This window comes from Marmota flaviventris, chromosome 8 (genome assembly GCF_047511675.1).
Source record: "Marmota flaviventris isolate mMarFla1 chromosome 8, mMarFla1.hap1, whole genome shotgun sequence".
In the NCBI taxonomy this organism is placed as follows: Eukaryota; Metazoa; Chordata; class Mammalia; order Rodentia; family Sciuridae; genus Marmota; species Marmota flaviventris.
Window position 1 is genome coordinate 80,133,898 of NC_092505.1, and position 243,793 is coordinate 80,377,690.

The 243,793-nt window shown below is 36.4% G+C and overlaps 4 protein-coding genes and 1 pseudogene across 7 annotated transcripts; 2 read left to right on the forward strand and 3 right to left on the reverse strand.

Moving 5' to 3' along the window:
• Positions 1-10,864: 10,864 nt before the first annotated feature.
• On the reverse strand, positions 10,865-11,769 carry LOC139706785 (olfactory receptor 5AC1-like). The gene is given in 2 exon segments (XM_071615834.1): positions 10,865-11,175; positions 11,178-11,769. Coding segments are annotated over 2 exon segments (894 nt in total). The 5' UTR covers positions 11,761-11,769.
• A 17,978-nt stretch (positions 11,770-29,747) lies between these two features.
• On the reverse strand, positions 29,748-30,681 carry LOC139706786 (olfactory receptor 5AC1-like; annotated as a pseudogene).
• A 16,246-nt stretch (positions 30,682-46,927) lies between these two features.
• Gabrr3 (gamma-aminobutyric acid type A receptor subunit rho3) lies at positions 46,928-91,010 on the forward strand. Its single transcript, XM_027943274.2, has 9 exons — positions 46,928-47,052; positions 56,017-56,129; positions 63,163-63,230; positions 65,112-65,335; positions 69,027-69,109; positions 70,371-70,511; positions 75,710-75,862; positions 85,789-85,985; positions 90,708-91,010. Exons 1-9 carry the CDS (start codon positions 46,928-46,930, stop codon positions 91,008-91,010), a joined length of 1,407 nt encoding a protein of 468 aa, XP_027799075.2.
• An 11,045-nt stretch (positions 91,011-102,055) lies between these two features.
• Positions 102,056-126,649, forward strand: Riox2 (ribosomal oxygenase 2). 4 transcript variants are annotated; one of them, XM_071615427.1, is made up of 11 exons: positions 102,056-102,087; positions 106,320-106,368; positions 107,355-107,818; positions 112,573-112,692; positions 113,823-113,951; positions 117,613-117,716; positions 120,859-120,961; positions 121,735-121,903; positions 123,640-123,728; positions 124,996-125,085; positions 125,511-126,649. In XM_071615427.1, exons 3-11 carry the CDS (start codon positions 107,387-107,389, stop codon positions 125,667-125,669), a joined length of 1,395 nt encoding a protein of 464 aa, XP_071471528.1. In that variant the 5' UTR covers positions 102,056-102,087; positions 106,320-106,368; positions 107,355-107,386; the 3' UTR covers positions 125,670-126,649. The 4 variants fall into 4 exon arrangements, with proteins under 4 accessions (XP_071471528.1, XP_071471529.1, XP_071471530.1 ...); XM_071615429.1 differs by lacking the exon at positions 102,056-102,087 and adding an exon at positions 102,628-102,807 and having other exon boundaries at positions 121,738-121,903; XM_027943234.3 differs by lacking the exon at positions 102,056-102,087 and adding an exon at positions 102,629-102,807.
• Positions 126,570-236,686, reverse strand: Crybg3 (crystallin beta-gamma domain containing 3). The gene is made up of 22 exons (XM_027943246.2): positions 236,352-236,686; positions 212,405-212,471; positions 200,465-200,892; positions 187,256-193,289; positions 185,918-185,962; positions 185,566-185,681; positions 184,096-184,243; positions 179,157-179,293; positions 177,867-177,981; positions 176,762-176,797; positions 174,003-174,136; positions 170,735-170,861; positions 162,977-163,119; positions 162,742-162,868; positions 161,864-161,896; positions 156,389-156,498; positions 152,722-152,848; positions 138,351-138,490; positions 134,382-134,505; positions 129,368-129,526; positions 128,298-128,457; positions 126,570-127,498 (listed from the first exon to the last, which is right to left on the reverse strand). Exons 1-22 carry the CDS (start codon positions 236,492-236,494, stop codon positions 127,410-127,412), a joined length of 8,742 nt encoding a protein of 2,913 aa, XP_027799047.2. The 5' UTR covers positions 236,495-236,686; the 3' UTR covers positions 126,570-127,409.
• Positions 236,687-243,793: the final 7,107 nt, after the last annotated feature.

Below are 243,793 nucleotides of genomic sequence, written 5' to 3' on the forward strand. Positions count from 1 at the left end.
GGTACTTTTTTGTGAGGGCTGGGGGTACCAGGTTTTGAACTCAGGGATACTCAATCACTGAGCCACATCCCAAAATACAAAAATATTTTGTATTTTATTTAGAGACAGGGTCTCACTGAGTTATTGAGGCTGCTTTGAACTCGTAATCCTCCTGTCTTAGCCTCCTGAGCTGCTGGGATTACAGGCTTGTGCCATCAATCCCTGCTACCACAGATACGTAGGTAGATGTTTATGGGCATTTTTGCTTCCTTGACTCAATTTTCACTGTATAATCATAAATAAATTCACTTTTATGTGTGTAAATATAATTTACAGTTGTATCCCTCATATTAAAAAAGTGTTTGAACAACAAAGAACTATTCTCCATTGCAAAATTTGTACATTTTTATGTTTTCTTATGTTTTCAGACATATATACTTATGAATATTCAATTTCCTGATATACCTTTTCAATCTGTAATGCTAACCTTAGACCACCTGAAATTCAGTGCTAATCAAACTTTACCAAAACAACTACAGCTGATTTTATATAAAACCACAGATATTTAGATGAATGCTTAATGATGCCTGAATTTACACTGTATAATCATTAACAGATTCACATGCATACATAGATATCATTTACGTATGCATCCCTCATATTTTAAAATAGTGTTTGTATGTACAAAATTCAAATATTCCTGATTGCACACAATGTACATTTTTGTGTTTTCTTACATGTTTTAAAGTGAACATTCTTATGAACCTTCATGTTTCCTGTTATACCTTTTCATTCTCTACCCTAAACACAGACCAACCCAAAATTAAGTACTAAGCCTACCTTTACCCCAACACACGCAACTGAATGTACAAATGTACATGAAACCAAAGACACTTACATTGACATTTAGGGGAATTTTGGCTTCTATGCTCAAACTTTCACTGTGTATTTATACACAGATTCATATATATATATATATATATATATATATATATATATATATATATGAATTATATATTATATATAATTTTCATTTTTATACATTGTATTGAAAAAAATTTGTTAATAAGACAACCATTGAACCATTCCCCATTGCAAAAAAAAAAATACATTTCTATAGGTTTTCCTATATATTTGCACATGAACATTTTTATGAATATTCATGTTTTCTGATATAACTTTTTATACCCTAACCCCAATACTATCCCCACCCAAAATTCAGTGCTAAGCCTCCATTTACTCCAAGAACTGCAGCAAATTGTACATGAAGCCATACATATTTAGATGAATGTTCATCAGACTTTTGGCTTCCATGACTACATTTTCATTGTATAATCATAAACTGATTCACATTTACACATTTAAATATACTTTACAGTTGCATCCCTCATATATTAAAATATATTTGTTTGATGAGCATTGAACCATCCCCTATTGCAAAATATGTACATTTCTATGTTTTCCTACATAATTTCACATATATATATATATATATATATATATATATATATATATGTATACTTATGAATATTCATGTTTCTTCACATATCTTTTTAATCACTAATTCTAACCCTAACCCCACCCGAAATTCAATGCTAAGCCTATGGTTACCCCAATAACTGCAGCTGAATTTAAATGAAACATACATACATAGATGGAAGTCTTCAGGCATTCTGGCTTTTAAGCTTGAATTTTCACTGTATAGACAGAAACAGATTCATGTATTGAAAAAAAAATGTGTTTATACGACCAACATTGAACCATTCCCCAGTGCAAAAAAAAATGTACATTTCTAGTGTTTTCCTACATGTTTTCCCACATACATTCTTATGAATATTCATGTTTCCTGATATACATTTTCATTCCCTAACCCTAACCCTAGCCCTACACAAAATTCAATGTTAACCCTAACCATATCCAAACACCTGCCTCTGATTGTACCGGAGCCATACACGATTAGATGGATGTTGACAGTTTGGGCTTCCGTGACTCAATTTTCACTGTATAATTATAAACAGATTCACATTTATGCATTGAATACAATATACAGTAATATCTCTCGTATTTGCAAAATGTGTTTCTTCAACTAATATTTAACCATTTCCCATGGCAAAACATGTACATTATTATATGTTTTCCTTCATGGTTTCACACATACATTCTAATGAATATTATGTTTTCTGATATAACTGTGCAGTAACTAACCCTAACCCTACCCCCACCCAAAATTCATTGCTAAGAAAACGCTTACCAAACACCTGCAGCTGATTTTACATGAAACTCTAGATACATAGATGGATGTTTATAGGCCTTTTGGCTTCCATCCCAGAATTTTCACTGTAAAATAATTACTGATGCAAATGTGTTCACATATATCATTTATATATGCATCCCTCATATTTAAAAATATGTTCTTCAACCAACATTGAACCATTCCTCATGGCAAAAAAACTATATATCTCTATATTTTTCCTACATGTTTTCACTTGAACATACTTATGAATATTCATGTTTCCTAATATACCGTTTCAATCCCTACCCATAACCCTAGCCCCACCCAAAACTCAGCAGCTGAATTTACATAAAACCAGAGGTACTCTGATGGGTGTTTTTGGTCGTTTTGGCTTCCATGCTTGAATTTTCATTGTATAGTCATAAACAGATTCATGTGTATGCATATAGATCATTTACATTTGAATAACCTCTATTGAAAAAAAAATGTATTCATATGACCACATTGAACCATTCTGCATTGCAAAAAAATGTACATTTCTATATGTTTCCCCACATAGGTTCTTATGAATAGTTTTCCTAAATACCTTTTCATTCCCTAACCCTAACCCTTGCCCCACCTGAAACTTGATACTAAGACTACCCTTACCCCAACACCTGCAGCTGACTTTACATGAAAATATAGATACTTAGATGTTTTCTGGTGTTTTGGCTTCCATGATTTTTTACTGAATGGTCATAAACAGATTTACATTTATACATTTAAATATACTTCACAGTTGCATCTCTCATATATTAAAATGTGTTTGTTCAAACCAATATTGAACCATACCCCATTGCCAAATATGACGTTTCTATAAGTTTTCCTCCATGATTTCAGACATACTTATGAATATTTATATTTCCTGATATACCTTTCCAATCCCTAACTCTAACCCTAACCCTGTTATCCTCGAATTAGGGACCCCCAAAAGACCACCAGAGACCAAGATCGATGTAAACAGCAAAGAGTCCTTTATTGCGAGCTAGCTGGGTCCTCCACACACAGCAACTGGTGACGCTGAGAGGCCCAAGCCCAGGGTTTGCAGTAGTTTTATACACTCTTTGGGGAAGGCAGGGACTTCACAGACATCATAGCATCTCTTAGCAAATCATCACACACCACGGGAAAATCAAATAACAACTCTAAAACATGATTAGCACATTCATTGGCTGGAACAAGTTGGGTAGGGGTGATTGGTTACTACAAGAGGGGGATTCGTTTGAACTGATTGGTTTAAACCAAAAGGGGTGTTCCTGCTGAACTACATGGTTTCCCAACACGTTATCAACCACCATAAACTACTGGGAGGGTCATCTGGCATCCCAGGTATTTCCCTGTCTCATGCTGATTGGTGGCTGCTAGGGGGTTACTATGGGTCTCCACCTAGCCTGACTGAGTCAGGGACAGCTGGTGCAGCAGATCTCTCCTGTTATTTGTAGATAAACAACTTAGCAGGGTGGGAATGTGCCTAGGAGTGCTCTGTGGGGTCTTTTCAAGAACAAAGGTCATGTCCCTTCCTTGGACAGGCTTTGCTCTGAGGTAGAGGCTGGTTTTTCAACCCCACCCAAAATTTGGTGCTAAGCCTACATTACCCCAACAACTGCAGCTGAATTTAAATGAAACCATACATACATAGATGGTAGTTTTCAGGCATTTTGGCTTCCAAGCTTGAATTCTCACTGTATAGTCATGAACAGATCTATGTGTATGCATATGTGCTATTTACATTCTCATACCTCCTATTGGAAAAAAATGTGTTCATATGACCAATGTTCACCCATTCCCCATTGCATCATGGTTCCCATGATTCAATTTTCACTATACATTTCTATGTGTTTTCCTACATGTTTTCACACACACTCTTATGAATACTCATGTATTTTGGTATACCTTTTCATTCCCTAACCCTGACCTTAATTCCATTTGAAATTCAGTGCTAAGCAAACCCTTACCCAAACATCTGTAGTGGATTTTATATGAAACCTTAGATACATAGATGTATAGATATGTATAGATACACAGATGGATGTTTACAGGTGTTTGGGCTTCCATCCCTGAATTTTTACTGTGTAATCATTAACTGATTCACAAGTATGCACCTAGATCATTTATATATTTATTCCTCGTATTTTTTAAAAAAATGTGTTCTTAAAACCAAATTTAACCATTCCCTATTGCAAAAAAATGTATATTCCTATATGTTTTCCTGCATTTTTTCACTTGAACATACTTTTGAACATTAATGTTCCTAATATACCTTTTCATTTTCTAACCCCAATCCTAGCCCCACAAGAAATTCAGTGCTCACCCTAAACTTACTCCAATACCTGCAGTTGATTTTACATGAAACCATACATACTTAGATGGATGTTTATGGGCACTTTCCTTCCATGACTCAATTTTCACTATATAATATGAACAGATTCACTTTTAGGCATGTAAATATAATTGATGCATCCCTCATATAAAAAATATGTTCATGAAACCAGCAATGAACCAATCCCCATTGTAAAAAATGTACATTTATATAAGTTTTTCTACATTATTTTTCACAGATGGATGTTTACAGGTGTTTGGGCTGAATATTCATTATGAATATTCACTATTCCTGGTATACTTTTTATTCCCTAAAAATATCGTCAGCCCCACAGTAAATTTGGTGCTACCCAAATGCTTACACAAATGCCTACAGCTTATTTAGGTGAATGTTAGTGTTTTGGCTCCCATGATTCAATTTTCACTATATAACCATAAACAGATTCAGATTTATTCATGTAAATATAACACATAGTTGCATGCCTCATATTTAAAATATGTTCATACAAATAACATTGAACCAATTTCCGTTGCAAAAAATGTATTTTTCTATAAGTTTTCCTATATAATTTCATGAAAATATTTTTATGAATATTCATTTTTCCTAATATAACTTTTTATTCTCTAATCATAACTAGCTCCATCCAAGTTTTGGTGCTGAGCCCTACCTTTACCTGAATATATGTAGCTGAATTTACATGACCCATGACACTTAGAAGGATGTTTCCAGACATTTTGGTTTCCATGCTTGAATTTTCACTGTGGAACCATAAACTGATTCACATGTATACATATATATTTTTTACATTTGCATACCTCCTATTGAAAAAAATGAACACATTCAACCATTTCACATTGCAAAAAAAAATGTACATTTTATGTGTTTTCCTACATGTTTTTACACATAGATTCACATTAACATGAATATTCATGTTTCCCGGTATTATTTTAATTCCTTTACCCTATCCCTTCCCCACTTATAATTTGGTGCTAAGCAGAACCTTACACCTTCAGGTGATTTTACATGAAATCATATATACATAGATAGATGTTTACTGGTGCTTTGACTCCCATTCCTGAATTTTCACTGTTTAAACATTAACTGATTCACAAGTATGCACATATATGATTTACATATGCATCGCTCATATTAAAAAAAAAAAAAAAAACGTGTTTTGAAGACCAAATTTAACCATTCCCTATTGCAAAAAAAAAATGGATATTTTCATGTGTTTTCCTACAGGCTTTCACTTGAACATACTTATGTAATTCATGTTTCCTCATATATCTTTTCATTCTGTAACTCAAATCCTAGCTCCATAAGACAGTTGGTGCTAATCCTCCTGTTACAACACCTACAGACAATTTTACATGAAACCATAGATACTTAGATGGATGTTTTTGTGCATTTTTATATCCATGATTGAATTTTCATTGTATAGTCATAAACAGATTCATATGTGTACATATAGGTCATTTACATTTTCATAACAAGTCTTGAAAATATGTGTACATATGACCAACAATTCCCCATTGCAAAAATGTACATTTCGATAGGTTATCCTACTTGTTGTCATGTGAACATTCTTATAGACATTCATGTTTCCTGATATACGTTTTTATTCCATGTCCCTAACCCTAGCCCCACCCAAAATTCAGTGCTAAGTCTACCTTTACCGCAACAACTACAGCTGAATTTACATGAAACTATACATACTGACATGGATGTTTTCAAGCGTTTTGATTTCCATGTTTGAATTTTCACTACATAATAAAAAGAGATTCAGATGATGCATATATGGCAGTTACATTTGCATACGTACTATTTTTAAAAATGTGTTAGTGTGACCAACATTGGACCATTTCCCATTGCCAAAAATGTACATTTCTATATGTTTTCGTACATTTTTTCACATGTACTTTCTAATGAATATTCATGTTTCCTGATATAATTTTTCATTTCCTAACCCTAACTCTAGCCCCTCCCAAAATTTGGTGCTAAGCCTACACTTACCCCAAAGACTGCAGCTGACTTTAGGTGAAACCAAGGTTATTTAGATGGATATTTATTGGGATTTTGGCTTCCATAACTCAATTTTCACTGTATAATCATAAACTGATTCACATTTATGCATATGCATATAATTTACAGTTGTTTAAAAAATGTATTGGTACAAACAACATTGAACCATTCTTCATTGTAAAAAATCTACTTATCTGTTTGTTTTCCTTGATGTTTTCACACGTACATTCTTATGAATATTCATGTTTCCTGGTATAAGCTTTTTTCCCTAACTCTTACCCTATCTCCTCCTGAAACTTGCTGCTAAGCTACATTTATCTTAACACCTGCAGCTGATTTACATAAAACCTTAGATACTTAGATAGATATTTTCAGATGTTTTGGCTTCATGCTTGAATTTTCACTGTATACTCATAAAGAGATTCGCATTAATGCATATATATTATTTACATTTTCATACCTCATATTGAGAAATGTGTTTGTAAAACAACATTGAATTATTCCTCATTCCAAAAAACGTACATTCCTATATGTTTCCCTAAATGATTTCACACATACATTCTTATAAATATTCATGTTTCCTGATAATACCTTTTTATTACCTAACCCTAACTCTAGCCCCACCCAAAATTTTGTGCTAAGCCTACACTCACCCAACTCCTACAGCTGATTTTACATCAAACCATAGATACTTAGATGGATGTTTTCAGGTGTTTTGGCTTCCATGCTTAAATTTTCACTGTATAATCATTAACAGATTCACATTTATGCATATAAATATAATATACAATTATATCCCTCATATTTTAAAAATTTGCTCATTAATAGATATTGAATCATTCCCCATTGCAAAAAAATGTAAATATCTATGTTTTCCTGCATACATTTTTATGGACATTAGGCTTTTGTGTATCATGTTAGTCACCTTTTCACCACTGTGACCTAAATAACTGACAAAAACAATTGAGAAGTGGAAAGGCTTATTTTGGCTTAAGGTTTTAGAGGTTTCAGTCTATGATCAGCTGGCTACACCGCTTTAGGCCTGAGTAGAAGTATCACATGGAAGACGATGCAGAGCTCACAGCAGCCAGGAAACAGAGAGAAAGATAAGGAAGAACCAGGGAGATATATTCCCCAAGGCCACACCTCCAGTGACCTAATTCCTCCAGCCATGCCAACTTGCTGGGAGATTTTACCACCACCCAGAAATCTAACCAAATAATTGATCCATTGAATTATATTAATCCACTGATGAAATCGGAGTTCCCATAATTCAGTCTTTTCACCTCTAAATATTTCTGCCTAAGACACAAGTTTTTTGGAGACATTCTAAATGTCTAAACACCCACACACATATATGTATATGTGTACCTACTTATATTCATATTCATATTTAGTGGGCACTTGGAACACAGTAACCTTAAGACTTTGGTTTTCTGTGTATCTCCATATTCTCCTCTCAGCACTCAGTAAAATACTATAGTCCAATCTTTTTTTCTACCCTATTAACGCTCTTTGACTCCTATGGACTGGGCATGCTGCTCAATTTTCCAACAAAAGTCAGTCATGTTGGAACTTGTGATCTGGCCTTTCTTGATTGGGATAAGTCCTGGCTGCCATCCAAGACTCTTCCGTCTCTCTGTCCTCATTCCTCTAGTCCATTTTCCAGGGTCTCTAATATGTCCGCCACCTACATGATCTAACCCACCCACTATGATGCAGTCTTCTCATTCTTTGAACAAGTGGGTCTCATGGCTGCTTTTCATCTTGAGGTATTTCCAGGGTTTTATCATGCAATGTGAAGGGGAACAGCTCCAAAGCTAAATCCAACGATCTCCCCCTACACATTCTGTGAAACCAAGTTTATTTTTAGGTAGTCAGGAAAGGAAGGAGCATAGACAGAAATTATTTCTCTCTGGTCCAGTAATTTGGAATCTAGAAAATACTGTTCTTTTCTACCTATGATGGTCAGACTAACTGACCACCCACAGATGTACACATCCTAAGTCTCGATAACCTGGGAATACATTAGGCTGCATGGAAAGGGGGAATTAATATTTGCAGTGCCATTAATATTGTTAGCTAGTAAACTTAAAATTCACAGATTATTCTTAAGTATCTAGGAAGGTTCAGTGTTAGCACATGGAGCCATAGAGAGGAAGAGGATGGTAGAAGAGTCAGGATCAAATGGAGATGTGACAGAAGACAGGCACAAGGAGATGCACCAGTGCTGGTTTTGAGGACAGATTAAGAGGTTCAGGAGTTAAAATGTGTACTTGGCCACTAGAATCTTGAAAAGAAAATAAATTCTTTCCTAGAACTTACAGAGAAGAATACGTCCCTACCAATGCTAATTTGAGCCCAGTGAAATCCAGTTCAAAACTAAGCACTTCAGAAATGTAATATAATAAATTTGTGATGTTTAAGTCAATAAATATTTGATAATTTATAACAGTAGCAACAGAAAACACACTACCTTATACCTATCTAATTTGCCTCTTCCAATTCAGAATCTCCAAAGTGAAATTAAAACCCACAACCCTGTTCCTCCCAACTACTGCCATCATAATCTCTCTACCACCAGAGATAAACATTTCCCACCAATGCTATAGTATCAAATCCTGTTTCTAACAGAGTGACCAGTTTAAAGCCAAGAAAGGCATAACTAGAAAGACCAGATGTCAGTCCCCCAAACTCAGTGAAAGATATAACTAGGAAGACATAAATAAATTTAGAAAGTCACTCCTAAGACTGTCTTTGTTAAAAAAAAAATCAAGAGATAGTTTTTTCCCACCCAAGAAACCATGAAAACAAGCTTGTTTAAACAGGAAATTAAATTTCCATTGTTGAACATATGCATAGATATTTTCCCCATTAACTATAGAACTATATGTAGCTATCTTACTCAGGGAGGATATGAGGTTGACAGCTTGCTTTATATGATCCTGGCTGCGGAAGACATATAGCATGTAATACTATGATCTTCAGGTCACACCATAAATAAACAGAAATTATTATTGAAATAATGAAGGTATAGAGGTCACAGAGGGTTTATATGCTGATACATAATAATTGTATATCCAAGATGAAACTGTCTGTATGGCACATTAAAAAATATTAGTAGCCTCTGCAATGGAGCTTGACTAGTAAGAAGAGAAGACAGGAGCTTCTAGAGAGATTCTGTAACCACAAGGAGTGAACCGCTGGGATTGGATACCATACAGCCCAAGGCACAGTACAGATGTAGTGATATCCCTGTTCTGAAGAAATAATCCCCAAAGGAATTGTGTCTGAAGCCAGCCTGCCCCACTTTGGGCACTGGTTAAAGCAATAAACAAATAGCTATTCCTTCTGATAATTTTTTTTAAAACTCCAGGGATTAAAAGAATGTGTCATATATGAGGCAAAACATTCCCTTTTATTATACATATTGAAAAGGTCACATAAAATAAAGTCAGGAGATTAAAGAATGTTCAAGAAGACTGGAAAAAAACAAAGCTTTTCTAAGGGAAAAATATCAATTTCACTTATTTAACTGACAGATGATCAAATATAGCTGGTATTTTAGACAACTGACAATTCTAACAAAAAAAAATAACTGAATTCAGGAACAGATTTCTAAGCAAGTTTACTAAGTAAAATACAGGTAGAAGTATTGAAAGAACTCAAACCTATTTATATGAATAATGTCAAATATAACTAAATTATCATAAGTATCTTAGTTATTTTTATATATTTTAATGACTGTCATAAAATACAAGTTGCTTTTCAATATCATACTTAAATCACATAAAAATATTCATTCTAAATTATTCAAAGGGATATTTTTTGGTATCTTTACTCAACAAATTTACTTATGTATTGTCTTTGCAATGACGATGATCTATTAAAGTAAGAACTGGAAAAATACTTTGTTCAAGAATTAGGAGAACATAAGTACTCTATAAATGAAAGACATAAACAGGCTGAGTATCAAATATGTATATCTAGAAACAAAATAGTTCATTCATCTTACAAAGACTTGTGATGCAGTGATCTCAGTTTCATCTTTGAGTATGGATTTAAAACAACCACAATTCAGATCTATTCTTAAAGTACAATGATCATAATGTTTTATAATTAAGACAAACATATCTAGCCTAACTTTTTCATTCATTCATTGAACAATACATTTTAAGTTCTTACTGTGAGCCAAAAAATTACAATATATTGGGATTTATTTTTTAAAAATTGTAAAATAGAAAGAATAAGGAAAGTTTCCTGAACAATATTTATTTCTTCATCACCTTCCTCAATGCACCTAAAACTTCCTTGTTTCTCAGGCTATAAATGAAAGGATTTAGCAGGGGAATTATAATGGTGTAGAACAGTGAATACATTTTATTTTGATATTTATCTGGACCTGACCCAGGGCGCACATACATGAAGAAGAGAGTGCCATAGAACAAAGACACAGAACGAAGATGGGCCCCACAGGTAGAGAAGGCTTTGCTTCTGCCCCTCTCAGACTTCTTTTTCAGGATGGCAAAGAGGACACGGGCATAAGAGACTATGATACTCAGAAGGGAAAATTCTTGTATGCATTAGTAGATGGGTCAGTGCAAGAAATTGTAAACAGTGGCAAGATTTCACAGTAGAAATGGTCTATTACGTTGGACCTACAGAAAGTCAATCTATGTAATAATCCTACGTGAATTATGGGGTGCAGAAAACCAATTACATATGACATACTTATCAGCCAAGTGCAGAGTCTGTTCGACATCACCACTGGGTAAAGCAAGGGATTGCATATGGCTACATAGCGATCATAGGCCATCACTGACAGGAGAAAAATTTCTGTGGTTGCACTGTAACAAAAAAAATAATACTGGATGAAGCACTCAACCAAGGATATCTTATGATTCTTAGATAAAATGTTGATAAGCATCTTGGGGGTCACAGAGGATGAAGTACATGCATCAGCCATGGCTAAACTACTGAGGAATAAGTACATGGGGGTGTGAAGGTGGGGATCCTTCCAGATGAGAGCAATCAGGCCAAGGTTGCCCACCATGGTGATGAGGTAGATCACAAGGAAGACCAGGAACAGGGGCACCTGCAGCCCTGGATGGTCTGTGAGTCCTGTGAGAACGAACTCAGTCACCTGTGTCTCATTTGTCTCCATCATATCTACTCAGGCTAATCACTGCAATGAGAGAGGTTAAAAACATTAATCAAGCCTTATACAAAATGATATGGAGTGCAAATGGAATTACTTTGTTTCCACTATAATTTGCTCATGAAAATGAATATAATGAAATATAAAGTTTCAATGCTTCTTTTAAGAGCACATCGAAAGCTCTTATGTACTTTATAAATAACTTTTGAAATAAGGTGTTTTAAATGCATATAGTTACTTAAAACAATTGTGGAAAAAGCTATAAACACTAAGGGATTTGGTCTGAAAACTTGTCATTCACAAATACATTAAAATTGAATGTATTAACGAGGAAATGTTTTACGGAATTAAGACTAAAAAAAAAACAGTTGCTGGGCACAGTGGCACATGCCTGTAATCTCAGCCAGGCTTGGCAACAGTGAAGCAGTAAGCAACTCAGTGAGATCCTGTCTCTAAATAAAATACAAAAAAGCGTTTGGGGTGTGGCTTAGTGAGTGCCCCTTAGTTCATTCCTAGTATCCCTCCCCAAAAAAGAGAGAATAAAAAAGACAATTTACTTTTTATGTTAAAATCTATGAAAACAAGACTCTGGTTCAAAGTGTGAATGTTATCTCTCTTTCCAGGAACTCTTTCATGTCTTTCCTAATCAATAAAACAAGGGTTCTCCTTTGGTAATAAGGGTATGTCATTCTTTTCTCCAAGATATGAATGAGCCAAACAATAGACACTGAGTTAAGTTTCTATTTTCATGCTTTTCAGTCTGTTAACTTTATGTTACTTGATTATATGTTCCCCAAAAACCATCCCAGAAGGTTAATTAAACCATATAAATTAACCTTATAAATTCCTCAAAACTTGCCATATTCCTAACACAATTTTTAGTAGTTTTCTCCAAATACCTTCATAGGTGAACACAATTACTTACTCATTTGGTTAACAAATATCTATTTAGTAGTTTTAAGTTAGAGCACTGTCATTCTTAGGTCAGGCTCACAGACTTGTAACTCTGATGTTAACCTTGCAATACTAGAATAAGTGCTATTTTAAGAAAAACAAAAAATAAAAACTCTAGCCAATTTATTTGTAGACTTTGGATCCTTCTATGAGTATCATTAAAGATCAGTGTAGACAGTATTCAGCCCTTTACTAAGAATGTCTTAATATTTCAAAGGAACAAAATACTAAAGCAATTGTAAGAATTTTTTATTCCCTCTTTTTTTAACATTGTGAATGAGACTATCACATTCAAATTAGAATGAAGCATTACAGAAGACACCCTAGTAGAAACAACATCCATCTTTTTCAATCTAAATGTCAAAATTATAACTTTTATTTAAATACCAAATCAAAAATGGAGGAAAGATTAAACCAGAATGATTAAACCAAAGGACAATAATGAACATAAAGATAGGAAAGGCAGAAAAAAAGAAAAAAAAAAACACAAAAGCTGAAACATATCCATAAGTTAAATAAATGAGGGAAATATATGAGAAGAAAAGATCCCACAGAAACACTGGGGTGGGGAGGTGGGGGGTCTAAGTCAACATACCAAGGATTTTTTAATTGTTGTTGTTTTGCTTTTTGTACTGGGGATTGAGCCCAGGATGTTTAATCACTGAGATATACCTGTAACCTCCCCCCACAACACATATACTTTTTTAAAAAATATTTTGAGACAGATTCTCACTAATTTTCCCATGCTGTACTTGAACTTGTAATTCTCAAACCTCCTGCCTCAGCCTCCAGAGTAGCTGAGATTACAGAAGTACATTTTCTTAATGAAAAATTATGCATGATTCTAGAAATATGTGTTTTATATGCCCAATCTCTATCTTGATGACCTAAAATAGGAGCAACCTATGAAAAATAGAAAGTCTAAGTTTACAACTATTTAAAATATTATTTACAATGCTTGGATTCACAACTCCCAGGTTCATAGTACAGATCCAACTAATGTGTATAATACTGAAAAATATTTTCACTTCTATGGCTTAGTCACCAGCTCTGTATAAATGTAGCCTAACACTTCATTCCTTGAGTTTGTGATTGCATAAAACTAATATCTTACAGGACCCTCCTTGTAACTCAAAAAGGCACAAAAAGAAGGTAGCTGAAAACCCAGTTCTGAGAATAATAATCTCAGAATAGTAAAAATATACAAAAGTGAGATATTTCATACAGAAAAGTACCTGCCCCCATCCCATCCTTAGGAAGAGGACCTATTCTGTGGAAACCAGTTCTTCATAGTCAATGGGAGTACAACAAGAAATCTCATTTGAGGTTTTTATTAGTAAAATGTACCAACAGAGGAGCCAGGAATGTTTGCAGTGATCATGGAGAAAATGTGCTTCTCTTGAATCTTCAGCAGTATTAGATTATCCTTATTTTATATCTACAAAGAATACAATGATGATGTTTGCTGCAGATGTGGAGAATTCTTCCTTTCTGAATATTTCTAGGATATCTAGAAACAAGAACCATATGAGGAGGAAAATAAAGAACTCTCTCCTTTTCTACCAAAAATCCTTGTCATTGCCAGTTTCTAGAAAATCTTGATTCTGTGAGGTTTCTAAAGCTAAATTCAGAGTGAAATTCATTTTTTAAAGACAAAAATAAAATAATCAGTGTTTCAGTGTATAACTTACAATTATCATGAACAAGAACACTGTCAAACAAAATTTTAAAAATTTTAGATTTTAAGTCTCAATTTCAACTCCAACCTGGCTTTAAGGTTTGCATCTGGAATTCCGGATTTCCCAAAGTTCTTTTCTACCCATCATTTGTGAGACAGTGATTCTTCATTGCTATTAAGTAAACAACATAAAATAGTGTTTAAACATACAGATTCAGAAACTCAATCACAAATTCAAATTTTTATTACACAAATATAGAGCTGTATTTTTATCAGGATTCAGAGGAATTTGATTAAAATATTTATTTAGTATTTGAGTTCAGAGCTGTTCTCTGTTCCATGAGATAGGTAAATTATTTGGAATAGTTTTTAATTTAATATTTTAATAGTTCATTAGAAACCCTGAAGCTGAAATTATATAACTTTAAAAGAAATAAAGTGACAATGAATAAAGCATTTTACACTCACCCAATTCCAACAAGAAGATACATGAATTCGAGAAGATTTAAATTTTCATGAAGAACTCTTAAGGTTCAAGAACAAAGATATCAAATATAATTGCTCCTCCCACATTTATTTTTTTTGTTTTATTTTGTTTTTACAAATGCCATTTGGAGTAACTGGTATTTATTTCTCTCCATCTTCAACCCTGATTGTGATTTTAATGCTGAAAGTCCCTCAATGCCACCTAAAATTTCCCTGTAGGATAAGGTCAATCTATTGGGCATTGTAGACTAATCAACAAATGACTTCTGATACCCATTACCTACTTTCAACTATTAATTTATAACTCTTTTTCTTTCTTCTGAAAACAAAAGCACTACAGATTAATTGTAGAAAATTTGAAAATTTAGAAGAGTGCAAACATAATAAAAGGAAATGATCTCACAAATCCCTGGTAAATAGATAATTTTTCATGTTTATTTATTCCACTTTTACTTATGTATGTATTTGTACTGTTTTTACATAGCGTTTAAAAAACACAATTTTTATATCACTGTTCATAATTTTTCATAAAGTATCTTTACTTGCTAATACAGGTTTTACACATTTAAATCTTTTGTTTGCAAATGTGATTCTTTTTTCCAATCTGGTGATTTGGGGTGGGGGAGTTACCAGGGATTGAATTGAGGGGAAATCAACCACTGAACCACATCCCCAGCCCTATTTTGTATTTTATCTAGAGACAGGGTCTTATTGAGTTGCTTAGCACAGCAATGTCGCTGAGGTTGGCTTTGAACTCACAATCCTCCTGTCTCAGTCTCCCAAGCCGCTGGGATTACAGGCATGCGCCACCACACCAACCCAATCTGGTGGTTTTTCTTAAAAATATGCAAATTCTTAAATTTGCACATGATTTGTCAAAGTATGTGCACCTTATTGAGGTATTTGTTACAAATTTGCAGTGTACGCTCTGGGGAAATTGTACCAATTTACATTGCATATATCCCAAACTTTACATTAACAAAAAGAAATGAAAATATGTATCTATGTGAATGGGCAAGTGTATAAGGAACTGGAAGAGAGAGAGAGAGAGGTACCTATACATCTACACATATATGTGTATATAAAGATAATATACTCTGATACGAAAAGAAGTTAAGAAAATAGCCCTATTGGCAATCATATCAGAAAAAATTTAAGAATAAATGTAACCAAGTGGTAAAGTCTGAACACTGAAAAACATAAAACATTTGAGAAATTGAGAGGACATGAATAAATGAAAAATATTCTATGTTTATATATGAGAGAATTAATTATTCAGGTACTAATATGTTTATATCTGTATCTATGCAGAGATGCTATGATTCAACTGTGCAAGAAATATGACAGATTGTTTTAAAAACTATAAAACCCTACTCAGAGGTATCATATGTGAAAATTCTTAATTTTACCATTTAGAATAGCTTGATCTCATAAAGTGTTTTTAACAAATTAATATATAAATTTGATACAATTTCAAACAAAATGATATGGAGATAATTTAACGAGAAAATTTGAATTTATGTGGAAGGAAGATGAACTAAAATAAATAAATAAAACCCAACATTGTTTAGAAATAAACAAAGCAGAGGTTTTATGCAAGATTTTTTAATGTCATAAAGTTAGCTTTAATAATTGCAACTACACTTCAACTCATCAAGGAATGCTTTGGGTATCAATTCACTAAAATTTGAGCACCTGCTTCTAGACATTATGAAGTTGAATGAGAGCACACACTTTTGAAAGTGTTAGGTGCATTGCCTCTAATACTTCAGTCAAACAGAACACATTTGAGTTTTGGTTATTTTTCTCTATCTAATACTAGACAAAGACACAAAAACATTCATTGGAGAAAAGATAGCCTATTCAACAAATGGTATTGGGAGAACTGGAAATCTACATGGAACAAAATGAAATTAAAACCCCTACCTCTAACCCTACACAAAACATAAGTCAAAGTGACTTTGGCACTAAAACAGAAACACTGTGCATAATAGAAGAAAATGTAGGCCCAAATCTTCAACATGTTGATCCTTCTTTAACAAAACTCCTAAAGTGCAAGAAATAAAATCAAGAATCAATAAATGGGATGGACTAAAGAGTTTCTTCTCATCAAGGAAACAATAAATAACATGAAGAGAAAACCTATAGAATGGGAGAACACATTTACCACATGCATCTCATATAGAACATTAATCTCAAGGATATATTAAACTCTCAAAACACACACACACACACACACAATCCAATCAACAAATGGGCTAAGGAACTCAACAGACACTTCACAGAAGAAGAAATACAATAGATCAACAAATACATGAAAAAAAGTTCAACATCTCTAGCAATTAGAGAACTGCAAATCAAAACTAAGACTTCATCTCACTCCAGTCAGAATGGCAGCTATTAATAATACAAACAATGATAAGTGTTGGTGAGGATGTTGGGGAAAGGCACACTCATACATTGCTTGTGGGATTGCAAATTGGTTCAACCACTCTGGAAAGCAGTTTGGAAATTCCTCAGAAACTTGGAATGGAACCACCATTTGACTTAGCTATCTCACTCATTGGTTTGTACTCAAAGGACTTAAAATCAGCCTACTACAGTGATGCAACTACATCAATATTTATAGCAGCTCAACTCATATTAGACAAACTAAGGAACCAACCTAGGCATACTTCAGCATATGAATGGATAAAGAAAATGTGGTATATATACACAATGGAATATTACTCAGCCTTAAATAAGAATGAAATGCTGGCATTTGCTGGTGAATTGATGGAACTGGAGAATATCATGCTAAGTGAAATAAGCTGATCCCCAAAAACCCAAAGGTTAAATGCTTTTTCTAATATGCAGATGCTAATTCACACTAAGAGGGGGAGGGGTGTCTAGGAAGAATAGAATTACTTTGGATTAGGTAGAGGAGAGTGAAGGGAGAGGAGGGGGTATGGGGGTAGTAAAGGTACTAGAATGAATCAGACATTGTTACCCTATGTACATATATGATTACATGACTGGTGTGATTCTGCATCATGTACAACCAAAAGAATGACAAATTTTAATTAATTTATGTATGATATGTCAAAGTGCATTCTACTGTCATGTATAATTAATTAGAACAAATTTAAAAAGCCAAAAAAGAAAGAGCCAAAGCAATTATAAGCCAAGAAATGTATTCTAGAGACATCACAATACCTGTTTTCAAATTATACTACAAAACTATAGTAAAAATTGTATGATACTGGCATAAAAACAGACACAAAAATCAATGGTATAGAATAGAAGACACAGAGATAAAATCACTCATCTATAGTCATTTGATTCTTGACAAAGGTACCAAAAACATACATTGGAGAAAAGACAGCCTTTTTAACAAACAGTGCTAGGGAAACTGGTTATCCATATGTAAAAAAATGAAACTAGTCATCATACCACAGTGATACCTGCATATCCATGTTTATAGACACACAATTCAAAATAGCAAAACTATAGAACCAGTAGAGGTATCCATCAATGGATGAATGAATAAAGAAAATGTAGTATATATACAATAGTGTTTTATTCAGCCATAAAGAAAAATGAAATCATGTTATTTGCAGGAAAATGGATGGAACTAGAAACCATAATGTTCAGTGAAATAAGTCAAAATCAGAAGGTCAAGGGGCATATGTTTTCTTTCATATATGAAAGTTAGAGAGGGAAAATCAAAACTCCCTAAAAATCAAAGGGAGATCAGTAGAGGAAAGGGACTAAGGGAGAGGAGGTGGGAAGGGAGGAGGGAAGTTCTGGGGAGTGATACTAACAAAATTCTATTTTTATATTGTGTGCATGTACAAATACATGGCAACAAATTCCATCATTATGTACAAATATAATGCTCCAGTAAAAAACTGTGACAAAAATAAATAAAAGGAATACATATAGGAAAGAAAGAAGTGATACTATCTCTGTTAGCTAATATGATTTTATAAGGAGAAAATACTAAATATCCTAATAAAAAACTATTAGAACTCATAGAGCAATTCAGTAAACTTGCAGGGTACAAAATCAACCAATGAAAATGAGTAGCACTTCTATATACTAACAATAAACTAGCTGAAAAAAGAAATAAGAAAATAACTCCATTTTCAATCACAGCAGAAAATATTTAGGAATAATTTAACCAGGAGTAAAAAGTCTTAATACTATAAAATATAAAACATTTATGAAAGAAATTGAAAAATACAGAAGTAAAAGAAAGATACTATATGGTCATGAATGAGAAGAATTAATATTATGGCAATGATCTTGCTATAAAAAATAATCTAAAGATTCAGTGCAATCTCTAAAATAACTTCAATCAGTTTTCAGGAAGATAGAAAAACTATCCAGAAATTTGTATGGAATCCAACAAGACCTCAGAGTGAAAGCACTTTTGAGAAAAAAAAAAAAAAAAAGAATAAAGTTGAAGTAACCACACTCCCAGAATTTGAAACATTTAATAAAGCTATGGTAATCAAAGCAGAATGGTACTGCCAGAAAAACACATACATCAATCAATGGAAGAAAAAGAAGTCCCAGAAATACACTCAAATGCCTGGGCTCTCTCTCGTCCAGTGAGGAGGTCCACGGAACTGGGTAGAGGAGAGTGTGGCTGTGGAGTTGCTATTCAAGACCTCCAGAGACCAAGCAGGAAGCAGATCTAATTTTATTGCTGCAGTTACCATGTATGTCTACTCAGGCAGTAGCTAAGCAGATTACAAGCAGCCACCAATACAATTTCTGGCCAACTGTCCCTGTAGTAACCAATTAAGGAGTGGGCCATGGAGCAAGTGCAGGGACTGCAACATGCAGCCTCTCACCCAGTGATGTGCCTGCGGGGTAAGGGGTTTGCTGCTTACACACCTAGCATGAGGGAGTGGTTTACCACTCAGATTCCCTTAACGTATGCCATGTATGCAGTACACCATGTACTTGTCCCCACACCCAAGTATTTATAACAATTAGTTTTTCAACAATGGTGCCAAGAACATACAATGGGAAAAGATCAGTCTCTTCCCAAAAAGTTTTAGGGAAACTGAATATACACATGCGAAAGAATGAAATTGAACCATTATTTCATACCATATAAAAAACAAACTCAATATGGTTTAAAGACTAAATATGAATTTTTAAAAACATTAAAATATTAGAAGAAAACAATAGTGAAAACCTTTTTGACGTCGTTTACAAAGGCTTTATGGACCTGAGCTACAGCATAGACAGCAACAACCAAACTAGATGAGTGGGATTGCTTCAACATACAAAGCTCTGAACAACGAAGCAAACAGTCAGAAGTGGGGAAAAGGTGACCCACAAATAAGAGAAGATATTTATGTATCATAGGATGTTAATATACAAAATATATAAGGAACCAAATGGCAAGAATACAAATAATCTGATTTTAAAATGGGCAAAGGATTTATACAGACATTTCCCAAAGACACTTTAGCATTAATATGTCCAAATCTCAAGCCTGGTCCTCTCCCAGTGTTCCCTTTCTCTGGGAATAGGATAACCAAAGAAGTACTTATATAATAATGAGACACATCTGCATTCTTGATATTACCTTTATTATCAACCCTATTATTTCAACTACTGCCAACTCCTCTAGATTTTATCTCCTAAAGATTTACTAAAAACCACTAATCTTTTCCATTTTTACATGTTCTTTCAAAATCAAATAAACAGTGGGGTATGGTGGCACACGACTGTAATCCCAGCAGCGTGGGAGGCTGAGGCAGAAGGATCACGAGTTCAAAGCCAGCCTCAGTGAAAAGGGGACACTGTTTCTAAATAAAAATACAAAATAGGGCTAGGGTTGTGGCTTAGTGGCCAAGTGTCCCTGGGCTCAACCCCTGGTATTCCTCCACAAAAATAATCAAAGAAACATTAATCTCTTACCCGGACCTAATAGATAGTCTCTGAAGTACAGCATCTGCATTTGCACACCATCATTAAATTTATTTCCCACACTGATACTATGCTTATCTTTAAATAATGGGCATCTTTTCACCACCACTCCATGCACATAGAATAATATTTTTAAAATATTTAGACTTTATATCCATGTTCCTATACTGAAAAACAAGCCCAATAATTGGCTGTAAACAGTTAATCCACAATATCTTAGTGAATGGATGCAATAGAAATTTAGTTCATGTAAAGTATAAAGCAAATGTTCATAAATAAAAGAATATTCAAATTATTTAGGGATTCCAAATCCTAGATTCTTTCTATCTTGTTACTTAAGAATTTTCCACTAAACATCTATCAATGTCTGTGCTTTCTTTGGGATCAAGCTTTAAAGGGAAAAGTTCTCAGAGGATTTTGAAAGTTAAGTACTTATGACCCAGAAATGTTGGTGATGCTCATCATTTTCAATCTGAAACTCATACGACCACAATTAAATCAAAGGGTGACTGTGTTTCTATAAAGAAAGTTGATTTGGTGAACAGATAATAGTTTCTTCTCCTGTCTGGTTAACATCTGTTAGCCCTCCTTCCCACATACAAGACACTTTTACATCTTCCCTAGAGAATCAAATCCAATTCTCATCTAGTCCCTATCTTAATTAAAACTAGAATCTCCAGGTGACAGTCTCCTACAGTGAAATCCTACTGTGGTTGGTCAATGCCTAGGTACCAAAATTTTCTTTTAAATATGTTACTACTTGTCTCAAAATAAAAAAAAACAAAAGGAAGCTGGAAGCAGTGGCACATACCTGTAATACCAGCAGCTCAGGAGGCTGAGGCAGGAGGATCCCAAGTTCAAAGCCAGCCTCAACAAAAAGAAAGGTGCTAAACAATTCATTGAGATCTTGTCTCTATATAAAATACAAAATGGGGATGAGGATGTGATTCAGTGGTCAAGTAAGTGCTCCTGAGTTCAATCCTCTGGACCCCAAAAAAATAAAAATAAAAAAATAAAAAAGGCTAGGGATGTGGCTCCACGGTTAAGTGCATTTTTTGGTTTAATCCCTGAAATAAAAAAAAATAATAATAATGTTACTTTTGCCACTTGCTCCCCTTACGCAATTTTGATAGTATTTATATCACCTTATGGAGTTCAAAAACTTTACAAAGTTATTCAGAATACTTATCAAGTCCCAATAGTATGATGTGATATCAATATAAAATGGATCAGCATGCTGCTCTGCAACATATAAAGAGTATAAGGATTCTTTCATTCACAAAGCAAAACAGCCTGAGGCGAGATCACAAACATGCATATTTGCCCATCCCAGGTGAATTTAAAATGTTTCTCATCCTCATTCATGATCTGAACTGAAAAATCAGTTATTTCCTAGGCAATAACCACATATCTCATACCAGATATGTGTCCTAGTAACGTTTGGAAAAAAAATAGTAATGACTAAGTATGTGGTTGTCTATCATTACTGAACATGACCACATAACCAAGAGTGAATATACTAAAAGTTATGTGCTCTAAGACACAAACATCTCCAGGGATTAAAGACTCCATAGCTCTCATACAGAAGACCCCAAAGGACAATTTGGTGAAAGTTGTTTCTTCTAAAGAAGGTTATTTTATTAAAGGTCACCAGAGTTTTCAAATCCTCTGAATACCAGGGCAAACTATGACCCAGTGCTTTGAAAATGCTTTGATTATCTTGAAAGAACTGGACTACTTTAAAAATATTAAATCACACCATCTGTGGTAAAATAAAAAAAAGACAGTGTTATTTACACAACAGATGTTCATGAGTAGCAAAGTTTGCCTCTGATAAAGATTTAACATACAGAAATCTTATATGAGCCTCTCTCAGTGAAGGAATGAAATTTGTTCCCCATGGATTTTCACAGTTTGTTTGTGCTTTCAAGGCCAGGGATTGTCCTGCTCTTTAGCATAGCAGCACCTTGAAAATCAAATCCAAAGATATCACTCAAGGGTAAGAAGGAAATGTTACATAGTATTAAGTGTTTGTTTGTTTGTTTCATTAATTTTGGTGGTTTTGTTCTTGTTTTTTTACAAGTAGTGAGAACAAACATGATGATTTTTCTATTAAACTTTTTCTCCCAAGAAATGTTAACAGTCTGATGTTTTGCAAAAGAAATAAATATCTAAATTCAATGAGAGATATGCAAGAAAAAATTAAATTTTGTGAAAATTCAAGGACTTCAGTAAATCAACCCAGTAAAAAGTCACACACAGCCTGGAACCACCCTTCATTGATAAGGCAGAGATGTTCGATCCCTTAACCATACATGGGAATGGAGAGGGCTGAACACCATCTCTGACTGTCTATGCTGCTAGTCATGCCCAAGAGTTACAGAGAAAACATGTTGGTGGCTCTTTCCACTCTCAAACAATACCCTGAACAGAAGACTCTTCTCAGGCTCCAGCAGAATTATCCACACACATCCTAACAGCAGATTGGAGCCTGGCAAGGCCAACATAGGACAGTCACCTATGCTCTTCAGTTTCCTATCTATCTCCATATTCTTTTCATCTCACCATAGTTAAAAAAATACTTCTCAATTCATATGCTCCTTATACTATAGAGAAAGATCCTTAGCCTAGCAAGCAGAACCACATGTAAAGGTATATAAAATTCTGTAAGCTAAGTCCTCCAGTTTAGTTCTTAACCTATTAAGGAGCTCGTAAAAGAATTCAATACATATTCTTTGAACAATAATTTTTTTTATTTTGAAGTCAGAAGTTGGATTATTTCTTTATCTTTTTACTGATTCCATAAAAAATTTAAACATAAATCCTGACCAATATAAAACTAATACCAATAGTGGAGCCAACTCCATAGTCAGAGAATCAAGAGAGAAAATTCATATCCTCTTTCGTCTTTGCCTCATTACATTTCTCCTTAGTAACCTGAATCCACTCAGGAGATGTCATCTTTTTCTAGGGTCCACCCACTTTCAAGAGCACCTATGTTCCAAATCTAATTTTCTGTCCTATATTTCATTAAAAATTGACTATGTAAAATAGGAAGTTGAATGAAAGTCTTTCTCATAGTAGGAAACTGACTTCTTCACCCACAGTTCAGTACACCCAGTCCCAGGGAACCCAACCACACAGTCAGCAAGATGTCCCTACTGTAGATGTAAATAAAGGGTGGTTCTCAACTAAAGGTTGCTTAGTTAATATTTGTAAGGGTATCAGAAAGTGTAGACTTTCATCCCATCCCAATGATTCTCTTGCTCCTCTCCCACACACCCACACCCACTGTCTATGTGTAGCTCTATCTCTGACTTATCTATCTGACTTGAGGAGGAGTCGATGCTGCATAAACTCATTCCTCAAAGATTGAGTGATTTTATTCTCCCATCTTCCAGAATCTCTCATGCTGCAGTTTGTTCCAGTATGAAATTTTTCAGGTTCTCATTCAAACTTCCCTAGAACTTCTAAAAATATGTTCCTGTATCTGGTCTCTTTAGTATGTCCAGGATCACCTCTCATGACCTGATTCATCCCTAGTGAACTTGAGCTGTTCTCAATGAAAAGTGATTCTTCCAAAAATTTAGAGTCCAAGAAGAGGAATGAACCGATTTCTTATCGTCTACTTCTCCTCCTTTCTTTCATGAGGTTATAACTTAGCCTGCAGATGACCTGGATCTCTAATACTAGTCAGTGAGTTTGTTAACATCATGGAATATTTTGGTATGGTCTAGCACATTCTAGATGACAGAAGAGAATTATTAGTTTCAATCATTTCATGTAACTCTTTGAGAAAAATATGAGAACATAGGACAAGAAGTGGCATGTGGTCTGTTGGGAGCAGAGTGAAGATCCCTAATACTAATTTTTTCCCATTTGCATTATCTGATTCCTATGAACTGGGCATGCTACCCAATTTTCCAGCCAGTAAGGACCTGTTAGAATTTGCAAACAGGCCTCTCTTAATCGGGATCTACCTGATTTGACTTCCCTCCAAAGCTCTTTGTCCTCTCTCAGTTCCTTTTCATGAAGTCACCCCTCAGGATCTCTAATATGGAGGAACCCACATGTTCTAACTCATCCACTATGATGCAGTTTCCTCCTTTCTTGCGCAAGTGATTCTCCAGGGAGCTTTCCATCACTGAAGGAATTTCCAGGATTTAGCATGTAATGTGAATATGGAGAGCAGCCCCCAAAGCTAAATACAAGGGTCTTTTGCCTAAGTACCATGTGGGAACAAGCTTATTTCAAGATAGGAAAGGAAGGTGCATGGCAGAAATTATTACTCTGGAAAGGACAGAAATTATTCCTCTCCAGCCCAGTAATTTGGTATCTAGACAATGACACTCTTTACTAAGTCTACCTATGACTCATCCTAATCCCCCCAATCTGGGAATACATGAGGTGACATGTTAGAAAAGAGAATTAGTTTTTCTGGATTCCACTAAAATTAGTAACAAGTTGACCTTAAACTACACAGAGTACCTTCAATTATCAAGGTAGGCCCAACGTCAGCTCAAGGAGCCCTTGAATAGAAGAGGGTAGCAGAAGACTCACAAAGGAAGATGTGGTGACAAAAGGCCAGCACAGAGAGAGGCTGCCTTTGAAAATGGAGAAATGTGCTTATGAGTCAAAAGTGCATGCTCAGCCAATCTAGAAAAGGAAGAAAGCAAATTCTTCTCTACAGAAATGACTGCAGCCCTGCCACCACTAATGCAATCCCAGAGAGACCCACATTAGAATTCTGCACTCCAGAACTGCAATATGATAAATTTGTGTTACATGACCTGAAAAATTTGTACTAATTGGTAACATTAATAACTGAAAAAAAAAACTGCCTCACAATAATCATATTTGCCTCTCCCATTTCAAAATCCCCATCTTCTTCAAGGCAAAATTTGAAAATCCATGTGTCTGATTCTCCCAATTACTGTCATCTCCTGTCTTCTTCTCACAATCTCTCCAGAATCTGAGAAGTGAACATTTCCTCCTACTACTGCAGTATCAAATTCTGCTTCTAACAGAGTGACAATTTTAAAGTCTGCTAAGCATGCATAGACCAGAAAAGGCAGTCCCCCAAAACTCAAGATATAATTAAGAAGACATTAAAAAAAATTAGGTCTACTTCTCACCGTTTTGAAAAAAGTGAAGTACCAGCTTTTTCACAACCAATACAACATAAAAATAAACTTGTTAAAACTGGAAATTACATTTCCATTGTTGAATACATGCAAAGATATTTTCCCCATTGACTAAGGAACTACCTGTGTTCCATCTGGGAGACAGGAGGATGAAAGCCCTGCCTCATACAATTATGGTTGAAGAAGGCATATAGCAGGTAATACTTCTCTATCTCCAGCTCATGCCATAAATTAGTAGAGGGTGAAGGAGAAGATGCTGAGTGGAGAAAGGAAGCAAGTCCTAGCACTTCTTTAGCACCAGACTTATGAAGCAGGAAGACTGACTCTCAAGGAGGTGAGTAACTAACAACTTAATACTAAACTGGTTTTTAAAAATCATAGAGATACAGGAAGTCAGTAACTTCAGTATAAGAAATAATACCTTAGAGACACACCAGCTCCAGTCGCCAGCAGTGGCAGCAGAGAAAGCAGAGAGAGCAGACAAAAGAGATGCATGGCCAGCAAATAAACAAATTTTAAAATAAGGAAAAATTGTGGAGCACTGGGGCACACACCTGTAATCCCAGCAGTACAGGAGGCTGAGGTAGGAGAATCACAAGTTCAAAATCAACCTTAGTAACAGCGAGGCGTTAAGCAATTCAGTGAAACCTTGTCTCTAAATAAAATACAAAATAGGGTTGGGAATGTGGCTCAGTGGCCAAGTGTCCCTGATTTGAATCCCTGATAGCCCTTCTCCAAAAAAAAAAAAAAGAAAGAGAGAGAGAGAGAGAAAGAAAGAAAGAAAGAAAGAAAGAAAAATTGACTTAGGAAAATCTTTGGTATGGAGGAAGGCTGATTTTAATGAACACAGAGTTAGTAGGGGAAACACCACAGTGGAAACAAATTCAAAGCCTTCCATGGGGGCAGCATGGAAAGCCCTCCAAGGGCACAATGCAGAAGACCTTTTTTGGGATAGGCCCCAAATGGCTATAGTTAGGCTCCCTTGCCAAGGCTTCCTGCAGGCTATGTTTTGGTCTTAGTGTGTGACTGAGGCCATGAATCAGCTATGTTATGGTCAGCGTGTAGTCAAAGTCAGAAACGTATATACTCAAGATCATAAACATTTGCTTGTAAGCATGTGTCCACTTTTGTAACCTGTTGACAGTGTGCCTTCTTTGTTTGGCCTGCATTTTAAAAAGGCTATAGAAATGTCTCAAGGGCTAGCTAAGATCTATTGCCACATCCAAATAAAAGATGACCAATATTCCCATAATGATTCACATCTTCTTTCAACTGCCCAATCCCTGGAATCCCTAAACCTTGCTTCCCAAGCCTGAGCCTCACCCTCAGTCTCACAGCCTTCCACAGGCACATTAGGGAAAGCTCTCTGCAGTGTGGAAGACAGTGGCAAGTGTGGAAAACACTCCCAGGTGCGGAAAGCTGTCCCCCATGCAGCTTACACAGCTGCAAACAGAGGCAGGATTGGGAACTCATGAAGAAAGTTACCAGCATCCAGCAGAATAAAATAAACATTATTATTGCTGTATGTATATAGGTGACTGTATGACCAATGTGATTCTGCAACCTGTACAATCAGAAAAAAGAGAAATTATACCCCATTTGATTCAAATGTAAAAAATAAAATAATATCAATTAAATAAAAAAAGGAAGTTACCAGCATCCAATAAAAAAAAAAAAAATTCCCCAAGTGTTTCTGAACTAAAGAGACTGAAATAAGCACAAAGAACATTTTACCTAGACCATTCAGCCTCTGGATCCCAAAGGAGAAAAATCCCATAATTGCTTGCCTCCTGTAAAGCTATTGTAAAGACTCTGACAGCAGCCACACAAGCACATTTGCATTCCAGGGCATGCATATACACAATGCAATGAAGAGTTCATTCTTTGAAAAGATAAGTAAAATTGGCCAAAATAACCTTTGGCCAAAATAACCAAAAAAAGAGAACGTCCAAATCAATAAAATTAAAGATGAAAAAGGTGATATTACCACAGACCCTTCTGAAATCTAGAGGATCATCAGAAACGATTTTGAAAATTGATACTCCAATAAACTGGAAAATTTAGAAGATATTGACAAATTTCTAGACACATGTGACCTGCTCAAATTTAACCAAGAAGATGTAGAAAACTTAAATAAACCAATAGCAAGTAAAGGGCTTTTCATTGAAATACCAATTAAAAGGCTTCCAACAGAGAAAATCCTAGGACCAGATAGATTCTCAGCTAAGTTCTGCCAGACCTTTAAAGAACTAAGACCAGTCTGTCCAAAGTTATTCCATAAAAGTGAAAGGAAGGGAAAAGTCCCAAATACATTCTGTGAATTCAAAAAAATCAGTAGAGATTATTATTGAAATAATGAGATATAAATGTCAAAAAGTCTGTATATTGACATATTGACCTTGCTACATGCAATATAGATGTATATTTCTATATTACATGTAGTAATCATATGTCCAAGCCTAATCTGCCTGTATTGCACCTAGAAAAAAATTAGAAAGTTTTGCACTGGGCTTCACTTGTGAGAAAAGGAGACACAAAGTTCTACAGAGATTCTGCAACTAAAAGGAATGGCCTTCTAGGATTGGAGCCCACATAGTTCAAGGTACAGAACACAGTGAGATCTGTGTTCTGAGAACACTAGACTCTAAAGAAACTATGCCTGAATCAGGTTGCCCCACCTTGGGTTTTGGTTAAAGGAATCAACAAATTGCTATTTCTTCAGATAAGGTGTTTAAACAAATGCTGGGGATGAAAAGAATATGAAGTATTTTTTATAATTGTACATGTTGACAAGGCCACAATATAATAGGAGATGCAAGAGTATACACCAGCAAGAAGGCAACACATCGGGCTGGGGATGTGGCTCAAGCGGTAGCGCGCTCGCCTGGCATGCGTGTGGCCCGGGTTCGATCCTCAACACCACATACAAACAAAGATGTTGTGTCCGCCGATAACTAAAAAATAAATATTAAAAAAAAAAGAAGGCAACACATAAAACACACAACTTTTCTAGGGGAAAAATATTAATTTCATTTATTTAACTGACAGGTGATTGAACATAATTGCTATTTTAGGTAATTAATTCCACAGAAAACTGTATTCAGGAATAGAGTGCTAAGCAAGTTCATCAATAAATCCAAAAATATAAGTTTTGAAAGACTCAGAAATCTTTATAAATATGATACAGAATCATTAAATGATTTTAAAATATTAATAAATTTATATATTTAACCATCACAATAAAATGAAAATTGCTTTTAAGTATTACTTTTAAACTACATAGAATTAGTCACTTAAAATTTCTCAGGAAAATATGTTTCTATATTTAACAATATTATTTTAATTTATAGATTGTTTTCTGTATTGATAGGCAATTACAAAAGGGAGAATTTGAAAAATACATTGCTCAACAAGTATTTAGGAAGGTATAAATGTATTTTAAGCTGAGAATTTACACAGGCTGAGTCTTAAAAGAATGTTAAGCTCAAAGAGTAAAAAAATATATATATCTGGAAACAAAAGATTACATTTATCTTAGACTTCATGTAATGATTTCAGTTTTATCTTTGAGTTTGGATTTAAAACAACCAACAATTTGGAATCTTCTCTTAAAGTGCTCATTATTAGCCTTTGGTGGTCATAATAATTTATAACTGAGACAAGCATACCTAGCTAAAGAATTTATCCATTCATTGAGCAAGATGTATTAAGTTCATACAATGTTAAATACAAAGCGCAATACATTGCAATTTATTTTTTTAATTGTAAAACAGAAAGAATAAGCAAAGTTTCCTGAGCAATATTTATTTCTTCATGACTTTTCTCAGTGCACCTAAAACTTCCTTGTTTCTCAGGCTATAAATAAAAGGATTTAGCAGGGGAATTATGATGGTGTAGAATAGTGAATACATTTTATTTTGATATTTATCTGGACCTGACCCAGGGCGCACATACATGAAGAAGAGAGTGCCATAGAACAAAGACACAGAGAGCAGATGGGCCCCACAGGTGGAAAAGGCTTTGCTTCTGCCCCTCTCAGACTTCTTTTTCAGGATGGCAAAGAGGACACGGGCATAAGAGACTATGATACTCAGAAGGGAAAACTCTTGTATGGAAGCGGCAAATATAAAAGCCACTAATGCATTAATAGATGGGTCAGTGCAAGAAATTGTAAACAGTGGCAAGATTTCACAGTAGAAATGGTCTATTATGTTGGACCTACAGAAAGTCAATCTATGTAATAATCCTACGTGAATTATGGGGTGCAGAAAACCAATTACATATGACATACTTATCAGCCAAGTGCAGAGTCTGTTCGACATCACCACTGGGTAAAGCAAGGGATTGCATATGGCTACATAGCGATCATAGGCCATCACTGACAGGAGAAAAATTTCTGTGGTTGCACTGTAACAAAAAAAAATAATACTGGATGAAGCACTCAACCAAGGATATCTTATGATTCTTAGATAAAATGTTGATAAGCATCTTGGGGGTCAGAGAGGATGAAGTACACGCATCAGCCATGGCTAAACTACTGAGGAATAAGTACATGGGGGTGTGAAGGTGGGGGTCCTTCCAGATGAGAGCAATCAGGCCAAGGTTGCCCACCATGGTGATGAGGTAGATCACAAGGAAGACCAGGAACAGGGGCACCTGCAGCCCTAGATGGTCTGTGAGTCCTGTGAGAACGAACTCAGTCACCTGTGTCTCATTTGTCTCCATCATATCTACTCAGGCTAATCACTGCAATGAGAGAGGTTAAAAACATTAATCAAGCCTTATACAAAATGATATGGAGTGCAAATGGAATTACTTTGTTTCCACTATAATTTGCTCATGAAAATGAATATAATGAAATATAAAGTTTCAATGCTTCTTTTAAGAGCACATCGAAAGCTCTTATGTACTTTATAAATAACTTTTGAAATAAGGTGTTTTAAATGCATATGGTTACTTAAACAATTGTGAAAGAGGCTGTAAACACTAAAGGATTTGGTCTGACAACTTATCATTCATAAATACCTTAAAATTGAATATATTAACAATTGAAATGTTTTATGGAATTAAGAATAAAACCAAATTTTATATTTTATGATAAAGTCTGTGAAAACATAACTTTGGTTCAGGATCCATAGGGCTTTATCTCTTTCAAGAAACTCTTTCATGTCTTCCTATTGAAGAAAACAAGGGTTTTGTTTTTGGTTTTACTAATACATTCCATTCTGTCTTCTAAAACATTAATGGGCTGCAAATAAGAGAGTAATTCAAATTCCTTTTTTCTACTGTTTTCTGTTAACTTTATGTTAATTAATTTCATATACATGTATATGCATATGATATATATATATCAAAATCATCCAAAAGTTAATAAGTATGTTATTATAAATACCTCAAAATTTGCCATATTTCTATTACACTCCTTTTCATAGTTTTCTGCTAATATTTTTCATATGTGAACACCATAATTCATTTATTTGTTCAACAAATGTATATATAGTAGCTCTTATGTTGGAGCTTGTCATCTTAGCTTGGGTACACATAGACCTGTAACTCTGGTGTTAACCTGGTAATACTAAAAGAAGCCCTGTTCCCCACAACTGCCATGTCCAGGTATCCTATAAAGAAATTCTGGAGCCCACAAGCGGGAAGGTGTCTTGGATTCAAGTATTATTCTGTCACTATTATTCTGAAAAAAAAAAAAGTTTAACCAAAATTTTAGAAGTTTCTCAGTCTTGATTCCAACCTGGCTTTAAGGTTTACATCTATAATTCTTCAGATTTTCCAAGGTAAATTTCCACCCACACAGTCTGTGAAACATGATTCTTCATTGCTATTCAGTAGACAACAGAGAAAAATTGGTAAAAAGTACAGACTCAAAAATCCAATCATAAGTTCTGATTTTCATTCCTTAAATATATACCTGTTTATGAGAAATTCTTGGTACTGAAATGATACAACTTTATGTAGGGAAAAATAACAATGAAATAAAGCAGTGCATCTTACCTAATTCCTATGAGATGTATGGATTCCATAAGATTTAAATTTTCATGAAGAACATTTAAGGTACAAGAACAAAGATATCAAAGACAGGTGTTCCTCCTTTGTTACTCTATTTCAGAAATGACACTTGTATGGTCTGATATTTATTTCTTTCTATCGTCAACCATGTTTGTGATTTTAATGCAGAAATCCCTCAATGCCACCAAAAGATTCCCTGTAGGATAAGGTCAATCTATCTGGCATTGTAGACTAATCAACAAACGACTTCTGAGATACACATTACCCATTTCCAAATATAACTTTTACAGCTGTATTTCTCTCTTCTGAAAACAAAGGCATTACAGATTAATTGTAGATAAAATCGAAAATTAGAAAAGCAAAAAGAAAGCAAAATGCTATAATCTCACTAATCACCAATAAATACAGCTAATTTTGGGGTATATATATATATATTTTACCCATGTATGTATTTGTATTGATGTACATTTACATATACTTTTCAAAACAATGACACTTCTGTAGATAATTTTTCGTAACTATTTCAAGTTACTAATATAGAATTTATATATTTATGTCATTAGTTTTTAAAACGTGTTTTTTCATCTTATAATTTTTTTTAAAAAAAATCTGTAATTCTAAAGTGCGAATATTGAAACTAAAATGTCCAGGTAGGTACACAATTAAAGAATATTTTGTTCTGCAATATTCCCTCTTGGAAAATGGTACCAATTTGCATAGCATATTTCTCAAAATTTACACTAGCAAAAATAATGCATATGTACACACTTGTGCATGGGGGCATGGAGAGAAAAATCTATATATCTACACATATACAGATATCTCTATATCTGTGTATACAATTCAACTTGGTAAGAAATACCACTTCTTTTTCAAAGCAGCTAACTTTTACTTAGTGGTATAAAAAATGGCATAATATATGAAAATCCATAATTTTACCATTGGGGAAGGCTTGCTCAAGTATTAGTTTTCACAACTTACTATATAAATTTGATGCAATTTCAAACAAAATGATAAAGTGATAATTCACCAAAAATATATATAAATTTATCTGAAAGAGCAGATGGATTCAAAAGCAGCCAAATGATTTCTTAGAAATAAAAGGAGCATTTGTTCCATGCAAGACAGTGCGCTATATCATAAAGCCAGCTTTAATGATTACAACTGTGCTTTATGTCTCAAAGAACACTACAGCTATAAATTCATTAATATTTGATTGTCTGTTTCTAGACATTGCAAAGTTGAGTAAAAGTATAGACTTTGGAATGGACAGGCTTGAAGGCTTTGCTTTAAAAATTAGGAAATAACTTTAATTCTCTAAAACTTGCTTTTCTGATTTGTGGAATAAATAATAATAAGTTAATAGTGTACACTTTCAAGGTTGTTGCAAGAGTCACATGAAAAGATGAATGTCCAGCCCTTATCACTTATTTGACAGATGACAAGGGTCATAAAAGGGGTGAATTTAATTACTCTTTTAGTTGTTTTAGATATTCATAAGGAAATCTGTTAAGCTCCTTTGTAAGAAAATAGAGTATTGAGTGAGGAAAATTGACAAAAGTGCAGTTCTGCTGCCAATTCATGACAATAGTGATTTAACCCTATCATAAATGACTTACGTCCAGCTGATAGTGACTTAGGTGTATCACATTGTCCCACCTTCCAGAAGGAAAAAAAAGTACATATACAGTATGTTTTAAAAATAAGTATTTTTATATTTTAATAAAAATTACATTGTACATTTCATAACTAAACACTTAAGGTGCATTTTTAAAACTCGGGACATTTTTCTTCCTAACCAAATATCATTTTGACACCTGACCAAATTAACTGTAATCTCTAAATACCATCTTTAAAGTACTCTATATTCCTGTTTCTTTCTGCCAAACTATCTTTTAGAGCATTGCATCTGTTTGCATTTTCTGTCAAGATGATTTTCATTCCAGAATAGTTTTATCTATTTACCCTTCTTTCCTTTTCTTCTTTTTTTCTTTTCTTTTTTTCTTTTTTATGGCAATGACTTTTTGGAGACTGGGTCAATTGTCCAATTAATTGTCTTGTGGAATGTTCCATATATTCTGAATTCACCTAATTGGCATTATTTAGCTTGTTTTGCTATTTTCTGAACTTTGTGTTCCCAGTGGAAATTACACCCAAACCCTTGATTAAACATTTTTGGCAATAACACTCCAGAGATGACGCATTTCTTCATATATTCATCACATCTGGAAGCACATACAGCCTGCTAGTCCTAGGGTCAGTGAAGCTCAATACGATCTCTGGGTTAAAGTGGAATCAGATCTCACAACTCTAAAGTTGCACTTTTTTCCCTTACATTTAGAAAATAGTAAATGATGTGATGCTTGAGTACCTTGTGAATATTCAGGATGCCATCAACTTTTTAATTGAGTTAGGAACCTCAGATCATCCTTGCCAGAATCAAATACAGCATTAAGGATTTTAAAATAGTAATCTCTTTAATTCTTTTTTTCCTACATGATGCTTAGACATCTTGTGAGTATCCAGAAGTCTATCAAACTTTTAGCTAAACTTTTTAGTGTCCTTTTCTGAATTATGTCGTTAGATATTTAACAATTGTAACTTTTTAAATTCTACCATTTATTCTATTTGTGTTAGCTGCGGTACTTCTACACAGAAAAAAATGTTTTTAAAAATGACAAAATCTTGAAGCTTTACACATTTTTTCCTTCTTTGATCTTGCTAGAAGTTCCCAGTTGCTTCCCCAAATGACTGGAAGCTCAACTCCCTTTTAATATGCAGTCGGAATGTAAATGATTAAGGAAAGGCTTTTTCAGAAAAGCTTAGTCATTCAGTAACAAGTATTTTTGAGTGTCTGTTCTATAGTATAATCCAGTCTGGAAACTCCTTTTAAGGAAAGAAAAGTGTTCTATCTGGCTTATAATTCCTGTTTCTCACACTTTGGAAGAAATGGATTTTTCTATCTGATAGATAGAATTATTTCTTTCCAGAAAAATTCCATTTAAACCAAGTTCATCAAAACTATTTAATTTGATCCAAACTATTTTGAATAGTTTCTGCCAATGAGGGGTTTTAGAGATCATATGCATTCTACATAGCCTAGTTTTAAAAAACATATATTTATAAAAAATAATAGTTATTAAAAATATATTTTATTTTGTTTTTGCACTTAACTTGAAGCAAAATTTATTCATATAAAATAATTTTTCAATAGAGGATCTAACCTTACTCATATACAATGATACAATGAGAATAATTCTAGTGTGTTCATATTGACAATCTGTGACAATGTAGTTTTAGATTGGCTCATTGGTTTGTCCCTTCATAGGTTATTTAACATTAGGAAAATCATATCTTAGTGTCTTAAAAATAAAAACTTATATTTGTATAGTAATTTATATTCTGAAATATACTTCCACATGTATTGAGCCCCCTGATCAACTGAACATAAGGACAAATGTATATTATCATCCTCAATTTACATGAAAGAAATTAAGATACTGTCCTTTTAAATTAGCATAAAACATTCATTTTTTTTCTTATTATTGTACTAGAAGATTTACTGAAAGATACTGTGGTATCTTTCAACTGCAAATGAAATTTTAGAAAATAACAGTTCTTTCAAAAGAATAATGTAAATGAATCTGATGTCCTGTGCTCTTTATCAGGCTGCCTCCCTTAGAAATAATATATATATAAATTATGTATAAAATCATATATGTAAATTATATATAAAAATTATATATATAATTATATAATTATATATAGTTAATATAATTTTATATTTCATATTTTAATATAACATAATTTATATTATACATATAATATACTTTATATTATATAAGGATATATAATTTATATTATATGAATGTAAGTTTTATATACATTTATAATATATGAATAAAAGTTTTATATACATTTATATATACATATATATATCCTTCCTTTCATTCTTCCAAACCTGCTAATATGAATAAATGAGATAATTCAGATGAACAAACTCTAAAATCTTTGAAATAACACTAAATATGAGCAATCTTTCTTATTTTAATTCAAAATCTAAAGAAATAGTGATGAATGCATGAATAATTTCAGTAGTTTAGCTTTCAAAATGAGGGCCAGGACTTCTTGCCTCAGAATCACTTAGGATGCTTTTTGAAAAATGCAGAATCTCTGTCCCATCCATAATCTGCTATATTCAATGCACATAGGCTCATATTTAAAGAAGCTTGAGAATGACAGAGTCATATGAAACCAACTCCATATCACTGACTTCTCTCCTACTTAACATACTAGTTGTAAATTTTGCCTAGACAATTTACTCAAAGTATGTGAGTTAACATAACAGACACTTGTAAGAACTCAAGATGTATTCAATGGATTGCTTTTACAAGACTGTAGTAGAGATAAAATGCAGAACTGTTCAACATAAATAAAATACCTGCCACAGTCTTGAACCCCAAGAAGGGAAGAGAAATATTTTTTAGAAAAGAATTTGATATAGTTTTGTTAATTATTTGAATATTCTTAGCCAATTTCCCTAGACTTGCATCTGGTGATGAATTGGAAGAATTTGATATACTTCCAATTTTTTCATGAATATATTTGTTTTCAGACCTCAAACTCTAGGATTTTTTTGTAGTACCACTTTAGACATTTTTTAATACCTTTATTTTATTTGTTTATTTTTATGTGGTGCTGAGGATTGAACCCAGCATCTCAAATATGCTAGGTGAGCGCTCTACCGCTGAGCCTTTACCCCAGCTCCTAGACAGTTGTTTTTAACCTCCAAAAACAATAAATAATCAAGAATCATCTAAAACTTCTACTTTCCTTTTCAACCAGTATTTTTAAGACAGGAAGGAAGGAAGAAAACTATAGGTCAATATCCTCATAAGCATAAACGCTGAAATCTTCAAGAAAATACAAGCAAACTGAATCCAAGAACACATCAAAAAGATTATTCACCATGTTCAAGTGGGAATCATCCCAGGGATTCAAGTTGGCACAATATACATAAATCAATAAATATGAGACATCATATCAACAGATTGAAGGATAAAAACTATGTCTTCTCAATACACAAGAAAAGAATTTGACAAAATTCAATATTTCTTTAGGATAAAAGCTCTTAATAAATTAAGTGTGGAAGAAATGTTACTCAACACAATAAAAACTAAATATAAAAAAATCCATCTTACTGAACTGGGAAAAGCTGAAAGTTTTCTCTATAAAATTTGGAATAAAATGATGTTCACTTCCACCACTTTTATTTAACATACTACTAGAAGCTTGAACCAGAGCAGTCAGGTGAGAGAAAGAAATACAGGTATCCAAATTGAAAAGGCAAATCTTACATTGTGAAAGTTTTCATAAGCATGATCTTAAACAGAGAAAACATCAAAAAGTCCATCAAGATCTAATAAGAACTAATAATTTGTCAAAGAATTAAAGTATAAATTAAATTTGTCTTTCTTTGTAGTGAATTTTCTGAAAAACAAATCAAGAAAGCAAGCACATTTATAATAACTACCAAGAAAATAAAATACCTAGGAATATATTTACTAAAAGAGGTAAAAATTTTCTACAATAAAACTATAAAGTATTGATTAAACATGTTGAAGAGAACACACACACACACACACACATATAAGATATCCCATCTTCATGAATTGGAAGAATCAACATTATTAAATGTCCATACTACCCTAAATGATCTACAGACTCAGTGCAATAACTATCAAAATAACAATGACATTGATCATAAACCAGAAAAGCAATTCTGAAATTTATATTTTGTGAAATATAGTCAATGCCATCTTGGTAAAAAGAACAAAGCAAGTGAAATTGCTCTACTTTACTTCAAAGTATACTAAAAAGCTATAGTGATCAAAACAATGTGGTATTGGCATAAAATCAGACACATAAGAGCGGTGGAACAAAAAAGATAGCCCTATAAGTGAACTCACTCGTCTGCAGTCAAGCAAGCTAAGAACATGTGCTGGGGAAAGGAGAGTATCTTCAACAGATGCTTCTGGGAAAATTAGACATCCACATGCAGTAGAATAAAACTAAACCATTGTCTCTCACCATAAGCAAAGTCAACAAAAATGATTTAAGCTTTTAAATTAAGACCTGAATCTATGAAAGTACCAGAAGAAAATGAAAGGGAAATACTTTAAGACTTTGAAAAGGCAAAGACTTTTTTATTATTATTTAAATAGGACCCTGAAAGCACAGAAAACAAAAGCAAAAATTAGCAAATGGAATAACATAAAACTAAAAAAGTTATATTCTGGCAAAGAACTTGGCTATATTTTGCCCAGAGCAAAGAGAAAGCCTATAGAATGTGAAAAGACTTTTGCAAACTATAGATTTGACTAGGGGTCAATAACCAGAATATATAAGAAACACAATCAATATTTTAAAAAATCTGATTTTTTAAATGGGCAATAAATCTAATTAGACATTTCTCAAAAGAACAGTTACATGAAAAAAGCTGTCAACATCACGAATCATTGTCTAAATAGAAATCAAAACTGCAATTTAACCTCACTCTAATTAGGATGGCTATGATCAAAAAAGGCTCCCCCAAAATACAAATTCTGATGAGAATGTAGATAAAGGGGAAAACATATGCACTGTTAGTTAATATGTAAATTAGTTGTGTCATTATGGAGCACAGTATGGAGGGTAATATGGTTTGGATATGAGGTGACCCCAAAACCTCCTGTTAATGCAGGAATAGTCAGAGATGAAATTCTCGGATTACAAGAGCTCTAATCAAATCAGTCCATCCTAGTTAGAATGGACTGACAGGGTGGTAACTCTAGACAGGTACTTGTAGCTGGAAGAGGTGGGTCACTGTAGGCATGCCCTGAGAGGGTTGTTCTTCCTATGGAATATCTCCTCCACCCCTGCCCCCCTTTCTTTCTCCTTCCTGGTTACACCATGAGCTAAGCATCTTTCTTCTGCTGGGTTCTTCCCTCATGATGTGCTGCCTCATCTTGGGCCCAGAGCAATGGAGTTGTTCATCTATGGACTGAAACCTCTGATACCATGAGCCCCAAATGAATTCTTCCTCCTGTAAGTTGTTCCTATCAGGTGTTTTGGTCACAGTGATGCAAAAGTTAATTGAAACAGAAATTGGTACCCAGAGCAAGGTCATTCCTGTGAGTAACATGACCATGTGGTTCAGAAGCCTTTGGAATTTTTGGCAAGTTGGAAAAGTTTTAGAATGTTGTAAGCAGAACTTAATGGGTGATTCTTATGGGAGCTCAAGAGACCAGATGCTGTAGTTACATCGACTGTGTTCATGAGGTTTTCAGAAGGAAATGAGCACTCTATTTGGAACCAGACTGTAGACCACTTGTGTTATATTCTGGCAAAGAACTTGGCTACATTTTGCCCAGGTCTTGAGATTTTATGTAAAGCTGAATTTAAAAGTAATGGACTAATTAAGCTGGCAGAGAAAATTTCAAGGCAGCACTCAGACCGTGAAATGAATATTGCTGGCAGGTTCTAAACAAATTTGTTATAGGAAATGGGAGCAGAAAACAGAATGAACTAAAGGATTTTAAAAACCTTCAGTTTGGCTGAGAAAGTCCATGTAAAGGTGGAGCCAAGCCAAAGCTTGTTGAAAAGATTACAGCCCCAAAAGAGATACTCTGTACTTTTCACAGAGACAACAGGAAAGATGGCTTGAGGGCATCTCAGGAATTTGCCAGACCACATCCACCACAGGATCAAAAGTGCAGAATGAAAGCTCTTTTGAGACAAGATCATAGGGGTGCTCTTCTTGTATGGGGTTGGGGATTAGGAAGTTGTTTCACCATGCTGAACTGTGCAGGACCTCAGGCTGCTGTAGCCATGATTTCAGAGGGACAAGTATTGTGCAAGCTGAAAGGAGAATTGGTGACAATCATATGGTGCTTATTCTGCAAGAATGCAGGATGCTTGGATGAAGGGGTCTTGGAGGCGTTCACCAAGATTTAAAGGAAGGCCTTTTAAAGGAAGTCAAAGTGTAGCAATGCTGGGGTTCCTGGAGGCTGCCTAAGAGGACAATGTATGGAATCATGAAGATGAAGCCAAAGCTTGTTCAGGCTTTCTATTTCTCCCGACTTAGTCTTGGTCAGTTGAGTGTATGTGCTTTCATTTCAATTTGATCTTAAGTGCAGGTCTACACATGATAAATTCCTTTAGGTTTTGTTGGGGAAAGTTTTTGTCTTCCATTCACTTTTAAAGGATAATTTTTTCTGGTTATAGTATCATTTCTTGGTAGTTTGCTTATTTCAGTCCTTTCATTATGTCATTTCACTGTCCTGGCCCGCAAATTTTCTGCTGAGAAATCCACTGATAATATTACAGTTTTCCTTATATGGAGTAAGTTGTTTTTCTACTGATGCTTTAAGTATTTTTGTCCTTAAACTTTGACACTTTGACTATAATTTCCTTTAAGTTGATCTTTTTTTTTTTTTGACCATGAATCTGGATTTATTTTCACAATACCAAAATATTTGAGAAGTTTCAGCCATTATTTCTTCAAATAAGCTTTCTGCCCCTTTATTTGTATGTTCTCCTTAAAATCCATAATAAGTATATTTTTTCATGGTGTTCTATATTTCAAAGAAGGGGGAGGAGGAGGAGGAAAGGAGAAGGAGGAAAGGAGGAGGAGGAGGAGAAGTAGTAGTAGTAGTAGTAGTAGTAGTAGTAGTCGTCGTCGTCGTCGTTTTGAAACAGAAAAACACAAAAGCAACCAGACATGGTGGCACACAGACTATAATCTCAGACTTGGGAGGCTGAGGCAGGAGGGTCTCAAATTCAAGGCCAGCCTTAGCAACTTAGCAAGGCCCTGAATAACTTACTGAGACCCTGTCTCAAAATAAAACAGCTAGGGAATTTAATCGGCAGTATAACACACACACACACACACAAGCAAGACTTGAAAAGCAAGGGATTAAAGATGACTTTAAATTTTAAAGATGAATGACATTGGTAGGTAAAATTGATCATAATTATTGTATTTTCAATGTACCAGACTTATAGTCACATTAATTCTGACAATAATTGTGAGGTAAATCCTCATATTATCAATCTGATTGATGTATTAAGTAACAGACTCACAGAAAAATATTAGGTCATCATCAATATTCACACAACTGATAAATGTAAGAATAAGAATTTTTCCCAGGATATTTAATATCAAAGATCAGATTCTTGACTAGTATGTTTTACTGCCTCCTCAAAGTTCTCAAAAATGACCTAAGTCTACCTGCTTAATTAATCAGAAAAGCAAGTTTAAAAAGCTTTCTAAAAATCCTACAGAAAGTGACACATCCTCTCTCAGAGCCAAGTTTCCTAGAGCCTTACCTAATGCCATTAAAATATTACTTATACAGGTACTTTATTTGGATAGAAAGCTTATTTTTCCTATGTTTTCATCTCTATCTCTTAGTATTCCAAGAAATAAAGGACATCTCTTAGGTCTAAGTAAGAAACGAAAATTAAATATATACTTAATGTTCAGAGAAACCGATAAACATCATTAGTCAGTCAAGATAAAGTTGCATTTTCCTCATAACAGCTGAAATTGTAGAGTCATAGATTATCAATATGGAAGGAGCTTTGGGTATCATTTAGACTAAACCCACTCCCATCCTTCTCTCTTTTATATACCATAATTTTTATTTCTTTCCTGGGTCCTTTGGAATTACATCACTAATTTTTTCATTTCATGTTGCTTGTGTTGTTAATTACAAACAATTCATCATTCAATTTTTTCCTTTCATAAGGAAGACAGTACTTTGACAACACTGAGATCTGTATGGAACTATGTAGCCTCTTCTTCCATCTAGTGGTGATAGTGTACTATTACACTTTAAGTGGCCTCTGCTTCCATCTAGTGGTCATACTGCACTATTACACCATGAAATTGCTGGGCTTCAGTGCCATGCACTCAGTTTCCTCTAAAAGGGAGCAAGATTCTTCCATGTACCCATGCCTATCACAGCAGATTCTCTATCTCAGGAATTGTGTGAAGGGAATGAAAATAGAATGATGGAAAGGAGTGCTGCTCTACTGGAGTTCCAGGAATGCTAGGAACCAGAAGAGAAAACAGGATTACTGTGTAAGGCAGTCTTTTGGGTGAATAGAGAATGACCCCTACTGTATGTACTTGTCACATTCGATTATATTTCCAACATAGCAAAGCAAGTAAATTTTTTTTAAAAAAATCAAAGCAAATTGACTGATCACTTAATGTCTCTAAAGTCTTAGTTCATTCACACAGTTGGCCCTTCGTATCCATAGCTTCCTTTCTATGGATTCAACCAACCCTAGATCCAAAATTTTCAGAAAACAATTGCATCTGTACTGAACATGTACAGACATTTTTTTCATCATTATTTCCTAAACATTACAGTATAACAACTATTTACATGTATACTTTACAGTGTATGTACATTGTACTGGGCCTTATAAGTAATCTAGGAATGATTTAAAGTATGTTGTTAGGCTATGGGTGCAGATTATATGCAATTGCTATGAGGAGGAGAAGTAGTAGTAGTAGTTTTGAAGCAAAAAAAAAAAAAAAACACAAAAGCACCCAGACATGGTGGCACACAGCCTATAATGTGTGTTGTGTAGGCATCCTTGGATTTTAGCATCCTCAGTTGTCCTAGAAACTATCCTCCACTAATACCACGGATAGTAGATAAAAGGTAGAAGGATGGGGGAAGGGTTAGTCTAAATGATTTCCAAAGTCCCTTCTATTTCAATATTTTATGACTACAATTTCAGCTCAATATATTTTGCCTACGTGACATCCTGAAGCCACATTGGGAAACTTCTGGGAGCTTGGGATTTGTTTAGATTAGACATATTTAAGAAAGGTTAAATAAAACTTCAGTTGTTTTGTTTCTTTCACTTCCCCTTTTTAGGGAGAATAATAACTACATATTCTGAGATGAATATCAGGAATAAAGCCATGCTACTCCGAGTTTTCTCTTCGGCTCCTTGCCAAAAAAAATTCAAACTGCCTGACATCACCAGAGTGGAAGAAGAGTGAACAGGAGGCAATTTATGCAAGGGAGAGTGTAAGCTATTACAAAATCCTCCAGGGATCCTATGATTCATTTTGTTTCCTGGTAGTTACCACTTTCTAATTTTGACAGATGTGGTTTTCTGCTTTTTTCCTTAAGAAGCTTACTGGGCTTGCAAAGGAGAGTACTAACGGGATAAGGTTAAGGAGCCAACTCAGCAGCAACAGAGACAGATGCTTTATTATAATTGAACTGAAACCCTAAGACCATCCATGAGCCAACTCTGTCTAATTTAAGACATTGCCTTATTTTATTGTTACACAAATCATTTTCCACATAAAATTAATCACTAAAAACTTAAACTGCTTTTGTTTCTTCCTTAATGCTAATATTCATATAAGTAGTTGGCACAGAAAATATTATTCAATAAAGAGGTCAGACAAATCCTCATTGCTGATTTGTCTCTACTATGCATAAGGAGACATCCAGGACATCCTAACAAGATTGAAGTGAAGAGGCATATGATCTGTTGGATATTTCTGAAAACAATTGCCCTCAAAGCTCCACTGAGTTCTGTAATGCAGACAGCTACTACTTTAGAGGTTCGTTCTTATGGTGAAGCTGTTGCTTCAAGGAGTTCCTTCTTAATGTCTTGCTTATTCTTTATCAACTACTAACGTTTCGTCAAAGATAGTTTTAAGATGGTAGGTTGTAGAATTTTGATGAGAAAGATATGTTAAGCATGGATTGACCTGTCAGTCAGAATTTCCCCAACTGGGTATTCTGAAGGAGCACTTCTGTAAAAATATTAGTAACTATTGTGAATTTTTTTCAAGGGGGATTTGAGGTAATTAAGTTAGAGAAACAGAATTAGACAGGGTTTTTCCTATAGTCTTTACTATATTAACATTAATTCATTATTAAACATATTTATTAAACACTGACTTTATGCCAAAGATGGTTATAAGTTCTTGGGATACCCCAGAGAATAAAACAGATAAATATCATTTCCTTACAGAACTCACATTCTAGCAAGATGAGACAGACTGAACAATAAACCCTATATTTTATTGTATACATATACATATATTTAATTGTATATGTATACATATATTTTACTGTATATGTATACATATATTTTACTGTATATGTATACATATATTTTATTATATATGTTATATAGTAATATAATATAAATGCATATATTATATATATGTATTATATAAATCATGCTAAGTGAGGTCTAAGAGAGTGGTAACACATGTTTGAGAAGGAAAAGGAGTATATTGATTTTTTCAAAGCGTGACCAGGATATGTTTCAAATAAATAAATGGCATTTGAGCAAAGCTTCAAATTTGTTAGGGGAATTTATAATACAGATAATCTGGATGATAAGAGTTGGAATTTTGAGAGAAAAGCCAAGACTAATGATATAAATTTGGGAACATTTGGTATTTAGATGATTTGGGTTTCGATTTTAGTTTGGGTTTTCTAAGATGTGATTTCTTTACAGTTCTTTTTCATTTGGATTTTATATTTAATTGGCCAAGAATTGTATGTGTGGCCTGCAAAGTGATGTTTTGATAATTGCATCTATTGCAGAATGATTACAGGAAGCTAATATATATATCACCTCATGTTCTTAACCATTTTTGTAGTGAAAATATTTAAAATCTGCTCTTTTAGCAATTTTGAAATATGCAATACACTATAATTAACTATGGTCACTGTGATGTGCAATATACTTTGTAAGCTTAATGTTCCTAACTGAAACTTTTAAGTCTGGAGACTTGGTGATCACTAAGGGATTGAGTTGCTAGACAAGACAAGTACCCAAGAGCTTACGGCCACTCCAGTGTTATAAGGTCTGACATAAAAGGGAGAATTTGATAATAAGACTGAGCGAAAATGATCAGAGAGGGAGGAAAACAAGAGTAGAGCATCCCAGAAGTCAGATGAAGAAAGCATTTCAAGATGTGGGGAGAGACTAGGTGTGTCATTGGCCCCAAAAGATGGAACAAGATAGGGATGGAGAATAGGTTTGTGAACTTACATCCTCCTTGTTACTAAAAAAACAAGAGCATTTTCACTGTACCACATAATGAGAACTGTGCCTCCCTGATAGGGAAATAAAATGTACAGCACTCCACTAATTCATTTAGCGCAGAACATTTTCCACACAACATCTCCAGGATAGCCAAGAACTTCTCTGGGAAGTGCTGGTACAGATCGTGGGTACTCAGGGCAGACAGAAGACCTAAGTAACAGCACTGGGGCCAAGGAGCCAGAGCCCCAGATCCCATCAGAGTACTGAAGTGGAAGATATTGAAAACAAACTCTGAATGAGATGTTACCACAGTGTAATTCTCTATCCTCCAAAATGATAGTAGCTAAGACCAGCAACTGTTCTTATTGTCCTTCTATTGACCCAACAAAGAAGAACGCTTACTGACAGAGAAACACATGAAAAATTGTCCAAAACTCTCTAGCTATTGAGGAAATTAAAATTAAAACTACAACAACCATTGGGTTGGTTAACATTTAAAAACCTGATAATGCCAATGTGGAAAAAAAGGGTTTTAAGAAATTTCATTTAGGCTGGGGTTGTGGCTCAGCGGTAGAGTGCTCGCCTTGCACGTTCGAGACCCTGGGTTTGATCCTCAGCACCACATAAAAATAAATAAGTGAAATAAAGGTATTGTGTCCAACTACAACTAAAAAAAACAAATATTTTTTAAAAATTTGAGAAATTCCTTCACAACACTGTATTCTGGGAAGAAAATGACATTCTTCCTAAATCCTAGTGAACAGGTCACTTATTACTTACACTGCTCACCTTTTGGTATTCCAGTTGGAGAAATTTAATTTTACTGACATAGGCTTTCACTGGTACTTTGCATTACATGCAGGGAATATTTCCAGAGAATATTTCTGCTTGATGTGGGCAAGTATCTTTAGGAATGCATATGTACATAAATTAATAGTAATAGTATGTGCTTTGCACACTGCTCAGGACTAAGTCATTTCTTATTTATTAGGTTGCTTACTATGCTGAACCTTAAATTGAACCACTTTTTTGGGGGTAGGGTGCTGGGGATTAACTCAGGGGTACTTACTCAACCACTGAGCCACATCCCCAGTCCCATTTTATATTTTATTTAGAGACAGGGTCTCACTGAGTTGCTTAGCCCCTAGCTTTTGCTGAGGCTGGCTTTGAACTCCCGATCTTCCTGCCTCAGCCTTCTGAGCCACTGGGATTACAGATGTTCCCCTCCATGCCTGGCTAAATTGAACCACTTTTGTTCTCAACTATTGAATAGGCCATCATCTTAAAATATGATTGTTTACCTGACAAAAGTAATAATTTAATATTTTGTTTGTGCTACAGCAGTTTGTGCTTTGGGGGAGAAAAGGATTCCTTTCTGGATTAAAATGAGTCATAGGGTTAAAAAAAACAGTCTTGAAATGTGTAATTAAGATTAATGATCATATTTTTCTCATATTAAGCATATTACTTTACAGAGTCATTAAATATATTCAAATGATATTGCTTTGGATTAAGAGGATTAATGCCTAACCTCACTTCTTTGTCTGCCCAGGACTGCAGCCCAGAGTTTATTGAATAGGGAAGGGATAAAGCATCTCACTAAGAACCCTCACTGCAAAGAGGGACTAAAGGTTGTAAACCGAAAATGAAAACTCTGCCTTGTTTTCTTTAAATTTCAGATGATCTAGACAGACATGAGCCTGTAAATGATGTGACTCTACCTAATCTACTGAAACTAGGACAGTATTGAAGGCAGTGTCTCTCTTTTTTTTTTTTTTAACTTGGCATGCTATTTATTTTTTTTAAAGACACATGAAGAAGAAATCTCAATAACAATACTAGCTGCATCCACCTGCATTCCTTTCTTCTGGAAGAGATGGTCCTCGCTTCCCAGTTGGTCTTCTTCACCTACGCCTGGATCACATTGATATCAAATGCTTTTGCTGCTTCTCACACCAAGAAGACCTCCCACCGGTGCTCCACTTCAGTGAAACACACCCGGTAAGACTCCATAGTTTAGTCCATGCAAATATTTTCTGGTTTTTCTTATCAGCTGCTTCAGACCTATTGGAAATCCAGAAACATATCTTTAATGGAAATACATCTTTGTGGCAGTGTCTATCTCTGAAATAGCATTCACTCATCAAAATAAATCCCCCCCTGGTGGACATCAGAAAGAGAAAAATCCTGCATCTCTGCTGGAGTTTGTATGCTTATTTATAACCAATTTTTGGAGAATATCATTAAATGGTTCATGTAGGGATCCTCTTTCAGAAACCGTATTTCTTCCATGAGTAATACATTTATTATTAATAATGACATTTAATGTTTCTTCAGATTTTTTTTTAGTAGAAAATAGTCTAAGTGGCAACTTCTTTTAATGTCAAGTACTATCATATAGAATCATATATTGAGATAGTATCAAAAGGCATTAAGGCCATGTGTTGTCTTTGGAGAATAGTTTCCACACATTTAAAATACCCTCCAAAATATCAACACATCACCATTGTTATTTTGCCATAAATAACCAAGAGTTTTCTAGATATGTGGTGAGGAAGGTACTTATCTGTTCCGGTGACCAACCCATCACTCACTACTTGCTGGGACTTTGCAGATTTTAGCACTACAGTTCCAAGAATCCCTTCAGACTGGCACCTGAAAATATCAGTCACTCTATTACCCATACATGCTTTAAAACCAAGGAATGTCTTTGAAAAGGTCTTTATACAAAATTTTGAAAAAAAAAAAAAAAAGACCCACAAGGAGAAAGTGAGGGAAGAAGAGGAGTAATATCCTCCAGTCAATTCTGGCAGTCAATGAAGTGACAAAGGTTTCAGTCAGATTGCCCTCACACCTTGAATATTTATAAAAATATTCACCAGAAGATTAAGAAAGAGAATACAGGATTGTAGTACTTGTCTTCTGAAATTTTAATGGACCAACATTGAAAGGGAAGATTGACTAGAGTCCTGACTTCCTGCTCTGCTCTTAAAAATCAAGGCCTTCCTCCCACATTTTCCTTCCATTCTCCCAGACTCCCGATTTGAAATGAGGTAAGGTCTTGTACAGTTTAACCACTTCAGAGCCTTCTCCGGGGCAATTAGGAAAGAAAATATTTGGGAAATATAGTATTCTACCACCAAACTATGCTGGTTTTTTTCCAGATTACTTATACAACTCATGTAGTATATTTTATCTAATTTTAAAATAAATGAAGACTGCTTAAATATCATGCGCCATTTAAACTGTGGGGGATTTGTCCAATCTGCAGAGTAAATGTTTAGACGAGAAGAAAGATTGTTATAGAAGCTAATCCACTGTCGTGGCCCACTGTCAATGGCAGAAACTAAGGAAGTATTGAAGACAGTATCTCTGCAGAAAAATCTGCCCACTGTCCTTTTTAGGTGTCTTTTAAGGACAGTAAGGGAACATAAATTCTCTGTGGCATGGTGGAAATTTTTCTCTTCTGTTAAGTGCCTCGTTTTAGATCCCATTAAAAGGAAGAGGAAATTTTACAGACCTATGCAAGCCAGATTTCCTCCAGAGGAAACCCCCCGCCACCAGGTTTCTGCTACAAGAGGTCTAACATGTTTGTTTTCGCTTCTTTATATCCTGAATGAAATGCCCCTGTGAGCCACAAACTAGAATACAATTCATTAAAATTTATATCTGCTTCTTTTGTTCTTCAAAGAAAAATCCTGTAGGGCACTGGGGACTTAGTAAACCAGAAGTAGCCACTTAGAATGAAACCAGGCACTTTCCCTGAGTGAATAATACAGCCAGCCAATTTCTGAGCTGTCACTCAGGATCTCTTGTGCAGATTCTAAAGCATTTGACAAAAAATACATGAATTACTATACAGGGTAGTTTCTAGAGAAAAAAGCCCAAGATTTATTATGTGAGGGTTTTTCCCCAACATCCAACCTGATTACCAACAAATAAGAAATGAATGAATTAATAATCTACCCCTTCATAATGCAAAAGAACTAACAGAGTGAACATGAAAAGAAGTCATGGTCTTCCTTTGAAAATTATGTAGTGCATTTTTATCCCTCACTTTGAATTTATACATATCATCTTGAACCTACTCTTTCATGCAATCTAGCCCTTAAGTGCTTTGTTATTAACTATTTTCATTCAGAATGTAACCTTATTTGTTATATGAACATTCACTTTTCTTAATTTAAAGATTTCTTTTAAAATCTTTGCTTCAAAAATGTCTTTTATTTCTTAAAAACAAAGCAGGGAAGAACGTGAACAAAGAAAGTTTTGGCAAATGAAAATGTCCCTCTTTTGCCTGAGGAGAAAATCTGGCTCCCTAGTAATGCAGAAAGGAGGAGATATATAGACTCATTGAATACGTAGTCTTTCTTTCAACAATCTTATTGAGTGACATTCACATGAAGTGCTGCGTTGGGGGTTGAGGATACCATGGGAATGACACACTGACCCTGGCCTTAAGAATAATCAGCAGAGCACTAGAATCTGTGCCACCAAGCTTGATAAATTTTCATAAAATTTGTATGCTGTTAAAAAAATTATTAAAAATTAAGTTGTATAAATTTATAATTAAATAAGTTATTTATAATTCAAAGGCAATAAATATTTAACTCACCACTTCCTAATTACTTTACTAAATTTTGCTATCATCTAAGGTCTTGAGATTATTTAGGCTTAGTATATCTCTATGGTAGAATTACTTCAATATGCCATACCATATCATCTTATGCCATACTGTATTAGTCTATAATATGCTAGTCCATAGTATTCCATGCCATATTGTTATCTATGTACTATAATAGGGACAATCTCTGTCTTAAAGTTCAGTAACTTGTGGAAGTATTCTACTTCATGAAAATAAAACAAAATTCACTTGACATAAATAAACAGTAAAAATTAAGGCTTTTTTAAACGTGGAGAGCCATTTGTTAAACAACTATCAACATCTCCCTAAACTCACTGTAAAAGTCAGTAAGGACCTAGAGATTGCAAATTCAAGTGCAACTGCAAGTAAGACTGAAGAGAGAAGCAGAAACTCTAATTGCAGGATATATGCTCTTCTGAGGTGTGTCTCATCAGGTTCAGGCTTCTCTTTTTATAAGAGAATTTGAGCACAGTGTTACCAGATATTCTGATTTTTTCAAAGGAAACAGGAGTCTAGGTTTTCATATGAGATTTTCCAATTTAATATATCGTAGGAGATATCCAAAATATGTCTGCAGACTAGCTCTTAATCTGGTCCAATTTTCTCATTTTGCAAATAAGGAAGCTGAGGCATCACCACTGAACTTGTGAGCTGACAGAGACCCAAGGGAGATATAGGAACTGCTGTGTTTCAACTGGAACATTTTCCCTGGTTGGCTCTTTCACAGAAACGTTCATCTGCATAGGTTTTTCCTTTATATAAGATGGGCTATTGACTAAAGTCAAGTAAGCATTCCCAGAGTTCAGGTGTTCAGAGCCCTTACATAAGGCCACAAGAGTCACTCTATTTAATGTGTCATGTCCTCTCTAAGGCACCTCACGAGCATCAGGGACCTGGAAATAAACATTGGATCCATAATTATGAAGATTTTCTTAATCAAACATTGAACCAACTGATTTTCCCACTACTTTTACTTTATTCCTTGGATTTGCATCTATCACTCTAATAAACTTTTTTGTTATATTTTGTATTTTTCTAAAGAAAACTAATGTCTATAAAATTATTTTAAAGTTTGCCTATATGCTTGGAACAATAAACTGCACTTCAGTGTGCACTGGTTCATATCAAAGTGAGAAAAAATAACCATGTTAACAATAGGACATGCTTCTAGAATGACAAGAAGAGTGATAAGGTAAGCAATCCTAGAGACAAGGTCCAACTTGGTCTAGATCATTTATAAATCACTACACAAATAGCACTATAACAATAATGGGTTTTTGCATGGAAAAGTACCAAAATAATCTCCATTATGCTTCTCTTTTCTAAATTGACTTTCAATCCTAATTCATATACCTGGTTAAAGTTACAGCATAGAAAGTATTTTATATTTTCTTAAATTAAGCATTTTCCTCATTGCTTCATAGATACTCTAATATTTTTCATCACTTCATATTACTAATTGGAATTAAAGAATGAGAATTAACTCCTTCAATATTGAGCATTTATTTTCAGCTTTGCACTGCTATAAGTAACAGCAATAAATATTTGCACTCATGTATTTATTTCCTCTACTAATAAAAATTATAATTTTTCTGGATTGAATTACTGAGTCAAAACATATAAAATATCTTTATGGCTCCTGAGATTAAATTCTAAAATAGTTTTCCAATAATTATTCTCCTACTTGTAAGGTTTAAATACTCCCATTTCATCATATCCTTATCAGTATAGGGAACTATACTAACATTATTTTTTGTCTTCTATGCATTTAATAGGTATAAAATAGTAGTTGTAGTTTTAATTGGTATCCCACTGTTAACTCTTTCAATTAAACTTTTAAATATACTTGTTAATTACAACCTCCCTTGGGTAAATAGTCTATTCACGTGAGGCCTAGTTGTTTTTAAGTTCTGATTCTAGTGGACTAATCAAATATACAGGTCTCCAAACTCTTGGGAAAACAGTTCTGTAAAGCATCCAACAAAGTGTGACTCAATTAATATGAGATTTTTTTCCTTTCATTAATGAGAGTCTAAATCAACAGAATGAGTTAGGTGTTTTTGTTTTCTGTCAACCAATTCCAGTACTTTAAAAATCTTTCCCTAGTATGTCTTCTTCAAAGACCTTCTTAGTTCCCCTGAGACTTAAGACTAAGTCCTAAGTCAGAGGAAAACCTCAACTATTACCAAGATGTACACCTCTGTCTCTCTAACAATGTTCACAGCACTTTGTGGGCTAAGGCAAAGTTTAAGAATGCTGATGCACCCGTCTTCCATCAATTGAGATTTCTTTGTTTGATCCCATCAGGACTTCTGGAAGAGCCTTTCCTCAGACAGAAGTTATTCAATAGCTTTCTCTCAGTAACTATGAAAACTGAAGTCATTTCTTCTAGAATGGGGAAGAGACCAGAAGGTACACAGAATGGTTTAAAATATTGCATACCTGGAATAAGACTAGAAAGTTCTGGGCTGAACCTGATGTTCTTCACATATAAGTAACAGCAATAAATATTTGCTGTTCAGTAAACGTATTTGCTTCTTTTCTCTTTTGTTTCTGTCTTTATTTCATTAACTTTTTAATGTATTTTGATAAGACAGAGGCCTTTAAACAAACAAGCATCTATATTCCTGAGGTTTATATCTATGGGGACATGCAAAGTTTTTAAACAGTTTAACTTTCTTTTGACCTTTTTGCTAAAACTCCACCTGAAAACTCAGCTGTCTTTAGTGATTACTCTGTCCAACTTGAAAAAGTTAAAGTGTACCTTTCTCTCTTCCTAGATCCTACTCTGTGCATTGCCCCAGTGTGTAATAACTTCCTGGGTACAAAGAGACATTACCCCCACCCAAAAAGTAAAGGGATGACTGTATGATGCATCCTTTTCCAAACTAGATGATTTACTATTTTTTTGCTTTCAACAAAACTAGAGAGAAAGAACCTAATTAATTTGTTAGTTAAAACCCATTAAAAATGACTGTTGATATATAATACAATGTGAATTTGAAAAACATGTCAGAAGAAATTTAAATAATTGTTATGTTGCTAAGACAACATTTAAAATATTAAATTCCACATAATTACATATATCTGAACAAATGTTTTCAACATTTCATCTATTAAAAATAAAAAATAGAAACAAAACTTTTGATAAACTCAGTTTCATTCTAGCAATAAGTAACATCCATTTACTTATACATAAAATAATTAGGAAAAATATACCATCATTTCATAAACAAATGTACTTCCACTAAAATTTCATTCTTAATTTTAATAAGAATCGATATTTACTTCAGCCATGCTTTACTTCATTTGTAATGGTTATAGAAAACAAAACAAAACAAAAAGTTAATTTCAATCTACACACATTTTTCTTGAGAAGACACATTATGGTGTGGTTAAAATTCTATGGAGAAGCCGGGTACAATGACACATACCTATAATCCCCGAAGATAGAAGGCAGAGGCAGAAGGATCTCAAGTTTAAAGCCATCCTCATCAATTTAGGGAGGCTCTAAGCAACTTAGTGAGACCCTGTCTCAAAAAGGGGGACTAGGGGCTGAGGGTGTTACTCAGTGATAAAGTGCCCTGGGTTTCATAAAGTCCCCTGGGTTCAATCTCTGGTACATACATACATACATACATAAATTTCTATGGGGGAAATAAGATGGAAAGTCAAGTTTGAAGAAAAGAAAGAGTAATCACTAAACATAGAAACACTATAAAATTTCTAATATTTTAAAGAAGAGTTTGCTTATATATTTTTAAATAGTTCAAATTCATTGGCTACATTTAAATGATGAATATAAGTTTTCTCTTAGTCATAAATATTTAAGTAATTTTAAAACTTATGATGGAAAAACTGAAGAGGTCTATTTATGTATATGTGAAGAAGCAGGTAATCTCCAAAATTCCTTTAGAGGGTAAGTATACAAGCACCAAATTCCTTTTTGGGAAATAGATGAGATTTTAAAAATGGTAAAAATAGATAAATATGGAACGTCCCATCCTGTAACAGAAGAGCCCTTAGGTCAAAAATAGATGCATGTGTTTTCAAGTATTGCCAAGAGAGCATTTCACAACAGTCTCTGTGTTCAGTGTTCTTGAAATTCTTAATTAAAATTTATCCTTTTCAATCTCATGGAGAGATAAGTTTTATAAAGGATACATCAGTGACATGTCATTTAATAGTATTATTAAAATATTATTAGCAAAGGAGTAATTTTCTTAAGTTTACAAAGTTACATTTCCATTTTTCTTAAAATAATAGCAAATAACTAGCTTTTATTAAATGTCTACTATTTTCTAGGGCAGTGGCTCTCCTGAGAAATTGTTATAATGCAAATTCTCATATTCAAAAGCTATTGAATCAGAAACTCTGGGCATCAGGCCCAGGAAACCAGATGTTTTGGATGCATGCCAAAGAAGATAATATTTACAAAACATCTGCCATGACGCCTTAAACATAGTAGGCATTTAATAAAACCAGCTGCTATTACTTTTTTAATAAATAGTTCATTTTAGCTCCCTAGAAGATTTTTTCTAGTTTAGCTTCTTGAAAGAAATAGTTCTATGTGTTCCATTATTCATAAGATAAAATGTCTTAACATATTTAGAGTCAAACTTAATGCCTTCTACCAACATCAGATTTTTTTCCTCCCAGTTTCTTTATTCCTATCATTAGAAAAAGTATGTCTGTAGACCTCAGAGATTTCCAGAAATTGCCCCGTTGAAAGACCACACTGGATGATCTCAGGAGACCACATGCCCAGACACATCTCTTCAACTGCTCACAAACTGAAATTCTCCCCCATCAAAGTAATTTTACTGAGTTAGAAAATTGTCTCCAGCTGGGCATAGTGGCCCAGGCCTGGAATTCCAGCCTCTCAGGAAGCTGAGGCAGGAGGATTCTAAGTTTGAGGCCAGCCTCAACAACTTAGCAAGACCTTGTCTGTAAATAAAAATAAAAAGGGCTGGGGGTATAGCTCAGTGGTTGAACACCGTGGTTTCAATTACAGGCACGAAAAAAAAATTTTTAAATCCCCAGTACCCCCCAAAATAAATAAATAAATAAATTGCCTCCAGCAGTCTAGAGTTACAATTGACCTCGATTGCTTAAAGAAGATATTTGTTTATCCAGATGGATATTGGGAATTCAGAGTAACTAGATTCACCCAGAAGTCCCATGAGAGTCTTGCCTTACTGTGGCTGCAGACCACCAGGATATTTTTCTAGAAGGGGAGTCTGAGGAGGGTCTCCTGCACAAGAAGACTGCAGCTCACAGAGGAGCTGGGCTCTCCAAGACACTGCCCCTACACTCACAGTGTCACTGGGAAGCAGGTATCTCAGGGAAAAAGTGAGTCTGAGAATCCAGCAATGTGCCCAAGTTCACAGACCCAGGGAGACAGGACTTTGTTCCCACATCAGGACACTTACAGAGAGGCCATCGTCACCTTGCCTTTGCCCTAGAGAACTATGGTTAAAAATACACTTTACATCCTTCACAGTTTGGCTTGCGTGGGTCCAGGCATTGCCATCCCTGTGTCCTAGAACCTCTGCAAGTCATTCTGCCAGGATTTCAGCCTGCTCCCAAATTTTATTTTTATTTTGTCTTTGTAAATCATTTTTCTCATCAGTTTACAATTTTGCAACGCTTTTATTTTTTTCACTGTTTTAATACAGAGACTGTTCAACTTCGGTAATCCCAAAAATTATGTAGTGACTCGGTTGATTCCATGAAAGCTGATTTAGTTGTTCTGGGATGGGGGTCCATGAATATGTGAATGTGAATTTTGACCACCTTCACTCAAGTAATTGAGATATCCCAAGACTATCAACCATATTGTGAGAAATGTTGCCTATTTGGACATTAAATCTATACTCACGATATCATTTCGAGTGCTCCAAAATTTGGTTTATCATACCTGCTCCATCCTTACATAATAAAGAGTAAATATTGGCATTTGCATAATATGAACTGAGGAAATGAGATTTTATGTGATTATTTCAGAACAGACTATGTTGAGCACAGATGGATAACATAAACAAAAATATCCAGAAGTTACCCAGACACTGTGGTACACCATTATGATCCCAGTGACTTGGGAGGTAGAGGCAAGAGCATCTCAAGTTCCAGGCCAGCCTCATAAATTTATTGAGAACCTCTGTAACTTAGCAAGACCCTGTCTCAAGAGAAAAAAAATAAAAAGGACTAGGGGATGTAGCTCAGCAGTAAAGCACCCCTGAGTTCAAGCTCTAGTACCCCCACCAAATTCAAAAGCATATATATCTCAAAAGTATTCTTTTTCTTTTGGGGTGGGACAGCAAACAAGAAGCTAGAATGAGGAAGGATGACAGTACCAAAGTGAGGCCCCTGAAATATAAGCAACTCCTCCACATAGAGGACCATGATTTTGCAATAAGACCTGGATTTGGAGGTGAGTATTACCTTTATAAAACTCATGTTAAAACTCATTGTACTGCTAAAATGGAGTTAAAAAATAGAAGCAATTAAGATCAAACATAAGGCCATCAGTTAAAAAAAAAACTTACAATAACTTCTTTTGAAGGAGAACAATTAGAAACGTATCCATTTTCACTTGAATGAAATCGACACAGGTCATTAAAATGGGTTGGAAATCATAGTCTAGAACTTACTGTGTAATTTATTATCATTAATAACATTAATGATAGTAATAATGAGAATTACTAATCATACATTTATTACTTTTCTCAAAATAATAGGATTATAAAAAATATTTCAAAGTTACCATAAATGGTATATTTGTTGTTCGGTTTCAGTTTTGGGGGGTGGGGTGAGAAGGGTACTGGGGATTGAAACCAGGAGCTTTACCACTGAGCTATACACCTAGCCCTTTTTCTTTATTTCTTTATTTTTATTTTGAGACAGGTTCTCACTAAGTTGCTTAAGGCCTTGCTGAGATGATGAGGCTGGCCTTGAACTTGCAATGCCCCTGTCTCAGTCGCCCAAGTGGCTGAGATTACAGTCACATGCCACCATGCCTGGCTCAATTTCAGTTCTCTAGATGTGTCATAAGCAGGACCTAATGGGGTAACTCAATCCCCATATGTGCTTTCTACTGTGCACACCATTGTAAATAAAATTTGTTTAGTAAACAGTGAATAAATACATCTTGCCTACACACCAACTTACTTCTTTATGCACAATGTATAAATTCAATAACATGATGTTCATTATGAAATCTTGTTCATGAGCTAGAATGCCTGACTTTCCTGGAAGAACTATAGTATATCAAATGCCATGGCTCCCTGTGAACCAATTTTTGCTGAACTATTGTTGCTGTTTGTCACTTTTAATAATTAAAATTGATAACCAAGAAAAAAAATAGGTAGTATGTTAAGCCCTGAAATGCACTGTTACTTCACTGTCACAGTAATCCTATGGAATAGGCACTATCATAACTCTTAATAATCCAGTGTGGAAACTGTGGCTTAGAGAGTTTGGGAGATTTGCTCAAGACCATGGAAGTAGTAAGTGGTGGAAAAGATGCAATGACCAGTCAGGGGAATGGGAGGAGGCCATGGAAGAGGAGTGTGCTTGGATCAAAGTGTATTCCCTTCAGATTCTTCCACATCACTGAGGGCACCAAGTTTTCCAGTAATGTGCAGGGTGTGGTGAAATCAACCAGTTAAAATGAACTCTCTGAACCCAACTGAGTCCCTTTTTATTGACCCAAAGTCTCCACTCCAAAAATTCCTAAACTGACAACTTTCCAGACTCCTGGAAATCTGCAGCTAGAGCAGTGTAGATGAGGGGGAGAAGCAAGGTCCTCTGGCTGTAGAACAGAATAACTTTTTGATGAATAACTAATAACTCACCATTCAAGTGGGCTGGAGGACACTTCATCCTTCTGTCATATTGTGTTTATGGCCAACAGGCATGTATATGCCCCTGATACATAATTTGTTAACAGGAATTTTTTTGTAAAAGTATGTTAGGTAGTTGTATGTTGAGGGCTATTTTGTCATGTTTTGATTTTTTTTTAATTTTCTGGAATCCATTGGGTTGCAACACTAAGGACTTGATCTTAACTCCTTACATTGGAGACTCAAACTTTCCTGAACATCAGAATCACATGAAGGGTCCTTATCATGCCCCACCCAAAGCACTTCTGAAGCACTGGAACTGGGTGACTCCAACAATTTGCATTTCTAAAAAGTTCTAAAAAGTTGCTTGATGAGGCTGGTATGTGAATCACATTTTGAGAACCACTGTGTCAGATTATCAGCATCACATTAAATGTTAGTGAGTTTAATTTCTTTTGTTTTTTGTTTTCTGGCCGTTTCTGACACTTATTAAATCCTAATTTAAGATTGTATAGGACTTGAAATTCACAAACTTAGAACTGTGTTCATTTTCTTTCCTCTTAGTATCTCTCTATCTCTATCTCTATCTCTATCTCTATCTAAATCTCTTCCCCCTCCCTTCCTCCCTCTTTCCCTTATCCATCTCCCTCTCCCTCTCTTTCTCTCCTTCACTATTTTTTAAATATATCATCTTTACCAAATTCCAAAGATATTTGAATTTTCCACTGTTCTCAATGGACTGTTTCTCATCCCATCAAATTTTCCCAAAGTTTGTATACTATGCCCGATAACCACCATTCAGGTGTTCTCTTCCTTGGTCTATATTTGTAAAATATTTCTTCTATCATCACCTCTTAGAGGCCAGAAATCCAGTTAAACTTGCCGGCTACTGGTCTCATTAGCCACTAGAGGGCGCCAGTGGAACGGGAATGGTTGCAACTGTCTCAGGCGCCACAGCTGGAAGCTCGACAAGGTGGAAACGCCAATTCCAAAAGCTGCCCTAATTCCTAACAGGTTAAGTTCCTCAGTCAAATTACTTTCTATTCTAGAGGAAAGAGTTTCTGAAGGGATTACTTTAGGCCGCTGAAAGTCAGAGTCAGTGACAGAATCACTGTCCTTGAATGTGAACCTTGAAATAAGCAAGCCACAAACACCTGTCTCTTAAACTGGTACAAGGACCAGCTGTAGAATCACCCGGGAGTTCTCATAAGTGCAGAAGCTCAGGCCCCAGTTCAGGACTCCTGAATCAAAACTTGCATTGTAACAGGATCCCCTGGTGATTCACCTATGCTTGACAGTTTGAGACCTGCTGCTAAAGATTATTAAATGCCTACCACCACTTTTATCTCAAAACATATGCCTTTACTCTCCATCCCCTGTATCATCCCCAGCCCACAGAACAACATAAAATTAACCCTAAATTTCCCCTTTGTTTGATCTGTTAAGATGTTTTTAAGTGATAATGTATTTTTGAAATATTCTTTTCCTAAGGCTACTTTGCAAGGTTATTAAAAATGCAATTGAAATCTGCTACTTAGGGACAGGTGGCAAATCATCTGACAATTAAGAAATTTTTCTGACAATCATAGACTGGGGCTAAATGATGCTCAAATGGCTTATGTATTCAGTCAGTTCAGGCATTAAAAAAATCCATAATTTTGGTCAGAAACGTCAGTCTAGAAGCTCTATGAAATATAGTTCTTAACCTTCTCTTGCCTCTGTTCATCTTAACAGCTCCTTATACCAGTGACCATTTCCATGTTCCCACATGATTTCCTTCCATGGGGAAATCAGACTGCAGGATATAAAAGATGAGCTTTAATTTCTCTTCTCTTTCTTTATACTTGTCCATAACACGAACACATGAACATACTTCTTCCCTCTTGATCTAAATGTAACTTCAGCACTTCCCTTGCCTTAATGTGTTTTCCTAATTAGCTTTAACATTAAAACCAGCTGCTGCTGCAGTGTTTTTTTACTTTTATAAAGCATTAGAAGATTAATTGACTCATTATGTGGAAACAGGAGGATATAAATTTAGGGGAGCTTTTTGTTTAACTTGGGTTATAAATTGCAGCTCATTTTCTTTATTTATGTTTTCCCTACCCAGTACATCTCCCATAACTAAGGGTTTCTGTTTTAGTCTTATAGATGAGGATTTCTTTGTTTCCTCAAAGTGAAATCAATGCAGTCTCTAGATATTGGCTACTGAGTTAAAACAAAAGCAAACATTAAAAGCTGCTTGTACGGTCTCTGCTTGTCACATAAGAGGACTGAGAGTCAGAAGGACTTGGTAATATCCCTGTCATTAACCAGCTTTGGTTTCAGTCAGGGTTGTAGGTGGCCTCTTAGTATAAGGTCCCTCATATGCCAAGTGGAGCTAAAAATGTTGCTATAATAACATGAGATAATACGTGACATAATGTATTTTAAATGAACCATGCAAATGAGATGTATTTAACCTGCGTTATTCCAGCCTGCATAAAAAGAAACAGATTGATTTTATAGCTTTATGTATATAAAAAGGTTTATAAATGTGTGTGTGTACCTAGTTAGTGATCCCAGGCAAGCAACATCAGAATCAGAAAACTTGATATTTTTAATTTTTATTATATTTTACATATAGGCTTAATAAAACTGCTTATAAAATTATCATTATTAATGCTGTTACATTTATCACTGATCTAAGAGTGAAAAGTTGTTTAAGCCATTTGGATGGAGATGCTAAGGAATTGACATGTATTTCTTTATGGAGTCTCACAACAATAGGCATATAAGGTATATATTTTTCCCTATTTTACAGGTTAGTAAACTGATATATGCGGTATTAAGGGAATCACAGAAGTTTTGTTTAGCTTAGGCTCATTTGGCTACAAACCTCATTTTAATACATCTTTTACTGCCACTTTCTCTCTTTACTCAGCTGCATACCTGTAAAAGGAAGGATCTTGGGAATTTTATGTGGAACCAAAGTTCTGTGTTTCTGCCTCTAGCCTTCACATCCCCCAACCCTCCATTTGGTCCTCAGGGAGCCAGAGCATAGATCTTAGACCAAGAAGTGAGTTGTCACTGGACATGGAGCTCTTGGGAGATAGAAATGAGGGCAGGCAGTTCTGAGGACATGCATTTGCCTCAGAATTCTTCCCCAGAAGAACAGTGTAAATCTGGAGGGAGGAAAGAATAAACTATTTAGGAACTCATCTCTAATGGACAAGCCATGCCTTAGCTCCACTGTCAAACCAGCCTTCCAACAACCCCAAAGACCCAGTGCTTCACCCACACAGGCTTGTCTGTGTCCTTGAAGGCAGCTCAAACATTGTTCCCCGGTTTGCATAAATAGTCATCAGCAGTGCTTTCATCATCTTTCTTGTGGCTGTGACCAAAGCATCTGACAAGAAAAACTTAGAGGATGAAAAGATTATTTGGAGCTCATGATTTCAGAGGTCTCAGGTCATAGAGGGCCAACTCCTTACTCTGGGCCAGAGGTTCGGCAACTCATACTGGGGGAGGGGCTCGGTAAAGGAAAGCTACTCAGCTCATGGCAGGGTGGAGAAGCACAGAGAGAGGCTGCAGATGAGATTCTACAGTGAGCATTACTCCTCAGGTTTTTTAGGTGAGGAAACCAAGCTTTGAGATGTCACTTACTATATATCACATAACAATAGTGGAGCTAGGTTCAAATTCAAGTCTATGTGGCTCCAGTGCTGGATCTTTATCTAGGACATGCTGCCGCCTATCTAAGACCTTTCCAAATATTTCATTCCCTTGGAGTATTAGAATTAGTGAGAAGATTTACTTACCATGAAATACCATGCAGAGCCAGAGGCAAGATATTTTTATGAATTTTTATTCTGATACTCTACTAATTTGATAAAAAAGGTAAAAAAAAAAAAAAAAAAGCCACCAAATCTGAATCCTATAAAGGAATAATATTCAGCTGTTTCCAAGTTAATACTCAATCCAAACTGACAAGTAAACAACATTATTTAGAGTTACCATTAGCATTATAAGAAATGATTGATTCAATATAGCAGGAAGAAGTTGGCGGTTAAGATGCAAGTAAGGTATTCCTGAAGGTAGAGGCAAGAAGAGATTTGAGTGGCAGAGAAGTGCCTGGCATGCTGAAACCCTTCTAACTGAGGAATGATAGTGGTTTTATGGATATATAAAACAAAAAAGCAAATATAGTGTTCATATAGTGAAGGTAACATCAGTCAATTACTAGGGAGTCACAGAAGAGTGACATAAACTAGCAAGACAGCTTGTTTTACACAGTGGTATGTATTTAAAAGGCCATTGAATTTATGCATTCATACGTCACATGTAGCACTTCCAAGTATTATTTAGCCTAGTAAGAAAGTTTCTTAGGCCTGATTTCTATTTTTTTTATTATTTATATATGAGAGCAAACTGCATTACAATTCTTATTACACATATAGAGCACAATTTTTCATATCTCTGGTTGTATACAAAGTATATTCACACCAATTTGTGTCTTCATACATGTACTTTGGATAATAATGATCATCACATTCGGCCATCATTTATAACCCCATGCCCCCTCCCTTCCCCTCCAACCCCTCTGCCTGATTTCTCCAAATCCCAGAACCTTGACTAAAACAGCTAGCTGGGATTTCTCTATGCAGGATTTGTATTTTTTCATCAATTATTTAAAGTGTTTTTTAACTCAAGACTAAATAGATAATAAGGTTGACAGTAGGTCATTACGAAAACAAAGCATATGAAGATTATATGTTTAAGTATAAAAATTGTGTTAACATATATATGCATCAAATTTCATACTTAAACCTAAATAATAAAGCTATTAGCATCAATGTTCCCTCACACAGAAAGTTAATTAATGCCATAGTATCACCCAGTCTGGACTGTGTTATCCTTCAGTCTTTCTGGGCCCATGAACCTGACGCTAGGTGATCCCACTGCAACCAAGTCTCAGCAGTTCCCTGTACATAACTGCTGCAGTTCTGACTTTTGGTATAGTCTCTTCAAATGCATTCCAAGGATGTCTTCTTCTCCCCAGGTGCAGCCTTTTGTTGCTGATGATCTACGAAGGGATCGTTGTGTCTGAACCCATGGTGTCCATGCATAGCTTGGCACTGCCATCTGTGTGCTTCTAGTCTGCCAACCACTATACAAGTAAAAGAGGCTGGGTTTTTCAGAAGGAGAGAAAACACTTCAACACTGCCCAGAGTCAGTTACTCTATGATACTCCCTGGTTGTAAGATATGACCATGACCTTATAAAATGCATAATTTTTCATATGTTTTCAAAACATTAACCTTTCCACTACTAGCTAAAAATAAATAAATAAATAAAACTGGGGACATCAGTTCTATACTACAAAAGAAAAATATTAAGAGGTCCCCAAGCAAATCACAAAGGATTATTGGAATAACATTTGTTTACACGTGTGCTTTTATTGTTATAATCCAATGTATAGCAACTCATTCAATAGAAAATGGGAAAAATTTTTGTTTCAAGAAACTCAAAAAATAATTCATTTGCAACATATAAACAATGCACCCTCTCTGTTTTGAAGGTTTCCAAAATGATTGGCATGCATTGCATTTCTCAACATTTTACCCCTTGTTTTTTCTGTAGGGTCCCCAGTGCCAGTAGGTATAGATGTCCAGGTTGAAAGCATTGACAGCATTTCAGAGGTTAACATGGTAAGTTTCTGAAAGTATGAGATCAATAGTAGCAAAATCATTGGTGTTTTAATAAATCATTTGAGTTATACATATCATTAATCTTTCCTACCCTGCTCAATAATAATAGGGTTGTAGTTATTTTGTCTGCTTCTACTCAGTTCTTTCTGCCTTTGATTACAATTCCCATTCCTTTCCTACTCTTCTTTTTCCTTCTAGTAGATTTTCAGCAGTGGGGCACTACAGAACATCATGATGTATTTAGTTATATAATGTGAACTAGGAGCAATATATTAGAAGGATAACCACGATGGATGTGCACTATGTCATCATAAAGATGTGAGTTTACCCTTAGAAAGACTACTGAACCAAGACTACTTCATAGGCTGCTTCCAGAAGTTTCAACTGATATTAATTTTGCTTATCTGTAAACAACAAAAGATTTTTTGACTCAGAAAACTAAAAATTAAGAAAAGTGCTTCTATTTCCTTATTTTTCCTAGAAATACAAAAGAGATTATCACTATTTTATTTTGGAATGAAACAACCATATTATTTTCATGGAATACTCTCTACCCACCTCTGTCTTGAAACAGATCACTTGCTAATCTCAACTACCTTCCCTGTAGCCTCTCTCTCTGTCTGCTACACCACTTTGCAGGCTTACTTTTTAAATTTTTGCCTCCCTTACTCCTGGTTTTCTCATTTTAGCCATTTTTAATGTTTTAATATCCTCTACCGTAATTTTTCCATTTTATTTTCCCTATTTCCAACTTAGAATTACCTTCTTTGCTACGTAATGACAAGAGTCATTTTTTTGTTTACATAGTTTTCAGAGTTTTACTCCAAGAACCCTCGTGCCTTGGCGGCTAACTTCCATGTACAGGCCTACAGTACTCCTTTTCACCTACCCCTCTTCTGTTTATGTGTTAATGTAGTCTCAGGGTTTTGTTTAGCCCCTTTTTGTTTACTTATCTATGCTAAATGAAGAAATATTTATAGTTGTAAATCTTCAGTGTCCATTTCTCTCTTCTCACCTAATTGCTGGTCTTCCTTATATCTGAATCATACTTTCCATTTCATTTATTTCTCCTCAGTTCCACTGCCTTTTCCACCATCCCCTATAGGCGCATTTCTTTTGTTTCTAGCACGTGCAAGTGTATGACAAGGTCTCCACCAGGTACCCTAATATGTAGTAAGATGCAGCTTCTAGCTATGTTTTGCACATAGTTTACATTTTAATATTGATCCTCCTGGACCTAAAGTATTAAGAAATTTCATTTTAAATGTCTTTAGATGGAGACTGTTCCCTCTCAACCAGGAAACCAGGCCATGCTTTTCCCTGAATTTAGCCCGTCTTTGTCCCAGGACCTCTGACAACTTGCTTTCCACTAGCTCTAATACAGACTGTAACCAGGTTTTTGCACAACTATAGTTTATTCAATTTGGGAGATCTGCTTTATCAGAAATAACACAAAATTAGGAATACTAAAACAATTTGAAAAGTGGATATTTAGAAAAGCAATAAAATAATAAACAAAATAAGAAATCACGATAAAATAATAGACAAAATATTGAAGTTTCAGGTCCCTTTCATCTTCAGTCTATTCAGGGGATTAGTCAGAACGCTCACATAAAATCGCTTCCCATTGATAACATGGTTTCCCTTCCTAGCATGAATACTCTATCATCCCAGGAACTCTCAGCATTCATTGAAGTCCATGTGAAGGAGAAGCTCACAACATAAGCTCATTAGCTTCAACCTAAACCTACCTGAAAATACAATATAGGACAGTCGCCTACAAGTCATCAACACCCATGGCAATCACTCCTGGAACCAAGAGTATTGATCCTGAGCCCCGTTTCTGCTGGTTTTGATTGGTCTCCTTTTCTCTCTGCCTAGGACTTTACAATGACTTTTTACCTCAGGCATTACTGGAAAGATGAGAGGCTCTCCTTTCCTAGCAAAACAAATAAAAGCATGACCTTTGACCACAGATTGATCAAAAAGATTTGGGTGCCTGACATCTTTTTCATCCATTCTAAAAGATCCTTCATCCATGATACGACTGTGGAGAACTTCATGCTGCGCGTCGACCCTGATGGAAACGTCCTCTTCAGTGTCAGGTAAGGAGGGCTCTCAGTTGCTTTGCTTCCCTGGACCACAGGCATCTACACGGAAGCTGGTGGGCCTCACTTCAGACTACACTGACAACCCTGCTGTCGGTTTAATGGTGCTGAGGCACAAGAGAAGGTGCCATGTTCTCTGGTTCTAACACCCAGATTTTAAAAGATCAGTTTCCTATTCTAACTATAGCCATTCCAGGTATATGGGTATATGTTGATTGTACAAATAGACTGAAACTGACCTTTAGAAATACTTAAAAATCTGGTTTACAATTTTCTAGGTATGCAAATCTGCTATTCCTCTTCACCAGCTTCACCCCACCTCTCTACATCAAATGGTGTTTGAATCTCGGGCTAGCTAAATAATTGACTGTGTTCTTCATTTTTCACGAGAAGGCATAGTCATCATCCAAGTTAGTATTAATTTGTTTATTTCCTTTTCCTCTTTTTTATTTACTTTAGTTTCCTCTTTTTTGTTCTAATACTATGTAGTCATAGCCCTCCACCTTTAATGTTCCATATGTTTTTTAACCAAATGAGTCCTCTACATACTGAGTGACATATTCTAAAAATGTTTAGTAAACCTGTGCCATTCAACTTTTTTAAAAGTCCTAGAAGTCTCAGAAGTTTCTGTAGTAGCCTGGAAAAGTGACATCCTAAAAGATATCCATCTCTTTATTTCTGGAACCTGTAAAGGTTACCTTTTATGGCAAAACAAACAAACAAACAAACAAACAAAAAACCTTGTAGATGTGATTAAATTAAAAATCTTAAAACAGGAAGATTATCCTGGATTGTCTGGTTGGCACTTGAATGCAGCCATAAGTATCTTTAAAATAGAAAGGCGGAGAAAAGTTGATAGACTCAGGAAAGCCGCAAACAAAGTGACCACAGCCAGGGAATACAGATGGCTCCCAGAAGTTGTTAGATGAATGGATTTCTCCCCAGAACTTCTAAGGGAACAAGAATTTTCTGACACCTTAATTTTGGCATAGTGGTACTGACCTCAGGCTTCTGGCCTTAAGAAGTGTGACAGAATAAATTTCCATTGTTTTAAACCACCAAGTGTGTTTTAATTTCATACAGTAGCAACAGAAAACTATTATAGGTTCTCTTGCCTATTAAAAAATCTTGTACAAAGGAACTGTTGCTTGCCATTTTATAAAGGATGTCAATGTTTTTCTAAGTGAAATTAATGAAAAGTACTATTTTCAATAGGACTTTTAAATCAGGAGTAACAGAAGACTTAAAAAATCCGGGCACAGCGGCTCATGCCTATGATCACATGCCTGTGATCCCAGCCATTTGGGAGGCTGAGGCAGGAACATCACAAGTTCAAACCTAGCCTCAGCAACTTAATGAAGGGCTAAGCAATGCACTGAGACCTTGTCTCAAAATAAAACAAAAAGGGCTGGGAATATGGCTCAGTGGTAAAGCACCTCTGGGTTCAATCCCTAGAACCCAAAAAGGCTCAAAAAATATTAAAGCCAGTTCTCACTAGGCAAAACAACAATATTTGGTCTAAGAATCAAGTGTTTTAATTTGTTTTGATGAGGGGACAACTGGTAAATGATTAACTCACTGGATTTTTCTTACCTTTCATATTCTAAAAAAAATTTGGCTCTTGACCATCTCCTGAAAGGTAATCTCTAATCCCTTGGAATATTCTACCGGATAAAAGTATTTTTTTTTTTTTTGTTTAGCTGTAGTCTGTGGCTCAATTCAGATAATCCTACACTCACAATGTGACTTGTGGGGGTTCTGAGGGATATATGGTATCTGTGTATCCTCTGGAGGGCTAGAGACTAAAGTCAGCCATGTAGGTAGTCAACCATGGCTCTATGACCAACTCTCAATTAAAACTATGGACACTGTATTAGACATTTAGCATCACTGTGACCAAAATACCACACAAGAATGACTTAGAGGAGGAAAAGGCTATTTGGCTCAGTTCAGTCCATGGTGAGCCGACTCCATTGCTCTGGGCCCAAGGTGAGGCAGAACATTATATAGAGGAAGGGCCTGGCTGAGGAGGGCTGCTCCAGGCATAGTGTCCAGGAAGCAGAAAGAGCAGGGGAAAAGGGCTGCAGGAAAGATGATTCCTTCCAGTGTACATCCCCTGTGACCCTTCCCCTCCATTCTACAGTTCCCCAGCTGCCTACAGTTACCACCCAGTTAGTCCATTCAAACTAGGATGGATTGATTAGGTTACAGCTCTCACAATTCAATCTTTTCACCTCTGAACTTTACTACATTAACATAAGGGCTTTAGGGAAACACCTAGTATCCAAACCATAATAGACACAGGCTCAGATGACCTTCCCTGGTTTGTCACACACCATTGCTGAGGGAATGAAGACCTGTCTACGTGACTCCACTAGGAGAGAACAACTGGAAACTTGCTCCTGATTTCCCCTGGACCCTGCCCTGTGCTCATTTCCTGTTGTTTATTCTAATTCTTTGATTGTAGTAAAGGGAACCATGAGTAAAAGGACTTTGCTGAGTTCTGTGAGTCTAATGAGTGGTTGACCTTGAGGGTGGTCTTGGATATCCCCAAACTCAGGAAGATTCAAAATTGTTGTTGGCACAGCTCTTCTAGCCAAAAACAGAGCCAATATAAGCTCAGAGTCTGATTACCTGGTTCCAGGCTTGGTTCTGACATTGCCTGGCCACCTTAAATCCTTGCTCATTAATTTCTTTATGTGTACTATGTAGGAGATGGACGAGAAGACCTCAGAGGTGCCTTCCAGCTTTAAAACACTGGGAATGCACCAGAATGAATGTATTTCACTTACATAAAGCTAACCAGACTCTTCCCTAGCTTGGTGTTTTGGTGTATGACTAATGACAGTAGAATTCAGCCACAGAAGATAAAATAATATTACTCCTATGATTATCTCAGGAGCACCCTGGGTGGGAGCATCTGTTGCCCTTTGTTTTTTTTGTTGTTGTTGTTGGTGGTGGTTTTTTTTTTTTTTTTTTGCAGACTTGCTTGGAGGCCTTTATGAACCTCTGATCTGCTATTCTGGGTAGCAAAATTTCTACTTTGAGGCAAGATCATAGTACAGCAGCCTCTGCCTGAAGCCAGGAAAATCTAGGAGGATACAAAAATTGAAAAAAATAAACCTCATCAGCATGCAAGCCTTTTTGCTTAATAGCACCTGAATTATGCATTGTGCATATAGATCTATGACTAAACATGCTCCGGGCTTTTCCCCTCACTGCTGGAAAGAGAATGTCCTCGACTACATTTGCTTTGTGAAGGAAACCTTTACCTGTAGATTTTTTATTACTACTATCCCAACCCTTTATGACTAAAGACTACTTAAGTTTTGGTCTTTCAAAGAGCAGAAAATATTTAAATCTATTTAGAAATGTCTCACTTTGAAATGTATTTTTCTGAAAACATCAGCACCAGAAAACACTGAGGGGGATGACCAGGAGATGATGAAATCAGAAGCAATTGTGAGAGCGGGAACACACTCATCAATCCGTGTCTTAAGCAATTATCATCCATCCTCCTGGTTTGCTTCCTTGTGCATTATTTGGACAAAAGATAGTAACGCCCATTTTCCATTATTCTTGAAAGGCACACAAAACAGGCGAACAATAAGGGAGCTTCAATGTTGCGTGCTAATTTGACCATATGGTTAAATGATCTGCAGTTCTCTTTTTCTCATTCTTTTTATAGGATAACAGTTTCGGCCATGTGCTTAATGGATTTCAGCAGGTTTCCTCTTGACACTCAAAATTGTTCTCTTGAACTGGAAAGCTGTAAGTTTTATTTCCTGATACAGTGGGTCCATATCATCTGAACACAACATCACATGCTTGCACAGAAATAAGTATGGTCTTAGCAAGCGTTTAAACATCTTGATGTGTTTTTCCAAAGTGGGGGGAATTTTGTTTTGTTTTGCTTTTGCTTTTACTAGCAATGATGGCAGTTTATCTTTCAAATGAGAAGATTCAGAGGAAAAAAATGCTTTCATCATTACTTGTTTATTGCAGTTTCCACAATTGTTATAAAGCTTCCTAAAAAGGTATATTCTTCTAACATTATTATATAGGATGACACACACTTTCCACATCTGGAAAGCTCTGGAATTTTATTCTTAAATCTAGTCACAATCCTCCATTAAGTGTATGGGATTCCCCAGGAAAACCCCACTCTAGAAGTAGACCTCTAATCAAAGTTCTGTAAAAGGAATGCTTATCCCGCTCTTTGTCTTTTACTTTGACCAACAGCTATTTTTGATAAGACATCTTAAAAATTGACTGCAATTTTTCATAATGCGACCAAAATGCTGGGATAGACAATGCATGTCTCCTACATATACATTCTTTCCAAGATCTATTAGAAACTTTCTATAACACAATGTAATTCTAGAAGAAAATTTCTTATAGGCTATGTTTATTTTTTAATTTTTTTTAATGGTACCAGGAATTGAACCTAGGGGTGCTTAATCACTGAGCCACATCTTCAACCCTTTTTTATATTTTTCTAGAGACAGGGTCTCACAGAGTTTCTTAGGGCCAAGTTGCTGAGGCTGGCTTTGAACTTGCAATTCTCCTGCCTCAGCTTCCTGAGCCGCTGGTGTTACAGGCGTGTACCACTGGGCCCTGCTCATTTTAGAATTTCATCCATGAGAGGTGCAGAATTAAAAAATCATGAGATCCTGGAGTCAACCCTGACACTGTGAAGCAATGCTATGGTGTCTCTCTGAGGTGACACCTGGCTTCATTTTGTGAGAGAAGGCACCTAATGGGGGAGCAGCTATTTGGAGAGTTTTAACCAGACAAGTTTGTGGGCATCAGACGAGCTTCCACACACTACTATTCATCAAGTTCTAATTTTTCAAGGATTTTTTTTTCTTTTTAGAGGAGTGGATATGATCAGTCTATTAGCAAATGCTTGTCTACACGTAAAATATATATGTCATTGGACCAGGCACTCATGTAACAAAACATGATTATAGGCCTCATGTAACTTCTAAGAGCTTTTTGCAGTTACAGGAATGGTATTGTCTTGTTTCAGATGCCTACAGTGAGGAGGATCTAATGCTCTACTGGAGATATGGGAACAAGTCCTTAAATACTGAAGGGCATATTTCCCTTTCTCAATTCTTCATTGAGGAGTTCAGCGCATCCAGTGGATTAGCTTTCTATAGCAGCACAGGTACAGCATTTTATGTGACCAATTCATCAGCATTTATAGAGCCCCTGTTCTTTGCTAAGTACCACAACATATGAAGAAACCTGAATCCAAGCAAATGTCCTATTTGGCCAAAAATATCACCCAGCTGACTGCCTCTACTGTTCTAATACACCATTTCTCACCCCTCATTCAGACACCTCTAACCTCATGCCTTGCTTCCTCTCTGCCACCTCCATTCTAGTCTCAGTACGGCAGAGTGATCTTTTGAAACATAAAGATCATAGTTCTTTCCTGCTTAAAAACTTCAGTGTTTTTCATCACATTTAAAACCGGATTCAAGCTTCTCAACATGGTCTACCTCCTGCCTGCTGCTCTGATCTCACCCAATGTCAAAACAGTGAATAGAATATTGCAATATTTCATGCTAAAAATGTGATATATATAAAGCATAAAAGTCCATTCATATTATTTCCTGCACTGTGTAGATAGATATAGATATAACATATATAACAATGGTAATGATATTTCTTAAGATTTGAAGCAAAAGTATCCACAAATATAATCCAGCTCTTAATCCGCCCCACCAAGTTACTCCATTGACTCTACTGTCCCTCTATTTGTACTTGTCAACCTTTTGAGCCTTGCCAGGCAGACTCAACACTAGTTGATTTATTTTTTCCTTCTGGTCATGTTTTGGAATCTGTCAAAATTCAGACAAACTACTTACACTGGAAATTTTATTTCTTACAAAGATGCTTTGAAGTGTTTTAAAATAAATTAAAAATTCTTAACATTTAAGAAATAGAAAAATTTTGGTTCCTCAGAAAATTGAGAAACAATAGAATTAGGGTTGAATGTACAGTTGTACGTGGCATGAGATGGTGAATTATTCATAATCAATTTTTAAAAATTCAAAAAGCATTTTACAAAAGACTATATACATGTAATGCATTCTCATGTTTGTTATTGAAGAAAGTATTAAGCACATGTGTGTGCTTGTATATGTGTGCATTTTAAATGTCTACAGATTTAACCAAAGATATATCTGAGGAGTGGGTATAGATTGGGGAGATTTTTTAATTTTATTTTAGCACTTTGTATTTTTTCATTTTGTTAATATGTACACATTTTAATGAGAAGAATTAAAAAGGATTCTACAGGTCAGAAAAGATACAAGAGTAAAGCATTTTGGAAGTTGTATTCAAATATGAAATTAATAATCATAACTGAGTTCCCTTCATCAAAACTATTCCCAAGGTTTCAGAAATATCATATTTAGACATTTATTTCAGTTCACAAATATGTGATAATTCTGGCTCACATTATCTATGAATTTTTTAACACGGTCTCCTGAAAGTCAAACTCAAGTGTCTTTCCCAGATTAGTATCCTGTCTAAATATATAAGCTTCATCAAAAATATTTTTGACACTTTTTTTTCATTCCTATCATTTACAACCATCAACTGTACCCACTACTCTCAAATCATCTATACAGAAAAACTCTGGTTAGAAGAGCTAGAAATATAATTTACATTTTACAGCTGAACCACAGGGTCCTCACTTTTTTCCTTGGCTTCACTTTCAATGCTCTCATTGCCACTATACAAAAAAAAAAAAAATACTATCTGGCAACATTAACAAGTGGGTGAGGGCTTCTGCCCCTCAGCCCTTTTGATGTGCCTCAAGATCATGTACTCTGGATAGACAAGGAAAAAAGAAATGGCACCTGCCCCAATGGATTAGTTTTCATAGCATAATGCACTTGCTGAAAGTGTCTGTACTGAGCAGAGGCTGCCCAAGCTCAAACCCCAATCACTTATTAGCAATGTGGCCTTGGATGAGTTGTTTCATCTCTCTAACCCTCAATTTCCTCATCTCTAAATGGGTTTCATAATACTCTCTACCTCATAAGGTTGTGAGGATACGTGAATTTATATACCGAAACAACTTGGAGTACTAGTTATTTCTGAGATGGTAAATTCTCAATAAATATTAGTCAGCAGGCAACATCACCTCACCATCTTCATTAACATCATGATCTTTTGAATACAGTCTATGGCTTTAGTGTCAAAGGCCATTGAAGGTAACAATTTTCTGGGTATAAAAACTTGCTTTGTCTTGGTATTTACTTACTCCTCCAATACTGCCTCTCTGTTTCATTGTCCTGGCTGCCAATTCTCCAGCCATTTTCTCTTTTTCTCTAATTTCTTTCTTTTTCTACAGTGTGGCGGTTGAATGGAGGTAGATGGACCCCCACACACAATCCAAAATTTGGTTCAGATGTCAAACTGATGATGCCATGCGTGTGATAAATGATATGAAAAGAATTCTTATTCACATAATGGATTTTCTAGAAAGAGCAGCACAGGCTCCCAAGCAGGTCTAAAAATGTGTTGAGAGAACAGAGAGGCATGGCTGGGTTTTATGGAGGTTTGGGAGTGGAGCTAAGCAGGGGTTCCCTTTCATGTGTCAGGACTGCGTGTTTGACCTTCTCAAAGATACACACAAAGAGTGCACTTGGGCTTTTTTTTTTTTTTTTTTTTTTCATTAGGAAGTAGAAGTAGGGCTTCAGAGCTCTCAGCACTCCCACGTCAACCTGGAGTCAGACTCTATTATGTTACTCAAAATAATGGCTCCACACTGTTTCAAGGTAGCACTACTTTTCCTTGTAGGTAAAGGAATTTTTACTGGTCTAGATTTAACCACAATACCATTTCCAGTCTTCTCTTTCCCTAAGAACCACAAGACAAAGTAGCATTTCTCCTTTCTGGTTACCCCCACCCCAATCTCAGAAACTAGATAATCATTCTCCAGAAAAGTATGAATAAAGGAATGACACAAGATGGGGATATAGCTCAGTGGTAGAGCACTTCCTCTGCATGCACAAGGCCCTGGGTTCAGTCCATAACTTAAGAAAGATTGCAGTTTCCTAAATTTATTTCAAGACTTAATAATAAACTGCCAACCACTTAGTTGGTCTCTGTGTCTGTGGGTTCTATCTTCATGGATTTAACCCACCCTAGGCAGCAAATATTTTATAAAGGACTTCTATGCTGAACCTATACAGAATTTTTGTCATTATTATTCTATAAACAATACAATATAACAACTATTTATATAGTACTTAAATTATTAGGCATCACAAATAATTTAGATATGATTTAAAGCACACTGGATCATGTGCATAGGTTATCACAATTTTATGTGAGAGACTTGAGCTTCCATAGATTTTTATGTCCCAGAGGGTCTTGGAACCAAGGACAGATGATTGCAGATGTTTATATTCCCAAGGAATGATTATGCAATTATTATGACTTTCTTTATGAATTACTTTAATAGGTATTCCTTATTGCTTTTAACCTCACAGTAATTATATGAAGTTATCAGGGTAAATGTGGTGTTATTGTACTCTACAGTTACAATTTAAACTCTCAATTGCACACAATAATAAAGTGAGGGACACATATGAGATAATGTATAGCTCCAAAAAATGTATATTTTAACCTTATAATGAACTGAGAGTATCTTTCATTACCCCTGGAAATGAAGTTGTTTGGTGTTCTTGAATCGTATGTTCCTTCTTTTTTTCCAAAAAAGGAACTCTATTAGGTTGGCACCTTCTAGAATATCAGGCTTATTTCTCTTTTCTATAATCAAAGACAAACTCAATCAAATATCCATCTTTAGGTTACAGATATTTTAAATAAAAAGTATTGATAATCATATGTTTCTTAAAGCATATATATCAACTGACAATGAAAGTGAAAATTAGAATGTGGTTGAGAGAGAGAGAGAGAGAGAGAGAGAGAGAGAGAGAGAGAGAGAAAGTTAGAGAGAAAAGGATAATGAGCACTTAAGGATAGGAGACTAGGAGAAGAGCCTGCCAATTCCGTGTGGGTTAATCTGGTCTATATTTTAGGCCTCATACCTAAATGTTTGTCAGATCTGTCCAAAAGGTGCCATCTTGAGTTTTCTACAAAAATCATTACTAAAACGAGTAGAAAGGTTCTCTTAACTTTGTAATACCTCTGATTTTGTTTTATAATTTATAACCTATAGCCTCTGTTTTTAATAATTTCAATGAAAATAAACTGCATTTATCATAGAAAAACTAATCTTACCGCTTATTCATAGCAAGTGTATTTTCATGCTTATTCACTTCATCATTCATTGCTTTGTTTTTAGTAAAGATTAAAAGGTTGGCATCACAGTTATTGTGAAATAAAGCAAGGTAATATAAGCTGGAAACATGTGAGTGAGAAAGAAAAAAGCAAAGCAAGGTAAAGAATTGAATAAAATCTGATGTGTGGTCATTTAAGAATGGTGCTCAAAGAAGTCGTACATATGATCCCCCCCCACACACAAAAAAATGGCTCTATACTTCCTTCTAATCTGTGTGAAAAAGGAAACCTGAACAAAATATTTGTGTGGATATGACCACAATTTGTGCTTTTAATCAGACCAATAACAAATACTACCAATAAGAGTCTATAACTCCAACAACATGAAAAGAACATTATCTTTTGTTTTATTTTTGGCAGATTTATCACAGTCACATTATGGTGTCCATGAGTCTTTAAAGTAATGAAAATAACTTAGGGATGGCCTTCTCTCTCCTGTTTGAATTTCTAGATGTCTAGATTCCAAGTTAGAATGCAATGACCTAGTACCTACTGTGAACTTTTTCTTTTAGATAAAATGTTCTCTTCATTTGTTATAGCTAATGAAGGGTTTGTTGACTATTACATGCAAGCATCAATCATGCGTTGAAGACTGTCCTTCTTGTAAAAACACAGCAAGTATAATATATTATCTTTAAAGGCCACCTCACATAATATAATTACCATTCATCCCTGAACTGCAGAGTCAAATAATTAAGCATGCTGGGACTGGGATTGTGACTCTGGTAGAGTGCTCATCTAGTACGTGTGAGGCACTGGGTTCGATCCTCAGCACCACATAAAAATAAATAAAATAAAGGTATTGTGCCCATTTACAAATAAAAAATAATAATTAAGCATGCTGAAGTTTAGGTCATGGAACAAACATTAGTGGAGTGCTACGCTCACTCGGGTTCCAGCTAGGGCTGGAAAAAGAGTTGCATTTATCCAGCTTCATATCCTCTAAGAGCTTTGAGTTTCAAGAAGCAGATCACATCACCAAGTGTAGTATGGCCAGAGGAAGCCTGTTCTAATGGAAACTTTGGCTCTTTTTTGTAGGTTGGTACTATAGACTTTTCATCAACTTTGTGCTAAGGAGGCACATTTTCTTCTTTGTGCTAAAAACCTATTTTCCGGCCATGTTGATGGTGATGCTTTCATGGGTTTCATTCTGGATTGACCGAAGAGCTGTTCCTGCAAGAGTGTCCCTGGGTAAATAAATCTTTCCACATCTTGTAAAATGCTAGTAAGGGAGAAAGGCCAGGAGGTAAATATAAACAGTATTACATGGAGGGGGAAGAGAATGGTGGTTTAGTGGGGATGCTTAGCTATGCACATTAAGATTACAGTATTTACTTTGCCAGCGTCTAGTGCAAATTGAAATTATAATTGGGCTCCTTTCTTGGGAACAGAGACTTTAGGGATGAAGCCTGTGCTGTTGATCCGTCTCTGAATAATGGTAAGGAAAGAAGGTGAATTATGAATCATAAACAGTCTTACTTCAAAAGGCTCTCTTTTCCTTTCAAAGAATCCCTCTCCCTTACCTGTGGTCATTTAGCTTTGCATGAAAAACCCTTATATCATAAAAGAAAGAAACTTTAAGCTAATTCACAGTATGTTGTTAGTATCTTAATAATTTTCTGGGGGAGGTGCAGAGAATGCTTGAAGTTGGGAATGTGAGTGCTGATTAGAAATATGGGCTTAACTCAAAGGCCAAAGTCAGAAGCATCCACAGTGGAATGATAGGTGCTGCAGCACATTAGTTGGCATGAGATCTCAGGTGGAGAGACAGTGCCAGCCTCATTAAGTCACCACACAGGGTGATTATCTACTCCATCTAGTATTTTCTATGCCCCTGTCACACACACTGATTTATGGGAACCATTTCAGACCCACTTAGCGGTTATAGAGTCCTTACAAAGTAGAAGGTGCCAAGCTAAGCACTTAGATGACATGTTACTTAATGAGAACTGGAGTGAATCCCACTTGCTTTCTTGACTGGTTCAGGGCAGAGCTCCCTCATTTCATCTAATTTTGTTCTTTCACCTGTAATGCTCTATCTAGAGGGAAGACTGTGGTAAGTACTTCACAATCATTGCAATTATCACACAATTCATTCCAGAAAGGATGGTTTTGAAGTTAATGTTCACAAATTATATGCATACTTCCAAAGATCATTTGAAAGACATAAATTATTAATATTAATAATTTGTTCACCTCTTTCCCTTATTAAAAGCTTCAATCTGCAAGCATTTGAGGTTTGCATATCTGCAAGGAAAACATACCATCTGAATGAGTAATTGAATTATTTTGACTCTGTCTTCACATCAGAGCATCAGTGTCCTGACCTCAGTACTGCAGCAGGGCAGCATAAACCCAAACAGGAGATGAGGGGCACATTTCTAGCCCTAAGGACAGGATGGAAAAGGCACTCTGAAAGGTTATGAACATGATTTTCAGTGAGATTCCTCAAGTTGACTCCTGATCTTAACACTATGAGAATGACAGCTATAAGAGCCAGTTCTGGGGCAGGTTGAAATGAATAGAGAACATGGACACACTACTTTTAAGTTGTTCTAGGAATTCTATGCTTCTTACATCCACATCTGACCACTTAGAATTAGAAAATTCTATGCAGATTTATGTAAAATAGTATACAAATAAAAATGTACCCCGTCCTTATTAAAATAGAACAGGCATTCCTATAATACTGCATCTTCTCCAGGCTTAAGATTTCTACCACCCTAAAGTTTTTCTCAGAGATATTTTGCCCTGTGTTTTACTCTGTCTTCCAATGCTCTGCCACTCAATGCCCTGAAAGTCCCGAGACTACTCTACCCACTCAACTTGCCTTTTCTCAGCTGGTTCACCTTCTCTGCAGAATTTGACTTTATTAAACATCCTCTCCAAGTCAAGAACCAAGGACAGTGGTCAAGAGTTCAGCCTCATCTTCCTCACCTGCAAAATGAGATTATTAGTAATACTTCCAAAGGTCACTCAGATAATTTAAATGGGAGAATTAGTATCAACTGTCTATCTTGATGTCTGGTCCTTTGTATTGGATGAAAACAATACATTTGTTTTCCGTGCTCTGGTTTTTCTCCGCCTGCAGATATATTTCTCTTTCCTGATTTTTACTTCTTCCTTTTACTCCTTAAGTGTGAGTAACTCTCTCTCAAAGATTTGCTCATTTTGGAGTTTCCTATCAAATCCTTTTGGTCCCCAGTTACTACCCTTATGAATGTAAATTACAAATCTGTGTCCTTGTGTCAGATCTTTCTCTCAAGTTCCAGATGAGTATTTCCAAGTTCCTGCTGGATGTCACCTTCAGGTTCTAAGGGAGCTCAGCATCTTCAGAAATGAACAAACTACTGCCTCTTCCCACCTCATTTTCATTTACTTTCTTTACTTTTCATTCTTTTAAGGGGCCCACAATTCACTGAGTCTTTTATCTTTGAAGCCTCAATTTCCTTCTTAGTCTTCAGCAATGGTTCTCAAACTCTGGTGTTAGGACTTAATTTATACTCTTAAAAATTCTTGAGGACCCAAGAGAATTATATCTAACATTCTTAGCCATAATAGATTTTAAAACAGAAATATATATATATATATATATATATATATATATATATATACACACACACACATATACATATATGTATAAATTTATACATGTGTATGTATAAATTTAAGGATAGCAATAATAAAGTCATTACAAGTTAACATGATAAAATATTGTATAAAATAATTTTTTAAATAAAAAAATTAGTGTAGCATTGTTTTATATTTTTGCAAACATTTAACATCTTGCTCTAGGGCAACTGAATTCTTATCCTTGCTTCTGTTGCAGGACTGGAGCCTTCAGGAAACTGAGTTAGTACAAAAGCCCCCTCTTCGAACTTTGATTCTTGTGATCATGTCAGAAAGATTTTAGATGTGTCACTCAGAGTAACAGGCAATGAGTTTATTGAAGTGATAGAAAAAGGAAAAGGGATACTCTGAAGGAAGAGAATGGGTCCTCTCAGAGAAGAGACAACAGTGTACCTCTCCTGCTCTCCAGTTTTATTGTGGATCTCAGAGAAATTTCCAGAAAGTCTCACCCAGGTTGTTGACTGACAGCAGAATGACATCAGACTTTCAAGTCCCTACAACCCTGACAACTCTCAGTGACTTTAGCTCATGCTGACTGGTTCTAATTGGATTCTTAGCCATACATTCCTACAGATTTTATGGTTAGAAGAAATTATCTTTATCTCCCTGAATTACAGGATCTAATCTCTGAAAAGGATCACAAACTCACATATATTTCCCCTTCATGTTAACTTGGATTTTTGTTTTTGTTTGTTTTTATAGTAACAGGCATGAGTTTATTAGAAGGAACAGGAAAGGGGAAAAGAGGACACTCTCAAGTGAGAGGAGTGGGTCCTCTCAGAGTGGCAAACTCCACCGCACCTCTCCTGTCCTCCAGTTTTATTGGGATTCCTAGGGAAGTTTCCAAAGAGTACCACCAAGTTTCACCTCTTGACTTAACTGACAGAAATAGAAATTGCATGGATCACCTCAAAGAGAGGATGGCATGGTGCTCAGAGTTGGGAGGTTTAAGGATATTGGGTCTCCTGTTTTGTTTTATACTTTGAACAGCCCTCAGCAAGTTTTCTTTGTGAGAATTTAGACATTTTGATTGTCAGAATGATTGAGGGTTGTGATAACTTTGGTGATAAAGGAGGGTCCAGGCCACCTGGTAGAGTGTGACATGATCCTGAAACAATATTTTTCTTAAGTGGATGTAATTTTGGCTAAGGGAGATTTTAACACCCCTGGGCCCATCTTCCAGGTGTTTGCCTTATTTTTAAGGCTCCCATGGATTTTTGTCACCCTTCATTGTCCTTTCCTTTCTTACCTACTCATGGCTAATGAGCTACTTAACATTACTCCCCTAGAGGACTCAAATTCCTAAATTCTTTTACAGTGTTTATATGTTGATTAGATCAGGGTACTTCCTGCTGAGACAGGGTAAAGTTGGGAGGGAAGTGACCCTAAGTTCTAGTTCTCTATCAGTGGGGCATAAACATTAAGAGTATTTAGCACTAGGGCAGTCCAAAAGTCCAAGCTGGTGGCAGGTGAGTAACTGGACAAAAAGCATACATAAGGCAGGGCTCATGCTTAGAGGTGAATTAGAGCTCCCACCAATATAAGTCTTGAGTGAGGTCCTAGGATGTTCTACTGGTCTGGAGATAAAGAAGAGAGACTAAGAGGACGAAAAAAATGTCTCCTCACCCTAATGGGTATTGAGGTTCAAAATCTTATAATTGCTGGCCTTCATATTCCACAAAGGCATTCCCTAAGGCCAAGAACCTTTACAGTTGCCAGTGGGCAAGCTTTGCCCGCCTCCCTCCCCAAAAGACCAAGGGTAAAAGCCTCAATTCTTAAACCTAAGGGCTATGACATCTAGTTTCAATCAAGAGATCTTTTGGTCCTCACTAGAGTGTGCTGTAGCCAAAAATAAATAAATAAATAATGTCAAGATGTTTCCGCTAGTCGCCAAGAATCTGAAGTGGAGAATAGAGGTTCAGAAGAGACTAATAAAGAAAGTAGCCAGGAAATAATCAGGGTAATACGCAATAACCAGGCAGCAAACACCAAACATTACACCAGTGCAAACACCAAATGCACAAAGCTGAGACAGGTGAGGAGGGCCCCTCTTCACCCTGATTCTTGCTATCATGCCAGAAAGATTTCAGGCCTGCCTTTCAGAGTAGAGGCATGAGTTTATTAGAAGGGATGAGGAAGGGGAAAGGGGGACATTCTCAAGAGAGAGAGTGGGTCCTCTCAGGAGAAGGAACCAGCTTTTATTTTAGTATAAAGAATTATTTCATATATATTTCTTGTTTCATCAACCAGACTGTTTTACAGTGTGCATTCAAGAGTCATAATTTAATAAAATTAACAGTTTTTGCTGTGAGTGCTGGGAGGTGGAAAATACAGTGACAACTAGGTCAGCTTGGTGCTGCAGACTTGGTTCACACTGAGGCAACAGCAGTGTTACCCCCACAGATCCAGCACCATCAGTGCAAATGTCAACCCAGGGAAAACAGCAAACAATGTCTTGGCGATATTGTCATATTCATTTTTACTAACCAGAGCCCCTGAAAAAGTCTTGGAAACCCCAAGGGGTCAACAGAACTGTAGTTCTGAAGTATCTAAACCTTTGTGGTTTTCAAATCAGCTTAGCATCTGTTTTCTGTTTATCCTGTTTTAACCAGTGCTGTGACCTTTGCTGACTTCCCCCTGGAATGTCCCAGCAGAGGACTTCCTGCCTAGGGTCATCTTTCAAGAGAATAAGGAGGAGGAGAAATCCAGCCCTTGCTCTTTGAGACACATGGGGGGTAGTGTGCTCCGGAGGAAAGGACACCTTTTACTAATTTACACTAAGCTGTAGCATAGGCCTCCTAATTGCCTATATTATTTCACCTCCTGTTCTTCTTGATCCAGGTCAAACCTTCTACCAGAATAATATCTCCAAAATGCAAATGTGATCACACTAAGCACCCCCATTCCAAAGTGCTAATGAGGTAAAGACTCTCAGCTTGGAATCCAAGGTGCCCTGAGAGTTTCCAGATTCAAAACACTTGGTTTAATTTGAATTTTAGATAAGTACCAAATAGTGTTGCTAAATCGGAAGCCCTCTCCTTTCCCAATATGCTTAAACTAAAGCTTTAGCCAGTTGGGATATTGAGTGTTCTCAAACAGGTGTCATTTCTTAGTGCATTTGTTATGGCTATCTCTCCACCTAGAATGTACTCCCTACTTCTGTCCGTCCATCAAAATCCTGTCATCTCCGTGCAGCCAGAAGTGTTTGACGATGGCTTCAAGCACACATGCTCATTCTCATTTTTGAACAACTTGGCATTTTGTGTTTTCCCCTATCTGTGGGCAGGGGTAACTGTCTTGTCTCCTCCATTAGTAGAGCTTCTGAGGGACAGGGATCACTGTGCCATTCTTTTATCCCTGCAGTGACTAGCACAGAGTCTATACATAATTTACATTAATATATAGCTGTTATGTCACCAGCATTTACCCCATAGTGATTTTAATAATTGTTTTTAGTTACTAACTGGAAACAATGAAGGATGATTCATTTTCTGGAGAAGATCCACATTTGTCAAGTTTCAGGTATAGAACAATAGAAGCTGGACCACTTGGAAGTATCAATTGTGATTAGGCAATTCTCATGAGAGAATAGCTATCATAATTTGGAATGTGTGATGAGTCAGAAATATTATGCTTCTCAAGTTGTTGTGGTGAAGAGAGAACGTGAGGTGATTATAAAGTTATTCAAGGCTATTTTCAGACTCATCAAGGAGGAGCAGGACTATTATATATCTTCTTATTCCACCTCCCTACTCCTTGCCTCATTTCCATCACTCTTGCTTGCCCCTGCACAAAGTTATTATGCCATTTTCTATACTATGTATTACATAATGGGGCCTTTACTGGGAAACAGATGTGGTAGACAAAGACAATTGATGTTTTCAGGCATGTAGTCCCTTGTAGAGAAAAATGTTTTCTAACAGAGGATATGCCATTTACTTAGAAAAGTGAATATTTTGGGAATGGGACAAGACCAATTCATTTAACCATCATGGAGATGGCCAGAACTTCTGATAGTCACTGGATTCTGGTACTGCCTTTGAAGGCAAATGGTTATTAGTGTCTAGCCATAGAGTGTTTGAATATCCTGTCTGTCTTCCTTTCTCTTCTTTGTATTTTCTTTCACCCTAGACCTGTAAGGAACATGTTTTCACTTGTTTGAAGGTAAATGGAGATAATCTCTCCCTTCAAAATAACTACCCACAATATAGCTGCTAAAGGGGTACACAACCTCAGTAGTTCTAGGAGAGAAGCCTGTCTGCTTTACTGCTCTCACACTGGTCAACAAACCTCTCCACGACACATGACTAAAAATGGCCAGTGAAACACAAAGATGAATAATTCTCCTGGACTGTCCTTAATTCACCCCATGCATATCCTTAAAAGTTAATATGATGAAGCTGTAAGGGCTCAGGGGAGATAAATGACCAGACTAAATATTTTCTCATAACACCTTCCTAACTATGCATAGCAATATCAGTAGATGGGAAGATAATTTTCTAATCTCAACACATGACCTTTCTTTGACTAAATGGTCACTTCATATAATTCAAAACTCCTTTATTGGGATGTTAACTTTAATGGATCTGTAAGGAATACTGTTTGTCAAGATTAATGTATTTCCAGGGGGTGTTTCAAGACATAATAGGTGTGCTTAATGTAGCTTTATAGTCCTGACTTCAAGTTCTATTGCTTTAGGAATTTATATATGAGTTTTCACATCATTCAACCCCTTACCCAACAATCACTTCCCTCTACTTTCTTATTCTTTTTTTTAATTCACTTGTTCATTTTAAACAAGGAAAACCTAGTACGCTGGGTTTGAAATGAATAAAGCTATCGTGAATTAGTTAGACTCAACACCCTATTAAAGAAAACTATGGATAGTTTATTGCTCTCTGGCCAACATAAATAATGCAACTCTTTTTTATGAGCCCAGTACTCATCAAATCCAAATACATGGCAAGCATTTTTGCCATGTACATGTGTGTCTTTGTTCCAAACCATTATTTTATCTACACCCATATTTTTGTCTATTGAAAAAAAAATTGAAGCTGAGTATGGTGACTCAGGCCTGTAATCCTAGTCACACAGGAGGGAGGACAGCAAGCTTAAGACCAGCCTGAGCAACATAGGGAGACCCTGTCTCAAAATTTAAAAAATAAATAGAAAGGGCTGGGGATATGACTCAGTGAGAGTGCTTGACTAACATGCACAAGACAAGACCCTGGGTTTGATCCTCAGTACTGAAGGAAAAAAAAAATTGAAGCTTTATCTTCCATATCTTAGAAAATCAGAGCAGATATTTAAAGTTGCTTTGTATGTAAAAAAAGTATAGGTTCACAGTGGCTTGGGGAGCTGAGGCAGGAAGATGGCAAGTTCAAAGCCAGCCTTAGCAACTTAGTGAGGCCCTAAACAACCTAGCAAGACTTTGTCTCTAAATAAAGAAATATAAGAAAGGGCTGTGGATGTGTCTCAGTGGTTAAGCATTCTTAGGTTTAATCCCCAGTACAAAAAAAAAAAGAAAGAAAGAAAAACTTAGGTTCAGCACTCAGAGGGAAAGATCTGAATTCTGAATTCTTCTTACAAAATTTGAGCTACTTAACTACTCTTAGCTCATATTCCTTTTTTTAATAAAAATATTTTTAGTTGCAGATGGACATAATACCTTTAATGTGTTTATTTAGTTTTTTTTTTTTTAATGTGGTGCTGGGGATCAAGCCCAATGCCTCATGTATAAAGCAAGTGCTTTACCACTGAGCCACAATCCTAGCCCTCATATTTCTTTCTGCAACATGTGGCTACTTAATACTTACCTCGGTGTGTGGTAGGTAAACATTTAATTAAAGCAAACAGTTTTCAGGCAATAATCTTGGCTTCAGTTATCCCTGTAATGTTAATAAAAAATTTTCACATCTCTACATTTCTATAACAAACATTTTTTAAGCCAGAGAATGCAAACAATATACACTCATGTAAAGATTGTTGATTTTACCATTGTTGATGGGAAACCTGGAACTCAGTGAGACAGTGGCCTGACTTTAATGTTAAGAGCTAGAATAACACTTAGGTTTCTTATTCTGGAGTTCAGATCAATGTCAAGGTGAGATTCTGGGTCCTTCCATGGTGGCTGTCAAATTACAGGATTGTACTGATCTTGATTATACAAACTAAAAACTTCATTTGAAATTGAATGGCTCTATAGAGTTTTCATTGTGTTTAATATGGGCTCACTCAGATGGGAACCTCACAGAAGTACTGTAGAAAGGACAGAGGTGTGTTGGTGAAACCTGTCCACACGCTGTGTCTATACATTTAGGAATAAATCATGGTGCTCTTCCTGCTGTTCGGGACTCTTCACAACTTTGAAAAATCATTAAGGATTCCATTTGCACCTCCCTAGTGGGAAGTTAAGAAATAAAATCATACCAGCCAGTGTACATTTCAAATATTTACAATACTACGCTTTTTCTCTAGGCAGTACTCTTGCAATAACATTCTGAGAAATTAGGGTAGACATAGAAGGGCCCTTCTCAAAGCCAGGATTTTGTTAAAGAAGTCTCAGAGTCACTTCTTCCTCCATCGCCCTCCAAAACTCTGGTCTCTTCACCTCTGATTCTCATGCAAGAGAACAAAGAGGGGAACAGAAAGGGGATCCCTCAAAAAAGGAGAGGAAGAGAAGAGAAGGAAGGTGGAGAATGCAGAAGAGGGAAATAATTGGACTGGCACTTAACAGTTTCTCAGTAAATGTTTACAGTGGGCTGAATCCCCACTAGCACAGGTATACTCAGTTGAACTGTAGTTTCATTAATAATGAAAAAAGAAAATCATGATGTATTTTGAGTATTTTCTATGAAAGAACAGTAATCCTTAATGCTACCAAACATCATTCGAAAAGAAATGAATTCAGAGCTCGGGTTGTGGCTCAGCAGTAGAATGCTTGCCTAGCATGTGCGAGGTACTGGGTTCAATCCTCAGCACCACATAAAAATAAATAAATAAATGTCCAACTACAACCAAAAAAATAATAATAATAATAACAAAAAGAAATAAATAAAAAGAAATGAGCTCCCCTGTAGCATGAAAGAGTAAAGGTGGGCATGAAGACAATTTCTTTAATAGGAAAAGTTGTGAAATAATGGGAAAGGTTAGTGGAAATGACTTTGGGATTTCTTTCTCAGAGCACATTTTTAGCTATCTGGGATGATTAGAAGTAGTCCATCTGAGGGCAGGAGAAAGATAGGCCTGGCTCTGTGTTTCTAGATGAAAGAAAGGACACATTGTGGGCAATAGGGGTGAGGGCAAGGAAAAGATGTGGAAATAGCCAATGAGAGCTTTTTCAGCTAGCAGATTAAAATGCAGAGATCCATCCCTCCCATTGCTAATCTCCAGACTGATATTGTTCTAGAAAGGCACCAGCTGGGTGGAGCCAGCACCAAATCCAGGAAATGAATGTCACTAAGCTCGTCCTTATTCTTGAATGGCAGGAATCACCACAGTGCTGACCATGTCCACCATCATCACTGGCGTGAGTGCCTCCATGCCCCAGGTGTCCTACATCAAGGCTGTGGATGTGTACTTGTGGGTCAGCTCCCTCTTTGTGTTTCTGTCAGTCATTGAGTATGCAGCTGTGAATTACCTCACCACTATGGAAGAGCGAAAGCAATTCAAGAACAGAAGGAAGGTACTGCCTTGCTTTGACTATCAGATCCCTTTGCCATGTGGGAAACCCTATCCCCTTCTATAACCCTCTCCCAATAGAACTACAAGCCCTTGTATTAAGTCTATATGCCTTGGCAAGTTGTCAGATTTACAGGAGATGACAATTTAATTTTGAACTTTAATCTCTCTTCTACTTTGGCTGGTTTCCTCAGCATCCTCATTCACTTTATGGGGAGTTTTTGTGCACAAAGGATTTCTCTGAGTGTGCCCCTCTCCCCTGACTGTACCCTTTGAAAAAAAGAGATTGTTGCACAAACCACAGCCTCTGAAGTGGATGATGATGATGATGATGATAGCTAACATAGCATAAATGGTCATAATATATCGACATAATGCCAACTTTCTAACACATATTATGTAATTTAATTCTACTAGTAACCCCAAGAGGTCAGTATTTTATAACCCTCATTTCAGAGAGGCAGAATAAGTGCAGGCAAGGTCACCCATATAAAGGGGAATCAGGGTTTGCTTCTGAATCTGTTTGGTTTGCTTCTGAATCTGTTTGACTCCATATGCTATCCTTTCAAACAATGAATGGTATTTCTCTCCACCAAGAGCTGGAATTTATTTTTCTCTTCCTTTCAATCAGAAAAGTGCTAGAGCAAAGATGGAAGTTCCTCCCCCACCAAATTCTAGGAATAAGGTGCCTTGTGGGCTGTATGTATTATTGTGTGTGTGTGTGTTTGTGTGTGTGAGTTGGGGGGGGGCGAGGGAGGGAGATTGCTTTATAAATGTGGATAGATTTCTCTCTGCTTCATTTCACAAGGATTTGGACATCAGTTCCCTGTTCTTGTGAGAACTAACATAAAATATTGTATTTCGAATCCTAACTAGTAAGATTCATTCCTTTGCTAGCCTATTTAAGAGACTGTGTGTATGTGTACATTCATATATATGTTATTATTTTTACTTCAGAATATTATTTAATAACTTTTGGATTTCTTACTGAGCATTTTGTACTTTCAGAGTGCTTTTACCTCATATTCCTTATCTGAAAGTTCATATCCATTCCCCAATGTGGGTCTCACAGGGATTATTATCTCTATTTTATAAATGAAGAAGAAGAGTTTCAGTGAAGTAAAGTGATTTGCCAGAAGGCTCAGGGTAAACAGAGCTGCCATTGCAATTCAAGATTTCCTGGGCTGCTGACTTCATTCTTTCATTTTATATCTCTTGAGTCAAAGTTCTAATAAGAGCTGATTTTGTTTTATTGCAGATTTCTTTTGTTGACAGCATGGGGCCATGTGTCACACACACATACGCATAGTGAGGTGTTATGCAGGTGTGAGGAAACTGGGAGCTTTTAGATTAACCATGTGCCACAGTGGTGTGTACACATCACCTGCAGCATTCTTGTCAAGACTCTGACCCAACAGGTCTGGGCATAACCTGAGAGTCTGCATTTTTAACAAGTTCCAGGTGATACTGATGCTGTTAGTCCATTAGCCACACCCAGAATAGCAAAGATTTGGATAATCTGTGAAGTAAGTAATGATGGGGAAAAAATGTGTAAAGAGGGAAAGAATTTTTTGTTGTTGTTTCAATTTGGAAAGTTGTAAACCCAAGAAATAGACATGGAAGTAATTTTGGCCAACCTCCATCTAGTCCTTTGACTCCAAAATATCCATGTTTCCCTGTTGTCACCTGCCATACAATGTGCATTTTCATGCTACCTGGCTTTTTTTTTTTCATTTAAAAATATCATACAGAATTTTCTTAAGTATGAAAATGAAGAGATTCTTTTGAGTTAATAAGCGTTTTAATGCTTTAATTATTTTTAATGTTTTTTAAACATTTTTTAATTATGGTAAAATACAAATAATTTACAATTTCCCATCTCTTTTTGAATAGGGTTGCACTAAGTTACTCAAGCTGGACTTGAGCTTGTGATCTTCCTGCCTCAGTCTACCAAGTAGCTGGGGTTACAGTACATGCACTACCATGCCCAACCTGGAATTTCCCATCTTAATTATTTTAAAATGTATAGTTTGGTATTTAAATTCCTGTTGTTGCGTAATCAATCTCCAGAGATTTTTCTAATGAACTGAAACTTCCCTTAAACAAATCCTCATTTCTTCCTCCCTAAACCCCCTGGAAACCACCATTCTAAGCATTCTCCCTTTAAAGGTACAGTTATCCCAAAGAAATTTTCTTACTTACCATCATAGACCCATGGGAGGAAATGAAGAAGTGATCTAGACTTAGAAGAAAGGATGCCAGACAGAATTCTATCCGTTCCCAGCTTTGTGTTCTAGGCTGACTCATTTATCTCACAGAGCTGTTGTGAAGGTCAAATGATATAATGAATGGGTATGAAATTTTGGTAAACTATAAAGTGCACATGTATGTTCTTACTACAATTGGTGTTAAGAGCATACAGTTTAAAGGAGCAGGAGTTTTCATAGGGATAGAAGACAAAGGTTGCTTGAGATGAGAGGCTTTTGAAGGAGTAGGATGTCCTAGAGAGGAGGTAAAAGCATATGTCTACAGGTTTAGGGGCTAAACCTCTAAAGTTGAATTGAAACCAGCTTCAAAGAAAGAGCAAGATGTGAGAGTCATACATTTGACTACTACTATTTGACTACTACTACTAGTTTTTGATAACATAGTTTGTTGAATGTTGCTTAGATCAGAGAGCAGGGCTCACTAATATTTATTTCATCACTGAATTAAAAGTACTTACTCTTTTCATCACTAGCAAAACTAAATAATTTAGGGTTCCCCCTGTTAGGTCTGTCTCCTTTTACATCATTTCAGAAAACAGTCCTGGAACAAATGTGGATCCCAAAGTGCAGACTCAAAAGGGTCTGAGTCACACATGCCAGCTCCTTTCCCCAGACACCTATGGTGAGAAAGGCCTAGAATGTTGGGCCAGTGGAGATCCTCCCTATGAAATCATGAAGTCAGGCAAAACTCCTTCTTACCACCACCATCACCACCACCACCACCTCTGCTGCTCTCACACCCGTTAGATATCAAGAGCTGAGAGTACAGCAAGGACCGTGGAAAAATTATCTCTAGTATTGGCCTTTGTCCGGTAAGGAGAAAGGAAGGCACTTTTTTCTTATCCCTTACCAAAGGTTCTCCTAATTCCAGGACCTAGAACTCAGTCTAAAATAGTCAGATATAGATATACTATAGCTTATATGAAATATGCCTTAGCTATGTGCTTATCTATAGCCTGAAATGAAAAATGAGAGACCAGTTCTAAAACTCCTTCTATTGGACAAGTGACTTATAAACTTGTGAAAAAATAGCAGCCTGTTGGAAAGTTGGTAAAGACTACAAGCTTTAATCAATTACATGTTAGATTATCATAATAGTGAAAGAAAATGACACCCTTATTCTTCCAAGATTTGTCTTTTTTTAATCACACTAATGACAATTTTGTTCAGCTAAAAAAGCAATCTGCTAGTATGATGACTCAGCAGTATTCTGGATGGCTAGGGAAACCACTGACGAAGCTGTTCATAGTTTTTCCATGCTCAGATCAATAGTTGAATATATTATTAATATTATTGACTACCTAAGGTTATATTCAGTCTTGATCTCATTGCATGGTTATTTGGTCCATTTTCATTTAATTATGGAAAATATTTACAATTAAAACAAAAAAGGACAACCCCACTCAAAGTATGGGTCTCTGATTAGTTCACTGACTACACAACATAGCCTTTGTGTCTTTTGAATTCCGTAAAATGTTAGGTTTTTATAAACCAAATACACATCTTGAAATAACTTATTCTGCAGCCTTTGATATCAAGTCTGAATGATTTTGTCTAGAGTAGCCTCTCCATATTTGCTCATTTTTCAACTTTCCTATAGATCAAGAAGTGATTTTTGTCTTCTCAAAAAATTACTAACCGTTGCTTCCTAGATACTACCCTATACTAGTGAGCACAACTATATCCCTCAGAGTTAAACCTTAAAGAAAAATTTCAGTTCAGATCCAACCAGATACAAAAGCCAGATGCACTCATAATTTGTTCCTTCAAAAAAAAGTCAATTTCATGTTTATTGGACTGTATTAGCATCATTTATAGGTGCTTTTAAGAAAAAAATAGAAGACCAGACTAATTTGCATTTTAAAGGAGTAGCAAATATCATTCCTGATTTAAGATAAATGGATCACCGAATGATATGTTCTGTTTGGGGACAAAAATCACACTGACTGGGCATACTGCTGTATTCTCTCTCAAGAGGAAAAATAAGTTGAAAAGCAAATCCAATCGCCTTACATTGATGTTCTGATAAATCATATTCAACTTTAACTCACAAACTTATGTTAAATGATTCATACTATTCAAAGGAAAAGAAAGAAAAATAAAGAGGAAAATATGCACAAGGAGTAATATAATCTAGCAGGCCAGGACTACATTAGAAAACATTGGCATTATGGTAGTGTGACATTTACTTGTATGATGCTCAACTACCTCTATGGGAATAAATTTAAATTTCCTTACTAAATCAGTATGTGCAAGTCTGCAAGACAGTGTTTTCCATTTATTATTAAAATGACTGTAGTCAGATGCAAGAAGCAAAGGTAGAATTCTATTCTTTATTACAGGCAAAGCATTCTTAACTATAGAAACTATTTTAAAAATCTCATTTACATTTTTACTATAATTCCTATTCATAAAACTATATTCCTGACCTACTAAAAAAAAAAAGTCTTTTCTGACAGATTTCTGGAATATATAATATTGATGCAGTTGAAGCCATGGCCTTCGATGGTTGTTACCATGACAGTGAGACTGACATGGATCAGACTTCCTTTTCTTTACACTCAGAAGAGGGCTCCTTGAAAGGACGATCCACAGGCAGCCCCAGCACAGATTCATCTCGCATAAAGAGAAGAAAATCCCTGGGAGGTAACATCGGTAGAATCATCCTGGACAACAACCATGCCATTGACACCTATTCTAGAATTTTATTTCCCATTGTATATATAATATTTAATTTGATTTACTGGGGTGTATATGTATAAAGAGAAGCCTTGCTTTTTATTTTTCTCTCCCTTTTTGGGGGGTTGGGGTAGGGATTGGGGGTCAAAGCCAGGGTACTGCACATAAGAGGCAAGTGCCACACCACTGAGCCACATCCCCAGTGCAAAGAGGAATTTCTAATGTACAAAATCTGTATTGGAATCAGAATATGTTTAAAAAGCAAACCTGTTGAACATGAATTGGACCATACTAACTTGACCTAGGAGGGAGTCAGTTATGTCTCCTGGCCTAAAGAAGATTTAAAAACGGACTGATTTACGTCTAGGAAAGAGTTCAAAGTCCTAGGAGAATTTTGAAACAGCAATGAGAGTGAAAGGCAATTGTATTTTGGAAAAAAAACATTTCCATAGGGAAGGGCTTTGTAACTATTTCATCTGGACCATTCTTCTCTCTCAATGAGAATGTCCTTTATTCAACCGGAGAATAAAGTTGGCCTGTGACATTAATTCAAGGATAAATTTTTATTTCTTACTATCCACCAAGTGACAGATTACCTAACAAAGCTATATTCTCCTAGGGAAGGACATCCACATCAAGCCAGGGGTCCTGTGAAAGACTTCCTTCTCTTACCTCTAACTACTGAGATTCATATATTATTGAGTCCAAAATGTGGAAAAAATATAAACTTCACTCAGTCTTCACTCCTCATATCAAATTAATACTTCCATCACCAATAACAGGTCTAACGTTTTTTAGATAAGGTATAGCTTTTATAGCTTTTTTGAGGTCTTTGATTGATGACTCTTTTAAAATATATACTTTTTTTACTTGTAGTTGGACACAATACCTTCATTTTATTTATTTATTTATTTTTATGCAGTGTTGAGGATCGAACCCAGCACCTTGCATGTACTAGGTGAGCGCTCTGCCATTGAGCTACAATCCCAGCCCCTGATGACTCTTTTTAAATCAAATGTTTATTGACGACCAACATGTGACAGACACTTTATTCAATGTTATATTCATCAAATATGAAATTACCTATTCTTTCCATCCCTGAGCACTCAGACTAGCAGGAATAACAATGAATTGGCATAGTAGATGCTGATATGGTGGGAGGTACACTGTGCTTGGTCTGCAAAGTGAAGGCTGAAAGAAGAAAAGAACATCTATGAAGGAATGTGGATCTCAAGTTATCAACAACAGCAGATGCTTTCAGATATCACATTGAGGGAGAAGACTGAATGGAATGTATGTATCCATTAGTAATCTTCAGTAACTTGGTTGAGCCAAGTAAATCAGGTCAAGTGAGTATTAAAGAAATGTTAAGTAGAAAAACCTCCTATAATCAGTGTTTTGCAGATGGGAGGTATCATGCTTCTGTATTGAGCATTTTGTGGAGAAGACATGGTTTAGAGAAGAGCTCTTGGCAAGAAATGCGACTATGTCCCCTTCCTATTTTGGCTGCTGGAATTGAACTTGGAGAAATAAACTACTGTATTACTTTCAGTAATACTGAAATACTGGAGTTTATTTCTCCATAAAGTAAAACAAAATTATTTGAATTATTTTATGCCAGGTGAGGAAACAAACAACTTCCTGCTTGTTGATCAACAACATTGGTTTGGGGTCTCTATTGTTACAAGGGGAGGATTTTTTAAAAAATTGGCTTCCTCCTGGTGCAAAAGATTAAAGGGAAAATTCTCTCTTTCCTCATGGGCAGGATAATTCTTAGATACTTCATTCTACTTTCTTAATACAATGTTTCCATTATCAAAATTTCCTAAGCATTATATGTTTCTAGGCTGTCATCCAAAATTAAACTAATATAATTTATTTAAACCCTTCTCCATTTAATTGTAGACTGTAAATAAATTTTAAGAACTATTTAATTGCTTTTAAGCTTGATTTAATAGGGATAGTATTGTTGTAGGATTATATTTTCATAATACAGCACAGATTAATATCCTGGGTGGTTGGCAATTTGTAGGTATTTTTCAACAGAGTGCTGAGTTGGATTATGTTTCTTATTTTGACAAGTTCTGTATATAATTGATGAGAGAGAGAGAGAGAGAGAGAGAGAGAGAGAGAGAGAGAGAGAGAGAGAATATGAATCAACAAATGAGTAGAAAAATCTATACTGTTCTCTTCCTCTAATTTCCTGGTTCTTCAAACATTGCTGGTGTTCATCTATTTTGAAGTATAACATTTAAAATGTTTAATGCAGTCCCCAGGCATATTCATTTTACTATTTTACACCAAATGCATCACTGCATACATTTGGCAGTCCAGGCTAGAGAAGGGCTCCATCAGAATACATGTGCATTCTTCTTGAGAAGCACTGATAAATAATTGTTGGCCAATCAAATGTAACTTTTGTTAATATCTAGTAATACAGGCATTGCATTTTCCAGTAATAAATATGTTGACTGCTCCAGAGAACCCTTACAGCATTCAGAATGAGATTCCAGGATTTTACCTGCTTTCTTCTTCTCCTCAAATTGGTGGTTTGTGAAGACAGAACTGTTTCTATTTGCCTCCTCTCTCCTAGGAAGCAGCAAGATTTCTGCTTTCATTTCTATTGTAGGAATGAAACCACAGTTACCTGGAAAATATATAAATGATCGAAATCATACAATAGATACCTCCTGTTAATTTTCACTTCATATACTGAACACAATCCTGAACAGACTGTACATGATTGTTCACTGATGGATAATCCTGGATAAAATGTGAGGATTTGGGAAAATAAGCTGCTTTCTAAGATTAAGAAAAAGCCAGCCAGCTTGTAAACTACCTAAATATAGAAATGGGCTATTTTATAAAGACTGCTCTAGAAAACCTACACTTTTAACTTAGTTTTGTTGCTTTTATTCTGATTAGAATAACCAATAGTATCATTATTTTAAAAATTAAAAATGCCAGTTGACAAAAAATAATAAAATCCACCCAGAGTTAAAGTTAATATTTTAAAGTATATTCTTAAGAGGTTTCCCTTGCATAACTTAAGATTTTTTCCAAAGGAATAATTTTGTACATATATTTCAATTTACTAATTTAAACACTTGCTTTGTAATAAACCCTGCATTGTCTGTTGGGGATGCTGTAACAAAATATGGACATGGTCCCTGCATACACAATTTAAATCCTATTGAAGAATATGTCTAAATTATGCAATTTGAAGCCAAACATTCTACCCTGGATTATAAACAACTTTCTTTGCCTTCGTTCCTACAAACTAATTTTCATATACTGAGTAGTAGTTTGGTGAATGGATACACCAGAATTTACTTAACCCATCTCCACCTGTGGACATGAGTGTTATTTCCTATTTTGCTTTATAATGTGCTGCAATTTTGTAACATAAAGATTATTCAAAAGCAAAATTATTTGATCAACAAATGAAATGTCTAACCATATTCAAATTTCAGCACTTATTTGTAAGAATTCCTATGTGCCCCTAGAACCTGATTCTCCCTTGTCTACCCAGAAGTTCTGGAGTATAGATTTCTGCAAGAAGAAACCTTTCCTATTTTTAGTTCTTTTTTGTCTCCAAGCAGAGCTGGAATTCCCTCAACCCGACCCTACTTAATTCCCACCCTCCCAAGAAAACTGGCATTCCCTTTTTATAATGAAAGTTTTGGCATTGTATAAAATGCTTATATTAAAGCAGCCTTCTTCCTTCCTTAACAGATGCTGCCTCTATAAAGCCCTTGCCATGTTTCAAATAGAAGACTAAGTGGGAATACAAATATTTACATATAAGTTGCCACAAAAATCATAATTTGTGAACTTGCAGATAGGTTAGCCTTCATATCTACTTTTTCTTATGATGCCACTCATAAGCTTGTTCAGATCACACACACACAAACACATTCACATACCCTGTACATGTTTAATTTTTTTAACATGGAGATTAATGAGGAAAGAAATTATAGATAATTCTTTAATCATTCTTAAGGTAAACATTCCAATGAAATCAAATAATACTCTCAAAGAAGCAATAGGAAGGTGCTATTTCAACTACAGTTCTGTACCTGGGGCAGCTGTTAATTCCTAGCAGGGCCTTAGGCAAAGCCCTCAATGTTTTAGTCCAATTATCTCACTTATGGAACGGAGCCACCTTCTCTTTCCCTTTCCCTGTAAGCATTGCATTAAAACACTCTCTCATTCTATAAAGTTGTGCTTAATTTCAAAGTCATATCACCTTCCAACTGCAATTTGATTTCCCTAAATTTAACAAGGCACTTAGACACTTTTCTCTCTTTTAATGAAATTTAAAGACAAAACACTCCAGTTATTTAAGGAGAAGATTTTTCTTCAGGATGTTGCAATGGGAAGGACATATGTTAATGAGTAAATCTCAGAGAAAAGGAAGGGATCCAGGAGTTTCAAAGAGGCAGGAAAAAGTGCCACCTTCTCTCTGAGAAAGCAGAGAAGTAGTCTTATCTTAGAATATATAAGAGCAGGGTGTTCATTTCTCAGAATACAAAATTGTGTGGCACTTCTTGACCTCTGCTACATTCCAGACACATAGGGGTCATGTGAAATTCAACATATGCCAAAGGTAGTTTTTCTTGAAAACATAATGATTTTTTTGGTTTACAATGAGGCCAAGGATAAAAGAGATATTTCACAAAGCAGAGAAAAACTATAATACTATTCTTTTCAATATATTGACACTTAATTTGTTGTCTCAAACATTGAACTAAATTTTATTATCAGATCATTTTCAGGATGTGATAGCACTTTTAATCCTAGGACCAATGCAATTCATTATATAAATTATTTTCTATAAGAATGCTTCAGGCTGGGTATGGTGGTGCACGCCTGTAATCCCAGTGGTTTAGGAGCCTAGGCAGGAGGATCTCGAGTCAAAGCCAGCTTCAGCAAAAGTAAGACTCTAAGCAACTCAGTGAGACCCTGTCTCTAAATAAAATTACAAAATAGGGGTCAGTGATTGAATGCTCCTGAGTTCATTCCCTGGAACCCAAAAAATGAAGCAGCAGAAGAAAAAAAAGAATGCTTTGCTGTTAGTTGACCACCCCTTGCCTTAGGCAATCAAAAGTAGATGAATTTATAATGTAATTAACAACTATTTTAAAACACATTTTCTATTTTGAAATAAAGACTTTCTAGAGTTTAATGAACAAGTTTCACTTCTTTAAAAGTGACTTATAGGTTCCAACAGTTCCAAAATTAACTAACTCAAGAAGTCATCCCAAGAAAGGAAGGAAGAGTCTTTACTCATTCTTCTTATTTCATCAGAAAACATTAATGCAGGTGTTTCAAGTGTTTTGCACTTCACAGAGGCGCTATAAACACAAAACCACACATCAAATAAAATTTTAGAGCAATCACACTACTCCAAAATAACTTAAAATATAATTTGTTAATTAGGTTGTGCCTCGAGTGAGATCATATTTAAATTAAATCATGGACAAATGAGGAAGGAGCCTCAGAACCTACTGAATAATTTGAAAATAAATGTTCAGTTCAGGTTGACAGAAGCGAAAGAGAAGGTTTTTTGAAAATGAACTCTAATATTTTAATATGATTTATAAAGATAATATGAATTAGAAGTAGGAAGACCCATAAGGCAAAGAAAGATAGGAATAGAAACTAGAAAAGTGATTGGTTCACAAAATGAACTCCTTAAAGTCCTATAGTGTATATCTTGGAAGAAGACTTAGATTTGAATGTAAAATGAATTTTATGTGATTATTTTGGATAATGTCCTGATCTAGACTAGTGTAATCTCATGATTATTGTTCATTTGTGTGAAGGATGGTGGTGTGTGCATCTGGGAAATCAAAGAATTATTTGCATGTTGATCATTAAATAATTGATACAACATTCCATGTTGACTGAAATTCAAGATATTCTCATTACTTGGTTCAGTATTACCATTTACTCTTTTTATGTAATGAGTTATACTGATGGAATTCCTGGTAGGTTCTGTTTGATTAATGTGGGCTATATAGTTATTATATTGCTGAACAATGTTTTATATGAAATAATCTGAACATAATAAGGGTATACTCAGAAAATGGCTTTATTTTTCACTAATCACTGTCAAATGTGCTCTGTTGGCTCTTTGTCCTCAGCTTCTTGCTGACATCTTAGGCAGATCCCATTTCTTTTGTTATTGAATATTGATCGCTTAAACAATCACATACATAAATGCAATCACACGTATAAATACACATTTATAAATACATAAATACATGTTATCGTTCCATCACCTCAACAAAATATCAAACATGTATAAGATTAAAAGAAGGAAGAGTTTATTTTGGATCACAATTTCAGAGGTTTCAGTCCATGGTCATTTAGTTCTGTTTTTCCTGGGTCTTGATGAGGCGGACCACCAAGGTGTGACAGCCCAGTACAGGAAAAGTGCTCAACCCCTGGTAGCCAGGAAGGAAGAAGAAGGAGAAGAAGAGGTAGAGGTGGAGAGAGGAAGGGAAAGGAAGAGATGAGGAGGCACAAACAAAGGTCTGCCCCTAGTGACCTACTTCCTCCAACTAGGTCCCACAGCCTAAAGGTTGCACCACCATTTAATAGCCAGTAGGCCAGCAACCAAGCTTTAACATATGAACTTTGGGGTGCATTTCAGATTCGAAACACTATAATCCTTACATACAAAATACTTTGATAAAAGGGATTTGTTTTCAGGTATAAAGCCTAGTCTGATTCAAATTTATTTTCCCTTAAGTTCAGGTCTCAACTTTGGACTGAGGAATTGTCATTGGGACAATGTAGAATCTGCACTTGATACATACTTCTCCTTCCTCCTTCTCAATGTATGAAGCAGATTAGAGAAAAAAAAAAAAGGCAAAGTTTTTTTTTTTTTCTTCAGTATTTTAGCTCCCAGTTTGCTGATGCCCTTTGAGTGGCAGACAGGGAAAATTTCACCAGCATGCAACAACAAGTGTGGTGACATAGGATCCAACTTTTGGGGTTTAATGCTCTGCAGCCACCATCCTGAAATTCTTAATCTTTAAATTTGTTTTGTAAGTGAATGAACAGGGAGTATGTACAGGGCATGGCACATGCAGTTCTACCTACAGTTCCATTATAGGATTGTTCCAGTTTTTGCTTCATTGCCTGCCCCTATCATACATTTACTCAATGCCAATGCTGCCCTCTGTGTCTGGTGGGACCAGGGCATAGATGTAGGGAGGGTTAAGATTGTACACATATTGTGCACTCCTGGGGCTGGTCATAGTAGTGGCCAACTCTCTCCTGGGCTGGCAGCACCAAAGTGTTTTGGGAGAGAGACCTACTGGAGCAAACTCTTTCCTACCCTATACTCAGGTAATTTGTGTACCCTGACTAGGAGGTTGCCATCTCTTGAAGAATTTGCTGTGGGTTGGCATGTGGCTAGTTGGTCAAGAAGACTGATTTTCCCATCCCTGGAAAGTACACAGCAGTATAGTGTCAGTGGTCAGCAGCAGGACATTTCCATAGCCCACCGGGTCAATAGTTCAGGAGCACTATGCACCAAGTGGCACTGCAAGGCCCTGGGGGCCTGTAGATGTCTGCACTCACCTTTAGAACATGAGGAATAGAGTATTACATTTAATAGCAATAAAAAACACCACCACAAAAGAATAGGTTATATTTAGTATAAAAAATGCAAATATTATCACTTTGCACAGGATCCCACAAATTTTGTTGGCCCTGATGACCCTGATGCAGGTGAAAATTCTTTTGGAGGTCTACATGGGTTCATTAAAATTAACCTTGGAATCTCTGATAGATCTTGTGTGACCCCATTTCTCCTTTCCTGTCCAGGCCATGGCCTCCTAAAGCTTGGCTTTCTTCACCTGCTATACCATTCTCTTTGGTCAGGTAATTTCCTAATGGTCCAAGCCCAACTATTTTCCACACTCAAGGATCTTCGATAATATCCGTGTTAGAGCAGCCTGCTGCTTTCTGCCTTTCTCTTCTGAATGCAGTTTGTGAGGGTAATCTCTCAAGGGCTCAAGATGTGTGCTTAGCAGAGGATACTCACCTAGCATGCAAGTGCACAAGGCTTTCAATTTGAGCCCCAACATTGAGGGGGGTAGGGAAACCAAAAGACAAAAACCCTGCTTCAAAGCCAGGCTGCCTGGATTAAGTTTGTTCTTCTACCCCCATGACTGTGACTTTTGGTTGACTAGTGAGTGTCTTGGTGTCTCCATTTCCTCAAATGCAGAAAAAATATACTTATAAATCCTCCACACAGGCTTTTGTGTGGATTAATCTTGGAATACAAGATGTTTTTAAAGGTCCTGTGAAATAATTTATTATATTTTAATATTAAATATTACTGTCTTCAGTTTTGAGGCTTCAACAGACATTTTCAAGCAAACATCTCAATTGGCATACTCTTCAACAAGTTATCTCATTCAAGTTTATGCATCAATTTTTCATGGATAATGTGATCATACAATTTTTTTCAGGGTTGTTTTTCTTCTATATTCAGAAGCCATAATTAAGGTATATTTTTCACTTCTTTAAAACTTGAAATGAAATTATTGATAGATCTATCAGTTCATAAGTGTTATCGATTTGGAGATTGATTAGTTGGTCATTTTTGGTTCATTAAGATAAAATTCTAAAGGAAAATAAGTCAACTAATCTATCATTATTGAAGGGTATGGAAAATGACAATCTCCAGAAAGGGAAATGACACTTCCCACCCCAAAAATGACCTGGAGGAAGAGGAAAACGGAAGACAATCATTAATCCTCTCCTAGGATTAATGGGCCCAAGGGGAAAAAACGGCAAACTTTCATTCCTTCCCAACAACAACTATGGAACCTGAAGGGAGAAGGCAAATACTGAAATTCTGGGCCCTGGACTTTTACCCTTTCACCTTGCCAATGAGGAAAAAAGCAAATAGTGAAGGTCTGGGAAACAATGAATTCCGGAGAAAGAGGATGAGCAGTGAACACTGAGTTCTGAGCTTTTCCCAGTGATAATGAGTTTAGGGCTTTTTACAATTTCTTTCCCGACTGTCCAAACTAATACGTCCTGCTTCAGTCTCTAATAGTTAAGCCACCCACATTGTAAACTATAAAACTCAAAATCCTGTAACCGGTGGCCATTTTTCTACCCAGAAAATGAGTCCCTCCAGTACCTGATGGATTGACTCCACTGCAGAATAAAGGAAAGCTTGCTGATCCATTTGAGGTCTGCTTCCATCCTGGTTATTGTGCTTCCATAATGGTGCTGAAATTGTGTTGGTTATTTTGCTTACAATCATGATGTTTGTTTCTCTCATCCATCTACACATTTTGCTAGTCTCCTAAGAAACATTTTTCAATAGGAGCTTGTTTACTCTTCAAGAAAGCAACCCCCAAATATATCTTATTCTTATAACAGTCATGAACACATCTGTTTCAGTGTGTTTTTTTTTGTTTGTTTTGTTTTGTTTTTTGTTTTGTTTTGTTTTTGTGACATGTTAAGTTACAAAACATCTCTGTAAGGAATAGTCATTGGAAATCCTAATGCATACTTTCACTCACTAGTTCTGGGTTGTTTGAGAAAGAAGATCTGAAGTATCACTTAATAAAGAAATGTCATGCAACCTAACATTCATCGACTTTTCCATAGGCACAGGCTCTACAAGAAATTAAGACTGTAAGCAAGAAAATGACAATATTAATTCAATTCACTTTTGTAAACACTGGGTACTCCAAACAGTGATAGTATGCTTTAATCAAATCAAATATATTGAGTCCCACATGTATCACAAGTATAATCTTGGAAGATCTTGACTAGATCATTCTTAAAAGTGGCTTTTCTGAAGTTACTAAAACCCCAAGATTATCTCATGGTCGACTACATTCATTTGAAGCTGCCTTGCTTGATGAGTTTTGTAAATGAAGTGAAGCAAACATGTGTCACAGACTCAATTACACTTAATTCATTCTATAGAACCATGTTCAAGATGCTGAATGGGCTGTAACAAACGCCTTTCAAGTGAATTCATTTTACAGTTTAAGACTCTTGCTTACTCTCTCTCACCTGACACTAACTGCAGCTTTATAAGGACAAAATTAATCACTTTTACAGATGAAAAACAGAGGTCAGAAGAGAATACTGGTAGCAGCATGAGTGTTATGTTATGGTCTGAATGTTTGCCCCCCAAAATCTATTCACATGTTCAAACTGAATGAAGTAGGAGGGGCATTTTGGGAAAAGATTATGTCATGAGGGTGGAGCCCTCCTGATTTAGGTTAAAAGGACCCAAAGAGCTACTTTGCCCCTTCTATCACATGAGGGTGTACCTAGGAGGCCTCATCTGTGAAACAGGATTCAGATACACCGAATTCCAGAATTAGCCAGTGCCTTGAACCTTGGAATCCATATCCCTCAGAACCGTGAGAAATAAGCTACTCAAACAAAATTAGCAACCCAAACAAAAATGATGGGGAAGGGGAGGGTGTTTAAGTCCCAGTTATGCTATTCAATGGTTGTATAATTTTGAGCAAGTTACATAATCTCATTATGCCTCAGTTTTCTTATATTAGAAGTTAGGCTTGTAATGGTTTAAATATTAGAGTCATATTTAAAGAAAAAAAAAAAAAAAAAAAACCACTGCCTAGGTCTTTTATGGACCAAAGTGAATATAAATATACAACAGATGGCATTCACACCATTTAAAACAATGTGTGTGCTTCCCACAGTTTTACAATATAGTAGTACTATAAAGTTTTGAAACAAAAATACAAATAGTTATTTTAAAAGTCCTTTGATGTTTATAGATGAATGATTCCAGTAGGACTGATTTTTCTCCCAATATCCTGTGGAAATTGGTGCGCAGATGCTCAGAGGCCAATAGGAGGATCACAGTACATCTGATGCAAACTCAGCATTAGCATTAGCTAAGTTCATGCATTGGCCTCTCTCCCCTCAACTTTGTGATTTATGTGTATCAATCATAAAAAGGACATTCACACACTGATTTTCCCATTGCTGCTTTGCCGGCTTCCCCAGGAGCACCCTCAGCCAGCAGCCGGGCTCGCCCAGGAGGCGGGCGCGGGAGCAGGAGCGCACCGCCCCAGACGTGCCCACGCCGCCCCGCCCAGCCAGCTCGCGGCCGCGCGCAACAGGCCGTGCCGGGTGAGTGGGGCGATGACGGCGGGAGGGCGGGTTCCTCCAGGAGCTCGCTCCCCTGCTCCCGGCTGGGTCTATGGGACCTCGGGGTTGGGCCCGAGAGCTCTGTGGCGCTGGTGGCAGCGGGGCCGGGGACGCGTCTGAACCGCTCTGGGCCCCCGGAGCTCCGGGCCCTGTGGACACGCCGGGACCAGCGGGGCCCGGAGCTCTGGGGTGCAGAATGTCTCTAACACTTGAACAAGCTCACGTGCTCTGTCCCGGGGCCGGAGACCCGGGACGAACGCGGAAAGTTTGTAGGCTTGGCAGGGAGGGTAGGAGCGCGGCCGCCACGTGGGTTTCCAGGGCCTGGGCGACAGGTCGGGCCTAAGAGCCACGCTGAGGAAAGCTCGTGCATGCGGAGACGGGAGCTGAGGCTGTCCCTCACCCCACTCCTGACTTTAGCAGCCTTTGCTTCCAGTTCATTCATTTGTCAGTGAATGCTTGGGTTGTCCAACAGGTTAAAAAGACCAAGTTTCTCACTGTGTTTCTAGGAAGTGCAGGCCTGGGAGTCTGGAGGCTCTAATTTCACCACTAATTAGTTGTGTGCCATCATCAGGAGTTTCTTTCAGTGGTCTCATCTTTTAAGTGGAAGAGCCTGATCTACCCAGCTCTTACACCATCAAGTGGATGGGTCTGACTCCCTTCTCTTCCTTTGTGACCTCATGGTCACCAAAATACATTAATGAGGTACAATTCATTTTCCTTCTAAAATAAAACTAAAAACATAAATGCCAGTCACAACTCAAGGTCAATAGGAGAACTTCTTTGCATTAATGATAATTCTTTATGCGGAAAAGAAATCATTTAGGTTAGCTTGGGCGACCTTGTTACAGGCAATACATTATTTTTATCAGGCGTGCGTGTTTTATTGAGCTGAGTTCAACTATCGTCTAATATATTACTGGATCTATAATTTGCCTGGAGAATTTAATAATGTTGATGTAGATTTCTGGGCCCTGGTCATCAGAAATGGCCATCCAGTAGGTTTGTTGCAGGTCCAGAAATTTGCGTGTTAACAAAACTGATTATGCCCACGGACTACTAGCTGTGCCCAGGTTAAACCCAGTCACACTGCCCTCCTTGGGTTGATAATTACTGGTATCTATTTGCCAGTTAGCCCTTGGAATACTGTTGAATACCAAAGCCACAGCTGCCTTCAAAGTAGCAGTCATACTGCAGGAGGTCTCTGTTTTCTCCAACTCTGGTTTTTGTAAGGCCTTGCAGATTTTTTTCTCTAAAACTGTATATAGATTAAAGATGAAAAAGTGAAAGTTAATTTAGCAAGCATTTCTTGAGAATCTCCTATGTGCTATATGCTCTGCTGGGTTCCAGAATGTACAGATAGCTGTCCCTTCAAGAAGCTGTTATGACTTCTTGTCCTTCATATTACTTTGGAAAAGGAAGGACACTTTCAAAATATAAATCTTTTTTGGCTATAGTATGAGCATCAATATTGATTTTCTTGTACAGTTTATCTGCAGGGCACTTAAAGTATGAAATGTGAATCTTTTTTTTTTTTGCCCTTTTTATTTTATTTTAATTTTTATTATTGGTTGTTCAAAACATTACATAGTTCTTGACATATCATATTTCACACATTTGATTCAAGTGGGTTATGAACTCCCATTTTTACCCCGTATACAGATTGCAGAATCACATCGGTTACACATCCACTGTTTTACATATTGCCATACTAGTGTATGTTGTATTCTGCTGCCTTTCCTATCCTCTACTATCCCCCATCCCCTCCCCTCCCATCTTCTCTCTCTACCCCATCTACTGTAATTCATTTCTCCCCCCTTTTTCCCCTTTCCCCTCACTTCCTCTTGTATGTAATTTTGTATAACAATGAGGGTCTCCTTCCATTTCCATGCAGATACCCTTCTCTCTCCCTTTCCCTCCCACCTCTCGTCCCTGTTTAATGTTAATCTTCTTCTCATGCTCTTCCTCCCTACTCTGTTCTTAGTTTCTCTCCTTATATCAAAGAAGACATTTGGCATTTGTTTTTTAGGGATTGGCTAGCTTCACTTAGCATAATCTGCTCTAATGCCATCCATTTTCCACTGTGAATCTTTTTACTTAATCTTTTAATGCTTATAGTCAACTCATTGAAAACACTTATTTTTCAAAAACTTTTTTTTTTCCTGTAATATTATAACTTCTTTCTGGGTGGTCTGTGAGGTTATAGGCAAAATTGTATTGGCTGAACTTTTGTATTCAAAGCATTCTTTTGTCTATATTTCTTGGATTTGAAGTTTTTTTTTGCTTTTTTTAAAAATATCTTTTTTAGTTGTAGATGGACAGAATACCTTTATTTATTTATTTTTTTTAATGTGGAGCTGAGGATCAAACCCAGTGCCTTCCACATGTGAGGCAAGCACTCTTATCACTGAGCTACAACCCCAGCCTCCCCCTCCCCCCCCCCTTTTTTTTTTTTACTTTTTACTGCGACTGAAATTGGATGCATCTTAGGACTTTTTTGTGTTTAATGGAATAGGGTGTGTCATCTATTCTCCCTTCCACCTTCTGAAAGCTGTTAAAAGGAATGGTTGTCTTACAGCATGAGTAGTGTGAGCATCGAATAATACATTTGCCTAGTAACATCTGAGCTAGGTTCCAAGTAACTAAGCCTCCAATCATTTCAGCATGTACACAGAGAAATAATAAATGTTGTAACTTTTGGCAATATAAATAGTGAAATTTATATTCTATCAAAAGCATATATTTTACAGTATTACAATTTAATTTTATGCTTGTAAGTGGAGAAAATTACGTGATTTTATTTTGGTTTAAGTATTTTGTGCATTTTATTTAGCCACACTTTCTGATAGGTGTGCTTATACTGTATTCATATTTTATGTTTAAGGAAAACAAGCCTTTCACTAGCATCTTCCTGCTTATTCCTTTAAATATCAAAGAGACTAATTCTGAGTAATAAGAAATATGTGACTGAATATAAAATTGTAGGGTACCTTTAGCGAAACAAACCTAATAAACCACTCTAACATTTAGTTTAAAAATTTAGATTTGAGCAATATATTGGGATCCCAAAGACCATTTGTAGGTTCTGTGATTTTTTTGCGAGAACATGCTGATTCATTACAGCAAAAACATACTAAGCACATTAGTAAAGGGGAAAAGGCATATGGAAATAAAGTCCTGTGGTGACCAGGTACAAGATTCCAAGTTTCTTTTTGTGGAGTGCTTAATTGCTCTGGGCCCTAATTTTGTCACCAGGTGTGAGATGTTGCCATCCAGGGAAGCTCATTAGAGACTCAGTGCTCAGGGTTGTTACTGGGACTAGTCACATAGGATCTGTCTTCCTGGCACATACCAAATGTCTAGACCCAGAGAAGGCAAACAGGTATTCAGTTATTATAAACTTTATTGTTTTACACTTCAGGCATCGTGAGCCACTCATTAATTAATGGTGTTGGGAACCTCCCTAAATCTTAAGTTCTGAGATATCATCCACAAGCTAACCTCTCAAAGGATTGCAGTCAGTCAAGCTATGGTGACTCTATTTTGTACAAATAGTTTTTATTGACTCTCTTTTCATATCTCCTGTACATCACTTTAGAATTCCAAGTACTGCCAATGCTTTTTCTCAGTAAAACCTTGATTCTTTGGTTTGTCCATTTGATTTAAAAGGTATAGGAAACATTTTCAGAAAATATATCTCATTGGCCATATATCCTAAAATACTAGTTTATTTTTTCCAAGCTTAATTAAGCTCTTACCCCTCTACTGTAGGTTTTTAGTATCAATTTGTATTAGTTTCCCACCATGATCGTGAATGTCTTTTGAAAGAACTGAGCTGTTCATTGGTTTGAAATTTAGGCGCTAAAATGAGGCCATTATAGACTTTTGTATTTTGACTTTCCCATATCCTCATTTGTTCAGTTTACATATGGGTTGCATTTTAAAAATTCTTTGGTAAATTAGTTGCAGTACATAGCAAATTATTCTAGAGTGTTTACTTCTCAGGCCAGAATACTAATTGTACTTAGTCTGTTGTGTAGCTGAAATACTTAGTTACAATGAAGAGAAGAGAAAACAACATTCTTGTTTTTCTGATAATTCAACAAAATAGGAAACCATAACACTTATAAATTACTGTTCTTGGGGAAAAATTGGCATTTATAAACATAAGTGCTTCTTAACTTTTTGTTTGTTTGTTTGTTTTCCTCCCCAAACAGAAAGGACTTCTAAGAATCTGGTGAAAAACAACCCCTTTCTTGGGGTAGGGTGAGTACAGGTTGAGTGCCACTAATCCCAAAGTCTGAAATGCTCCAAAATCCAAAACGTTTTGAGTGCCAGAATGATGCCACAAGTGGAAAATTCCACCTGACGTCTTAGTAAGATGCCCTGATGATCTGTGCACATTGAAATCGGAGAGTGCTGTGTTAGAAGTTAATGATTTTGGTATTTCAGTTATGATGTTTTATTGTTTGTTTAAAAGTTAGTGTTTTAAAAAACTTGGCATGTAATTATTTTTGGCCTTCACTTTTCAGCCCTTTGTTTTTTTTGTTTTGTTTTGTTTTTTGTTGTTGTTGTTGTTGTGTTTTGTTTTAATGGGGTGGGGGGATGATAAAGTGGGAGTTTTCAAGAAAGGCTCAAGTTTGGGAGTGAAGAGTTTCAGGAGGTTGGTGGAGTCTTGGGAGCAAGCAGCATCTCACTTCAGCCACCAGGTGACACCACTGGTCCAGGCCATCATGATTTCCACCTGAACAACAATTGAGCATGTACTGTGCTGAAAGCACCTGGCAGTGGACAGCTATTGATTGTTTGCCATCAAATGTTTGTAACTCAGAGTTCATCTAATTAGATTCAGGGCCTTGTGCTGATAGAAGCTGAATTAAAAAATTTTGGCTTTGCTGTATCAGTGGCCACAGGCTAAACCTATGACTAAGAATTGCTGAGACAGTTGAATGGTTTAATTTGGGATAATTATACCTCCTAATAAATAATGAATTCCAGGACTTGAGTTAATACACAAAAACATGTTTTCCTTTAAATGAATGTGTAATCTAAGTAGTGTGGGAAGCTGAATCATATCTTGGAAGAAATGGAATTGATTTAAGCCTGTCTCATTTCTAGAGGAAGCAGTGTTGACTTAGGAATAGTTCTCATAAAGACATAGTGTTCAGCCATGGTTTGTGTGTACAGGCCACTAACACCAGCAATAGCACTTCCAGTAGATCTAACCATGTATGTTTTTGTTCTTTGGATAGGTTTGCATTCCCTTCTTGCTTGAAGACAGACAATGCCAAAGAAAGTGAAGCCTGCAGGGAATGGGAAGGAAGAGAGTCCTGTTCCCTGTAAGCAGGTGAAAGTGGAGGCAGGTGGTGGACCTTCCACCTTAAACTTTGAGAGCCCCAGTGGTCTCTTTGAAAGTCTGATTTCACCCACCAACATAGAGACATTTTTCAAGGAATTCTGGGAGCAGAAGCCACTTCTCATTCAGAGGGATGACCCTGCAGTGGCAGCATACTACCAGTCCCTATTCAGGCTGACAGATTTGAAGAGTCTGTGCAGCCAGGGTATATACTATGGAAGAGATGTGAATGTCTGTCGGTGTGTCAATGGGAAGAAGAAGGTTTTAAATAAAGATGGAAAAGCACACTTCCTTCAGCTGAGAAAAGATTTTGATCAGAAAAGGGCAACAATTCAATTTCACCAACCTCAGAGATTTAAGGTAACAAGTTTTCCTATTACAGGTCTTCATACTTGCCCCAAATGCTAACACTTGACCAACATCAGCTCACAAGTGAATATGGTGAGCCTCCTGCCATTTTTGGAAGGCATAGCACCTAGTTGGTCTTTAAAGAGTCTGAGAGTCTGTATTATCTTTTGGCTCTGTTATTAGGAACTCCAGTAACTAAGGGTGGACATTGTTGAGTATCTTTGAGCTGCAAAAACTAAATTACATTGATAGTTTATAAAGTTATTAAAGTAGTATTACACCTTCAGGATCATGTTCTATGGACTGATTTATGATTTTGTATATTGTAGAAATTTCTGTTTGGTTTGTCCTATTACTATAATTTAAGGCATGATAGCATCAAAGTGATATATATTTTTTGAAATTGCCTCCCTTTACTGCCTACATCTTTCTAAGAAGAGGCTTCAGAGCTGGGACCAGATCACATACCAGATGTATGTCTAAGAAAGTGACCTCTCTTCCTATTGACAGTTGAACTGGTGACATTAAAGGTTGGGCTCCTGAAACTTTTCCTGGGGAGGCAGTCATAAGTGCAGGATAACTTTGATTAAAATTATCCTGTAATCAGTGACTGACATTTGGGAAATAATTTGCCACCTCTGTACTCATTAAATGCAGATTTAGGATGAGGTAATCTGCTTTTTTAGAGATCTTTATGTGTCAGCTCCAGATTGTTGAGGGTCTCATCTGAGTTTTAGATACTGTTATTCTCATTGTTGTAACCAATGATAGAATCAAAATGGCAGCATGGTAGAAGAAAGTGGAGTTTGAGGAGATTCCATATTGAGGAGAGTAGGATTCTGCCTGTATTGGTGGTTTCTGAGACTCTGCCATCAGTTACCAATAATATTTCTTACAATTTAACTCAGAAGTTGGTTTGTTAGATCCCATTAGGCTTCAACTGGTTAGTGCCATTCCTTTTCTTGTCTAAAGGTCTTGAACCTATTTATACTCTAGATGAAATATAAGTACTCAGGTGTTTTCAGGACAAGTCCTGATTCCAATTATTACATCTCAGGCAATCTTAAAATGTTGAAATGTCCCTGTAACGCCAGCCTTTTGGCACTAACCCCCCAGAAGGAATTTATAAATGATTTCCAAAACCAACTCATGATTTGAATTTAGAAAATATGGACCATATATAAAATGCTTCTCTTTAAGCTAGTTGACTCTTTACCGGACTAGAAGTAGCATTTTTTAAAAATATATTTTTTTTAGTTTTAGGTGGACACAGTACCTTTATTTGATTTTTATGTGGTGCTGAGGATCAAACCCAGTGCCTCACGTGTGCCAAGCAAGTGCTCTACCACTAAGCCACAGCCTCAGCCCCTAAAAGTAGCATTTTTAAACATATATTTTTAGCTGTAGATGGATACAATATCTTTATTTTATTTATTTATTTTCGTGTAGTGCTGAGGCTCACACCCAGTGCCTCACACATGCTAGACAAGTGCTCTACCACTGAGCCACAACCCCAGCCCAGAAGTAGCATTTTTTGAGTAATTTTTAGAAACCTAAGAACTAAGAATATAAATCAGTGAAATTTATTACACATAATTTGGTCAAAAACCAGAAATTTATTATTTGGCCCGTGTGTGGTATCCTCTGTGGCTGCCATTTCTGTATTTCAGAACCATCTCCCCCAAGGCTTTTCTCTGTTTGTCTGTTTAAGCCTTGCACACCCTTCTAGGATTCCAAGTGGCCAAAAAACTGTTTCCTTTGCACTATTTACTCTTCTCTTTGGTTGGGTTTAATAATAGAAAGGATGACCTTCCTCAGCCAAAATTCAGCCCTCATGTTAGACTAGGATTTTTTTTTTTTCCTCTTTCCACCACCAGCACCTGAGAGACCTATAAGCTATAGGAACTCACCTTCTTACATAGAAGCTGAGTTCAAAATTCTGTGTTCTGGGGAGGATTAGTGGTGAGTGTGTGTGTGTGTGTGTGTGTGTTTAGGAATGAGTCTGTGACATCAGAATAAGAAAGTTTAGAGGTGGTTTACACTGGTCAGGTCAAGAGGGTGTTAGCCTGAACAGTTAGCCCATTGTTTATTGAGTCTCATACTAAGTCTTATTAATCTAGATATTCTGCATACTTTCCCATAGCTATTCTAAACTGGTCTGGTGTTTTTGACTCCACATTTAAGTCATTTTCCTATCAAACTTTGAAAGATGATTATTGAAAGTAGCCGAACTTATGAATATTAAGCCTTTCTTTAGGTATGAGTAGAATTCTGGTCTTAGCCATGGCATTCTGTTTTGTTTCTGTGGAGACTGACATTTGGGAATTGGAGAAAGGTCAGTGGAGGAGGTTGTACCCAACCAGGAGAGAAATCTTCACCACCCTTGTCTTTCATTTTTCTGGTTCTCAGCCTCTTTGTGCACAGTAGGAGTTTGTGGTAACAGGAGACTGGAGCCTTCCTTGTACTCCAGTCAGTGTTGTAGTGTAATACTTATATACTGCTTTGCAGTTTAAATAGGTTTTGAGATAAGTTAAGTTTTGCTCCTCCCCAGTGTTGGGGTGGGGTGTTAGTAGCTTTGCTTTATAAAGAAATCTGTCGGGGCTGGGGATGTGGCTCAAGCGGTAACGTGCTCGCCTGGCATGTGCGGGGCGGTGGGTTTGATCCTCAGCACCACATAAAATAAAATAAAGATGTTGTGTTCACCGAAAACTGAAAAATAAATATTAAAAAATTCTCTCTCCTCTCTCTCTCTCTTAAAAAAAAAAAAAAGAAATCTGTTGCCTAGCTTGTAACTACAGTTAGACTCATCTCTTTTCAGTAGATCACAGTTGGCAGATTCAGAAGCTAAAGGTCTAAGAAAAACAGAAAAAACTGTACAACTGATAGCATTTGCAGTAACCTTTAAGAAGAAGAGACATGTTTACATCAATTGCACACCTTGAATGATCTTGAATGATGCTTGGGCTGGGAAACAAAGTCAACCATTTTGTCCTGAAAGACCTCTAAGGACATCGGGAGAAAAAGAAAAGCTCTGGTTTCTTAGTGGTTCCACTTACTGTACAAATATAATTACAAAGCCAGGTCCTGTTGGTCTCTCTCCTGAAGTAAATTAGGTTCTTTGGGAGCTCTGAAATTTTCTGAGGTATTCAGAGTCCATTAAGTTATTTTTTCTGTGTCAAGGAGAACCTTCGAGATCTAAAAGAAAGAAGCCCAGTGGTCCATATAAAGATATCTTCCAAAGCTTTTGATTTTTATGCTGACCCATTTTATCCCACTTTGTAATTTTAATACTGTAGATCTCTTTTAGTCCAGTGGTAGAATTGACTCTCAAGTTATAATTGATTTGCTCAGCAAATATTTGAAAATGTCGTAATGTCTTCTATGAGCCAGGCACTGAACATTCATATGCTTAAAACTTTGGTCTCTCTCTTGACAGCTGGGCTTGTAGCTCAGCGGTAGCATATTTGCCTAGCACGTGTGAGGTTTGATCCTCAGCAGCACATAAAAATACGTAAATAAAATTAAGGCATTGTGACCATCTACAACTCAAAACAAAATAAAACAAAGCAAAAAAAAAAAAAAAAACCTTTTGGTCTCTTTAGTGTAAGTGAGTCACCTTTTCTTCAGTTATCTTAAAGGCATGGACTCAGGAACTGATTTGCCCAAATTTGAATCCTAACTCCATCATTTAATAATTGTGTGTTCTGGTGCCTCAGTTTTCTCATTTGTAAACTGGAGATAATGGTAGTAACCACCTTATGAGACAGGGTTGTTGTGAGGGCTGTAGAATGAATAAAAAAGCACTTTGAGGCTGTGCCCTGTCTTGGGGAAAAACTAACACATTCTCTCTCTCTCATCCACACACACACACACACACACACACACACACAAATATAGTTCCTGTCTAGGCACTTCAGTGGGCCTTATACCTAACAATTGATTAGTGACTAGAGAGAGAACATTGCTCACCCTTGTTCTTAACTCATTTGTCTATAAGCTTTTTCCTAGGTTTCATTTCTGCTTCCATTGCTTTAATTACCCATTTTGTGTAGGTGGCTCCCAAATGTAAATCTCTAGCCCATACTTCCTGCTAAAACTTCAAACTTACTTAAAAACATTTCCACATTGTGGGGAGGGGAGTGGTCTTAGCATCCCAAATTTAAACTTTCTTGTGTGACGCTCATGGTTCCCCGCCTCCCCCGCCTCTTGAAAACTTATTTTTTAGCAAACCTTTCTTGTTTCAGTCAATGGAACTGGGAGCTAATTGCCCAAGTCAGAAACCCAGGTGTCTTTTTTTTTTTTTTTTTAATTCCTTTCATTTCCATGCCCCTTTATCCATCAGCATGTCCTATCAGTTCTACTTCCAGAGTACCCCTGGGCTTTTCAAATTCTGATATCCCTCTTCCACCATCCTGCTCATATTTTACCTAGACTGCTATCTCAGTAGCTTCTAGACTGGTGTCTTACATTTGTACAATCTGATTTCCACCCAGGAGCCAGAGCGAGCTTTTAAAAATGTTAATTGGTTCATGTCATGTTCATGTCAAAATCCTTCATGACTCCATGACTCCCCATTGCTGCCTTGCCAGTCTATCATTTGCTTACTTCTTTGCAGTAGTGTCTATGCTAGAAGGGAAGATTCTTGAGGGCCCTTTACTGGTTAATTGTCTGATCTATGATAATTGTGAAAGGAAGGCTTCCTAAGTAAACAAAAACATTTGTTTTATTTCTAATTTATTTTTATCCCTCCCCCCTTTTCTTTAAAGGATGAGCTTTGGCGGATCCAGGAGAAGCTGGAATGTTACTTTGGCTCTTTGGTTGGCTCCAATGTGTATATAACCCCTGGAGGATCTCAGGGCCTACCTCCCCACTATGATGATGTTGAGGTGAGAGAAGAAGCATATTTCCCAGTGTGGAGAACAATGAGTTATTGAGAGCATGGTTATGAAGTTGCTCTGGGAGTCCTTGGGGTTCTTTTCATGTTACACTCTAAAGCTCCAAGACCAAGTCTGTGGCTGTTCTTTATGTGCACTCTCTGGAGATCTTGAACTCATCTAAATGTTGGGCCAAAACAAATCTCTCCAAATTGATTTCCTGCTCCTTTTCAAAGGGAGAGATTGTTTCCAAACTTACTAATAAAAGAACATCACATTCATTCTTTTGAAACAGGAATTTACTGAACTCTATAGAAAAGTCATTAGCTTTTCCTTTAATTTCACAAGGTATGGTCTTTGATATAATGAGATCACACATAATCCTGGCTTCTGCTCTCATTTTCTTTTTTATTCCAATAACTGCCAAAAATATATATATTTTTTCCATTCATAGAAAACTTGGGACAGCTTGAATGAAGGTCATGATTTAATTTAAGCACTGGCACTTTAACAGATGTTGATTTCATTGTCATATGGTTTCCAAAAAGTTAACTGACTTTTTATTTTTGTAAAAATATGAGGTATGTGATCACAGAGATATTAGTAAAAAGTTCTTTTTTTTTCCCCCTTCTGAGACCAAGTTGATAGTAGTACATTTTCCAAAAGAGTTTTTATTTCTATTTTTAATAGACCATTAAAGTATCTTTGGCTGAATAAAAAAATAAAAACTTAAAAAGTTTTCCTGTTTACCAAGCCCCTTTTCAATATTTTAAGACTTTAGGCATTCCATTTAGCTGAAACTTGCCTTTTCCAACTGAGATTATGGGCTTTCAGAGGTCTGTAAGATGATTTCAAGAGTAAGACTGTTAATATAAAGAACTTGGCAATGCTCTAACAAAGTGAAAAAAAAAATGAGTATCTGTTCAGTATCAGGATTCATGGTTACCTGTTTTAAAAAAATAAAACCAGTAGTAGCCACTTTTATTGCACGGAGTGACATGCATTTCAGATTCTCTCATTTTTAATTTTTATCTGAAACTTAGGATTTGTCTAAACCCCCTCAAAGAACTAATATTCTGAAAGATTTTGCACGTGAATTGTCAGGAAACTCTCTGACCTCCCAGGTCTGTGGCTTTTTATAGGTTTTCATCTTGCAGCTGGAGGGAGAGAAGCACTGGCGCCTTTACAAACCCACAGTGGCCCTGGCACGTGAGTACAGCGTGGAGGCTGAGGCCAGGATTGGCACTCCAACACATGAGTTCACATTAAAGGTATGGAGTGACCATATGGGCACCTCTTTGAGCTGGCCTGTCTCTGTTGCTAAGATAAGTTCAGGTTTGAGGTTTAGAGTTTGTGTAACCGTCCCTGTGGGAATGTATCCTTGGGACTCTGAGGTAGGATGGCTCTCCTTGCAACTAGCCAGCACAGGCAAGTTCTGAAGGAGTCTTGGGGATTTGTACTTGGAGAAGTGAGCTAAGGAAGTATTACATTGATTTCTCAAATAATCTATAACCATATATGATCCAGTTCAACAGAAATAAAGTTAATTCAGTGTACCATGAACTTCTCCAGAAAAAAAGTGAAAGATTTGGCCTTGGGCAGTTTTTCTACATCTAAGACAGCAGGTGTCATGGGTTGTAGGTTGCTTAGGCAAAGCCTGGCCAGGAATTTCTTCATTTTTTTGGTTGCAAAAACTCTAGTATAACCCACATTCCTCCTGATTATGCAGCAGACTATTTTCTGAACTCCTTCTTTCTCCCTGCATATAGTTACTAGAAGAATAGTAATTAATGAAAGCTCTTTAGGATTCTTCCTCCAGGGAGCCAGGTGGCTTTATCATGTGCATTGGCATCTTTTTGCTGAGAAAATCTGTCTTTGAGCCGTTAGCATGGATGGGAACATAGCCAGTCCCCAGCAGGAGAGGTTATTGAGAAAAAAACTTAAAGTATAAAAAAAGCTTCATAATTAAACTTTATACTCTACTTTAATGCTACTTTAATTTCCTTTAGTGGCAATTAAACAATGGTTAATTCAAGCTATTCCAGAGATGCTTGTAATAGAATATATTGCAATGGAATTACTTACATACAGTTATTGTTTTTGTACTTATTTCATCTTCAAGTTGTAATTAGTATAGAATTCTTGTCAATGCCTATATCTGTTTCTGGATTTTTAAGATCTTTGCCTGTTTATCTGCCAAGAACTAGGGGAAAGCAATCTCCTTTTTTAGGATTGGGCCTAATTATAGTGTAGTTAAGTAAATAAACAACAATAAAGGTAACCTTGGTTTTATATGCCTTTGGTGAGCAGTCACTAAACTATGGTCCATGGGTCAAACACCTGGCCTACTGCCTGTTGTTATGAATAGAATTTATTGGTACAAAGCCATACCTATTCCTAAAGTATGTCTGTGACTGCTTGCATTACATAGTTTACTAGTTGCCATAGAGAACACATGGCCTCAAGCGAAAAATACTATATTTGACCCTTTAGAGAAAGAGTTTGCCCAAGCCTCCCTTGTACATTTACCAGACTCTTGGTTGATTGTGTTTAAGCTAGAGACTAAGCCATCTGGGGTCTTTGAGGCCAGGGCTGAGTTGCTCAGGTGGACAGCCTGGCTATTTGTCATGCTGAAGAAAGTCAGGTTTCATAGTGGTCTTCAAGTGTGGAGGGTGTGAATTCTCTGTACTGTCGCCATGGGACTTAGAGGATGAGATGGAACAGATGCCCATTAAACATTCAATGAACACTGTTTATTAACAGAAGCTCTGAGTCTCCTGGAAGGAGAAAAACAGCATTGTGAGGTACACTGCTTTTCAAGTGTGTATATGCACATACATGTGAAATTTTAATCAGTATACCTCTTCAAATGAAATTGCCCAGTATATGAAACAAAAGCTGAGTCACTCTGGTTGGGAGAAGTGTGTGGAAGATACTATGGGAGTGCTGAAGCCCTTGTCACCCGTTTTCCCACTATTGCAGTGCTAGTCAATGCAGTATATCTGCCAAACCAGGAGTGTTAGGGTGAAGACAGCCCCCATAGCAAAAATAACAACCCTCTGCTTGGGGATCTGACAGAGCTAGTTTGAATTCAGATGTTATCACTTAGCTCCTGTACTTGGACAAATTACTTAAGTATGTTCTTCTTCATTAAAATAGAGATCATAATATTTACCTTGTAGGATATAAGAATTGAAGGATATTATTTTGATGCCCCCTTTACAATGAAATTACTTTGATGAGGTATAAAAGTATGTACTAGTGTTAATGATTTTTTAAAAAAAATATGTATTTTTTAGTTGTAGTTGGATACAATACCTTTATTTTATTTATTTTTATGTGGTGCTGAGGATCGAACCAGGGCCTTGAAAGTGTTAGGCAAGCGCTCTACTGTTGAGCTACAACCCCAGCCCGTAATGATTATTTTAGTAACAAAAAATTTATTATAGTTCTGGAGGCTGGAGTCCAAAAGTGGTCTCCACTGTGTTGGCAGAATCACATTCCTTCTGGAGGGAAACTCTCAGGGAGATCTTCCTTGCCTTTTCCAGTGAGGGCTGGAAAGCATTGATCAAATGTTTGTGCAATGAATGAAATGTGTATGTGAGGCTCTCACCTACACAGGAGCCAGCAGAGAGACACTCAGTAAATGGTTCTTTTAAGTATCAGTAAAGCATTTATTTACCTGCAGTACTGTCAGTTTGGTAAAATCTAAAGCAAATCAGCAGCCAAAAATATAAATAAATGTATATTGCTTTTGCTTTGAGGGAAATCTTTAAAATTCTTTTAAAGGTGGTATTTCTTGAGTTCTGTCTCTAGGGCTCTTTTACTTAACTATTGAGCTAGACTGCTTCCCTTACTTCAGAGAGGAGATGAATGGCTCTCAAGATTCCTTCTCTCTTTAGGCAGTTACAGAATGTTGGTCTCAGTGGGATTAGGGAGGAGGTAGCTCAGGGCAGGAGTAATTTGGGAAGAATTTTTTCATCTGTTTATTTGGGAGAGAGTAAAAGGGTAAAAGGGAGTAGGCTTATCTGCCCAAGAAGATAATCTTTCGTTATATCTAGTTTGTAGGTTCAAATAAGAGTAATATAGTTTTTCATCCATTTATCTAACATTTTTTGAACATATGTTGTGTGTTGGGTGCTTTGCTAGGTTGCGCTCTGGGGAATATAAAATGGGTAATTGACCCTTCCTGGATGAGCTCAAATATTATTAGGGTGGTAGTGTGGCAGCCAAGATATGTAATATAAGCACATAGCACATACCCATCTTTGCCCTGGGATCTTTGAAAACTACATGTCCCTAATCCTATGGGGTATGGGGCTGTTACCCCATTCTAGTAAAAGAGAAACTGAGGCTTAGGGAAGATAAATGAATTGCCCTGGTCAGCAGTCCATAAATGGCAGCATCAGTATGACAAGCTTCACTCTTAACCAGGAGGGAGAGAAGATGCTCCCCAGGAACACCTTCCTGGATCCCAGAATCAGGCAGGGTAGTTTCAGGTGTATCTGGTGTCAGCTTGCGTATAAAGACAGTGACTCTAGGCCTGGAAGTTTCTGGTGGATTGTGGTTCACAGTGACAGGCTCATGGACACAGTGAAGCTGGATGGAGATTGTCCCATGAAGCAGTGGGTTTGAGTAGAGATCTGAAGCTCAATACCTATATTTATCTCATTAAAACAAAGAGGACTATCTGGGCACAATGGTGCACGCCTATAATCCCAGCAGCTCACGAGTTCAAAGCCAGCCTCAGCAATTTAGTGAGACCCTAAGCAACTCTGCAAGACCCTGTCTCTAAATAAAATACAGAAAAGCACTGGGGATATGGCTCAGGGGTTAAGTGCCCCTGGGCTAAATCCCAGTATCAAAACAAACAAAAAAAAGAGGACTGAGAAGTATAGCTCTTGTTAACTCTACCTTTTCTTTCTCCTTTAGCCAGGTGATTTATTGTACTTCCCCAGAGGGACCATTCATCAGGCGGACACTCCTTCAGGGCTGGCCCACTCTACTCATGTGACCATCAGCACCTACCAGAACAAGTAAATGCTCTGCCCTCAGCCTAGCATCCCAGGACAGCTCTGAGTTATGGCCCAAGCAGCCACATTCAGCAGGGACCTGAGAGAGTTGGCCACCTTCTCTTGTTTCTGTCTCCTTGCTGACTTCCCTATTTCTTTGATGTCTCATGTGTATGATTGGCCCATTGGACTTGCTCCTGGGAGCATCATGGATCTCACTCTATATAGAATACTGGGAAATTGCCTGAATAAAGGGTTTCATAGTTTGAAAAGAAAAAAAAAAAAAAAAAACTGTAGCTATGGGTGTGTCAGTGTGTTAGTGATGCCAGGCTGGGCTTGTAATCTCTGTGTCTCTCTCCTTCTCCCTGTCTATCCCTACCTCTTTTTATTTTTAAAAATTATTGTGGCAAAATATATATGTAGCATAAAATATGTCATTTTGAATTATGTTTAAATGTAGAGTCTGTTGGCATTAGATTCGAACAGCCATTACCACTGTTTTCAAAACACTTCCAAAGTCCCCAACAAAATTCTGGAACCTTTGAAACCTCTTGATCTCTTAAGAGTTCCAGTTTTTACAGTCCATGAAATTTAAGTAGGAAAGGGAGCCTGGAACAGGGGGAACTAAAAGCACATGAGATAAAAATAGATCCACTTAAAATCATGACAGGAATTAGTTCATTTTTTCAGTAGGCATGCACTATTCCTGCTAGTTGTCAGGAATGCAAAGGTTACATTTTGATGGACTTTGAGAAAACTGACACTTTGGAAGTGGTGGCAGGATCAAGGGATGGATATGTAAATAGTTGCCAAACAGTGTAATAAATTCTGTCTGAGGTTTGCACAGATACCCGTAGAACATAGAGGAATTACTTAGTTGAGTGCCAGGGAAAGTTTCAGAAATGAATTGACATTATCCCTGAGTGAGTCCTAAAGTGTGCATAAGTGGGGATGAGTCAGAAGGTTGGGGTAGGAGAGAACATTCTAGGTCCAGGGGATAATATGACCCTTTCCTACTTCCGAAGCCATGATTTACAAAATGAGTAAGCATGCCTCTGCTTCCTTACCTGATTTTTTCAGTATGAGATTTACCCCTATGCTTAAGAGCCTTACTGAAGGAACTGGCTAAAATTGGGCCTGACGTCAGTTCTGTCTTTGCCCACAAGTAGAAGGCCCAAGCTTTATTAGGCTTTAATTCTGAAAAAAAAAAAAGTCTTTGTCACTGTGGCTATTTGGGTTTCTTAAAGTGTGAGGAATAGAAAATCTGAGTCCAGCTCAAGAGCAGAACAACTGAGGGAGTAAGTCATAAGACCTGTAGAAGGGCCCTGCCACAGAATCTGGAAACAGAAGTTCATTCTGGGTCTAGAGTAGCTCTGGACTTTGCCAGCCAAGTTGTTTTGCCCCATGTGCATCTTCTGGTATCCCCTCATTAATGTTGCTCTGCTACCCCCTTGCTCCTGAATTTTCTCTGCGTCTGTTTCATTTCTGTTATTGTCACCATCTGGTTTTCTGGTCATTGCTTTTTGCTCCCTCCTTTTCTTTCTTCAGCTTTGTGTACTCATCATATTGGCTTATCCCATGCTGTCATCAGTTACTTGTGACCTCCCTCTGTATCACTGAACCTATTTGTTTCTGCTGTTAAATATTTGACTCTCACTCTGCTTCCCGATCCTGAGATTGAAGCTCTGGTAGGCTGCCCCTGGATCCCATCTCATCCTTATCCAGTCACCTGTAAGTGGGAGGAACTTTATAAGTTACAGAGGTTGCTGCCCATGTCTGTGGGTGGGCACCATAAATGATGTGTCTAGACTGGACTCTGACTTGTGTCTTGTGTAATTTGAGGACCGTTGCTCCTTGGAGGTCTTCTGCTCTGAGCCTGGGCTCTGTAAGCTCCTGCAGGAAGGTGAAGATTTGGGGCTTCTCCCCAACACCTTCTCATGGCAACATTATTGGAACATTTGGGGCCTGCTCTGTGGGGCAACAGCAGGTTGAATTGGCTGTTTTATCAAAGTGAACCCCTTAAGAGGTATTATTCCTGAATTTTGGAAAGTCCCGAGGTCTGTCCTAACTCTGTTTAGAGAACAGAGCACTGTTTTTTAACTGCTGTTGAACTCCTCTCAGTTGTTGCCATATGAGTTTCACCTATTAACGGTGCAAAGGAAGTAGGTATTTTATGCTGCTGCATGTGTCCTACAGTTGAAGCTCAATTAAAAGATGTGGCATTAAGTCACAAAGCAGAGAGGCCACCAGGTAGTGGATACCTTGGGGAAAGTACATCTCAAGTGGATTTTGTCCTAATTTGCCACTTCATCAGAAAGGGAACATAAAAGTGTTAATTTTCCTTACTGAGTGAGAAGCAAAAGTCATACTGTGAATTTCCATTTTGCACATAGCCAGCAATTTGATATCTGCTGGTAACACAGGAAAATTTTAAACAAGCTAAGAAATGTTTAAAGAGGGCAACCCCACAGAGAGTGTTTCTTACAGTGGCACTTGGTTAAGAATGAGCCAATTTTACTACCCCAGAGAAAGCAAAAGTAATTGAACACTGAGCTTATCCTTAGATGTTATTTTTGGCCACTGGCTTCTCCCTCTACCCCAGTAAAACCATTGCTAGAAATCAATTCTTTTGAAATAGTTGTTGGTGGATATTTTACTAAAGAGCAGCTTCCCTCTTTTAAAGTGCAGTGGAAAATGTAACATTTCACTGTTCAGGTAATTACATAGTCTGGAGATCTTGCTGTTTCCCTAAATGTATTCCTCTTGGATTTATTGCATAAAAGATACTTTTTCTAGATCACCTGAGTGTTAAATTTCCTACAAAGCTCCTCAGAGATACTTGTGTTAAAGCTTTGGTCCCTTGGACTTCCTATTTTATGACAGTATCTGATTATTTTTCTGATATCTTTAAGAAAAATCGTGAATGAAATTTAACTTTCCACTTTTAATTTTCCAAGTGAGTGCCTGCAGAGAAAGAAGCAGTGTGATCAATGAAGATCTTAGGTTTTCATGTTGAGTAACATCAAATTAATTGAATTCAGAAAGCTTGGGCTGGGAGGTTGAAACCCCACTTGTAGTTTTTGGTTTTATTAGTAATAGGCATTTTGCATATATTTGTGTGTATTCACTGGTTTTTATTCTTTCTTTTTCATGGTATATGTTCTAGTTCATGGGGAGATTTCCTTTTGGACACCATTTCAGGGCTTGTGTTTGATACTGCAAAGGAAGATATAACATTACGGACTGGAATACCCCGGCAGCTGCTCATGGTAAGAGTAAAGAAAGGCATGTGGAGATGAAAGTGGCAGCCTCAGCCCAGGCCAGTCGAAGCCCTACCTTCTGGGGATCTAGGATTCTTTACTCAGCTGAGCCAAGTTCTTCTGCTGTGTTGCCTGCTGAGCTATATGATTTGCAAAATGAATGGATGCCATCCAGAGATCGTGGGTGTTGCATAAACAGCTCTCTTACTTTATTTCACAGTGATAGTAGCAGGCATTGTGGAGTGCTTGTTGAATAAATTGGCCAGGAGAAATACACATGATGGGAAATGAGGAGGAAATAGAGGTTTGTTCCAATGATGACTTAGAGAAGAAACCCACTGGAGACCCAGGCCTTTGTGTATTCGCTGGTGCTCCTGCATATTTTTGCATTTTGAAATATGAGTACTGTTTGGTTAGTTTTGAGAAGATCATTAAATGAGGACTGGGTGGAGCAAAAGTGAAGCAGGACCTTAGAATAGTGACTTGCTTTCCAAAGGCAGAGCCAGACTGCACTATATGTGTAAGGATCCCTCTTTCTAGGAAAAATCCTGAAAATTGTTCTTTTTTTATTAACAATAGGCAGCATAACATGAATGGGTTATGAAGAAGTAATAGGATAAGGTTCTTAAGAGCTCTGGTTATTCCTGTCCTCTCTTGAAATGACACAGAATTTTGTCTGTAGTATGTGGTTGGTGTTAGGCTCAGCATACTACTGTGGAGACTGGGACCTCTGTAGTAAATTCTGCTTGAGTCCCCACCAAGGCTCACTTCTGTGTTTTTAGCAGGTGGAAACCACAACAGTTGCAACAAGATTAAGTGGCTTTTTGAGGACTCTTGCAGACCGGCTGGAAAGCACCAAAGAACTGCTTTCATCAGACATGAAGAAAGATTTTGTTATGCACAGACTCCCCCCTTACTACACGGGAGATGGAACAGAGCTGTCGACACCAGGTGAAGCTTTCTGTTTTCTTCTAGGTGGTTGGGGCTGGGGCGGGGGGTACATTTGCGGCTTTCCTGGGTAGGCCCCTCTTTGAGCAGATGGAAATTAAGAAGCAATTTAATATTAATGTGGGCATAAATCCATTCTTAGCACATAGAATTAAACTAGATGGACTGCACTCATTAGCATCCTGTACCTCACAAGTCATTTGCAAAGAACTTATAGCATGCTGGGAAACAAGAGCCCTGTCTTTGGGTTAGGAATATAGATATATATACTTATGTGTACTCTGCTAGTCAAAATCTTCAAGAAATTTTAAGAACTTAAACACTGAAATAATCTTGTTGGAATTAAGGCAAAGGTGGGTAAAATGTTATTGTCAGATGAAATGCAAGAAAACTGAAGTCACCGCATAAATTAGGTGACTAATTTATGACAGGTTTAGGCTGCAACTGACATAATGCCTCTGGATAGAGGATGTCAGTGTCTTTTAGGAGAGGCTACAAGAGAACAACCTCTTGAACCCAAAGTTGTATTTATTGATTTGTTGCAATGGAGAAGACTGCACACCATTGGAAGGGCATGAGAAAGGACTTAGGGATGTGGGCCTGAACTAAGTGATTTTGGAGAAGGTTCGAGGAAGTAGAGCATTGCTCTGGATTGATGCTGTCAGGATGAAGGATTTAGAAGAGACCCGGTCAGAATCCTTCTTATCCAATGGGTAGGAGGAACACATAAGGCAATGTTACGATGGGTCAGCAGCAGCAGTCATTCCTTAGCCAGGTGGGAGTGTGGTCACTGGCGGTTTGGACAGTGTTCTTGTTTTTGTCTGAGTTCAGATATGGGTCTAGAATGTTTTTATCTTGACCTGTCATGGTTAGGGTGGTCCTATCTGACACTGTTGCTTCATAAAAGGCCCTACCAGCTGCCAGGCCAGCTCACTGGCTGCTTCTCTTTTTCAGAGTTGAGTGAGGGGTGTATTTTACTAATCACCAGGTTAGAACCACTGAAATAAACAGTACTTTGAAGGGAGTTGAGATTTTTATTGCATCCACGCAAATCAAGTATTTTACCAGCAGTGTTTTAATCTTTAACAGAATAGAATTTGCTAAGTTCCATCTAAGTTCCATCTTATGACCCAGAATGTTTTCCCTAATGGTTTCCTTGTCGTAGCTCTTCTAGTCAATAAAGTTATACCTCCCTAAGAGTCTCCCCAGCCAGAGGACCTTGTAAGGCCTGCCAGTAATAGTGACTGCGTTTTTACTAAGTTAAGTTCACTTTAGAAAAGAGTGACTATTTTTTTTTTTTTTTTCGTGAACTTTATCAGATAGCTTTTATCCGACACTATACTTGACCTACATAGACTTCCAGGGCCACACAGTTAAGAATAGTTAAGAATTGATGGAGTGGTACAGTTTGAACTCAGATAGTCCCTTGTGTCGGAAAAGCTGTTGGAGGATAGATACTGGAGAAATAAGTGCTCAGGCCAGATGGCAATATGTCCCAGTCTACTGCAGTAGCTACCACGTTTTGATGGCATTATTTTTACCTGTTGGATGTACTCATGAACTTTTATCTAATTGTGTATCTGTCTTAACAATAAAGATAGCTCCATAAGCATAAGGATGCAAACTCATATTTGGATTCACCTGCAGACTATTAGTTTCCTAACCATTTGTACTGCAAGCAAGTTTGAATGGCTGGTTTCCTTTTTTGAAGGGTTGGATTTTTCTTTGGTGTTTTCTAGGTGGAAAATTACCAAGGTTGGACAGCATAGTGAGTCTGCAGTTTAAGGACCACATCATCCTCACAGTAGGGCCAGATCAGGATCGATCTGTGAGTATTCCAAGAGGGATTTCCTCTCTTCCCAGGGTCTTTCCACTATAGGCCTCAGTTTATTATTCAAAAGGAGTATTGGTCCTTACCCTTCTCCTTCAGGAATCCATTTGTGTTCAGTTTACCATCACTCTGGTCAGATAATGCCAAAATCTTACTGTTCCAAATTTTCCTTTGTGTTGGATACTTGAGGGCTTCCCCTCATCCCCTCAGAGTCTCCTCCTTCATTTCTAGTTATGTAAATATGTCTGCTCTTGGCTTCCCATCCTACTGCAGGCCATGTTTTTGAGAATCCCTGCTTCAGTCCCTCTCTGATTATTTGCATCAATTTCTGTGTGGTTTTGCTGATATTTCTTCTCAACTTCTAATCCCATAGATCAAAAATAATAGTCTACACTCTGTAACCCTGCTATCTATCTAGCCCATGATTCTCAAAACTAGCTGACTGTGGAATCAGCAAGAAAGCTTTTAAAAAATTAAATTCCTGGGGCTGGGGTTGTGTCTCAGTGGCAGAGCACTTGCCTAGCATGTGTGAGGCATTGGGTTCAGTTCTCAGAATTGCATATAAATAAATAAGGTCCATTGACAACTAAAAAAAGAATTAAATTCCAAGTCTCCTGTGGTCTGGGTTAGAACCTCTGCATTTATGGTTTTTTAAAGCTCCCTATACTAAGGACCTTGAGGACTGTTCCATACCCTGTTTCTTCCTCATCAGCTCATTTGGAAGGTGCCCCATGAATGACTGAGGAGGAATTCACACGTCTTCTATGTTGTACCAGCCATCAGGGCCAGACCTGGAAGGGTTGACATATATAAAACCTCAAAAGTACACTATTAAAAAAATTCTAGTTATTTTGACAACCAATTAGTTTGAGACAATGTGTAACAAAGAATGACAAAAGGTTCTAGAAAGAAGTAGGGGTCATTTGGGATGCTATCACAATTCAAGTGTCATTCTTCTATAAATTACACAGCTGTTTTTTTTTAATTTATTGGCTGCAAAGTGTGCAGATATGATTAATATAAATCAAGTTCCTGAAGATGCCATCTTTTAAAATAATGACTTTTAAGTTCCCATTGATGAATTATACAATGTGTATATGTCCATACATATAACTTTTTGCCCAAAGGATTCCTTAAAGATTAGATATAATTTCATTTGAGCAACATGACTTTAAGATTTTTCTTAGTGTTCACTTACTGGAAAACCCTCTTAGTACTGAAGCCCTCAATATTTGTTGATGACTTAACATTCTTTTCTTTAAAGGATGAAGCTCAAGAAAAGATGGTTTACATCTATCATTCTCTAAAGAATAGGAGAGAAATACACATGATGGGAAATGAGGAGGAAATAGAGGTTTGTTCTAATGGAAACAGATGTCATTGCTGAGATTTGGGTGGTGGCTGGGAAGAATCAATTATTTTTTTATTTATATGTAATATGCCTTTTATGGCTGCATTATGGACTTACCTCTTGATATCACTGTGATACAGACCAGTTTTAAAAAGATACTAGCTGGAACCTGTAGCTTTATAGGAAAAGTAAAATAAATGTAAATGTAAGGCATTTCAAATGACTAATAATACCACTACTTAAATTAGAATGATTTTCATCTGATTTAAATGGGCATCAGCAAGTTTTGTGACTTCTCTAATTTTATAGTTGATGAAAAGAGCTTATCTGAAGTTTCTAAAGGGTATCAAAAACAACAATGTAAGGTTTATGTGAAAATGCCACTTCAGCAAACTAAGTTTTTAAAAATTAAACTTATCCTTTTTCAGTCTCATGGACTTCGTTTCCCTTTTTCACATGTGGATGCACTGAAGCAAATTTGGAATAGTTCAGCAATTTCTGTCAAGGACCTGAAGCTTACTACAGATGAGGAAAAGGAAAGCCTGGTATTATCCCTCTGGACAGAATGTTTGATCCAAGTAATCTAGTGATGTTATAGAATCAAATAACTGCTATTATACATGCTCATTTTTTAAATTTTTTTTAATGGGAAGTTGGGTAGGAGAAAATTGTCAACCGTCCTTACTTATCAATATATGGGAACATGGAAGGGGAAAAAAAAACAAAACAGGAAATTACAAGGTGTCCCAGAATGTGACAAAACCATATTTTTGACAAATTTCTTTAATCCAGTGTGGTAGAAAAGGCACAACTCCAAAAATGTATGATGTAGAACTAAAATGTCATTAATCTTTGTTCTTTGGAAATAACTTCTTTAATGCGCCTTCTTGGCTCTAGAACAATTTTAAAAATATTAACATGAAATTTTTTTTTTTTACAATGAAAATATACATACCTTGGTGTATACACAAGCTTCCCTGTTAAAATAAAGTTATCCCTATAACATTAGTCTCATTAAATAATACAGCCACACCCATGGGAGGCACTCAACATCTATGGACTTGAGAAAGTTTTTAGATTCTGCTTAAAAGATGACAAGAGCCTGAGATTTCAGGGGGAAAAAATATTTACATGGAAACACCAAGTCTATAAAAAATACTCAAAATAATGGGACTTGAGTTTAAAATATTGTTATTTTTACATTCTAAAGTGCATATAGGTTGATATTTTTAAAAATATCATTAGAGAATTTAATCTTTCTATATAAAAATAAAGTATTTTTCTGCATTCTGGCAAAAGTTGGGAATGAAAGAAACAGTTGTCTCAAGGTACATTTAAATCCAACTCAGGAAGGAAAATGCTTTTGAATTGTGCTGTTAAAGGTGGTAATGATTATTGGAAACTAAGTAAAAAATTATTTCCTGATTTTGCTTTAATATAAGCTATTTAAAATGGGAGTGAAAACTAGTAGAGAAATCAACTGCACCTTTACTTGAAAAGTAAATTTGGACAGAGTTTTATTTCAGGCAGACAAAAATTTGACTCTTATATAGGAGTGACATACTTTTTATGAACATTTCTCCTTAACGGCAAATCAAGCAAAATCTAGGGCAAGGTCTCAGCACCAGGACAGGTGACCCAATGCTAAAATGTGAGGTTGGCACTCCAAGGTAACATGCATTTTCAGTTTGAAAGACTGAGCAAAGAATGGCCACAGAAAATATTCCAGTCCTGGTGCCTTTTGCCTAATAAAGCTGAGGTCCCTCCATGGAGTCAGTTAAAAGTATTTAAATACTCATGGGATACTTCTATTATAAAAGCTTCAATATAGAAATTTGAAGACTTATTTACACACAGCAGCAGCTTAAGAGGAAGTCTTTTTAAATACATTTTCAGATGTTTCTAAAATTATTTTTTTTTACAAAAGTATGATATAGTTTATTTTCCTGTGCTTTGCAGTCATACAGGTGTCTGGTGGGATATTAATAGCTAATACAGGTGACAGCATCACCAACATCCTATAGTGGGCCATCAGGAATAGCATTCATGTTTGGTAGATAGGAAAGAAAACACAGACTTTCGGAAACTTGCTCACCATAACTGGAATCCATCAGGAATAAAACTTTTCCCAGAAATCATACCATTTTCTTCATAGATACACTGAATAACTGGCAAGAATATGGTGCAAGAGCAGCAGCCTTAGCTCCTGAAGGAAAAGTTGATTCTGTGCAGCGATTCAGTAGAGGGCACAGTAGCTTCCTTTCCACATGCATACATCAGTGAGGGAGGTGAGGTTCCTTTGCTCCTTCTAGGGATGGTGTTGATTCTCACAGTATTTCAATGTCCCATTTCTGTGTTTCTTTTCCCTCCACGGGCTGATTTACAATGACATGAGTCTTGTCACAATAGTTTCCTCCTGAAATAGAAATTCCAAAAGAAAAGATTATTTGTTCACACCGGTGCTAAGCAATTTCACCATTTTCACAAGCTTTTGTTCAGCCCACTGCTTAAGTAGATGAATATGTCATTTACATAGTGGTCTGAAGTGAAAAATAGAGTTTGAACAGGCATAGCCATTATTCACCTCAAATTGGACCTTATTATGACTCACATTGAAAAATTAAGAGGTATAATACGTGATTGTAGAAGCAGTGTGCCCTAACAATGCCATGCTTCAGAACAAACTGCTTTGAGAGAACTCTGGCTGGATGTCAGGTACTGTGTTTTTGTTTCTACATCAGCAGAGGCCGTGTGACTAAAGCCAATTAAAGCAAAAGCCATGAGTAATATGGCCATGACCTTGCTGAATTAAAAAACAAGGTTAACTGACATCTACCTAAATTTTAACTGAAGACTGAAGGACCTTGATGACTCAGGAGAAGAAGATAGAGATATTCCTTTTCAAGAAACAGATGACATTATGGTTTATGATGCTTCAGTTGAGAATTGTTCCCAGGGTTTACAAATATTACAGTTGCAAATGAAAATTTTACAAGTTTACTAATGAACAAAAACCTTTTTAAAGACTTTGTTGTTGAGCTTTTCCTGCTTGATGCATATAGTGTATTGGTTTGTAAAAATAACTTTTTTCAAGCATAAAAGCATAAAGGATCATTTCCCTCATATATCAGAATGTCCTTTACTCAGAAGAAAGAGGTTTAGAATTTAAGCTGATATCCAGGGATACAAACATTTGCATATTATCAAAGGCCCACCTTTAACATCAAGGACAAGTTGCTCACTGAGATAAGAACTGATGGTGCCATTTTTATTCAGTCTCCATTTTTGCCTGAACTGTCCATGTTCAGTCCATAGGGCTACCTTAGCTCCAGGTGTGTCCCGGCCACCAATCACATCAAGACATGTATCACTGGCCTAGAAGCATGAAGAAATAGAATGGCAGTACCACATTATATTTGCTAACATCAATTTAATTAGGGCCCCTTTTCTTTCAGATGAAGAAGTCATAGACATCTAAGTACCATGTCTTAAAAGAATAGCCTATAGTATAATTTGAGTAAACATCTTAAATCTTTATGGCTGAAGGGAGGAGTTGGTACAGAAACTGAAACAGAGGTCCTGTACTTATTTTTAAGAGGGCATGCACATTTGACAACAGTGTTCAGTAAAGTTTTATTGACTTGGAATTAAATGTTAAGTTACTGTTAGCTTAAAATGTATTATGTTGATCTTGTTTTTCTTCTAAAAATACTGGATGTGCTGAAGATAATCCAGACAATAATTGTTTTTAGATGCTTTTCATTTTTGAAGCATGAGATGTATATAAGTCATTAGTGATACAATGAAACATGTTTTTATTTTTTTTTAACCTAATGTTCTACGCTCCACAGTATGAATAATGAAGGGTTACAAAATAAATGAAATTAGTTTTCATTTTCTTAACATCCTCTAATAACAGCTGCTTCTACTACCACTTCATTATGTATTTTGAAAACAAAGGAGTTTTAACATGTTTAGATTCACATAGCTGATTTTTATTTCACAAAAGCACGTTGTCCATTTTTGATCCAGTGACTTACATCACTGGTTTAAAAAAATAATTTAGGCATATCTATAGCATGTGGTAACCATGGTTTTTCTCAAAACCTAAAATTTCTAGATCAAAAATTCTTAGTTGATTTTACTTATAAAAGTGTTTTTATGATCACACAGTGAACTGTCTCTAGGAAGCTGCAGTTTCATTTATGCCAGTTAATTTAACTAGATTCCAGTTTCCAAAGCCAAACACCAAAAAGTAGGGTACTATATCAGTGGGGATGTTTACCTTGGATTTAAAAAGTCCTCGACAGTAATACCAGATCTGAGTATTCTTTCCACTGTAGGGAGAGATGCACACCGACATCGCCCTTGTGTCAGCTAAATTTCCAGTGACTGTCAGATATTCATCTTGGGCTTGGTTCTTTATTCTGATGTACACTGCAGGCTGTGATGGGAGAAAAAGCCATTTAAAAATAACTTTTCCAAGCTGGAAATTAATCCTTCCAAAGAAGGAAAACTGTGAGGCAAAGTGAGAAGTGATTAGATAATTACATCACTTTCACTCTTATTTCCTTTAGCTAATATGTATAAATTTATGTTTTATATTGCTCCTGAGACTATTCAGCACAAAGCTGAAATTATACAATCTAATACTTCCTGGAAAAAAAGGGTAAAAGGTAATATTTTCATTCACTACAACTATGTGTGTGGCAAGAGGTAGGGCAGTGAAGAATTCAGGACTTGGTGGACTTTGCTCAATAATGTGTCTCAGCTGCACTAGGGGAGTAGGAATACAGGCAAGAAACAACCTACTAGACAAGAACAGTAATCAAACATTCTGTCTCCCGCTGTGATTAAATGTCAAATGACTACTGTGGAAAGTCTTAAAAAACCCAGGTAGGCAGAAAACTAGAAGCTCTGGTAATCTCTCTTTACCTAGGACTTTTATATGTCTTCAAAGGAAGACACCACGTATGTTTAATCACTACTTTGGTATTCAAAAATCGCATAACAAAGGAATTATCTCCTTGGCCTGGAACATACAAAGGAATTTTTAAAAATATACTAAATCTGGGAATACCACTAAGAATAATAGCAAATATTTATTGCACCTTCAGTATCTTGTCAAGCAATATATGTTAAATGCTTTCTGTGTCATTATGCTAAGACATACAGAATTCTTACTGTAAGAATTAAGGGTAAGAGTTAATTATATCTGTAAGGATTGTAATCAATACAACCCTTTCTGAATGTATGGTTACTGACCTAAGTTTTAAAATAAAGTTAATGTAGATGTGGACCCAGATGTATCCGCACGAAAACCCTTCCTGCTAACCAGCATGCTCCAAAGCCTATGCAGAAATGCAGTAATTATTCTTAAAGACAAAGGGAATAAGACGAGTTTCAAGGGTGGCAGGGTAGGTAAGATGAAGGAATAGGGCATGTGATGGAAGCTCAAGAAAAACCATTCTTTCCAGGTCATGATTTAGGCCTCCAGCCTCAGTAAAAATATAGGATATCAACATTTCCTCCTGTGGTCAAGTGTTGGTATCTCAGTCAGAACCTTGGCTAAGTAATAATAAATGGTTTGGTAGTTAATAAGAGAGCACTTTCACTCTAAGAAATTTAAGTGCTAGGTAAGTGCAACATGGTATTAGGGTTAAGACCACAAGTGACTATTCTGCTTTTGAAACTTGTGATACATCAACATGAAGGTAGTTGAATTTTGGTAAATTGCTATCATGTTTAGCATTCCTCAAGAAATAAATATTCTGAGCATTTAAATTGGCAAACACAAGGATAAATTATCCCCTCATTGTTATACAAATTTACATATAAGATGTGAGGGGAAAGGGAAAAAAAATCAAGGGAGAGAAATGAATTACAGTAGATGGGGTAGAGAGAGAAGATGGGAGGGGAGGGGAGGTGGGATAGTAGAGGATAGGAAAGAGGAGAATACAACAGTCACTAGTATGGCAATATGTAAAAACATGGATGTGTAACCGATGTGATTCTGCAATCTGTATACGGGGTAAAAATGGGAGTTCATAACCCACTTGAATCAAATGTATGAAATATGATATGTCAAGAGCTTTGTAATGTTTTGAACAACCAATAAAAAAAAAAAGGATAAATTATCTGGTCACTTAGATCAAGTGAAAATGACCTCTGCTTAGCAAAACATTTCAAATGTTTCAGACCACTACTTGCACATTCATGCTGCAGCCAGATGTAGTTAAATTTCTATAATTCAGCCTGGTCTCCCAATGCAGCTATTATTAATTCTAGAAGCTTAAGTATATCTTTATTACAGTTTCATTACCTTGTACATGTAAGAAAACAGGTATGACCTTCACAGATGATAGAATTCCAATTACTTTAGGACTAAGCATCACAGTTTTAATCAATTAAATCAAGCAAAGTACTAATTACCCTTATTAACATATGTGTAGTCTGACTCCTCTGTAATTATACTTAAAAACACTGATATGCATTATAAGTACCTTAGTGACTTCCTAATTCCCAACTTCAAAGAGGATCACATTTTAATTATTCCTGAGTTTCTAAATATGCACTAGAGCCACACCAATATCCTTGCCAAAAAGTTAAATATAGCCCCCAAATTACTATTTTAGAAAGCCAGAATTCTCTTGCTGGGTTTTAAAGCTATGGCCTAAATAAACAGGGAAAATAATCTATTAAAATTTTTTGAAATTAAATGTTTAATCAGAACTTGACCAGGAAGTGCCTAAAACACAATGCAGGAGAAATATACTTATTGTCAAATAACTTTCATGTAAAATTAGAGGCTATTATTCTTTTTTTTTTTTGGTGTGGTACTGGGGATTAAACCCATGGCCTTGTGCATGCAAGGCAAGCACTACCAACTGAGCTATATCCCCAGCCCTAGAGGCTATTATTCTAATTATTCTTTATCTCAGGACCTTGAGGATCCACCTTCCCCAGCATAGAACCACCATTCAAAAATGAGGACAATATTCTGTATTAAACTTGCCTACTAACATATTTAAAACAGGATCCACATGATTATGCAGCTGGTAAAGTAAACAATTTCCACGTGTATCTTGCATTTTCCTTTAGCTTTCCAATGGGATTACCCATCTGTGGTTGTGAGGGGAATCAGCAAGGTGCAAAGGTCCTGGGGTCCTGTACCACAGTGCTGTGCCAGGAAAGTCATTAGTGTTTCAGTAACCTCAGAAAGGCACCTCTGGCTTGCTCCATGGCCATTGTGAATAATAAACTTAGAAATGAATGTTTTATCATAGCAATATGAGCCAGGTGTTGTATCAGGGCCTTTGTGTTATTTAATCCTCACAACATTGAGGTATAAGCAATGTGATCACTGTTGAACCAAGAGAACCCAAGGGCAGTGGAATCAGGAATGGTGTGTATGGCAAGAGAAAATCAAGTAGGTTAACTTTTATACTTAACATTGTGTCAGATCCTCACCTGAGAGCCTCCACACTTTGGACTATAAGGTGTCATTGCAAATGCTGATCTTATTGGAGGAAAGTATAGTTGCTTAAGAACACTAATTTTAAAATATCACAGACTTGGTGTCAAATCTTGGTTCTGACACTTGGATTACTAGTTTTCACTTCTCTGAGTCTTACTTTGCCATGTAGAAAATGGGGGTGACTGAACTGTTATCAGAATCAATTGAACAAGTGTTTCTAAGAGATTAGAGAGAGTTGTGGCATATCTACTCACCATTGTACCCCTGACGGTTTCACTTGGGCTTTCTACCTTCCCTGAGACTAACCCCCATCAGGCCCTCACATATTGATACTTCTCTGATCAAAGTACTACCTGTGGCTTTTGATGATCATACACTGTCATAAATATTATTGCTTTGCGTTGGACACGTTTTACCCAACAAAAATGTAAATGTAAAATGCAAAAATGAAAACCGTACCAAGGCAGAAACCATGTTATATATAACAGAAGACATCCTTATATCTTCCATTATATATAACATGATTTCTAACATTCACTAATCCAGATATACAGCCCTTGAGCTCTACATACAAGGTATTATATGTGGTGATAGGCACTAGAGATGGAGTAATAAGCAAAATATGAATAAATATGCAAAGCCACTGCCTTGACTGGGTTTCCAGTAGAGTGGTAAGAGCCCAGTCCAGCTGTACCATGTGGTCATAAATGACACACAGTGTCCTATAAAGACAGAACTAGGCCTTTTAGGATTCTCATTTAGATTAGGAGAAGGGGGGAGTGACATTGGTGAGGACCTGACACACTGAATTCAGAGGGGTGATTAAGAATTAGCCAGGCAAAAAATGAAGAACATTCTACACAAAGAGTATAGCTTTGTTACAGATTGAGTGGGACAGCATTCTGCATTCTGGTGCATGTGGCACAGCTATGTGAGGAGGAGATCCTCAGAGCTGAGGCTGGGGAAGCAGGAGGTAGTCAGATCACAAAGGCCACACTGAAAAGCAAAGATTATATCCTAAGTGGGAAGCTTTTGAATAGGAGACTGACAAGCAGTAGGTGTGCAATAAATACTATTTTAATTAAATTGCCAGGATCCAACCCGAGTATTATGTAAGTGGGAAAAGAATCCACATACTAAGAAAGTAAAACTGGTATAGTAACAAAGTTCATTGTTGTGTCCACTGTTTGCTACAGAACTTACAGTATCTTCTTTTTCCATGAAATGTGAATATGGCCAATAAAATTTTATCTTTTTTGTCTTTTTTTTCCTTATGAAAGAAAATTTTACATGAATCAATGCTTAGATGAAATTCCTTTAAAAACAAATGAGTCAAAAAGAAACAGAAAATCTGAATAGTTCTGTGGTAATTAAATAAAATTAATTTATAATTTATGGACTTTAATCAAAGAAAATTTAAGGACCTGAATGTTTCACTAGAGAATTTTTATCAAATATTTAAAGGGGGAAATAATACCAATCCCACACAAAGTCTTTCAAAAAATTAAAAAAGAAGGAACATTTTTCAACTAGTTGTAAGATGCTAGTATTATCCTAATACACAAACTAGGTAGATGTACAAGAAAATAAAACCAAAAAAATCTATAGGTTAATATTCCTCATAATGGTAGACACCAAAATAAAATTCACTGTGGACCTTAGATAAAATTCTACAAGTTGGATAAAATATACAAAATCCTTGCCTACTAGTCCATTCTCCTTTCTACATAAATGAAAAACTAAGTACTTCTGATACTGTGTTTATGATATGTCCTGGCAGAAAATCAAGCTATTCCAGGTCTTAGGTTTCTCTGCACTTTACCTGCTTCATGGGACGAAGGGAACCTATGGTTTTCCATCTACTAAATGCTGTCCAATTTGGGATCTCAGTAGGATCAAGTAGAATTTGTCTTCCCAGGAAGTTGGGACCTTCATAAGCTATCCATCTGCAAGAAAGAAGCAAAGAAAATGGGGCACTACACAACAAAAGGCTATCTGTTAGTCAAAAATCTGCTATGATTCATATGAGCTCATTCTTTATAACTTCTAGGTTTTTTTTTTTTTTTTTTTTAATAGACTATCAAAAAAAGCAGGGAGGTCTAGGAGAAAGCCCACTGGAATGGAGGCTGCTCTGGTTTCCAATTAGGATGCTGGGCTCCTTACTTCCAAAATAAATATATGGCTACCTCCAGCTCTGAAATTCTGTATTCCTTTAATAACACCAATACATTTTTCATAGCATTAACATCCAAGACAGACCAGACCATAACCTCCCACTATAGAAAAACATGTTCCCACCTTTTGGTCATCCTCTCATGGTGGCTTCTCAGGCTGGCTGAAACCTATCTAGACATCTTTTTCCCCAATTTCAAAGACCACCAAGGACTACTTACAATTATTTGCAGATGTCACTCTTCTCACTCTTGCTTCAAGGATGGCTCTTCTGCAAATCTTCCCCAGTATTTCCCTGCCTTCAAACCTGACTGCATTCAAGCATGCCAAAGTGCATGAGGCCTTCAGGTGAATGCCTGGTGTCCCAAGAGTTATTGAATGGAACAGAGCCATGCCTATTCCCTTTCAGTTGGCCATGGCAGGTTGAAAAGCTGTGTGAGAGATATGACCCACAAACTGAAAAGACTATCTGACCCTTGACTTAGGTAATTACCATGCTGGATGGTTACGGAGAAAAGGCTGGAATGGCCAAGAGGATGTGAAATCCTCAGCAGGACTCAAGGTCACTGTAAACTGCTTTAAGACAGTGTGTGATGAGGGGGTGGCTGCCTTGCTTGGTTCATATATGGTACCTCGAGTTACAGTGGGGCTGTCTTGCCTCAACCAAGGGATGTGTAACCTAGAAGATGAGGTGCACAGCGTCAGCAGCAGGAAAGACAGCCAGCTGATTTCAGAGGCTCATTCTCAGGAATAGGTTCATCCAGGGTTCAGGGCTTTGATGAGTGTTCCCAAAGAAGGTTCACATGCTAATGTTTTGGTCCGCAGGGTGGTTCTGTTGGAACTTTCAGGGGGTGAAACTTAATGGGAGGTTCTCAGGTCATTGAGGATGTACCCACAAAGGGGACTGTGGGGCTCTAGGCCCCCTACTCTTCCTCCTTTTTCTGGGACCATGATACAAGTGATTTTCCTCCATGTTGTGCTCCATGATTCGCATATCTTATGTGCCTCACTGGAGGCCCAGAAAAATAGGGTTGCTAATCTTGGGCTGGAACCGCCAGAACTATAAGCCAAACTAAATTTTTTTCATTACAGTGACAGAAAGCTTTCAGGTGAAAAAGTTTTCAACTTACAAAGGGCAGTATTCTTTAGGGACATGTGCCTGGGTTAGTTCACGAAGAGACTTCAATTTGTAACTAAAGTTGTGGGCAGAAGGGAGGAACTGAGGAAAGCTTGATCTATTAAAACTATGAAAGCTTGCATGGAGACTTAAACTGACCATTATTAGGAAAAGTCTACCCTATTTCCCAAAACTAGGGTCAGACTTAGTCAAATTATAGATAGATGAACAAGATGCATCACCCTCCTTCAAACCCTTCTTACCTACACAAATCTAAATCGCCAGACTGGGGCAAAGGCAAGTTAATACGGCCACAGAGAGGCTTAGCCTCTGCGCCTCACAGATTCTTTTTTTTTTTTTAATATTTATATTTTGGTTGTAACTGGACATAATATCTTTATTTATTTATTTATTGTTATATGGTGCTGAGGATCAAATCCAGGGCCTCCCACATGCTAGGTGAGTTCTCTACCACTGAGCCACAATCCCAGCCCCTCACAGATTCTTTAAATGGGCAGAACAGTTTCAGTTATAGAATTTAAGCAAGATTTTAAGGAACTGTAACTAATTATATCTTGATATTAATGAATTGCACAGGTGGAAAGGCTGTGTGGGATGATGCATTAAAACATGATCTTCATTACCATCCTAGATCAAAGATATGACATAACATGGGGTTTAAAAAAGTAGAAGTCACTGAGGGTAGGTGGCTGTGCATTAAATGGTATCCTGTAAGCCATTTGTAGCCTAGGTAAACCTTTAGCTAGCCCTCACTATTTAATTTATATATACTAATTTCTCTTCTAGAGAATTTGGAATAGTAGGTAGATAATAATTCAAAAAGAACAAATAATAATAAGGTAAAACAACAGTTTTTCAGAAAAGAGTAAAAATATAAGGTGAGAAAATTTCAGTGGTGAATTAAATATCTATTTCATTTAGGAGTAGAAAAAAAATAGAAAAATATTATGAAAGTCCTAAATTGTAGTAATGCAAAATTCAGTTCAAATGCACTTTGTTAATTGGTAAATGATATTGTGGAATCTTAAGCTTAGATACAATAAATCAATTTATTTTAATAGACATTAAACCTTGGGAAATGACCCAGAGAAGAAATTAAAACTGTTCTACATGTGACTAATATAAAAACCATTTACTGCAATAGTTGACTTAATTTTCAGTTTATTCTCTGGTCTGTCTTGTTGACTAACCCCAGATATTTAAACAGTTGATTATTACACAATTTAAAAGCCATAAGAAATTTAAAATGGCCATTTTTATATTAGCCATCAAGAGTTGTATGTTTTTAGTTGATGTCTAGTATGAAAATATTAGCAGTGCTGATAGGAGGCAGACTTAAATGCCACACTCTTCAGCAATGGCCTAAGAATCAGATTATCTTGGAAGCAAAGGAATCTTCACTTTCAGAGCTGTTCACGTGCAGACCTCTCACAATTTTTGATTTTAAATATACAAGTTCATACCTAATTTTTGTATGAATAATTTTTAGTTTAATTTTCTAAAGGCAGCTTCCCAAATTGTAAAAGTGCAGGCCTTTATCATCTTGGATCCACCTAATAACCTAAGTGAACTAAAACACTGGTAGGCAGGCTAGGTCATTCCACATGTGTTATTGTCCATCTTATAAAAGGTGTCCTCCCAAAGTTCCTGTTAATGCAGGAATATTCAGAGGTAAATGACCAGATTATGAGAGCTGTAACGTAATCAGTACACCTTAGTTTGAACAGACTGACTGGGTGGTAGCTGTAGCAGCTGGGGCATGGCTGCACAAAGTGGGTCATTGGGGGCATGCCCTGGAAGAGTTGTTCTTCCTTTGGCTCCTCCTTTGTCTCTCTGCTTCCAGAACCCCCCATGAGCTGAACAGTTTTCCTCTGCTGGGTCCTTCTCCCATGAAGTGCTGCCTCACCTTTGGTTCAGAGAAATGGAGTCAACTGTGTAGGCAGGCTGAGACCTCTGAAACTGAGCCCCAGGTAAACTTTTCCTCCTCTAAGTTGTTCTTTTGGGGTATTTTGGTCACAGCAGTGAAAAAGCTAACTAAAACAATATGCAAATGAGTAACCTGGAGGGAAGTACTCTAGAATAAACATGCTGTCAAGTCAAAATGAAATAAAACAATCTTAGTCTTGCAAACAGTCATTTGCCGGATGCAGGCAATGGTATTCACAGTGAAAGTTGTTAGTTAAATGAAATTTCTCATGAGAAGAAAGCAAGTTCAATCAGGGAAATCTGATCGACCTGCTCCATGACACATGCTCTGACAAAGTGGTGCCCTTTGTCTCCCAAAGGGCTCTTCCCCCAGACTACTGCATGCTGCTACTTATGGGACAACACAGTCAGTCTTCTCTTATTTAGACAGAAACTACTATTACCATATTAAGAAATAAAAGGAGTAAGAATATCATCAGACCAATACTGTAACAGGGAAAACCAACCATGCAACACTGTCCTAAAACAGTGACCAAATTCTTCTCTCATACTTACAGTCCACTTTTTACCCATACAGACTGGGTATAGAAGTGCAGGTCCTTGTTCAAAACAGAGTTCACAGCCTCTTCAAGGTGTAACTCTCTTCCCTCACAATGTTCCAGAGCAAAAAGGCTGATTGAGGGTTCTTCAAAAATCTAACAGCCCAAAAAAGAGAAAGCATTACCATATGGAATATAGCCACACCTCAGTAACACCCCACTCTGAAGGCAAGGCACCTTGCATCCGTCAGTCTCAAATGGATGAAATTTACTGCTCTACCCAATGAAGATATTACAGTGAAGGCCACACTGGAGAGATTTGCTTCTATTAGTAATTTTTACTATTTTAAAGTTGAAGTTATCAGAAAAGTAATCTTCATAACTCAAAAGGGACACAATAAAAAGTCACACCTGGTTCCAAATTGCATATTAAGGTCTTGTGGTAGTGTAACAGGTACCACATAACACTGTTGATGCCAGTGCTTTTAGTTGGCAATAGAATAAATATCAAATGGAACAGTACCTTCATTTCCCAAAATACAATAGAAGCAGTCACTGAGAATGGAGGACTTTATGGCCCTATCCTCTTACATTCTTAGGAGGGCGATAAAAGGCAATTTAATTTAAAAAATAGCTAGGAGGCACAGGAAGAAAGGAGATTTCTCCATTAAAATTAAGTATTCCCTCAATTCATCATGTCAGACAATAACAGAACCACTATTGTTCCTTTTCCTTCATTAGTATATGCAAGTCACCATGCTAAGAAACTTAGGGGATGAAAAATAAAAACAAGTCAACATCCTTGTATTTGGGGCATTACTACCTAATAGGTAAATTAGGAGAATTACAGATATCATTAATATAATCCAGTGTCAAAACACACACACACACATACACACACACACCCTGTAAGAGTAGTCATAAGAAATCTATGTTACTTTTAGCAGAAGGGAGAAGAAATCAAGGAAGCTTTAAGGATGTGGTGGTATGTGAGCTCAGTTTCAAAGGATGCAATGGATTTAGAAGGCTGAGAGAGAACAGAGGGAAGGCACACTGTGCAAAGCAAGGGAGACAGATGCATGGATACATCAGATGAGCTGCAAGCAGAACCATTTAGTTAAAATACAGAGTCTGACGAGAAATAGTGTGAAGTACTTAGGCTCTCTTATTGTGTACTGAGTTGCCTGCTTCCCCCCTACAGCAACAGAGCAGGTGCAGATTGTTGCCAGGGAAAGTCCTTGAAGGCTTTTGATATAAGGACTATGATTGCCCTGAAGTATCTTTAACTTAGTAAAGGAGAAGCAGTACACTTAGCAGAGGGACTATGGTTGGGTCAAATAACATTAAATAAACCCTCAAAAAGCATCTTGCACTCAAAAGTGACCTGAAGATACACTTGCAACTGGAGCAAAATGAATTATCAGTGTTACTCTTTGCAGCATTGTTTGGGATATCAAAGGATGGGGAATCATTTAAATGCCCACTAAGAGGAAACTGGTTGAATAAATTATGGTACATTCATAGAGGAATCCTGTGTAGCTGTAAAAAGGAATCAGGATCTCATTACAGAAAGATAACCAAGATATATTCTTCAGAGACAAGTGAGGAATAGTGTAGAATAATATATTTTATGTGCTAAAATTTTGTAGTAAAGAAAAACTTATACACATGTGAGCGTGCGCACACACACATGTATATATACTTGTATATACATTAAAATATTTGTAAAAAATAAATACAAAACCAGTATCCATGACCACTCTTTGGGAGGACAGCAACAGGGAAGACAAAGGGCACCAGTGGAATGAGTGGGAACAGTTTTTCACTGAATGCCTTTTGGTATACTTTTTGGTTTCTGAATCATGGGAATATATTATTTACTTGGAGGTTTAAATTGTCAATTATTATGCATATGTTGCACTGTGTGTGTGTTTATGGGTTTTTCTTAAAATGGACCTTAGGAAACTTATCTGGCACCAACATAAATGAAGAATAAAGACAGAAATTCTGTTATAGCACCAGTAGACTGCTAGAATATTGGAGACCAAAGAAAAAGAGAACTGGACCTGAAATTCAGACCTGTATTGGGGGACAGAAGGGAGGTTTGGAGAAGGGTATTGGAGAACAGAATGAAAGTTAGGAACAGGGGATGGCCAGGAAAACCCCTGAACAATAGAGTAGACTTGCAAAGAAATGCAAGGAGTAAGTGAATAAAAAGAGGTAGAATGCTGTGGCTGGGAACATGGTGGTATTTTGACCTTTATGAGGAAACCAGGAGCAAAAACTTGTCTAGCAACTAAGAACTTATGTTTAGAGCTGAGTGTCTTCATTGTAAGATAAGAGGCAGGCTAAGCTTAACAGAGACATTCAACCATACACTGGACCTTTGGTATGGAGTTCAGAGGGAAAAGACCAGGTCGAGTGAAGTTCAGAAACTCTCAGAAGCTGGATAACCACTGAAGCCTTGGGTGTAGGAAAAGGAGAACCCAAAGAGAGCCCTCTACATTACATCAGTACATCAGTAAAGGGGAAAGAAAGTAATAGGGAAGAGTGGTCCCACAACACACAACCTCCAGCAATGCTGAGAAGGGGGTGACTGCAATAAAGCTGTCTGGGTTTGGCAAGTAGAGGCCACTGGAGAGCTTTATGAGAGCCACCTTGGTGGCGTATCTGTACTGAGGGGGAAACCTGGGCTGTCAGGACTGAGGAGTAAATGGTGAGAAATTGCAGATAGGGTATACAGACAATTTTTAAAAGAAAGTTGATGAAGAGAAGAGAAATAGGGCAGTGACCTCCGAACTTGCTCATGGGTATAGTGGAAAGTCACAATGAACAGAAAGAAAGACGGTTCCAGAGAAGGAATGAGAAGTCAAATTTACTGCTTCTTTAGAACTACTTGTTGGAATAGGTCAATAAGGGAAAGGACCACACTGGAAGGGATGAAATAAAAGCCAAGACAGGAAAAGGAAAAGGATGCTGAGAAACTGCCATTTAAAAATAGGAGAACATCTTAGTAATTTTCTCTTTATGTGGCCAAGGCTACCCTCTGACCAGAGGTCTTAATAAGCACTGTCCACTACAACTTTCTGCACCCTGAGAAATGGTATCTGCACTCTCCACTATGGCTGTCACTGGTCACTCGTGAGCATGAGCACGAGTGGCCAAGGGACTGAATTCAAGTCATTTAATTGAAACTTAAAAATTCATGTATGGCTAGTGCCATGGTTCTAGATAGTGTCCTACAGATTGGGTGACACTGGGAAATAATGTAAGAGTCACCTTGAAGTGAGACAGTAAGCCTGGGGTGAAAAAGCTGCCCAAGAGCACTTCTCTTTCTCACAGTAACCATTACTGACTGGGCAGGAGCAGAAACGCATTACTAGTCACTGAGATACTGAGTGATCACAGGCAAGATTAGGCACCTCGACTGCTACCTGTGAAATAAAAACTGGAAGCATCCCATCAGTTCATAGAATAAATTGGAAGTGATTGAAAATGAGGAGACAATCAGAATTCACAGGATAAGCCTTTGACTTAATGTTGGATTTTTTCCAACATCCTCACCCTCAGGCTTTTAAAAAAGCATTTCAGCTGACCTCTATACACACATTTACCTGTGGTGATGTTTGTGGCCACTGCCTGTCCAGATACCTTGCCTTTCTTCCCTTCCTCCAAAAGTCTCTAAAACTTTTTTTTTTTTTTCCTAATTCACTTGACAACAAAATCTGACCTGAAAAAATAGACGGCTGTTTAAATATTTAATCCAATCTGTGTAGTTATGCATTTAGTTATGGAGTTTGTGCCAGAACTCGGCTCAGGGTGTTTTCTTATATACTACATTACCATGTAATATTTAAAAGTTCCATATCTCAAAATACATTCAGACTAGGGATGGTAGAACTGTCTTCACTCATTTACTCTTTACAATTTACTTTTAACGTAGCCACTACTGCTCTCCAACTTTGCAGATGAAGCATCAAGACATGGGTCACATAGTTAGTGGAAGAGCTGGTGTTTCAGTCTAGACACTGTGGCCTTAGAGGCTGTTCTTAACCCCATGCTACTGTCCTGAAGTGTTCTAGGTACCAATAATGTTATAATGCATAATATTTCCAATTGGCAGGTTTGATGAGCACTTGACCTCATTGTGCTCAGCTGGTAAATATCCAGGATCCATTTTATTTACCTTGCTCATTGGCTAAACAAATGTATCTGCCATCTCAATTTGAAGCTCTGAGACCCTTGTACAAGTCCTCTGCTAGATAGACTACATTTATATCAACACATCTTCAATATAACTGGATAAAAATTTTAAATCTAAGTTACTTCCAAGACTTTAAACTAGGCTGGAATTGTGGCTCAGTGGTAGAACACTTGCCTAGCATGTGTGAGGCACTGGGTTCGACTCTCAGCACCACATACCAATAAATAAATAAAATTTAAAAATCATCAACAACTAATAAAAAATGTTAAAAAAATACTTTGAATACTGTTCAATTCCAAAGAATTACCAAACTGTGCTGCCAAAAAGTTATTTAAAATGATAATAATTTAATAGAAGGCTCAAAAATCTCTAAGACCCCAATCTTAAGTTGTCAAGGTCTGTTATATTAAAACAAAATCCTACAAATGCCTACAGGCTATCAAAAATCTTAAGCGTTGCACAAAAATATGAATTAATCATTGTCTGTGAGCTGTTACAATATTATTAAGCACTTATATGCTAAAGGTTTCATAGGCACTGGCTCATTTAATCCCCACATTTTGGAAACTTGCCCAGGGTCACTCAGGTAATAATTATTAATGGTGGAGTCAGGACTTGACCCAAAGTCTGTCAGACACCAAAGCAAACTCTTTACAAGGAACTATAATTCTTCTTACAAAACCTTTCATTTGGTTTAGAAAATCAGTTTCAAAATAGAACTATCTTTCTTAACTTAATTTTATTCTTTTTAAGAAATATTGTAATACATTTTAAAAAGAATAAGTAGCACAGTATATGACCATGTGCTCTAGATCCTGAAATATTACATTTTAATTTTACTTCATTTGTATTTCATATTTATTTTTAATTGATGCATAATATGTACCTATTAATGGGTTACACTGGTAATTCAATATATATATATACATACATACATATATATATATATATATATATATATATATATATATATATATATATATGATGTGCAATGAGCAAATCAGGGTTATTAGTATTTCCATCTCCTTAAACATTTATTACTTGTGTTGGGAGCCATTGAACTCTTCTCTTCTAGTTCTTCATAAAACATATAATAAATTACTGTAAACCAGTCAAACATATATGAAATTTTGTATCCAAAAAAGTTTTTGGTACCAGAGATTGAACCCAGAGGTACTTTAACCACTGAGCCACATTCCCTGCCCTTTCTTGTATTTTATTTAGAGACTTAGCGCTTGTTGAGGCTGGCTTTGAACTTGAGATTCTCCCACTTCAGCCTCCCTAGCTGCTGGGGTTATAGGTGTGGGCCACTGTGCCTGGTTGTATCAAAATTTTAAATAAATAAAACATACCAAATATAGTAAAAAATAAGTCCCCTCTTTGCCCTTCCCTCCTCCTTTGCCTTTCCCTAGAGGTACCCACTATATTGAAGTTGCTGTGGCTTCTTCCAGCTCATATTTTTATACTTCTAGTTATGCATCCTTTGTTTTTAAAATTTCCAGAAACATGTTACTCAAACAACCTTTAGCAACCTTTTTTTTCCAATTGTGTTTGAAATTTACCTGTTCATGTAACTAGCTTTCCGTTCCCTGCTAATCATATGTTGTACTGCTTTCTCTTGCATGAATGTGCTGTGGCTTGTTTCACCCATCAATGCTGCAAATGCTGCCCTCATTTCCCCCCTATCATAACTGATGCTTCTTTCACTAGCTGTACAGGAATAATCCCACTTCTCTGCAACTAAATCAGATTTTGTTATTTTTAAATGTTTGTATGTAAAATAAGGTAATGTTACCTTGTTACTGATTTAATTTATATTTCCGTGATTGTTAGTGAGGTTGACCATCTTTTGTATGAACCAAGCCATCTTCTTCTATGAACTATTTATATTCTGTCAAATTTCTGTCAATTTAAAAATGGATTTTTAAATTGAAAATCCACAGATTTTTTGAAAGACTGCTTGAAAGAGCTCATTTTAAATTTGGTACAGTAAACTTTTGTGAATTATCTGTACTACAAAGATATTCTCTCGGTTTGTATGGCTTATTATACGTAGCAGGCTGAATAATCCCTCCCTACTCCCTCTTCAGAATCCTAATTCTACAAATACGGTATTTTATCTAACACAGTAAATGGAACTTCAAAGAAAGATAAAGAATTAAGGATCTTAAGACAGGGACATCAGTCTGGATTATTCAGGTAAATACATATAGCGACAGGTATCCCTGTAACAGAGAGACAGGAGGGTCCATAAGAGTGAGTTTGGAGGGATGCACTTTGAAGATGGAGAAGGCATACAGTCAAGAAAAGCAGCTGACCTCTGGAAGCTGGAAAAGGTAAACCAATGCATTAGCCCCTAAATATTCCTAGGAAGAACTTGGCCCTGTCAATACCTTCAATTTACCTGCAGGAAGATCCATTTCTGGCTTTTGACAACCATAACTATAAGGTATTATATTTCTGGTGTTTTAAGCTAGTAAATCTGTAGTAATTTTGTTACATCAGTGCTATGCTTTGAATGTCCCCACTAAAACTCATGTTGAAATTTGATTCTCAACATCAGGCCCTCAAAGGCTTGAACCTCAATCCAACTATGGTATTTGGAGGTGATTAAAGTGAAATAAAACCATAAGGGTGCAGCCCTAAACCAACAGGACTGTGGCTTTATAAGAGGAGGAGGAGAGACCTGAGCTAGGGAGCTCAGTTCCTCTCCCCATGCAATGCTGTGCTCTGTCTTGGGGCTCTGCAGAGTCCGAACCAGCAAAGACAACTTACCAGATGTGGCTGTATCTTGAGCTTTCCAACTTTCAGAAGAACCATAAGCCAAGTAAACTTTTTTATATATAAATTACCATGTCTGGGGTGTTCAGTTATAGCAACAGAAAATAAATTGGGACAAACAGCAACAAGAAACCGCTATGCTTTTTCTTACTAACCAATGCTTTTGGTGTTTAAAAGAAATTGATCCTATTTCAAGATCATTAGAATAGTTTCCTATGTTTTCCTTTAAGTTGTAAGGTTTACTTCCCACTTTTAGGTTGTGTTTCAAGTTCAGTAATGTTCTAACTATCGTTTTCCATGTAAAGAGCCAACTATACTAACACCATTTATTTAACAGTTCATAATAGCTACATTGTAAGGCTCTCTGTGTCATCTTCCATGTTTTGGTATTATGTAAGGCAGTTTCTATGCTACTTACCCTATTCCACTGTTTCACAGGTCTTTCCTTGCACTAGTATCCAAAACCTTAATTATTACTGCTGCATAATGACTATGCATTTGCTAAGATAATTAATCCTACCTGTTATCCTAAAAATTATTGTCATGATTCTGGACCCATTCTTTTACAAATTAATTTTAGGATAATTAGCTACTAATTGTGTGTGTGTGTGTGTGTGTGTGTGTGTGTTGTCATACTTTATCCACCCCCACCACCAAAATAGACAAAAAGTTGTAAACACTTTGGAAGTGTATTGATTTGGGGGGAACCATACCTTTGAAATTATTGTCTTTTCATCTAAAACACAATCTTACTCCACCTTTTATGTACTTTTGATACAGCTTTTATAATTTGCTTCAGAAAGGGCTTACTGTCTTATATTAGGTTTATTCCTATGTACCCTATAGTTTAATTGCTACTTTTCTTGTATCTATCTACTTTAAGTATGCACATTAATCCCAATAACTTATTTGTAGATGCTCTTGACAGTCTTGTTTTTTTCCACTATACTTTTCTTTTTGTTTTTTGTTTGTTTTAATCTTATAAATTGGCCAGGACTACAGAGTACTGTGGAGTACAGGTGGTGATAGCAAAGACCTTTGTCTTCTGCCTGAATTTAAAGGAACTGCTTCAAATGTCTCACTAGCAGGGGGATGTTTACTGTAGATTTATGCTGGTGTTCATGTTCACAATGTATAAAATCGTACTTTTGATGATATATGGGTTCAGTTTAATATCAACCAAATTCTTCTACTCTTTATAAACTCATAGCATCCTTTTGCTCTAGGGCTGGATTTTAAAATCTTCCTATATTTGGGGCTGTGTCTCTTATTCAGTACTCTTGCAGAGAATGAATCACTCTTGTTAACTCTTATTACACCTCTTAAGATCATTTATGTCATCAGTCATAATTTCATATTCAGGTTTTCAACAGTCTCTTGTTATGTTTCTTTGACTCTGTCTGCTTATAGCTGCCAAGACAGGATTATTACTTCAAAGAAGGCCAAACTTCTATGCCAAACCACCATAGAGACATCAGAGAAGCAATGTGCAGACTATTGCTCCCATGGCAACACAATAAAAGCAGGTTACCCAACACACTATTGGGCCAATATTTATTATGCCTTACACTGTAGTTTGAAGCATTCACTTCCTTCTTGGATCAATCAAGAGCTGCTTAGGTTTCCTGCTCTCATTTATTATGTACCCATTATTCTTTTAATATCCAGTTTGACTTTAAAGCATTTCATTAGTAGCTGGCAGCTGTAAATTATGTTTTTTGAAAAAACAAACAAACAAACAAAACACTTTTCCACCCTCCTGTGACTTCCAAATCTACCAGTAGAACATTGTAAGTAGATAAGATACAAGTCCACTGCAAGTTCAAAGTACAACCCCTCTTATGGAAAGAACTGAAGTAGACCAACAAATTGTATACAAGTACTGCTTACATAATTTTAGGCAAGAATAAATTAGCTTACTTAGTGTATTTATTAATGGATTCTTGACATCTTTATGGGCCATGTGCTAAGCAGAGGTGACCAAAATGTGAAAGAATTTAAGCTACAAATAAATACAGAACTTGCCTTAAATGACTTTACATGTTCCATAGTTGTGATAAAAGTAGAAAGTGAAAAGCATCTTGAGATTCAGTGAAAGAATATTCAGGGCAGATAAATATCACTTCAAGAAACTGTCTCAGGAGGCTGAGACAGGAGGATCACAAGTTCAAAGCCAGCCTCAGCAAAAGCAAGTTGCTAAGCAACTCAGTGAGACCCTGTCTCTAAATAAAATACAAAATAGGGCTAGGGATGTGGCTCAGTGGTTGAGTGCCCCTGAGTTCAATCCCCAATTACCACCTCCCTCACCCCAAAAAATAAGAGAGAGAGAAAGAAATGTGGATCACTGAAAGGTTCTTAGAACTGGGGGTCCTTTGAATTAGGTCTTAAATGATTAAAAGAGGAGAAAGAAAAAAAGGTGTTTTATATTTCCACATAAGCGATACAAAATAAGACATAGTTGAAGCAAGGCATTGGGAGGGGGCAGTGGTAGCTTTGTAAACAGGACACATGAAGGAGAATGAGAAATAATACTGGGAATAGTAGGTCGGACTTGACCTTAGAGTCTAGACTTTATTAGAAGGTTATATGTCCAAAGCTGCAAACAGGAAGAACTGAAGAAGAAAGGGCCCAAAGGAATAAAATTAGTGAAGTGACCATAACAATCGTTTGTAAAAGACAGAATAAAGCTCTATACTTAAGATAATGGAAAAAAAAAAACATTACATAGATACACACACCCACACCCACACCCACACCCCTCCATCTCTATCCAATGCTTAGCTACTAATTGTGTGTTAGAAATCATGAAAAAGGTAGAATCAAAGGTGAATACTAGTTTTATGAGCAGATGATGGAGTAATAGCAAATGTATTCAACAGAAATAGGGAATAAAAGATGAATAAATCTAAAAGGGAAAATGGGATACTGCTAGAACTTACTGAGAAAGACCCACTTGGAATCTAGGAATGGGACTCAGGAAATAGTAGACTTCCTGCTTACTCTATAGATCTGGGAATCATGTGCATTGACAGAGGAACAGAGGTGAGAGCCAAAGTTATGATAATGGGAATTTTCAGGTACAAGAAAGAAAAGGCCAAGAACAGATCTTTGGAAATTTCTATACTTTGAGGGTCCAGGAGGAAGAAGACATTTGAATTTGATGATAGTGGGCTCACTGTGCTATATAATTCTCCTTTAATTTTGTATTAAGTAGTTAGCACAGATTTGGTACCCGGTAGTGGTTAATACTTTCGGTTGAATAAACAGATATGAAATGCATATTCAGTATTGTTCTCATTGTGCAGCATTAATAATATCTTTGGTCAAGTAGAAAACCCTTAAACTTCCTTTTCCTCAGTTACTAATCAGTTCTCTTTTTCTTTCCTGCAATTTGTACTCATAGTCCAATTTTCACCTTTGGCCTTTTGTCATCTTGTTGCTCTTTTACACACAGCATGATTAATGCTAAATATAGAAGTCTTTGGTTTCAGACCCAACAAAACACTTAAGCTTCAGTATTCACTCCCTTTCATCTTAAAAGATCTTTTTGTAACCGGTGTTAAGCACAGTTAGTTACCAAAACAAGGCTGGTTGAAAACCTTAAAGAGAAATAAACCAATAGAAACCCACTCCCCAATGGTTTGAAATTCATACTTAATTGTATAATCCAATGCATAATTTTCTAGAAATATAATCATGTCTTATAAAGATCCTGATGAAAACCTTGTTGATTTCATTATTAGGCCATTATTAATTTGATTTTACTTTTCTCAAACATAGCTCCATTGAGTTTCTCAAAATAAAATTAACCAATAATTTTATAATTCCAAATGAATTCCAAGAAGGGATTATGGACCATATTCTGGGGTAAGTTCCTCTACTGGTCTACTATATACTTCATCTGACAGCCACCAAACTATCCTCATGCTTTCACTAAAATTAATCTCAACAATCTTTTTCTTTTTCTTTTTAAAGGAAGTTAGTGCTTTCACAAAGGCAGAAGGAAGAATATGCAAAAATTATTAAAATTTCATTATCTCTGATAATCTCCAAAATCTGGTAATAGAGAACATGTTATGAGTTCAATACATCTAAGGTAGATCACATTTTTCTTTGAATATATTTACTCTGTCAACTTCCCCCACTGCCCAAGGAGTAGGGAGGAAGAATCTGTTCCCCTGTCCCATTAATATTGGGGCATGATCTTATGACTTGCTTTTGAGAACATAATGTAAGTAGGCAAATAATACTGTAACTGAGCAGAAGTTTCTGAATTTGAGATTCTCTCTTCCTCTAACTGCCATAAAAATAGGTATGTCCCTAATCAGTGACGCTCCCATCACCTGGTCCCAAAAATATATAACAAATGTACCTAAAGACAACTGATATCCTTGAATGGAAGCCAAGCCAACTCTCCAGCAAGTCACTGAGACAAAGAATGGAAAATAAAAATGCTGCTACAAACCACTGATATACTGGAGAGTAATGTGAAAGCTAATATACAATATTATTTCTTTGGAACATGAGAAACCTAGGCTAGATAGATTCTTTCTCATGTCCAATCAGAAATATGACTACGATACTTACTTGCAGCAGAAGTAGAAGCTGTAGAGGTTTTAAAATACGTATTATAGCTTTTTTTTTTTTTTTTTCAGATACACAGAGGCCCAGATAAATTGAGAGATTTTCCCAAGGTCACATTAGTAAGAAACAGAGCTATAAACAAGGCCTCCAGCTCTTTTCACTGTGAAATTTTCACAACACTGCAAATTATGCATCCAGGGACCTCTAGAACAGTAACATCTATCTGCAGCTATAGAAGTTAGCCTGGAACAAACTCTCATTTGTAAAACATACTGATCTTGTATGAAAATGAAGTCTTAAGATTCCTTAATATTATATATTATGACACTAAATGGAAAGTCATAGCATGCTGACAGCAGGCCACATCCTCAGAATATTCAGTTTTAACTATCTAAAGCAAAATCAATGAATAAACTTATACATACTCAACCAGACAGAAACATTTCTCAAAATGAATTCAAAATCACACTGGGTCATGGCATAGACATTGGTGTTAACAATGTATAGAAAAAGGTGTATGAATCCCTAAGTAAAAATACAGAGGGCAGAGGATGTAGAAGAGACCAGAGAAGCAGAAGAAGCAAAGAATGTCTAATACCAAGGGAAAGGAGATACAGAAGCTAGAGAATGTAAGCAACTAAGACCTGGGAAGCATACATCTCTTTGGTAGGGAATGTAAGCTTATTTCGAGATATGGAATTAGAATTCACCCAAATCTTATGCTCAATAAGCTTCTGATGACTATTTCAGTTTCCCATGTTTTTCTATAGAGGAAGAGAAATCCATAGATGAGACTTCTCAAGCTTTCCAGTCATTAGAATCCATTTAATACAAATTATTAAATTAGCCTTCTGTTTTACACATCTGTCTCCCTGGCTCTGGTCAACTCTTCAGGGCCTTCCAGGTAAAGGATAGTTATTTTGCCAGGGTAATATAAACTGGTGAAGCCACTTTGAGGTCAATCTTCAGGTCTTTGCTGTGACGCCCAACCTTACTTTATACTCCTTCAACCCCAAACCCATTGCCCTAACTTATCTTCAACAAAAACCTTTCAAAGACTTAAAATATGCCAGGAAAAAGCATTAGGAAATATGCTGCCCTTTCATAATTGAATGTCCTTCGCAACAGGCAGACCTTTACCTGCACTGCCTAGATTCCAGAGGACCAAATCCAGGGGTATGCAATTGTACACAACTTACATGTAAGCATTCCTCTCTGTAGTTTTCACTCCAGATTTAATTACTCATTTTACACTTTCTGAATATAAAATAATTTTAACTCTTCAAAGGAAAACAGTAGTGCTCATTAATTTTGACCCTGTTTCTAAGTTGCCTTTCCTAGAAATTTAATTCAGTTCACTTAATTAAGAATCCTACAAAATCCTTTCAAGAAGGTACTTTATATTTAGAGCTATATCTTTTGCTTTTAGAGTTAATAAAAAGTAAAGATCTGTCTATTGATCCAGCTATTGTAAGTTACTTTCCCAGAAAATCTGGACTATGCCTTTTTCAACTTTATTGAAATCTACAGACACTGACCAGATCACATTTTTTTTTTTTTATGTTAGTCTTCCTCTGATAGGAAACAGAGTTATTCTTTCCAACGTGGTAGCTATTGGGCCAACGAGAAAGACTAAGGACTCTATTTTTATTCTTCTTCCACAGCTAAGTGGCTATACTTAGCCTGATACCAAAAATATTCTATCCAGGAATTCCTCATGAAATAGGATGAGATTGCTTTGGTTGAGATCAAAGAACCAGAGTATGGCCATTCTCCCTGGAATCAGCTCTGGCCAAAAGGTCTGAGTCATACCCACTATTATTTAGTGCTTACAGTCGGCTCTGTGTGAATTGCAAGTTTGGACCAGACATGCCCCAAGATCATCATTATATTTAGCTTGAAAATGCCCTGGATCTTCCCTGCTTCCTCTGGAAATACACCTTGGAACCAGGAGTATTAGAGTAGTGGTTCTGTTTTTCTCACATTCTGAATAAATTTTTTGAAAAGGAGACTCTATTTGCTCTCTAAATGTGGGCCTCCAAGATAAATAGATAATTCTGCATGCACTGGGCAGAAAAGCCCTGGTTCCCCCAAAGGCTCAATCAATAACAGTGGTAGCCCATGCATTAATGTAATTGGAAAGCTGAATAGCAAGTTGCATGTGACTTATCTAATAGAATAATAAGGTAGTTGGTTATTATTTTTATATTTAAGTAGCTAAAACAACTATGGTACTAATAGCTAAGGTTGAACTGACTGAATTTAGTGTTCACTTATGTACCAGGCATTTTAAAAACATATTTAATATTTAATGGTCTTTTGAACTATTATTTGCTATAGATAAGAAAATAAGAAACTTTGTGAAATTATTAACCTGGGATTTATATTATTCTATAAGTTTTAAGTTTTACACTCCCGCTTAAAGAAAAGGAAAATACCAATCACATTTTGCTTAGATTTCATGAGTGAACCTCAATTTTATAACCAACGAGTAAATTATTCATATTTTATTATTTCTTCCTATAACATTTCCTCCAACTTCACATTATCATTTATTATTCAAGGAATTAAGCCCTTCATGTACACTATTTTATTTAGTTCTTATAATAATCCTTTGAGGTAGGTATTATTACTGTCTTTCCTTTACAGATGAGGAAGCTGTGGTTCAGAGAGATGAAGCAATTTGCCTAAGGTTTACATACATGGGTACTGATAGAACTCGGCTCAAATCTAGGTCTCTCAAGTGCCCTAAATACTTACACAATTAAATTGGACAAGAAGGACAGTCTCATAATTATGCATTCAGCAAAACACTTACATAGTCAATGGGTTTGAGGGATTTGACTGTAGATGTTGGGCAGCCACAGGAAGTAAGGTCAGCATATAGGCCTTCTTCTAATACACACTGGTTATAAAAAACGCCCTCTTGGTAATACAGGAGCCAGCTATAAAACAAGCAGTAAGACATTCTATTAAATTATATTCAGTCAGCACTGTGGACTCATCTTCATGTTGTGGAAACTGGGGTAGAGCCAGGACACAGAAGTCGTGGTGTTAATTAGCACAAGCTAATAAAACTTCTGCCACTATTATTTATGGATTGCTTACCTCATGCCAGACATGAGACTAGGAACTTTACATACATTTTTTGACTGTGTCCTTATTCTTTGAGTTAGAACATATCCTAATTTTTATAGGCAAAAAAACTAAGTATTAGAAAAGGTTATATGATTTACCCAAATCCACCCATCTATTACTTGATAGAGTTAAAATTTGAAATGAGATATTTGCTTTGCACTAAAGAGAGTCTTCATTTAGTACTTTCAGGTACAAATCCCTAGGATCAAATTAATGGGATGATTAAGTACTTGAATAAACTATAACTTCTTTTGGGTAAAATAATTTTCTGTATTTTACTGAGGGGCTTAAATGAATAAGCCTGGATGAATGCAGGGAAAAACTAATTGTTTCTTAATAATTCAGTTTTGGTATGTAAGTTCTAGCCTGTATCTTAAGATCACCAACTGTACTAAATCTAGACCTTTTTTTTTTTTTTTTTTTTTTTTTTAGAGAGAGAGAGAGAATTTTTAAAATATATATATTTATTTATTTATTTTTAGTTTTCGGTGGACACAACATCTTTGTATGTGGTGCCGAGGATCGAACCCAGGCCGCACGCATGCCAGGCAAGCACGCTACAGCTTGAGCCACATCCCAAGCCCCCTAAATCTAGACCTTTAAATGTTCACAGAAATGTTCTGACATTAAAACTTATTGTCATGGCTTCTATGTATTAAACATTTCTATAAAATTTATCATCATGTGTCACAGGTTTGCAGTGTGCTAAGCATGATGGAGCTACATCCTTCATGAATATTCCTTTAGTCTTTAAAAATCTTCTGGGATAGGTACTATCATTATCCCTCCTTTACAGATGAGGAAACTGAGGTTCAGAGAAATGACCCAATTTGCCCAACATTACAAAGCTGGGAAATAGTAGAGCTGGGGGCTTAAATCCAGGTCTGAAAAAGCTAGGTGCTCACACAATCTCCATGGTTCTTAATTTCTTTTATTAAGTTATAGTTGTATATTTCCTATATTGATAGAGACATGTGGGCTAATCTGTCCTAGATTTTAGTACCAGGAGAAAAAGATCTTCCTCCAAAACAAACTTCAAAGCTTCTTTTCATGAGAAAATGAAAATAAATATCTCTTCTAAGATATTCTTTTTCATCTTAATAGAAAAGTAACTCAAGTCAACTAATGATAACAAAATTATTTCAGTTCCTTAGTGCTTATTTTTCTTTCTTATTGAAGAGTTGCAGATAATCTATATATATATAAGCATTAATTACTTTATGTGTTTTAATAATGTAAAACATTTTCTGTTTGGAAGTATAAAAACTAACAAATATAGGGAGGTTCAGAGCAGAAGAGATATAGGAAATATGAAAGGGAAAACACTACTCAAATTAGGGTAAATTTTTTTTTTTTTTTTTTTTTTTTGGCAGTGGGGTAGAGGGGACCGGGGATTGGATTCAGGGACAATCCACCACTGAGCTACATCCCCATCCCTATTTTTTTCTATTTAGAGTCAGGGTCTCACTGAGTTGCTTAGTGCCTAGCTTTGGCTGAGGCTGGCTCTGAACATCGTGATCCTCCAATCTCAGCCTCCTGAGCTGCTGGGATTACAGTCATGTGCCACTGTGTCTGGCCCAGGGTGGATCTTTAGCAAGGATTATGGTTTGGGTTGAACCTTAAATGATACATTTGGAATAGTATTGAGCAGAAGTCACAAAGTTATATACCTTCAAGAAAGCAGGCAGGTAATGCAAATAAGTAGTGTACCGAGTAGAAAAAACAGTAGGAAATAAGGATAGATATGGTACACTGGGAAGCACACACATCCCTCCCCACTTGATATCAGCAACAGCCAAAGGTGAAAGCTTTCTCAAAGTCTTGGAATCTGCTGTTTTTAAAAAAGGGACACTGGAAAAAAAGCTCTTCTGAGATAATATATCCTATACCTAAATACTGTTAGTAAGAAGCTTTTATTAATGTACAGACTGAACAAATAACATTGGCTGGCTACATTCACCAGAAACCTACAATCTTTGCTATAGAGCAGGGGTCAGCAAACTGTAGCCTGTGGACCAAACCTGCCCTGGGATCTGTTTTCATATAGTCCATAAGATGAGAGTAGTATTTACATTTTTAAGTGGTTTGAAAATTTAAAGAAGACTATTTCATGACATGTAAATATTACATACAATTCAAATTTCTGTGCATAAGCACTGTTTCACCAGAGCACAGCTGGGCCTACCCACTTGTGTCTTCTCCATGGTTGCACCTGTGTGACAGTGTTACGGTGGCATTACTAAGTAATCTGGGGCAGAGACTACTCAGCACACAAAGCTGAGAACATTTACTATCTGGCCCTTTACCAAAAAAAAAAAAAAAAAAGAAAGAAAGAAAAATTGCCAACTGCTGGTACAGAGGGTAAGGAGGAATACAAATAGCCAACTAAATATTGGAAGAGGGGAAGACAAGAAAAAAATATAAGAACAGAATGGAGAATGAACAGGAAAAATGAAACTAGTTGATGGCAAATCCTGGAAAAGGTATGATCTGACTGGTATTAGAGAGTGACTGGGAATTAAAAATCAGAAAAATATTAAACTGGATTTTGGGACAATAAATGGGCTAAAATTGGTTTGTGATAAATACTAGAGACAAGACAATAGAACAGGGGATGACTGGGAGACTCAGTCTCTACTGGATCAGGAAAGAAGGAAGTAAGAATAGAGATATTTTAACAGGTTACTCAGCAGATAATTTGACAGAGATGCTGCTGAACTGTATACTTTGGTTAAAAATGATAAGCTTTATGTTGTATATTTTACTATAATAAAAAAATTGAGAGACTATATTTCAGCCTTGAGTATGACAACAGTTTCATATATATGTGAGAAGATTTAATATGTTACTGCAGCTGGGAGAATATAGGATTCAAAAGGGGGAAAAAACTCTCATAAACTATTTATTTGGTGTGACTTTGGCAAACCCTAACTTTGAATGTGGTTTCTTCATCTGTAAAATGCAAATGATAAATACTTCAAACAACAAAGTGAAAGAAAAAAAAGGAGTAATATGTCTTACATGGACAAAATCAGCTATTTTTGGTAGCATTCTATTATGCTATAATAAAAAGATAACAATATAAACAAAAATATTAAGAAAATAGTGAGTAACAAAATCATCAAGATGTTCCCACAGCTGGTTACTTGTAACATTCTTTCTTGGTTTCCATAATAACTCAAAATGTAAATTTGGCAAAATTAACATAAGCCAGTTAGTAGTTGACCAATCTTTAAAAAAGAAAAAAAATTAATCTCACTATGTATGCAAAAAAGTCAGCTCTCTGTAAATTTAAAACAAATTTAGTCATTATGTAACACCAGAAAATACTCAACAAGAATACTTACCAACCTCGAAGAACTTTAAAAGAACATGGTGTAAATGAAGTCAAATCAGAACTTTGTTTTGTAAAATCTATACATTCACCTTGGAACCCTGGTTTACTGAATGCTTTGAGCTGCAAGAACAAGCACAACAGAAAATAATTGTTTGACATCATCATAATAAAAACCTTAAATATACTTATAAAAAATCAGCAAAATATTGACTTGTTTTATCTATTACCAGTGAGTGAATTTAGGTTAAGGATGATAGCATTCTCCTTAAAGTCTCCTTCTGACAAGTTTCCAGAAATACAATTTCAAAATCTATTTACCATTTTCATTCATCTTTTGCATCAAATAGTGGGCACAGATGCCTAGAAAATAATTCTACCTGTAAATCATAAGGGATTTACAATGTGATTTTGTTCATCTTATTGAAAAATATTATCCTGTATGGTGTGACTAGAAGTGGAAAATAAGAAGCAATTTAGTGCTCAACACAAAAGAGGTTCAGATGGGTGTGTGGGAGATTTGGTATGCCTTTTCTTTCCCAAAGTCTTCCTGATCCACAGTTAATAAAAGTGAGAAGAAGAGAGCATGAGGGTGCCCTGAGAGCACAGGAGCAGATGGCAGAGAAGATAATAATGGTGGGATTAGTGGAAGATTTATGGTGAAGAAAGAAAGGCATCTGTGTCATGTATTTCAGCTTACAGGCTTCATTTTTTTCTGATAAGAACATCTTTAACATACAGCTTCAGCCATATACCACTACATTTCTACTTTAGTTCTTTTTGTCAAGAAACATCCATGAAATCCCAACTATAATTCCCCTTAGGAGCAGAGAAATAATAATCTGAAACTCTAGTGGCCTTGGAACACAAATAAGAAAAAATTAATGAGCACTATAAATACTTCATAATACACTAGAGACTTGAAACAACATGGCCCACGGTCCACCCTGCACTGACAGGCCAGCATTGTAGCAAAGCATGCATCATCACGGGTGATCCTCAGCAGCACTTCTCCTGCTGTCACCCAGGTCAATGCTTCTTTGAGCAGCTGGTGTTCACTGCCTTCATCTTCCCAAGGGTCCCTTGAGAGGAACTGTTTCTTGGCTGTCTTATTCTGCTCTGACCTTGCTAGGTCTCCTATCAAAGGTCAACCAAAACCAGGGAGGTAAGAGACCCAATTCCCCCCTAACCAACTGTGGCTTGCACAACATGACTTCCCATTGTGAAGCCACACTATACTTGGAAATTAAAATGCCAAGTAGCTCCTCGCCTCAAAGAGATGAGATCCAGCAAGTTTCTGTCAGGGTCCTTACAGTGCATACAAAGGATGGCAATAAAAAGTAAGACAAAACAAGACCTGATTTTGAGGTAAAGGTTTATAAACCTGAGGCTAAAACAAAAATCACTTTTAACCTCCAAGAGTTCATGTGTCTACAGCTTACAAATATTATCTAAATACACAGTAGAAATTAGAAAAAAACATATGCAAGTAAGATTAGCTATGTTATTAACTGCTTGTATTTCTAGATTGTTGAATTAATTTTATACTGCTGAGTTCAAGATCTATATTTCAATATTTCACTATGAAACCATGAAATGTCAAATCCTTTACTGTTAACAATGCATGTTAAGGCATGGTTCAGATGGCATATTTAGTAGTTATCTCTGGTTTTTAGTCTGTCTTCCTATCCAGAAGAATAAATAAAAACTCATACACATACACAAATAATATCATAAAGTCATAATTTATGACATCTTTCAGTGAACTTTAAAAACTAGTTTTAATGCTTACATAAGTTTATTTTTACCCTCAAAATGAGATTATATGGTTTACTTAAAATTAGACCGACACCACAGGAGTAACACATCATTTTGACCATCTTATAAATGCCTCAGAGTACAACAATTTTCATAATAATATTCTGAGGCTGGTCCAAACAGAATATAATTCTACTTACTAATTATTGAATTGTGGTTTCTACTCTTGGTGAAATTCAGTGACAGTGCCTCAGCGAAATTAAGTTCTGGGAAAACTAATATAATCACACAGCAAAACAGATTTCTGCAAAATCTTCATCATAACTAATAAAGAGAAGTATATCATATGTGATAATTGCATAGCAGAAAGATACCTGGATAAATTACTATGGTGTTTTCCTTTCCAGTTGAATGGCAAATACACATACAAAGTGACTCAGATAGGTTGCTTAAAACTCAGGCAAACAGATGAACAACAGATGAGTTGTTTTCAAATGACGCCTATCCCTCTGCACCATGTGAGCATGTCTCAGTCCCTGCCAGCTCCCCACTTCATTTAAGTGTATGGAAGCAAAAACAAGAACATCACAAAACCCAGCCTACCACTGACTGGCAGGGTGTCTTTTCACATATATTGTGGCATTTCTTCCTTAAAACTGTCCTCAGGCAGAAAATATCACCACTTTATGCTGAAGATTTTGCTTTTGCACTGTGTCATTATCACTTATGATACACATGAATAAAATGTGGTATTGTCTAAACTGAAAACTCAAGAACTTAATTTCTAACCAAATACAGATGCTGTGCTCAATTTATTTCACAATATCAGAGCCATCTTTTGATATAATTTTATTATTCCCAAATTAGATTAATTTCTAAGAGAAACTTTCTTCACTGTCTGAATATGACTTTCCCTAAGAATCTGGACCTCCCTCATACACATTAGGAGACTGTTAAACAAACAAAAAAAAAATCTTGTTTCCATTCTTCAATTATATCACACCTATCTTGTATTATGGTGTTATGTATTTCTCATGTCAATTACATAGTCTATCATAATTTTATTTCCCTGAGCACTCACAGAAGACTTTCTTTACTTAAATAGTTCTTCCTATTTTTGGACTTTGGAGTCTACAAAAACTGTCTAGATGCAGTGTAACAAAGAAGAGTTTTTCTCTGTACTGTTCTTAAGTCTTACTGATATTTGCCTAAAACTGCAACTGCCATTTTCCTATTCCCATTCATGACAACAGTAACCATAACTAATACAGATACTGGGATCACGTTAAAATTCAATGAAACTAAGTTATCTAATAGAATAAAACATCCAGTTGTTTTTTTCAGTTAGCATTATGTACAAAAATGAATCAAAGGCTTCAGTATTTTTTAAAAATCCAAAATTTTGATTTTATTTATAGATGAACTTTAAAAATACCTGAGGGACACACGGTATTATTTGGTTGGGTCTATGAGGGCAATTGGTGAGAATTTCTAATAGAACAATGCAACTAAACTAAAATTGAAAAATTAATTCATTTTTATGAGATTTAATCTAGTGAGATTTCTGAAATTCAGGACTTGCTAAGACAAACAACAATATAAAGATAATTCATATTATATTTAAGGTTTGTTTTTTTGGGAGGAAACAAAATAAAATGCCACCTGTTAATAATGAGAACTCTATATAATGATAGTGATGCTATGTATCTTGATTTGATAATTAAATTTAGTGACTGATCTTCAGCCTTAGGTGAAAAACAATCTACTCAATAAAAGGCGGGGTTCTAATAGTATCCCAAATAAAATGTGTCATAATATGTTAACAGAACAAGCAGCAATATTTTTATTATCCTAAGTCTCATGATATATGTTAACCATTAAATACATTTTCTAGTGACTTGAGGTTTTCCTTAAAATCACCATCGTAAAAAAAAAAAAAAAAAAAAAAAAAAAAAAAATCCCTCTCTGAGTAAAACTCTGGAATGTAGCTGCCTTCTTACTCCTCAGACAGGGAAAATAAGTAGCCCCCTGCACACAGCACATGCATGGCCAATGTGCATATTAGAGCTACCTGTGAAGGAGACAAGACTTTCTGGTTAGTGAACAGAAACCATGTGTCAGCCAAGACTTGTCTATTTGGGTTTAGGCAATTATAAATAAGAGAAACACTTGAAAATGTGGCCAAGAGAAAATAATAAGAGCTCTGATACTGAGTAAACAAAAGAAGCTTTGTACATGTGTTACCAAATATGCAGTTATCATCTGCCTTCAGAAACGTGTACTGTATAAGGCAATTACTGAGCTATCTCCAGAAAACACAAAGTGCAGCTGACTTCACTGGGCATTTTCTGCTACTTCCTCTCTTTTCAAGTTTGACCAGAAATACTATAAAGAAAACCTCCCAGCAATGGGCCCCACACAAGGAAGTGCTCTCTCTCTCTCTCTCTCTCTCTCACACACACACACACACACACACACAAACCCGCCACCAAGGAGGGAGAGAAACAGCTTAAAAGAATGAGATTTTTAAACTGTACGTACTTTAAGCTCAGAAAATGTGCAGTTTGAAATGATCCCTGTGTAACTCCCTTATCTACTTGGTTATTTTGATTCATGTGAAAAAAATATTTTAATAATCTACAGTTGGGAGTTTTCAAAAATTCAAAATAAAGATCTGGCAGCAAAAGTCTTTAAATACAACTACTCAATTATATTCAAAAAGGAAATGTTCCCAATAGGCCTGAGCTAATCAGAAAATAACACAAACTAAAAGGACTGTGAGTGAAACACTGTGAAACCACGCTCATCTGAAACATATGAATATTAGCAGGAATATGACAAAACATACGCACCCAGAGGAAAAGCATCATGTAAGGTAGCCAGTGCTATTTAAAACCACTCATTACACCTGGCTTTTGGATAGCAATTTTTCTGAATAGAGGTATTTAAAATGAAACAAAGGAAGCAGTTGCTCATCCCTTCCTTTTATGGCTGTGCTACTTGTCCCGTGATGTGTCTTCCCTTCATGCCCAACTTTGAAAATGTGGCTTTGTTAGTGGAGTCAGGAAACTAGAAAATGTCAATTTTGTTACTTCTGGCTGTGTGTGTGATTAATGGCACTTAAATTCTGAATCTTAGTTTTCTTAACAATAACTGGGATTAACATTGACCTCACAAATTATTAGAAGTATGAAATGGGCACGATTTCTTGCCCACAACAGATAATAAACATGAGGCTCCAGAGTATTACACAATCCACTTCAAACCACAAACACACCAGAAATGACCAAGTAGGGTTTCAGCTTCATGAGTGCTTTAGAGCAGCATTTGATGTAGGCATTAGAAATCCAGGGAACTGATAAGCATGTTAAGACAAAGACTGCTCCATGCTGTTTGCTCCTCCAGAGACAGAATAATACACTGTCCTGAAAAAGATGGTGATATGAAGAAAGAATAGGAAGACGGGAAAGAAAGAATGACACATGTTCAAATGACCCTAACCGGGTGAGAGCAGCAGCCCTGAAAAAAAAAAAATAACAATGAAAGATAAGGTGACAAATCTAGGCCCATATGTCCACTAACAAGGACGGGCACTCCCCTGCTTACCAACAATAATATAAATTGTCCTGCCACACAGAAAAGTTATTTGAGAGGAAGATTTGAGGAAAGGGCACAAATGTTCTTGGTAAACAATCTAACAAGTACAAGTCGAGAATATTTTTAAACATACCAAATGCGGAGGCTCATTTATCCCAAGTGGTTCCTGAAAAATACATTAAAACAAAAAGGAAAACTGTAATCAAATAATCTTAGTCATCTTTTTTAATGTTTTGAAAATATCCTTTGAAAAGAAATTTAATGGTCTGATCAATTTACTAGATTCTTTGAACTGGCTATGACCCTCAAATAACCTATGAAATTCTCTGATAACAACTTTAGTATTTATAACTAAGTCATTTTGATTAACATTGTGGCTGGGAGAAAAATGGGCTCCAATGCCCACTAGAAAGAAAGTAAGTCTGAATTTCTGACCACAATCTCATGGGTACTCTTATTATTCTACAGTGTTTGTTATATACAAACTGGCCATAATCATTTACAACTTCATGATTTTGGACACCAGGAATATTTCCTCTTTGTGAAATGCCTTTCTGCCTGGAAAATTTCCTTCCATCCCTTAAGATACTACTCAATATACCTTTCTTGCAGCGAGGTCTCCAACTCCCCTGTGCTGGGAAGCCCCTCCCAGGCTCCCTCCCCACTGCCTACACACTTCATTTTCTCACTAATCACACATAATTAGTTGCTTGTACATCTACATCTCTCCCCTCAGGGACCAGAAAGCCACCAGGGCAGTCTCATTCATCTTTATCTACAGTAATCATCACAATGCCTGACATATTAGAGGCACTACATAAATGCTGCTGAATGAATGATCAAATTACAGAATCATCTCATTCCTGTACTTAACAGCTATATATGGAATCTACAGAAAATCGTATAATGTTTTATTTTCTGCATACATACATACAGAAAATAATTCAACAATTTCACTTTTAAAAAAATTATTCCACATATTCCACTGGAACTTGCCATCTTCATACTCACCAGCTGGATAGGTCTGATTGACATGATTATATTATTTGATCCTCCCCAGTCAAAAAAGCATTTGTATTTCCCTTTCTCTAAAATGTACTGCTCTCCACAGAAGCACTTCTGCTGGTAGGCAACCCATCTAGTGAGGGAAAAGGAAGAAGAGAACAGAGGTGATGTGTAATCAAGCAGCCAACAATTCCAAACACCAAAGACTCTCTCAAGGTTCTCCGGGTAGGAGACCACTTACACTCCGCTTTTGACATGAATGGATCTTGTTTCACTGCCAAAGCCAATTTCTTCCAAGTCAGAAATTTCCTGATTTGTAATGTCAATAAACTTCCCACTTTCTAGGTCAGATTCAAACAGTGTGATGGAAGATTCTATAAAATTCTATAAAGAGGAAGAGGAAAGTTTAAGAAAACATGTACATTTTGTTTTATGGACTGCTACAGCTAAGCACAATTTCACATACTCATGGGATAATATTCCCATAAATAACTTCAGTAAGAATTTTAAAAGGGTCAGGAAACAATTTTATAATTGCTACTCTGATACAGTTTAAAGGGAAAAAAAAATAAGCCTGAATTTACTTCAATCAAAAAAAATATATATAAATGGAAATAGTCAACAACTGGTAAATTGCTAGAATTTATAAGCTAAACTATGTGTTACTAATTGTAAAGCAAACTAAAGTCTCACTTTTGCCTAAAGAATGTAAATCATGTGAGAAAAAAGTGAATATAAACTATACTGTAGACAATGCTGTAGATGGTTTTATGAGTTTACACATAACTAAAGAAACAGATGAAATTTACTTAACAAAAAAATGGCTTATCAAAAAATCGAGATGAAGAAATTTATTAAAAGTTATCATAGATCAATATAATCAAAGTAAATGTATTTTAGAAAAACTCTAAGTCCTAAACAGATAAATCAGTAAAAGACAAACAGTTCACAGAAGAGTAACACAAATATATAATGTCTTAATTTCAATATACAAATGATATAAAAATATCAGATATACAAATGTCTTAATTTCACCAGTAAATTAAAGAAATTCAAATTAAAACATTTAGATACAAATTTTTTAAAATTAAAAGTCTAAAAATTTAATTTTATCAGAGAATATTTCTGTTGGAAATATAACCAACTATTTTAGAAAATAATTTAGAAATCAATTAAAAAAGACTATTAAACTTTCTGAAATTCCTTTTTAATCAAGTTTTCCTAAAGGAAGAAGTGGTATGGTACATATATGCAAAGATGCATTCTTTAAAATAGTGAAAAACTGTGAACAATGTAAATGGACAAAAGATGGTTTGATAAATCTTATTACATTCTTCACTTGATGAAACATTAAATATAAAGAAGAACTGTAGACAAACTAAGTTAAATTATATACATTATTTTATATACATTATTTTTATATACATTATTTTCAAAAAGCCACTATATGAGTATACTACTACCATTCCCATTTCTCAGTTAAGGAAGTGGAATGAATAATTTGCCTGAGGTCTTACGGCTAGCAGGAGCTGAGACTGAATTTCAGTGGAAGTACGTCTGATATAAATGTGAAGATGGAAAGCAGGATAAAAACGCAAACTTGCAAACACTAGTAAGATTAGAAATAAACCCCCCTCAAAAAAAAAAAAAAAGACTAAAACTTTTTTTTTTTCTTTTAAATCATGAGTTACCTTTGGGTACACAGACATTTAAAAATTTTACTCTACATTTTTTTTTTCAAATTTCTATAAAATGTTATCATTTTTTAATTGGAAAAATATAGTATATATTTTTAAAAACCTCTCTCTTCCTATTATTTCATGGTCTGTTAATCAAGTCTAGACCCATAGAAATGTATCAACTTTTGTAAGTTCCAACAATGTCAGTTTTCTCCCTTATAAGTAAAATTCATGAACAAAAGATTTCTAGGTATACATTCATTTTACATGAACAAGTAAAACAGGGTTCAAAAACAACAAGGCATCTATAATGAGTGGAGAAAATACATTTAAAAAAAATCCTCTTGAATGTTCTACTTATCCAGCTTTGAAGGACTTTTAGACTGCTGACCTAGCTGGATCAAATATCACTTGAAACTTTAGGGTAAAAGATAAAGGCTTTTTACTTGAAATTTGTATCATTAAATAACATGTATCCCAAAACTGTGTTCTCAGTTCCTTGAGAGTAAACCTTGGAGAGAACCTGCCACCTTCATTATTTCTAAACAGTTGTTAAAAATATGGGAGCTTGGAGCTGGGGTTGTGGATCAGTGGTACAGAGCTTACCTTGCATGTGTGAGGCACTGAGTTCAATTCTTAGCACCACATAAAAATAAATATTAAATAAAGGCATTTTATCCATCTACAACTAAAAAAAAATATTTAAAAAATATGGGAGCTGGGTGGATCTATGCTTCATCACTACCATGACTCCTGCTTTTATTTAACATTAAGACTATTTTCAAAGCACTTTCACATTTATCTTTTTGAGCTCTCTTACTCCCTGGTTTTATATACATTCACAAACACATACATTCACATGTAAAGGCAATGCCATCTTCCTGATGGGAAAAGGAATAACAACAGCCTGGAGGTGATCTCTCCTAAAATCCCCAGGACAAGCTTCCAACTGACTATGACAAGCCTACCAAATACACCATATCAATAAAACCCACACCCTAGATGCCATACAAACCAACCTAATTATACTGACAAATAAGCCTCCCTCACCTGAGGATCATTTGCTTTTTGCAACCTGAAAGTGTCTTAACAACCTCAAGGTGACTATGGGAAATTGATGTAATAATGATGATGATGGTGATGGCTAAAGGTGGTCCAGTCTGGTCCTGGTAGGAAGCACTACCAACAGTCACCAACAAATCCGACCCAACCGTAAAAGAAAAGTTCTTGGCAGCTCCTAATTATTGGCATCTCTGTTCTCCCACTCAGATGACTCCAAAACCTCCTCATCGCTGCTTCTACAATTACCTGTTCTCTACCTCCTGCTAGGGTTTTAGCAATGGAGAGCAGGAAATGTGTCATGGATCACTGTGTTACACTGGAGTAGAACAGCACAAGGACACAGATGCAGATATATGCCTGTGTGTTGTGTTTGTGCCTTAGCATTCAGAAATATCTGTGTTATACCAGGGTATACTTGACTTCAGCTATGATTTACACACATGTGGTGTGGGTTGTGGGGACTTATGGCAGTGAAGAGAGTGAGCTGGGTAATGAGGTAGAGATACATGCCACATGCAACAATGCAGCCTGGGCTGAGCTGAGCAGAGCAGAGCAGAGCAACTCACTGTCACAAAGTCCACTGACAAATATAAGGCTGGCAGCATTTGGGCTCACAAACAAAAATACTCATATAGTTTGCATGTGTATCCATCTTGAACTGCTTATCATTCCCAGAAGGATATAGGAGTCTCCTAGATGACATAACTCTCCACTTTCCATCTTCTACACTTATTTGTGACTTTTATTTTTTTTTAAACAGTACTAGGGATTGAATCCAGGGGTGCTCTACCACTGAGCTACATCTCTAGCTCTTTTTTAAAAATTTTGAGACAGTGTCTTGCTAAGTTGCTGAGGCTGGCCTCAGTCTCCCAAATTGCTGGGATTATAGGTGTGCATCACCAAGCCCCACTTTCTGCCTTATAGCTTTTGCCTTCCATTTTTTTTTTTCTAAATTCTTTCCCCATCTGAGCAACTCTCCATGTTTTGTCCCTGTCTGCATTTTTCTCTCAAGCCTACCAAATACACCATATCTGATCTAATTGATTAGTTGCCATTAATATGGTATCCTTGCTGTGCACAGCCCTTGGTGTAATTATAAGGCAACAACTAATATTTAACTTTTAAAAAATCATGTGCTCGCAAGGGTCTTATGTCAGCTCTGGGCCCAATCGCCAAGATATAAACCTCCAGGGGTCACAAGTACAAAGCAAAAAAGAAAAAAAGAAAGAAAGAAATGAAAAGTGAATTTTAAAAAAATGTTCTAACTTTCCTTGTTCAGGACATGAGCAGAACAGGCACTCACGGTCATACCCAGGGCAAGCGCAATGAGGTTGCTTGATTACTACCATCACTATTTTTTTAGGAACAGGTAAACAACTTTGAAAATCCCCAGATTATAATGTAATCACTCACTCAAGAAGAATGAATGATAGAGCAGCTTTAAAAACTGTATTCCATTTTATATTACTCTAGTTGGATTGAACCTAGGGCCTTTCACCTGCTAGGTAAATGCTCTACCATAGAGCTAAATCCCCAATGTCTTTGGACAAAGCTTCAACTATAGACTTTCCTGTTATCAAAATAATATTTTTCTCATCCTTTAGCATTTGCAGAGATCCTATTTGGTACAGGGACTAAGAATATATCAAAGATACCAGCTCTGCTCTCATTCCCAACTATGCCTCCATTTTATATTTTTAAAGCACTTGGATAACGTAATAGTTCATCCCTCCCGGATTTATTAGAGAGAACTAATCAGTAGTTGCTTCAGGCTCAGAGATAAGTTGTAAGGATCAGTAATTTGATTGCTTTTAAATTCCACAAACTTCCTCAGCTGAGCTCTTGTGCTATAACCGCCCATGGGCAATGTGATAGAGACACCCATGGAGATCTGGCATATCCATTAGCAAAAGAGAAATCATGGTTCCTGCTGCATACCACCTGGTTTCTGAGATCTGGAAAAAAGGCCCAAAGTCTGAAAATCATAGAAAAAGCAAATATAAAACTTAAGTTAGTACAAAATTGAGAAAAGGCAACCTCACTAAAAAAGTTTTATTGAGAAAGTCAAGAAATAAAAATTTACTAAATCCCTGGAGTCTCAATTCTCCTATATTCCTTCTGGTGCTTTCCATTCTTAAAAAGTAATCCCTTCCAAGTCAATAACATATTTGAATGACTCATCTGGAACTGGGAACATGTTTCTGGTCTTTTTCTCCAAAGTACTCCATGACATAGATCACATTATCCCCAAGGAACATGTCTGTTATTTGACCTTAGAAAATTCACAGTGTTCCATGTACTGGAGCCAGGACATTGAAACTGCATTGCATCATGCAGCTTTTCTACCTGTCCTCTTGTTTATTTTATATTTCTGCAAGTGAGATTGTAAAAGTCATGCTTCATTCTTTCCCATGTTAGAGACATCTGAATTTCTTTATGGGGAAAAGATGCCTCATATCATTTCTGTCTTTTAATTCACTAGGGCTGCCACAATCACAAGGGCTTTTCGTACTCCTTCCCAGGCGGACAGGCATGTTGTTCAGTGAGAGTGCGCTTGCCTAGCATGCAAGAGGCCCTGGATCTGATCCCCAACACTTCAAAAAATAATAATCACAAAAGAGTTCCTTCCCAACTATATGCTACATCTAAGAAAGACACATCTTTCAAACTATAACTTGATAAATTTTCAAAGCATTTTCACTACATAAAAATGATATGTTGTCTAAATAAATATGTTTAGATTATTTAGTACATTTATATTTAAAGTGAACATAAATTTAAATTATAAAAAAGTATTTGAAAATCCTGCAGATATTTTTTATTACATAGGTATATTGGTCTGCAATGTGACCCTTTATTAACAGTTATAAATGAAATGCTAATAAGCCTTTAACTAAAGGAAATTTCCTTTCCCATTGAGGTGCTTTTTAAAATCTAAGCATTTGGAATGATGGAAATGGACAGTATGACAGGGCCTCTAGAGTAGACAGAACTTTACTACAACCACGGCTCTGTGCTTGGACACAGTAACTAATCTCTTACATTCTGCTTCCATATCTGCAAGATGGGAAACGCAAAGACTACTTCAGAGTCTTTGTGACAATTGGTGCAAGTATTTAAGTAAAGCCATTAAAAAGTAACTGACAAATACTAGGATTATTGTGATGACATCTTTAATTATAAGGTAACAATTAATATCTTAACTTTTAAAAAATCTAATAGAGAACAAAAAGAAGGTTTTGGAGGAAGGACATTTTCATTTATTTATATTAAAACTGTGTAATCCTTTCCGTATATGCGCAAAACCTCTGTGCATAGCAGAAATTAACATGCTTTTTAATGCTGATTTTTCTAATGTATATTACCATGGACCTTGTCTAAATCAAGTATATCTTCATTATTTAACTACATAGTTAACACTATTTCTTTCTTTTCTCACTTCCAACCAATGACTTGGGGTTCTGGTTTGTTTGGTTTTGGTTGCTTTACTCATAAGCCCTCTATATTGCTAAAAATTTATATCATCAGTAATGTTCCCACCCAGCTCTTTTTTTAAATAAGTGGAGAACATTTTTAGTATTATGCAATACTAATATGATGATTTGAATCATGGCCCATAGTTTCTTAAAAAGCAAGAAGTTTCTGTCTTATTTTGTCTTGCTCACCTTTTAGTTGTCAGGTAGAACGTGGATGAGTGGAGAAAAACTGTGGCCCTTGTATGTTAGACTTGTACACCATGCTATTGCTTATTGCTCATGCTATCCCAGAACTCAACCTCCAGTGGACTATCCTATACTTCTTTCAGGTTCAACTTGTTTCTGACTCACTTTCTTACTGAGAAGGATCATTTATGGGGGGAAAAAATGCTCCCTTGTTCCCTGGGCTGCTTCTTTCCTTCCAGTTTCTCCTGCTTAACAAGGTGTAAATGGGCTGCTGTTACCTCCAACAGACGGAAACCTGAAGGGCCAGAGGACACAATCCCTGCATTGATCTTAAGTCTACATGAACCCAGTGATCACCTTTCACTTCACTATCAAATCCCTCAGGGAGAAAATTGTTCTCCAAAGAATATTCCAGATTCACACTCACCAGACCTAAATTCTACCAGTGGCTCATTGTCAACTCAAGAAAAATAATCTGTATCCTTCAACATGGTACTACATTTTTCATTAACCGGCTCTGGGTTCATCTTCCCAAAGTTCTCCCTAATATTCTAACTCAACTGCATTTCCCCAAACATACCACAGTTTTACTTACATGAGGGTTTCTCAACCTCAGCACTATTAATATTTCAGGACTTGTGATTCTTTTCTTTTAGGAACTGTTCTTCACATAGTAGAGGTGTAGCAGGATCCTTAGTTTCTACCAACCAGATGTTAGCAGCACCCAAACCCCCAGGCACAACAACCTAAAATGTCTCTACAGACATTGCCAAATGCCCTCCATGAGCTAACATCACCCCAGCTGAGAACCAGTGCTTTACAACCTTGACTTTATACATTAAAAGTATTAGTCTCTTTCTAAATAGGACCTATCCTAGCCTTACCCTGTCATGGAAATTCTCCACTTGGGCAACTCATGTGTGTGTGTGTGTGTGTGTGTGTGTGTGTGTGTGTGTGTGTGTGTTACTGGGGATTGAATCCAGGGGTGCTATACCAAGCTACATCTCCAACCCTTTTTAATTTTGAGACAAGGTCTTGCTAAGTTGCCAGGCCAGCCTTGAGGGATCTTCCTGCCTAAAGTCTCTAGAGTCACTGGGATTATAGGTATGCACCACCATGCCCCGCAGATAAATGTACATGAATTTCAGCTCAGTCATCATGTTTTCCATGCTGCCCTCTCTACTCTTAAGTGGAAATAACTGAACAAATAACCTTTTCCTGAGTACCTTGAGTACATCATTCCATCACAGGCAAATAGTATCAAATATTTATGTAAGTGCTACCTTCCCTACCAGACTGCCACTCTGGGATAACAGGACTGAGTCTCTGTCCACTATATGTCCAGCATCTAGCATAATACATCTACAAAGTAAGGGCTCCAGAAAATAATTACAGAATTAGTGGATGGAAAGTAAAAAATAAATACTCTATAATCACTATGGCAGTTAAAAAAAAATAAGCTAGTCACTTTCAGTTCAGTTTCATGCTCCTAGCTGCTGGATACATTTTATAATCTCATGTTTTATCAGCGGTCATGTCTAATATTCATGAAAAGAGAAAACAGGTAGAAAGTTTAAATTAAGGAGGCAAACTCACAGCTTGTAAGTACCGGAAAGATAATATGGGACCACCTAATGCCCCCAAAGCATTAGTATCTTCAAAGTGTCCTTCTTCAAGCAGAAATTGCTGGCCTTTAAAATGTTCTTTAGCATAGGCGACCCACCTAGAAATACAGAGGACGATCAACTGAGCCATTAATAAAACTAGTCGAGAAAGCAAAAGAGAGAAACTCATGATAAAGCAAATAGGTGTTCATCTCCATATTCTAAAAAAAAAAAAAAAAAAACCGACACATCTGCTTTGTTTCCATTTACAAAGACAAATGGTGAACGCTTCATAGATCAAAAATTTTTATAGTTTGGAGGCTTTTCCCAACGAAAGGTTAATTGTAGAACTACAACAGAGCAAGCTTATTAAATTTTTGTGGCATGACTTTTTACCACATCTCAACATGCTTAGAGAATACTTTGCCAAGTAAAAATTATAGAAGGCACACACAGCTGACAAGAAAAGTTACAAACTCACATTGAGATTCAAAGATAATCATTCTTATTTTACTGAGTAAGCCCTTCTGAACCACAGAATGACTACTGTATTACACATATACTCAGGGTTTCAGTCAAAGGACCTCTCACCAGGCCGTAGATCAAAAACACAATACAGAAGGGTTTATTAAAGAAGAACTGGGCAATGCAACTGAGCTGGAGAACACCAGGAGTGCTGGTGCCCTACATGTATACCAAAACTTCTGTAAATACTTACGGGTGGAAACTGTTGATCCCATCATTTTATCAGAGATTATGGTGGAAACAGGAAGCACTGTGGCTGAGTACTTTCCAGGTACTTTCCTGACTTCTAATCTAAAAGTATCAGTACAGGACACTGAGAAGCTTCTCCATGAAACTTATCTTTTTATTGGGTAATCCACATTATACAGTCTGGGCATCAATGGTTCGTGAAACATGAAGATCTGCTTAAATCAGACTTTAAATGATCTATACAATTAGAGAAGGACCCTCCAAGTAGGCAGATTCTAAGGATGACTATTCTAAGCTTTGGAGACTTTTGAATTCAGAAGCTTATCAAAAGAAAGCACAGGAGGATTGCCTACCATTGTTTTTCTTTTCTCCCTGCCCCCCCAAATTGTTTTCATAAGACACTCTATAATAGTGTCCATTCAGCAATAATTAATCTCTTCTTGCTCTCTGTATGTATACGTATGGTGTGGTACAGAGGAGGGGGTTCACATGAATTAGAATAAACTTATAACTTATATTAAACTACTTAAAACACCTTAGTATATTAATAGTATGTAGAGAGACTAATATTATTGTATTCTTAAACTATCCTGTAATAACAAAATTTCACAGAAAACTTACAAATTCTAAATTCCTTTTATAATAATGTGGCTATTCAAAACATGTTTTTAATCATACCAGAATGAGAAAAAAAAGTGTATGAGGTATAGAAGACTTTAATGTTAAAGGATAGATGAAGTTTAATAAATCTATTACATAATGAGAGTGCAGAAAGCTTCTGCCTAGTTTTAATAACAGATTGTTGTGATTAAAATTCCATTCTATTTAAATGTCTACTTGGGATATCTAACTATGAATATTATCTGAGAAAAAGTAAGAATGTCAGTCTCACCAGATCACCAGGTGAACTGGTGTCCACCTGAAATTCTAGCTATCAGAGGACTGAGGTAGAAGAATTTCAAATCTGAGGCCAGTCTGGGCAACTTAGTAAGACCCTGATTCAAAATAAAACAAAAAGGGCCAGGGATATAGTTACCACAAGGATGGATCTATCATATGCAAAGCTTTGGGTTTAATCTCCAATACTTAAAAAAAAAAAAAAAGAACATCAGTGTTACTTTCCCTAGATCTCTCAAGATGGGATAGGGATAAAGAAGAGTCTATAATATCTACACATAAACTAAACAGCTAACAAACAGCAAACAATGGCGAAAACAAATGAAGCCAGATGGCCATTTTTAAGTGGGAACATCACATTTTTCTCCTGCAAGTGCCATATAAAAATGGAAGTGTGTATGCTATATAGAGCCATACTTTCTTGAGATTGTTCTTATTAAACCGTTGTAAGAAAACTTAGAGAATAACACTGTTCATCACACCAAATTTTAGCAGATAATATTCTGTAAAGCAGAATAAAGCAGAAAACTAGTTTTAAGTCTGCCTAGTTAATGGAGAAAACATTTAGATTCCAAAGACAGGAAGAGGCAAAAATATTTTAGAGCAGGATTAATAAGAAGCAGATGTGTTCACAAACCAAAGGCTACAGAGAAATACAACATAGAAATATGTATTTAGCCAAACTGTATCTGTTCTTTTCAGTCCCAAGCACTTTTTGAAATTTAAAGATAAGTAATTAAATAACTACCAACTTGTCAGAGCAATTATCAATATGACCCATATATCTAGTATGTTAAGGTCTCTGACATTTTCATTTTGGCTGGTATGGCCATCACTTAATTTGTTGTCATAAATTGTAAAATCTAAGCCCTTATATGTTAAACACTCAAGTGCCCTTAGATAAGCTATTTAATGCCTGTGAATAAAAATATTTTAGTAGCATCATTTGCTAGAAGAGGATAAACAAGTTATATGATATTACAGCAAATATTAAGAGACACTAATGCTTAACATTCAAATGAACCAATATTCAAAATAACCAATGTTTTGCTAGAGACAAGAGAATGTTTCTAAGGGATTCTGGCACTGGGTTGACAACAGTAAATAAGCTTTGTGGGGAGTTTCTTCTTTATGGTTTTACCTTTATGCATGTACATGTATTTATACCCAGGTGTTCTTTAAGAATTTCCTTAAAAACAGTTCAGAGACGAGGGCCATCAGTGTAAAAAACTCTCAGCTTTACAAATACACAACCCAAGCTATTTCTTTAATGAGAGGGGGTTCACTGGCAAAGTCAACACATCAGTCTACAAACATCAACACACCACTAGAACAGAAGATAAGACTGGGTTCTCACTCATGTTCATTACCAGTGAGAAGATAACTTAGTTTACAACTCTTTTATCTTCTATGCTGTGTCTAGAAATGTTAAGCGGTGACGTTTTACATTAAATGTAGAAAATATCTTCTATCTCAAAATCTTTAATACCAACATAGAAAACCATTAGTAAGTATTGTTGTTACTTTGCATACTACAGAAAGGATGTATATTTTTAGAATAAGGCTGGCTGTGTTTGCCCTGTTGAGCACTTATTATGTAGACTTCAAAAGAAGGATACTAAGTCAAATATTGAAAAGATGACACTCACACTCCACCAATGACACGAATTGATCCAATTCCTTGAAAGTCCCCATCATTTTTTAAAAAATTAGGGACGGAATCGATATGTTCACTAAAGTCTTTGGCCTGTCCATGGAAGTGAGGTTTTTCATAAATAATGACCTGAAAAACAAAAAAATTATTTACCATGATCATACTTTAGAAAATGTGTATATATATATATATATATAATGTAAATAAGGACTGCTTTTTTTTTATTAATAGTCTTATAACACAGCAGTGTCTGATACTCACATGAAATGTTATTCCTTATCATCATAAAGGTAAAACATGTTAACAATATATCTCTCTCATATTAATATACCTGGACTTGATTATATTATTCTGTTTACCCAAATTCTTGGATCATTTCATACACTGTCTTATAACTGATAAAACTGTCTTATAACTCATCCTTCATTTTTTTTCATCCTTATACATTCACTCCTGTGTTTTGAATTTTATATTGACCTAGCTTCATATTTAAATATGAATTTAAGTATAGAATTTCATATTTAAATATACTTCATATTTAAGTTAGAATTTTTCCTATAGGAAATAAAACTCTGGAGTTTCCAGTGTATAGCAATAAATTACTGAATTCAGAAAACATATTTCATTTCTTATAAAACTTAACTGCTTCTATCGTCATTAATATTTGTTGAAAAGAAATATTTAAATATTTTTAAGTTCAAAATTTCTAGAAATAAATGATTAAAAATTATGGACTTTTTGAATTGGATATTCGATTCAAATTTGGGAGTAGTGGGACAAGTACAGTAGAAAAACAAATTTATAATATTTCATTTGTATCAAATTTGGCCTGATACAGTATCTATTTTTCTATTTTAACTCCTCAAGTACCAGTTATCCTAATTATGTTAAAATAATAACAGTGGTTCTAGCATTAATCTGTCCACACTTTATCACTGACTCCTATTTATGGTCAATGGGACAATTTGTGCACAGCTACCAACCCAAGATCATAGCTAAAAAGACCTAATACTGAAATATACTAAACAAAAATGTTACATTTTCCTTATTTCTAAATGCTAATAACATTATATAGACTATATATATATATATATATATATATATATATATACACACACATATATATAAATGGCTCTATTTTGCACGTTAGATTTTTATAGAAAGGTCTATTGGAAGTGATATATTTGCTTGCTTGTTTTGTGGTACTTGGGATCAAATCCAGGGCTTCCTATATACTAGACAAGTGTTATACCACTGCCCCAAGTCCTTTTTCAAAATTTTATTTTGACACAGGGTCTTGCTAAGTTGCAGAGGTTTGTTATTGAACTTGAGATCCTTCTGCCTTAGCCTCCTGAGTAGGTGTGATTATAGGCATGTGCCACTGGGATATAACATGTAACATGTGATGACAATATTCAAGCCAAATAAAAAGCAGTAATTCTTTAATGAGTAAGGTACTGTGACATTATCAATGTTATCTAAGAGCTTGCAAACTGTGATTATTTATGATGATCAATCCAGTCATTTATGCTTACAACCTGTAAAACTGCAAAGCCCAAGGAAGACTCAGCCTATCAGATTTGTCATGTCACCAGGTAGGAGATTCATATGAGTCACTCAGTGTTACAGCTAAATGTACATTTATTAGATTAGTAGTTTGCAATTTTCACGGCATTTTCAAATCATCTGGGACTCTGAAAATTTTTGACCACATACCAATTCAAAAGTCTAAAAGTGAAACCCAGGCATAAATATTTTTTTTAAAACTCAGATATATAAAATTGCAACATGTAGAGTCAATGTGCATTAGATATAAAGAAGTTTTTAAAGTCTTCATATATGTTATTGAGAAATGGTAGTCAATTCCACAAATTAGGAAGTCCAGAAATGGTAGGGTTGGAGGAATTGTGCCTTGTTTCCAAGGACAGGAGAAGGATGAATGAACTCCTATTTCCATGCCTGCCTCTGCTACAGATACTACAACTTACCTATAAGGAGGGGTGTTTGCATATTTGATCACTGCACTAAGTTTCTTTCTCTCTCCTTATATACATTTTGTAACCCTGTCTCCTTTTTCCCCTCATATGTGTTTAATCCTAGCACCCCTGCCTCCAGTTTTCATTGTCTCTATTCCTCCTTTCAGGTATTTATACTTACAAACTGATGATTATGTGATAAGAGCTATGTATACCTCCTTCTCATCAGTCTTGATCTCCGCATCATCCTCAAATACATGCTAACTATTTCCATTTAAGTATATACTCACCTCCCTAACAAAAACCAGACCAATCACCTTGACATCAGTAGATACTTGATGGGTTTGAGCTCCAACTTTGCATACTGATTCCACTCCTCATTCACAGCCATGCATGAGCAGTCTGTATAGTCACTTCCCACCTCCTCAACATCACTTATTATCATATGTTCTGGGAACTGTTTCATTCTAGTAATTTCAAATACTTAAAGATTAATACTCAGAGGCCGGGTGCCATGGCACACGCTGGTAATCACAGCGGCTAGGGAGGCTGAGACAAGAGGATCTTGAGTTCAAAGCCAGCCTCATCAAAAGCAAGGTGCTAAGCAACTCAGTGAGACCCTGTCTCTAAATAAAGTACAAAAAAGTAGGGCTGGGGATATGGCTCAGTGGTTGAGTGTCCCTGCATTCAATCCCGGTACCCACTCCCCAAAAGAAAAAAAAAAAAGATTAGTATTCAGTATTTGGGGCCTACCGCAAAAGTCATTTTCAACACTTACCTTTAAGTTCATAGGCATTTCCACTTTCAGTCCACCCTAAAGATAACAAGATACTCTTATTTAGTATTAGGTATGCAGATATTAAAATTTCTCAAAATATCTAAGTGACATATGTAGGTTATATAAAATCTAACTTGGTAAAACTACATAGCAAATTTAAGTTCATTTAAGTACTACTCTGTAGTAGTCAAAACAGTCTCCGATTGCTCTACAATTTTAAAAGATTCCAAATTATAACTACAAGGAAGACAATTGAGGTTTAGTCCTTGAGCACACATGAGCAATTAAGATTGAATCCCTGCTCAGAATGTCCCAAACAGAAAGTTGAATTGCTAGTAGATTTAGCAGTCATATTTGGCAGAGTAGATTTCTAAACCAAATATCCAAATGTTTACCCTACAATTAATTGAGCTTTCTAAATAAGAGCATTGAGCTATCCACACTTAACCCTTCCAGGTTCTACCAACACTTTCTAATCACACTTGATGTCTTCATGATGCCAAAATTGTACAGCAGAAAAAGTAAACCCTTCCTCACAAAACCCTAATTCTGTAATTTCTTGTTTCAAAATGCTACTTCACATTGTGATATTTCTTAAAATTTCTTAATATTCACAGTATTCTAAAAAAGGCACAGAAGAACTAAAAATGTTCTATTACACAGTCAACATTTAGTTGAATAGTTTTCTCCTCAAAAAACAAAAGTTTGCAACAGAAAGAAATAAATACTACAGATATTTTATTATCTTTAAGAAAGTAAACATTGACAGAACTATATATACATTTATTATTAATGCTGAGCTTACCATTCATTACAGAAGTAGAAGAATGTAATTTACTACAACCAATTTTCTAAGGAGTATCAAGAAAAGAAACTCACAAAAAATACTTATATAGGAAACTTGCAGGTATTGTGATACTTGTGGCACAACACAAGGTAAATTCAGACCTCTCTACGATATAAACAGAAAAACAATATGCAGTATGCGAATTCAGTAGTACACATATTCATGTCATATTGAGATATATGAGTAATCATCATAGCTATTTAATTTTGGATTCATGAGTATTTGAGGAAAGGAGCACTTCTTTCTAAATTTGCTTACCATTTGAAGTGGAAGCAATGATTTCATTTCTGTTGCAGAAATCTCAAAGAGCCCATGATCTTCCTCCAACACTGTAGCTTGACCTTTAAAATTAATATCTGGGTAGGCAAGCCACCTAAACAAGAAGTGAATGATTGGTTAAAGTATAATAGTAATAATTTCATCTGAATCTGTAACAGTAAAATGGCTTGCCCAAAACAAAACAAAAAAATCCTCCGTCACAGAATTACACAAGTAAAACACACCCTAAGTGACTGGCCAGACTGCACATAGTGTTAACATGTTATGAAAAACTCACATCCTTCTAGCCTCTAAGTCTAATGTTTTCCAAGTTTTACTTTTCTTAGAATTTTCTAATACTCAAAGCCCGTGCACTTTTAACTCAAGAAGACTATAACTGAAAAGTCATAATCATTCCCGTATATCCATTCTTTTTCAAACTAGGACAATCAGAGGAAGGGGTTCACTAAGCATTTTACATTTTGACTTGCAATTTTAGAATCAGTATCAGTTCTACTAGCTGCCATAGAAATAGTATTTGAAATAAGATTCTGAAAAGATGCATCTATCTCCTAGCCAAGCTTGATAATTATAGATCCTTCCAAAGCACTGGACTAATTACTAGGTCTGCCCAAGAGTTTTAATTCATGGTTGGAGGAAACAAAGAAAGATGTCCTATACTGACCCCAAAATTGTATACCAACTGTTATCAGAGCAGACAAAAATAATGGGAGACAGAAGAGGAATCCATGCTGCGCTAGGCATGAACTGGTTTTTGTGACAGGAGCCAATCAGGAACTAAACAATGACTGAGCTGAGATGCATGGTCCTACAGATACCTTTAGAAACCCAGAGGCCTAGAACCAAATCTATCCTCAGCATCTAGTAGCCTTGGAAAAGCATTTACCTAAAATGTGAGGGCAATACCATCTGCCTTTCAGGAAAAGAGGGGTGATAAACAACACAGTGCCTCCCTGTTGTCAGGAATTAGCACCTAAGAAACCCCAGACTTCTAGACCAGGGACATGTTTTTATTTTTCAGCCTCAAAATGTGGGAGACAAAGGATCCATCCACCAAGAACTATGTCTAAGGATTCTATACATAAAAGCCTTAATTGGATCCACAGAAAGATTGAATATGTTTTAAAACCTGCATTTGTCTTTCCAGGAGCATAAATAAAGTAAATTAACTAAAACTTCAGAAATTTATATGTCACCTACTAAAATATAAAACAAAAAATTAACTTTGGTGGCCATCAGTCATTATAATAAAGAGGAACTGATACATACACTCCCGAATTCACAGTGAAAGACACAGATTTGGGGATACTCAGTTCTTCTAAATTGGGGACTGCTCGCTGTATGTAGATAGGGCAATAAGCTGAGTCAGACTGTGGGCAAAGTTCTATCTCTGGAATGCTGCAATCCTGAAAAACAGTAAATAAGTAATTTTACTTTGAAATCATCTAAAGACACACAGGCTAGCATTCTCAAACCCCCTGGACATTGTTATAATTATTCTCATTGTTCAGCTGAATTTCTTCACAAAAAAACGTAAAGGAAATATTTTTGCTCCTTAATTACTTTCTACATGAATTTTTCTGAAGAATCATGTTAATAACCAGAAAATGATCAAATTTATGGAAAAACTATTGTACCAGTTTTTTCTGCTTTGTTTTTTAAACACTTGTTCCATTAAGTAATGCTCAGAGTTACTAAAGGCTTTGAGTGCCAAAGGTCTGTAAGCCTTCCTTCTTAGAAGCATAACAAAGCCATAAGGGAGGAAGGGAGTTAAATAAAAGTTGATCTCATGGGGGACATAAAAAATAAAGAATAGAGAGGCACTACGCCTTCAGAGTGTTTATCTAATTTACACTGACAAAAGAAGTCGGAATTAGAGGTGAGGGGAAAGGAAATCTGTTTTCCTACTTGTGGAACCTTTTTTTTTTTTAGTGTAAACTGGCATGATAAAGAAAGGCTTAAGAAACTTAAGAAATTTGATGCTACACTGGATCAGTCATAAGAATTAGGTACCCACTGTTAACATGTTCCTTCAGATCTTCTCTTTAAAGTTACACTCCCATATATCTCCTTATCTAATCCCATTGCCATGGTCCACTCTTCAATAATGCCCCCCTCCCCCCCACCCCCCACTCCCGGCTTCCAATCACAACCACCAATCAAGTAGAAGCTACTCTTAATGTAGCTTGGATTGTGAGAACACCACTTTCTACATTTAGCACCTTGGGTGAAGATGCAATCACACTCAGTCCACACTTCGGTTCACTGTTCCATAGCACCATGACCCCACTCACACCCCACAGCTCTGCAGTCAGGCTAGCCTTACTAGGCCTTTGTAAACTCTGAAGATGCTTCCCTCATCTTAGCTAAAGAGACAACTCTCTGCATTATTTATAAAAATCTCTCATAACAGTCAACTCATAACTCAAAAGAGAGATCTCATTCTTCTTTAGGGAAGTAATATCACAATTATTTCCCCCCTTCTCCAAAATTACAGATAACCTTCTGTCTGAACACACAATCTATCTCATTACGCATGAGTGTGTAATTATACAACTCAGGTTGCAGGAGCAGAATTCTTACCTAGGAAAATGTGAAATTCAAATGAATACACTTTACTAAAATAGGTAACTGCAGTAACAGAGGTGGTATATATTAAAGACTGAAACTATGTGTTTTGCAATTTTGTAATTCTTTAACCTTTCCCCAAACTGAGTTTTGATCATTCTCATTAAAATGTGAAATAATTTAGATTGTTACATGTAATATTAAAGTACTTTTCAGTGTTCATATAGAAGACATTTAGAACCATATTAGGGAATTTAGTATCTCAAACTCAAATTTTATTAGTTAAAATACAATGTCACAATTATCCTTTCAAAGTGAAGCTGTTTAGTTCAAAAAAGGTGAATATAAACATTAAAATAATAAAAGCTACAATTGTTATGTATTATTATTAAGCCCTACAAACTGTTCTACTTTTCTTAAAAAATACATAAAGGCAAGAATATTTATTCGTCTCAATTCAGAAAATTAGTTTCAAAATTTAACATATTAAAGAAGCATAACCTAGAATCTCCTTTGAAATATAAAAGATTTCCTTCTAAATTTTCATTTCAAAAATAGCCAGAAATGTCCAGAACAGTCAACTGTCAATCTTCAATAGTCTTTTGTATGCTATTCATAATAGAGTTCTAGTAACATTATTTCAAATGCTGCTTATTAATGTTCCTCCAGGGATCTGAGGTACAGTAACAGAATACATAACTAAGTGTCTCACACAAACAAGTTTCCTCTGCATTGTGTTATACAAACAATGTTTGGGTGGTGTACTTCAAAAGGGAAAAAGCAAAGAGGAATTCTTGTCTACAACACAGAAGGAAACAGCACAGCAGCAAAAACATAAAAGTGAATATAAACAAAAATAAGAAGGCATATGTTCTCAGCTATCTTTATTAGAAGCCCAATTTTTGCTCCAGTTGATTGAAAAAGATTTCACTATGTTCTGTATTCTACAGTAGCTATTCACAGAAATAGCATCTTTTGGAAGAGCTATTATAATCCTTGATGGACAAAGGCAGTCAAACACTAGCAACTGAAGGGTACTTTATAGTAATCTAGCGACAATTAATAGCTTACTCTAACAGTTTACTGGCTTCCTCCTGGACATTTCTAACTGTACTATACTTTGCAAGTGTATCCTGGTAAACTCTGTGAGCTTAGACTATTACAATAATTAGTAGAAACAGAAACAAGGTTATAAAAGAGAAATAGAGTGGGAATGTATGTTTGTTAACGAAAACAGTATGAAAATCTACTTGTTTCTATTTTCTATGAGCTGCCTCAGTCCCTGATCTAACAACGGATCTCTCTCTTGTAGATGCATTAATGAAGTGTGCACAAACTAAGTAACTTCTGGCCATAAGAAAAATGCCATACCATTAAAAAGAATATTAAATGCACAGTAAACATAGTAATTTGCAATACTCATTTATTCTAATTTGAGAAAGTTAAGCACCTGAGTCAAAATTTGCTGCACTGCTACCCCCACTCTCAATTATTCTCACAAAGATAAGCCCTGAGTATACAAAATATACAAATTGCTGAAGACTAAGGGTATCTGGTGTATCTGTTCTCAGTTGAGTGAAGACACTGTGAAAGCATCATCTTTAATCCATTATTCCCCATAGTCCCATATATTGGTCACTTATGGAAACTTAAAACTGAGCAGTTTTTTAAGTGTCCTATAAAATTTTGTGTCCCATATACAGGATAATACCACATAAAGGGTTAAATGACATTAAAGTTTTGACTACTACTAATACCAAACCAACTTTAAGGTAATTAAACAATATAAAGTTGGCATAGGCCTCCATGAATCTGGCACGGCAACAGCCACCATGAAAATGAAGCTATCCACAGGCAGAATCTTGACAAGATTAGAGAAAAAGGGAACAGCTTAATGTCTGATGCTTACTTCATAAAATGTTTAGAACAATGTGAGTGCTTTCTCTGTTCAAAGAGTATTTTCTTTCCTCATCTAAAGTTATGAGCCAATCAAGACATTAGCATTGCAACTAAAAATCCAAAAATTTTAGTTCTAAAACTAACAACAATGGAAGGAGGGGAAAAAATGAAAGCAAATGGTGGATGTGTAAATATTCATTCAAATATCTAAGATCAACAAACTGATCTGTTCCATTTTATTCGTTTGATTTCACGGGGGTTTTGAGGGTGGCTGAATGCCTCATTTCATTCACTTTTGCCCCTAAGCTTTACATGGTGTCTGATATTCTCAAGGAAAGCATAAAACTATAAATAATACAAATCCCCAAAGATTCCACCTACAAACTAATTATTCATTTCAAGGAATTTCTAGTGAGTTAGCTAAATTAAGTGAGCATTCAGATGCTCTTTGCAGAACTGAACTGGTCACTTGGATCCTTCCATCCAAGTGGACACTTCCCTCTCTGCCTTAGCCATTTTAATCTCCTTGAGTACCACCAGGCCACCAATGCTCACCTCTTCATCTGGACAAAAGTGGCTCTACCAGGAGCTCCCTTACATCTCCCATACTGCCTAACTCCTGTTTGATCTTTTCTAAATTTAGATCAGGTGCTACCTCCTCCAGGGGAGATGCCTCTTCCCAAAAGGTGAGGTACTTCTTCCTGGTGTACCCTCAGGGCCCTGCAGAGCACTTCCTGAGTTACATGGTCATGTGATTCAGCAGCTTCTCCCCAGACTTTAAGCAACATGAAATAAGGGACTATATCTCACTTGCATTTCTATTCCCAGAACCCCAAATGGTATTAGATCCAAAAGCAGACACAAATATTTGTCAGACACACATTGGTGTAGTTCTGATTCATTCAAATATACGCAGACACACCTTATGGTAAGTTGAGTTTTTCTATGTGCCAGCTTTAGTTTTTTCACATATTTTTTCTGCAACTATCAACAGTTTAATAACTTAAGCAAATCATAGCAGGATTCACTTCAATTTCTATTTTGAAGTATATAAATGATTTCTGGAAAACATATATACCCATGATGACTGTCACATGAATAACTGCACTACCTCATATATGACGTTACTGCTGAAGGAAAAGTTTTAAATATGTGAGAGGATATTCTGTCCTTATATGACATCTTCCCTTATCACTAATTAACCCTTCCTCTAATCTATCATTGAATGTCTCACAAAATGTTTAATTACCTTGGAAGACCTTCCTCATCTTCATTAATCTAGACAGAAAAAAAAAAAAAAAACGCCTTTTGCTTCCTCTCCTCATCTCTCCTTTTCTGATGTATCCTAACACATACACAAACATGAATGCACACATATGGCCATACTTAGTAGTAGCAGAATATATTATAAAGAGATACATTTGAAAATATTGGCTTTTCCCCTAAAAATTCCTAGATAATATAGTCCTAATGTTATATATAAATATGCACACATGTGTATGGGTATGCATGAACACAGTACATGTACCACTTTAATAGCCAGAATACAGTTAAAATTTTACGTTTTCATTCACTTCAATGGTTTATATATGTAAATTCAAAAATTATCAATATGATAATAAAGATTAATAAAGTTAGAACAAATATTAGTAACTATACTTAAGTACTGCTAGGCCACAACATAGTTTTACTATGTGATAAATGAAATAAAAAAATAAGGGAAAATCTACAGCTTTGTTACCTTTAAGACACGTTTGATAGAACCCAATACAAATTTTCTTTGTGGATGTTTTCTGTTCTGAAGAATCCAGTCACGATTTAACACCGTTTCCCCTTCTTCTAACACACATTTCTGACCTTGGAAATGTGGTTTCTCATATAATAGCCAGCTAAACAAATATGAACACAGTGATGAGTTATATCTAATCTTATAAGTAATGATGCATATGACAAATAATAATAAGTAACAGATCATTTTATCTACTTATAGTTTTTTTAAACTGGCCTCTTCCTACTATTAGAATATAAGACTCTTTTTTTAAAAATAAAATATCTTAACTTAATTATTGACAAGTAGTATAAGAAAGAAGTGTACACCCTTGGAAATAAAGATACTGAACACCATACCACACAGTATATGTCTGTCTATATTTATGTACCCATGTACTTCATTATATACACAAAGCTATACATTCATATCAGAAATAATTTATATACAATGGAATTATTTAGCATTAAGAGAGAATAAAATCATGGCATTTGCAGGTAAATGGATGGAGTTGGAGAATATGATGCTAAGTGAAGTTAGCCAATCCCAAAAAGCTAAATGCTAAATGTTTTCTCTGAAATAAAGATGCTGATTCAAAATGGGTTTGGGGTGGGAAGTATGGGTGGATTAGATGAACTTTAGATAGAGCAAAGGGGGGGTGGGGAGGGGAGGGGACATGGGGGTAGAAAAGACAGTGGAATGAGATGGACATCATTACCCTAAGTACATGTATGAAGACATGAATGGTGTGATTCTACTCTGTGTACAACCAGAGATATGAAAAATTTGCACTCTATATGTGTGATATGAATTGTAATGAATTCTGCTGTCATATATAATTTAAAAAATTTAAAAAATAAAAAGAAAAGATAATTTAACAATTTCAAGTTACATTTCTAGTCTAATTTTTCTTTTGATGGATAATCACGAGATGGGTTACATTTTGTTAAGTAAAGACAACAATACACTATACTTCTTAAAACATGAATACCAACCCAAACTCTGGACAAAGAAATTCTGACTCCAGCATGTCTATGGGACATGGTTCATAATAACAAATTGAGGTTTTCCACCAGTTTTGGACCATATAAGGAATTCCTCACTTCTTGAGCATTTCAGCTATACTAATAACTCTAACTATGTGACCTTCGCATTCCTTAGCATCCCACAAATTCTGAACTCATTTTCAAAACTCTGCTTCATTCGACTGAAGCATTCAACTCACTGTGCCAATTCTATCCTACTAATACTCCCAATACTGTATTAAGTATTGGTGACTGCTGGCTTTAAGTACTAAAAGCACCCTGTATTTTCTGCCATAGCAAATAAATAGAACTATGTCTAATACTAGAGGAAAAGGAATATAACTTTTACAAAAAGTACAAATACAAGAAGGCATGCTTAATTTCAGAAAATATGCTATAAATCACTGAGATTTCTTACCAGCCTCTTACAACTTTTATCAATACCCCATTGGGAAAAGACCATGCTGTAGCATCAGGAACATTACAGTAGATCTCGTGTTTATATTCACTTCCATGGAGATCATAGATAACCATCTGTAACATAAAGTAGACAGGCCCAATGACCCATTTTAAGAATGTATTTAAATTTTCAGAATGTCCTAGAATATACAAAATAAAATATCCTAAATAGATAAAAACAAATATTACTTCAAATGTAAAATCCTCGAGTAGAAAAATCATTTTCTAAATCAAGCAAAAGTATTTATCTTAAACTCTCCAAACCTGATTTTCACTTTTTTTCTTCATCTACTTGCAAAAACTATCCTTACCTTCCCAGGCCTTGGGTTACATCTCAGAATTTGTCTGTCAACATTCTGAAATAGCAAAAATTGAAAAAGTAAGACTTAAGTTAACACTAGTAGAAACACATGTGGTTCATATTCTTAGCCATCATATACCCAATATGTACTAGTCACCATTATGAGCAAAGGGGTTCTTTACACAGAAGGAACAGAGTGCAAACATGCAGTATAATAGCGTGGTGTCACTGCCTTCAAACAGCCTCCTGCTTAGAAGGGGCAAACAGACATCCACACTTCTAAGGAGGGACCAAGTTAAATGCAAAGGTAAAACACAAAGAAAAAGGCCAGGTTGTGGAAATGGCACCGGTAAGGAGGTGAGGCAATGGGACAGGGAGTTCTAGAAGAGGCTTCTTGGAGGAAGTGGAATTGAGGAATTGAGAGGATCTTAGAAAACAGGATTTCCATGAGCTTAAAAAAAGGGATGGGGACGATAGGGAAAAATATTCCAGGAAGAGAACCATTTTCAGAAAAAGAACAGAGGCAGGAAACACGGAGTGTATAGCTAGAGAATTGGGGAGGAAAGACTGGACAAAACAGAACTTATAATCAGAGTGAAGAGGTTCCATTTAATTTGGTTGGCAATGGGGACCCATAAAAGACATATTTCTTCAAATTCTGTCATTTCTTTCAAAATGACTTTCTCTTGCAAGGTACTGATTGGTATACTATTTGCTAAGGGTGCTCTAGGTTAAGATACAGGCCTTGAGAGTCTTCAAGAAAGTTCCATAATCCTCGGAATGCCGGAAAGGGAAAGGCCCATGTTCTGTAAATATTCTACATTAGATATTTAAATATTACTAAACCAATGAAAGACATAACTGAATTTCAACACATTTTCTAGCTCTTTTTCTCCAAATTGGGCTACTCACTGTCTTGCTTTGTATGAATATGAGCAACTCCACTGGGAAGTTGTTGTCAAGCAAATATATAAAAATTTTACTTGAAAGAAATATTTTCATGATATGTATGAGCTAAATGGAAAGTGATAACTTTCCCACATATAATACCTTGAGAAATCCAAAATGTCATCACTTAATTTAGTTTGAAAAGTATTAACTAAGGATTGTGTAATAAGTGGCTCCTCTGTTAGGCATTTTAAATTCTGATCAGGCAACTGTGTTTTCTCAGCATAACAATTCAGTTAAAATACACAAATTTTGACCCAATTCAACCAAAGAGTAAATCCAATATTTAAAAAAAAAAAATTTTATACAAAGCCAATATACTGATTTTTTTTAGTATGCTTTTAGATAATTTCACAACCCAAGGTTTTATTTCACTAGTTAAATAATCAAAAGAACTTACCACAGTGTAGGGGCCCAATCTGCCTGGGTTGTCTTGAACACGGAAATATTTTGACACTGGTTCCTGAAAACACCCACCAAATCTGGTTCCTTTTTCCAAGGAATGAGTTTTAGAAGTCTGTAAATACTGATGATAAGCACTCTTTAAAGAAGAATGCAATTTAGAAGTAAGGTCAGATTTTTGTAAAAATAAAGTCTTTTCTGGCCACAGACCAATCTGCAGATTGGAAGGAGCAGGGTCACTTGACATTACATGCAAATTCTTAGAAAGTCCAGTGCTTTCCTGGTCATTGTCAGGGTAGCTTGTGATGGAAGGATCTGGCAACTGGAAGGTAACATGATCCTTTCTTTGAGCTCTCAGATCTCCTCTCTGCAATGCTTCTTCCTCCTCATCTTCTTCCTCAGCCACTTCTCTGTCATCTTCATCAAAATTCATCTTTAAACGCTCTGATACTGACTGGAGAAGTGACAAAACCGAAGAAGATTGGTTTGCACTCTCTCTGGATTTAGTGGAGCCATGATGACCAGGAGACACCTCACTGGACAGAATGTCCTCCTGTGAGCTGTCATCCTCATAAATGGGGCTCAAAGCCAAGGGATAAATTTTGTACCTTTTGGCCTCTACTGATAAGAACGTTTCTGAACTATCACCATCAAATGTCTCACCTGATTTTGTATCTTTTTCAAGATGATGGACGAGGTCAGTTCTACTCTCAGACCTTTCACATGCCAAAACAGGCATGCAGGAAGAGGCCACATTGGGAAATAAGACGGAGCTGGTTTCTCTAACTTCTGCAGAAGCATACTTGTCTTCCTCTTGAAGGGGCTCTTCATATAATATAGTAAAGGAAGAATTTTCTTGTTCGTCCTGAGAAACGAAGGCCAAATTAGATTCTTCCTTCCCATCACTAAAATCCAGAACTCTTCTTGCGTCATATACCGTAGTGATGGACACTCTTTTGTTGAGTCTTACTACGGTGTCCTCAGGTTGAAAATCTGGCATTGCTAAGGCCGGGTAACCCTCATAATCCTTACTTAATGTAGGTGATTGATATCCCCTGAAGTGTGAGGCAAGTCTGCTATCATGCAATATCAAGCTTTCCTTGATTTCAGTAGGCTCTTCCTCCACTTCTCCAACACTGCTTTCAGCATACTCTTGAGATGATTTTTCAGCTTCAAATACAGTGGGCATGCCTTCCACTTGGGTAATGGTCAATTCTGTTTCATGTATTTTCTCTATATCTATGGCTGTGGGTATTGCTTCATGTTTCCTAAGAGTCCCACTAGGATCCTCACGGGATGTTATTTTCATTTCCAGTTTAGAAGGCATAAACATATTTCTTCCTTTAGTCTCTTCAGCATCTCCCTTGGATTTTTTCCCCATTTCTAAGGAGGCAGGTGCTGCCTTCTTATGTGCTTCTTTCACAGAAGATACCACTCTAGTATTCCCCAAAACCCCTAGAGCATCCTTTTGGTGAGTAGTTTCCAATTTCAACACAGGCCTCTCAGTCTTTCTAATAACTCCTTCAGCATCCTTTTGGTAAATAGCTTCCATTTCTAAGGTAACAGGTGCTGCCTTGGCCTCTTGGGTAATCTCCTCCCCACCTCTTTGGCAGGTATTTTCCACTTCTGACACAACAGATGTCACTCCACTCTTGCCAACATCCCCTTCTGCAAGCTTTTGATAATCATTTTCCACTTCTCTTGCAACAGGTGTCATTTCAGTCTTTACTATATCCCCTTCAGCATCTTTTTGGTGGATATTTTTCACTTCTGATATAAGAGGCATCACCTCAGTTTTGCCAATGTCCCCTTCAGTATTCCTCATCTTGCAAGCTGTTTCTATTCCTAAAGTGACAGGTAATCCTTCAGGTTTTTCAGCATACTTCTCAGCACCCACTGAGTACACCTTTTCCATTTTAAAGATGTCAGCATCTGACTCAATTTTTGTAATATTTAATTCAGCTTCCATTTTATGTGCTCTTTCTGCATCTAACACAGGAGGGACTGCCTCACATTTCATAATATTGAATTCGGTATCCCTTTTGTTTGTTTTCCCCATTTCTAACATGGAAGGTATATGCTTAATTTTTCCCATATTTACTTCATCCTTTTTGTGTACTTTCCCTATTCCTGACGTTGCAAGGGGTGTGCTTTTACTATGTTCTGGCAAGCTTTTTTCAGATATACATACAAGACTATCAGACAAACTGCTTTTGGATGTGCCAGGTGTGAGAATGTTATCACTCACAGATGGAGGACATTTGAAATTCAGTACAAGAGTTCTTGTGTCTTCTGTCACAGTTTTGTGAATATCCACATGCTCTCTTTCTCTTGTCTCTCTACAGTCCTCATTGACAAATAAATGTGCTTTTACTCTGTCATCTAACCCTTTATGGGGCATGTCTTCAGGGAGTAAAACAGTATCTGATTCTTGCAAATTTATACTATCAGACTGTCCAATTTCATTTCCAGAAAGTGAAGATTTTTGGTAAAGAGAAATATCTCTTCCTTTAATTGACTCTGTGCCACTAAGTAAGTTACTTATGGAGAAGAATCTACTTAATTTTTTGTTTTCACTAATTTCACACGTGCTTTGATTTACTGCCTGTTCTGATAACAAGAACTCCCTAACTATGTCACTTGGCTTAACACTATCACTGTTCAGAATTTTTGAAGTATGAGCCTGAGGCTCAGAATCCCAGGTAGCCTCAGTATTTTCAAAAGCATCATTTTTCAAATTTTCTTGGGCTGAATAAATAACCTCATTGACTAATTTCCTAGCTTGATCTTCTAACACACAAGACACATTCATTCTATCAGAATCAAAAAGAAGATGTGTCTCACCAACTGTAGTTGAAACACAGGCTTTCTCTTCCTCTTTGACTTCTGACATGTTTTCCATGCCCTGCTCTTCCAAACACTCTTTTAGTTGGATCCCTGTTAATGCCACTTCTGATTCTTTTTTCTCAGGGATATCGTCCTTCAGAGTACCGGGATTCATTACACCATCTATGGATATATGCTCCTGGCAGGTACCAACTGTGTGTTTGGATTTTAGTTCTTCTCTGACAGAATTAAAAATCTCCTCAATCAATGTGTCAGCCTTTCTGAGTAAACCACTTTTGAGGTCCAAAAGTTGGTCATGTGCTCTTCTCCTCGCTTCTACATGCTCAGCAGAGGCTTCAGAACACTGCTGGCTTGAGCTGTTAACTGACGCTGGAGCCCCAGCAACTGCTCCAGGCTTTGCTTCCATGGTATCGTCAAAATGGGCAGTGGCTGGGAAATCAAGAGATACCTTTCCAGTATGAATCCCCAAATGGTCCTGAAATGGGGTTGCATCTGCCCCTGTTGGGATAGGTGTCTCCAATTCCAAGGAAAAGCTACTAGGGTCCAGCAGATCAGTTATGGAGGCATTTTCGCCTGAGAGATCTTTAGTAACATTCACAGAATCATAAATATTTGAGGGATCATATGAATTTATAACCATGCTAATTTCCTCTGGCTGACCAGAGAAAAAGGATGCACTATCAGTACCACCACTCAGAAAACAAGGTTCCTCTCTCTTTGTGTGAGATGAGGCTTTCCTTTCTGATCTCAGCACAGAAGGTACATTAAGCAAGCTTGAACACTCTAATGAAAACATGTTTTTTTTCACACTAACATCAGAACTCAAAAAAGGTGAATTTACTTTTGTGCTGTCAGTTTCTTGGAACTTTGGGGAGATACTAGTTAAACTGAGTTCTGCCATTTCTGAGAGACCAGAACTCTGTTTAGTCCCACAAATATCCAAAGATTCATGAATCATACAAGTGTTGGATTCACAATTCTGTGCCATATGCCTAGTGACTTTTTTGTCTTGACCAAGAGGTGAAATCACAGGTAGATTACTTTGGGGAAGAGAAGGAAGATCACCCAAGGTGTCCACCTCTGTTTCTTCTATGCCTTGATGTTTGGAGGTAGAAGAAACCTGAACCTGGTGACTGTCCTTACGGCTGGCATCTGAACATTTGTCTTTAATCTCCCTATGTTCCACTGATTGAAAACTTTTGTCCTGCTCAACTTCTAGAGAAGTTAACTCTGATAAAATAGGCTTTGCTGGCTCCTCTGGAATTTCTAATGAAGAAGAAATTACACCCTGAGAAATGCTGCTGGGCTCTGTTTGGCAAACAGATAACTTGGGCAAGGCTATAGATTTTCCTTTTCCAGAATGTGACTTAACAGGAACACTGTTCTGACCACCAACCTCAGACGTTGATAAAGTTTTAGCAATGTTATTAATTTTGGTTTCCAAGGGAAGAGAATCAGACTCCTCTACTGTGCTTTTAATTGTTTTGGTCTTTGCAGGCATTAACTCTGTTTTATTAAGGTCTGGAGATGAAACAAAATTATAATCCTTGGGGAGGCTTCCGGGCTCAGAGTTCAATGGGTCCACCATAGTGCCACTCATTTCAGGACCTGGATGAAACTGGCATTTTTCACTATCAGCAAAAGCTTCCTTGGATTCAAGAACTGCAGATTCATGTTCAAGGTGAAGGGAAGGAGGACTCTTTCCATCTACAGCCTCAACATGAATTGCCACATTTTTTTCTGGACATTTAGTTGGCTGATGAGAAATACCAACAATGTTGGAATCTCCAGTTTCTATGGGTACATCCTTTAAAACAGAGATATCAAATTTACTCGGAATGTCCTTTCCAGAAACAAAGGTAGAAGGTGAAGCATCAAAATGTGATTTCTTACAGTCAAGGGTAAGTGGTGTTTCATCATCAAGTGATACTTTGGCTTGCTGAGGTTTCTTGGCATGAAGAAGAGATTCTGAAAGGTGATTTTTATTAAGTTTGAAATTCATTTCAGGTTCTAGTCTGTTTTCTAAGCATGCTACAACTTCTGATTCACTGATGTACTGTGCAAAGGCACAGTCCTTTTGTTTTATACTCATAGTGTAAGCTTTGTCATGTGGCCCCAAATCAAGCTTTTTGGCTTCTGTTTCAAACAATTGGTCGGTATCTTTGGGTAATGATTCGATTCTGTTTTCTAGAGCTTTTACATGACTTGAAGTTGTGGGTTGGCCAGCCAAGACACTTGCTGTTTCTTGCCTGATTTCTGTAACAGCCAAATTTTTCTGTGAGTCTTGGGCAAACAACCTCTTTCCTTCATTTACAAGTTCTGTGTCTGTCACAGCATGTCCCTGGACAGCAATGGTGCTGGTGTGATGGGCAGCCTGCTTTGATGAGTTATCTACAGTTTGCTTGTTAGAACACATTCTCTCTGGCAACTGCAGGTTTTCATGCCTAAGTGATTTACTGGGACTTGGCAAATTTGTACTTTCCAGTTTGGTAGTGTCACTCCCATTAGATTTACTACAAGAGAAATCAGAAACAGCAGGTCCCTGAAGTTCAACATGCTCTTCTCTTTGCTCCAATGTCCCATCATTCATCACAGAGCTGTTTTCTCTCCTTGTATTTTCTGTTGGAGTTTTCCTCTGAAATTCTGGACTGCAAGGAACTTTGCTACTCTTACTTCCTGTAAACAATGCTGAACATACCAAATTTCTGTCAGTTTGAGAAAGTGGCACACAGCCTAAATGGTTCCATGAGTCAGATTCTCGAACAGTAGAGCTGGAGTTAGTCTCAGAAGAAGAGAATAACCAATTTCTCTCAGGTCCTCTAGGATCATTTTTATTTAAAACATCCTTAGAAGGAGTGGTGTTCTGAAGTCCCGGAGTGTTGGTCAGATGGCTTTCTGTGTTGGGATTAATTTTGCTACAGTCAGAGTCGTCTAATGGGCCCCCAAGCAGACATCGTTTCAAGTGGACATCTGTACTAGCTGACGACAGCGGTGCTCTCTCAGCCTCCATTTCACTTCCAGGGCCAGAGTGTGTGTTTGTACTAGAATCAGAACCGTCATTTTCTCTGTCTGAGGTATTCAGAGTTTCCAACATGGGTTGTTGCTTTAGGTATTTCATAATTTGTCTGGGGCCTCGATATGTTGCATATGTTACTGCAGGCCTCTCTGGCTTACCATCAATTTTTCTGTGAAAAGAAACAGTTCGAGGATATCAGGAAATATAATTAGTATCACTTTACAGTAATCCCAGCAATCACATTGCAGCAAACTGTACCTTTCAAATACCATTTCTCTTCATATGTACTCAATTGGAGAGGAAATCCTAGGAAGTTTTAGTTAAAATTATCTGCATTAAAAATAATGCAGATTTGGCAAGCAGCACATGAATGTCAAGGCAGCCTGAATGCATTGAGTTTCTCAGAACTGTTCCTTCGTAGGATACAGTGATTAAGGATTAGGATACAGTGATCAGATGGAGATATGTATGATTACATATTCTTCTGTGGCTAACAGAAGAGTCTAGGCTGACAAGTCCAAGGCTTAGGTTCTGGTTCTTATCTCAAAGCATTTGACATTAATGAACCACAATGATTTTTGTGCCTCGTGTTAGTACCATAAGTTCATGGAATCATCACTGTGATTTCTCCACCACATCAAACGTCATAGCAAGTTTCTATTCCTTTACTTTTACGTGTGAACTTAAACAGCATCTTTAAGCACATAAGTTGGATAAGTGTTAAAGAAAAATGCCTGACAAGATGTTCAGCCCATAGTAAGCACTCAGTATTTATTCATTAAATCAATTAGTAATAGAATTGCCTTTAAGATGTTTTCCTGTGTTCAGAAAAAGTATTTTTCCACGTACTCCACTGGTGCGATGAGTATTAAATTGCTTGGATAAATGCAGATATCAAAAAGATTTCCAAAAAGAGTGGAGAACCAATTCCTGCATAAGTTCCTGATGCGCTCAGCAACCAGCTTCCCTTGAAGATTCTGTGGGAGTTCTCATGCAAGCCACGCTGCTTTGTAGACTTTTATCAGCTCCATTCCCTGTCCTTTCATTTCAGCACCAGAGAGAAACTGACCTCACTCCTAACCTCTATGACTCAGCTCACAAATTATCTCTATCACAAACCTATGCTTTCTACCAAGATGGACATTTACCCTCTGGTCTGTGGGTACACAAAACACAACATTAATCACATTAAACTATAAAGATCTAGGTTATTTATTCTTCCCCACTCACCTAGTGGCTGAGAGAAGGTACTATGTCTGAATCATCTTTATATATTTAAGTGCACCATGCACGATCTGGAAAATGGTATATGTTTAATACCTTTCTGTGAATCAATAAATAAGTAAAGCAATGATACTAAATGCTAAGTAATCTATTTCAGACTAATGTCATAATTCTTATATATGATATCAAAATGTTTTCTGAACTAAAGCAACATTTTAGTGTCCCGACTATAATAATTCACAGTAGAAAGTCTGGATGTGTGTTCTACTCAATTGTTTCAGATTGAACATATCAGTAACCAAACATTACTCTCCATATTGAATAACTAAGAAATTCAGTTATTAGTATTCCAACATCTAAAAGAATAAATTTTATTTCCACCTTTAAAGTAATAAATTAAGAATGCTAGATTTGTCTAAATGAAAAAGCAAAGGAAATTTCCTTTGATAACAATTTCATCAACTGTGCCTGTTACATACATCTTGAAATTTAGCTGAAATAACTCATTTCATACCATATAATTTGCTGGCCTTTAAAATCCTATCAAACCATTATTGTAAAACATTGTTCTTATTACATCCATTTATTTTTACTGTCCACTATGAAGTAGCTAAAGGAGATATGGTGAGAAAAGCTTTGCCTTGCAAAAGGGATTTTAATTGCTGCACAAGTTTCAGGCTGAATCTAATGCTTATGAAACAAAGTCAAAAGCTGGATATGGCAACCTTCCTATGAAATATTCAAGAGAAAAATACATACAGGCACATTAACATTATTGGTGAAATACCATATCAAAATACACATATCATTCAGAAAATAAAAAAGGCTTTTGAAACAACATATTAAGATCTAGGGCTGGGGTTGTGGCTCAGTGGAAGAGCGCTTGCTTGCTTGCCTTGCATGTGTGAGGCACTGGGTTCGATCCTCAGCACCACGTAAAATAAATAAAGGTATTGTGTTTATGTACAACTAAAAAGTTTTTTAAAAAAATGATCTAGAAGTGTAAATAAATGACAAAAAATTGCTTTGTTTCTATCAAAATTTTAACATTGTATAATTATAACCTATTATGCATAGGCTACAATTTTTCCCTAAAAGATCACCAAAATAATCCTTAAGAAATATATACCCAAAGAAATGCACATGGTGTCAACTAAAATAGGAAATGAGAGAGAAGGATCAGAATTTAGGTCCTCTTACTACCAACTCCCTTGAAACTAGATCACAAAGCATTTTATCCTGCATCAATACAACATTGCAACTTTTATCTAAAAGGACTCTAATAAACCACACAGAAAAGTCCACTAAACTTTAGCTTACTATAATAAGTGTTTTGTAGTTTTGGAGTCTGCAAAGGAGGATTCGTGTTTTATATTTTTTATGATTTTCTTAATGCTTTTAACTAAAAAGTGATTAAATTAAATATATATTATATATAAATATATAATTATTATATATATATATATATAAAAATATATATATATATATATAAAAATATAGATATACTAGTTTAAATTGCTAACCACATCTTCTGCAGCAGCCTGTAAGAATATGTTACATATTTGTAAATATGCATTCTTTATATTTAACAATTATCATGTTTAAAGCACTAGACATCAAAGTTGTAAGCTTAACTTCATTCATTTTAATTGGTCCCTTCAGGCACTGGTGAGCTACACAACGACTTTTTAACAGGTTAGTCATGCCAACATTATCTATTTTCTGCATCATTCTTTCACAGGTTGAAATAGAGTCAACATAATTGAATATTAAGTCCATAAAATTGGCCAGGTACAGTGGTGCACACCAGTAATCCTAGTGCTCGGGAAGCTAAGGCAGGAACATAGCAAGTTCAAAGCCAGCCTCAGTAAAAGCGAGGTGCTAAGCAACTCAGTGAGACTCTGTCTCTAAATAAAAATTACAAAATAGGGTTGGGGATGTGGCTCAGTGTTTGAGTACCTCTGAGTTCAATCCCCAGTACCAAAAACTTAAATTAAATTTTGCCCTTTAATTTGCGAACTTTTAAATAAACTAAAATATCCCAAAATAAATAATTTTAAAATAAGGTAAAGATGGGAAATTAAAAAGGTGCATTTTTCACAAGCTGAATGAAGAAATGGGAGTATTAATTTCATATATTATGTAATTATACATGGGATCTATAGCTTATTCTTTGTATGAAAGGTATGTGATGTAACTCAAACAGTAGGAAGAAAAAAATAAAACACACTGAAAGTTCAAATATTTAAGAAAATAGGCAAATGGATTTAAAATTTGAAAAGCTTTTATGGATGCTGTCCAAATTTAGCTTTCATGTGAAGGTTTATTAAGCCTCCAGATATTACATATGATGTGGTCTAATCTGAATAAATTTTATACACCTGTTAACCAAAGACCTATCATTCTGCAAAGAAAATTCTATAATAGCAGCCTGCAAATAGTAACTAGTCTTATAGCAAAAGAACTATAGGAATTCACTTTAAGGAAAATATGAAGCTTAAGCTACTTTTTGGCAATAGGATTTATTTCCTTTCAAATTACATAGGTAAACATGCATCCTCTCACAATAAGGAAGTCTTTTAACAGCTGTAGGTAAAGAAAAGCTGCAAAACCAACAATTTTTTTAAAAATCCCAGGATAGTTTTGATAGAAGAGATTCTCATTATAATGGATATAAACCTGTGAAAATATAAAAATTATAACATAGAAAAATTTTTAAAACCACAACAATAAAATAGCTTTCTATATAAATTACACAGAAGCCGAGTTAATGTATGGAAAATAATTTTTAAAATGTCACCAAACAGATTTTTTAAAAAAGTTTTATGCATATTAAAAATAAAATCTGCATAGTCAACTATAAATAAAAACAATGGCAAAGCTTATGACTATTTTTAAGTAAGCTAAGATGAAATCATTCAATTCGATTTTAGTGATGATTTTTTAAATCCACTTTGAATGAATAGGTAAATGATTTAAATTTTGAAAATGATATTAATGGCAGTCACAAAATATGTTTGATTGTATGATAATGAACACTGTTATATACCACAGGTTATATTAACTCATCTAAAGCCATAGACTTGTTTAAATACACCCTGATTATGAAGACCTCTAAAGAAAAAAAGGGCACTTTCCATAAAAGGCAATGTAAAACCTTCAGTTAACTCATTCTTCCTTGTATTATTATTTTTTTAATTTATGGGAAACAAATCCCCTATAATTTATTATAAATTTCACTTTAAATAACATTTTACATTTGATATAATCTCATGATCTGAAAAAGAAACTTAAATATACCCTTGTTTTTAGTACAGTCATACCACAGAACAAAAACAACTTTACTCCTTAAAATGCAAATACTCAGAATTATTATTTTTTTTCGAGAGAGAGAGAGAGAGGAGAGAGGAGAGAGGAGAGAGAGAGAGAGAGAGAGAGAGAGAATTTTTTTTAATATTTATTTTTCAGTTTTCGGTGGACACAACATCTTTATTTTATTTTTATGTGGTGCTGAGGATCGAACCCAGTGCCTCACACATGCCAGGCGAGCGCACTACCACTTGAGCCACATCCCAAGCCCCTCAGAATTATTTTAAAATAATTTTCTAGGTGTATTACTTAAATAACATCTAAAATTAGTTGTGAGCAGTCCTTCACTATAATGTCAAAACAAACTTATAAAAATAGGATTCAACTTTTAAATCACAATTCTTAAACTGATAATTGTTAATAATAACTATTGATAGAAACTGACAAATTATCAATTGTAGTTCTTAGCCTGATAAACAGTGGCATTTCCAAAGCTAGGCCTAGAGGAAGACTGTTTCTTAGTTGGGAGTTCAGGCATCATTTCCTTTCCACCTAAATTAATAAAAGACTTTCTTTGCTGAGTTGGTTCTAGAGAATCGCCTTAAGTGATTATTCCATTATCAAAGAAGGTTTACCAACAAGAAATAAGAAACCTGGTATCCACTGTCATTTTCTATTGTCCATTGCCAAAGAAATAAGCTTAACCAAACTAATCAGAACCAAAGAAGAAAAAAATGTGAACTTTCCATTCTATTCAATTCTCCATCATTTTAAATTACTTCACAATACTGGATCTCCAATATCAGCGTGCAAAAAAGTCACCTGGAGAAGTTGTTAGAAGCTTGCTGGACCCTGCTCCCAGAGATGTCAACTGAGTTTAAATCAGGACCTGGGCTCCATCCACAGAGCCAGGGGGATGGGGCGAAGGGGTTAGAGACATGGTCAACAAATATGCTTCTCTAATGATTCTTGAGTGATGCTGATGCTACTTTTCCAGGAACCACACTTTCCATAGTGTTACTTTAAACAATCCCATATAATGGATTTACAATTGAGCCACTTTGTTGGACATTTATTTTCAATGAAAAATAATGTTTAAATGAACACCTTTGTATATTATCAGAAAAAATTATAAAGTTCTTATACATTTTAAAGTTCTTGATACATAGTGCCAACTGAATTCCTAAAACATGCTATCAAATTACATCCTCCATTCCCAGCAGAGTATATGAGCACTGGCTTTATCTACTTTGACTCATGAAAAATAGTTATTAATATTATCAATTTAAAGGAGAAAAAAATTCTCATTTTAGTTTTCATTTCCTTGATTGCTAGTGAAAACAAACTTTTTCAATTGTTAGTGGTTTATATTTCTATTTAAATTCTTTATATTGTTTGCCATTTTTAATCTTCTATTATATTAGTATCTAAATTGCTGACCAATTAAAGTATTCTCTGTCATTGTTGTATATGATTTTTCTCATTTTCCATTTAAATTATCATTGGTTATGTTTTTTGACATACAGGAATTTGAAAATTGGGAGTAATCTTTATCTTGATCTCTTTCCTAACACCTTCTATTGCTATTATGCTTATAAAGTGATTTTTATCAAAAGTAAAATAATAATTCATATATTGCTTCTCTTAGTTTACTTTGTAAACATTTATTTGTAACTATTTTAATATAAAAATTAGAAATAACTTTTTCCCTCCAAATTGTTAAGCAGTTTTTCCAATGAATCCACATTTCAAAGAGAATGCAAATGTCCTCACCACAGGTTTAGATTTTAAATTTTATGAGAGTCTACTTCCAGACTCTCATAAATTCTGCTCCATTTAAATTTATAGCAAATATTACACCTGCTTGGCACAGCTGCAGATACTATATCTTTATCAGTATATTTCAACATCTGGTAGAACAAGCTCCGCCACATCACTTGATGAGCAAACTCTCATCTATTTGGGTCTCTGTTCTTAGAACTGTGATTTGGGTCTGATCTTATAAATTTGCTATGAGGAATTAGCTTGCAGGACACTTTGAAACTACCAAAAAAAAAAAAAGTACACAATAAGTTATCATCTTTACATGACTACAGTATTATTGATGACCAATTCTCAAGTGAGGACAAAATAAAAGTCAATGAAACAGATCCCTGATAGTTATGAATTAACACTCTTGCATTACCCATGATGCCTAATGTACTCAACACCATTAAAAACATTTTTTGGCTCATTTGAGTAAAAAGAGAAACAAGTTGCTTCCTATTCATAATCAAACAAAGGAAAAACGGGTGGTAAAATGCTGCCCAAATTCACGTAAGACTGGCTTCTAAGAGCTTGGTAAAAGGTTCATAAAGCTAGTTTCATGAATAGAGTCAATTAATTTTCTTAAATGATTTACCTAGATTTCACACACACACAAAAAGAATACTGAAAGAATGAAAATACAAATGTTAGGTCCATTATGGTTCCTAAAGTAGACATACTGAACCCTTGCCTGTTCAGTATGTCTAATGCAGGAGGAATTCAGACAATCAAAAACACTCCCATTCAAAGAAGGCTTAAATTAAAAAAAAATAAAAAAATCTTCTACTGTGACAATTAATTACCTAAAAGGCACTAGTAGTCTTGCCCCCAAAATAGCTGAAAAGGTGTTAGATTTCCAGGATGGTCCAAAAGAATCTTACTGTCTTTTACATAGCAGTAAAGATATTACCAAATACTTTTTCTTCCAATTAATGAGAATTAGAACTTACGTTTAAAAGCTAGGTCCAAAAGCTTGACTTTTTGACTTAATTAAATTCTACTTACTTTGGCAAATCGGTGGTTTCCTGTTCACTGTCCTGAGTTGTATCCAAAGAAAAGGTATCTGAGAGTTCAGCTGAGATGGACTCTTGTTCTTCTGTTGGAACTGCCTGGGGTCCCAGTGTATCACTGAAAATCTCCCTCTCACTTTGGATCCCTTCATGACTGTCACCATGAGTTTGAGAGTCTCTTTCAGTTTTATCATGGCCATCTTTGAAAGAAGACTGCTTAGCTTCACCAAGAGATGATTTTCCTGAGATATTGAACAAGTTACCAAGAAACTGAAAAAAGCTCTCTTTTGGTTGTTTATCAGTTTCCCCTGTTTTGGCATCTGAAGTGGAACCGGCAAGATCATTTGCCTTTTTGGGATCTTCCTGTGTTGGAAGAGTGATCAGCTTCTCAGCATGGTTTATTTTCTCCTCACTTTGATGAATCTGAAAAAAAAAAAAAAAACATACAGAATAAATAAGAAGCATTATGATTTAAAAAACAACACAGATTAACTGATAAGAAATTTTAGGACAGACTGTGCCAGACACCAGGGAAACTTTGTGAATCAGAACGATGGCTTCTCAGACTTCAGGCAGATTACAATCCACTTAAGCATAGTAAGTGCCAATCGAACAAAGCCATAAAGTAGATATGGAAAAGAGAGAAGTACAGCATATGTGGGGACCCAGAGTAGCGTAACCAGTCCACATTTGATGGAGGCAAGGGCAGACGAGGTAACTGTAGGAAGTGTCCCATCTGAAGGGGATCTAAAAAGTGACTAGGTGATGCTAGTGAATTTGAGTGAGTGAGTGGTGTGTGAAAGTTCAGTGAGGCATCAGCTTCTAAGAGGTTCACTGTGCGTGGGGCCATGGTGCAAAAGTGAGAGGTAAGTAGAGAGACAAGTAAAGGGACAGTTCGTGGCAAAGCTTGTGTGTATTTAAATTTGTCATAGCACGTGGTATGTTAGACAAATAACACCTGAGCAAACCTTATCATCTCAGCATTACATTAGTCCATGAAGCTGTCACAATTATGTAAAACTGTTCTTCAAGAATAACAGGAGAGACAGTAAGATGGTGCAATAATTCAGAGAAAAGGCCCACTGTGACCCCTTCACAGTAAAACATAAAGTCCTGATAATGTGTTAATGCAAAACAGGTAGCCCAGGGCATTCTTTGCAGACATTAAACACTTCCAGAGGTTTATTCTGCTTATAATTAAGTTACTGGTAAAGCAAACACACATTAATATGTGTTCTGCACACGGGAAAGTCAAGCTGTTCCAGCAAAGACCACGCTGGCATTCCACCTCACACTCTTCCCAGATTCCAAAAAGCTTTAGGCCATTGTGCCAACTCACCCTGCCTTCCAAACATGCTTGCTCACATACTTGTAAATGGAATGCACATCCGACAGTATCTGTCACCTGTCAGGCTCACGAGTCCTTACAAAAGGAAAGCTCAAGTGTGAGTCAGAAAAAAGATCAGAACACCAAGGTAAAACCACCTTAGGGCACTGTAAGGTTCACATGACAAAGTTTTGCAAGAAGCTGATCTTCAAGAAAGCAAGAACACCATAATTATAATGTCATTTGTTCATTCACCTCGTTCCACATTTGAATCCAAGTTTCCAACCGCTGAAAGAAGCATTCCACTCACCACAAATCACATTTAGCCTACGAAAGGTTGAGAAAGTGTTCAGAACCTATTAACCCAGCGAACTGATTTCAAGTAAACCATATTTTAAGTCTGTGCCCACCTTAGGTGTCAGAGGGTAGTTCTAAGTCAACATGGAGCATTTTTCTGTCAGGACCTTAATGTACTTGTAAGGTTCTACATTGAAAAAAAATATCACCAGCCTTGCAGTCTACAAGTCTCAACTTCTACAGTTTCAACTGCAATTTGACCCTATTTGTCTCCTCTTAACCCATTCAACCTTCTGCTCTTGTGAGAGCCCACACTGTAAACAGGCAGCCTCTTCCCCTCAGCTGACAGAAAGGCCCAGAGTGTGGCAGAAGACAGGCTCACCACATTTTAAAAGTGCTCACACAGGAAAGACACTATTTCTTTTGTCCTTTGACTATTCTATTTAATTTGCTTAATTTCCAGCCACAATAGTTCTCCCTAAGTCAAAATGAACTAATGTGGAACATCAATCAAACCGATTAATTCTTTCCTATAACTAATAGCCTGCACAGCCACCTGAAGAAAGTAAACTATGAACTGTTCACTAAAATATCATCAATATTCTTAAAATTATTTAGATTCAAAGGTGAAGTCCTGCAAAACTAGAGCAATGTTCTTAAAAAGTAAGAGAATGTGGAAATTAGCTTTAGACATTATTTAAAAACAAATTATTTCTGTCAAAAATAGTTTTTGGCTCACTTAATTATTATTTTCACTTGACTATTCCTTTCAAAGCATAATATTCTATTTTCTAAAGGAGGAAGACACATTTTGCTAATGAACACCTTCACATTTAACCTTCTCAGAGTTATGTACAAATTTTTAAAAATCATTTGTTTCTTCTTAGCCTCAATTTTCAGCTTTACTCTTCTAGAATGTCGATAATGTAAGTTTGCCAAAGAGCATTTTTTCATTTTCTAAAATGTCTGAACTGCTTCATTTTCCCTTCACAATCTTAGGAGAAATTTCTAATTAAAATAACCTCAACAAAGTTATTAAATTTAGGGGAAAAAAAGAGAACTGTGCTATTCAATGTAAAAACCTACAATAAAATCTGTATTTGTATAACTAAAATCTTAAGTTTGATCTAAAGCAGCTGTTCTTTGCCCTAAGCCTAGACAGCAATGCAGTTCAGCCTGCCACAGGCCCTTATTAGGTGGGGCCTATGTCCCTCTGCCAACAGGACTGTGTCTGCCATTGTTCTAAAAAGTCAGTAGAATGAAAAGCACTCAGGATTTAAGAAACCACAAACAAAATATAAATTCCAGTTTCTTGTAATGATGTTAATATTCTGCATATAATACATGAATGCTAACATGAAGGCATCTGTATCTTTGGGAAATTTTCCCTTCATATGCAGTATGTAATCTTGAAGCAAATTCATCTCTCCGCTCTTTTTGCTACATGCCTTATACAAGGAAATATAGAAAAGCATTAGAAGCACTGATTAATATGTCTTAGCTGTGGCCTTCGGGGAGCTTACAGTCTAACAAGAAATTTAGTCATCACTGCATCACTTTATGGAGTTCAGAAGAAAGACGTAACGAAGGACATAATTAATTTGACTAGAGATAGGGAGAAATCGCATAAAGAAGGTAACATCTGAGCTTACTCCTGAAGGACAAAAAAACATTTTAGACACACAGTATACATACACAGATATCTGAAGGATGTTCATTATGGCAGCAGTGTGGCCAAAGAAGACAGAGGAGAGAGAATGAGGTTTGACAGGGTGACCAGTGAGGGATAACAGAAAGGGAGAGTGAGGGATAACAGAAAGTCTGGTAGGCAGTCAGAAATACAGCTTAGGAATGCAACTTGGCAACACACTGTGTACAGGGGAGTGGAGACCAATGAAAGGGCTGTAGAGGGAAAGAAAAGAGTAAAAGGCAGATGCAGACACACACACACACACACACACACACACACACAAAGAAATGAAAAATGCAAAAATAAGGCCAGGTTACTCCCTCCAAAAGAGTGGTGTCCAAAGTAAAGGGGAAAAGAATACTTTCAAATGCACTAGGGAGGAAAGAATGTTTTCACTACTGTCAGATTGAAAAAAAAAAAAAAAAGAGGGGCTATCTTCCTCACTGATCTTCAGAAACATTAGGTACGCTCTCTTGCCTAGAAATTTTGCCCTTACTCTCTCTGCTTAGAATGTTCTTGCCCCAGATAATTACATGATTTGCACCTCCTTATCTCCTTCAGACCTCATTTAAAGGTCCTACTTAGCAAACCCCTGCATTCCAAAACTGCCCATCTCCTTTCTGTTTTATTTTCCTCCTTGTACTTGCCAAGAGTACACATGTACACCTTTGAACATCTGTGTTTGTTTGGTTTCCACCCCCACTAGAAAATAAAATCCACTAAGGTAGACATCTTTTGTCTATGTTATTCGCTGCAGTATCTCCAGCACATTGAAACGTGCCTGACAATAAGAGATGCTCAAATACTTTTTGGGATAAAGGAATGAGAACCATGGACAATCCCTATGAATGGAGGAAAAACAGTCATAATGCCTCAGAAATCCATGAGCCCAGTCCTAAACTCAAGGATCTACGAAGTGAGCAGGTTACAAAGAGATCAGAAAGCTCACTAATTAGAAGGGAGCCTTTGGAGAGATTTATAACCAGAAAGAAAAATGACAACATTTAAAGTTCCAAGAATGAAGAAGTGGCTTTTTGTTCCTGTTTTAAAGGAAGGGATACACAGGTTGGAAGGGAAGGGATGATAGATGCCAGAAGAACAGAGAACATGATAGCCAAAGAGACCAACATAGTCTCTAATATCACTAATATGGGAGAGGTTTAGCCTTGGGGAGAAGGAGGGACATTTCCTTTTTCTCCTAAAGTAACAAGCACATGGCTAAACCCTGGGCAATTCTATAAGAGTGGAGACAATGGGGAAGATCCAACAAGTGGCTGTGATCTCATGAAAGTGGAAGGGGAAATAAAGCAGACCTCAGAGGCAGAGCTGGCATCTGGACTCACGAAATCAAGACTTGTGAGAATGTTTCTCACAAACTTGGAAGAATATTTCTGAGGAATGCAACCCCAAGTCAGCAATACACTAAAACAGGGTGAGCCAAGGAGCAGTTAGGGGTAGTACAAACTTTAAAGGGTTTATTCATTCAATAAACAATGAGTAAGACACTGTTATAAGTGTTTCGATACAACAGTGAAAAAATATACCCAAGTCCCTGCTTCCATGGAGCCTACACTCTGGTAATGTAATAAACTTTCTACAGGTCTTATTGGAATTATTTTGTCACCTCCTTGAGCAGTCTATAGCAGGTCACAGATGTGCACCACCATGGTGACTGGTAGAGTGAGCATGGTCAAGGTATAGGGAGAGTCGACAAGTCTGAGTGAAAGAGAAGGGCTCTTCCTCGACTGCCTCTACCACCTGACTTGGGAATTGTGCACAACAAGGACAACCCTTCGGTTCACCCTGGCCAGTTCCTTGGCACCCTTAATTCTAGTGACTTTTGCTTCCACCTGACCTACTACTCCTCTGGCTAACCCAGTCACTGTCTTTACCATCTTGACCCACCTCTGACCCTCAACTTCAGGCAACCACCAGTGTCCAAACCTTCTCATCTTCCCAGCTCCTATCCCACTGTCCCAGGTATGCCCATCACACCATGTCCCCTGCCTCACCACAGCTTCTGCCCTCTGATTCTTATTCTCTTTCAGCTCTCACAAATATGTGTATCTTCTCTGTCCAGCTATCCAATACTGTCAATAACCTCAAAGCCTCTTTCCCTTGATCTTTGGTCATCTCCACCCAGCAAAAATCCAGTCTTTCTCCTCCACATCCATGAAGGAATCTTACTTTAAAACTCAGTGGGTGAACACACAGCTTTGCAGATGCAGGACACCTACAATTCATGATTTACAGCCTTAGCTAGAAACCAGTCTCAAACCTTCCCCCATTTCTACAGCAGTAATTTCAAAACTTTTCTATATCCCTTAAGTTCCCCACTTCTCTCTCCCTGGTTTAAAACTGTCTATTTCGTAGAGTCACTTCCTCATAGTCCTGAGTGTGCCTCTCCTCTACCTGCATTTTGGCAGCAGCCTCTGGGCTGCTTCCTTCACTAAGCTGTGCATGACAGAATAGAAGAACTCCACCCTGGTGTCTCCTCAGAAACCTCAGTTGCTCATTTGCTAGTCTAATATACAGAGATAGCCTTCTCTCTTCTCACTACCAACCTCCTCACAAAGGAGGTATTAACCCTCACCACCATTCCTTTACCTCCAAATCACTTCCTAAATCCCTATTGCCTGGTTTTTCTCCCGGTCATGCTGTGACCACAATCTCTGGGAGACACTGTCCTACTTACTAGTTCTATTTTTTTTCCCTGTGTTGGCATTATATTATGCATCGAAAGAATGTGAGACGGAATCTCTTCCTGAAAACTATTCTTTCTTTGGCTTCCCTGACATTCAGACTCCAAGGTGTCCCATCTTCCTATCTGAATATTCTCTCAATCTCCTCCAAGATGAACACATTGTAATCATCCCTTTTAAACCATATTCCTCCTGTTTCCAGCTTGTGCTCACTTTCTCATGAGATCTCATGGTTCCCACAGATGCAGTGGTCCAGATTACCCCCCAATTTGTATTCTCAGTTTGAACTCCTAAGCTATGGACCTGCACATCTCACCATCAAACAGACATTAATCTGCATCGGGATGCTTCACTGGAACCTCAAGGCCAATACATCCTAAACTAAACCTGACCACCCTGTATTTCCATTCTTCCATTTTCTAGAAATTATAAAATCCTCACTTCTTGTTACAGTCAGCCATCAGGACACTATAACCCCCTACCCTAGAATAGTGTTGGCAGTGTCCTAACCAGTTTCCTTGATATCATTCTTGTTGTCCTTCAATCTACTGTCCATTCAGAAGGCAAAGCACTCTTGTACAAGTCAAATACAATATGTTAAAGTTTTTCAGTGGTTGTGCATTGCTGTCAAACTCCCTACCATGGCCTTTGGGTTTTTGATGAATCTAGCCCCTGAAGCATTCTCCAATTTCATCTCTTGCTGCTCATGCTTGGAATGTTCAATGTCAGCATAAGCATTCTCACTCTTTTATTCTGCCTCCCTTCTTTCCTCCCTTCCTTCCTTTCATTGTCTCTTACTGTATTATCTTTTGGAATATTGCTATTCCAATGGCTGAGACCACTTATCCCTTCCTCTCTTTGGAAATTCCTACCACAACTCAAGGTTTTTTTTTGGTTTTGTTTTGTTTTCTGGTACCTAACCACTGAGATATATTCCCAGCCCTTTTTGTATTTTATTTAGAGACAGGGTCTCACTGAGTTGCTTAAGGGCTCGCTAAATTGTTGAGGCTGGCTTTAAATTGGCAATCCTTCTGCCTTAGCCTCGCAGGCCACTGGGATTACAGGTGTGAGCCACTGTGCCCTGCCATAACTCAAGGTTTTTAGTGTGAAGACCGTGTATATGTTCTTCCCATGGATATCCCTATCATCCTATGTCTTCTCTGCCACCACAGAGGGAAAGCAAACAACTTCTTATGTTGTTGTCATAAGTAGGACTATTACCTTAGTCATTAAAAGGTACTAAAATTTGGCATTTGTAAACTGAAACAAGCTGCTTTCTAGAGAATTCTAGTTAAGATTCCATTAAGACATCTGGCTGCCTCATATTACTTGGCAAATTTGCCAATTGTTGCCAGTTGTTGAAATTGTACCACTAATAGTTGAAATTCCCTCAATTTTGAAAAAAAAAAAATATTTCAGCATCAAATTATTATTACCACTACCTTGAGTTAAAGTCTAAGTGATACTAAAGTTTTAAATAAAAATCACCACTGACTGTCATAATCGGTTTAGTTGTGGTGAACTGTTTGATTTACTCCATAGTCACTACTGATACACATTTGCCTTAACAATATATGGATTTTACAGATAATATTAAGATGTAAAGATAAACTGTTTATACTTCTTTTATTAAAGTAATTTTGCTTGAAAGGTAACTTTACGTCTTTATCACAGAATAAATTATTCAATAGAAAATAAGAACAGACAAAGTAGATAGGCCATAAATTATTTTGCCCTACCTGATTTGGTTATGGCTTAATACAAAAACAACTAAGCTATATGCAACTTCTACATCATAACACACCGTTGCTAATAATTATTTCTGAGCTGTCATAAATAACTCTACCAATATTAATTAAAAACCTGGAATTTCACTTTTAAAAACTGCAATGGAATGGAATCAAGGTTTTATCAATGGTATTACTTTCACTGTTTTTCATCTCCACATAAGTTTTAACACAGGAATACATATCTCCAGATAAATGCCCTTAACCAGAGTTATCCCCAAGCAGTCATCATTATATGAATCAGAACCAAAAGAAAAGTTGGGGTGGGGGGTGGAAATTGCTGATCTAAATAAAAAACATCAGTTCTAATCTAAATAAAAAATCAGGGCTGGGGTTGTGGCTCAGCAGTAGAGTGCTCGTCTAGCACATGTGAGGCCCAGGGTTCAATTCTCAGCAACACATAAAAATAAATAAAATAAATAGTGTGTGACTACAACTAAAAAATATATTTTAAAAAAATCAGTTAGATAGTAGCAAGAGGTAAGGACAGGAAAGATGAGTTGTTCGTGCGCATTGATACAATGAGAAAGAAAACAAAATGAGAGAATCACTCCCAGGTGCCAAGTTTGGGAAATATAATAGTACCTTTTACTAGGACCAAATATACAAAAATAGAAGGAAGTTAGAACAAAATAAGTTAAAACAAATCTTTTACCTGGTGATATCTCAAAGGAAAGGCTCAAAGAATTGGCTTTCTCACTCTGAATGTCAGGAATACATGTTGAGATGGAGACAGAGATGTGGGCTTTGTCCTACATAACCTACGATGTAGTCAGAAATCAAATCAAGCTGGGCAGGAGTACAAAGCAAGAAGAGAAAGAAAGAAGAAGCTATGACATGAAGGGAAAGCCATTCCTTCCTATTGTGGTAAAAGGACTTATTCAGTAAAAACAAATGAGCCAGAAAGATCAATGTTTTTGATCCTCTGAGAGGTTTTTGGAGTCGCCTCTACTATTCCAGATTCCATACCTGGAACCTATGGAGACAAAGTTTCTCAAATTAAAAAAAAAAAAAAATCAATAAATTAGAAGATCCTTCCCAGTTTCCTTATGTAAGGTATTCACTTATACCAGAGTGAAGGATCATTCCAGGTCTATAACAGGCTGAAATGCTGCAAATCAAACCAAATAATTTAAAATACATTTGACATCCAAGAACTTTGACCAGCACCACCTTTGGTCACTTGGACAGTATAGCAATGCACACTGCAATCTCCATTTTAAGTACCTTGATGGCACTCTATAAAAGCAATCAAGAGATAAGGATTTTGATTTCTGGACAAAGTTCAATATATTCTTGTATGCCTTCGTTCCAAAATGTTTCTTTCTAATAGCTGATTTCTACACTGTTCACCCAGAATAAATCACCACCATTCTCAAACAAAGATATATTTCCAAGTTTTGGCCAGATGTTTTATCCCAAGAACTATTTTTCCTGAGTTATGGTTAAAGTTAGGGTTAGGGTAAAGGCACCATTTCACTGATATGGGACACAGGTACAGGCTGCTGGGAACTTAGCCTTGGAAGGAACAAAGGGATACCCATTCCTCTGAAATAGGCAGAAGGGGACAGGGCTTAAGAACATGCCTTCCCCCACTTAAATAAAAGTGATGTGAATGCATCAAGAGGCTAAGGCTACAAGATAATGGTAAAATGAGAACTAAATATCCGAAAGTTTCTCCAGGTAGATACAAAACGTGATTAATATAAAAGAAAAACATTCCAGTAGATGAACAGATTCAAGTATTAGATAACAATGTTATCAAAACAGCATAAGCTGTGCAGCATGTAAGTGGTATTTTAAAAATCATAGTGTCCTAAGATAATTATAAAATTATCTTGTATTATATTATAAAACTGCAATTAATTTTTGTAGCTCAAACTTGTCCCCTAGCCAACAATTTCTGACATCTTGAGTCAGCATCTTAAAGGCCAAACACTCATAATAAGATATATATAAGAATATATTCATCATATATAAATGTTATTTATGACTCAGACTTGGGAAAAAAAATGCACATTTTTTTTCCTTCTTATTACAGAAGGCATTATCAAATCCAGGCTAACAAGATGGAAGCACACAGTGAAAAATGCCAAACTACAGTGGAGTGCTGTTTCAGGAACTATTCATTAGAAAGAAAACAAAAGGCATGTTTTATGCCACTTGCTAAATGAAAAATCTTCAACTGAAAATGTTCCAAATGGCAAGAGACTAAATGTTATCGCAAACAGTTTTTAACCTGTTTTGCTCCCCCTAAGGCCTGAGGCTGAGTGCTGGCGTCTGTGTGGTTAGGCTGAAGAAATTTTACTGGTAGTTTTCAGAAGAATGAGAAAAACAAAAGGTTACACAGGCCAAAATGCTACCCCAGAGAATGCCATGTGCTCTTTTTATTATGAGCTAATCCAGGTTCCCATGTACAAGTAACCTTGAAGGCTTCAAGTCATCAGTAAAACAGCCTGTGACTGTGAGTGGTATTTACTTAGGGACCTAGATCCCAGAATGAAATGATCCTGGACACTCAAACTAAGATATTAAGAGCGTATCAAAAAGATTGTAGGGACTAAGATATTAACAAAAATAGGAAAAGGCTGTTAGCATAGACGTCCAGCCATTATTTTTGCCACCATAAATATTTACTAAATCCACAAAGCTGGAACTTCCTGGAGCAAATCTCTGAAGGTGGAAAACAGAAATACTGGGAATAAAAGAGTTTTAAGACTGAAGACTTTTTTTTTTTTTTAAAGGAAAATTGTAGCTGAAAGAACAGGACCACAGAAAGAGCCTGAATAGGGAAACAGGAAAAGACCAAGAGAAGAGGAGAGAGCAAAGAAAGCAGGAAGGTTTAGTGTAGGTCAAGAATTCAGAGGCCATGAGAAATTAAGATGAACAGGCAGGAGTTGGTATCCAAAGAAAATTCCAAGTTTGAGATCTCAGAAGCACAGCCTTTCTGTGAAACAACATGGGTGAAGTTTCCTATTTAAGTACTAGAAGTGAAAATCTTGCGTAGGGCAACTTCATGGCATATAACAACTATAAAGCTTGTCCAATGGTAAAGTGACAGAATGGCTAACTGTTGGCTGCAGAAGAGAAGTAGGGGAAAGATATTATAGAACCCAAGAACAGGATTTAGTAGCCAAACTCACAAAGGAGTGAAGAAATGGAAGCAGGGTGATCCAGGATTTTTTTCTCTTTCAATAAATATTTAATTTTCCACTGGCATGAAGAAGGCAGGAGGAATAAAGAATGCAAACTTGATCCTTGCCATATTCAATGTCCTTGGATTTTATATAGGTTTCAAAAATGTTAAAAAGTATCCATATTAGTACTTAAAAAATTCACATAACTGTTTAACCAAGCTAATTTGCCCTGAAATCCTTAGAAAGTGCAAACTGTCCCTCTGACTGACTGTTACAAATCATGTAAAAAGAAATCAACTGGGACCAAAACCCAAGATTGTAGAAGAGCATATCTGGCCAAAGAACACAAACATCCGGTTCCTAGAAAATCACTTATGAAAAGAAAGACTGAAACATTTATTAATTTTCAACCACTTACCAATAACTGGGTAGCTAGGTATAAGGCTTATATGTTTTTTGTGCTTGTCCTATATAAGCAAAGAAGACCAATTTATATGTAAGCCTACCAAACTCATGCATCACAGAGCGATGGCATGTGGGGACATGTAATTAATTTCTACTTCCCCCAAACTGATTAATAGTTGTCTACAGCATTTCAGAAATGCAACCTACATCTAAGAACTTTCTAGGGAAAACAGACCGTGGAGATCATGTAATATGATATACAGATTAGAAGAGTAAGGCACAAAAAAATTAAGTTTCTCTGTTGAAGGCCATGCAGCTGATTAGTGGCAAAACTGAGACCATCACTCTCTAAACTGCCTTCTCAGGGTTCTTCTTTCTGTCCCAAAGCTGCCCCATCTCATGATGCTAATGTTCAACAGAGCTGGATTGAATTTCCACATAAAGTAATAATATGAGTCTCTTTTTGAAAAGTACAATAAGATACAGAATCTAAAAGAAAAAAATGTGCAGTAATTTAAAATATGCGCTTGGGATTAACATTAACAATATATCATTGTGATTAAATTGATAACATTAATTTAAAACTATACCTTTACTGCGTCTGATGAAAGTACATTTTCCTTTTTCTGACTTGTGCTCATGGGCTCATTTTCAGCACTGAAAAATAAAAAAAAGTTTCTTTTGAAATTAAAAGAGAATAATTCGACTCATACATTTTCTATATTTAAGCCAAAAATTGAATGTTACTTTATCTGCAGTGCTCAAAGTATTCATACACAAAATATTTGAGGAATATGCTTATTTGAGGCCGGGCGCAGTGGTGCATACCTGCAACCCCAGCGGCTCAGGAAGCTGATAGAGAAGAATCTCAAATTGAAAGCCAGCCTCAGCAACGGCAAGGTGCTAAGCAACTCTGTGAGACCCTGTCTCTAAATCTCTAAATAAAATACAAAAGAGGGCTGGAGATGTGGCTCAGTGGTTGAGTGCCCCTGAATTCAATACCAATACCAAAAAAAAAAAAAAAAAAAAAAAAAAAAAAATATATATATATATATATATATATATATATATATATGTGTGTGTGTGTGTGTGTGTATGTATATATATGTATATATATATGTATATATATATATGTGTGTATGTATATATATGTATGTATATATGTATATATATGTATATATATGCTTATTTGAATATCAACACTTGAAAAAACATACAAATATGTCCATTCAGGTTTCAGTAACTTTTGTGAGTCCAGTATGCTTCCTATCTTCTGATTTTGGTAATCAAGATCACAGTAATGATGTACCGGAACAACATAGGTCTATTATAACAAGGGAAAGTGCTAGCACATGAAGATTTATTTATCTTCAGGTTCTCCACAGTTATATCCCTTTTTAATGTCTGTGCTGAGAGATATTTCTATTCAGCAAATCATTATACACATAGAGGTTCAGCTAGCAAACTCTGGGAATACTCAAAACTGGATGCAGGTTGATCTTGCCCCAAATGTATCCCAGATGGCAACTCTGGAATCCAATTTTCTGGATAGTCACTTCTAATTATTATTTGTCTTCACAGATGCCAAAAGGAATGACATAAGAAACTACTCTGCCTACAGGCACCTATACATTTGAGACCTAAATATTCTTATCTCTGTGTTTATACATTATCTTGTTTTCATACTTTCCTAATCCTAGACAAAACCAGTAGCTCCACTCTATTATCATGACTATCTACCATAAGCCAAAGTCTACACTTGGTTTTTAGCACATAAAAACATGTAGGTTTGGCACTTTGTAAAACTCAGTCTAGTTGGGGACACTGATGTAGAAATTTCAATAATACAATTTATAAAAATTAAAACTGCTGAAATCACAAAGTGCTGTGAAGCACAGAGGAAACAATCCATTCTGCCTGGCCCAAAAGTGCCCCAGAGGAAGTACAAAAACAGAGGATCTAGAGAATATGGCATTTTCAGGAACCCATGTTTGTTTTTAATATAAGACAAAAACATAGAACGTGTGTCAGGCAGAGGTCCTATAAGAGATAAGAAGGAGACCAAAGGTTAATGGATGCTTTACTATGAAAAACTGGCTCAACCCGTTGCAGAACATGATCTTTGTCCTACAGGCATGCAGTGGGGAAACTTCAGGGCTCTGAGGCAGGTACAAGAATAAGCAGGAAGGTGCCTGCCTGCCGACAAATCTTGGGGTCATGGTCACTGGCAACAGAGCAACAGCTCAGACCACATAAAGGTCAGTCCCAAAGCAAATGGAGTAGAAAGAGAAGATGCAATGTCTGATGCTTAGATTTTCTAGCCTAAAATCCAGTGATTGTGTACAGTATCCAAGGAACAAATGGTGGCAGTCAAAAGACAGAAATGTCAGAAAGGTCACAAATACCTGGAAAATATACTAGATTAAAAATTCATTAAGTCTCAGATTCTTTGCAGGAATACATAGACCTAGCTCTAATATCTTTTAAATGTAAATAGGAAACACAAGCCTGTACAAAAGACAAATATGTAAGTTGTATGTTAAATACACAGAAGATTCTACAGGGAAAATCAGGGCACAGATGTACAAATTAATAATGAACAATATAGAAATTTAACCTGTATACATATACATATGTATTAAAAATATGTATATGTATAATACATATACATTTGTATTAAAAATATGTATATGTATAATATACATGTTATACATGTCTCAGTGGTTGCTATTTTAAAAATTAACATCTATTTTCTGTTGCCACAAGGTTAATTACAATTCAGTTGTTATTTTTTTGTTGTTTTAATTTATTTATTCATTCTAATTTGTTATACATAATAGCAGAATGCATTTCAATTCATAGTACACATACACAGCACAAATTTTCATGTCTCTGGTTGTACACAAAGTGGAGTCACACCATTTGTGTCTTCATACAGGTACTTCGGGTGATGATGTCTGTCTCATTCCACCATCTTTCCTACCCTCCGGCTCCCTCCCTTCCCTTTGCCTTATCTAAAGTTCCTCCATTCCTCCCATGCCCCCGCCCCAAACCCCATTATGGATCAGCTTCCATATATCAGAGAAAATATTTTTCCTTTGGTTTTTTGGGTTTGGCTTACTTCACTTAGCATGATATTCTCCAATTCTATCCATTTACCTGCAAATGCCATGATTTCATTCTCTTTTATTCCTGAGTAACATTCCATTGTGTATATATACCACAGTTTCTTTTTCCATTCATCTACTGAAGGGTATCTAGGTTGGTTCCACAATTTAGCTATTGTGAATTGTGCTTCTATAAACATTGATGTGGCTGAGTCACTTATTATGCTGTTTTTAAGTCCTTTGAGTATAGACCAAGGAGTACAATAGCTGGGTCAAATGGTGACTCCATTCCTAGTTTTCCAAGGAATCTCCATACTGCTTTCCATAATGGCTGCACCAATTTGCAGTTCTACCAGCAATGTATGAGTGTTCTTTTTTCCCCACATCCCTGCCAACACTTATTGTTGTTTGTCTTCATAATAGCTGCCATTCTAACTGAAATGAGATGAAATCTTAGAGTAGTTTTGATTTGCATTTATCTAATTGCTAGAGATGTTGAATATTTTTTCATATATTTGTTGTTGATTGTATATCATCTTCTAAGAAGTGTCTGTTCAGTTCCTTGGCTCATTTATTGATTGAGATATTTGGGTGTTTTCTTTGGGGGGGGTGTTGTTTTTTGAGTTCTTCGTATATCCTAGAGATTAGTGCTCTGATATGTGTGTGGTAAAAATTTGCTCCCATTCTGTAGGCCCTCTATTCACCTCACTATTGTTTCTTTTGCTGAGAAGAAGCTTTTCAGTTTGAATCCATCCCACTCATTGATTCTTGACTTTTATTTCTTGTGCTATAGGAGTCTTGTTAAGGAAATCGGGGCCTAATCCCACATGATGAAGATTTGGGCCTTCTTTTTCTTCTATTACGTGCAGGGTCTCTGGTGTAATTCCTAGGTCCTTGCTCCACTTTGAGTTTTGTACATGGTGAGAGATAGGGGCTTAATTACATTTTGCTGCATATGGATTTCCAGTTCTCCCAGCACCATTTGTTGAAGAGGCTATGTTTTCTTCAATATATTTTTGGCACCTTTGTCTAGTATGAGACAAAAAGAGGAATCTAACTGTATTTAGGTGGGTTTGTCTCTGTGTCTTTTATTCTGTACCATTGGTCTACAAGTCTAATCTGTTGGTGATACTTTCTATTGAGTTTTTAATTTGATTTATTGTTTCCTTCATTTCAAGGATATCTGTTTTTTTTTTCAGAACTCTATCTTCCTATTGAAGTAATCTTTTGCTTCTTGTATTTGCTTATGTAGCTCTTTATCAAAATGATCTTTTGCTATCTGTATTTGCTCTATTATATCATTCTTTAATTCACAGAACATTTTAATTATGTATATCCTGAACTCCTTATTCATCATTTCTTCTGTTGTGCTGGCCATGGATTCTAATATGTAGTATCTTGCTTTGTTTGGGGCACTTTCTTCCTTTGTTTTTTCATGTTCATGTATCTTCCCTTCTAAACTGCGGAACTGAGGTGTTACAGTTTTTAGTGTTCCTGCAGGGTTCCAGTACCTCTCCTTTAAGGAGCAGAATAATATTAACAGATCCTAATACAAACAATATGCAGCCTTAAACCAAATAGTTGCTATTAAGATGTTTACGGTTTTGTCACAATATACAGAAATGTTGAGTTCAATTATTATCTACAATATAAACTGTAGATAATAAAAACATAGGTTTGCAAAAGGGTCTATAGTTTCTGTTGGTGGACAAAGAGAGAACCAGGGGTGAGGTGTAGGAAGAGGTGTTAAGGAGGTAAGGGGTGAGGATATAGAGTTATTAGATCTTAGGACACTTGAGAGAGGAATCTAAATAAGTTGGCTAGTAGCAGAAGATAAGAGAGAAAGTGATTTTGGGGAGACAAGTAAGTGGGAAGACAATAGAGAGAGTACAAAAAACAAACATAAAAATTAAGAAAAATAAAAAATGTAAAAATTGGAGATACATGAATATATAACACAACCTACTATTCAGACATTGCAGTCTTCAGTAGCCTAATTCATGAAAAGTACTTGGTTTCACAAATGTTGGGGATGTGAGGGCAGGAAAAGAGAGAGAGGAAAAAAAGAAGAAAGAAAAAGAAAAAAATCTCCAAGGAAAATATAAGGATTGGTTTTGTTGCAGTTCAATATCTTTCCTGCTTCCCTTCTCATCCAATAGGTGGGGTTGTCTGTTGTTAGCTGGTATCTCCACCCTCGGGATGGTGAAGGTTATTAGAGTGGGAGGATTGGTCTTGGGGTGGAGCTCCTGGAGGTGGGGTATAGCACTTGCTGGTCCCCAATGGGAGACTACACCTCAAGGATCTCCTTTGAGGCCTGCTTGTGTGATGTGGGCGGCTAGTCTTGTCTCCTTATATCACCTATAGACCTCACAATTCTTGGTCTCTAATTTAGTCTCTAAACTGGATCTCACTCGCCCCCTCCCTTTCTACTTCCCAATCAGAAACCTCTCTCCCCAGAAGTCATGTGGGGCTGCATTCTGGGGGCTGAGCAACTGCCACAAAGCTGTTCTGTACTGAGCAGTTCAGGGGAAGGTTTTGTGAGCTATGGGCTGTGCTGGGTTAGTGGCTGTGGGGGAGAGGGGGGAGTAGGGGACTATAGGCACTTAAAGGAAAGCAAGGAACTGGGAGATGGGTGAGTGAGAAATGAAAGACAGTGACTAGGCAGAGATACATACAAGAGTTTGTCAGAGCTGACAAATAAAGGTACATCTCTCCATAGACGGAGAGAGGCAAAACAGGCTTGGGTTCAGGACTTTCACAGGGCAGATTCAAGGATTAGAGCCAGGCAGGTCCTCATGCAGCAGTTAAGGATGGGGTTGGTATGAGGGAGTGTTGAGCCTTTCTCAGAAACAATCTTGGGCAGGAAAGTAAAATTTTTTCTTAAAATGGTGACTGTCACTTAAGATGGCTATCCAGATGCTAAGCAAGGACCATACAGGTACCTTGATACTGCTTCTAGGCCACAGCAGGTGTCCCAAGCTGGGAGTTGCCCCAACTAAAGATGGTGACCAAGGTGTCATAAGATGGAAGCGGCTGCTTTCAGAGATGGGGTGTCATGTCCGGCCCGGTTGGGCCATGTATAGTGTTGAGCGGTATGTCAGAGATACAGCTCTGTGGCATACAGTGTTGTGGCTGGCGGCTGTCTCCAGTCCCTGCCCTGTGTCCCCAGGTGCTGGTTACCATGTGTAGGGGACTATGACAGTGGTTGCAGTATCTCAAGATGGAGGGGACCAGGGGATCCCCATGTTAGTAGATGGGAGTCCACACAGAAACAGTGTGGTCCTGCTTGTGGGTAGCCAGGTGTTCCACTCAGATGCTGATGCTGGTGGTCCTGCTTGGGATCAGCTGTCAAGGTCCTCTAATAACTCCCAGAGAAACAACATTCCCACTACTAGAATCCCAGGTCATGGAGCAATACAGAATGCAGCCTTCCTGTAGCCTGCCATCTTGGATCCCTGTTGTCGTTTTTTAATAACACATAAGTTGATACTAGTCTAAATTCAAATCAAAGACAAGTACCAACTGTCAAAATAAATGTAATAAGAGAATGTTACAAAGATTTGGTATATCATTTACAATAACACTGATTACATTTTTTAATATCTTTTTAAAATTTTTTAGTTATAGATGGACACAATATCTTCATTTTGTTCATTTATTTTTATGTGGTACTGAGGATCAAACACAGTGTTTCATGTGGGCGAGGCAAGTGCTCTGCCACTGAGCTACAACCCCAGCCCTGACCTTAGCATTTTTATAAGTGAATTCTGTAACATTTCAAATGACTTACCTAAAAACTATCTAAACATATAAGCACTTAATTTTAATCTCCTAGTTCTTGCTTCATGATTCCTGGAATTCTACTTATTTAGAGTGTTTACAGAACTTTCAGTAAATATACTGTCTTAATGAGACTAAATCAAACTGGTAAATTTCTCTTCCAAAACAAAAGCTCTGCAGAAAATGCAGCTGAGTTCATGGGATTAAGGCAAAATGTTTTTTTCAAGTAGCTACAATTAGTTCTATGTACACACTATGAATACACCCAAAAATGCCAGAAAAACCTAACAGTAAATCAGCACACAAGTATGGTGCAAACACGAAGTGATTTAATGCTCAAATCATGATAAAAAATATTTCTGGATACTACTTGTAAGTTTATGAAACTTATTTGCTATATAATTCCCATGATTTTTATTGCTAAATGAAAATTTTAAAATGTATTGAGTTTTAAAGCAAACAACACATTTAAAATTTTTAATTTAGTGATAAAAATCATTTAATTAAATGTTTCCCACTTCTTTTCCAGATTAAAAGGTCTCCTATCTTTTTTTATTTTTATTTTTTTTAGTTGTCAATGGATATTTTATTTTATTTATTTATTTATATGTGGTGCTGAGGATCGAACCCAGGGCCTCACACATGCCAGGCAAGTGTGCTCTACCACTGAGCTGCAACTTCAGCCTGGTCTTCTGTATCTTTAGGATTGCTCTGCTTTAATCCATTCTTTCCAAATGATAGTCAAAGTGACAGTTAATGTCTTATCATGACATCCTCCTGTTCAAAAAATACTTTAATAAATTTCTATTGGCTGATCAATAAAACAAGAGTCCTTGGCATAGACAGATAAAGTTATTCACAACCTGGCTCCAGATACAGTTGTCACACAAAACCACTTCACATACTAGAATAGGCCAAGTTCACAGGCCAGCAAACCACTTTCTTCTCCTGCCAGCAATATCCTTCCCCACCCAAAACAATCCTAATCCTTTATAGTTTAATTCTAGTTTTGACTGTACTTTTTGTGTTCCCACTGTCCCACGGTATCCTACAATACTCTCACACATTTACTGCTCTTTATTATCATACAGCTGGTTTTCCATTTGCCAGAATATGCATTTATTAAATTCAGTAAGTGTAGCATTCATGTATGTATCCCAGAGCCTAGCATCATGATTGGAATTGTGAAGATAATAGAATATTATACATTATATGAATTTTATAAGTCTGTTACAAGTTTGTACCTGCTGCTATGATTTGGATGAAGTGTTCCCCCAAATGTCCTATGTGAGTGCAGGAATAGTCAGAAGTGAAATGATCACATTATGACAGTTGTAACCTAATCAGTCTATGCTAGTTTGAATGGAATAACTTAGTGGTAATTGTGGATGGGTGGGCTGAGGCAGTAGATCACTAGAGGCATACCCTGGAAGGGGGTCCTCTTCCCTCCTCTTTCTCTCTTCCCTGGATTTGCTCCTCAACCACACTCTCCTGCCATTATGTTCTAACTCATCTGGGGCCCAGAGCAATGGGGTCAGGCCACCATGAACTGACCCTCCAATACTGTGAGCCAAAATAAACTTTCCCTCCTCTAAGTTGTTCAGAGAAACAGGTCAACTAACACACCTGCTTACTTTCATCAGAAAATCCCATTCCACTGAGAACAATAATAAATATTATTCTGCATTTTCTTAATGAGACAGTATATAGATTTCTTGAAAGACTATACCAGCCCATTCTATATCATCTTTCTCTAAAGTCATAAAGAAGGAAGTGGGGCTGGTGGGGAAAAAAATGACTAAACAGGAACAAATTCATTTTCAGTTGTTTTAAAAATACACACACACATCCCCAAAACTGGACTATAGTAGCTAAAGATACTAGTAACAGTGGATAGTAAGATGTCTGCTCAGTGAAAAAAAAAAGAAAAAAAAACACAGAAAGACTCAAAAGAATAGTACTTTCAGACACAGAACTAAAAGGAAAAGAAAAACATGTTCTAATCCAGACAATCTCAAACTATATGAAAGACAACAATCTGTTTCTATTGTTTGCTCACAATTTAACCCCCTTTGGGACCTGGGAGTATTTCAATAGAAATATTTTTAGAAAGCACACACTTTCCTCATGACAGGGAGTGAGATACAAAAATCATAACCACACATAGGCAGAAATGAAACTACCCTGAAATTCTAAAAAGCCTCGCCTTATTTATTAATAGAAATTTGGGAATGAATATGGCCAAACAGCCCAAGTATGAAAGTCAGTGTAACACAGAAGCTGTTCATTTTTAAGCAATATTATTTATACCATAGCTGAAAAACAGGAATCCTTACTCTCTGTCAGACATAAAACAAAATTCTGGACCATGAAAGTAAAGTGGACACATCAACATTCTAAAGTTCAAATAATTTACAGATAGTCCCTGGATCTATCACTTAGCTCTCTTATGTTTTGTTAAACTCTAACAAGAGTCTCTAACTCCTAGCCAGTAAGAAGCATAAGATTGGACTCGATTACTCACACATTCAACAGGTATACAATACATACTTGTATGTGCCAGGCACTATTCTTGGGAACTGAGCAACAAATAGACCAAGTCCTTACCCTCTGTACTCCTCAGAGCCTCTATCCAACAACATCAGAATCATCTGAAGAACTGGGTTTACGAAATACATTTGGGGCCTGATTGCCAAGGAAGCCACCTGGAGTTGGGCTGAGGAACCACATGTTCTACAACTAACACCTCCTCTAGGTTTTTCAGCTGTAGGTCACATTCTGACCAGATTCTTGATAAACAATGATCTGGGAGCCTCTCTGGATTCAGCAGGAACCAACATCTCATAGCTGCACAGGAGAGAGAAATCTAGTCAAGAAGATCTCCCCTCAATAATACTTAAGTATGTTAAGTGCTGATACAGAAAGACTACTACGTAACAATTATTTAGCAAACTCACTCATGTGGAACACTACTCATTTTCCAACACAACTGCTCACCTGCAGCCAAAAGCTGTTACTCAAAGGTGTACTAGGAGCATTACAAGTACCGAGTGGAACCAACAAGGACATATCCTCTGTTTTCTCCATACCACTGACAGTTTTGTCATGGAATAAGAGTGCAGCTTCCTGGGTAGCTAGAAGACAGTGAGGTATGGTCAGTGGAGAGGGGTGAAGGCAAGGGGAGGAAGAGAAGTTCTTTACTCTGCCCTGCTTATAACACACATGCAGGCACATCTTCCTACTCCCATTCTTTTCTCTCATATATCCTGACTGTGGCTGCATCAGAAAAATCTGGAAACATTAAAGACCTGAAAATACTTTCCTTAACTGTATTAGGGAGACTTGTCCACTTCTCTATAGATGCTGGAGTTGATAATGTCTTGCCATTTCCAGAGAGGAGGTGATCTTTGGTGATGACATCAATGGCAATAATTCTGAGCATCTTTAAACACAAGATCACTAACATAACATAGTCCCCAACTTGGGAATGTCCTTACATCTAAACAGGACTACCAACCTGCTCTCCTTTGAGGATGGTTCATCATCCTCAGGGTCTTCTAAGGATTTGCCTTTTCTCCTCCTTCTCCATTCTACTCAGCCTGATGCTGCCTGAAATTATGTCCCCATTCTAGATTTTCCACTGCACAAGATATAGTCTTCAACAGAGGGACTAGTAATATTTTTGAGGACAGGAAAAAGGAATCAGGACAAATCTTTTGTTTTCTCTTCTCTTCAATAACATAAAACTGCTGATTCCAGCAGTCTGGTTGACTAAGCAGCATTTCTCCCACTGCAACTTCACTAGGTCTGTCCTTCCTGGCACGTTGTTCCTTACCTAGAGCCCACCTCATCTGATCCTGTGATGAAACTCTAGAAGAAGCCAGAAACTGACCCCCTCTTGTCATGTGATGAATCATACTTCAGTCTCCCAGATGACTTTCCATTGGACTAAATGCAAATATAATACAGAACACAAACAGGTCTTTTCTCTACTCAGTCTCTCTTCCACTGTCATTAGTAGTAAAATGCTTTGAAAAAACTCAAAATGGACATATGTCTGTTTCTGGGATAATACCTTACGGACAAAAGGCACTTCAGTCAAAATGCACTTTTCTGGATCTGATGTGAACTGAAAAGACAGAGCAGCTGATGTGAGATCTCTGTCAGATATACAATCCTATGTTGCTTTGTTTCTATAATCACATGGTGAGTCAAAAAAAAGAAAAAAAATAAATAAAAAACAGAGAAAAAAATAGGTAGACTGTTTCTGTTTAAAAAAAAAAGAGAAAGATTATAACCAAGAAACCAACGGAGAATCAAAACACCAGGGCATTATAATAAAGAGGCAGAAATGTCTACTGTCCCTCTTTTCAGAATGACTGAGGCTACTTATCTCCAGGCTGGTCCTCTATTTCCTTAGACTCTCTAAGCTCTCATTTAAGCCACAACCTCCTGAACCGTCTGCTTATGCCATAGGGGTCATCTACATGATCCCAGAGGTTTTGTTCACAGAAATACCGATTTACAGGACAAGCTCTATAGTTCTCTTTGTTCAATATTATATTGCAGATATGTTATGAATTAAATTGACTTTCAAGCATTGGCTTAGAACACCATTCAGCAGGTCCAATACCACTTCTATAGGGAAAAAGATTTCCACATCAATGCTTTACAAACAACCATCTGGAAAACTGTCCATTCATAAATGGTGACTGTCAGCAGTGGAGTGGTACTTGTGTTTTTTAAATGACCATTAACAGAATATAAAACAGGTGGTTATGGCACTATTTCTGGGCTTCAAATTAAAAGGTAACTAGAAGCTGCAATTTTAAGGCAGTCAAACAGCGTGTATTTTAGCTCAAACATCTGGTGTTTGAATGATTCAAAATCTTTGGAGAAAAGTCGGGAGAAGGGAAGAAAAGTAATAGATGTGATTATGAGGCACTGCTGCTTTGCAATACCAGACTCTTCTGACACTGCTTTTCTCTATAATGTCAACTCACTCCTATAATTTATGTCTTTACCTTAAAGGGGCTTTATTTCCTGTCCCTCTTCCCATGTTCCCCAAACAAGACCATAATTACAGTTCAGTCAGACTGTGGAGTGAGAATCTTGGTGTGTCTGGCATGTACCTCAACTATCTACCACAAACACACAAGTGTCTCTACTACATCCTCCCCAAAGTCTTTCATTGATCTCATGCCCTTCAGATTCCACACATCTGTGACCAACCTCACAAGAATCAACACCCTGAGGGCTGGAGTTGTGGCTCAGCGGCCACAACCCCAGCACGTGCAAGGCCCTGAGTTTGATTCTCAGCACCACATAAAAATAAACAAATAAAGGTATTGTGTCCAACTACAACTAAAAAATATAAATATTAAAGAAAAGAATCAACACACTGAATCTTTTGCTATGACATGAACTCAGAACAGTATTCCAGCTCCTTTCTAACATAGAGCATTCAGGGTTGGGGATGTAGCCCAGCAGCAGAGCACTTGCCTGGCATATGCAAGGCTCTGGATTCAATCTCTATCCCCATGAAAAGATAAATTAAAATTACAAAATGAAATGGGTCATTTATTCATGTATAGTTCAAAAAACTGTCCTGAGGGAGGGGGCACTGGGGAACTGAGGATGGGCAAAACTGTGCCTTCCCAGAGATGGATTATGGCTGACCTCAGCTCCCACAAAAATCCTTTCTCCTCTGTAGATTCTTCTAGACATATATGAGCAGACAATACATGTAACAATCAATAAACAGACACACACATATAAGCCTATGCCTAAATTATCATTTCAAAAAGTAAATCTCATCACTTTAACTCCTAGCTACGGCCTATCAAGTCCTATCTCATCAGGCCGCAGCCCTGGGCCCCTCCTTATGTCACTGACACTCATTATTATATTTGCCCCCACAGGCATCTATATCACATGATCCAGGACTAGGTTCTAGTCTCTGTCTGAACTGGTCTTTTCTTGGATTTGTTCATTTCCACTCTCACTTATCATCCAGGTCTTTGCTCAACTCTTATCAATAGAGCACACTCTGTGAACACACTGCCCACCCTTTACCCTAGACTCACCACCTCCATCCTCCCCTATTTTCTCACACTGCTTCAAAACACATGCATATTAATTTACATGAGGGCTGGGGATATAGCTCAGTTGGTAGAGTGCTTGTCTTGCATGCACAAGGCCCAGGTTCAATCCTCAGCACCACAAAAAAAAAAAAAAAAATTACATGATTTGTTTTCTGCCCTCCCCCACTAGAAATCCAAACCCTATGTAAGCAGAGGCACAATTAAATACTTAAAGCAGATTCTAATAAATAATGACACAACTAAGATTTTCATAGGGATTAAAATTTTTAGTTTTGTAACTTGTATAAATATATGCACTATTATAGAAAATGTTAAAGCACTATTGTTAAGTGAATATATTCATGTTTCAATCCTGAAGAGAACTTTTACTTTTTGTAAAAATACTTAGACATCTAGACACACACACTGGAAATGAGTTAGAAGAATGGTACTTATCTCTGAATGGGTAAAGTAATGAATGTGTTTTTTTAAAATTTTTCTTATAATTTCATTATTTGTCTTGCAAAAGTTTACATTACTATTAAAAAGATAAGAAAACTACAAAGTATCATAGTTGATTTTTTTAAATAGCAAAAAAGTGAAAATGAATTCAGAATAGACAAATAACAAAATACTAATCCTACAAATATTACACAATTGTAATTTCTTTTGTTTTATAGTATACACAACATTGTCAAATAAGATCCTTATCTGTCTTAAAACAATGAAACAATCAATCAAAATTATTACTATTCACATCTTCCGTTTTAAGATATAGCACAATGCCACCCTTTCAGGCAGGGTATGCTCCTTGGTGCTTTACAAGCAAGACAAAAAACATACTTAACATCTTACCTAATCAGTTGGCACTTATTAAAATCTAAAATTCAAAATATTTCATTTGTTGTCATAAGAAACATGGTAGTTACAAGAAAATCACTACCAGCCATTGAGGTAGTATCCACTTTTTGTATAAATATTAATGCAAATAATCAAGAAGAAATTTCTAAAATATCTTTTAGAAATCACATAAAACTAGTATTTGTAAGAGCAATGAAAAAAAACATTTTCACATCATTTCTGAGACTTCTATTTATACCATTGTCATAAAAAATATAAAAGATAAGTTCCTTAAAAGTTTGCCATACTTGTATCAAAATTGTATTTTGTAAATACCTTAAAATTTTGCTAGACAATGGGTTATACTCTTGGTCCAACACCTTATTTGAAATTAGCACTGAAAGTCTAGTATATGATTTTGTAAGTATGTTGGAAACCTTTGATTTGTCACCCTTCAGCAATTATTTCCCATTACACACTTAACTTAAAGTTCAGTTTATACTCAAGCAATAAAAAAAAAAAAATGGCAACAATGATATCTGCAAAGATTTTCTAGCTATTCTCAACAAAACAGGAGAGCTGAGTTCATGTTTAACTTTGTTCCACAGAAAAGCTCTGCTAAATGACAGTGAAGAAATAAAAGGAAATAAGCTATTAGGTAACAAAAGAAAAAAGCAACCACATTTAGGAGATAACAGATTTCTGAGGGAGAAAAGCAGGCAGAATTATTTAGAGTAGATACAAATGCAATATAAATTGATACAGAAGGAAAAAACTATAGTTTCAACTTATCCTGACACAACTCCAGAAAATCTCAGCTGCAGGCCCAAGACAGAACATGAGGTACATGGCTGAAAGTGTTAACCCTGCCCCAACTCACACCCCCCAATTTACAGACATTTGGTAGGAGACTGAAAGCGAAGAAAAAAAAAAAAAAAACTTTTTAAAAGAGAAGTCTCCAAGCAATGGAGCACCAAGAATAGTAGAAGTATACAAAGCGCTGACCACAAACAAGGGAGCCTGAGCAAACCTCTTTATTTTGAATGGTAAGGCATAAATCTCTCAAGAGAAAGACCCTGCCAACCACCCAGCACTATGTAAGATTTATTATATGCATGTGTAGAGACCAGATTAAAACAAAAATTGCAAAATTCTCAAAATTGCAAAGAGAAAAATGAATCACAGAAACAGATCTGAAAGCTGAGCTCAGTGGTACACACTTGTAACCCAGTGACTGAGGGGCTGAGGCGGGAGCATCACAAGTTCAAGATCATCCTCTACAACTTCGCAAGACCTATCTCAATTAAAAAAAAAAAAAAAGACTGGGAATATAGCTCAGTGGTGAAGTGAAGTGCCTCTAGGTTCAATTCCCTAAATTAAAAAAAAAAAAAAAAAAAAAGGTCTGGAAACCAGATTGGCATCTGGTTTCATGCTATTAACAATTCTGACATGACTTCAGAATTCTGAATAATTTCTATTTTATCAATTTATACCCAGAAAAACTATCATTTAAACAAATACAAAAATATATATTATGAAATTGAAAGACAAAAAATTCATCTCACATGCAGTTTTTCTTGGAAACACTCCACAAAACTGGGAAGTTAACCAGGAGAAAGAAATGCTTGAGATCCAAAAATAGGGGGCTCTATTATAGGGCTGAATAGAAAAGATCAATGTAGCCAACCCAGAAGCTACTAGATTATACAAATTAGAAGAAGACTCAGTGGCCGAGAGAAAGGTTTTGGAGGACAAAGGGGTGAGAGGTGTTTATCTATCACTGTGGAAAAGAAAGCAGTGAAAGTTTTACAAATGTGTTTGAGTACCCTACAAGTAGCAGTAAGAAAATGAAAAAATAAAGTAACTTACTCTAGGAAAAATAAAGACCATACAAAGGAACATAATCATAGTATAGAACCTGGTTGAGCAGTAAATAATATTTATACAGTCATAAAAATGTGAATATTGGAACTGGAGTTGTAGCTCAGTGGTAGAGCACTTGCTTAGCACACGTGAGGCACTGGGTTTGATCCTCGGCACCACATAAAAATCAAATAAATAAAGGTATTGTGTCCATCTACTGGAAAAAAATATTTTTAAAAATGTGAATATTGCCTTTTTATTTAATTCCCAAATTATAACAATTATTTTGGCAGGATGAGTATAGGGACACAGAAGAATGTAACAATGAAGTCCTCGCCTACCATACCAGAGGTCAATATATATTTCCTAAAGTTTATAAAATTAAGAAAGAACAATAAAGCATTATTTACACATATGGCTAGAAATATAAGAAACAGCTTAAATGTGATTAAAAGAGTTTCCTCTAAGAAGAAATTCTCAAGAATGGGTTCACACATGTTAAATGCTCCTACAGGCCCTATTCGTTTGTTCCTTATTTTGAGAGAGAGAGACTTGTGCAATGTATGCCTTCTCCAAAAGACTGCATGAGTGCTTTAGGTAAAGATGTCATTGTAACACCTTCACTGCTGGATTCCAGTGTATAGCAAACTGCCAGGCATAAGTGACACTAAATTAATTCTTGCTAAATAGGTGAAGTTTTCACATCAATTGATCACAATGTTACCATTACTTGAAGAAGATAGCAAATGCATTTTCAATGTGACTTTTCTAATAAAACATACATCTTCCTAATCTCAGACATATTGTGCACACAACTACCACCCCCCAAAAGTTTTAGCTGGTATGCAAAAGCTGGAAGGGACCTTAGCAATAAAAGCTAACCCCCTCACTTGAAAAGGTTAATGCCACTACCTGGTCAAGGTGGATGATAAGTGACCTCAAAAATAAGTTGATACTTTTGTGGCTTTAAATGTTAATTCCACTTGGTTTCACAATATATATTAGGTATAAATCATATGTGTATAAAATGTAAAATATCAAAGTTCCCTGCATTATACACACTACTTCTACTTATTTATAGCCTTCATCCGAGTTTTTCTCACTTGAACAAGTTAATGCAGTTCATTCTTTCTTTGGAGAAAATTTTGTCAACTCAAGTTCATAAATTCTCATTTTCTCTTCTTCTTCTTTATACATTCAAGATCATAAATTCTTTTTTCCTCTCCTGCTTTATACACAAATATTCACCAGACCTTAAATCAAAAAATAGTTAATCCATATAATCTTTTAAGTGTGAAAAGGTATAAGATGAAAAGTGTCCCTCTTGTTTCCAATACTTTCCCTTTCTCCCCATGCACCAAAAATAGGAATACAAGGACAGTAATAGATTAATTTCATACCCCTACTGTTTTCTTTTTAAGTTAGATATACTATACATAATAGTTTATAACTTTTTAAATGTACCTTCGAGATATCTCCTTATCACAATAAAATTTTTCTCTTTTAAAAATTTTTTGGTAGTTCTAGATAGACAGAATGCCTTTATTTGTTTATCTTTATGTGGTGCTGAGGATTGAACCCAGTGCCTCACACATGCTAGGCAAGTGCTCTGCCACTGAGCTATAGCCCCAACCAAAGTTTTCTCCTTTTTGATGGCTATGTAATATTACATTATATGAATGTGCAGTTTATCAACTGATGGAAATCTATTCTACTCTTCTTATTTGCTATTAAAACAGTACTAAACTTGCATAGATGACTTTTGGCACATTTTCAAACTTGATGCTTAATGGAATTCCTAGAGGGAACTGCTGAGTATGTGAATTTGTAACATTGATAGAACTTCTCAAATGTCCCTCCAAGGTAGTATGTATCAATTACATCCTCATCAAAAGTGTATTAAGAGTTCCAGTTTCCACACATTAAATTGGAGTTTTGGTTATCAAATAATGTGGCATATCTTGCTATAGTTTCAACTTATCTTTCTCACTTTTAAGGGACTCTTAATATTTTGAACACATTTTTAATTTGTATACATTTATTTTCCTCTCTCTCAATGACAGGACTATAAATTCTTCATTGTACAGAACACTGACCTAGTCCATCTGGGCAAACGTCCAGCTGCAAGCCATTGTCTTTTACTCCTATTCAAAACCATTTTCTAAGGCCAGTCTTCTTTTATGGGTCTTCTCAAGTTAAGCAAAGGAAACATACATAATGATGTAAGCTTTGAATTCAGAAAGGAGAAGCTGACTCCTGACTCTACCACTGGAGTAGTGAGACTTGATCAGTCACTGAATCTCTCAAAGCATTAAATTATATATCTGTAAAATAAAGATTTTGCTTTAAGAACTAAATAAATTCATGTTTATTTTTATATGTGTGAGTATAGACACCTATGTATTTATATTTGAATCCCTAAGCACAAGTCTTGAATCTCAATAGGGACTTAATAAGGGTGGTTTCATTTTGTAATCAATAAACTGCCAGGCCAAAAAAAAAAAAAAAAAAACTTTGTCTAAGCAAATAGCTATTTCAGTGCTTTGGGATACTTCCAATTAAATACTTCCCAGAGTTAAACACTGAGGGATCGTCCCACTGGAGTTGTATCATTACTTGACCAGTCATAACTGCCAAGGAAACATTAAGAATGAATTATTTCTGGTTGCAAAACTTTAACTTGTTCTCCATTAGCATCAACCCATTTTGTGTAAGAGTTGGCACTCCCTGAGAACATTGCTTCCTGAAAGAATGCACTTCTCTGCCTCCATCTAGAACTTGCAGAGCCTGCAGAATCCAAGAGGAGCCAGGGGAATAGAGGGAAAGCAGTTGTACCCACCTCACTGCTGCTGTCACTACCACATTTCCCCCATTATTCTGACTTGGCAAATCATGCTGATCAAACTAGGGGCAAAGTTAATAATGGGACAAGATATTTTGAAAGCCCAATTAAAATTCGTACACAATACACGACATACAACAAAACATTATGTGTGCTAAACCAAATGAATCACACCTATACACCGAAAACATGCTTAGCTCATAATGAGCTTCTCTTAGGAATAGAAGTACATAGGTTTACCTCAACCACTAATTTATGAACTCTTCTATGCAGTTTTGGTCATTCACTCATCTTCGTATCACCACTGTTTAGCACCATATTGTATACAGAGCAGCCACTCTTACTTGTGCACTGAACAGAGTCAAATTAAGAAGTGTTTCTTTAACTGTTATTTTATGTTGATTCTCTCTTTTCTGCATATAATTAGATGGACTATTTCCCTTACTTTAAATTTAATGTCAACCTATAGTTTCCCGATACTACAGTTTTATTTAGCATCTCTGGTATAACTGGGTTCCAGTGTATTTCATTTTAACTTAGGAGATGAAATATTTCACTTTGAAGGATTATAATTTTCCTCTTACTTTACAAAATTAGCTATTATCCTTTTTATGTATTATTCACCGTGATGAATTTTTTTGTTTGTTTGTTTTGTACTGGGCACTTTACCACTGAGCCACATCCCCAGCCCTTTTCATATTTTATTTTGAGACACGGTCTCACTAAATTGCTTTGGGCATTGCTAAGTTGCTGAGGCTGGCCTTGAACTTGATATTCTACTGCCTCAGCCTCCCCAGTCACTGGGATTACAGGTGTATGCCACTGGACCTAACACTGTAATGAATTTTACATGCTAAAAATATAATTGGTTCAGTGAAGTCAGAAGTCCTGATGACACAAGTTCCTTGCAGGCCAATTTATGGAACAACTGTAACTCTAACACTCAGGTTTTACAACTGAGTTAGTTTCTGAAGAATCCCCAGGACAAGAAATAATCTCCCAATGAGCCATCTGATAGGCACTCTGTTAAACACAAGAGATAAAAATCTCACTTGTAAAAAGTAGGGGGTCTGACACCCTAAAACAGTCCATATTTCTATTCCACTGCCAAGAGCTAATTTTGAGGCTTGAATTAACCTGGGAGCCCAGTAAACTGGAAATATTCACACCCCTGATATTTGTGGAGTTTGCCAGTTACTTTTACTGCTCCAGGTATGAGCTGCTGATGTGGCACAGATATCTTCTATTCAACTAGATACCAGCTGTTTTCAATAGTGCTTTCAAATCAACAAACATACAATTGTCATGAAAATGCAAAGAAAGAAAGCTCCCTTTCCTCAAACAATTGATGGTGTGGTCAACATTGACAGTTTAACCTGTAGGCCAACAATTCTGAAGTTGGTCAGAGGAGCAATATTTATGTTTGTTGTTGGTTTCTACAAAAATGTCTTCTACAATATAGCCAATTAGCATTCTGGTCCCATTTATTCAACACCCTCAGGCCATGGTGACAAGCAAAAATCTCTCTCCATGTTTCTGAATGCCCACTTTAAGGATAGGGAAAGTACAGCCCCTGGCTGAAAACCATTAGTGAACACTTTAATGCTCCAATTAACAGATTCACTCCTTATTTGAGATAGGTAAAAGAGACTCCAAGAAGACTAAGACACAGCCCTGCCCTTGAATCTAGGAGTCCTGACTTACCTTCTTCTTATCAGTGACATTATATCAGGTCCCTCAAAGTAACATTCAAAAGAATATACTGTACCTACAATGGGCCACTTTGTAGCCCATTCCAGAAGAATGGAGGAAGATCCAATTGACTTATATATTCAAATATGTTTTGAAGTTCTAAAGGATGGTGGAGAGCATGGTATGACAAAAAGAAAGATTTGTGGAGCCAAAAGGACCTAAATTCAACCCACACCCTTGAAACATACTCCTCTCAGGTTTTGGAGTAAATCATTCTCCACTGGGAGTGGTACCACTCTCCTGCCCGCCCACCTGGGTGGAGGCATTTTGAGTTATTCCAATCACCAGAGGATGTTACTGGCAATTAGTGGGCAAGGCCATGGATGGCAAATGTGCTGCAAAGGACAGGAGAGTCCAGTTTAAAGAACTGTCACAACGCAAATATGGACAGTATCTACCACTAAGTATTCTCCTACCCTCAGTTTCTTTAGTTGCCAGAGAGTGTTAACCTTTCAGTCTGAGTGTTTGGCTTAAATGAGATGCTACAAGAAAAGTACCCAGGCCAGGGTTAAGTGTCAGTCAGTCCCTGTTAAAAGTTATTCTCCCACACCTCTCTTCCTTCTGGAGTTACAAACATTGCATGGAGTTCATCATACAGATTCCTCATATATGACACAGCAAAGAAATTCAAGCAATTATTTTCTCAAAGCAGTTAAAATTAGGTGGCAGGTATTTATACAAATTTCACATCTTAGCAGTATCTGTTTAAGAGGCTTTTCGCAAAAAGTCTCTGAATTCTAAATCAAGAGCCAAACACTCTGTCTAGAGATCCTGACAACTCAGGATCTAAATTTCTGGCTGCTTTTTCACTTTGTTCACTAATGTGCACAGCCCCTAACAGGTCATAAAACCCTGCAGGCCTTTTCTCAACCTGTAATACCTGTTACCTATTTATATCTTCCTAGCTAAGTTCTCCATCTATATAAACCTCACCAATTTCTTGAAGACCATTTAAATAAAAATCAGTTCTACCATGATGTCCCCATTGGTCCCCCATCACTTCTAATGAGTCCTATCCTTGTGTACTCATAAACTGAGCTTAACACTGCAGTGATGGTTCTCAATCCACTATCCATAGAACATCAGGAGTTCTAAAGTTTCCTGTGAAAATATGAATTGCAGTTTTCATTTCTAAAAAGTCTAAAAGAAACATAAGCACTTCTTAGACTTGGTCAACCACCCAAGATGAGTAGAGTCAAGCAATCTGAGTACCCAAATTTGAATTCAAGTTCACCAGTGTTGATGCTAATGCATTGTAACTGTTGGAACTTTACTAAAAACAAAAGAGCAAACTCAAATATACAAATAATGTGTTCACACCAAGTAAATCCCAAATGAACACCTCATAAAAACAAGTCTTCCTATGGCTCAAATAGGGAAAGACCGGAGACTTACATCAGGGTGTGGTGCAAAACAGTTGTCATGGCAACTTCCCAAAGACCTTATGTTTGTCTCAATGTGTAACATATTTATGTTTTGGGTAGCCAAAAAAGAGCTGTAAGGTTAATATTGTAAATTTGATCTTTATGGTAATGCTTAGTTTTTATTTCTATTCTTAAGACGGTATTAAAGAATTCTGTTCTTGAGAAATTTATGCCTTGTTTTGTATTTGTACATGGGTAAGCTATATAATAAAATTCATGTGGGAGTGGAGAAAAGGAGACTGTGTACACAGTTTGAAAGAATGCATTTCATCCCAAGTACAATGAAAAGCCAAAATGCAGACATTTGATCCTTAATGTCTATTAAGGGACCTTAGAGTTGCAGGTTCTATACAGGATTTGATATATGTCCACTGAACAAAAAGTACTTAAGTGATTTGGGGCAACTCTCTTTAACCCTGTTGTGACACATACATACATACACATACACACACAGTAAAATGAAGATTCTCATAATACAGGTTTGTCAAAAGTCATGTTCAGTAATATTACTGAAAGTACTTTAAAAATTGTAAAGCGCTAGCACATTATAGATTGGTATTACTATTTTCCAGTGGTATTAGCTTTTCACATGTCCTTGAGAAAAAAGACCCATTTTCTCAGTCATCCTTATATCTAACACATGGTGTCTATTGAACTGATTCCTCTATGTGTAAAACCACCACTACAAAAGGGAAACGCAGGGACTGGAGGTAGTGCTCAGTGGTTGAGTGCTTATCCAGAATGCAGAAGACCCTGGGTTTAATCTCCAGCACTGTGTGTGGGGTAGGGTGGAGTGGGGGGAGTGAGCCCAGCTCTCATAAACATTAAAAGTTTTTACTACCACAAAAAAAAAAAAAAAAAAAAAAACAGCCCAAATTCCCTTTCAGAACATCACAGTGACAAATTGCAATTCCTTTCCAATCTTGTTAACACCAGGGTGTTGTGTTACTGGGACATTGGGTACTACTAAGCATTTCCATTTGTTTCATTAAACTTTCAATAAAGGCTTTGTGTTTGTTTATATCCTTGAAAAGAAAGGTTTAAGCTCATTTAAAACAGTAAAACACCCACACAAGGGATTATCTATTATCCCCTTAACATCTGGCGAGTTCTAAAAAAGATGAGGACAAAATTAATGTTCACATAAGCACAATTAAAGATCTCATTGTCAAAAAGCCACTGTCTGTGCCTATCTGGTGCTGATGAAAACAGAGAGGTTGTAAGTAGATAAGAAACTAGCTGCTGGAGTGGTCAACTCCAGGCAGAAAATAGTGGAGAATGGAGAAAGGCCCAGTAAAGACACAAAGGCCAGGGAGGCAGGCAGGATTTCAGGACAAACTGATATGAACCTGGAACTGGCCTGCTTACCTCCTTTCCAACACTGACTCTCGAGTTTCCAACTTTTGCTGAGTCCACTTGGGACATCTTTTAAAGACTGCTTTCCTATCATCCAAAAGAGTTGTTCACTATCATCCAAGATAGTTGCCATTAGTGTTCCAGTGATGGCAGCACCACTCTATCTGCCTGGCTGACATCCTGGCCAGGACCTATCAGGCTTCAAAACTATTTTTAACCACTGTGTAACTTTGAATTTTAAATCCCCAAGGGTCAGGGCAATTGTAGCTGAAACTTCCCATGAGAATAACCAGTCGCTTATAGTTGGCACTTTCTTAGAATGGTGTATTTGAATAATAAATGATCAGAATAAAAAATGTTTCACAAGTAGAGGAACTGAGGAAAGCAAAGGACAAAAATCACAGCACAATACCTAAAGACTAATGGAACTAGCTCAGCCTCAGTTGTTTCCATCCATTTTTCTTTGAAGCCCAACACTTTAAAGTCTGGAGTAAATACAGGTCTCTGAAGTTGGACCTTCTAAGAACTTGGATAACCAGCTGTCTTAGAGTAAGGGGGAAGCAGGGTGCACCTCTCAAAAAAAAAAAAAAAAAAAAAGTTTATAACAATGAGTTATATCTCCTTTATCTCCCCTTCTTTCTTCAGGATGGATGAAAAGACTCAGGAACAGACATTTTAATAAGACATCTTAAAAAATTAAATTTTACAGCAGGTAAAAAAAAAAAATAAAAGATTACAGGGAATGGGCACGTTTTAATTGCTGGAAACTATTTAGCTCCAGTCCTGGTTTCTGGAATCTATTTAGGAACTCAAGGCAGATGTTTCCGAACTGAGATTGAAAGAAGGAAGGGCGGCATCATTTAAATATCCAGTCCACGGTAAACAAAACTAGCAAGGATTTTCTATTTCGAGAACGTCTTGGGAACTCATCACTACGATTCTTTAAAAAATCATTTTGAGAAAATTTAAATACAATGGAAAAATTGCCAGTTGAGAGGGTGACGCCTCCAAAGCTTTACCTTTTCCACTTTTGTCCCATCAACTCCCACACAAGAGGTTTTCGCATCGCGCCCTCGTTCCCCGGGCTGAACGCTCAGCGCGGCTCACAAGTGTTTCCCATTACTGCCGGCAGGACGCCGGGGAAATCGCTTGTGCCACAGAACTTGGAGAGCAGACGCGTGTGTGGAACCGGAACAGAATCACGTACCAGGAGGGGGAGGTGGGAAAGGAACAGCGCGCAGTGAGGCTGGGCCCGCTGGGAATGCGCCGGGTCGCGGGACTTCACCCAGCTTTAACAAACCCAGGAAAGGGGAGCAGTGAGGCACTGGGAACGGGACGAGAAGGAGGAAACTTTAGCAATGGAGGAAGAAGAACAGAAAGTACAGAACGAACTGCAACCCGGTCCGAGATCGACTAGCTGCGGGCGGTCAGGCCAGGAGCCCCATCCCGCGAGTCCGCGCAGAACTCCCGACGCCCCCGGCAGCTCCCACCTGGCAGCGCCCGGGGCGGGCGGCTGGCTTGTCCCAGGCTTCTCCTCCTCTTCCTCTTCCTTGTCCCGGGAAGGGTTTCGGGGAGCGAAGAACCGGGAGAAGCTGTGCCAGGGGGCGCTGCCCCTCCTCCGGCCACTGGACATCTCCCCAGATCGTCCGCAGGTCGGGGGCCGTCTGTTGGGAATGGACGAGGCGGTGCCGGGAGCCCTGCGCCTGGAGCCCAGATCGGCGCTTTGGGACCCGGCGAGGGCAAGACTGACTCTGCTCTAGTCGCCAGCGCGGCTCAGTCCATCCCTGGCTGGAGAAGCGCGGGCGCGACGCGCTCCCCGCGTAGCAGCTCCTCGCGCTGCTGCTGCTGCTCCTCCTCCTGCCCTCTCCCAGTGCACCCCGCCCCCCGGGAGGGGCCAGCTGCCGCGGCACCGCCCAGAGCCCGGGCTCAGCGGTCACCCGCCACGGCTTGGGGGAGTCCCGGGTGAATGCGCCCTCCTGAGAGCCCAAGGCAGTCCATCCATCTAGGCTCTTGCTTCCCGCCTGAACGAATTCAGCCTGCAACCTATTTGGCTTTGCTTCAATTACTGTTAACGAATTTGTTTTCTATCCTATAGCCAGAGCAGTTTCCGTACTTTTCAAAGATAGTTTTATAAATTGAGGTATTTGAAAACACTTAGATGAAGTACCAGACGGTCCTGGTCTGCCCTTGAGTTAATTCATAGCCAATCCAAACACACAGGTTTATCCTGGAGTACAAACTATGCGTGCCTGTGGTCACCCGGTCCTATTCTCAGAGGGAAAAGGGGGGGGCGGGAAGGTCCCTGTCAAGCAGTCAACAACTTGTTTCTGGTTCTTCTGACTTACAAGTTCAGGAAATTGTCCTACCCCAGATGTGCTTTGTAAATCACATTCTGCCTTACAGGATACCTAACTCCACGAAACCTTTTTCAAAGACAACACTGATCAAAGACAAGGATGATTCAAACTTGTAAATGCTGAAGCAAACATGCTGCTATCATTACACAGATGCCATTGGAATCTGGAAACCAAAAGATCCTTAAGACTTACTTTAAAATAAGGGTCCTGGTAGTGTGACAGCTTTTTATAGTCTAGCACTTAGTATAGAAAACATGGCCCATTTAACTCGTAAAATTTTATTTTGTTGAAAGCTACACTGACACTGGTACAGAATTCAAGGAAGTGATACCTTTGTTCACCAAAATAACTTATGGAAGTTAATCAGATAAAAATGAAATGTCCATGGCAGCTTTGACAGGGGTAGGAGAACTACGGGATAGTTCTCTCTGTCTTTGGAGTAGTGCCCCTCACCCCCATCTTTGGGATGCTGGTGGAGGAAAAGTTTTCTTATGATTAGGTTGAACATCCATAAGCCTCAGGTCATTTCAGCACCAGCTGGCGGCTATTGAACCTTGTGCTGCCCCACAGCTGCCACTTAGAAGCATTCCAGCTCCTACTCACTACAGTTTGTTTTGGCAGGTTAACCTACCAAAGTTCGGTCTGCTCCAATTCTTTCAACGGAGTTCAGAAAATAGGAGTCTAAGAAAATAGGAAAGGCTAGTATAATATGCTAGAATAAGACTAGAATAAGTTCCCAATTGGAACATATTATTTTAGGGGAGAATCTTCATTAAAGGTCCACTTACCAGAAAGTCCAAAGAGAATTTAAAAGCAAAAGGAACTGAAGCAAACTGTTCTCTCCAGGTAGAAGACCTAAAGAATAATTTATCTCCCCCAACAAATCTTAAAAAAACTATCAGATGTGTCCCACACTTGTCCTGTGACTAACGCAGGCCCTGCCTATTCATTGTTCAGAAAGTCTTTTTGGAGATAAAAATGGTGGGAGTCAGTAAGATTTACCAATTAATTATGGTTTTAACTAACATTTCTCTTAAAAATAGCTCTCAAGAAAAATACTGATAGACCACATATTTGTTCAATAACCACTCTCCTCCATAAGTGAGGTGGTATCGGAATCACAATATGTAAAGTCCTTAATATTGAACTTTTCTAGTGTTGTAGAAATATTGCTAATGTTAATCCAGGTAAAATTCTGTTAATGGACAACTTGCAAGGCATTAGATAATCTAGACATTATACAGTGATGCTGACCCATGACTCTATTTTTTTCCTCAAGAGCAGCTTTTTTTTTTTTTTTTTTTTAGTTGTAGATGGACAAAATACCTTTATTTATTTTTTTGTATATTGTTGGGGATTGAACCTATTGCCTCATGCATGCTAGGCAAGTGCTCTCCACTGAGCCACAACCCCAGCTCTGAGGAGCAGTTTCTTCATGAAGGAAAAGAATAAACTCCTAATAATGTGCTGATTTCCATCTGTAGCAGAGTAAAGCACCTGAGTGAATCTGAAGTTCAAGAGTTTTTTGTTTGTTTGTTTGTTTTGTGTGTGTGTGTGTGTGTGTGTGTGTGTGTTATTGGGGATAGAACCCAGGGCCTTGGCATATAAGGCAAGTACTCTACCAGGTGAGCTATATCCCCAGCCCTAAACTTCAAGTTTTATGGATATTCACTGACATAGATTCTTCCAGTGTGAACTTAGCAATGTGATTACATTTTGTAAAATTTACACATACATAAATTTTATAAAATGTATTTATATAAAACTTACAAATTTAACTATTTTAACTTGATTAAATTGATTAAGACACAGTCTTTTTCTAGTTGGATTTTTTTTTTCCATTACATTTCTCCTAGAGTTATTTGGAGCATTTTGAAATCTGTTGGGGAATTTGAGAGGGGAATTACCTTCAGTTTGGGTTTACTGAGATAAACTTATATGACTTTCAATCTTTCCAAAATAAAGTACAGTTATTGCTTCATCTCTAATTTGCTCATTGTGCAACTCACCAAGCATTACACCTGAGGTGCAGGACCACATGTTCTTTCAAGACATGTGAATATAGCACATGGCCCCAGACACTAAAAGGTGAAATAAGATTTGAAATGTATAGCAGCAACAGTGATATGTAGAAAATTATTTCAGGCACTGGAAGACAAAGTTGTAAAGTTACTTTTAAAGTTGAAAGAGTTACTTATAGTTGACGTAATTTCTATCATAACAGTGATATGTTCAATAATGCCACATATATAATTTTATAATCATAAATACACCAAATTTTTTTTTTTCTTTTGGCTGCAAACCATGTAACATAGAATCTATCAGAATTCTTATTTGTAAGGATATAAACCTTTGGCAGTAATATGTGTTCTGTGTATCAGAGAAAGAGAGAGGGAGAGTATAGTGTTGCATGTTTGTACTAAATAAAAATAATAAGATCCCCTGAACTAGAGGAAAATCTAAATTATATTTCCATTATTTTATACAGAAAATTATATTTAAAACTTTTTGTTATATGAAAGGCCATCAAAGAGTATGCTATCAAGACTACTTTTACAATATAGAAGTTTGCCAGGCAGTTAATAGAAAAATATATTATTTTTATAGATTTTTGTTAAGTTTTTAAGATTAGTCAATATTTTAAAATTGGTAATTTGCATGATTTATTTTAAATCCTATGAAATTCTATATCATTTTTATATCTAATTTTTATTCTTAATTTTAAATCCTTTTTCTTTAAAGATAACCCCTGAAAATGTAGAAAGAGCAGAACCCACAAGTGTCCAGGATGTATCAGACACATGCTTATTCTTAGCTATAAAAAAGTATAGTGAAGGAAAAAAGCAAGTGCTTTCCCTCAATTTGGTGGGGAAACAGACTCATAAAAAGGGTGAGAAAGAAGAAATCTTTCCATGGGTGGAAAGATGGCAGGACAGATCTCCAGCATAGTCTAGAGGGTTCTTAGAAGGCTCACTAGAGGAAATAACCATCAATGTTCTTTCTTCTTCTTCACCCTCTGTGACCACATCACATCCACAAAAGGACTACAGTTTAATAGCTTATGTGATCTACAAGAAAACCAGAACTAACATCACAAGTAACTGATTTGCCATTTCTAGAGCATACATACTACAGTCTTCAAAATTATGAGAATAGACACAGGAAGTGCTGACCCCTGAAGCATTTAAACTGATGCAAGAGTTATTTAGAAATGCTAAGATTTTTTGTTCTGAAAACTTTACCAGAGGAATACACTACTGAACATATCTTAGAGCACAATATTTACTATGTGGCAGGTGGCCCAGGAATATTAAGACAGCTGTCAACATCAAGGAAAGCACCAGCCCATGAAAAAGCAAGCAGATGGATTGGGCCACTTCACTCGCTGCTCCTAGAATAATAGCTGTGCTAGCCAAATGAGGCAATGTCATGCTGCCCAGGGCAGCAAAAAAGCCATTACTGAATATAAGCTCTCAATTAGGAGATGTGGCAAGGGGAAGATATTCCCCTTTCCTTTGTTTGTATACTCAAGTTTTCAATGAAAACCATCACAGCAAATAAGAAAGGGGTGGTCGGGGTGGGAGTGTAGCATTTCTCATTGCTACATTCTGATTATGCTGGTTTGTAACACAGAGAAATGTCTCAGTCTAAGCTGCTTCAATGAGAGCAGATGGTTAAATTTTTAAGTAACTGGTTATTCAGATTTCTATGGGATACATAATGTTATGTTGTATTGTTTGGTTTTTTATTTGCAATACACATGGAGATTGAGATCTTTCCAACACACATCTCTTAATGCTTAAATTAAGTAAAATGTATTGGTTTGACCTAAATTACATTTACTATTTTATTCCTTTGATATGATACAAAGAGAAATAAGTTCTTTAAAAATAGAATGCCATTAAAAATTAAATATATAATTTGCAAACAGTGCAAAATTTGCTAATATTTATGCTAAAAAGTATATAAACATAGGCGTATATGTTTGGCAAATGTTGATTATAAAACATTCCAAAATAGTTGCTGACACCAATTCAGTTTGATGTGTCTTTTGTCTGAATCAAAAGCTATCAAAAATATATAGTCACATTAGGATATTAACTTTTATTAATGTACTTTCATAAACATGACCTAGATTATGGTTCAGAAAAATAATTCACTATTAGATGAGAAACTCAGCCTGTATATTCTGTTTCCCCAACACACTTCGTCTGTGTTCATAAGCTATACTCCACATTAGGCATTTACGATATATAGTTTTAATGCATTTACAATATATAGTTTTAATGCATTTTATCCTGCAAAGAATTATTTATAAATTTCTGAATTATACTATATTTGTGTGATTATGCATTCTGCTTATTAGGGTTTTATGAAACAAAGCTTTAGTGTTAAAAAATTGCCTTGTGAATTGACTTCCTTTGTTTCTTATTTTGAAGTTGTATAACATGCAAGTCCCAGAAGCCTGAGCAATTACTATGGATACTTTGTTTCTTCTTTGATTTGTTGCAAATTGTTTAAAAAAAACAAGGCATAGAGGCAGCTGCCATTGAAAGCAAATGTTTTGATTAGAGAGAAAGCAGCTGGAAATGCTGCACGCTATCATATAAAATGAACCAGTTTTCACATAGGGATTTGACCTAATCTAAAATGGAGATTAACATTATTTCCCTAACATGAATTTTTATTGCATAGAGTAGAAATCTATTCACTTTAATTTTAATCCAGAGTAATGAAATAGAGAGTATAGTAATTAATATAAACTTGACAAACTTACCTATGTAGATCTTAATCTCTTCTGAATTAATAATATCATTAACAAACTTCTGGAAATTTCATTTTTAAATATTGCTAAATTTAGTAGCCAAAATCTATATGGAGCTCATAAAACCAAGTGTTACTGTAGATGATGTAATTTTTTATTGGAAATGTAATGAATATATTTCTTAATAACCCCACTTTGATTTTGAAAGATTTATTTTAAAAATTATCTATAATTTAATAAGTTTTATAAATAATGAACAAAAGCACCAGATATCAAATATTTTTATTGGTCTATTCTACAAACTGAATTCCCTTCTGATGTCTTACAGTCAATCTTTTTGTCATTAAAAAAAAAAAGTTACTCGCAAAAAGAGTTAAAACAGAAGTTAGATTCTGTACATAGATTTGCTCCATACTACTCTAGAAATTATTTTATACTATTAAACTTTTTAAATGAGGCTGTAGATACTGAAGCATGTTTCTTTTGTCTTTTCTTCTTTTTTGCATATTATTAAATATGAAAATATGTAATAAATATTAACTATTTGACTATTAGAAGACAGTAATTCCTACCCGCTACCCTTTTATGATGGAGTTTTATTAGATACTTCTAAAGCATCCTGTTTGGCAAAAGACAATAAGCAAAAGAAATGATATTTTTCAGAAGCCTTCTGTAGAAATATTTTGACTCAAAAAATCAAAGTAAAAGATAAATATAATTATTGATTTCATATTAATAAACATTCTTTTTTAATATTTTGTTTTAGTTGGACACAATACCTTTATTTTTATTTTTATGTGGTGCTGAGGATCAAAACCTGTGTGCCCTGCACATGCTAGGCGAGTGCTCTACAGCTGAGCCACAACCTCAACCCCATATTAATAAACATTCTTAAGTTTTTGTTCACTTCTATGTTTTATCTTCTATTTTATTTTTCTTTCTTTCTGCTCCCCCAAATTAGCACTTCTAGGTATTCACTCAGTTTCCAAATAAGTCATTTGGTTTACTCTCATACTGGTAAATATATTGACATAATGCTTTGAATAATCATGTCTAAAAGACAATTAAAGGAACAAATCATATTTCATAAATCTCGGAGTTGGTATTAATTTTTAGTAACTAAAAAAAATAGGATGATGATATACTGCCATCTGGTTCAAATGATCAGGCGTGTATGCTGTCAAATGAAGTAGTTGACCACATCAGGATATAAAAGCTTTATCTCTAAAAGCTACAGCCACATGCAGCCTGAGGGTAAAGGAATGAATGTATTTATTTTAAGTCCTGCCAGTCTTATTCAAGTTCTGCCAAGCATTTACAGATACTCTGTAGTATATTTGGTTGTTGTAGTTTAAATAAAACACAATTTTAGAACAAGATGTATCAGTAAATAAAATCTAACAAATAGTGACTGTGAAAACTTTCCCTTAGTAGCTTAGTAGTAAGAAAATTATAATAACTACATATTTACAGAATGCTATTTATTAATCACTCTGCATTTCAGACAGACAAAATGGAATCTTCTGGGATAAAGATATGCATAAAATCTAAAGGTAGTTGACCATAAAATGCCCATATTCATATTCATTCTTCTAGTGGTAGCTGCTTTAAATTTGATTAGAAAAGTTGGTGAGATGAATGTATATTAAAGATAAAACAATGCATTCCCAATATCATGTCTATAAAGTTAATTTTTAGTCAACCACTCATTCAATAAATGCTTATTCAATACTTTCAAGATAAGTGTTTGGTGATTAGAATACACATTTGTTATCTACCCTCAAGAAGCTGTCTAAAAAGGAAACAAACT

Coding starts and splice junctions, on each gene's coding strand:
- Gabrr3 (XM_027943274.2), top strand. CDS start 46,928: ATGGTCCTCGCTTCCCAGTTGGTCTTCTTCACCTACGCCTGGATCACA. Junction 47,053..56,016: donor ACTTCAGTGAAACACACCCG/GTAAGACTCCAT, acceptor GGGGTGGGACAG/CAAACAAGAAGCTAGAATGA. Junction 65,336..69,026: donor AACGTCCTCTTCAGTGTCAG/GTAAGGAGGGCT, acceptor TTCTTTTTATAG/GATAACAGTTTCGGCCATGT.
- Crybg3 (XM_027943246.2), bottom strand. CDS start 236,494: ATGTCCAGTGGCCGGAGGAGGGGCAGCGCCCCCTGGCACAGCTTCTCC. Junction 185,963..187,255: donor GATTGGGCCCCTACACTGTG/GTAAGTTCTTTT, acceptor TTGCTATTTCAG/AATGTTGACAGACAAATTCT. Junction 162,869..162,976: donor ATTCATGTCAAAAGCGGAGT/GTAAGTGGTCTC, acceptor TTCCCTCACTAG/ATGGGTTGCCTACCAGCAGA.
- Riox2 (XM_071615427.1), top strand. CDS start 107,387: ATGCCAAAGAAAGTGAAGCCTGCAGGGAATGGGAAGGAAGAGAGTCCT. Junction 107,819..112,572: donor ACCAACCTCAGAGATTTAAG/GTAACAAGTTTT, acceptor TTTTCTTTAAAG/GATGAGCTTTGGCGGATCCA. Junction 120,962..121,734: donor TACCCCGGCAGCTGCTCATG/GTAAGAGTAAAG, acceptor CTGTGTTTTTAG/CAGGTGGAAACCACAACAGT.